Source organism: Zootoca vivipara, chromosome 14 (assembly GCF_963506605.1).
Source record: "Zootoca vivipara chromosome 14, rZooViv1.1, whole genome shotgun sequence".
Taxonomy (NCBI): domain Eukaryota; kingdom Metazoa; phylum Chordata; class Lepidosauria; order Squamata; family Lacertidae; genus Zootoca; species Zootoca vivipara.
In genome coordinates this window covers 34548470-34765096 of record NC_083289.1, presented here as the reverse complement: position 1 = coordinate 34765096, position 216627 = coordinate 34548470, and the positions used below count along the sequence as shown (strand labels likewise).

At 45.0% G+C, this 216627-nt stretch overlaps 5 protein-coding genes across 19 annotated transcripts; 3 read left to right on the top strand and 2 right to left on the bottom strand.

Moving 5' to 3' along the window:
- The first annotated feature begins 58645 nt into the window (after nt 1-58645).
- LOC118092967 (syntaxin-binding protein 4-like) lies at nt 58646-90844 on the top strand. Its single transcript, XM_060282778.1, has 20 exons — nt 58646-58769; nt 59247-59316; nt 59513-59587; nt 65242-65327; nt 66122-66248; nt 68750-68891; nt 69971-70077; nt 70568-70721; nt 72446-72518; nt 75124-75221; nt 75463-75559; nt 77291-77418; nt 77910-78002; nt 78307-78372; nt 80468-80656; nt 80934-81050; nt 81547-81596; nt 84222-84361; nt 87220-87277; nt 90373-90844. The coding sequence occupies exons 1-20, from the start codon at nt 58646-58648 to the stop codon at nt 90479-90481; spliced, it is 2103 nt and encodes a 700-aa protein (XP_060138761.1). The 3' UTR covers nt 90482-90844.
- A 3534-nt stretch (nt 90845-94378) lies between these two features.
- Nucleotides 94379-140633, top strand: SEC14L5 (SEC14 like lipid binding 5). Of its 2 annotated transcripts, XM_035130630.2 has the most exons (17): nt 94379-94513; nt 104787-104883; nt 105897-105972; nt 117924-118073; nt 118182-118313; nt 121597-121725; nt 122536-122752; nt 123597-123709; nt 124682-124871; nt 125362-125450; nt 127021-127091; nt 127500-127671; nt 128686-128820; nt 130497-130634; nt 131257-131502; nt 132893-133071; nt 134377-140633. In XM_035130630.2, the coding sequence occupies exons 3-17, from the start codon at nt 105910-105912 to the stop codon at nt 134480-134482; spliced, it is 2130 nt and encodes a 709-aa protein (XP_034986521.1). In that variant the 5' UTR covers nt 94379-94513; nt 104787-104883; nt 105897-105909; the 3' UTR covers nt 134483-140633. The 2 variants fall into 2 exon arrangements, with proteins under 2 accessions (XP_034986521.1, XP_060138741.1); XM_060282758.1 differs by lacking the exon at nt 104787-104883.
- A 109-nt stretch (nt 140634-140742) lies between these two features.
- LOC118092525 (adenine nucleotide translocase lysine N-methyltransferase-like) lies at nt 140743-153345 on the bottom strand. Of its 11 annotated transcripts, XR_009558555.1 has the most exons (8): nt 153248-153345; nt 151747-151910; nt 151370-151524; nt 149753-149857; nt 148097-148237; nt 147495-147545; nt 144533-144741; nt 142032-142170 (listed from the first exon to the last, which is right to left on the bottom strand). XR_009558555.1 is itself a non-coding variant. In XM_035130637.2 (7 exons), the coding sequence occupies exons 3-7, from the start codon at nt 151520-151522 to the stop codon at nt 142030-142032; spliced, it is 591 nt and encodes a 196-aa protein (XP_034986528.1). In that variant the 5' UTR covers nt 151523-151524; nt 151747-151910; nt 153248-153345; the 3' UTR covers nt 140743-142029. The 11 variants fall into 11 exon arrangements, 10 of the variants coding, with proteins under 10 accessions (XP_034986528.1, XP_034986532.1, XP_060138745.1 ...); XM_035130637.2 differs by lacking the exon at nt 144533-144741 and having other exon boundaries at nt 140743-142170; XM_035130641.2 differs by lacking the exon at nt 144533-144741 and having other exon boundaries at nt 140743-142170; nt 147495-147541.
- A 29-nt stretch (nt 153346-153374) lies between these two features.
- On the top strand, nt 153375-198922 carry WDR90 (WD repeat domain 90). Of its 4 annotated transcripts, none has more exons than XM_060282757.1 (43): nt 153375-153539; nt 155688-155779; nt 156702-156878; nt 157701-157839; nt 158789-158959; nt 160184-160307; nt 161540-161607; nt 162279-162388; nt 162576-162806; nt 163408-163470; nt 165220-165288; nt 165404-165514; nt 167331-167476; nt 168413-168470; nt 168584-168702; nt 168935-169096; nt 170222-170352; nt 171004-171120; nt 172022-172257; nt 174133-174272; nt 175214-175344; nt 176097-176227; nt 177286-177447; nt 178758-178886; nt 180635-180768; nt 180897-180934; nt 181818-181949; nt 182860-183042; nt 183686-183786; nt 184113-184215; nt 184919-185040; nt 185408-185567; nt 187151-187341; nt 188273-188441; nt 189022-189133; nt 190177-190348; nt 190444-190566; nt 190718-190898; nt 191699-191829; nt 193471-193614; nt 194351-194470; nt 196297-196381; nt 198375-198922. In XM_060282757.1, the coding sequence occupies exons 1-43, from the start codon at nt 153530-153532 to the stop codon at nt 198560-198562; spliced, it is 5616 nt and encodes a 1871-aa protein (XP_060138740.1). In that variant the 5' UTR covers nt 153375-153529; the 3' UTR covers nt 198563-198922. The 4 variants fall into 4 exon arrangements, 3 of the variants coding, with proteins under 3 accessions (XP_060138740.1, XP_034986517.2, XP_034986520.2); XM_035130626.2 differs by having other exon boundaries at nt 183680-183786; XR_009558554.1 differs by lacking the exons at nt 194351-194470; nt 196297-196381; nt 198375-198922 and having other exon boundaries at nt 183680-183786; nt 190720-190898; nt 193471-193605.
- A 568-nt stretch (nt 198923-199490) lies between these two features.
- NAGPA (N-acetylglucosamine-1-phosphodiester alpha-N-acetylglucosaminidase) lies at nt 199491-216157 on the bottom strand. Its single transcript, XM_035130634.2, has 11 exons — nt 216016-216157; nt 213946-214431; nt 213144-213283; nt 212151-212259; nt 210974-211102; nt 210515-210723; nt 209625-209672; nt 205700-205828; nt 204687-204818; nt 203353-203404; nt 199491-202578 (listed from the first exon to the last, which is right to left on the bottom strand). Exons 1-11 carry the CDS (start codon nt 216138-216140, stop codon nt 202359-202361), a joined length of 1779 nt encoding a protein of 592 aa, XP_034986525.2. The 5' UTR covers nt 216141-216157; the 3' UTR covers nt 199491-202358.
- Between the last annotated feature and the right edge of the window lie 470 nt (nt 216158-216627).

Here is a 216627-nt window from a genome sequence, read left to right as displayed (position 1 = left end):
TGGTGCTGAGCTGGGAACTTTGCCCCAGTCAAAGCTCAAAACTCAAGCCACTGCACACAAGAGCAACTAGAGTGCCTCTGACCACGTGCAGAGCACACATTTCTCCCCGTTTAGTAATGATAGCCATATGTGAACCTGAGCAGGAATAAGGGTGGCCAGGTGATCAGTGAAGGCGGGCTGTAGTATCAGCACCTCACAATTTGGGCTTTGCCTGGGGCAGGCTAGAATGCCCTTGAAGGCTGGGCCAAGCGATGGGAACAGCCCTTGTTTTGAGAGCCTTTTCCTGTCCCTGTAGAGGTCAATCTAGCCCTTTCCTGTTGGGGTGGATACAGGTTGCACCAGGCCTCAGGAGGAAGTTACAGGAGAAGGCCCATTTGGTTGCTAGGCAACATCCCTGTTTAGGCCTAGGTAGTATTTCTGCTCCCTCTCTCTACTCATCAGTGACAGGGCAGGTGTGACTTTGAAAGCACACCTTTGAATAAACTGGTTTGGTGAGCGTGTTCTTTCTCAGCAAGGCGTAACTCCAACCTCGATAGAGCAATAATTAACAGCCCACCCACCAGCTCATCTTTGGTCTTGTGACCAACGTCCCCCAGTTTGGGACCTCAAGAATCAGAGGGCTCGGGTGTCTGAGGTCACACGGTGTAACCGTAGCTGGGGTGGAAAAAGCCCACTTCTGAACCCTTGATTCTGAGCCTGTCCGGGTCCAAATACCTCCTTTTAAAAGGGCACCTGCTGTTCAGGAAACAAATATTTTATTGACTCATTGCGTTTATTTACTGCCTTCCGTCCAAGAAACTCAAAGCAGAATGCATAGTTCTCTTCCCCACCCTCACTTTATCCTCATAACAACCCTGTGAGGTGGGTTAGGCAGAGAGAGTGAGGAAAGCCTGTATCTGGAACTGATACAAGTAGGGCAAATTGCAGTAGCAGTCAGCTGGCCCCGAGAAATTGTGCATTTAACAGCAGCTATTCCTCAACAAAGCTAAGATCATGGCCACTGGTCCCATCACCTCCTGGCAAATAGAAGGAGAAGAAATGGAGGCAGTGAGAGATTTTACTTTCTTGGGTTCCATGATCACTGCAGATGGTGACAGCAGTCATGAAATTAAAAGATGCCTGCTTCTTGGGAGAAAAGCAATGACAAACCTAGACAGCATCTTAAAAAGCAGAGACATCACCTTCCCGACAAAGGTCCGTATAGTTAAAGCTATGGTTTTCCCAGTAGTGATGTATGGAAGTGAGAGCTGGACGATAAAGAAGGCTCATCGCCGAAGAATTGATGCTTTTGAATTATGGTGCTGGAGGAGACTCTTGAGAGTCCCATGATCTGCAAGAAGATCAAACCTATCTATTCTGAAGGAAATCAGCCCTGAGTGCTCACTGGAAGGACAGATCCTGAAGCTGAGGCTCCAATACTTTGGCCACCTCATGAGAAGAGAAGACTCCCTGGAAAAGACCCTGATGCTGGGAAAGATGGAGGGCACTAGGAGAAGGGGACGACAGATGGTTGGACAGTGTTCTCGAAGCTACCAACATGAGTTTGACCAAACTGCGGGAGGCAGTGGAAGACAGGAGTGCCTGGCGTGCTCTGGTCCATGGGGTCATGAAGAGTCGGACACAACTAAACGACTAAACAACAACAACCTAAGCAATACACAGACTTACACATTGTCAAAAAGAAAAAAGAAGAGGAAACACATCACCCAAAGTATATATGTATAACTTTGTGTGTGTGCTAATTGATATGTAAGGATGCAAATTTAGAAAGAATCCAGCCCATCACACCATGAGGAAGACTGCCATTTAGTCTGCTGTCCATATGCTAACTGTGGATGGGTGACTTCAAGCACTCTGTTTAAAGATTCGTTATCTTTAAACGTAGCTTAGACCAGACAGCTTTTCAAACAGAGGACACCTTCAAACATAGGATTGTCTTCTGATATCTGTTCAAATTGTTCTCTTTAAAGCATTGATGTAGCGGTCCAGGGCTGCAGAGGGTCAACTACTGATTACAGTTTCTGCAACGGGGTCCCTGTTTCCAGGGCCTCAGAACTGCCCAATTGGCTTGAAGGGGGGGGGGCTTTTTAGGCACTGAGAAGTCTCCTCACCCTGAAAGGAGGTGAGTCAACCACTGAGAATTGGCTTCAGTTTCAAGAGGAGGTTGTTCAGTTTCACAGAACTGAAGTCAGTCCAAAAGAAGATATTGGAGAACGCCAAATCATTTGCCCATGTATGTGCACAGTAAACTGTAGATGTAGCTGAAGGGCAACACTGAAATCTGCATTGATCATTGCAATGCTTCTGTAATTATTATTATTGTATAATTATAAGCTTACTGTACAATCTTAGAAGGCTGTATAATTTTAGAAGGTTGTTTAATCTTAGAAGGGTGTGTGGCCATAAGGAACCATGGCAATGACTATCATGAAGGAACTCTGCACTTCTGAATTGGCCACTATATGAGTGCTTTAAAGTAGAACACATAGCCACCTCAAGTCCATCAAAAATAAATATCTGAAGGACAACCAGATATGGCAGCATGGGAGATCTATGACTGGCTCGCCTGGTGGTATTTTTTGAAAAAAAATCATTGGGGGTTCCAATGTTGAACCTCAGCACAGAACTGCCCCCCTCCAAGTGAGCTAATGGCACCCTGAAGAGGGCTACATAGATCTGGGAAACAAGAGCAGGAAAGTAGCCTCACCGTTGTTCCTCAGAATTAAGCAAAATGGGGATCACTTGCATGGTGCCAAGAAAGAGGGCGGGGGGGGGGGTGTCTTCCTCTCTCATCATACTAGAACTCGGGAACATTCCATGAAATGGAATGTTGGAAGATTCAGGATAGACAAAAGAAATTAAACTATGGAATTTGCTCCCACAAGACCTACGGATGGGTAGTGATGGCCACCAACTTAGATAGCTTTTACAAGAGCTGTGCACATACAGGTGAAACTCGGAAAATTAGAATATCGTTGAAAAGTGCATTTATTTCAGTAATGCAACTTTATTATTTTTTTACAAATGGTTTGTTTTGGAAATTCCACAGTAATAAAACAAATAGTTACAATAATACAAAAATAAATATTGCTATTACATTTCATTAATTAATTACATTCCATTTATAATTGACAAATAATTACAATTACAACAAATAAAGGCTTGACATATCTTGCTTTGCATGTCATGCATCTATCTCATAAATTGGTTTCACCTTTTAAGTTGTGTTACTGAAATAAATGCACTTTTCGATGATATTCTAATTTTCCGAGTTTCACCTGTACTACTAACTTAAAATGTAGCTAGGTTGTTCTATTTCTCAATTCAGATCGAAGGTGGTTTGGCAGGGGTGCATCAAAACCCAGTATTACATAAGAAATAACAGGATAGATAAAGGATGGATATGAACTATGGCTAATGCCATGTGCAGTGTGCATACCACTTCCCAAACCAGTGTTGGGAGCACAATGGATGCAGAGGAAAAAGGAGCATGTGGACAAATTCATGAAGGGTAAGTCTGTAATGTCTGCACCTGTACCCACCCTAAGATTGCTCACCTGGATATCATTCATCATCACCATTTTAGACCCTCAACCTAGTCTTACAGAGGACCCCCGTTAAGCAGCCATAGGTATTACTTCCATTGTGAAGTACCCATTCAATATTTCTCTTCTCCCCATTATAATTCCATCCGCTAACTCCCAGCATTCTGCTTCTAAACTCCAGCATTTGGTATGTTATAGTTTAGTGAAAAGGCAAGTAGGAGGTGGCATGATAGAAGTTTAAAAAACTGTGAGTTGCATGGAGAAAGTGGAAAGTTTTTTTCTCTCTCTCACACAAGACTGGAACTTACGGACATCCATCGAAGGTGAATGTTGGAAGGTTCAGGACAGATAAAGTACTTCTTCGTGCAGTGCACAGATAAACTTTGGAACTTACTCCCACAGGAGGAAGCATGCCTCTGAATACCAGTTGCTAGGAATCACAAGTGTGTAGAGCACTGTTGCGCTCAGGTCTCATCTAGCTGCCCTCTTTGAGGCCAGGATGCTGGACTAGATAGGCCTCTGGCCTGATCTAGCAGGGCTATTCTTGTGTTCTCTTGAGGCTGACGGAATATTCATGCCCTGTGAGCTGCCTGCCAAAGGATATAATGTTGAGAAAACCTACAACCCCCTCTCTCTTTTTAAAATATTCATGCCCAAGCTCAGCCTGTTGATTTTAACTTCTCTCTGGAGCTTTTAGGAGAGACCTGTGAATTCTCTCCAGCCTATGTTGAGTGCTGGCTGCTGATCCTGCACTCTAATTATGTCATCTTGTTTATCGCTCCTACCGGTATCAATTCATCATTTTAAAAACCACCTTGGCCCAACGCCCAAAGCTGGTCTTTCATCCAGCTCTGTGGTGAAATTCAGTGTGCAATTTCACGACAACAGGGTTGATCAAAATAAGAGCTGATGTGCAAATACGCTCCTTCCCAGCCACGCCACTCCATAGCTGTCAACTTTCCCCTTTTTTAAAGGGAATTTCCCTTATTCCGAATAGGATTCCTTGCGAGAAAAGGGAAAAAGTTGACAGCTATGCATGACTCCTATTTATATTTTAAAGAAAGGGCCTGTACCACGGCTACCCTTCCATGCACCCTGCTATTTATGTGCATTTGCGATAATGAATATAGTCAACAAACAACAAACAATAGCTCCCAGCATTATTTGGGAGAGGTTGTGAGTGGTTGAAGCTTCAATGTGACCAATGGAAATATTTTATAATGAAAATACAGGGTACATATACATTTTGGATAACATCATGTGTGAACTGTGGTTTTTAAAAAGGCAGCATGGGAAATGCAGTGTGTGCTTTGTAACTGGGAATGTGAATATGGTCTAGGACTCCATAGTTGTCGGAGAGTCTTGTTTGAAGCCAACAAGTGGCATCAGTTATACAGTGTGTGGGGAGACACACAAACAAACAAAAGGCCTGTTGGGAAGCAGGGGAGGAGATGGGAACAAGATGGAACAAGCCTAAAGAGAATTCTAACAAAGCAGGAAGGCAATAGGCAGTGCCAAGATTTCCAAGGCCCTCCAGTTAATCTTCCGAGTTGTCCTGACTTGCCAGATTTCACACCTGCATTTCACTGCACTGATTTCTCCGTCATATTCAAGAGATCAAGTAAATAATGAAAGTGGCTTATTCTCATTTGCAATCTTGGTGCATCAAGCCCCATTTTGTCTATTACTGAGTACAGATGGAGGGAGAAATTCAATTCAGTTCACGTTTAAAGGCAAATCTATCAAATTCACACTTTTTGAAGCAATATGACAAGTGAAACACAGCCACCCTTCGAAATTGGCAAGTATATGAATTTTGCACTGTAGTTCTCCAAACAAACAGCTATTTGCAAAAAAAAAAAATGCATATATTAGGAGGAAAGTGCGCAAAAATATACAAAAATGCATTGTATTAGGAGAAGCTGTATGGAAAAATGCTTACATTAGTTAAATGCACACAGAAATTTGTTTATTAAGAGGAAGTCATGTTAAAATGCTGATGAATTTTCACAAGGATTCGGAATGAAATGGGAACTGCTGCAGAAATGGGGAGAACTGAATTTAAGATTGGGGGGTGTAGAAACTGAGAGAAAACAACATTTAAAACATTAGGAGAATTTTCTTGCCAAAAAATGTGTGTGAATTTGAGTTTTTTGTTTGTTTTTTGTTTACAATTAAACAGTGTCTAAGAGGTTTTGCCAAACAAACAAACAAATAAATTTGTTGTGGTTACATTAAAATCAAAAAGCAAAAACCCCACCACCCTCTTGATGTGTTCAGTGGCTTTTCCAAACCTGAATAGTGAGTTGGTGGCTTAACAACATAAAGCCTTTTCTGGCTTGACCAGTGTGAAGTTGGCAGCCACACTGACAGTCTCCTCCTGTAGCATCTCTGTGAGCAGATTCTTTGCAGGTGACTCCAGCAGTGCGGCACTTGTTGATCTAAAAGTGGTTTTCTGCCATAACTTGTGGGAGTAGCAGGAGGCTGGGAGGGGCCAGGCGGAGAGAAAGCATCTTATGCAATTAATTTTCTTGGCACCCTCTGCCTCTTTCTTTCTCTCTTTCTCTCTCTCTCTCTCTTTTGAAAGGCATCTCACACCCTTCTCCTGCCCAGCCCCTAATTCTGTTCTCTCTACTATCTGTAAATATTGTCTGAAATAGCTGCTTCCCAGGAGGGGAGGTGGGGGTGGGGAGGAGGAGGCTTTTTGTGTTGAAAGCGTTCTCAAGAGAGGCACTGTTCTGAGAGGCTGCATCTTGGGGGCATAGCTCAGTGGTAGAGCACCTGCTTTGCATGCAGAAGGTCCCGGGTTCAAGCCCTGCAGGTAGGGGCTTTAGGAGCCGCCACTAGGTAGCATAGAAAATATTGAGCTATTGACTCAGTATAAGGCAGCTTGCTATGTTGCACTGCACCATGGCTTTGTAGTCTTTAATGCTTCCTGGTCCAGGAAAATGGGAAGGCACGCCCAGCAGCAATGCCTATGCAGCTTCCTATGATCTTATGTTCCCTTCTCCTTTGCACCTACTCAATAGCAGCTTCTGCTTGCCACTGCTTCCCCTGAAGCACATGGATAATGCCCTCTGGCAAAAGCAGAGGTGCAGAACCACTCTCCCCACCACCGCCTGGCTGTAAATTCAAACTGTAAATCCAGAAACACAACATGGTTTGCTCATACATAGTATCATCTCTCTCTCTCTCTCTCTCTCTCTCTCTCTCTCTCTCTCTCCCTCCCCCACCCCTTTTCTCAGGCCTCTCCCTCTCTGTTCTAATCTTGAGAGGTGAACGGAAAATTCTTTCAATGCATTGACATTTGCAGCCAAAAAGAATTCAGGCCTCTCCAAAGACTGGCTTCGCCAACTGGGTGCTGCCCAGATGTTTTGCATTACAGCTCCCAGCCTGCATGACCAGACCCAGAGCCACTTAGCTTCAGCAAGGTGGTAGACCATACCCTGGAATTATTTCGTGGACTTTTAGAACATGAGGACGTAAGATGAGCCCACTGGATCAGGCCAATGGCAGCATCCTTTTCTCACAGTGATTGACCAGATACCCCAATGGGAAGCCTGGAATCTGGACATGAGCACAACAGCACTCCATCCACCTGCAATTCCCCAAAAAACCTGAAATAATTTGTGGGCTGGAGTCTGATTTATAAAATGGACAACATATCTATCTTAGACAGACAGACAGACAGACAGACAGACAGACAGACAGACAGACAGACAGACAGACAGACAGACAGTGTATCCCGTATTGGCCTGAATATAAACTTCACTTTCCCCCCAAATTCTGACTGTGAAAAGTAAGTGTGGCTTATATTCATGACCTTACGGTATGCAGCCAGGAGCGTGGGGCAAACAGCGCCAGGAGCGCAGCAAAGTGGCACCCGCCCCACGCATAGTCCCCAGTCCTCTCCCCCCAACGCAGGGAAGGGAGAGAGCGATGAAGGGGGAAGGCCACTGGCAACAGAGCGCGGCTCCCCCCCCCCCCCAGCACGCAGCCAGGAGCAGCAAGGAATGGAGCGGCTTATATTCGGGTGCAGCTTCTATTCGGGCCAATACGGTATCAAGACATGGAAGGAAAATTTATTAGACAGAAATCTTTATATACTGTAAAGATTTTAAAAGTTGCTGTTATTATTATTATTATTATTATTATTATTATTATTATTATTACCCACCCTTCACCCCAAGGTCCTGGGGCACGTTGCAGCAATATAAAAAGATATATGTTTCTCTTTTTCATCATTGTTTATCATCATTGTTTTCATCAATGTTTCATCACTGTTTAATGCAGATTATTGTTTTGTTACTTCACATTGTTGAAAGCCTCCCTGAGTGGTGCACAGGCAGTTAAAAGGGTGGTATGAAATATTTTGTGTGCAAATCAAAGAAAATATTAATTAATTGAAGCCAGTTAGCCATAAAGTGCACCTGTGAAAATTCAGTTAAAGCAGGGGTAGGGTACCCTGTTTAGCATGGAGGCAGGGGTGCTAACTTGAGGTAAGCCCTGCATAATCAATCACATGGTGTGGCACCCACCCACCATTTGAATAGCAATGCCCATCAACTTGGGGGGTGGGGGGGTGAGTGAGTGGGTCTTGCCTTCTCCAAAAAAATTATTGCAAGGGTGGGGGCAAAGGGACCTCAGCCCCTAGGAGCTGGCTGCATGCATGAGAGCCACATTCCATTCTGAACAACCTTCTGGGGCTCACATGCCAGTGGCAGTGGTGGGGGAACAATAGGCTCGTTTCTTTCTGCACATGGTCATGCACCCCTCTTCACCCTCAATCCAATGAAACAAGAGTCGTGAGCCAAGGACACGTTTCGGCCAGGTCAGAAAATTCAAGCCGGTGCAAAGGAGGGTCGGTTGGGATGTACAGTGGTACCTCTACTTACGAATTTAATGCGTTCCGAACGCACATTCGTAAGTCGAAAAAAATTGTAAGTCGAATCCCATAGGAATGCATTGGGAGAAAAGCAACCCTATCTAAAAATTGGGTAGAAGCAACCCTATCTAAAAATTCGTAAGTAGAAAAAATCCTATCTAAACCGCATCCAAGATGGCGGACGGAGCTCCATTCGTAAGTAGAAACATTCGTAAGTAGAGTTATTCGTAAGTAGAGGTACCATTGTAGCTGGGAAGTTTTGAAGCCAGAGGACCAGACAGGGTTTCAGACAGAGGGTATTCCTCATGGTGAACATGCTTCTGAAAACGATAACACATTTAACATTAGGGAAGCTTTTAATGTTTCATTGAAGATATTTTAATGTTCTGTTGGAAGCCACCCAGAGTGGCTGGGGAAACCCAGCCAGATGGGCAGAGTATAAATAATAAATTATTATTATTATTATTATTATTATTATTATTATTATTATTATTATTATTATTATTATGAGAGGGCCAGAGGATCCCCACCCCTGAATTAAAGCTAAACTGTTTGCTCAAATCAGCACAAAGACCATTCACAATTCTAGTAATTGGTGATAAAACACAATTATCTTAACTTCGCTATGTTAATCATCACCTCTAGTGTTTTATGTTCTTCTTCTTTTTCTACGCATGTGAGAAAACTAGGTAATCCAAATTTAAATGATGGGTGTATTTCATGCTCCCTCAAATGCTTAAAAGACACAAACATGTCAAGCTTCCACATCCCAGTGTGGGAGGTCTGTTCTAAGACTCTTGACACCCAGCAGCCTTCCGCATCCCTCTGGGCTATTTGGATCCATGAATTGACACGGAACTTCTCATGCATCAAACGGATTGCGTATAGCCCTGGAGACAATATTACACAGCCTCCCTCTCCTCCTCCCTCTCTTGAACAACTAGATGCCCAGGGACTGCACTGTAGGGTTATGGCAAGGAGAGAGAGCAAAACGGATGTAATTTTTTTTTTAAAAAAAAACACCCTCCAGTTTGGGTGTCCCAGCGATAAGTGGCAGCAATTACACTAATTAAGTCCTATAGGTTCATGGGATGCTTGAAGGGAAGGATCCTGTTGCCTTGAAAATAGGGTGGCCAACTGATGGGGGTGGGAATCAGGCTGGCTCGCTCCTGTGCAGTTTTAATCAGCAGTTTTATCTGCAGAGATCGACAAGTGGAGCTTTCAGGGCAGGGAGATGAATGCGACCACCTGCTAACATCTGCAGGTGAAGCTGCTGCTAAAGGTGGAGGAGCACGGGCTAGTAAAACTGTTGGCAACCCCACTCAGATATAAAAGTCATAGATTGCTTTCATTGAACTGGCTCCCAAGTAAGTATTATTTCCTGCCTCTGGCCTTCTCTCCTCCAGCCCTACCACCCTCAGCCACCCATGTCCCCATGTCCCTTAAAGGGCTCCATCCTTTGTTAGTCTGTATGCCTGGAATGTCCTTCCAGAATGCCCACCTGATGGGGCCACCTCTCTTTCTTCTTTCAAAACGCCCCCTCCCAAGGCTCAAAATACATCTTGCCTCATGGAGGTTCTAGTCCTCATTGCCAACAAAGCTGAAGACTACACTTGCCCATACAGTACTGTATTTATCCCTGATTTATCCCAGCTTCTCCCTGTTGGAAGTACAACACCAGGGATCATTCAGTTAATAACCAATGGGTTAATTCTGTTTACAGTTAGCCAACCAAGAAGTGGTTCCCAACAGCCAGCCAGATTGGCCCCACTGAGGTAATTCATGTTCTGAGTGGCTGGTTAGTTCTGAGGGAGTTTTCCTCTGTATGTTAGCTGCATCTCTTCCTGCTATGGACTAGCCCTGAACCTTGTAAGAGAGACAACTCCTCTCTGTTTATTTCTCCTCTTATTATGTGCTGCTTTTGTTCAGCTTACCTAGTAAAGTATTGCCAGTTTCTTTTCTCTCAGGACTCCCTCAGCATGATTTAAGTGCCTCTGCCAACACTTCCTTCCTTCTCTTTGTTGTTCCCCTTGCTATGGAAATGTAGGGTCATCAGGGCAGAGACCTGTCCTGTTTTGTTTCGGCATAAGTGACTTTATAAAGTACGTCAAAGGTGCTATGTTAAATAAGTTCGTTATAAATGACCCAAATATCCTGAGGATCATGGCTCCCCTCTGAGCAACTATGACATCAGCTGGGGTGTGAAATTTGAGGAAGCCCTCCTTAGCTGCAAACTGCCCAGTGTGAGAGGAGCCAGAGTCAGGCTCTTTGCCAACATCACTGAGTAGATGGGCACAACTCGTTGGGCAGGAAGGCGCATCATTGGATGAGCTGGAATTAGTTCGTTGGATGTTGGAAATGTAAAAAAGCTGAAGGAGATCACTATCATATGTGGTGGCGGTGCGATATAGTCAAGGGATTTTGGGAACAAATTTATAATGAATAAAAAAAAGTATTACAGTACACGTTCCCCAAGAGGCCGGAGGCTTTTTTATTACGTATGGTGGGCCAAGAGATAAACAAAAAGGATCAAAGATTTTTAAAATATATATATGCTACCACAGCAGCTAGAATAATGTTAGCGCAGAAATGGAAAACAACAGAAGTTCCAACGGTCGAGGAATGGAGTATAAAATTAATAGAATATATGGAGTTAGCAAAATTGACCACAAGGATAAGAGATCAAAAAGATCAAAGGTTTTGGATGGGTTGGAGTAAATTTATTGAATATATAAAAAAGTATTGTAAAGATTTGAAAATACTGACAGGTTTTACATAATGCCGGCAATCATTAATATAAAAAATCTCTGACCATAATAATTATAGGGAGAGTAAAAAGGCAAAAAGGACAGAGGTAAACGTAGGAAAGCAAAATAAAGATGATATGGGGGGAAAAACCAATGTAAAGAAGGAAGGAATTCACAGGCTCGGTAGAGCATCAGTCTAGGTTGACAAATTGTAAAAATATAAACTGTATATATGTATTTTTGTATTTGTTTTTTCTTTATGTATGTCTGTTGTTTTTCTTTCTTTTTCTTTCATCTATTGTTTTTGTTTGTTTCTATATTATTGCAAAATAAAAATATTTTTTTTTTTTAAAAAAAAGGAATTAGTTCGTACGTCGCTTGGATATGCAGTTTGCAGGAGGGCGAACCCCTTGCCTTTTTCAAGGAACGTTTGGGAGCAAGACTTTGTGCACTTATCCCAGGTGTAAGGACATTTTTCAACCCAAGGGCCACATTCCCTTTGGAACAACCTTCCAGGGGCCATGTGCCAGGGATGGGCCGGGCCAGAGAGGAAAGTGGGTGGAGGAACAAATGCAGAAGCTCCCTTTGTACCACAGCTGCCACCAGACTACTTCCGGAAGACATGTGTTCATGGAAAACATGGTGCCTGGCCTCTTGGCATCACAGGCGAACAGGCATTGCTTGTCACGCAACGTAAGCCCTGACGTGCGACAGGAAGCCATAAATAAGCTGTGTGTCACTTACAGGTATTTTCTCCCATCAAGTCAAACTGCTATATATCAGCCGGCTGTTGACAATTTGGGTGTTTCCCCCCTACTTTTTAATACCTTTCCGCCTACATGGAGGAGCCTGCTGAACAACCTGCCCTGTCCTGGGATCTAATTGCACCTTGAATGGTTTTGCCACTAGGAGGAGGAGGAGGGCCACCACTTAACAAATCACCAAAAAAGGGAACCAAAGGAGACGAGTATTTGCATCACATTTGCATATGCCGACTTACGCGTCCTGAATCTGCATGTTTAGGGTTGTTGCCGGTGCTACTCCTATCCAGAGTAAACCTGCTGAAGTTAAAGGGCAAGACTTACTTCGACACATTAATTCTGATGAGTCTACTCTGAGCAGGACTTAGAGAGAACCCTGAGTGTCAAAAGAGGAGGGCCCCCACCCAGCCTTTTTGCCAGACAAGGGCTCTGTGCTTTATCAGACACATATTCATCTGGTTCTACATTCCCCCAGCCTTGCCAACTGGATCGCTGCCCATCACATTTCTGTTAAAGAGACAAGGGCCCTACTAGCAATGATTAGGGGGAAATGGTTTGTTTGCAGGATGGCCCTATGTTAAGTTAGCACCTTATTAATCCAATGCTGAGCTTCTTCCCAAAATAGAAAACTCCTTGGCGGTCAAAAGTACAAGAGGAATCTGTCCTGCCCCACCAAGCCCTGCCCCCCCCTAAAAAAACCCACTTTTGGTTAGCCCAGGGTGTTCCTTCTTCACGTGACACACAGGTATGTGTGGCATTCTCATTTCACCCATCCCTCAAGAGCTACGTGAATCACCTTTCTGGCACTTGGGCTATGTGGGCAGAACCGGTGCCGCATTGTCCGAAGCAAAAGAAATTTAAAGACCTGGTGCAAAGCTCTGATTTTAAATGCCTGCACAAATGGGCTGGCGAGACTCCGGCACATGTTGGCTCCCCTTCTTGTCTTTGTTTGCTTGTTTCATTTTTGTCCCCACCCTTTATTTAAGGAACTCCCACGGGCAGACTGGATGGGGCCTTTGGCCTAATCCGGGAGTCAGGTTCATGCGTACCCTCCAACATTTCTCCAATGAAAATAGGGACGTCTTATTATTATTATTATTATTATTATTATTATTATTATTATTATCTTATAGCTTGCCATCTGACTGGGTTGCTCCAGTCACTCTGGGCGGCTTCCAACATATATAAAAACATAATAAAACATTAAACATTAAAAAAAATGTCCCTATACAGGGCTGCCTTCAGATGTCTTCTAAAGGTTGAATAGTTTCTCATCTCTTTGGTTCAGGGGGCACATAACACCAACATTTCTCCTTAGGGATATCCTAAGGAAAAGTGTGACATTCCAGGATTGGATCAGAAATTGGGACGGCTTCTATAAATCTGGGACTGTCCTTAGAAAATAGGGACACTTGGAGGGTCTGCTCAGGGTTCCTTCCAATGCCTGAGTTCTATGATTCTACGCATTGTTAAACCCAGAGAGGCCTGGAGCAGAGCTGGCTCTGCCATTAGGCAGACTGAGGCTGCTGCCTCAGGCGGCAGAAGCCCCTAAGGCGGCACAGAAGCAGCGCCAGTGTTAGCGCCAATATTGACTGAAATTGCATCCAAAATGGCACGAGATCTTGCAGAGCGTGCAAGATCTCATGCGCTATCAGCAAGATCTGCTCAAATCAGGGGCGACCTTGCCCAAAACTGGGAACGATGGCAGCGCTGCTTTTCCACCAGCAACTGAGGAGGTGGGTGGAGGAGCAGCGCCAGCAGCAGTAGCAGGTAATGGTGGCAGCAATGGAAGCAGCAGAGCAGGACAAGATGTCACTTCCCATTGCACCTCTAGCAGCATATTGCAATATGTTGCCCCTAGCCTGGAGGTCTGCATTTGGCCTCTGGACGTGAGGCTTCTCGCCCCCTGCTCTAACCACTTCCCTGCAATGGGACTGAGCTTTAGACTGATCCTTTCTCCAATGGCATTACTATGCTATGGCAGAGGGAATTGCCGCTGTCTTTCCCTGGGCTTCTGCTCGGTGTACAGGTGCAAGCCCTCCTGACAGGGCAGGTCTGTGTTCGCACACCTGAAACCGCCACCGACCACAGAGCACAGGTTCCCTTTGAGCGTTGACTTGGCAGAGCCTCTCCCTTGACGAACCAGCTCTGGGGTTTCAGGAACAGGTTGGGCCTGCCCTGCGGAGTTGTCTTCACCCCTCCCTCATTCCATCTCTAAAGAAAGTAGAGGGTTACACCCTCCCTTGTGCTGCATATCTCTCTCTCTCTCTCTCTCTCTCTCTCTCTCTCTCTCTCTCTCTCTCTCTCTCTCTCTCTCTCTCTCTCTCTCTCGTCAATGGATTGGAATCTGCAGCCCATCCCTGAGAGCAGAGCTTGAATCTGTGGGTGACAGCAGAAAGCCCCCAAGAGTCTCTTGAAGCCCCCCACCCTTGAAGCTTGTAGAGGCAGCACCCACCTCTGCTGCCCTGTCAGATGCAGTCAGATGTCCTGGTTGTGAGAAGCAGGAGGAAGACTCATGAAGCTGAGTGTGCTCCTTCCAAATACACCGAGTATGGTGGATCAGGCCCAGGAGCAGGTCAGGAGGTCAACTCTGGCTCTCCAAGCCTCTCCTCAGCCCACACCCTTCCCTGGTCTTAATTCACACCCTCCTTGAGAGCTTTAGTCTGGCTGGAATGTGTCCCTTGAACTGGGATGGTGCTTCTTCTCTGCCTGGATGGAGGATGGAGAGGTGGGTTGGGAGACCCCTCTGACTTTTCCCTGGCTAGAATGTAGCCTGCCACACCTACGTAAGGTCCCATATCTGCACTATGCATTTAACGCAGTGCCACACCCTTTAAACCAGGGGTCCTCAAACTTCTTCAGCAGGGGGCCGGTCCATTGTCCATAGCTGCCAAGTCTCCTGTTTCCCCCGGGAAACCCCCGTGTTAAAAGCCGTTTCCCGCTGTCATCCCGAATGGCGAAATATCCCGTAATTTCCCCAGATTTCTTCCGGTGCTGCTCTGCCCATGTTTGGGCACCGGAAATCGGGCAGCGCCGGCAACGAAGTTGCTTCTACGCATGTCTGGACATGCGTAGAAGCGACTTCCGGTGGCGGGGCTGCTGATCCCATATTTTTCTAACCGGGACTTGGCAACTATGCCACTGTCCCTCGGTCCTTGTGGGGGGCCGAACTATATTTTGAAATATAGCTCCCTTGGGAAACTACAGTTCCCAGACATTTTGAGGCCCCTGGATGGTTGCTCATGGTGGCTCGCCATACCTGATCTGGCGTAGAATGCTATGTGTGGGTCTCTGATTAATGAATTGCTACCGGTTTGAATGAACGGCTTCTTCTGCAAAGCGGTGTGGGATCCCTGGAGATGGGATCTTTCCCTGAATCTGACCCTGTGGGTGAGGGGGCTTGAAGTTTCCCATCCACAGACTGAAACAGACAGAGCAGACCCTAGAGGACAGGAAATGAATGTAAGCCCAAGCACCCCTCTCCTTTGAGATCCAGCAACCCTATCAGAAAACAGAGTGATCAGGTGCAAAAGGCAACAGATACTTGAGTCATACCACTTCCTGGAAAACACAGGAGTGGGGAGTGTTCCTGTGTTCAGATCCTGCTTGCCAGTTTCCCACAAGCACCTAGTTGGCCACTGTGAGAAAAGGATCCTGGACTAGATGGGCCATTGGCCTGATGATTCTTATGTTTATAGTGGATTGCTTTTGATATATTTTATTTTTATTGCATCTCATTCTCTTTGCCTCTCAATATTTGCCCATCAAATGTCAAATATTATCATAGCTGGAAATTGCCTTACACTATGAGGTCTGACAAAGAAAGTGCATTTTTGTTTTTTTTAAAAAAATCAATAATAAAAAAGTAAATATAGCCCCTTCACCCCTGCTTAGGGCTGGCCCAACGTGTCCTTGATGTAGTATCACTCTTGGGGTGTTGTGGGTAATTAAAATGGCAGCTAGATTCAGCCAAGCAGTGTCGATTGCAACAATGGCTGCCTAACAGAAACCTTACAGGGCCTCCCTGACAACGGAGGGGATTTTCCAGAGTTCACAGCTTGCTAAATCAGTTCTGTTCTCACACCGGCCACCCAGATGTTTGCAGGAAACCCTCAAGCAGGCCCTGAGCACAAAAGCACTCCCCCCCCAGTGGTTTATAGCAACTGGTTTTTAGAAGCATTACTACCTCCAGATGTGACGGCAGAGCATAGCCATTGTGGCTAGCAGCCACTGACAGCCTCCTCCTCCATGAATTTGTCCAATCTTCTTTTAAAGCCTTCCGAGTTGGTGGCTATCACGGCCTCCTGCAGGGGCGAGTTCCATAGTTTAGCTATGTTCTGCGTGGGCCTCTCTCAAACCTGCAGCTTCCCCTGCCCATCAGTTTTGGGGTTTACCTTTCCTTTCTTTTTACGGGACCAAATGCCCACTTCACCTTCTTGCCTGTGGATTTGCTGCCTTACACTACTGTATTTCTCAAATGAAATGCTTGGCTGAGGAACAACAAAGGCTAAAGGAGGCGAGAGGGAGGCGAGCCTTTAGCTGTGACAGGAGCTGCTGTAACGCCCAATATCTCAGCAGATTTGTTGGGGGAGGGCTGGCTGAGCTCCTCGAACCCAGAGTCACCTGGGGGCCAGGCTGGATCCTGAACAGTTTCGACAAAGCCTCCCCCAAATTCTGAGCCTCTCCACCGCTGAAGGTGGAGCCGGCTTTTGCCAATCGCCTCCTTGGGCGCCTACTTGCCCCGTGGCTCTCTTGCAAACAGGAGGAGGAATTGGTTTTGCAAAGAAAATAAATAACACGTGTGGTATCGTACTTGTGACACCAATGGCCCATCCCAGAGAGGAACAATAGAAGGAATAGCTGGGCCCCGAGAATGGACAGAGAAGAGGACACGGATGTTTAAAAATAGAGTGGGTTGGGCTCCCCAAGTTGTCTGGCAAGGGGGGTGAGGCTGCCTCAGCTTTGATTGCTACACAGGTGTGATCGCCTTTGTGAGGCTTCCAACATGACAGAGATCAGAGAGCGCCTCCTAGTGGCAGTATGTTTGCATGCATCAACAAATTTCCAGGAAAGCACTTTCCAGGTGTGAGGAAGGAGTGTAACTCAGTGGCAGAGCACTGGTTTTGCATGCAGAAGCCCCCAGCATCTCCAGGTAGGGCTGGGAGAGATCCATGGCCTGCAACCCTGGAGAGCTTCTGCCAGTCCGTTTAGACAATACTGAGCTAGATGGACCAATGGTCGGATTGATTAAAAGGCAGCTTTGTATGTTTCCCCACAATGGAGAACCTGGGCCCTAAGCGTTGAGCAAGTGTGATAGATTTAGGGTTGCCAGACTCAATAGAGGACAGGACTTCTGTGCCTTTAATTGTTTAATTTCCAAGCAAAGGGTCTGCTGGTTTCTCTTTAAGGTTTCCAGACTCAAAAGAGAGCAGGGCAATTAAAGGCACAGAAGTCCTGTCCTCTATTGAGTCTGGCAACCCTAGATAGATTCTCCAATATTTTGCACACAAGACCAGGAACTGTCTTTTCTAAAGAAAAAGAAAAAACCACCCAAGGGCTGCCCTTGGTTAACAGGCAGAACTAAAGCTCACAGCACTGATCTCTGTACATGGTCCATGTTGCCAAACCATGCTAAGCCAATGTGCTCCATGTTGCCCACAAGAGGGAACCCCTGGGCTACATTCAGTTGGTGTCTAGGGGCTTTTAAATGAAGGTGGACTTGCCAGCTAAGTAGGACTCAGATGTTCAGTTTAGTTGGAGTGCTGCTGCTGTTGTCATGAGTGAGAGGTTGGGTTTCCAGGTTTGGGTGAAAAGAGCACTCTAAAATGCTGGTGAATTTTCGTGGTTTTTTTTGTTTTTTAAAGAGCATATTGTTGCACAAATGTGAAGAACTGAATTGAATTTGAAGATTGGAAAAATGAGAAGATGAGAAAAAATGATATTGACAGATTTGTCCGTCCCTAATCTTGGCTTAACCAGCTGAGACCTCAGCAAACATTTTGCCCAAGCACACAGTACCTTTGCTGCAAACTACAATTAAATTAGGAAGTCTCTAATGAACCACTGTTCCCTATTTTGTCTGAATCTACAGTCAGACTATGGTTTAAGATCCTTGCTTGCTCTGAGCCTGGTAACCTGGTACATAAAGTGGCATGTGCTGATTTTAAAAATGAGGGAGTGAGGTGGACAGCCCTCTTGATGCTAATAATAACAATAGCTGCTATTTGTTGTTGTTGTTGTTGTTGTTGTTGTTGTTATTTTATTTGCATGTCTCTGCCTGTCACTCCATGCCTCGGTGATGCCACGGGACCTGTGATGTGGGGAGAGAGTTGTTATCTTTAAGTCCTGCTTGCGGATTTCCTATTGGGACATCTGGGTGGTCACTGAGAATAGGATAACGGACTAGACCAGGCATCCCCAAACTGTGGCCCTCCAGATGTTTTGGCCTACAACTCCCATGATCCCTAGCTAACAGGACCAGTGGTCAGAGATGATGGGAATTGTAGTCCAAAACATCTGGAAGGCCAAAGTTTGGGGATGCCTGGACTAGAGGAACTGATCTAGCAGAACTCTTTTTAGGTTCACAGGCTCTTATGCTGCAGGTGAATGCAGAAGATGATGTACACTTGTCATCTAACCAACCAAGTCTAATATAGGAAGCCGTATTACGCCGAGTCAGACCCTTGGCTCATTCTGATTAGCATTATCAACAGCACTTACTGGCAGCTCTTCTGCAGGGTTTCACAGAGGGGGCATTCCCAGCCCTACCTGGAGATGTGGAGGATTCAACCTGGAACCTTCTGCATGCAAAGCAGATGTTCCATCCCTGAGCCCTTCCCCTACACAGCTCTCTCTTTGGTTCATTGAGCAGGTAAAGTTGGATGGGGAACCTTTTTCCAGCTGGAGGGCTACATTCCATTCTGGGCAACCTTTGGGGGGGCCATGTGCCAGTGGTAGGTGGTGTGAGAAGAAAAAGTGAGCGGAGCAACAAATGTGAATTTTACCTCCAGTTTCTACACACGCTTGCACACCCCTCTCCCTCCTCCATCCAGGCAAGCAAGAGGCACCTTCAGGGTTCAAGTACACATGCCAGCTGTCAGGAGTGAGCCAGCAGTAAATCATACCGTTCAAATTGGAGGTAACTCCCTATTAGCAACGACACGATCTGCACTGACTTAGTGGAGTGTCAGGCCTAATGAATATAGCCGTGCATTCCTGGTAGGTCTTGCCCCATGGATCAGTTGCTGAGATTGCAAGTCCCCACCTTGCCACAGTTGTCTAAGTCCACTCCTCTCCAGGGCTTTTCCCAAGCAATCTGAGACTGCCCCAGCATGGAGCCATCTTCTGCTACACTCTTTTCATGCCTCTTCTTGTTCTGGGAGGGAGAGGGGAGCTTGTCGCTTGCAGGAGGGGGAGACACCCATGACTCGTCACCAGCCTGACTCATCTCTGCCTGTTGGCCTATTTCCTTCCATTCTCCTGATTCAGCTTCTGTCCATAGCTGCCAGTCTCCTGTTTTTTTGCGGGAAACCCCCATATTTTGAACCGTTTCCCACTGGCAGCCCGGATTGGAAAAAATCCTGTAAAACCCCCGGATTTCCTACCTGCCAGGGAGGCTCCATTTTGGGTCCTGGCGCTGCCCAGACATGGGTAGCACGGCACCGGAAGTCACTTCTATGCATGTCCAGACATGCGTAGAAGCGACTTCTGATGCCGCTCCGCCCATGCCTGGGCACCTAAAATCGGGCAGAGCGGCACCGGAAGTTGCTTCTACGCATGTCTGGACATGCATAGAAGCGACTTCCGGTGCTACGCCGCTGCTGATCCCGCATTTTTCAGCGGTAGACTTGGCAGCTATGCTTCTGTCTCTGATTTTGCGCTTCTCTCTGCTACAGACTCTCCCAGATCGCTAAGTCCTATTACCACTTCAGCTTCTGACACCTCCTCTTCCCATCCTTCTCCCTCTGACCACTCACTGTTGTCCGACCACCACTCCCCAGGCTCTGAGCCTTCTTCCCTTGGGGGTTCCCCAGCTGGTCCCTTGCACCATTCCTCTGCGTCCAAGCAGTCTGTGACATCAGCCAAGCAACAATGCTCAAGTCAGGTGCAGCCTGGAGAGAGGGGGTGTGGTCTAAGGTGGGGTGATTCCCAAGGGCTTGGAGTGTGGCATTCAGCGCCCAAGTTCCCTACCCGCAGTGCAAAGGGGGCTGCTTGCCTGTAAAACAGTCCTCGCTGGTGGGCTCAGCACCGTTTAATCACAGCAGTGCCTATTAAGAGGCCTGGAGCTTCAGCGTGGCTTCGTGCCACTAATGCCTTTGCTTGCCATCAACTCCATCAGGAGCCCCTTGCCAAGGTGTGACACATCCCCACCAGCGATTAACCTCTTAGCTTCACTAACACCCGTGATCCAATAGACCTATGCACCCTGGCAGGTGCCCTGGTTCTTCACACCTCCATGCCCATCCACCTGCAGCTTCCGCTCATCTAACTACGGCAGGGAGAAGTTCCTGCCAAAGCTGAAAGCTCTTTCATTGTGTTAGATCTCAGCCAGCATTTGCGCAAAGGAAGACATTTGAAAGAAGACGCATACCAAAGGATGGACCAGTCTTGTTGGTTTCAATTCTCCCTCTGTTCCTCTTCCTTCCAGTCTTCTGTACATCTTCGCCCCATCCGTTGTTGATTTTTATACATTTTCTTTTTAAAAAACAAACAAGCTATATTGTCAGGCTTGCAGGAGGTGGCAGCCTTAGGCACGTGCAAACACCCCTTATGTTTGGCATTCTGTGTCCTTTGCTGTATGCTACATAATTCTAGGAATCATGATTCAAAAAGCGCCTTCAGCTAAAGACAGTCAGAAGGCCATCTTCTTCTCCAGTTTGCATTAATAAGCTGTAGGGTCACCAACCATTTCCTCCAAGATAAGGTCCTATGCCTTTTATAATTGCTTTACAAGCAGAATTGAGTAGGTAAAGTTCCCCCAGCATACAATTCTAGGGGAATGCTTCATGGGTTGAATTTTTGAATCACTCTGCGCAGACTTAGATCTTAAAATATGGAGGTCTAAGCATGCAGCCAACATTTTACCTAATTGCTCACTAAGAAGTAACACAATTCAGCAAGTTTAAACATATTGGGCTACCTCATCTCCTCATTTTTGGAAAGCAATTTTCCCTGATATATTTTGCCCATTATGTTCACAAATATCTGGGTTCTTATGCACATTTCCCTGATCTCTAAGGTGCTACTGGAAGGAATTTTTTAATGTTTCCCCCGATAGAGACATTTTTTAATTACTTGATTGCAAAAACGTGCACATTTGGCAATATACCATACAAAAATATGTATATTAGCAGGAAGGTTCCCTAAAATGTAGACAAATTTTCATGAGGACCTTTTTTTAAAAAAATAAACATTCCACGCTGATGTAGAAATGTATTGAACTGAACCGTAGTCTATGAAAAATGAGAACCTGGGAGAAACTGAGACAGATCACCCACCTCTCATAGGACAATCATCTTGGCCTGTTGCTTGTCTGTGTGATTCTATTAATCATACTGTGAACTATCCCTTTCTGAGGGTAGGCCGGTCATGCTTCAGATGATATGGAAGCTCTGCTATCTGTGGCTTTGCTAACTCCTGTCCCTCAAAGCAAAGACAGAATATGCAACGAGCAGACATGCATTCCTAAGTGCCCAGGGAGTAGGGATGGGCAAATATATCAGTTTCTGTAGGGGTTGCAACTGGATCGGCGCTGGCACACCACGCCGATCCTCTAAAGCAGAAGAAATAGCGCAGCATACCAGCTGATGTCAGAAAGGAAAACACATGTAACAGGACAGGTTGGGAGGCATGGGTCAACCAGGGCAACAGGTTGTGGTAATACAAGTAGAAACAAGGAAGGGCATGATAGATCTGGACAGAACTGGATAGAATGGGATGAGCCAGATCAGGCGTCCCCAAACTGCGGCCCTCCAGATGTTTTGGCCTACAACTCCCATGATCCCTAGCTAACAGGACCAGTGGTCAGGGATGATGGGAATTGTAGTCCAAAACATCTGGAGGGCCGAAGTTTGGGGATGCCTGAGCCAGATGGATCAAGACAAGTCAGGGAAGACAATGGGATACAAGGAGGGTGTGTGTGCTGAGTGACATGTGCCAAGAGCATGGATAGAGGGCATGGCAAAAATGTACGTAGGTAATGGAGACATTTTGGGGTGGTACCGGGAAATGACGTGCACAAGAACATCACCTTGTATGGAGTCACGCTACCACCATTGGTTAAAAGTTGCGCTAACGGGTTAATCATTAGCTGTCATGTAGAACTGTCAATAAAAGGGAACGCCCGAAAATGCTCGAGGTCGCCTTCCCGTTGGAAACCATCCTGTCTCATTGCGTCGTTCTTCACCAGCCGCAACAAGTTCCCAATCCTTTCCCCTATCTTAAGTTCAGTTCTCCACCTTTCCACATCAGTCTGTGATTTTTTAAAAAATTAAATAAAAGGCCTCGTGGAAATTTGTCAGCATTTTCGTGAATTTATCCTAATATGCACCTTTCGTTTATACACAGTTTTTCATAATTTGTGCAAAACAACTTTCCCTAATAGAATGCACTTCTGTCCATCATTTTTGCAGTATTTTTACGCACAGGTTAGTATATGCATTTTTGCACATGTTGCTTGGCTACAGAACTGCTCTGCAAAATTCTGAGAAATGCAAATTTTGAAGGATACTTATGTTTTGCTTCATGTAGTGTTTCGGAAAGTGTGAATTAGGTTTGCCTTTAAACATGAACTAAGTTGAATCCCCCCCTCCCCGCATCCCTGACTGGGAGCTCTGATTGACCTCAGTGTTGTACTACCAGGCTACTACATGTCTGAGAGCATGTCTGCTTGCAGCTCTTCCCACACTGCAAATACTGTTGGAACACAAATGTGTATCCATTGCAAACACGATTGCCATGAAAAGTGTGAAGGCAGCTCTCTAATCTATCTCTGGGCAGCCTTTGAGGGGGAGGGCTTTAGCTATCCATTAATCTGTTTTCCTTAGCTGTTGAAATTGGATTTTTAAAGTTTCCAAGAGGGACATTTCTATTCTCTTTAATCTTTTCTTTCCCGGCCTGAATTTTGTTGCTGGGGATAGAGTGGGTGAGCAAATTTATATATGTTTATATATTGTGATTTTTAAAATAAATAAATCTACAACGCGTGTGATCTAAAAGAGTTTTCTATATTTTAAACATCCTAGAACAAACATCTCTTTCTCTGCCTCTCTTTTTTCTTTTAACTGGCCTGCGGGATATTTGGACTGTTTACATACTAACTAAAACCATAAAATCTTCTTTTCCTTGATCTGCTCTTGGGCAAGGGATATTTTATCAACTGAGTGGGAGGGAAGGGCTTCCGGCTTGATTGGCAGCATCTGTAAGTCTGGAACGCGGGGAGCAAAGAAAAGGCTTCGTGCCAATCTGCCGTTTATTGCGTCCCCAGTGTGATTCTTAAGGATACCTTGTGGAAGGCTCCTGGTGCGCTTTGCTTGTCTCCCCAACGCATGAAACAGACTCATGATGACCCACTAACAGCAGCATCCACGATGCTCCTGGGAGCTCTCCTTCATGCAGGAGGAAAAAGGAGACACGCGGGTCCCTTTGATCCTAGCTGTCCCTTCCAGGAGGTTTTTGCAGCCACCCTCTTGTTGTTATGTCTGGAGCCAGAGCTAAAACCTTTGGAAGCCCTTGGGAATGATTCTGCCCTTGACGGACCTGCCACTTAGGATTAACAAAGAGTCACAACATCTGTTCCTCGCACGCTGTGCCCGAAAGGCTGCCAGAATGAAATGCTCAGGCCAAGACCGTGGCACCAGCCCACCTTTGTTAGCCGACGCAGGAGGGAGTTGAGGGCTTTGCCCTTTTGCAAATTATATTCCTCAAATCAATTTGCATTTAGAGCCAAGAGAGGCCTCCAGCTCTGGGGATCCCGTCGCATGTCACGTTTTCCCCTTGGAATTAGAGGCATCGGATTCCACCCCTCAAACGCTCCCGTGGTTCTGTAGGTGTTTGGATTGCCGGGGAAAGCGCTTGCCGTCGAGTCGCTGACATATGGCTTTGCAACTGAGCGACCAGATTTGTTGCACGGTCTTATTCCATCGCTGGGGACAATAGGAGGGAGCCAGGCATTCCGGGGCCACGAGAGAATGTCCTATCTTAAGCCGACTGGCAGGGAACTTGAACGCTTTGACGGACTCTCTCTGATTTATTGGTAAGAGGGGCTGCTTGCGGTCTGGGGAGTGGGGAGAAGGCTTAAGTGTCTTCCTGCACAACTGCTTAATTGTCTTACTGCACATCAGTGGAGACGTTTCGGGATTTTCAGGCGGGGTGTGTGTGTGTGTGTGTGTGTGTGTGTGTGGTGTTGTGTACTTTGGAATGTTCGCCCAAGAGATTCGTGAGGCCGGACCAAGTTGCAGATCATAATGTCTTTTCTAAACCGTTACAGAAAGCTTCTTAAAACAGTGTAAGGAGCGTAAATGCCAAGATGCTGGCACACAGCCAAAAGACTGGATCAGAGGATACCATGTTTTGGAAAAGGCAAGGATGTTCCTTCCTGGGCAGTGTTCCTTGGCATATAATACTTGCAGGGAGATATAGTGAAATTCCAAGCCCGTTAATGGACAAATTGGAAACCAGCTATCCTTTGAAAGCCACTCTTCTGCAAATTTTGTGGTGTAATTCTCCAGCTTAAAAATGTGCACAAAAATGCATGCAGGGGGGGGGGGATTATTTATAAAAATGCTCATATTAGTAAAAAAAATGACCCAGATTAAAAGCATTATATTATGGGGAAATTATTGCAAAAAATTGTGTATGAGGCAACATTGCATGCATGTATAGGTTAGAAGAAAGATTTAAATGCTGACAAGTGCTGATGCAGAAATATGGTGAACAAGACTGGGAAAATGAGAAGGTCTGTGTGTGTGGGGGGACACACACCAATATTCACCCATCTTAACATCTTCCAGTGTTGCATTAGTACCTCAGTCAAGAGATCCTTACACCATTCAAAGTGTGTGGCACATGACGGCCTTGCACACGATGGTCCCAGATATGACTTCTGGTGGGTTGCCAGGTGGAAGAGAAGCGGCTTAGGGAACTTAGTACGTTTAAAGTGGTGCCTGGGTTACAAAAACAAAACAAACAAACAAACAAACAAACAAAAACTCGAGGAACATTCCTCTCTAGGGAGTCACATTTAAAGATCTGTGGGGGGAATCAATAATGTCTGGATTACAGTGCAGACAACTACCGGTATTTTAGATTGAACATTGGTTTGGAACAATGTTTTGACCCTTGCTGGTATCGCTAGGGAGACAAAGTCCTTAAGTTCCCCTTGGCAAGGCAGTTGTGGTACTTGCAGCCTACAGGTCAAGCCTAAATCTGCGTGGAGCGTGTCCACCACCCACATGCCAACATCTTTAGGCAAGGCGTGGCTGTGTACATATTGCACGGGCAACTAACTTGTATCCTTCCATGCATATGTACCCGTGTGTATCCTCTTTTGTGCACACAGAGTTTCGGCAAGCGAGTCACGGGTGGGAGGGGGAAACGTTCTGTGTGATTTTTTCCCCTTGGGGGGGGGTCTCCTCTGTTATATTGCAAAATACGGTACTTTTGTAGGAGAAGGAAAGTCCTGATGTGCACACAGAACCTGCTTTTGCATGTACTCATGATTGAAGGCTATCCCGGCTGACGGCTATTTTGTCTGTAGATTTGGGTATGTCCCTGGGTGGATGGGGTCTCCTCGGGAATATTATTCATGCCTACTGAATGCCTTTAGTGATGTGCATGCAGTTGTAAAAACCCTGGGTCAGTCTACTTGACATGATCGGTATGTGTGCCTTGAGTCTGTGTTTGCATAGATGCATATGCTGTGGTTGGTGCAAGCTGAACTGAGAATGTGTACAAACATTGGCTGTTGCGCACGTTCCTGCAAATATATTGAACTGTACACAAACACATAATATTAACAAGAGATTTTTGCAGTCTCCAAATGTAACTGGAGACAGCAGAAATAGGCATCAGTCAGGTAGTATGGACATTGCTAGGTCCCGATGTACATATTCTGAGCCTGACCAAAAATTATTAATGGATTTTGTCTAAAGCAAGGGTGAAGAACTTAAGGGTTGGGATCCAAATGTCACCCCCTAGCCCTCTTGATCTGGCCCTCAAGACTCTCCCTGGGGCATGCCCCCTACCAGACCCCACACATATCTGAAGGCAACCTCCCTCAGGAGTCCTCCCCCCCCCTTGATCGGCGTGCATGAATGGAGACGTGTGTGTGGCATGTAAAACCCTGCACCCTTCCTTCATGGGTTAAAATATTTGCCTAGTACACCAGGTAGAGGCTGATATGCATAGGGTTGTCATACGTCTGGAATTTCCCAGACATAGACTGAATACGGCAGTCAGAAGTAGTGTCCGCACGGAAATCCTAACTTATGGCAACCCATGTTAAAAGTCTAGATTTAAAACTTTTTTTTTGTTTGGAGATTTTGCAAAAGCAGCTTTGTGTTTTTTTTAACTCATCTTTATTCATTTTATAGATAGAATACAAAATACAAAAAGAAAAAAGAAAAACACCAGGCACACAAAAAAAAAAACCACAAAAAGCAAAAAGCAAACAAGCAACAACAAAAAACAAAACAAAAAACAAATAATAATAATAATCTATGTCTTATATCCTCATCAATTCATTTGGACTCCCCCGATTCTTCCCTCATTGGTTTCTTATTTCAATTCTTTAAAAAACAGTTTTCACAACATATCAATTATTTTATAATCTATTAGAATTTCCTTTCTAATTATCCTCTTTAGATTTTAATAACTAATAACTCAATTTTAATATACATACAATTCTAATTAATAATTCCCCAACTTAAATTTTTGTCAGAAATGAAATTCCCCTTTAAAAAAAAATCATTCTCCCCCCCCTTCCCCTGGACCCAGATTACCCAGAAATTTCAGCAAATTCCAAAATTCATGCCAGTGTCGGACTTTCCCATGCAATCCAGCCTGTAAACACAATATTATGACTTTTATCCCACACCTACCCTTTCCGCAAGCTTCCAATCATATTTTTTGAAACCCACTTGTTTCCCCCCCCCTCTTATTACTTCCCCACACCCTTCTTCCATTCTTTTTTTCCCAGTGATTTCCCTGCCCACCCTCTCTCACTGGGTGTGCAGAAAAGCCCTCTGGTTCACCATTGAGGAGTTCTTTTTTCAAGTCCTGGGTTTGCCCCACATCTCTCACTTGTGGAGCATTTTGAGCAGCTTTGTGTCTGGGTTTTCACCTTGAGTAATATGACACCCCTCGATATGGATTCTGTTTGTTTGCCACTTTTTGGCGGTAGCACAGTGTGGAAGGAGAAGGTTGGTGGTAGCCAATTGTAGTGCGTTGTAAAAGAGAGGTCAGCAAACTTTTTCAGCAGGGGGCCAGTCCACTGTCCCTCTGAGCTTGTGGGGGACTGGACTATTTTTTTGGGGGGGGGAATGAACGAATTCCTATGCCCCACAAATAGCCCAGAGATGCATTTTAAATAAAAGCACATATTCTTCTCATGTAAAAACACCAGGCAGGCCCCACAAATAGCCCAGAGGTGCATTCTACTCCTGTAAAAACACACTGATTCCCGGACCATCCGCAGGCCGGATTTAGAAGATGATTGGGCCGGATCCAGCCCCCAGGCCTTAGTTTGCCTACCCATGGGTTAGAGTGTTGGACTGGGACCTAGGACACCAAGGTTCAAATCTGCCCTCAGCCATGAAGTTCATTAGGTGACCTCAGGCCAGTCACTGTCTTCCAGCTTAGCCTACTTCACAGGGTTGTTTGGAGGATAAAAAGGGGGAACATGTGCTGATGAGCCAGTGTGGTGAGCAGCAAGCTATGAAAAGATCCATAAAATTCAGAATGACACCAGCCTACAGAAGAAATGGGAGAGAAACATCCAAAAGTGCTGCAAAAGAATATTATCTGGTGCATTTGAAGCTTGCTGCTCTTTTCAAGGGTATTATGTATTTGCAGGAAAGGGATTCTTTTTACCTTTTGATTAGATCAGGGGTGGGGAGCCTCAGGCCTGGGGGCCAAGAGCAGCCCTCCATGCCTCTCTACCTAGCCTTCAAAGCTCTTCCTACACCACAGCCCCTTCCCAACCACACCCCTTCTCCCCAAGCCACACCCCTCAAAAATTCTGGTTTACACCCCCACTTGTGTGTTTTTGCCTGGATGGAATGGACTGTGCCCTTGAACTCTGATAATGTCTCTTGATTGTCTGGATGGAGGACAGAGAGACCACACTTCTTGTTTGGTGTAGCTCAGCTGTTGTGTACACAGGTACACCCATTGAACATTACATGTCAATAATTGTATGAGTGTACAGCTCAGCTATCTGTGTCCGTAGGTACACAGACTGTACACTCGTTGAACACAATGTGTGAACGCCCCATGGGAATAGCAATGCAAGTGTACAGCTCAACTATTAGTGTATATAGACACACCGATTGTACACTCATTGAATGTAACATGTGAACACCTCTAGAATGTGCACAGGCTCAATGCATTGGATGGGCAGCATGTTCACAGCCACTGCCCCCAATCTCAACTCCCTTGCTTTGAGTGGCTCTAGAACGCACAGGGCCTTTAGCTTGTCTGTGTACAGGCACTGTATCCAAACTTAATTTGGTACCCTGCAAAATGCAGCATCCCCAACTGCCACTGTAGAGTCGCATTATGTGCTGGAGCTACAAGTGAGACCAGCAGGTGCAATATCTGTTCTCGCTCTGGGAAATGAGCCTACACAGTCTAAATATGGGGAAATAGTTCCAGAACTTACTTTCTATCCCAGCTAGAAATTTGTATCAAAGGGAATATATCATTATACTATCTGATGACTGGGAAGGAGGACTCTCCCAGACAGTCTGTTTATTGAGTGTCCATCCTCATTTGTTTGCACAAGATTTGCATGGTAGTCACACAACGTTGCTCTCCATTGGGTGGTCGTTGCGATTGGTTTGTGCGGAGGTTATGAGTAAGCTGTTCATCATCAACATTATCCCATCCTTTTTCCAGGGCATTTGCCCATCGCTAACCTTAAGGCAAAAAAACTTGAATTTTGCCCAATCTAAATATGCTGGTTTAAAATTGAATCTGGAAAAGTCTGGAGGCAGCTGGAGTCTGAGTTTGGGCAGAGAATGACCAATGGGTTTTAAGCGCCTTTTTAAAAGTGTGTTACTAGCCAGTTAAACTACTGCCAACCACATCATTGGTTAGGGAAATCACAACTATAACAGGGCCAGAAGAGTAGAAAGCAGCTACTAGTTGCATGGTGGGGTGGTGATGCTTGCCTGAGCCTCCTATCACTGGGATCTCTGCAGCTAATCAGGAGAGAGATTGGATGGCAAAGCAGCAACACACCAGCAGAGTTAATCTAGTGCTCCTGCCAGGGTGTCTACACCATGCTGAACTCACTAACACCTTGACCCTCTTCTGCCCAGTTAGCTGCTGTGATACTGCTGATGGGAGGTCAGGTAAGCACCCCCTGCCCCACTGACTACTTTGGGTAGCTGCTAGAGAAGCTTCTGAAAAGGGAGAGCTTTCCTTAGAATTGGTCTCTTAGGCTGCAGAGGTGGGGGTGTGCTATCTTCGCACTCGCAGGGGTGAGGCAGGAGCAATTTAGATGACTTTCATAGTCCAGAGATCATAGCACAGTTGAAGATCTTTTTTGCTTAAACTCCTCCTTGGTCGCTTGCCTTAAACAGTTTTCGCCACAATTTTCCCGTTACAGCTGCACTCCTCCTGTATTTCAGATGACCTGCAGCCAGGGGACATACTTTTTTGCAGTCAGAGACCTGTAGTGGGGGAGAAGTTGGCTTCGGATCATGTTGTAACGCAGACCTGTTTAATTCGCGATCCATGATTCTATTTGTGAACTGAAGCACAACTAATCCTTTGAAGTTTGCTCTTTTCTTAATTTTGCAGTGAAATTCTCTGATCCCCAAATGCTTATATTAGGGGGAAGTGTGTACAGGAATGCATGTATTGGTGAACATGACATGAAAAAAAATGCATCTTCTTGCACAAAAATGCATATAAAACTGTGAATATTAGGAGAAATTCAGATTAAGATGTTGGTGAACTTTCATGAGGACTTTCTTAAAAAATAACTTAATATTAGAAACTGAGAGAAACTGAAACTGACAGATTCAATGGGAAAGTGAAGTAGGCAGATTCTTCAAAAACGAGAAACCAACAATGACAGGTTCCTCCATCCCTATTAGAGACAGTAGCACAGTCACCAGCTTCTTCTTTTAAAACTTTTCCACCATCCATCCTTTTAAACAGTTTAGGCTGCCACTTTCCCAGGGCATCAGTGACCTGTTCCGAAAAAAGGTGTGTAGAATTTACTAAGTCCTCGAGGGAGAAAAACAATCTGCTGGTAAACAGCTTCCTCCAGCTGCTCCTCCAGCTGCTGCCCCGTGGGTACAGCTGAGGCTGGCAATGGTGGTTGCAGCAGTCGGCAATGGCGGCAGCTGGCAATGGCCACCTGAGGCAACCACCCATCCACACATCATGAACACACCAGCCCTGCCAGATGCATTGTGGGACAGATGCCCCAGGTGCTGGCCCCAGCCCTGGCTGATTCCATATTTCCCTCGTCCCTGTTGTGGTCCCCTTCCTGCTCTACTGGACCTCCAGGCTCCTTAGGCACAGTGAGTGGGGCAGATGCCCCACTGTCTCAAGTACTTCCTCCATCACCTCGGCCACCACTTTCTCTTTCTCTTCTAACCTCTTCCAGCTGGTGCAGAGTGCCTGAATCGCTGCTGCTGGCACAATTAGCATCAGGGAAAGGGCTGCAGCTCGGTGGCAGCACACCTGCTTTGCCTGCAGAAGGTCCCTGGTTTGATCCAATTCTGCCAATGCAATTCTGGGCTGCATCAATACGAGTACAGCATCTAGATCAAGGGAAGTAATAGTACCACTGTATTCTGCTCTGGTCAGACCTCACCTGGAGTACTGTGTCCAGTTCTGGGCACCACAGTTCAAGAAGGATACTGACAAGCTGGAACGTGTCCAGAGGAGGGCAACCAAAATGGTCAAAGGCCTGGAAACGATGCCTTATGAGGAACGGCTTAGGGAGCTGGGCATGTTTAGCCTGGAGAAGAGGAGGTTAAGGGGTGATATGATAGTCATGTTCAAATATATAAAAGGATGTCATATAGAAGAGGGTGATAGGTTGTTTTCTGCTGCTCCAGAGAAGCGATGGATTCAAGCTACAAGAAAGAAGATTCCACCTAAACATTAGGAAGAACTGACAGTAAGAGCTGTTCGACAGTGGAATTTGCTGCCAAGGAGTGTGGTGGAGTCTCCTTCTTTGGAGGTCTTTAAGCGGAGGCTTGACAGCCATATGTCAGGAATGCTTTGATGGTGTTTCCTGCTCGGCAGGGGGTTGGACTGGATGGCCCTTGTGGTCTCTTCCAACTCTATGATTCTATGATCCCTGGTACTTCCAGGTACAGCTCTGAAACCCTGGAGAGTCACTGTGTAGACAATACACTGGACTAGATGAGCCAGTGGTCTGACTCAGTATAAGCCCCTTCCTATGTTCTTCTAGGAGTAGAGGTGCAGCTCAGAGCTAGTGCATCTGCCTTGCATGCAGAAGGCACCGGGTTCAGTCCCCAGCATCTCCAGCTAGGGCTGGGAGGGTCACCTGCCCGAAATCCTGGAGAGCCCCTGCCTGATGGCACTGAGCTAAATGGGCCAATGGTCTGGCTTGGTGTAAGGTAGCTTGCTATGTTGCACTGCGTCATGGCTTTGTGGTATTTAAGGCCTTCTGGCAAGGAGAAGGTACACACTTGCACTGCATTGAGACTATGTAGTCTTTAATGCCACTAGGTGGGCAGCAGCAACTCCTGTGCTCAGCATCGGCTGGTTCTGGGAGGTGCTGGGAAGGGGGAAGGAGATCTTAGCGGACTCAGCAGCTTGCCTGCTTCTGGGGAGGAGAGCAGGGGGCAGCCATGGCTGACAGTGAGCCTTGAATAAGAAATGGCAGCCCTCCCGGCAGAAGCTGCTCTGTTTGTTCTCCAATATGGGGATGATTAGTTCTGGTGACGCATCAGCGGCAAGTTGCCCGCCCTGAGCAAAAGCCGGAGCTCTATGGCCAGAGCGGCCCCCTGCGTGTGAAAAGGGCCAGCTGTGCGGCCTGATGTTCAGCTGTCCTTACACTTTTATTAGGATTTTGTCCAGCAAGCCAGCTTTGGAGGGCAGCAAACAGATGGCCGGGGAGATAATGTGTCCCCATCACTTTGATAAATATGGCCCAACTCAGTGACTGATTAAAAGATTAATTTGTTAGAGAGTTTGGGGATGTGAGGGGGAGGGGGAGGAGGAGATGGAGAAACAGAAGGAGAAGGAGAAAGAGAAGAAGGAACAAGATCTTGGCCTGGTACTTTTCCAACCTCCACATGTGGCAGAATTTGATAACGGAAAGGTAGGAGAGAAATCCCCATTATCCCCTCTCTCCCCAGAAGGGAGCATGCTTAGCCAAGTTCTCCTCCTCCTCCTCCTCCTCCTCCTCCTCCTCCTCCTCCTCCTCCTCCTCCTCCTCCTCCTCCTCATTTCAAATAAACAAGGAAATTCAAGGATGCAATATGATGCCATTATATATAGTGCATTTTTACAATAGCGCAAAAAATGTTGTATGGATGAATATTATCATGGATTCCAATGATGATGATGATGATGATGATGATGATGTAAATGCATAGGATTGCAGCCAATGTTAGTTTTACTCAGAGTAGGTTCATTGAAATGAATGAACATGACTTAGGTCTATTAAACTCAATGGGTTTTTTGTGTAGCAATCAGGGATGGGGGAGAAATTCGATCCAGTTCACATTCAAAGGGCAATCTACCTAATTCTCACCTTTTGAAACAATAAGTGAACCAAAACATAGCCATCCTTCAAAAATTCTCATTTTTTCTGAATTTTGCAACAGAGTCTTCCAGCCAAGTTGTGCACCTAGGGTATTAGAATCTAAAAGAATATACAAATGCATTATATTAGGGGAAATTGTTTTGCAGAAAATGTGTACATTAGGAAAAATTGCATACAAAGATGAGTACAGTATATTAAGATAAATTCACAATAAATGCAAATAAATTTCATGAGGGGACACACACACACACACACACACACACACACACACACACACACTGCCATGTGAAAAATGAGAAACAGAGATACACCAAAATTGACATATTCACCCATCCCTAATAGCAAGTGACTAATCCACTCTATTGTTGTGGTGGTGGTGTTATGACTTCCTTAATCTTAGTTGCACAAGGAGTACTTTTCTTACTCTGTGGTGAAAAAGAAATACACTCTGTGCATGCTCAGCATCCTCCGCTCCTATCACATCACTTCTCATTTCCCGCAAGGGCTCTGAAAACAAGGTCCAGGGTCTTAGGCCTAGTTGAAATTAAGCCGTGTTTAAAATGGATCTAAAATGGACAGCGAGTAAGACTGAAGCTTGCCAGGAACCAAAGCCTTTCTCACAGGAAAGTACTTTCCCCCATTCTCAGATGGGAAATGCACTCTGCACATGTTTGCAGATACCTTTGTCCTGCTTAATTATGTCAGGTCTTCCTAATTAAGCCAAGGGGGCATGATTACTACATGTCTTCTAATGCTAATATTTGGAGAGGGGTGGAATGTAGGTGCACTTCTTTAAGTCAAGTCTGTGCTAAAGTGGCTGTTTTTTTGTTTGTTTTTTGCCTTGTGCTTTTGGAAAGACAAATACTGTATATCATATGCTCCAACATTCCAGGGCATTTCAGCGATTTCCGCCTGGACACTGTTTCCGACTGCCATATGTCCGGGAAATTCAGGACGTATGGCAACCCTGTTGTTGTTGTTGTTGTTGTTGTTGTTGTTGTTGTTGTTGTTGTTGTTGTTGTTGTTGTCCCACCCATCTGAGTGGGTTGCCACAGCCACCCTAGGGGGCTTCCAACATATATAAAAACATAATAAAGCTTTAAACATTAAAAAAAACTTCCCTATACAAAGCTGCCTTCAGGTGTCTTCTAAAGGCTGTACAATTGCTTATCTCCTTGGTTCATACTCCATACCCTTCGATGAAATGAGGGACATCCTACCATACCCGCCAACACTTCTCCGATGAAAATAGGGACATCCTAGACAGGACATTCTAGATTCAAATCAGAAACTGGGACTGCTTCTGTAAACCTGGGACTGTCCCTGGAGAATAGGGACACTTGGAGGGGCAGGTGCATCTCTCTCACTTTGCATTACCAGCTTAAAAATTTGTAATTGAACTACCTCAAATTTTGGGGAGAAGGGACAGCTAAGAACACAGTCAGTGAAGTAGTCATTTTTCAAATGTATTTCTTATTGTTACTTATTAAAAATATAAACAGGCTGCTACTTACTCAGGTTTCATGGCGTGTAACGTAACAGTGAAATGCTACTTTCACAATGGCTGTTTTGAAATCACATTTTTGTTCGTATCAGGGAGAAATTGCATGGAAACCTATTATTTCTTTTCAAGAGCGTGTTAAAACTGTCCATTTTTATTTTCGAGCCCTGATCCAAAACACGCTTCCATTCCCAATCTGGATCTCAGAGCCGTGTGCCAATTTTCTTCTGAAAATAACCTCACCTGACAGCTATTTGCCCCCGAAGGTGATGCTTGTTGCAAGCTGAATCTCCAGAAGCAAATAGGGGGGTGGGAGGCAGACATGATCTTGGGTGAGGAAAAAATGTGGGGCTTTAACCCAGATTGAATCGCTCTCCATGCTACCCAGGTGCCAGCCTTGGTGATGCTGCCATTCTGTTTAGAAGTCAAAAATGATGGGTTCAAAAGTAATCAGATATATACTGGGTCTGGCACTTTCTCTAGCAAACAATAATACTCTTTTAATTCAAATCAAGATCAATTAAGAGTTGATTTGTGCACAAATGCATTGAGCTGACAAATGAAGGGCTGACTTCCTGTCTCTTCCCCATGTCCTCTGTGTTCAAATAGGGTTGCCAGACTCAATAGAGGACAGGACTTCTGTGCCTTTAATTGCCCTGCTCTCTTTTGAGTCTGGAAACCTTAAAGAGAAACCAGCAGACCCTTTGCTTAAGTCCTGTCCTCTATTGAGTCTGGCAACCCTATGTTCAAAAGGGTTGCCTCAAACTCAGAGCAGATCACTGGAATTAACAGGGCTGTTAGCCCTGGCTATTAATGCCAATGCCTCTACTTCCAGCAGGACTAGCAATGAATACATGGGGCATATCTTGAGCCCATGATACTCTCCTAAGGCCACCATTCCCAAAGAAGTGCTTTCTAGGGAATAAATCCCAATGAAAACAGAGGGATTTAATTCCAAGCGCACACATATGCCCTTCCTCCTGGGGTATTCTGCTCAAATACAGCGGCAACACGTAGCTAATGAATGTAATAAATGTATTATTATTATTGGTAGCAGAATGTCATCCAAAATTTCCAAAGAATATCCAAATACTGTAATATATATGTCAGTCCATAACCAAAGAGTAGACAACGTAATGAGTTACTCGTGAGGAACACCACAATGCAGGCATGATGCCTTTCGATGTCCAAGAAATATTGTAGTGGGTGCTCCAACGTAACGAATTCAGTAGCAATCAGCAAACAAGCAGAACAGTATATCTGGATTGGATCAACTGTTTTGAAGATTAATCTTTGTCAGCAAGTAATTTTTTAGAATATCCATACAGTTTATAAGTTCTTACATTGGTTTTACCATCACTAGTTAGCTACACTGGTTAATGAGCTCTGATCCACCAGTATTATATTTACCTGTATGGTAAACAACAAAATCACAAAACAATGCATACATTAAAAACATTTTTTAAAGCTACCTAAAGAACCCATGGGAGGGAGGAGGGAAGTCTGAGATTCGGAAGAATCCTGTGTAATTTTTATTATTTGTGATTATGAGTGTGAACGAATTTGTAAAATCAAATATTTTTTTTTTTTAAAAAAACATATTTAAAACATTTAGAGGCATTAAACATGCAGAAACATCAAAGCACAGCCATATGTCCTCATAGCTAATAATTTCAAGGTTGCCAAGAACAGTAACTTTCATCTATGAAAGGCCTGGCTGAAAATGAATGTTCACCAGAGAGGGTATTCCACAAATGGGGAAGCACTACCAAGAAGGCCCTGCTTGGGATCGACTGAGCAGCACTCAGCAACAGCAGGGATGGATGCTCTCCTATGTAAAGAACACCCTGCATTTAGAAAACTAGCACTGCAGGGAGTGAAATAGGGCTAGAACCTTTCTACCTGATGTGGCCAGTGTTGTTGTTGTTGTTTAAACTTTGATGGGAGGTTGTTTTTCCAAGGAGGCACATTCAGAAACAACACCCCTCCGTATGCAGCCTCAAGTGGTGCTGTCCATCCCCACCACATCAGGATGCGACCACCTCATTCTGCCGCAGCAGACCAAGCCAGACCACAAGTTAGGCATAGAGGGCTTTGAAGTGGTACATGGATGCAATAAGTAGTGCCTTCCACCCCCACCCCAAAAGGAATTGCTTCGTGTATCTTTTTTGCTTCGGAGCTTCCATGAAATCAGCTTTGCAAAATTGTCACAAAACGGCATGGCTCGGTCTGCCAGCTTCTAGTGGGATGAGGATAAAGCAAATAATGAGATTTTAAGGGCCTGTCAAAATTGGAAGCTCCTCTCTCATGAGGGAGGGAGGGAGTTTGCAAGAGCTGCTGCTGGGGCAGCACTGGGCATGGCTGAGATTGCTTCTTGACACAGTCCAGCTCCACAGCCAAGCAAACACATGGCCCCCGGGGGCTGGGGTTTTATTTTTTATCCCCAAAACAAGGGCACAAATGTGCTTGCAGAAGACATAGATGGGATCAAGTTTGACCACATTCCAAGGGTGCTCCCTGCCCCCCAGGAAGGTTTGGCTGGTGCCTTCATTATACACACCTAGGAGCCACGTGAAAATGTTCCTCTTCTTTGGCTGCTTGACATTTGATGACCTTTTAAATGTGTTGTGGGAGGAGGGATTATTGGTTTGTTCTTATTTTTATTATGTATTCTGTGGTCTTTCTATTGTAATTTTTATGTTGCGAACTGCCCTGAGATCTACAGGTATAGGGTGGTATACAAATTTAAACAACAACAACAACTTCCATTACCTTATGTGTTAATATCCAGTGGTGATTTTACCATCCCTTTGTTGAAGCAGTGATATTATTATTATTATTATTATTATTATTATTATTATTATTATTAAAAACTATAATTTCATTTCTCTACTGCTTACCACACAGGGCAAACCAATTTAGGGAGCAGAGGGCAGGTGGGCTTAGGAAGTACAAGGCAGGTTAGTTTAAGGAGAGAAGGGCAAGTCAAATTAAGGAATGCAGGGCAGATTGGGAAGTACAGGGTGAGTTACTTTAGAGCAGGCACCCCCAAACTCAGCCCTCCAGGTGTTTGGGGACTACAATTACCATCATCCCTGACCACTGGTCCTCTTAGCTAGGGATGATGGGAGCTGTAGTCCCAAAACGTCCGGAGGGCTGAGTCTGGGGATGCCTGCTTTAGAGAGTGCAGGGCAAGCCAACTTAGCTTAGGGTTAGTTTAGGGAGGGCAGTGTGGGCCACAGAGCACATACATCTCTGCCTTCCAACACCACTGCTGCTTGAGGCATATGCCTTACTCTGTATAAAGGTAGGGATGGCCCTACACACTCCCGGCAAGCTTCCCTCCACCATCCTGCAGTCCAGAGTCATGAGCCCATATGACCTCGAAGGCAAATCCACTTTTGTCATATCCAGACACATGCAAATCCCACCCCCACCTCAATCTCCACAAAGGACATGAATTGTGCCATGGCTTCTCCACTTCCTTCCTTCCCACCCACTATAGTCCCTCAGCCAGTTTCCTAAGCTCTGCTAGCAAGGTCAGCCCTGGGACAGTCTAGACAGTCTAGAGACGGGCGTATTGGACCACCTGCTTCTGTTAATAAGTTTATAACCGGTAAAATCCTACAGACTGGGGAGTATTGGGGGGGGGAGTTGTGGAGGGACTTAGAAATGTCGGAAGACGGATAATCACGTTAACCCTTAATATGCCTGACTTACTGGTGGAGTGCAAGGGAAATGATTTCAGCGAGGACTCCAGCTCTCCCCCTCCCTTAATATTATAGAATCAGATGAGATGTGGAGTTATTATAGACTCATTCTCCTGAATGGAAAGGATTTATGAAGGGCAGGCTTGCATCATGTTCAGTGATTCAATTCTCACGTTATTATTATGTGAGAATAACCATGAATAACCAAGCTAGAGAGTTCCAGAAAAACGTCTACTTCTGCTTCATTGACTATGCAAAAGCCTTTGACTGTGTCGACCACAGCAAACTATGGCAAGTTCTTAAAGAAATGGGAGTGCCTGATCACCTCATCTGTCTCCTGAGAAATCTCTATGTGGGACAAGAAGCTACAGTTAGAACTGGATATGGAACAACTGAGTGGTTCAAAATTGGGAAAGGAGTACGACAAGGTTGTATATTGTCTCCCTGCTTATTTAACTTATATGCAGAATTCATCATGCGAAAGGCTGGACTAGATGAATCCCAAGCCGCAATTAAGATTGCCGGAAGAAATCTCAACAACCTCAGATATGCAGATGACACAACCTTGATGGCAGAAAGCGAGGAGGAATTAAAGAACCTTTTAATGAGGGTGAAAGAGGAGAGCACAAAATATGGTCAACATCAAAAAAACCAAGATCATGGCCACTGGTCCCATCACCTCCTGGCAAATAGAAGGGGAAGAAATGGAGGCAGTGAGAGATTTCACTTTCTTGGGCTCCTTGATCACTGCAGATGGTGACAGCAGTCACGAAATTAAAAGACGCCTGCTTCTTGGGAGAAAAGCAATGACAAACCTAGACAGCATCTTAAAAAGCAGAGACATCACCTTCCCGACAAAGGTCCGTATAGTTAAAGCTATGGTTTTCCCAGTAGTGATGTATGGAAGTGAGAACTGGACCATAAAGAAGGCTGATCGCCGAAGAATTGATGCTTTTGAATTATGGTGCTGGAGGAGACTCTTGAGAGTCCCAGTGACTGCAAGAAGATCAAACCTATCCATTCTTAAGGAAATCAGCCCTAAGTGCTCATTGGAAGGACAGATCGTGAAGCTGAGGCTCCAATACTTTGGCCACCTCATGAGAAGAGAAGAATCCTTGGAAAAGACCCTGATGTTGGGAAAGATTGAGGGCACTAGGAGAAGGGGACGTCAGAGGACAAGATGGTTGGACAGTGTTCTCGAAGCTACGAACATGAGTTTGACCAAACTGCGGGAGGCAGTGCAAGACAGGAGTGCCTGGCGTGCTATGGTCCATGGGGTCACGAAGAGTCGGACACGACTAAACGACTAAACAACAACAACAACAACAACAACCATGATTTGGCAAGTGCCATTTGGCACTTACGGTGGTTCAGAACCCAAACCTTTGCCTGTTGAAAATACTTCAGTTCTTCTGGTGACTTGCCAGTGTCTCTTCAGCTGGGATAAAGCAATGGCTGCTCCTTTCAGATCTGTTCCCCTAAGAAAGAAAGAAAGAAAGAAAGAAAGAAAGAAAGAAAGAAAGAAAGAAAGAAAGAAAGAAAGAAGGAAGGAAGGAAGGAAGGAAGGAAGGAAGGAAGGAAGGAAGGAAGGAAGGAAGGAAGCCATGCTGAGCTCTTACATGAGAGAAGGTGTTCATCTGTTGGGAATTTTTTTGGGTGGAACTATAAATAAGGGCTTTTGTCAATGTCCGTCTTAAAATGTGGTGTCCAGAACTGGACATGCTACTCCAGATGCTATCTGGCTAGTACAAAATAGAGTGGGGCTGTTACATTGGATTGGCATTCAGTTTAGCTGGATCCCTACTCACATCTGGTGATTTGTGCTGAAGTAGATGTCTGAATGTACAGTTCTCTCCCATTTAGATACACAGTTTTATCTCAGAGCTGTTGTAACCTGTTTAACCATTCATCATATTTTGTAGAAGGGAAAAGAAATTCTCCATTTTCCAGCCTGTCCTTTTGTTTTGTTTTCAGTGACGTCAGCCAGTAGCGTAGTCAAATGTAATTAGCCCCATAGCACATTTGATCACACCCCATTTTCTTCAGGTTACCCAATTGTCTGCAGTCACCAGTGTGACTCCTCTAGGAAGCATTAGCCTAATCCAGAATTGCATTCATTTCCTCCTGGTGATGTCACCACATAGCAAACCTGATTGGTTCCATGGTGACATCATCAAATCCATTGAATGGTTTCTTGATGGAACCATTTTCTTTGGAACCATTTTCCTGGTCCTTTCGCTTTGTCCATTGTGGGTTGCCTCTGATATTGCTGAGATAAAGTTCCTACTCTGAAATGCCTGCTGTGCTTTGTGAAAGATTGGAGGGCCACATTCTTAAGAGGGGTGACATTGAAGGACTTCAAAGACATTGGTGGGTGGAGGAGATGCCCTTTTACTGTATGTCCAGGAGAACTGCATATGAAAAATGTGCATGATAGGGAAAAAATTGCAGTAAATTTTGGGTGCTTTTTTGCAATGAAATAACAACAACAACAACAACCATCATCACCATTCTTTATTCGACCGTCAGTCAGAAAAGATACAATTCTCAGTACAAAGTTAAAACATCTAAGACAGGCATCCCCAAACTTCGGCCCTCCAGATGTTTTGGACTACAATTCCCATCTTCCCCGCCCACTGGTCCTGTTAGCTAGGGATCATGGGAGTTGTAGGCCAAAACATCTGGAGGGCCGCAGTTTGGGGATGCCTGATCTAAGACAGGCATCCCCAAAATTTGGCCCTCCAGATGTTTTGGACTACAATTCCCATCATCCCTGAGCACTGGTCCTGTTAGCTAGGGATCATGGGAGTTGTAGGCCAAAACATCTGGAGGGCCGCAGTTTGGGGATGCCTGATCTAAGACATCTAAAAACTAAAATAAAACATGGGCAGCACTAATAAAGGCTATACAGATAAACCTAATAATAATAATAATAATAATAATGGAGAAACTGAAATTAACAAGGGAAAAACAAGACACTGATATTGACAGATTCCTCCACCTCTTCCTTCAGTTGAGCCCTGCATGGGTAACTGATCTTCAGAGGGCACAGCCTATTGCAACAGCTACTTCCTCAAGGGATTCTTTGCTCCTTTTGCCCACAAAGCGGCTTCCTGCTATCTACTGCTATCTGCGCTAAGCACACCTCTGTGGTGCATGGCCTTTCTCCCCCGTTGCTATGGCTACAGCCATTTTGCATCATCCAGCTCTCTAATCACCCTATTCCAGCACACAGTGGGCCCTTGATCAGATTAGGTGGCCGACTCAGCAGAGGGGGAAACAGGATGAGATGACGTAGCTGTTTGGCAGCTGAGGATTTAACTCTCTGTGGGAGACGGAGATGGAGGAATGGCAGCAGTAGGGGGAAATGGAGGCCTTCCATGGATGGTGCCCAGAAGGTTGCCTAGAAGGAAAGGATGGGGGGGGGAGAGACAAAATTTATTCAGTTCACATTTAACAGCTAGTCTGCATCATTTCCCCAGATAGTGTGCAAACCAAAAAAAAAGTTATCTTTTGAAACCGGAACTTCTCTGAATTTTTCAATGCAATTAATTTGCACAAATACATTATGTTAGAGGAAATTGCTTTACAAAAATGTGTCGATTAGGTAAAACTGAATACAAAAATTTCACCATTGGGATAAATTTACACTAAAATGCTGATTAATTTCCATGATGAGTTCCCTTCCTCAATTGACGCAGAAATGTGGAGAACTGAATTCAAGACTGGGGAAGGGGTGTGTGAAACACTAAGAGAAACAGAAACTGACAAATTCCTTGATCCTACCAGAAGGGAACGTGACTTCTAAAGAGTCGTTTTTCGTCAAGACTGCTGCAGCATAGGAAAGAGCTAAACACCTGTTGTCTACCTGCTGCTTCCCTGATTATGACTATGCTATATATATAATATAGATAGATATAGGCTTCTAAGTGGTTTATAAGATCAATTGTAAAATCCATGCATAATTAAAACGCACAATAGACCATTCAATCAAAGCATTAAAACAGTCATAATCTTAAAAATACAAGAAATTATGCCAGTTTTAAAGCATAGCAATTAAAACAGTGAAAAATAATTAGAACAATAAGAACAGAAGGTCACGTTTGGGGGAATGTTTGCCTAAACAGGTGTGCGAGAGCCGGTGGAATGCCAATGCAGATGGGATTTCTCATATTTCAGGAGGGAAGGGATTCCACAACACTGTTGCCACCAGGTAAAAAGCCTGCCTCCACGTTACCACAGGCTTATAGTGATCAGTCTCCCCCTCTCTGGAAAAAACACTGCTACGTCTTATTCTTTTTTTAAGTGCATATAAGAGGCATTGAGCACCACATCTAGGGCTCTGAACCGATTGCTGTTGGAGCTCATTTGCAAACAGACATTTATTTGCTATCTCACAGCTTTTGTTTTATGCAGCCAAAAGTCACTGTCTCGTCCCAAATCCTCTAATGCACCAGTGACCTTGTAGACCTCAATATTCAGAATAATGATCAGAGAAAAATAAATAGGCCACCATCCTGCCCCTTATATAGCTGCATTAGGGCATGGCTCAGGTTTTTTACGTTGTCAGCAGATCGTTTGAAACACAAGACCAAATTAGGCCTGGCTGGGCATTGTGAAAAACAAACAAATCTGAAATGCAGCCAGGAGAGGCTGTCTATTTGATAGGAGCAGCGATAGGTGGTATTTTGGGGTGGTGAGGGGGTGGGTTATGTAATCCTTTTCATGTGGGCCATTTTCCAGTCAAAATTGCCTTTCCCCCAGCCATTTTTCTATCCAGATGTGGGGAAAATGCACAGGAACAATGCAAGATTTTGATCAGAAAAACATGTTGATTAATGGGTCACTCATCATCCACGTCACCTCTAGTTCACTAAACTTTTTTTGTCATTTGTGGGCTAGTTTCTCAGTTGGAACATTATAGGTTTGAGCAGAGGTGACTAACCATTTCAACCTGATGGCTGCATTCACTTTTTGCCAACTCCCTGGAGGCTGAACACCAGTGGGTGGGTGTGCCCAACCCACACTCTCACATGCTCACACACAGGACTCTGGTATTTACATAGCCAGGTATTCAGCTTGTAGTAGCAATAGAGGAAGAAGAGAAGAATGGCTCTTCCCCAAAAACGTCTGCTTATATACATTATTTACACAATGGGCCTTGCGTGATTGGCTACTTCAGGGCTGCACCTGTGGGCCAATCAGGTTGCAGATTGACTTCTGCCAGCAGCCTGATTGGCTGCTCCTGCAGGCCAATCAGGTTGCGGATTGACTTCTGCCAGCAGCCTGATTGGCTGCTCCTGCAGGCTAATCAGGTTGCTGATTCACTTCCACCTGGAGCTGGATTGGGTGGCTCCTGCGGACCAATCAGACTGCTGCATTCTGGATCCTATTGTTCTAGGATTCAGCTCAGTACATAACACCCCTCCCCACTTCCTGCAGATCAGCTGGGGAGGATGGATGGGGGAATGGATTCTTGCATCTCTCTGCTCATCAAAGGGAGAGTGGTCATTTGCATCTCCAGTGTTACATACAAAATCTAAACTGTGGTTAATCTTAGCTATGGTTTGTTGAAAAAAGCCAGCTTCCTAAACCATGACTTGTTAAAGTGTTCTATTGACGCTCAGGTGATACAGAAAAGCACTTCAAAATCACAGCATGGCAAATGTTTGTGTAAGGCACATTGTGTGGAAATGGTGGTGTTGAAGCCTAATCAGTATGCACAACAGTTGGGTTGCTTTTTAATGTTCGGTCTTGGGTTACACCCACTCCATACATTCTGTGAGACTACCTTAACAGGCATGGCTTACTGCACAGACTCCTGAGAGCTCTGGTTTGTTAAGAGTACTGAGAGCTGTTGTTGTTTAGTCATGTCCAACTCTTTGAGACCCCATGGACCAGAGCACGCCAGGCACTCCTGTCTTCCACTGCCTCTGCCTCCCGCAGTTTGGTCAGACTCATGTTGGTAGCTTTGAGAACACTGTCCAACCATCTCATCCTCTGTCGTCCCCTTCTCCTTGTGCCCTCAATCTTTCCCAACATCAGGGTATTTTCCAGGGAGTCTTCTTTTCTCATGAGGTGGCCAAAGTATTGGAGCCTCAGCTTCAGGATCTGTCCTTCCAGTGAGCACTCAGGGCTGATTTCATTCAGAATGGATAGGTTTGATCTACTTGCAGTCCATGGGACTCTCAAGAGTCTCCTCCAGCACCATAATTCAAAAACATCAATTCTTCAGCGAATAACCTTCTTTATGGTCCAGCTCTCACTTCCATACATCACTACTGGGAAAACCATAGCTTTAACTATACGGACCTTTGTCGGCAAGGTGATGAGAGATGAGAGCTGTTAGGAGACTCCTATTCCCCCTCACAGATCTACAGTTCCCAGAGTTCTCTGGGAAGAAGTGGGATTGACTGTTAGACCACTCTTTGAATTATAGTTCTGTGGAGGGGGGATAGGAGTCCATACCATCCAACCTTTGGAGACCCTCAAACCGGGATGTGCGTCTTCCGGGATGCTCTCCCGGGCAAGAGTCTGCGGTGTCATGGCACCCAGAATGGCCGCCATGATCTCACACAAAGAAACAGGTTATCCCTTTTTCCCAGGGCACTTGGCAAGTATGGGAGTCTTCTAATAACTTTCAGAGAAATGGCTGAGATGAAATCCCCCCCCCCCAATACTTTGTTTGCAGGCTGTAGAAAGGGCAAGCTGTTTCAGAGATACTTTGGTGGGGTTGAGTGAAAGACACATGTAGGTATGTATGTGTTTGCATGCATGAAAATCTTAAAGCCGCATAATAAGGGGAGCAATCTCAAGCCACTCATGCTGTCTTCTAAGGATCTCCATCCCCGTTCTTCCCCATATTTCATTCTTCTTCTCAACACAATGTTCCATGGCCATTGGATTTTTATCAGTCCTCATTAACATGGGGGGTTGTGTGTGGTTTTTTTTGCTTCCTCCTTTATTTTCCCTGCTAAAAGTAAAATATATACTGCTGAAAATCTTGGGGCTCACCACCCCCCAGCAACAATGTAATAATCCACACTCTGTTATTAGCACATATTGGGATAGCTCAGTCTGGAGAGCATGAGACTCTTAAGCCCAGGTTTGTGGGTTTGAGCTCCACACTGGGCAAAAGATTCCTGCATTGCAAGGTGTTCAAACAGGTGACTCCTGAGGTCCCTTCCATCTGTACAATTCTATGATATATACTATTAGTATATATATAGGATATGTAATATATATGGTAGTTTTGGGCTATCCCTTCCCTTTAGGGCTCCCTCCATTTGTTTGTGCGTCTCCAAACCTTGGGTTCCACCCCTTGGTCTGCTGATACCTCCCTGCAGTGTGTGTGAAATCTGGGCAAACTTCCAGGGGCCACCTGCCAGGGGTGGGAGGGGCCAGAGATAAAAGTGGGCAGAACAACAAATGCAATTTTTACCTTTGCACAGTAGGCACAGTAGACACACACACACACACACACACACCTCTGTCCTCCATCCAGGCGAGAGATAAGCATCACCAGAATTCAAGGACAAATCCCTGCCAGGCAAAAGAATTCAGAGGTCAAAGGAGGGCCAGTGAGAGTCATGGCTTAGGGAGAGGGTGTGTGTGCCAGATAGGGTCCTGGGGCCAGATAGAGGTGTTTTGAGGGTCATATTTGGCTCCCAAGTCTGAGGTTCCCCATCACAGTTATATAGGGCAGCGAAAGGAACCGGGTGACGTTAAAGAGAAGTTCAGCAACAAGTTATTACAATGAGGGGCTTTCCATGGATCTCAACATACCCCAGGCAACGTCAAGGTTACCTGACTTCATCTGAGCTGTGTCCTTCCCTTGCTGCCTGTTCCAAACCAGGGCACCTGGCAAACAATAAAAACACATCAGAATAATTACTCTGCTGCTCTAATTATGCGTGAGCAACGATGATTTAAGAGCAAGGGGAGGGAACGTCCAGAGGATTTATTTCAGTCTAATTGAATTGTTTTGCCCCCTCTCTTCTGCCGAATCCCTCTGCGATAGGCCGAGGCTGCATCCGTAAAAGCCTTGCGTAAGCTTTAATCTTAAGAGAGCGATGGTTTCCCAGTGATCTGTGTTAATGTTTGGGGTGGACCTGACGTGCCATGGGGATGGTCACATGAGCTGCTCCCCATCTCCGCCACTTTTTGCCGGATCTCGGCCAAAGCAGAACGCTTACGGGCCAGGCAGCGGACTGGACATCTCCGGCACGCAAGATGCCAGCCATTTCGGTCCTCTACAAGGGAGCTGTCATTATTAGCAGGTAACGGCTCAGAAACAGGGCTTGAAGGGGGGAGGTCAGGCAAGCGCTGGCACATCATTGGGTCATGTAGAGAACTTTAGGGACACACATAAGAACGCAGGCTCCCCTCAAAGGGCAAGGGCTGTGGCTCCATTGCAGAGCATCTGCTTTGCATGCAGAAGGTCCCAGGTTCAATCAGTCTGCCTCAGTGTAGGGCTTCCTCCATCAGTTTTGCCGAAAGCCTGGCTCCACCAGGCACTTCCTACCCCTAAACTGTGCCAGCTGGTCATTATAAGAACACCTGTTTAAGAATTGATTCTTTTTCTCCTCCTCTTCCCTCCCTGTCCTTTGCCCCTTGTGCGGTGTGGTTGGTGGGTTATTGTTGTTTTTTAGCTTGTAACCCTACAGGCAGAGGCTGCCTTGTTTTAATTGATTGTATATAAGCCACTGCGGGGGGGAACACCCAGGTGGCGCTGTGGGTTAAACCACTGAGCCTAGGGCTTGCTGATCAGAAGGTCAGCGGTTCGAATCCCTGTGATGGGGTGAGCTCCCGTTGCTCGGTCCCAGCTCCTGCAAACCTAGCAGTTCGAAAGCATGTCAAAATGCAAGTAGATAAATAGGAACCGCTACAGCGGGAAGGTCAACGGCGTTTCCGTGTGCCGCTCTGGTTCGCCAGAAGTGGCTTTGTCATGCTGGCCACATGACCTGGAAGCTATACGCCGGCTCCCTCGGCCAATAATGCGAGATGAGCGCGCAACCCCAGAGTCGGTCACGACTGGACCTAATGGTCAGGGGTCCCTTTACCTTTAAGCCACTGCGGGAGCTTTCCTAACTCAAGAGCAGGGTACAAATGCTCTAAATAAACACAGAACGTCAAATTTATTCTCCATCTCTAGGACTCTGTTTAGCGCTAGGGCTGATGGGAGTTGTAGCCCAAAACATTTGGGGGCCATGAGGGTAGTCTAGGCTGTCCTAGAAGGACCATAGGCCTGAGGCAGTATAACAGTTCTTCTCTTTAGAATCAGGGTGCCCCTGGTGTCTACAAACATTTTCCTTTTCATCCTGGTTTCTGCTTTCAGGACACTAATGGGACCATACGGAATGGATCGGACTGTCCATTGCATTGACTTCTATGACTGCGCCAATGGCCTGGGTGAGTGTGTCTTTTTCTGGTGTCTGTAGTACTGTGGAGGGATGAAAAAAGGGGACTAAGAAGTCTGGAGCTTTGAAGGGTGCTTTCCCGGTTTTACTTTGCTTTCCAGAAGTCCCTAATGCCAAGATTCACTCTATCTGCTGCAGGCAGTCTATTGCTAATTGTCTGTCTGTGGGGAAACATTAGGAAGGCTATCTTAAATTAACATTTTGTTTAAGTTGACGCCTATGATTGTTTGACACCCTTTTTGTACAGCAGGACTGAGACAGTTCAGGCCTGGAGGCTGAATGTGGTCCTCACAACTCTGCCTTAATCACAGCCACTCCCCAAACCACACCCTGTCACTGGCCCTGCTCCCCGCCCTCTTTCAGTGCATTCGCAATGATGCCTCTTGCTTGCCTGGATGGAAAATAGAGACTTGTGGGTGTGCAGAAATCTCTGGGTTGTATGTGGCTGGCATGTAGCTTACTGAAGTTGCACCCATCACCCTGGCCACGTTTGCCTCTGGCCCTGCCCACCAGGAGCATGTGGTACCCAAGGGGATGTGACCCTTCGGCTGGAAACTGTCCCCCATCCCTGTTACACAGCATTGTAAAACATCAGACATCCTTGCTTGTTGCATCATGACTATCCATTACCAGTAGCAGAGGAAGTGGGTGCAGTGGGTGCGATCTGCTCCAGGTGTCATCACTGAGGGGGTGACAAAAATATGAGTTTTTTGGTTTTTGTTTGTTAACGGGCTCACGAAATTTTTTAGTTCGGTCAAGAAATGTAACGAAACACGGCTGGTACTGGGGGCCACACCGCGGGGGCTGGCACTTACCGTGGGGCCAGGCCCGGCTCTAGGGGTAGTCTCGGTGGCGCAGAGCGCCAGGGCGCCGGGCTGGCAGGAGGGCGCTGCGCGGCAAAGCCGTGTGGAAGCCGTGCTGCACGTTGCGTCCGCCCACCAGGGCGGGGGCGCCAGAGCAATCTCCGCGCCACGGCACCAGGGCGCCTGACCGGCTTGAGACAGCCCTGCGTGGGGCCTGCAGCGTGCCTGAGCCACGCGTCCCTATTGGGAGTAATGTGGTGGCTTGGGCGCCTGCAGACTCCGCGCCGCCTAAAACAGCAGCGTGGGGCTTGCGTTTCCCCACCGCCTCTCCCTCAGCCGCCCTACAGCTGAGGGGGAGGTGGTGGAGAGGCTCCATGCAGTGCGCCCCGCCCCCATGGCTGGTTTGCCCCACCCTCATGGCCGGCTCATCCCGCCCCCGACTGCAGGGTGCGTATGCCGCACCAGACACCCGAGTGGCTAGCTACGCCGCTGTCCATTACCCAAACATGGTGGAAGAATCGACAGGGTTTGGGAGCAGACCCATAGTGCAAACATGTATGGAGACTGGCTATATCTGAGAAAGTAACTCATAATGTAATGGGGCTTAAAGGAAAGGGGGGTATTTGTTGGCAGTTTATTTCATAAACTACTGAAAAGTATTTGTGTGTTATCAGCCACATCACTGCAAATGTGGATGTCATGACTATGCCTACTTGTGGATACTTTAGTTGGAGAAGGTGATCTCACTGGGGATGGGTGTTTTCATTCAATGTATTTGAACAATGTAGGATAATTTTGTATAGAAACGACAGGGCAGGGTATCATAAAGACATCAATACTTTTTCAGTCACTGGCAAGCTTGGAAGGAGCGCAGGCTTTGTTTGTGCTATTGCTTATGTTTACGCCTAATTTGTCTAGTTTTACATTTGTGGAAGGGACGCAGGTGGCGCTGTGGGTTGAACCACAGAGCCTAGGGCTTGCCGATCAGAAGATTGATGGTTCGAATCCCTGCGACGGGGTGAGCTCCCGTTGCTCAGTCCCAGCTCCTGCCAACCTAGCAGTTCGAAAGCACGTCAAAGTGCAAGTAGATAAATAGGTACCGCTACAGCGGGAAGGTAAACGGCATTTCCGTGTGCTGCTTTGGTTCACCAGAAGCGGCATTGTCATGCTGGCCACATGACCTGGAAGCTGTACGCCGGCTCATAGCTGCCAAGTCCCGGTTAGAAAAATACGGGTTCAGCAGCACCGGCACCGGAAGTCGCTTCTACGCATGTCCAGACATGTGTAGAAGCAACTTCCGCTGCTGCACGATTTCCAGTGCCCAGACATGGGGAGAGCAGCACCGGAAGAAATCCGGGGGAATTACGGGATATTTTGCCATTTGGGATGACAGCAGGAAATGGCTTTAAAAACGGGGGTTTCCCGGGGAAAACGGGAGACTTGGCAGCTATGCGCCGGCTCCCTCGGCCAATAACGCGAGATGAGCATCGCAACCCCAGAGTCTGTCACGATGGACCTAGTGGTCAGGGGTCCCTTTACCTTTACCTTATATTTGTGGAAGCCAGTAAAAATTACTTTAAAGCGAAACATCATAGAGGTTCCTCCAGTGGAAGGACCAAAGCTCCGTGGCAGAGCATCTGCTTTGCCTGCAGAAGCTCCCCGGTTCAATCCTTTGCATCTCCAGATACGGTCAGGAATGTTCCTTGCCTGAGACCCTGGGGAGAAACTGCCAGTAGACCATACTGAGCTAGATGGACCAATGACCTAACTCAGTGTGAAGCAGCTTCCGATGTTGTGCTGTATTATGGCTTTGTAGTCTTTCATGCCTTCTGGTCCAGGACAAGGGGAAGGCACACCACTTGCGGGTCAGCGGCATCTCCTGTCCTCAGCACTTGGAGATGCTAGGACAGGTGAAGGAGATGTCAGAAGAATTAGCATCTCCAGGTAGGGCTCGAAATGATCCCTGCTTGAAACGCCTGAGAAGCACTGCCAGTCAGTTAAAACAAATACTGAACTAAACAGGCCAGTGGTCTGGCTCAGTATATATTAAGACAGTTCCTTATATTTCTGTGCAGCTACTATGCTTTGAGTAGTGTCAATGATGACATGCCAAAGTCTGGAAGTAGTGCAACCTGACTACCGTACTGGGCATGGTGCTGACATTCACACAACTACTCACTCTTGGCACAGCACTTTTAAAACACACACTGAGTTAAAAACATGGTTGCTGTGTCCACAGACTTTGTAGGATAGACCAGGATATTATATCTACTCTCTGTTGCGCGGGGTGCAGATGGTAATCTGGAATTAACTCCCTGAACCTAAATTCCATGAGTGTCTTAGAGATCTGCACTGATCATTTAATTGAAAATTAGTTACCATAGAGAGGTGCCAGTTAAACAATGTTTTTTTCTGAAAAGCTGAGATCCAATTATCCTAACCTTCATCTTCTTAGATCTAAGATTAACTTCATTTCACCTACAGTATAGCCAAATCCTCACCCCAGGCGAAGGAAAAGATGCTACAGAGACTGGAAAGCAAAACAAAGGGATTAAGCCAAATGTAATTAAATATAGTTGTCTTAGTCACAGATCTGGGTTGCTGTTCCAGAGTGCAAGAGGACAATTCTAGTGCATGAAATAAACAGGCCAAAATATTGTGGCATGTGTGTGTGCAATTGCATGCAAACAATGGAGGCAAAACCTGGAATTGAGTGCAGCATTTTGGAAATCTCAGCTTTATTTTTCTATTTAAGTTTCTAGTCTTTATAAGTGTGCAAGCAACATCTGCTGAAATATTAAGTGGGAAGGGATGGGACCCTTAAGGACCACTTGGCACATGATGATAGTTGTGGAAAATGTCAGGGTTGCACTAGCCTAGTCCTATAGAAAATATACACACTGCAAGCATCATGCGCTTCTCACAGTTTTTCATCTTTTAGGTGTGCACATACATCTGGGAACTCCACTGGGCTTGCCTCAATATAGAAAGAGAAGGTGGTATCCCGCTAACTCGTTCCATCCGTGCAAGGATTTATGCTTGCACCATGGAACTTTCCCTCCTCCTCTTTCCCCAGTGAGTCCCCTAAATCTGTTCTGGGAGTTCACCAACCCTCCAGAGCAGATCTGGGAAGAGGACGGGCAAAGTTCCATTGTACAAGGGTAAACCCCATGTGCTGACTTAGTGTGCACTGCCTTGGATACAACCCTGCCTGTTGCTGCCCTATACCCATTGGTCTGCAAACATCATTCAGGTGCTCTGCAGGCACTCCACTCATCTCCTGGCAGTTCAGTAGGCTGCTGCCATTGCACTGGCTGGGCTGCAGTGTGCACAGGACAGGTGCCCCCCGGGGAATGCTGCTGCTGCCACCAGTAGCCAAATAGATAGCCAGCCTGAGTTTCCCACTGCCCTTCTAGCAACGCATTATGTGGAGAGGCAAGCCTCAAAAAGGTTGGTTGTGGGCGGAGCCGTTAATGTCAAGCTCTCCTTTCATGGGGAACCTCCTTGCTTTCTTGGCCTGAAATCACTGAAGTCTCCCCTTTCCCCACAGCTGGGAGAGTGCCCAGTTTAGAGGAGCGGAAGGTGGAGTTGCCATCACAGGCTTTCCCCACGCAGTGGTGAGGCCAAGCGGCTTGTAGGCTAGCTGCTGCTGCTGCTGCAATGCCTTGAAAGGCAAGGGACATGGCTGGTACCCTCCTAGCCCTGGGACACATTGCGATGGCGATCTCCCAGCCGATGATCAGGATGGAAGAGTACCAGCAGCATCCTGGCAAACTGCAGGACGTGGGTGAGGAGCTGCAGCAGGACGTAGACCAGCTTGCCCTGCCACAGCTGCTCAGTTGGGTGGAAGTTGCTGGGTGTGGCCAGCCAACCGGGGAAGGAGAGCAGGGGGAACCAGCAAATGGCTCTGGCTCCTCACCCTCTTCATATACTCACTTTGGGATCCCTTTCCTTTTCCACATGCTTCCTTCCTTTCCTGTGAAAATGGGTGTTTGTGCAAAGGGGGTGCAGAACAGAGGGGGAGGACGCTTGGATATGGGAGCAAAGGTGAAAACGAGGGTGCCAAGTGGAGCTTCAGAGTGGCAGAGAGAAGTGGCTTCAAAATGTGAAACTTATTGCTTACACTAGGGACCCAGGTGGCGCTGTTGGTTAAACCACAGAGTCTAAGGCTTGCTGATCCGAAGGTCGGCGGTTCGAATCCCTGCAACGGGGTGAGCTCCCGTTGCTCGGTCCCAGCTCCTGCCCACCTAGCAGTTCGAAAGCACATCAAAGTGCAAGTAGATAAATAGGGACCGCTCCGGCGGGAAGGTAAACGGCGTTTCCGTGCGCTGCTCTGGTTCGCCAGAGGCATCTGTGATGCTGGCCACATGACCCGGAAGCTGTCCGCGGACAAACGCCGGCTCCCTCGGCCTATAGAGCGAGATGAGCGCCACAACCCCAGAGTCGGACATGACTGGACCTGATGGTCAGGGGCCCTTTACCTTTACCTTTATTGCTTACACTGGGTGGGAGGGGAAAGTTCTGGGGCACTGATTCCCAAAGTGGGGTGTGCCACCCACTGGGGGGGGCACTGGAATTATCTAGGGGGACATTAAGAGGCAACCAAGTGGCAAGAGGCTCTGGAAGTGTAAACGACTAACCGACTTTGAGCAGCTGGCATCACTGAATCAAGTTCATCAATTTGGTTGACTTAATTAGATTAGATAGTTTTAATTGGAATGTGAATAAATGTGAAATTGATTGTTTGATTTTTTTGCATTATTATATTTCTTAATGGGTTGTGCAAACTGCTATTCTGAATAATGTTTTTTTAAGGAACCAACGGGAAAGTAGTCGAAGAAAGTTTGGGAGCCACCATTCTAGGGGGTGAATATGGGGAAAATAGCAGGGGGGTGGCAAGGGGGGGTGAGCAAGGGGCTCTGTTGTGCGTGTTTGTGTTTCCATCATTTCAGTTCAAAATTGGGCTATTTCAGAGTAAAGGAAGATAGCAGACAAAGCAGACCCTTCCATAATGTGTAAATGGGAAGGGTTGTAGTTCAGTGGTACATTATCTGATTTGCATTCCCCAGTTCAATCCACAACAACTCCAGGTAGGACTAGGAGAGAGCCATACCTGAAATTCTGGAGAGCAGCTGCGAGTTAGAATAGGAGGGTCTTGTTGGCTCACACTCTGGGAATGCCCTCCCATCAGATATCAAACAGATAAAGAACTATATGACTTTACAAAGACATCTGAAGGCAGCTCTGTACAGGGAAGCTTTTAATGGCTGGTGTTTTATTGTGTGTTTTTAATATTTTGTTGGGAGCCACGCAGAGGGGCTGGGGCAGCCCAGTCAGATGGGTGGCATATAAAGAATAAAATTGTTATTGTTATTGGGCACGACAAAGCTAGATGAACCAGGAGTCTGACTCCAGGTGAGTTCAGACTGAAACTTTCTGTACCCCAACAAAAGCAATTCAATAAGCACGTCGCTATATTTGTTAGGCGTGAGCAGATCAGTTGCTTTGATCTTGGCTTCACAGAATACCTCCAATCAAAGCATGTTTGCCAATAGGGTTGATTCCTTGGTTCAGTTGGCTCTCGTGCTGTGTGTGTTGTGTGTGGTTGCAATAGACAGATGCTCAGTGTCTGTGGGCTTCCTCCCGTCTGTTAACACATCTATTTGTGTCTTGGATTGAGAGCAAGGAAGTCTGATCTCGCTGGCTCTCACTGACTGGCTGATTTGTTAATTAAAACCAGCATTCATAATCCCACAGCCTTCAGCCCAGACTCCAAGAAATTAGAATTTAATGAGCCTTTGATCAATTGCATTTTTGCCCTTTTCCTGCCAGGCATTTCTGTGTCAAATGTTTTTAGTTTATCCATTCACCAACAGGGCAGCTTACACATCCAAACAATCAGAACCACAAATTCCACATTAAATATTAAAATACAAAACAAAATAACAAAAAAAAACCAGTAGAGAGTTCATTTCATTTGAAACAGTCCAATTGGCTTTTTATTTAAAAAAATCACCAGAAATTCTAAATGACCAAAAGCCAACTTGGAACTCTGGGAATTGTAGTTCTGTGAGGGAAAGAGGGTTCTCCTAACAGTTCTCAGCATCCTTAATACAGTTCCCATAATACTTTGAGGGACGCCATGGCTGCTTAAAGTGGGATCATGGTGCTTTAAATGTATGGTGTGAATGTGGTCTCAGTTTCTCATTTTTCTCATGTTCTGTTCTCCACATCTCCACATCAGTTTGTGAATCTTTTTTTAAAACTTCCTCATCAAAATTCAGCATTTTAGTGTAAATTTCTCCTAATACACATTGTTGTATGCAATTTTGCCTAATATATACATTTGTGCAAAGAAGCTTTCTTTGACATACTGCATTTCTGCATGTTATTTTCATGACTATGTGCATTTTTATGTACACACGCATTTTGGTACGCAGTACCGGTATTTGAGCACAGTTGTAGTTTGAATTTGAAAATATGCATATATTGTTTTTGAAAGTTTTGAAAGCCCTTTAAAAATGTGAACCAAACCAAATTTCTCCTCGATCCATAATTCCAGTCATGACAGAGGATTCTGGGTAAGGGTTTGGAGTTGGGTTATGATGAGGCAAGCAAAGTTCTATTTCCCAGTAGCACCCTGGAGAGCTCCCCATGGAGCTGAGACTGGAAATTCCACATGCATGTTTCATCCCAATTTTTTGTCTGATTCTGAACTAGAGTTCTGTTTCGGATTTAGCACCAGCCATTGTATATTACCACCAGAGGGCACTGTGGCTGTGCAACAACATACACTTGAGAACTTGTTTGCGGGAAGGGATCCTCTTCCTATTGTTTGTGCTGGACCAATCGCCCTTGGCTCGCTCGCTCTCTCTCTCTCTCTCTCTCTCTCTCTCTCTCTCTCTCTCTCTGTGTGTGTGTGTGTGTGTGTGTGTTTAAAAAGGATGAGATGTGACTATCTGCCATGTTTCCTAATAGTATTGCATGAGAAAGAGGTTAGAGCCGGACAAGAAAACCGGAAGAATTTGCCTTACTCTTACATTATGCATGAATTTACATTTTTCAAAATCCTATTTGGCTCAGGGCTTCTTGACCTTTTGGGACACATTTGGAGCTGTGCTGTAGGCACCACAACATGCCAATTTCACAGAAGGAAAACTGGCAATGCTGAGAATGCCTTTCCCTTCAACAAACACACAAAAACACCTTTGCATACCCCAAAACAAATAAAATGCAGACTAAAGAAGAAACAGGCAACTCTTCCCAAGCAACCCCCTAATACAAAAACAAAAAACACACCTCAGGTTTTTTTTAATTAAAAAACAACAACTTAAAAATTGGGAGTGGCAGGAAGCCTTGAAGGGCACCAAAGAAGATACCTGCCCACTTACCATGTTGGAGACCCAATATCTAGTTGGGTTCTAACACAGGTACGATCAATCTGAATTCAAGTGACTGATGCATTACTGAGCCCCTTGAGGAAGGATATTTAATATTGTGTGAACATGTGCAAAGATTAAGCAATACTGAAACTCTCTATTGACAGATATTAAAAGAGTTAATGGGCATGGCTTACCAAAAGTCCATAAAGACATGAGAAGACCCTGCTGAATCAGGCCAGTGTCCCATTCCTGCTTGGTCTTTCATTCATTCATTCATTGCATCTATATCACATCCTCTTTTCTCAGGAACTCAAAGTGGCCTATAAGGCTCTCTCTCCCCCTCCCCCAATTTCATCCCCACAACAATCCTGTGAGGTTGGTTAGTGGCTGGCTGGCTCCAAGGTCACCCGGTGAGCTTCATGGATGAGTGGGGATTTCAATCTTCATCTCCTAGATCCTAACCACTCTAACCATTACAGAACACTACCTCTTGCAGCTTGCTCTTGGTTTCCATCCAGTATGGTCCAACTCAGGGTAAACCACAGAAATCAATGGACATGACTAGCTTACGCCTATTTATTTAAATGAGACTACTCTGAGTGGAATTTAGGTGGCTGTGGCCCCCTGCTTTTATAATGCTATTTTACCGTTTTTATTATGCTATTTGATACTGTTTTATGTTATTTTTATATACCGCGGAGGGATTAAAACCATTTATGTGGTTTAGCTTTTAAATAAATAAACAGTAATCAAAACTGACCTATTTTCCTTCCTTCTCCCTCCCCAATGAACTTTTCACCCCAGCTGTTTTTGGCTTGGAATCCTCCTCAGCCAAATACAGTGCACAGGAATTCTGTGTCATTTTAATGTCAGAGATGTTGTGGCACTAGCCATTCTGGGCAGGTATCCAGCACATGCCCCAAGCAAGGCATCAGAGACAGAAGAGTTTGAGCAAAGCGAGGACATGTCAAAGGGTACAGTTTGATTTGCAGAACTGTGTTTGCCTTGAAATCTTCCTATCCCTTGGGCTTGAAGAAGTGTGCATGCACACGAAAGCTTATACCCAGAACATACTTAGTAATGCAATGACAAACCTAGACAGCATCTTAAAAAGCAGAGACATCACCTTGCCGACAAAGGTCCGTATAGTTAAAGCTATGGTTTTCCCAGTAGTGATGTATGGAAGTGAGAGCTGGACCATAAAGAAGGCTGATCGCCGAAGAATTGATGCTTTTGAATTATGGTGCTGGAGGAGACTCTTGAGAGTCCCATGGACTGCTAGAAGTTCAAACCTATCAATTCTTAAGGAAATCAGCCCTGAGTGCTCCCTGGAAGGACAGATCGTGAAGCTGAGGCTCCAATACTTTGGCCACCTCATGAGAAGAGAAGAATCCTTGGAAAAGACCCTGATGTTGGGAAAGATTGAGGGCACTAGGAGAAGGGGCACTAGGAGGGCACTAGGAGAAGGGGACGACAGAGGACAAGATGGTTGGACAGTGTTCTCGAAGCTACGAACATGAGTTTGACCAAACTACGGGAGGCAGTGGAAGACAGGAGTGCCTGGCGTGCTATGGTCCATGGGGTCACGAAGAGTCGGACACGACTAAACGACTAAACAACAACAACACTTAGTTGGTCTCTAAGGTGCTGCTGGGCATTTCATTTATTTATTCCAGTTCATTAGGATTAGGAAGACTGCAATCCTATGCATAGTTTTCTGGGAGTATCCGTTGTGTTCATCTTGCAAAACACATTGATCTATAACGCAGCTTCCCCGATGAAGGAGTTCCATATTCTCAAGGCCACTACTGAGGTTGCTCGCTTCACTCTCGTTCTCTATACCTCAAGTGGAATATATGTATTTCAGTGGTAAGGACTGATACATAAGGACCTAAGAAGAAGAAGCTGGATTAGGCCAGTGGCCCCTCAAGCCTAGCATCCTGTTCTGACAGGACCTGAGCACAACAGCCATTCTTACCACTTGCAACTCCAGGCATATGAAATTCAGAAGCATTACTGCATCTAACAGTGAGGGAAGAACATTGTCAATCATCATGGCTAGTAGCCATTGTCATAGCCTTACCCTCCATGAATTTGTCTCATACTCTTTAAAGCCATCCATGTCAGTGGCCCTTGCTCCTTCTTGGGGGAAAGAGCTCCATAGTTCAGCTATGCTCTGTGTGAAGAAGTCCTCCCTCCCCCCCCATCCTGAATCTCCCTTCATTCAGCTTAATTGGATGCCTCTGAATTCTAATATTATCTATCCACTTTCTACCTGAAATCCTGGAGAGCTGCTGCCAGTCAGTGTTGGCAATACTGAGGTAGATAGGCCAACAGCCCAACTTGGTATGAGGCAACTTTCTTTGTTGACATATCAATGTTTAGTTAGCCAGTGGCGTAGCTAGCAGCCTGGCTGCCCAGGGCGGCAAACCCGAAGGCACCCCGCCAGGGGGCGGGGTGTCCGCCGCGTGCATGCATTGCCCGTCACAACGCATGCATCATGACGCACGGCGCACTCGGCACGGCACACGGCGCATGCGCACACAAGAGGCATGCAACGCGGCAAACCCTGCGAGCAAGCCGCGGAGTGAGGCAGTCTCGGTTGCATTGGGGCTTCTCCTCCATGGCAGTGGCTGCATCGTGCGGCGGCGGTAGCCGTCGGAGGTGGTCAGCCCCGTTCAGCCTGATGCCCCCTGTCCAGCCTGCTGCCTGGGGCACCCCCCCTATTACTACGCCACTGTACATAGCCCTTCCAGGCCCCTCACCAGACCAACAATTCCCAGCATTCCCATGTCTTTTAAACTAGTGTGTAGGGTGGGTGTGCCTTCAGAGGATGGGGTAGGAGTTGCTTCTTAGTAAGGAAATGTTATGTTGTTGTATGTTCTGTTCTGTTCTGTTTGTTATGTTATGTTATGTTATGTTGTTATGTTTTCCTGATAGGCATTAAAGTGATTGGAGGCATTAAAGAATTTACTGGAGAGGAATATGGGGTTTACGTTAAGAGAATCCTACCAGGAGGTGTTGCTCATGCTGATGGTAAGTGCCATTTATTGCTTCTGTTTCTGACCTAAAGGCCTTGTGATGCTGACCCTGTGGAGAGATTCCCATTTGTTGAAAACGTTGGCAGCATTAAGATAAATTCAACAGTGTCAATACGTTTTGGTGGATGTAACCATGGAATACTGAATGGTTTAGTTTATGTAAAACATGTTATGCAAAATGAACCGGGGAAAGAGAAGAGGGAAGTAATTGATATTTTAAGGTTATTTAAATGAATACTCTAAATTGCAAATCAGAAAAGTTAATAAATGAGAAAGAGAGAGAGAGAGAGATTCCCATCTGACAGAGAGCCGCTGCCAGTCAGTGCAGACAGTATGGAGCTAGATGGACCAAATGATCTAGCTCAGGATAAGGCAGCTGCTGGTGTTCCTATTGTCCCCATGCAATTGTGGATAGGGAGTATGTTCTTTTTACATATGTGTGACGCTTCTCTTGCCTGTTTTCTTGATTTAGGCCGCCTGCAACCGGGGGACCAGATCTTAGAAGTTAATGGAGACAGTTTGCTTGGCGTTACAAGCGAAAGGTATGGCGTTCTGGATCAGGGCTCTGGATTTGTTTCAGGATGCTGGACTTGATGGGCCTCTGGCCTGATTCACAAGGCTCTTCTTAAGTTCTTAACACCTGGAAACCCAAGTCTGAAGATGCTTCGCAGGCTGAAAAGGCCTCCCGGTGAGTGTCAGTCACCTGCTGCATATCACCGTCTTTCTTCTTTCTTGCAGAGCGGTGGATATCCTCAGGACAGCTTCCGCCACCAGCCACATGCGCCTTCTTATTGCCCGAGATGACGATGCCCGGTAAGGACTCACTTTCCCCCACACCTGGGGCAGGGAGGAATGCATGATGGACAGCAGAGACAGACTAGAGCATGGGTAGGCAAACTAAGGCCCGGGGGCCGGATCCAGCCCAATCACCTTCTAAAACCGGCCCGTGGACTGTCCGGGAATCAGTGTGTTTTTACATGAGTAGAATGTGTGCTTTTATTTAACATGCACCTCTGGGTTATTTGTGGGGCATAGGAATTCGTTCATCCCCCCCCCAATATAATTCACCCCCCCACAAGGTCTGAGGGACAGTGGACTGGCCCCCTGCTGAAAAAGTTGGCTGACCCCTGGACTAGAGTCTGGTGATGCAATTCCTCTGAAACTCCACCAGAGTGCTGGAACCTCTCGCTGATGGTCTATCTATAGAGTCAGCTAGCCATAGAAGGGGGAGAAACAGCACTTTGGGTGAGGGGAGAATAAAAGGAGGGAGAGAGTTAGACATGGCTGGATTTAAAATGAGAGATAGGGTTTGGTTTTGAGAAGGGGCAAAGGTTCAGGTTAAGAGATAGGGTTTGACTGGAGTTAGGAGTTAGGGAGTGAGATAAGGAAAACTGGTTCTGAGTGAAGTTAAACATAAGTACTGAGGAAACTATCCATAGTGAGAGGAAAGAGCCTTGTAGCTTGGATAGGGAAACGGGATCAAGGGTCTGGGAAAGGTATACAGACAAGTGTGTCCTGGGAGGGCTGAGTCTGAACCAGGAGAGGTAGATCTTGTGGGAATTCAAGCTGCCTGGGTCTCTGTATAGCCAGGAGGGGAGAGTTCTTCTAGTTACCGAAGACTCCCAATCCAGTAACAAGGGGTGAGGTGATCCCCTGTTATACCATTTAGAAGACCTCAGGTGTGGGATTGTTAAAAGAGTGGGTGCCCCTAGCTCATGAACCAAAGTATTAAGCTGTGAAGGAAAAACTGTAAGGTCTTGAAAGTATTTAACCGTAATATCTAAGTGACAGAAACTGAGTTGGACTTTTTACCATCTGTTCTAGAAATATGAACATCTATCACCTGAAGTGTAACAACTGATTTTTAGTATCTGGAGTTTAAGAAGAGCTGTGCCTATAGTGTTGTGTTTAAGCCTGAGACGTCTTAGAGTTAGCTGAAGTAAACAAGTTAACTTGTACCTGAAAGAAAGCATTTCCTGACCCACTTTGTTTCATAAACCTCTTGTTTAATCAAACCTTTCTTGTTTGTTCAGTCAACTCCTGACTGAGACTCACGCAAGTCCCCCCACTAGATAATCTGTGGTATATTGTAGATATATTGTGTATATATTGTGTAACTGGTGTATCGTGAGGTGGGCGCACTATATTTAATTGGGGGCAGATAGTGGGAGTGGATCCGCCACATTTTTAATTGATGGTATTAAGTGGTGGGTCCGCTACAGAATGCTAGTGCAATCACCTGTATATTTACTCTGAAGTAAGCTATTCGTGGGGCTTACTCCCACGTAAGGGTGCTCTGGATTGCAGCTTTATTGTGCAGAGTTGGCATTTTGCTGCCGGGACAATGTTCCTCCTTCACACATTCCATATACAGAAGCCAACTGGCCTGGCATTGACTCTGCCTTCAAAACTGGCAATGGACTAGCATCCTCTACTGCACCTGAGGCAATGCTGGCTGGTTCCCATTCGGACTGGGAGGGTGGAAGGCAAGGAACCCAACAGTAAGTGGAGCTGGAGTCAATGACAGGCAGAGCTCATTTCCCCCACCTCCTGCTTCCTCTTCTCTGCTGAGTTCCACACTGAGGTTAGGAGAAGGAAGGCAGTGCCACCTCATGGACAGGTTGCAATAAGAAGGCAGGCAGATGGGGGGCTGGCTAAGGTTGGCAGGGCAGTGTTCCATATTTGCCTGAATGGACCAACCTCCACTGACCTGAGGGTAGCAGGCTAGCTTAGTGCAGGGCAGGGCATATTCTTGTGCCCAGCCCAGTATATTCCACCTGAGGCTGCTACCACACTCTGCCTAATGGTGAAGCCAGCCTTATAAAGTTTGTGCATTTCAGCTCAGAGTTTACTGCTTTTACATAAGCAGATCCTCCAAGTGTCCCTCTTTTCCAGGGACAGTCCCAGATTTACAGAAGCTGTCCCAGTTTCTGATTTGATCCTTGAATGTCCTGCTTTTCCTTAGGACGTCCCTATTTTCATCTGAGAAATGTTGGAGGGTATGGAGTTATCTGACCCCCCAAGCCATCTGAAGGCAGCCTTGTATAGGGATTTTTTTTAAAAAAAATGTTTCATGTTTTTATGGTATGTTGGAAGCTGCCCAGAGTGGCTGGGGCAACCCAGTCAGATGGGTGGGGTGTAAATTGTAAAATTATTATTACAGAATAAGATGTCCCTATTTTCACTGGAGAAATGTTGGAGGGTATGCAAGTGCTCTCAGAGGAGGAGCTGGCTCTCACCCTTATCTGTTGGCTGCACAGCACCTCCCTCTTCAGAAGCCATGTCCCCCTGAATTGGGATCTTGCCTAAGGATAAATAAGAGGAGAGGGCTCTTGCTTGAAAGACCTGCTTGTTGGCTTCTGAGAAGCACTTGGCTGCTGTAGGGAAACAGGAAGGATGCTCTTCTAGACTTGGAACAAAGAGCGGTGGTGGTGGTAGTGGTCATGACCGCTTATTTATTATTCTAAACCACCGTCTCAGGGTGATTTACATATACAATACTGTAAATAAAAGTTAAAAACAGCAAATCTATTTAGAACCCAAGCAAATGGACACTTGTGGTAGAGATCCATTTATCCAGCTGGGAAAGCCAGTCGAAGCAAAAATGTCTTCAGCGGTTTCTAGAGAGTGCAAATCCTGGGCTCCTGTCATATGTCAACATGAAGGGTATTCTGCAGAACAGTGGCAGCCCCACTAAAAGCCCCACTCTGAGTTGCTGTGTAAGGGGCTTCTGAGATCTTTGGAACTATCAGGAGAAACTCTCTTGCAGCCCACAGCAGTCCTCTGGGTGTATAAGGGATAAGGTGGTCTCTCAAATGACCTGGTCCTGAACTGTCTTCTTCTTTGGCGATCACTCATAACCGAGTAAGAATGTCTTCCATAAACACCGTTTTAACAGTGAGTGTGGAGGCCAATTCTGTATCCATGCGGCCTTCCACAGTGGGGACATAGGTTTCCGGACGGGAGTTGATCATGGTAAGGGTTTGCCAAGTGTGCCTTCCTCTTAGCACGTTTCTCCCTTTCGTCCTGAGTTCGAGCATCTTCAAAGCCATGACCTCTTTGGTAATGGCTGTTCTCCAATTGGAGCGCTGGCAGGCCAGTGTTTCCCAGTTGTCGGTGTTTATGCTACATTTTTTTAGATTTGCCTTGAGAGAGTCTTTAAACCTCTTTTGTTGACCACCAGCATTACGCTTTCCATTTTAAAGTTCAGAATAGAGTAGTTGCTTTGGAAGACAATAACTGTATACTAGCTAACACATACCACCCTGGTAGCTCTGACTGCAGTTTCCTATCTTTGATTTTATTTCAGAGCAGCTGGCCTTGGAGGGCGCGTGTCATTTGAGATTAGATTTCCCTACCCAAACAATCCTTTCACTAATAATGGATATTCTTGTCTTCATCAATAGCAAGATCCTGGGAAGGAGAATCAAGACTATAGTGTGTGTATTATCTAAGCCTTAACAGGCAGAATACATTGGCAAAAAAGACTGGTCCTCCTTTCCACCAACTGGGAAACAGCTGGCCAAGTGATCTGACTGGATCTGATTGGCTGTTGATTAATTGTTTGCTTGCTTTTTATGAAGCATCTCAAACCTATATGGCACAATGGTTTGACCATTTTAGCAGTCTCCTTTTCTTCAGAATCTCATTTTCGGATTGAAGGGGACCCCAAAAGCCCATTCAGTCTCACCCCCAAACTCATTACAGTAGGCTTATGAGTCCTCTGATGAAATCTTCTGTACTCTTGCGATAACTGCAATTTCCATGTTCCACGCTGTCCAGTTGTATCTTCCTAAAGTCACATCTTTTAAACTGCAGCAGATGTCTGCTAATATAAAGAGGCTTTCCTGCCCCTCAGTGGCCAGGAATTTACTGTCAATCAAATACAACATACCGAACCCAAGGAAAGGCGGTTAAATTTGAGCAACATTTACAGCCATCCTTTGCTATCAGTTATGCACTAAATCTGCAAAAGATCATCCAGAGGGGGAGTTGGCCTATAATCTTTTTGGGGGGCCAAAGATTTGTAGAGATTTCGCTTACATAATCATCTCACAAAATGTTTAATACACCAATACATATCGCCAAGATTAAGAAGAAGAGGAAGCGAGAGCGAGAGGGTGGTTTTATGCTGGCCTTTTAAGCATTTTTATTTTATTTTGTTTATCCCTTATTATCTTTCAGCCGTGCCCTTGAGCTTGAAGGAGTAATCATCCTTGTCTCCACCTTAGGGTCAGAGGTGCATATCTGATGCAGATCAGGTGACCTGGGTTGGTGAGGTGCCCAGATCGCCCCCTCCCTGCCCCACCTGCTCTGTTCTTTTGAAATCAGCTGTTTTCACATCATGAATGACTTGGCCTGTCAGTGGTCAGCCTGGCCAATCTTTGCTCAGCCTGTACTCTCTATAGGTCTCCATGGCATGATCAAATATCCATATTGCAAATGTGATTTCTCATTGCATCAAGCCTTATTTTCCCTGGTCCTGATATTGTTTAGGAATGGGGAAGAAATCTGATTCAGGTCACATTTGAAGGAACTTAATTTCCACTTTCCTAAACAATGCACAAAACAAAAAAGAGCCTTTCATTGAAATCCATGCTGCTCCGAATTTGGCATCACAGTTCTGCTGACGAGTAATGTATAGGGAAGTGCATATACCAGGGTAGAGTGTCCCCCCACCCTCCAAAACCTGGCAAAGGCAAATCTTTCTGAAAATAACAGAAAAATATGTTGAGTTCTGGCCTTTTTACCTAGTGTTTTTACTTGTTCTATTTGTATTCTTAGATCAGTGTTTTTCAACCACTGTTCCGCGGCACACTAGTGTGCCGCGAGATGTTGCCTGGTGTGCCGTGGGAGAATTACTTTATATATAGTCAATATAGGCACAGAGTTATTTTTTTTAACATTTTCTAATGGTGGTGTGCCTCATGATTTTTTTCATGAAACAAGTGTGCCTTTGCCCCAAAAATGTTGAAAAACACTGTCTTAGATGCTATGGCCTGTTGGCTGTGCGAATAAAGTTTGGTTTGATTTGATACATTGAGTTAGCAGAAGCTTGCTTTGCAAAAATGTGTGTGTGAGGCAAGCTTGTATAGGAAAATGTGCATAGTATGATCAATTTGCACCGAAATGTGAATGAATTTCATGACATGAGGACTTAAAAATAAATAAATTTGCAAACTGGTGTGGAAATGTGGAAAACTGAATTTAGGATGCAAAATACTGACATTATTAATTTAACATTATTGCCTTTAGCCAGATATAAGATTCTATGTGATGAGGGTTTTTTTGTGGGGGGGGGGAGTGCCACAGAAAACCTAATTTTAGAAAGAAAGGAAAATTATGAAAAGTTCACCTTTGTTTCAGATAAGTGGGGTTTTGAAACATCATGAAACACACTCTCTCACACACACTATATTTGGGGGTAGACAGTTGTACTAATTAGCATTCTTCTTGTTGTTGTCCAGGAGAGAATTTGCAGAACTGCTGGAAAAATTCGGATCTCATAGCAACACAGGTTCGGCACGCAGCTCACCGGTTCTCCATGGTGGGGGTCAGTATTTATTATCTTGAGTGAATTGAACTAGCTGTGGAACTAGGAAAGAAAGAGGACAAAAAACAAAACAGTACATCCTTAGGGATGTAAGATATTTTCATTTTCCATCCTGTCCTCTCTTAGTCATTGTTTCTCTTCCACTGCAGATCAGCTTCTGCCCGAAACTATTTTAACCATCTCACTAACCACTGTGAGCTCAGAACCTCTACAAGTTCTGACACTGTGTCTGAATTGCTGCTGGACTGAGCGGTCACCCCCCACCTTTTCCAATGAAGTTTTATTAAAAACCAATAAAAATGTTTTTTAAAAATGAAGTTTTATTAAATTTTGCACACTGTCCAACTTATCACAGCCCTTGTTGCTTGCAGTCAAATGGCTCAACAGCTCTTTATGCTTCAAGCAATTCGGACACAGAGTCAGGAGTTGTAGAGGTGACACCTTAGGAGCTGGCTCAAACTCAGGGCTCTAAACTGATCAGGCTGGAGATCAGGAGAGAGCAGCTCCTGGGGCTGTCAGACAGATGCATCCAGGAGGAACTCCTGGACCACCACAGCCTCTAGGGCTAGAGTCTCCACCCTCATGGGCACCCGAGGAACCAGATGCCTTCCACTGCGTGCCACTGCTTCCGTGGTGCAGGGAGCACACTTGGAGGGAGGCTATGGGGTGGGGGAGGGAAGCAGGAGTGTCCAACTTCAGGCCCTTCCTTCATTCTCAGTGTGGCTTGAAGCTTGTTGATGTCCAGGGAAGTCTCTCATTCACCTCCAAGCTGTGTCCTTGGCTTTGTTCTTCAGGCAGGTATTTGGAGAGTACGTCCTCGGGGTCTTCGTCTCGTTCCCAGAGCCCTTTGTTGCTGAGCCCGGCAAATTCCCACGGACCACTGATTGGGAATCCAGGACACACGCCACACCCACCATCGCAGTATGTACTTCATCATCATCATCATCATCATCATCATCATAAATTTTTATTTATACCCTGCCCTCCCCAGTGAGAGCCGGGCTCAGGGCGGCTGGCATCAATAAAGTTACAATAAAATGTAAAAGAAAGAAAAACAATTGATTAAAATGCAGATTAAAATACAATTTAGATTTAAACATTGTTTTAAAATGCAGCCTCATTTTAAAATGGCCCAAATCAAAACCCAAAGGCCAGGCGGAACAGCTCCGTCTTGCAGGCCCTGCGGAAAGATGTCAAATCCCGCAGGGCCCTGGTCTCCTGTGAGAGAGCGTTCCACCAAGTCGGGGCCGATACTGAAAAGGCCCTGGCCCTAGTTGAGGCCAATCTAGCCACCTTATGGCTCGGGATCTCCAAAATGTTGTTATTTGTGGACCTTAAGGTCCTCCGCGGGGCATACCAGGAGAGGCGGTCCCGCAGGTACAAGGGTCCCAAGCCGCATAGGGCTTTAAAGATCAGAGTTCCTCTGATCCTGTACTCTTGAGAGGTGTCAGTGGTTGGCTGCAATCCCATTGGATCACCTATCTGTGCTCCATCACGTGTGGAGCATCCTGGCGGATGAGAGTGCGCATGTGCACACATCCTCCTCGGGCATGCTGCGCAGCCATTTGTGTGGCAGATGCACCTCCCGTAAGAATGGACGTGCCACATCCCCCTGCCTCATTAAAGCGAATAACCGGCATGTTGGGAGAAAGGGCTTTTGCCTAGCCTTTTCCAGGAGGTGTTAGCTTTCTACATGCATGGAGTTCTGTCTTTGCTTCACATCGCGGAGCTTTGAAACACGTTGCCTTGCTCTGTGGTGTGACAAAGCCCAGCCAAGGTGTAAGACCAGGTGATGTTCTGGCAGGAGACAAGGCAAGGTGGGGTGAAGTTCCAGCAGAACACAAGCTGGATACCGAGGGGAACAGGGTTCAGGCTGGATACCCAGCTCAGGTGGTGGTCTGGGGATCACAGAGCTCTGAAGTTGCTCCAGCAAGGAACCAGCTACAAGTGAGCCCTTTTAAAACAGTAGCACCAGAAGCAGTCTCATTGTTGGTACCACACACTCATTTCCAGTAATCTCCTACTGTGGTGGAGTGGGTAAGCCTCAGGCCTTCCCAGGTCTTCTTCTATCTGGAGGTCTTCTCCTATCTGAAGAAGTGTGCATGGACACGAAAGCTCATACCAATGACAAACTTAGTTGGTCTCTAAGGTGCAACTGGAAGGAATTTTTTTATTTTGTTTTGACTACGCCAAACCAACACGGCTACCTACCTGTTACAGTCCTCCAAGTTGGACAATGGTAGTGTCACCTCCTTGGGCCGAGAAGGGGCACTGACTCTGCGGGTTCATGTGATAGCTTTGCTTCTGGGGTAGCCCCATGCTGCCTTCCCCCTTCAGGTTCACAGTCCTTGCCTCCATTTGTCTCCTGGTCCCTGACAACTGTACTCTTTCCACTAGCCGCCTTAAATGGAAAACAGTCCAGGAAAGGCTATATTACCTCTTATTTTCGTGAAGTTTGGATGGGCCTATCATAGAGCGATAGTGAGTATAGTTTGAGACAGGGGTATGTGGAAGATCCTACCTTGTGGACATAGCAGGAAGGATCTTGATGGAGCTTTTGGGTTTTTCCTGCACCACGAGACTATGAGAGCCAAAAGGTCATTAGGTGAATTTGAAGTCTGAATGTGATTTGCCTCCTGCTGATGGCTATGACCTCCATGGTCAATGGCAGTCTACTGCTGAATACAGTGGTACCTCCGTTTGTGAACTTAATTCATTCCGGAAGCCTGTTCTTACACTGAAAACGTTCTTAAAACAAGGCATGCTTTCCCCAATGAGGCTTCCTGCCCCCAGTGCCCTTCCACCGGTCGGCTTCCGTTTGTCTTCTGGGGCAAAGTTCGCTAGCTGGAACACCTACTTCCAGTTTTGTGGAGTGCATTGCCCGAATCGTTTGTTAACAGGACTGTTCTTAGACCAAGGTACGACTGTGCCAGATGCTGCAGAGAAACACTGCGGATGGGCTATTGCCATCATATTCTGCTTGTGTGCCTCTAAGAGGTACAAATCGGAAGGGTAGTAGAACATCAGTTTTGCATGTAGAAGGACCTGGGTTTAATCCATAGCATTTCCATGTAGGGTTGAGAGAGATTGGGCAATATACTGGGGAGCCACTGCCAGTGTAGACCAGTGTTTCCCAACCTTGTGCCTCCAGATGTTTTGGGACTACAACTCCCATCATCCCTAGCTAGCAAGACCAGTGGTCAGGAATGATGGGAATTGTAGTCCGAAAACAGCTGGAGGCACAAGGTTGGGAAACACTGGTGTAGACAATACTGAGCTTGGGTGGACCAGTGGTATGACTCTTTGTAAGGCCTCTCCCTACGTTTCTCATGGCTGGTTGCTGTTGGATACAAGTTCCTTGCCTGATTCAGCTGGGTTCTTCTTAACATCTTCCACTAACCTGCTACCCTCTTCCCTTGCAGTTGCTCCATCGAATCTGGGATCCAGAGCATCTCTATAGCAAAATCCTCTGGGCTGGGTGTGACCATCGGAGGAGGGGCCAACCGGCCGGATGGGCCCATGGTTTACATCCAAGAAGTGCAACCAGAAGGCGACTGTTACAGGGTGAGCTGAGCATTTGAACAGCTTCAGGCTGGCACTGCTATATTTCAAGGCATGTGCCACCCCACCAGACTCTCCATCGAGCCCCTGGAACTCTTCTGAGTCCACAGCCCCTCAGCAAGGAGTGTGCGAGTGTGTGTGTGTCGAAAATAGCCAGCCACACAAAAGAAAACTCACATCCATTGCTCCACCCACTTTTTCCTCTGACCCCACTCACCATTGAGTGAGTGTCAAGCAGATTGAACAGCAATAGCTAACTCCTATCCTCAGGGACTGGATCAAGTACCCTCCCAGAAGATAGTTCTGGTCCCTCACCAATTTTGGGGATGGTGATAAAAAGGGGGGAAAGATATAATGCTGTGATGAGTAGAGCGGTTTAAACCTCTTCACCCTGGTAGAGATACAAATCTCCACCTTCCAGATCATCAGATTGATCATGTGATGAGCATAGCTGCCAAGTTCCGGCCTGAGAAATAAGGGACTGGACCAGAAGTAGCAGACCGGAAGTAGCGCTGCAACCATTTTGGAACTGGGCGGAGCATGCTCAGAAGCTACTTTTGATGCTGCTCTGCCCTGTTCCAAAATGGCCGCCACACCAGAAGTCGCGCTGCAGCCATTTTGGAACTGGGCAAAGCGGCATCAAAAGTCGCTTCTGAGCATGCTCCGCCCAGTTCCAAAATGGCTACCACGCCAGAATAAACCGGGGGGAAACAAAAAAATCCGTTTTTTCAGCTGGGAACAGCCGGAAAAACGGGGGTTTCCCGGGGAATACGGGAGACTTGGCAGGTATGGTGATGAGTGAAGTGAGCAACCATAGTCTCTCTCCTCAGCTGAGCCATCTCTAAAGTGTGTGTAATGTGTGTGCTGCATGTGCAAATGTGTGGGTCGGTGTGGCCACATCCACCACCGGCATGCAGCCATCAGATGGTTGGTCAAGGGTGAGTGTGACTCTCAGGCCAATAAAGGTTAACTACTCCTAGCGAAGTACAACTGAGGAAATAATGTGGTCCTGATTCACCTCACTCCTCCATGTTCCATGAAGCTTGATCTCACAGAGATATTCTTCTCCGGCACTCTTACAGGATGGCCGTCTCCGGGTGGGCGACCAGCTCATCGCTGTCAATAAAGACTCTCTGGTGGGGGCCACACATGAAGAGGCCAAAAGGATTCTTGCGAAAACAAAATTCAGGTAAAGGAGACTTTCTGAAAGCCCTTTGGATGCTAATGATGTGGTGCTGGAAGAACTGCAGTGGGAGATCTTGAACAGAGTTGAGATAGCCAAAGCTGCCTTAATTCCCACTTGCAGATCAAAATGTCAATCTCAGTACCCCTTTAAAAAAGTGCACTGCATTTAAAAATGTGTCTACAATGAGGTTGGTTCCAGGCAACTGAAGCATGTTCCTCTTGCAAGCTTATGCTTGTCCAACCTTGTTTTTGACCATATTCCAAGGAACAGAAATTCCACAGCCCTTCAGGCTGCAATGTCCACACAGCCACATGGCGCATGGGAAGAGGGGTTTTTTGGGGGGGGGGTTGGTCTATGTTTGGCTACAACTGGCCACCATTTTGAATCAAGATGGCAGACGGAACCTTTCAAAACTGTAGCGATATTCTGGCATCTCAGAATTCCCGGGTATGAGGCTGTTTAGTTCCAAATTGGTTTCTCTTTTGTTTTTAAGACATGAGGGAAACACTGAAGTGGCCTTTATTTCCGGAAGAGGACGGTTCCATCCCGGACTCTCAGCTCACAACAGCACCCATTCCTTGCCGACTAAAGCTGTGGGGAACGGCCTGAGCACCTGCAGGTTGAAAGTCCACGTGAGATCCCCTGAGGTAAGGTGGCGAGACTCAATGAACTCACAAAGATCTCACCCAAATGTTCTTCATTTCCAACAGGATTTGATCTTGGCCATAATCCTCATGGATTACTTGTTTGGGGAAAGAGGTGGCGTATAGCAGCTTGGGCCCACTTGCCCTCTCCTTGTTCAGGGTGAGGGTGCTGTCTAGAGCTTTTCAAATGATGTCTCTTCTGTTTAAAAAATAGCCAGCTTGTTGTTTTTGCAGTGGGATCTTTCTGAGCTGTCTGGAGCACACTCCTGTTGACAGAAGGGTCCTAGACAGGACAGGGGATGTCTGGTAGTATTGATAGCAAGCTTTCCTCTCCCCAACCCCACCCCTTGGATAGCAGGGATTTTACTATGAAAAGCACCAAGTCTATGCCACAAAATATTCCCTCGCTCCCCATAACTTTAGGAGCTGTGATTCCGAGTGAGGAAAAGATAAGAGTTTTGAAACAAAATTCTCCAATTGTCATTTGAGGCTGCAGTTCCCAGGATGCTATGGACAAATGTTGTGACCATCTGGTCTATGGCTGTAGTCAGAAGTGGCTCACCAGGTGAAGCAGACCTGTTTTGCTGGCTCTCTGGAAAGTGGGCTGCTGTTGCTTACCAGGAAGAGCAAGGCAGTGGCGAAGGTGACTTGGTGCCAGCACAGTGATGGAGCCAATCTAGTGCTCCTACCTGTGAGCTTGCAGCATGCGACCTCACCCATCCTCCACCTTTCTCCTAGTAAGCAGCAGTGATACCCCTGATGGCATGCTATCATAGCCCCACCTCATCTGGTGAGCCACTTCTATTGTAGTGTATTCAGGGTCCACATCCAAAGTCAACATGACTTTTTCTTCTGCTTGCCCTTATGATCACAGACACATTTGCTCTTCTGCTTGTTTCTTTTAGGGCATTCCACTAAAATATTGCAAGAGCAAATGCTCACATGATGTTTGAGAGTGGCAAAGGCTGCTTGAAAGATCCTTCTCTGCTCTGCAAACAGACTCAACTCGTTTTTGGTCTTTTGGCAAGCTCTGGTGTATGTGTGTATGTTGGGGGGGGGGATATCCCACATCTTCAGTGTAGTTTACCATTGTGACAGTCCCTATTGGCTAATGTCCATGCCATCACCGATACCCACAGCACACATTTGGTGAGGGGAAAGAGATATATCAAGCAAGCAGACTTGGACAGCCCACCTGATCTGAAGAATGACAGGGTGGGCAAAACCTTAGGCCAAAACCTTGGTCAGTGGGCACATTTGCAGACTGAAGGAACTGTTGTGGGCACCATTCAGAGAGAGAATGCTTCTTTCCACTAGCATTTCAGGGGGGGGGGATCAGGTGGCTCTGTGGACCTCAGGGTTGTTCTCTGTGTGTACTTTTGTGCCCTTGGGCACCGTGTTTGCAATCCCTGCCATAGGTAGATTCACTTGCCTATTCAGTTTGCTGGACTGTATGTCCAACTCAGAGTAGAGCCATGGGAATTAATGAATCTGTTAGTCGTGTTCAGTAATTTTAATGAATCTACTCTGAATTGAATTCAGCATTGAATACAACCCTTTTTCCACACCAACACTTGTGAAGCTGAAGAATCTTTGTGGCTGCTCAAATGGCGCTTCACTTTGTTGTGGCTCCAAGGGAAACTTTTGCATCTCTTTTTTGCCTTTCATGCTCTTAGCTTTTGCCCAGTCAACATGTCTTCTGTTGCATTTTTCCTTTTCTTTTCCAGAGCAGACACGACAGTCCCTTCCCTGTGCCTTCTCCATCTCCAGACATCTGTCCGCCAGAGCTCACCATTTCCGGTAGGGGGACTTCCTCAATGGCATGTTGAACCGGTGGGATAAATCAGCCCATCACTAAAATAAGCCACTGAAGTCCTTCCTGGACTGTACCACCTCAGAACTCAGGGGAGCAGGGGGCAGGATACACATTGTAGATTGTTTTCCTGTACTGTTCTTACATGGAAATCTAGCTTGTAAGAAGAAGACTAGGCACAGGGCCGTCCCTAGGCCTGGGCTAGGTGGCGCAAGGCGCCAGGGCGCCTGGCCATCAGGGACGCGGAAGGGGCGCCGAATGCTGGTGTCTGCCTCCGTGCGCCTCTGCTGTTGAGCAGCTTCAGGCGGCTCTGCCACGCCTCTGTCTCAGCTGTTGAGCGGCTGCAGGCCGCTCTCCAGAGGTGCACGGGGAGCACTGGTCTGGGGCCGCTTGAACAGCTGAGAGGCGCAGCGCGGCGGCCCCAGGCTCATGCTCGCCGTGCGCCTCCAGAGCTTCGCACAGGGAGCACGAGCCTGGGGCTGCCTCCTCTGCACCTCTCAGCTCCCCGCGCGCCCCTCCTGCCCGCCTCACTCATGGGGGGCGCCGGAGGGATCTTGGCACCAGGGCGCCAGATATGGTTAAGACGGCCCTGACTAGGTGACAGGTCAAACTAGATGTGATCAGGAAAACACAGAATTTCTTTCTAAGTTCCTCGTGGATTTTCAGGAGGACCTTTTTATTTTTTAAAAAAATTGCAAACTGCTGTGAAAATGTCGAGAACTGAAGTTTTTTTTTGGGGGGGGGGGACCAAGAAACTGAGATAAACTAAATTTGACTGATACGTCCATCCCTACCACCTGAAGATCACACACAATATTTCCTCCATTCAGAAAAAGCTCTGCACATAACAGGAGATCGGGCAGGTGTAACAGGATGTCATAAGTTGTTGTTGTTGTTTAGTCGTTTAGTCGTGTCCGACTCTTCGTGACCCCATGGACCATAGCACGCCAGGCACTCCTGTCTTGCACTGCCTCCCGCAGTTTGGTCAAACTCATGTTCGTAGCTTCGAGAACACTGTCCAACCATCTTGTCTTCTGACGTCCCCTTCTCATATGTCATAAGTTAATTAAAGGCAATTTGGATTCTCTTCAACATGTGTTCATAGCCACCTATACCACTCTCCTTATGTGGCAGGAAGTATTGCAAAGGAGACTGGATGAGTCAAAAGATTAGTAATGGGATACAGAAGTTCTGGTACCTCCAGCCCACTGACTCAGTTACAAGTTAGGAGTGAGACCAAGTTGCTGCAGTCTACATTTACACATAATTTCAGAATTAAGACCTGATGGGATTATTCCCAAAGAATGATGGGCAAATCTATTTCAGTTTCCCTCAGTGGTTCCTCGGGGTTTCTGGAGATGCCATGAATTGAACCTGGGACATGCGAAACAGCTGTTTTACCACAGAGCTGTGGCCCTTCCCAGGTTCCATCTGAACAGTGTTAAGTGGCTGGATCTGGCTGCCCATTTTGTTTCCCAACCTGCCCCTTTCTTCATGTGAGCGCAGCCCTCAACAGAGAACGACACCGCTGGTTCAAAGAAAGATTGAGTTATATTCAGAGTGATCTCTGCCACAGTCAGGGCAGGACTCCATCTTGGTCTAGCCACAGACAGAAGGGAGCTATCAGAAAGAGAGAGAGAGAGAGAGAGAGAGAGAGAGAGAGAGAGAGAGAGAGAGAGAGAGAGAGGGAGAGGGAGAGGGAGAGGGAGAGGGAGAGGGAGAGGGAGAGGGAGAGGGAGAGGGAGAGGGAGAGGGAGAGGGAGAGGGAGAGGAGATGGGTGCCGGCTGGCCTTTAGGTGCACCTGGGAAATCTGTGTTCTGATCTAATGAGCAAAACCCCCTGGTTAATCCCGATTAGCAAGGAGGCAGAGGGGGAGTTGCTCTGTCCTTGAACCCGCCTGGGCTGAATGGTGGGTGACAAATCCTGCAAACCCTGTCAGTTCCCTCAGGCCACATACAAAGCTCTTCTGTGCTTGGCAGGGACTAGCGGAGTTGAGGATTTAGCTGGATTACGCTTGTGAGGGTGGCTCCTCTGCTGCTTCTTCCAACCTTCCTGTGAAACACCCTCCTCACCTGAGAGGTACAGGGGGTGGCCATCAGGAGCTGCCTTCAGGGTGATCTTCCACCAGGCAGCTCTCCACAATGGGAGACAATCAGCCTCACACAACTGCCCAACAGCAGGGCCAGCTGCTGTTCTTAGCCACCTAGCAGGGCCCACTGCTCCGCTAAACCTCTAGATTGCAAGCAGAAACTCTTCCGTTAACTTCGTAGTTCTGTTGGGTTTAGATTTGGCTTTGTCACCCAGACCAAAGAAGAACTGCAGTAACGATACAACCATTACCAATGCCGCTTCCATCCCAGCCCATTTCTTCCTGGATCCTGTCCTTCACCCTTCTCTCTGCCTGTCTCCCTGCTCCCCTCGCATGTGGAAGCAAGTGAGGCTTAAATTCTGCCCTACAGGAATTCGAGGGGGGGAGAGAGAGAGAGGGAGAAAGCAGAGTCCAACAGACTTTTATTTTTTTGGCGCCCAGTGCAAGGAGCAGGCATCCTTGCATTGATCGTGAAGATGAATGGTGACTTCTTGTCTTACAGCTCCTGTTTCCTCTTCAAACCAGCGAGCGGCTCCAGCCACCAAGCCAAAAGTGGCCCTGGATCCTCACATTCGCCTCAAGGATGGCAAACTTGAACTGGTGAGTCTGACAAGAAAGTCCCACTCAAAACGGAGGCCACATTCACACCACATCCTATGACGCCGCTTTGGGCAGTCATAGTTCCCCCAACAAATTACGGGAGCTGTGGTTTGCTAAGGGTGCTGACTGTTGTTAAGGGATCCCCTCCCAGAGCTACAGTTCCCAGATTTGTTTGATAATCAATCCCTCTCCCCATGGAAATCTGCATTGCAAAACCCGCTGCTTCTTTCCCCGAAATCAGATGCTGCAATATTTAAGTCTTGATGTGAATGAGGAGAAGAAGAGGCAGTTGCGGCAAAGTTTGACAACTGACTCTCAGGGAACAGTAGCCTATGGAGGTGAGTTTCAGCAGCGTGGACTTGATACAGTATTTATTTATTTTTTTCTTCCACTCCCATGAAGAAATTGGGGGGGGGGGCACTGAAAGCACCTAGATGGAATTAGCTGGAGCAGTAGAAAGCATTGCTGGCCCAAACTGTACCCAGAAAAAGTAAACAAGAGAAATACTGTACTATCTGAGAAAAAGCTTTGCTCAGCAGCTAGTGAAAAGTAGAGAGGTGCTGCCCTCTGTAGCTCAGTTTTGCAAATGCAGTGGTACCTCTACTTACAAATAACTCTACTTACGAATGTTTCTACTTACGAATGGAGCTCCGTCCGCCATCTTGGATGCGTTTTAGATAGGATTTTTTCTACTTACGAATTTTTAGATAGGGTTGCTTCTACTTACATTTTTTTTCTCCCAATGCATTCCTATGGGATTTGACTTACAATTTTTTTCGACTTACGAATGTGTGTTAGGAACACATTAAATTCGTAAGTCGAGGTACCACTGTGGCTCTTTCAAGGTTCATGCAATTCTGGAAGTTTCCCTCATTAATATAGCATCTCCTAGATCAGGGAGTCACTCCCTCCCCCAAGGAAGCACATTATATATATAAAAAAGGACAAACTCGCGGCAGGGGGCATGTATGGCTTGAAACCGCTATTTTTGGTTATTTTAAAAGGTCAACAGTTTTGGGGCCTTCTAAAAAAAGCTCAATAACTTTGTGGGTGTAAGGAATTTTACTTTTTGAAATATGGTAACCCTAATTGGGTGGGCATGCTCAGCCAGCCAGGGAATCCTGGGAAGCCCTGAGTGAGCTGCCCTGTAGGGCAAGTGGGAAGAGCAAATACATAGGCAGCCCAGGTAGGCTTTTCTGCACTCCCACTGTTGTCATCACAGCCAACACTGTCCAACAAAACAAGGTGATGGTGTATGAGATGTGAGTGAGCATGTGCAATAACCAGGATCTGAGACCATAGTTTGAGGCTTTGGTCCTGTCCCATGGTTTGGGGACATGGCTCCTATGGTTTGGGACATTGCTCCACTCTCAGATGCCACTGTTTGGGACAGCATCAGGGAAGGTGATGAAGGAAAGGATCTGGCAGCTCATGGTTGGCTTGTATGCCTGCTACAGAACTCATCCCTTAGAGTCTAAACTGCAGCTTTTGAAAACCATGGTTTAGATTTGTTTCTGAAATAACCTACTATGGGCACCAAAGTTAGATAGATACTTTATTGTCATTGTACTTTAAATAGTACAACGAAATTGAATTAAAAACAAAACAAAAACACAATTACAGTCATACACATACACACACATCCCCCTGTTCTGTTACACTGTCTTTGTTTAAAGTTGTGGCTTCCAAAGTTTTTACAGTGTTGGAGGAGAAAGTCGCTTATGTTTTCCTTTTCCTTTTGTGTTGCATATTAGCTCTGCTTCCCTTCTGAGGCAGGTTGCTTTGTATATCTTGAAGGGCTCGGTTTAAGTTTTGCACATTTCACAGTAGCGCGGTAGTCTGCAAGTGTGGGTTAGTGAAAAGCAGTAGTTGGGAGATGGAGGATTGGAGTGGTGTTCAGCTTGTTTCAAAAAAAAGTAGGCGCAGTCCTTGTTTCAGAACTTCATCCCCCATTCAAGAGATCCAGTGGTGTTCTGGGTTAAAATGTATGCATTTACTGCTGCACCAAGAGATTTCATTGGTCTCTCGCCGCTGTGCACCTCTTCTAAGCCTTTCCTTTTCCATCACAGACGTCCTCCAAGCACTGAGGGATCTGCTGCCAGAGGAGCTCGAGGAGGCCAGCCTCAATTCCAACTCAGTGCTCTTCACTCAGCATGAAGTGGCCACCCTACTGGACACATCAGCTTTCCATTCTCTGGTCAGCCTTGGGCTAGTCCAAAGTTTCTTCTTCCTTTTCCCATGCTTGCTCCAGGCTGGGGAACTGGCTGTGCCCATCTTCTGAAGTGTGTTTGCTTACTTAATGATAGCCAGTAGTGCGGTGGCAAATTAAGACATGCATAGTCCTTTTGTCATAATCACACACCCCTCACAGCCATACACCCTTCTAACATTATACAATAACCTTATAATTATGCAGTAATAATAACTGGGGGTGCGTTGCAATGATCCCACCTGAAAATAGGAGCAAACAAAAAATTTATGGCCCAAGTGTCCACAAACCACAGTCCTCTTCATCAGTTGCATGAAGTGTTATTCCGAGTTACACGATCATGTTCACGATTTGGGGGATGAGATCAGAAGGAAATGAAACACCCATAATGAATATGTTAGTCTTTAAGGTGACACAAGACTCTTTGTGACTTTCATTGCAATGAGACTAACACAGCTGCTGGAAATCCTTACTTACAGACTTTCGACTCCGTCAGTTGCAATGACAGTGAAGAGTTGGAGCAGCTACAGCTGGAAATGACAGACCTGCGGCAAGAAGTCCGGAGGTTAAAGGTGAGAGGCTCACCCAGGTGGGTTTGATTCCAAGCATGTTGAGGCCATGCTCACAAAAGCTGAAACAGGCCACGAGCTGCCATATACTAAGAAAGGCCATCTAACTCAGTACTGTCTGGCGGTTTCATTCGGGGGACTATTCTTATTCTTACCTGGAAATGTAGTTGAACCTGAGGATTTCTGCATGCATTTTTTAAATGGATGGTGAAGTTGCAGATCTGTCCAGGGCACTGTTTTTCTTTGGGGTTGGACAGTATTGCCTGGCTGACTGGGCGAGTTTGTGACATTGCAATCTGTCTCCTAGTCTCTCCTGAAGGAGGTAGAAAGCAACAAGAAGTCCATGGAAGATGAGCTTCAGAGACTGAACCAGGTCAGTGAAAAGCTGGGTGATTGATTACACTCTTGATTTTTTCATTGGCATTTTTTTGTGCAGGTTATTAACAAGAATGCAGGAAGCTGCCTTATACTGAATCAGACCATGGGTCCTACTATCTCATTATTGTCTGCATTAACTGACAGCGACTCTCTTGGGTACCAGACTGGGGACTTTCCCAGCTGTTGCTGGAGATGGATGCTATATTACTTAGCTGTGGTCCTTCCTCAGATGGGTAGAATTACAGTCACAGGTCACAACGTAGAAATCCAGATGAAAGATGCAACTAAAACCTAACTATCTAACTAAAACATATATCTTGCAATAAAAATAACTTGAAAATGTTTTATTAATTCTTCCTTAGCATATATGAAAAGCAGATCAGTTATTTCTGCACAGATTTATAAGCACAATGTAACCCTAGGGATGCGGGTGGCACTGTGGTCTAAAGCACAGAGCCTAGGGCTTGCCCATCAGAAGGTTGGCGGTTCGAATCCCCACAAAGGAGTGAGCTCCTGTTGCTCTGTCCCAGCTCCTGCCAACCTAGCAGTTCGAAAGCATGTCAAAGTGCAAGTAGATAAATAGGTACCACTCTGGCGGGAAGGTAAATGGCGTTTCTGTGTGTTGCTCTGGTTTGCCAGAAGCAGCTTAGTCATGCTGGCCACATGTCCCGGAAGCTGTACGCCGGCTCCCTCGGCCAGTAAAGCGAGATGAGCGCCGCAACCCCAGAGTTGTCCATGACTTGACCTAACGGTTAGGGGTCCCTTTACCTTTTTACTCGTCATCCCAGTGGTGAGAGATTCCTGGGATTTCAGGGCTTACCCAGGGTTTGGTTTCCTGGAATGACGGACAGCAGAGACTGTGGTGTCCTTAGGCTATATGGCTTTACTTACACATATATACAACCTGAGCATAAGATTTGGGGGAGGGGGGATGCTCACAGCATTAACACCCCAACAGATCTTGCTTCTCCATTAGTCAAAGCTGTGGATCCATCACAGATCAAGTATATCTTTGTGTCCAGCTTCCAGCCTGCTTTTTGCACAGCTCTCTCACACAGAGAGACACTGTGTATTGTTCTTCTATGTAGCAGCTAGGTGAGTGCGGTGGAGAAAAGGCCTATGCATTAGCCTGGAGGGAACCATCTCTTAGTTGTAGCTCTTGCAACTTAGCTAATCTTTTTGGGATGTTGAGGGGGACACTTATGTGGCCCTCTAAGGTCATTGCCTTACAAAGAAACTTGTCTGACTAGTATTCCTAATAGAATCCTCTCTAGAGATTCAAACCCTCGCTAGGTATGGGACCCCAAGAATTGGAAGGGAATCAGGGCATCATTCAGATTGACAGCCCCCTCCCCACCCAACAACATAATAATTCTGCCACATCAGAATGATAATGCCTGTTTTCCCTTGTTTCTTTTTAGACCAGTAGTGTAAAACTAGAAATTTAGTCTTTGTGGGATCCTTAAAATTTATTCAGAAGTCCTAAGCTGTAGCTTACTTAGTTTGGGTATAAATCTGGCCCTCGTGATTGGGAGCAGGGCCAGATTTAGGTTTGATGAGACCCTAAGCTACTGAAGGTGATGGGGCCCTTTATATGTCCAGCTGTCCTTTGTCAACAACAAATTGTCACTGTTTTTTTGTGTTGAATATAAGCTATATGGTAATTTATGGACCTAATAGTTATCTAATGCCATTTGCACATGTTGCCGTGCAACCAGTCCATGCAGAATGTAGCCACCCTATATATAGAAATGAGAAAACCAGTGATATTTTAGGGAGCAGACTAGCAGGCGGGGCCCATTACTTATATCATAAGTACTTACAACCACTGTTGCTGTATGTAGGTTTTATTTTATTTGTTTTTATCTTATATTTTGGAAATGTACATTCAGGGTTTTTTTCTTTTAATTTTTTTGGGGGGCCCCAAGAGGGTGGGGCCCTAAGCTATAGCTTGTTTAGCTTATATGTAAATCCGGCACAGATTGGAAGTTTTATTGATGGACATTTAAAGGATATGGTTTCAGGAAAAAGAAAGGGACTGATTGTTGCACTTTGGGAGTAACATCCCGCTTCTGTTTCCCCATTCCCAGAAGGCACTGGGCTTCCTCTCAGAGAACCGAACCCTGCATAACAAGCTGCAGGTAGCAGAGGTGTCCCAGCGGCAAGCCCACAGCGCGGAGCAAGATTACGAAGAAGTGATCCATTTGCTGGAGGCTGAGATCACAGAGCTGAAGACTCAGCTGGTGGGGAAGAAGACGAAACAGGCTTCAGAAGCAGAGGTCAGTCTGCAGTGAGAGGAGGTAATAGAAAATGTAATTTTCTGGAGTGTGTGGACAGATGGAGTTGGTCAAGTGATGGGGCAAGGCAATCCTGGCAGTCATGATGTTCTTACTGGGAAAAATGAGGAGAAGGATGGCAGCCAGCCCATCCTGCTGGCTATCAAGTGAAGTCCTTGCCTCAACTCCCATGCTTTCTCCCATGGGAAAGCCTATTTTCCCAAGACACCTCCTTCTGTCCCAATCCTTCTACCCTCTTCTGCTTCTCTCTCTAAAACAGAGTGATGTCCTGGAGCTGAAAAGGCGCTTGTCCCTGGTTGACGGGCAGTTGAAAAAGTCTGAGGTCACGCGGAAACGGCTGGAGATCTACAACAGGAAGCTGCTCTTATTTGTGCAGGTGATGTGGCAGTGCTGCCCATTCTTGGCCAACCCATCCCTATAACAGTGCCCCAGCCCAAAAATCTGTTCAGCAGTCTCAGCTTTTGTAGCTGGAGTCAGTCAGGGCCCAGTCCTCTCAGGCCAAGTGGAAAATGCCTACAAGGCAGGAAGCAGGTCTTCCAGGACTCACCTTAAAATGGTCTCTGGCCCCTTCAGCAGCCTCAGCTTTCATAGCTGGAGCTTTCCTGGTACTGACATCAAGCTGACTGGTCAGTAGTTGCCTGGGTCTTCTCCTTTTTGAAGATGGGGGCTACATTAAATGGCTTTGACTGACTTGTATAGATTGTTTATTTTGCGGTGGATTGACATTGGCCTCTCTTGGGATCAGTAGTCAGGGCACTGAATTGACAATGAGCTCAGCAAAATAGATAAAAAACGCCACCATGATTGGTGTGAGATTTGTTCCTTTAATACTGAAAGCCATTTCCCCCCACTCCATTTCTATTTTCACACAGAATGCCCATAAGCTTTTGAGCACATCTACCACATTACCGGAGGAGAAGAGGTAAGAATGGCTTGTGGGAATTGTTCTTAGCATGTACACAGCAAGTACCCAGAGTATTTCACATAGTAATCCTTGCACCAACCCTGTTAGGTAGACCAGTATTATTCCTATATTGCCATGTCGTCAGTATGCTGATGATACCCAGCTAATTCACATGTGAATGTGAATTACTGTAGCAGAGGCTGTGCAAGCCCTGGACCTGGACCTGGACCCAGTAGTGAGCTGGATGGGGGTCAATAACCTGACTCTAAATCCTGGAAAGGCAGAGATGCCATGAGTGGGTGGTTCAAGAATCTGGATAATTGGTCAATTGTCTGCTTTGGTTGGGATTGTACTCCCTTTGGAAGAGAGGTTTTATAGTCTGGGGATTCTCCTCAATCTATCTTTGACTCTAGAGGCCCTGATGATCTCAGTAGCTAAGAGTGCCTTCTTCAAGCTTTGGCTGGTCAAAATAGCAACAGATCTAGAAAAACTAACCAGTAAGCTGAAACTGACATGGGGACCAACAGAAGAAGACACCTTCACCCCAGCATGGTTCCCCTTCATCACTTATACAGCCCAACAGGACAATGACAAAAACTTACCGTCAGCATGCAAATCAATATGGCTAACTTGATCAAAACACCCTCCCTCCCCCACTCACGCAAGAAATTAAGGATCATCACAGCCAACCATAAATGAACAACCACATTCTAAGACAAATCCTGACCTCTCTCACCAACAAAGAAACACAAACAAACAACAGAGAACCTGCACAAACGACGCTGACGCCGAACCCCTGCACATATCAAGAAAAACAGAAACATCGGCAATCCACCACACCCAACTCCCCATCCCACCTACCTCTTCCCCCCCCTTCCTCATAATGTCTCAACAAGTAAAATTGATGTGTAAAAATGATGCCTGAAGAAAAAAATATGAGACATTGCACTACCTTTGTAACCTAAGAAAATCTTTAATAAAAATAATTATATAAAAATAGCAACAGATGTTTATGGTCTAGGATAGCCTGATTGTTGCCATCGATGCGCAGGCTGGATTACTGCAATACACTCTATGTAGGGATGCTTTTAAAGTTTTGCTTTTATTGCTTTATTGTTTCTGGTTTGCCACCCTGGGCTCCTTTGGGAGAAATAGATAAATAGAATAATACAGGGGTGGGAAACATCAGGCTGAGAGCCAACGGTGGCCATCCAAGCCTCTGTATCTCACCCTTGGGCCCCCTCCCAGACCTACACCTATCACCAGTAAGACCCATTACTGGTACTGCACTGCACCTTCCTCAGTTGCTTGTGCCAGGTGTCTTTGAATTGTGAGCATGCCTCCTGTTTGCCTGGATGGAGGGGTAGGTATGTGTGTGTGTTTGTGCATGCATAAAAACGTCTGGCTTTTGTGTGACTGGGATGTAGCTGACGTTCATTGACCACATTCATTGATCTGGCCCAGGGGTCTGCAACCTGCGGCTCCGGAGCCGCATGTGGCTCTTTTACACCTTTGCTGCAGCTCCGGAGCGGATACGAGGGGAGGAGGCGTCAAAGCCATGCACCGCCTGAGCCATGCGGCGGCGCCCGCCACACCCGCCAGACACTCGCGCGGTGCCCACCGCCACCGGAGCACACAGCTGTGGCGGCGCGCTGTGCGCCTGCGCCCCGCCCGGCGCCCGCCGGAGTCCACAACTCCGCTGTGCGCGTGCACTGTGCAAAAAGGACGCAAGGTGACGTTAGCAGCCCGGGGAGTGTGGTTGGCCCCATCCCTGCATCAGCCCCTCCCCCCGCCGCATTTCTGCAGCCAATAGGCTCACGGGGGGCGGGGGCGGAGTTATTTATTTTTTTAAACGGTCGCGCTTCTTCCCGCCCAGCAGCAGAAAAGGCATGCGGGCTCGGAGCGCGTGTTTGCTGCTGCTGCTCCTGCCTGCGGCCTGCCTGTGGCCTCCTGCCGGCCTGGTCAGGAGATTGAGGTAGATGTATTAATGGGTTGATTCAATATGAGGAAATTTTATAAGTTCACTTGATGGGAGCAACACACATGAAACCAAACAGGTGTCCTAATAAGGGAGTCAGAGTTTTGCCCATTCCCAGTAATCAAGGCAGCCCAAACTCAAAGTTATTTTTATAATGACGAGGATGACATTGGGCCCTCATTATTACTTATTATTTACATCAGGCACTGATTATGATTTATGGTACACTGGGGCCCTGATTCATTTTCTATGGCATTTTGGGGCATTGATTATTGGGCATAGCAAATTTTGCTATGGGGCCCTCTGATTTCTAATTACGTCCCTGTTTTGCGGCTCCCAGTTTATTTTTTTCCTTCGGAAACGGGTCCAAGTGGCTCTTTTTGTCTTAAAGGTTGCAGACCCCTGATCTGGCCACTTTTTGTGCTTCTTGCCCTGCCCATCACCGGCATGTGGCCCCCATGATGTTGCCCATGAAGGCATGCAGCCCTTGACCTGCAAAAGGCCCTTCTACCCCCCTTAGTGTGGTGACCTGCTCAAGGCAATCTAGTGAGTTTGTGGCTCAGATGAGACTGAAACCAGGCCAGGGTGGTGGGGGCACTTCCCTGGCTTGTTTAGCATGTCCATTAAAAAAAAAAGGAAAACAAGATCTTTTTTTCTCTTGTAAGAGCTGACAGTCAAGCAGGCGAGGATAAAACAGGAAGAACCTCAGAAGCTCCTCTTCCACCTCCAGATCTTGCGGGCTTGTTGATAGCAGAGGCAAAAGAGCTCTTGGAGCCCATCTCGTCATCTAATGCCACAAAGGAAGGTGAGTTCCTTGCAGCCTGGAGCTGGTTTACCTCATTGACGAAGAATTGGTACTGGCTTGCAACATGCTGCTGGTACTGGTGGCGAGTGCCCATTGGAACTGGTAATGCAGAAGCTAAGAGGCCAATGGCACGTGCAGCCAACTAACTCCAGGTTGTTCCACATCCTCCTCGGTCCTGAGTTCTACAAGACACCAGCCCATAAACTGGTAGTAAGTGAGAATGTGGGTACGCGGGGGTTGGCTGAAGGCAATTGGAGGCTTGTGGAGTAGTGTCATCTCATCTCTGATGGACCAGTCTCCACTGGCTACTGGGTCAAATTTAAGGTGTTCCTGCCTGTTCTTTGAGATCTTCTGGAGTAGCGTTGCAAATTGTCCCATAGAACATCAATTTGGCAGGTGCAATTAAAGCAGCCCTGTTATTGTGGAATTCATTGGCTTTGTACATTCAGCAGGTGTCCTCTGGGTTCAGGTTCAGACACTAGCTTAAAGCATTTTTATTTACACAAACCTACCCTGCCATGTGACCCGTTTTCAGCTCTGTCAGTCTTTGACTTTTTATGTTTTGATTTTATGAACCCTGCTTTGGTTAGAACTTTTCTTTGATATGGTGGTATAGACATTTATGTATAAATTTAAAAGTCTCTCCCTAGAGCAGGGGTTAGGGTTAGGGTTATGACTCTCTGAGCCTCTCTATATGGCCCTCAGAACTCTCCCCAGGCCACACCCCTCACTGACCCTGCTTCCTATGCCCAATGTTTTTGCGTGGCTGGTGCTGTGTTCCTTGAACTCTGATCATGCCTCCTGCTTCTCTGGATGGAGAACAGAGAAACTAGTCTACTCTAAACAGGTAAAATTTACATTTGCTGCTCCACCCACTTTTGCCTCCGGCCCCACCCACCACTGGCATATGCCACCCCACCAGAAGGGAATGTGGCCCACAGACTGAAAAAGGATGCCCATCCAAACCCAAAAGAGGAATCAGCTGAGATGCTGGATGAATGGGCAGCCCATGTAATAGACATGGGGCTGTTAAACATGAGACACACATCTCTATAGGCAACTTTGCACAGGGGTCTTTTCCAAGGTCACTTAGAATAATAGAATCATAGAGTTGGAAGAGACCACAAGGGCCATCCAGTCCAACCCCCTGCCAAGCAGGAAACACCATCACAGCAGACAACTTCCAGACAACTTGTTTATTAACCATTCGTCCTAATTATTTTTGGGGGCAGGGAGGTTTCAATGACATCAGCTGTTTATTGAACATTCATTCTTAATTGTTTGGGGGGGAAGTTATATGATGTTGCGTCCACCAATTGTTATCTCACACTTTTCTAATGCATTTCCCATACCTCATGAATAAGAGGGGGGAAATTTGGTGGGAGGGAAGAGGGTTTGTTCTAAAAAGTGCCAAACCAACTTGAATTGCACGACTTGAATTTGCTAGTATGCGATTGAATCACCCACTGGAAACTAGCAACAGTCTGGAAGCATCCCAAGATTAAGTTGTAGCTGATTAAGATCAGAAGATCCCTCCCAGCCTTTAATCAAGGGTTCCCTGTCCAAGGTTCTGAAACTATACTCACAGCCGCTGAAAGCCCTGCCCTTTCACCAGCTGCTGCATAGTCTTTTGAAGTGGTTCTCCATACCTAGGACTTGAAAGCTGCTTTAAACCAAAAAAAGAAGGAGCACCCCAACCAAATTGTACAAAACATCACAGGACATGCTATGCCTTGTTCTACAAAAGATGACTCATACGAATTGACTCAATTTGTAGGCAATGCACTCAAAAGTCCACTTTAAGAAAACTTAGTTACATCACTGGGGTTCATGTATTTGGGGTGAGTTGGGATTTAATTGGTAAGCCAATAAATTTGAAGACTTAACACTGTTCTGGAAGTATTCAGCTTCCTATTCAAAAGTCAGTCTCCCTTTGAACCCCCTTTGTGGAAATTCCTTCCCTGTAATGCAGTTCAATGCCACTTGAGGGAGTGTTTGTGTGTGAACACTGAAGTCACACTGGAATATATGTTTGCATGGTTCTTTCCTTCAGTTGAAATTCTCCCACTCAGCTGACGTGGGATAATGAAATAGCTGCTCCATTTGTGTTTGTGCATGTACACACACACACACACACACACACACACAGGAAGCCTGCCTCTCAGATGTATTTACAGGTAGGTAGCCGTGTTGGTCTGAGTCGAAGCAAAATAAAAAAATTCCTTCAGTAGCACCTTAAAGACCAACTAAGTTTATATTTTGGTATGAGAAGTGTGCATGCACACGAAAGCGCATACCAAAATATAAACTTAGTTGGTCTTTAAGGTGCTACTCTCAGATGTATGAGTGTTGATGGCTTTGGCTAGTGGCGCAGCAAAGGTACTCTACACATGCTCAGGAGCATCCATTCTTTGCTGCCACACATATTCCAGGAGTCAGCTCAGTTACTGAGTCCTAGCTCTACCTAAGGTTTGAGAATAGGTGGGTTCAGAACAATACTCACACCCCTGCTTCATGGAGATGAACACAACCATACAATGGAACATATATTCCCAGCTTTGACACCCTGGTGGAGCTTGAAAAGGGGCTTAGAGCCAAGTGGGAGAATGGGCCAGTGAGTTGGTAGGAGAGTGGGGTTGAGTTCTTCTGTGGCTTAGATTAAAATCTGAGCAGGAGAAGAACTTTGGGGAGGGGTGGCTATGTGTGCAGCACCATGTTGCTGGTCACCTGACTAGATCCTAATTTATGATGTTCAGCTGTTGATTTAAGAACTGATAACATTTAATACCACATTAGACCTGTTTTATATTGATGTGGCAGTGCTTTCTGATCTTTTACTCTTTCACTTGGGTTGACAGCTTTTCTGTATGACTGGGATGACTGTACAGCTGGTGACAGCACCCCTGACTACAAAGAGTGAGTATCTTGGCACCTTTTCTTCAACAGGATGTTTGTGGGCCATCTCTGGTTTATGCAGCTTCTTCAGATCACCTATCAGAGTCTCTGCCTCTCTTATTATCCTGCCTCTCCAAAGCATATGTATCTGTTGCATGAATGGTGTCATAAAGAAATGTAGCAGCCAGGACTGACTTTTGAAATTTCACCAGGAAATCTAAAGCCAGATGGACTAGAAACTTACTCCCCCTTCCCCATTTTAAATCCCGTGCTTGCATAGTCTAGTTATGGAAATGAAGAAGAAATACTACCATTTGCATTGGACCATCTGTGTATCTGGAGTTTTACAGCATAATACTGTACTTACAAATTTTGCTGTTCGTTTATATAACTGTTTTCTGCTGTTGAAGGTCTGCTGTTTAGCTGGATTTGTTGATGGTCTTTGTAACTGTATTATTGAAATGTGTTCTTTTTGGTTTCTATGCTAAGGAGCTTAGTGGCTCCTTTGTAGTGAGTGACTAATTTCCAAATAAATAAATAAATTAATAAATAAATAAATAAATAACATTTGGTAATGGTTAGAGGGCAGAAAGGGAAGAGAGGCAAAGGTAACATGAAGTAAATGTGAGCTCAATGCAATTACATATATTTAGATTCTTGCCATTGGAAATGAAGACCAGGGATTAGGTAATGGCATAACAAACCTGAGATTTCACAGCACCAGGTAATGATCCTGCAACCAATGGTGCTATCTTGCTACATGGCAAGAATTCAGGTAGATGATGGGGGTCCCACTCAGCAGAATGAGCAGAGGGGCTCCCAAATGCAACAGTGCCAGCTCACCACTTTTTGAAGTAAGTGAAATAATATGTATTGCTACCAACAGAGACAACTTCCCTGTAAGACCAATGAGTCTAGGGTCTGGTATTACCTACCTGCACCACTGCCTCAACTTGATCATAAGAACATAGGAAGCTGCCTTATGCTGAGTCAGAATATTGGTCCATCTAGCTCAGTTACCCCTATTCTTACCGGCAGCAGCTCTCTAGGGTTTCAGATAGGAATATCTCCCAGCCCTTTCTGGAGATGCCAAAGATTGAACCCAGGACCTTCCACATGCAAAGCAGGTGCTCTATCACCCAGCTAAACACCATCCCCTAATCTTAGTTCTAAGAAGAAAGTCTGTTTCCCCATCCTCCACCCCCTGCTAGTTATCTGAATTATTAAAGGCTCTTCGAAAATGTGGTTGAAAATGCATTCGAGTTTATTAAAGATCAAACAGTCCTCTTCTTCTCATATCCGGATGATCTTCCAGACCACTCACAGCTTCCTAAAACAGCATACCCATGTCATTTGTTCTGTCCCCTGAGACTTAGATCAGCTGCTTGCAGTTTGGACCTCTCAGATGTTTATTGATATGAACAAAATTTTGGTGTGGGTGTGTGTCACAGACTATTAGAAATTGTGCACACTTCACACTTCCCGATCCAAGTTTGGGGTGGGGACTTGGCAAAATGCCCTATGCAGACCCTCCTATTCTTCCCAGGCCCCACTGACATACCTGCCCATAGGGCAAAGGGACAGACAAGTGGAAGATACTGCTCCATCTTCCCTCACGCTTGCCACTGCTTGCTCTTTTGCAGATGGGAGGCGAATAGGCAGTGTCAGCAAGGAGGAGGGCTAGGAACATAGGGAGCTGCCTTACACTAGGTCAAGATGGTCAGAGCCAATAATGCCTCTAAATGCCAGTTGGTGGAAGCCACAGGAGAGGAGAGTGCTCTTGTATTTGGGTCCTGCTTGAGGTTTCCCACTGTGTAAACAGGATGCTGGACTAGATGGGCCACCGGCCTGATCTAGCAGGACTCTTCTTATGTTCTTTTATTTATTGGTCCTTGTAGCTCAGTATTGCCTACACTTTCTGGCAGGGATTTCTCCAAACCCTAGCTGGAGATGCCAGGGATTGAACCTGGAATCTTCTGTAAGCAAAGCAGGTGATCTACCACTGATCTATAGCGCTTTCCCATAAGGGGTTCTGATACATTGGATGGGGACTGGAGAGCTGGGGGCCTTGGCAGGTGCCTGTCCTAGTACGATCTGATTTCAGGAACTACCGGTATCTATGGCAGGAGTTGCAGGACCATGGATAGCTCCAAGTAAGGAGGAGTTGCCACTCCATAGATCAGGGGTCAGCAACGTTTTTCAGCCGTGGGCCAGTCCACCGTCCCTCAGACCATGTGGCAGGCCGGACTATATTTTTTTGGGGGGGGGATGAATTCCTATGTACCACAAATAACCCAGAGATGCATTTTAAATAAAAGCACACATTCTACTCATGTAAAAACACCAGGCAGGCCCCACAAATAACCCGGAGATGCATTTTAAATAAAAGGGCACATTCTACTCATGTAAAAGTAGGCTGATTCCTGGACTGTCCATGGACTGGATTGAGAAGGCGATTGGGCCGCATCCGGCCCACGGGCCTTAGGTTGCCTACCCCTGCCATAGATACGGTAGCTCCAAGTAAGCAACTTCCTCCAACAAAGGTTGAGAGGAGAAAAACCTCTCGCTATCTAGTTTCTTCCCTGAGTGATTGGATGTGCCCGGGTCACCTTTTCTTGCATGAGGTTCAGTGCACTGGGAAATCCTCCTGCCCCCCCAATCCCATGTTAATTAGTTGGTGAAGCTGACATAAACTGTTCCTAGATCACTTGTGGTATGATTTGGTGTGCATGTTTTAAGATCTAATGTTCTCAATCTGTTTTATACTGTTTCAAATTCTGCTTTGTGTGTTGTTTTTAAACAATTTTTATTGACTTGATTAATATTATTGTGCTTTTAATCATGTCATTGCCTTTGAGGCTATCAAGTGGCTATAAAGTGGGGTGTGAAATCCCCATACTAAAATAAATGAAACAAATACTGCATCTGTAGAGTCAGAAAAGATGCACTGAGGGTAAGCATCTCTTCCCATGCGGCCCATCAGGACTTCCTGGCTGTAATCTTAGGAGCTAAGCCAGGATCCCTTCCCACTTCCTTTGTTCTTCCCTTGTGTTCTTTCCACTTCCATCTCCTGCCCCAAACCCCGCCCCGGAGTGACACCTGTTTTACTTTTCCAGCTATCTTCACCAGAAGACAACGTGGCCTCCTCCTCCTCCGAGTGAAAGCACCAATGGTGACCCGCAGTCTCCAAGCACCTCCAAGGGTCCCTCTGAGAAGCCTGCATAAGTCTCCAGCCTCGGTCTGCTCCTCCTATTCCTCATTTTGTATATTCCGAGCCTGGACACTCTGCTTGGGAGGCAGAAAAGGAGAAGCGCAACTGATGAGAAGAACCCCATGAATGTTTCTCTTCTTAAGACGACTGACTCTCCTAACCCAAACGTCCAAGGCTTTAAGTAACAACACTGTCCTCTTGGTGGCTACCTCTGGATTGTTGCACATGAGGCTATTCCCCCTGGATTTAAAGATTTAGAACAAGAAAGAATACCTGGGGGACATATTGCCATAGGATGTCTGAATTTCCCAGGCAGAGGGCTGAAGAACCAGTAGCCTATAGCAACAAGAGCAGCAGCCTGCTGCTGAGGGGCTACCCAGAGGCCCTTTGCATTTCTTATGAAAAACTAAAGTACATTTTTTTCAGGCTGTAGGGTGTTGTAGTCATTTGTATTAGGTCTGCATAGCTGTCTTTGGATGAACCTCTTGTCGGTTGTAAAGACTTATATGAACTGTGCCCCTTGATTAAGGAGAAGACAACCAGATGGCTGCATGGTAGATGTCCCTGAAAGAAGATGTACAAAATGCTGAAAGCAACACGGAGCATCAAATTAAGACTGAGGAAGACTTCCCAGCTGCCCCATCTCAACAGCAATTCATTGTAAAAAGAATAAAAATTGCAGGGGCAGGCTTGGGAGAGGGGGGAGAGAATAAAAATTAGGCAGTGGTTTTTATGTGATTAGCAAATAATATGGTAGAGCTATAATGTGAGAACACAGTTCTGGCAAATAAAATGACGATACAGCTTTTGAGATTGCTGAATTTGCAAATGGGTGTGCTGTTAGTTGGCTGAGAGTCTCAAGAAAAATGCAAGAAAGCCTGGGGCAGGAGTTTCAAATGGCCCAGTTTGTAAGACCTTGATATTATATTTGTATTTTAATAGCTTATTTGTAAGATTCCTTCCCCACCCTTCCCCACACAATCCCTGAGCAGCTAACAAAAATACAGTATATAGTTATGGAAACAGATAAAATCATTGGAATTTTTTTTAATGTGAAAAAAATGGAACAGAATGGGATGAATTTAGCAAAAGATGTGGGTCCCACAAATCAAAATACATTTTAGCTGTTCAAGCCAGGGTAAAGAGGTGCATCTTCAGCTGATGGTGAAAGCTGTACGGTGAAGATGCTACAAAATTAAAAAATTCCTTCTAGTAACACCTTAGAGACCAACTTTTGTTATTGGTATGAGCTTTCGTGTGCATGCACATGAAGATGCTAGATACAGCTTTGTGACAGTTTCTTAAATATAAGTGGTTGTGAATATTCAAAATTGCAGACTTCAAACTCTGGTGGTTTCTGCATTTGAATTTATCAAATCTGTTCTGGTGCACTTTTGCCACCAAAACATACACCAACAGTTCACGGCTGGATCAATGGGGGTGCAATGCTGTTTCATGTGTCCCTGAGCCACACTCCTCATCAGCCCTGCTTCATATCCTCCTCCCCTTAGGTGTTCTTTCTCTTTCATGAGGGAGGAGCATTCACTGATCTAAGCCCCCATACCACATCTGCAAACATAAGTAAGACCAACCTGTTGAGTCAGGTCAATGGCCCATCTAGTCCAGCATCCTGTTATCACAGTGGCCGACTCAACGCCTGTGGGAAGCCTACAAGCTTGACATAAGTTGAAGGGCAATCTGCCCACCTGTGATTCCCAGTGACTGGTATTCAGAGGCATGATTCATCTCACAGTGGAGGTAGAACTAGACTGGGATTCAGGTTGTATATATAAAATAGTCCTAGTTACCTGTGGTGTTTACACACCAGCTTGTCCTTCTCCCTCCTAGGCTGGAGACAGTAAATAGTATTTAAGAAGGACAGAAACATCATTTCCCATTGTGTACACACTCATTTCATTTGATCCATTGTTGCCCCTTGCAGAAGAAGTTCTGCAGGGTTTGTTTGTTTTTCACCGGGGTTTCAAAAACCTACAACATTTATTTGCAGACAAACAATGAGACAAAAGAAATATGGTTGTATACAATGAGAAGCCATGCTACTATGCATTCAGTCAAACTTCCTTCCCAGCACATAAAAACAAGTATTGAGGCACATGAATGGCCTGGTTCACACACAATGCCAAACCATGGTTTATTAAACTGTGGGTGAGTTATTTTGTCTTTGTTTTTGAAAGCCACAATGATTTGTTTGAACATCCAAACCTTGGCCCACAGGTGAATTTTGTTTTGTTTATAGCCAACAAACCACTATCTGAAATCATGGTTTGCTGTTGGTTTATAAACCTTAACTTTTTTATTTATTTCTTGGCATTACGTGTGAACCCAACCCCCTAACCATGGTTCGTTTGGCCACCCTACCCCAGATGCTCACCAACTACAAAAGCATGAGTTAAGAACTGCTTGAAAGCAGAAGAAAAGCCATAGTTTGTTTGATTGTGGGTCCACTTGAGGTTAGTGTTGTGGATGAACCAGGCCAAAGACTGACACATTTATTGCAGCATAAGCTTTGGTGGAAATGGACTGTAGCCCATGAAAGCCTATGTTATAATAAACTTTAGAGAACTTATCTTTAATGTGCCACAAGATATGCTGTTCTTAAGGAGTTGTCTTTGTTGCAACAAAGCTTTACATGGCTACCCCTCTGGAAATTCCTAAACAGTATGGTTCACATTTTTAGAAAGGGCCTCTTCTGAGCAGCAGGACTGCAGATGATTGTCCAGAAAACCCACCATCCCACAACGACTGATAGCTTTTTCATAATTCAGCAAAGACATTTAAACACCAGCTCTAGGATTTCAGACAGGAAGTCTCTCTTAACCCTTACTGTAGATGTCTAGAACTGAACCCAGGGCCTTCTGCCTGAAAAAAAGGAGCTGCTTTACTAGATAGCCAGCTGGGTGTTGTGGTTTGGGTGTCGGAGGAGGACCTGACAGACCAGGGTTCAAATCCCCACTTGGCCATGACAGACCAGCATTCAAATCCCCACTTGACCATTACCCCACTGGGTGACATTGAGCCAATCACACCTTTTCAGCCTCACCTACCTCACAGTATTGTTATGGGGATTAAATGTGCATAGGAGCCTTTGGCCCCTCAATACAATATTTGAGGGGGGTCACCCCACCCCAAGCTGATAGACATTGCCATTCAAATGTTGTGCGTGTGCCGTTTCGTGTAATCGATTGTGTGGGGCATGACTCACCTGCCTCCTCCCCGCCCCCAAATCCTTGAATATTTTATTCAAGTTGGCATATGAGCCATGTATGCCCACGTTGAGGTCCTTGGGAGAAAAATGTGGATCACAAACCAACGCAATAAAATAAATACGGCAAGTACATGCTACTACTGAGCTGTGCCCCGTCCCAAGCAAGCTTGCTCTGGATTGCGAACCTTCCGATCGTTATCTTTATTGCTTATCACCATAGCTGCCAAGTTATCCCTTTTTTTAAGGGAAATTCCATTATGCTGAATAGGCTTCCTCGTGAGAAAAGGGAAAACTTGGCAGCTATGCTTATCACACAAACACAGCGCTAAGGCTGCTCGATCTAATTCTAACCTACCACCTTCCCGGGACAGAGGAGAAGGGGCGGGCTTTCTTGGAAGAGTGGCAGCCGGTGGGCGGAGTCCGCCAAGCCGCCTTCTCTCCTCGTTCTTCTCCCTTCGTTGGTGGGCGTGGCCCGGCCGCGCGCAGTGGGCGTGGCGCTCAGCCGCGGCAGCGAAGGGGAGTCAGTTGTTCAAGAAATCGCAGGGGCGCGGGAGCCCGCAGCGCGTGCGAGCTTGGCCGGCTATTGATTGGCTGAGGCGCGCCGGCCGGCCTTTTCGCCGCCTTACCCCCCTCCCCTTCATCCTCCCCCCCATCCTTTCCCCGCTTTCCCTTCATTTGAGGGGAACCGTCGCGCTGAGGTAAACTGCATCTTCCCACCCCTCTGGGCAGGACCAGGAGGATGGCAGCGGCGCCGGCAGAAGCGCTGGGTCTGGGTCTGCTTGCGGGCTTTCCTTTCGGCTTCTCCTTGGTGTGAATGATAGTGAGTATCCTCTGAGAGGAGGGGTAGGGGTGGGAAGCGGGAGGCCGGGTCTCTTTCCTTTTCCTTCCATGGCTCAGGGTGAGGGTATTGCCACCCCACCCCACCCCACTTTTTAAAAATTAAGCCTTGTGTGCTGGCGACCCCTCCAATTTTGACAGGCCTAGGCTGCTCCCCCCCCCCCAACAAGCTGAGGGCGCTATCCCCCCTATTTTGACAGGGCCACCTCTCCCCCCCCCTTAGCGACACCTCCTTCCCCCTCGCTTTTAGGGTGGAAGAGGGGGGTTTAAATATTCGAAACACGTAAGAAATAATCCCGAATAGAAATACAATTCCAACTACAGAAGATGGGCATTTTCTCTTATCTCAACTCACACCCCATTATCGCTTAACCCCAGCCACCAATGGGGCCCAATACATTTTGTCTGCATACACACACCATAGAGTGAGAGCACATCTAAAGCCCATTTACACACACACACACACAGAGAGAGAGAGAGAGAGAGAGAAGAACTACAGTTTGCTGGGAATTGTAGCTCTGTAATATGGGGTAAAGTACCTCTCTTCCCCCCCCCCCTGGATTCCTTAGAAGCAGGGGTGTGCTTTAAAAGTATGGTGTGTGTGCAACCTCAAAAGGCTTCATGAAGGATGAGGAAGAACCCTTGGGAGCTTCACTCCACTTTAGCAGTTTCTAGTTTGTAAAACTGCAGGTTGCCCCTGTAGCGAATCTTCTATGAGGCTACTAAAAAATGTAATAAATAATCTTCTCCCTTTCCCCATCACAGAAACAGGAAAGTGCAGTGCTTTTTTTTCCCTAAAAAATGTTTAGGGGTGCTCTCATTTTGACCCAAAGAAAATCACCATTTTATAGTTCAAATCAGGAAAAATAAATACAGTAAATGGACAAAAGTAGAGGTATGTGTACCCCTGTGTACCCCCAGAAAAAAGCACAAGGAAGGTGCCTTATACTCCATTAGACCATTGGGCCAAGTAGCTCAAGTACTGTCTATACTGACTGGCAGCAGTTCTCTGGGGATTTCAAGCAGGGAGCATTCCCAGCTCTACCTGCAGATGCTAGGCCAGGGGTCCCCAGACTACGGCCCGCGGCCCAGATGCGGCCCAATTGGCCTCCCAATCCGGCCCGCGACGACCCCCGCCGCCCGCTGCCGTCGCCCGCTCTTGCGGCGCGCTGTGCGATTGCGCCATTCCAGATCTGAAAAAATCGCCGAGAAACGTTTCTGCGCATGCGTATGGGCCTCTCCCGACCCAGAAGAGGTCATTTCCGGTGCACTTCCGGGTCGGGGAGGCCCATACGCATGCGCACAAACAATTTTCGGTGATTTTTTTCGGCCTGGAAGCGTTCCACCGCGCCAGTAAATGGGTGTGCGCATGCGCACTGGCGCACACTCCCCCGCCCTCCGGCCCAAAGGCGGGTAAGTCTGGGGACCCCTGTGCTAGGCTGTTGAACCAGGGGCTTTCTGCATGCAAAGCAAGTGCTTTGCCATTCAGCTATGGGTGCTCCTGATGAACATAGGAATCCGCCTGATGCTGACTCAGACTCATTGGTCCATCTAGCTCTATATTGTCTACATGGACAGGCAGCAGCTCCCCAGGGTTTTAGGCAGGGCTCTATTCCAGCCTTTCCTGGAGATGTTGGGGATTGAACCCCAGGATCTTCTGCATGCAGAGGTGTTCTGCCACTCAGCTGCAATAAGCCCTTCCCCATCTCCCTATGAAAAGAGGCTTTGTGTGTATTTTGATGCACCATTCAAAGCTGGCTACCTGTTAGATTCTTAGTGGAACAAGGACTTTGACAGTTGGTTGGCTTTGAATGATGCCTCTTGCACAAAAACATGTGCTCTCACCCATCCACAAACCCTCACTCTTCTCTTTCTACCTCTCCTACGGGGTGGGTCTCAGTGGTAGAGCACCTGCTTTGTCTGTAGAAGGTTCCAGGTTTAATCCCCAGCATCTCCAGTTAAATTGTTCAGTGGCAGTGTTGTGGTAATGCTATTAATTTTATTAATAGTTAAAAGAATTTGACAGGTGGCCGGTTTTGAATGGTGTCTCATCCTTGATGCTGTTCCTTGCAGTACGCACTAAATATATGTTATATAGGCCATTCTGTTCAATCTCAGTTATTTTTCTCTCTCTGTGGGGGAGAAGAGGTATGCAGTGTATATTATTTTCTGCTTGGTAACTACTGAGTAGTTCCTTGAACTTTAGGAACATCAAATGGAATTGGAAAGAGCTTCCAGACTTGATACTTTCAAATTTGAACTCTTGCATCTCTTTTTATAGAAGTTAAGCACTTAGCCCTTCTTCCTCTTAATACATGCTCTTCCCAAGCAAGTTAACTTCGCAGGGTTGCTAGAAAGATGAACTGAACATTTAATAAACACTCTTTGAATCCCTAGGTTCCCTTCTCAGTCCCCCTAATTCTTAAACTGGTTGTCTTAGTGATGCGAAGGTAGAGTAAAAATGTTCTAATAAATAAACATATCCCAAAAATCAGGTATAAAATTGGAAGCTGTTGATTAGAAAGAAACTTAAAACATGTTTGTTCTTTCTAGTATATATAGTATACTGGTTCAGGACAGTTAGTTTTGTTGGTAGTGAAGCTTTCTGGATTTGATCAAAGGTCCATCTTGCCGTCCATTCTGTTTCCAACAGTGATCACTTGGAAAGTTCTAGAAAGCTTTCAGAGCACAATGGTGGTAGCAATAATCTACACTGTTGGGAGCATGCACAACTCTTTCATGAAGCATGTCTAAGAGTCTAGTATGGTTATGAAGTTTTGCTCAATAGTCAAATACACAGTGCTTAATATGCTATCTATTGATTACATAATAGGGGCATGTATGGGGTGTTGGGGAGGAGCAGTACCTCTGGTGGGGCACAAGTTGTGCTCCTACTGGAGTAGTTTGTCCATCTATACCAGGTGGGGATAGCTGATGGGTCTCAACCCCTTGGTGAGTTAGGGACTTCTACATGCAAAGACAGGGTGGTTGGGTGATACCTTGTATGTCTCCTCTTTCTGGCAACTCCTGCAGCCAAGCTGGTGCCAAATGTACTGCTCTGTTTTCATTTTGACCTCATCAGCAAGGCTGAGTGCGGGGTATTGTTGTTTGGGCAGCTCAAGACCTCCATACACACTGCCCAAGCTTGCACTCCAGGGAGGTCATTTCAATGCTGCTAACACAGCGATTTGACTCCTACCACCACCCGGAGGTGCACTCTATTGTCTCTCGAGACAGACAGATACCAACAACATAATAGGGACATACATTAATGAGCATTTTACTAGATACAGAAGAGATTCATCATTTTATACACAATGGTGTTCAGTTTACAAATACTTAAGCCAAAGTAGTGTAACCTTTTTCTTTGTATGATAGTTTGCTTTAACAGCTTCTAATTTTTCCTGTTAATTGGCATAACATTTTTAAGGTGCAGCAGCTTGCAGCTCCACCTCTAATCTTAGGTATACAGTACAGTACTTATAATAACTGAATAAAAACAATATGAAAGGCACTATTTTGAGTACTAAAAATATATGTAAGCTTTGCTATGTATTTAAGTTAGCAAATAAAGTTTAAGCTTAATGAGCGAGTATTACATAAATATATCCATTTTCATTTCTTCCAGATCATATATATCAGGCATCCCCAAACTGCGGCCCTCCAGATGTTTTGGCCTACAACTCCCATGATCCCTAGCTAAGAGGACCAGTGGTCAGTGATGATGGGAATTGTAGTCCAAAACATCTGGAGGGCCGAAGTTTGGGGGTGCCTAATATATATTTTTCTGTGTAATGCAGAAAGGTCCAAAAAATAGGCATCTTTACCTATGGGCTCACTTACTGTCCTCAGTTCTTTGAAATATAAATGTGCATATATATACGATGGATTCTTTAATGTACCACATCACTGTTGCCTGTATGTATTTAATCAGAATTGTTATCCCTCTGCGGTAGGCTGCTGATGCCTAACTGAAAAGCAGACTCAACACTCTCTCATTCACATGTACCTCTTCCATTGTTGTATGTATTGTAGTGGCAGTAATTTCTCAAAATCTGTACCTTGTTCAAACACTGTTCGTCAAGTACAGCCTAAATCAGCAAACTTTTTCAGCAGAGGTCCGGTCCACTGTCTCTCAGACCTTGTGGGGGGCCGGACTATGTGTGTGTGTGTGTGTGTGTGTGTGTGTGTGTGTGTGTGTATATATATATATATATATATATATATATATATATATATATATATATAATGAATGAATTCCTATGCCCCACAAGTAATCCAGAGATGCATTTTAAATAAAAGCACACATTCTACTCATGTAAAAACACTAGGCAGGCCCCACAAATAACCCAGAGATGCATTTTAAATAAAAGGACACATTCTACTCATGTAAAAACATGCTGATTCCCGGACCGTCCACAGGCTGGATTTAGAAGGCGATTGGGCCAGATCCAGCCCCGGGTCTTACTTTGCCTACCCATACTTTAAATCAATATATGAAGCCTAAATCAACATATGAAGCTGCTTTATACCAAGTCAGTCCATTGGTCCATCTAGCTTTATGTTGCCTTCGGTGTCTGCCAACAGCTTTCTAGAGTATCCAACAGAGGTATGCCCCCACCATTTACTGCTGAGACTACAGAAGCTGCCATACAGTCATAGCCAGTTGAATAATTTACTTTTTCTTCCTGAATCAGTAGGGTATTTTACAGGGTAAGTTAAGCCTGGAAAGTAAATTGAGTTTGTTTCTGACATTATTGCAACATACCAAGGGAAAAATTACTGTGCAGTTAAATGATGAGTCTGGCATATCGGGTTAAAGATACAGCTAATCCAGGTTAAGAATTCAGCTCTCAAATTTGCTTGCTTTAAATAGCTGCTGCTGCTACAGAGTAAACATACACATTGAAGCAGTCTTTCCATCGAGAAGATTAACTCTTCTCTTTCAAGGAAGACAAACCTTTATACTGGAGTAGAAAACCATTTTTCTATTGGGGGAATATTGACCCACAGAATGATGTCAACTGGGGGCCCTATTGTTGTTAGCTATTGGCTGTCCTTCCATGTTTTCAAAGGCATTCCTCCTAGGGCAGGAGGCTGCCCATTATTGGACAGCCTCCTGCCTTAGTAGAGCTTTGAAAGTGGATTGGGCTGGCTGACAACAGTGTGACCTGTGCATCCAGCGAGCTGGATGAAATTAAGCAACTGGGTTGTAGGGTTTCCACCCCTGCATTGTGCAGCATACAGAGAGATAATTTAGAATAGCTTTGCTGATGGTGATAACAACAACAGTAATACATTAATTTAGGGAGTGTTACCTGCTGCATTTGCCTTATGACTATCGTATCTCTGCTTGCTGCTGTTGCTACTCACTTTCTGTCTTTAGGTTTCCAGGCTTGTCTCCTCAGGTCAGTTGGTAGAGAGTGAGTCTGCTTACTGGCCTGAGAAGAGAGGTAGTTGCTATAGCATTGCACCATGGGAGTGCAAAGAAGCAATAGGTTAGCTATTCTTGTGGGTCCCTGCCTGCTGTCTTGGCTTGCCAAAATGCCCTGAAGGAGCTGTGATAGGCTGGATTACTCCTAGCCTGGGTGTGCTCTGTCTTTGCTATCTGAGAGAGGGGTAGACAGGAGATGAAGCATATTTTTGTGTCATTTTGGAAGTGGGGCTGTGGTTGGTATTCTGGATGTACTGTAATATATGTTTGCTTCAGGCAGCACAGCTGGTACTCCAGATTAGTTGACCTATTTTTGCATGTCATACATTTGATTTTATTTCATCTAGCCTTTAAGGTATGCCTGGAGAACCTGGGATCTGGATGCCTCCCTGTCTGGCCCTTGGAACTTTGCCCAGACCAAGTCCCCTTCCTAGGCCACACCCCTTCTGGCCAGGAAACTGCTCCCACTGACCCTGCTCAATGCCCTCTGAGTATGTTTGCCTGGCTGGAAAGTGTTCTGAAACTGTAATTATGTATTTTGCTTGCTTGGATGGGGAACAAAAATATATGTGTGTGTTGGAGTGTGTAGAAAACCCAGAGTTTGTGGTGGTTGAAATACACCCTTTGTACAAGGTTAGAGTCCCATCCATTGCACTGCCCACTTTTGCTTCTGGTCCTGCCTACCACTGGCGTAGGGCCTGGAAAGCTGCCCTTGAGGGAATGCGACCCTCAATCTGAAAAAAGTACGCATGACTCTGCTGGTGCTGTTTTCCAGTCAGAGGAATTCAGTAATTAATGAGAAAAAGTGATGAGAAAACATAAACTTTTTTCAAACATAACAACTGGATTAGTTCGGAAGTGGATACATAGTTCTCTGTCTTGGTTGCATTGATTAAGAACTCCTGCTGGGTAGGATCAGTGTCAGTAGTGTTGAGTAGGCTTAACAACTTTCATGCTGATATAAATGCCAAGGCCTTGTTTCCGTGTGAGCTCCCAGTGGTGAGGCTAAATGGGTATATTCAGTAGTGGGATTTCCACTTGCTGCTGCCATGTAGGCAAGACTTCTTAAATAATAATAAAAGCTTATATAACTATAGGGGCTAGGACTTGAGAAAAGGAGAGTGTGGGTGGGAAAGAATTGCTGTGCTTTTAGATGTGTAAAGATGGAAGACTTAGTCATGAGCCTTAGAGAAGCAGAACTTGCAGTAAAACTTTAAAGATGGTGACAAGTGACTGACAATTGTAAGTGACTTCTTGTCACAAAGTAAATGGCTTATATGGCAATTACCTGTTTCTCCTTTTTAGTGTCCTTAGGTCACCAACCAATCTCTAGGTATTTTTAAAAGCAATCTTTAATGTTTCTGCCTTTGTAGACTCAAAATCACAGGATAACATAATGCCTCTTGTGTATCCAGACATAATTGGTAAGCACAGTCTCTTTCGAACAAGGCTCCAATAAGGAGTTACATACATTCTACTCCTTAATATTTTCCGTATTGACTTATTTACTGAGGAATCTCTTTGCAGAGGATTCTGGGAGTTTGCTGTCAAGCCATGTGAATTATGTCACTTCAGAATCAAGTGGGGGCTCATAAGACTGAATGCTTCTTCAGGCAAAAAAACATTCTCTGCATATAGGAAGCTAGCATATAGGAAGCTGCATATAGGAAGCTAGCTTGGTTAGAACCCTTCTCCCAGTCCCTACCACCCAGCTTTAGTGTGCAGGCATTTTTATGAGTAGGAGTATTCTGTAATGGCGAGCCTTCAATCTGCAGTGTGGAATATATATCGCAGCTGCAGCTATAATTTCTCATCCGGAGTTTCTGTGAACTGTCGTTTTCCTAGCATGGCCTAGGCCATAGAATGTACCTGCACATTGCATGGGAAGATCGGTAGTAAGCAGGAAAGTGCTTCTCAATGACAAGCCCCTCCTAAGCTTACAGGGAACCCCATAATTTCTCAGAATACAGTATAAAAACAAATTCATTAAGGGTGGTTTAGGACTGGCAAAGGAAAATGGTCAATTTAAAGTCGGATGCAGCTGACTGAGAAGATGGCAGGCCAGTAGCTCCATGTCAACTTAAGGAAAAGATGATGACATAGCTTTAAAGTTAGACTTAGGAAGGATGGGCATTTTTGTTCCTTGTTATTGTATTATTAGTTTTTGTTAAATTAATAAAAAAATGTTCTCACACAGCCTTCCACACATTCAGTTGTTCAATGAATTGCTTTTCCAATACAGCCCTGTTAGCTAAGGGCTGCAAACTCAATTTGCTGTTTTAAGAAGCACATTACGGTAGAGAAACAAGACACAGATGGTGATGCAAAATCTCTGGATTTTTGGATGGGTACTTAAACTTTTAGGGGTTTGGACACATGAAATATGCTTTTGCCTATGAAAGGTTCTTGCCTGTGGAAGGCTATTCCACAGAAATCAGTTTGAGGCCTAATCACCATCTGTGGTTAAGCCATTTATATGAAGTGGTTCTCTTCTTCTGTTGTGATTCTAACCAAATAATTGTAAAATTTCTTTTACAATTCTTGCAGCATATTGCAAGGGACTGTGAGATTCTGGGTAGGAAGCTGAATGAACTTGGGGCACAGATTTATCACTCCATCCTATTGAAGGTTATGGCCCAGGAAGAGAGGAAGATACTAGAAGTAAACAACTGGCTGTGCAGATAATGTCATTGGAAAACAGAGTTTGGATGGCCATCTGACAGATTATTTGCCCAGATTTTGTAGAAACCAAAAGAAATGTGATGCAGTATTTAAATGGATAGTGTAGTTTGTGACTTTGAACCACTAACACCAAAAATTAGGTGGTTCAAAATGAATCAGGTGATTCAAAATGGCATCTTGATTCAAAATGGCACCATGCATCCAAACCACAATGAAGACTGCCACCATCAGCTCTGGAGCCCTCATGCTGTGTTTGGTAACAATTTCTTGAGCGACAGCTGAACCTAAGCCAAAAAAGGGGCAAAGTAATTTCAGTCATGTTTCAGTCTACCATATTGAACCAAAATGATGCCCAGCATCCAAACCTTGATGAAGACTGCTGCCCCCAGCTTGTGAACTCTTGTACTAAGTTGGGCAACAATATTTCATTAGGTGGCCAAACTTTTTTCAAAACATGGGCAAAGCCATGCCAAAGTCACCTTTTGGTCCACCAGCTTGATTGATAATGACACCCAAACATCAACATAGACCCCCATCTGAGGATCCCTCATGCCAAGTTTGGCAATGATATCTCAAGGTGTGACTGGCCTATGTTAAAAAACAGGCAATATATTGTCAAACTGATGTTTGGTGCCCCCTGTCCAAACAGCAATGATGTTTTCTGCCCCTCTTTGGAACCTCTCATGCTGAGTTTGGTGATGGTATCTCGAGAGGTGGCCAAACATATGCCGAAAAATAGGTTATGCCAAAGTCATGTTTCAGTTCACCATATTGGTTCAAAATGGTGACAATCATCACAAGACAGGGATGAACACCCCCCCCCCTTTTGGAAACTCTTAGGCTGAGTTCAGCAATGGTATCTCAAGAAGCGTCCAAATGCATAGAGAACAAACAAAGGGACATGCAAACAGCCAAATCATGTTCCAAAATGTATAGCAGATTTTAATTCTAAAAAATTTTCATGTGCCTTGAATCTTGTAGTCCTCATTAGCAGATAGCATCAGTAGTTCCTGGCTTTTGAAGTTCTTTGTTATAGAGGTAGTTAGGGGTGCTGGGGGCTCAATAACATAAAAAGTCATCTCTTTCCTTCTTGTTGTTGCCTGACCAGGTCTGCAGTTGCCACAGGGAAATAGGACCCCCTTCCCTAGAACAGTGTTACCAAGCACAAGGCCTGAACCTCATTCTTATCCAACGAAGGCAGGGGCCTCTTCTTACCTGGGCAGATGGTAAATTGGGGGTTTTGTCTCTAGAAAGCTGAAGGGAAATGTAATCATGCTGTTGTGAACAAAAACAAGGGGATAATTTACTCAGCAAGCTTGCCTCCATTGGTAGGTACTGTGTGTGAGAGAGAGGGGGGGGGAGGGAGGAAGGAAGGAAGTAAGGAAGAAAGAAAGAGAAAGAAAGAAAGAAAGAGAAAGAAAGAAAGAGGAATCTGTGATAATCTGTTTGGTACAATGCAAGCAAAATATTAAAAGATTAGAGTAGTTATCTTATGAAATACACTTGTATGAATTTACTTGTTGCATTATCCCAAAATGCAGTAAAGTGCAAATGCTGGCTTATGCCTGCCTATGCTTTCCCATCATTTTAGCAGCTACTGGTAGCTGCTTGATAGTCCAGGGCAGGTCAAGGCTTCCTTAGAATGCTGAACCTCCTGCAGAATGTAACATGAATTTCTTATACTGTAGGTCAGCAAGCGCAAGGCAGACTACAGGTAGGTAGCCGTGTTGGTCTGACGTAGTCAAAACAAAAAATAAAATAAAACCTTCCAGTAGCACCTTAGAGACCAACTAAGTTTGTCATAGGTATGAGCTATGTATCTGAAGAAGTGTGCATGCACACGAAAGCTCATACCTATGACAAACTTAGTTGGTCTCTAAGGTGCTACTGGAAGGGTTTTTTTTTGTTAAGGCAGACTACAGTTAAATTTATTTTGCAGATAATATTCCTTTACTTTGCTAGCACTTACTCATATGTCCCCTGTACACTCCAAGTATTGGACTTACATCTTTACGTTGTAAGGTACCCTGCACTTTTTGTAGCTTGGGTGTCTGTTATATGATATCAGCAAAGCTTTCTGCAGCTTGACTCTGTCCTGTTAGCACTCATCAACACTGCCTTTATGTGCTCTGTCTTTTAGATATTCCTATCGGTGTACCGGTAGTACCAGTGGACTTGAAGTGTTGAGACAAGTTCTGAAAATTAATGGACTGATTAAAGCAATTTGCAAACTCCAGGTATCGTTAAGGCCATGAATGACCATGTTCTATTTTTCTCTCCTTTATCAGAGAACTTTATTGTACAAGTAGTTCTTAAGAACATTAAATGGCTTTTAGATGGAGAGCTTCCTGAAGGTGGGTGTAGAGAACCTATGTGTTTTTAACTCTTTCATTTCCCACAGTTGACTCAAACTCTCTTTGATTAGCTATTTGTTCCCAGTGTTTATTTCACTGCTTGTATGGTGGCTTGCCTTTTCAGTCCTGGTATGTTTGTGAGAAAAGTTAAACCTAGAGGCCTTCTGGACTTCTCATTCCTGGGCATTTAGTATTAATAGTGGAGGCAGCATATCCTACAGTGTTTGCAGAATGGAACTCAATGAGCTTTTTGTTAGAGTGCATTCATTATTTCTCAGGGTTCTTGTAACTGGCATGCGTGTGCGGGCTAAAAGCTGTTGATGGGGGCAGATGGAGGAATTCCAGTGGTTTGGGTAACTGAACTGCCGAGATGAGTATTGTCAATCCCACAGGGCTTTTTTGTTCATTGCAAGGTAACCAGCTGGTTTTGAGTCACTTGTCAGAATGGTGTAATTTCCCCAACTGTGTATGGAACATTTTGTAAAAGTATGCTAGCTTGCATCTGGATTTTTTCTCCCCCCCCCCCTTTCTATTAAAAAATCAAATGACTTTAGCACAGCTGGGCACAAATTTGAATGTGGTTGGTTTAAACAGCCTTTAAAATCAAAAGCATTAGTCTCAGGGTGGTGATATGATGACATCAAACATAAGATAAAAGGAAAGGGTTATAATATTTGGGGACTGACATACAAACGGCTTCTTTTTCTTGGGCACCCATATTAGAAATCTGGCCCATCTTAGTTGAACCTCTGCTTCTGTTCTGTCTCCTGGCTTTGATCACCAAGGGGAAAATAGCAGTTCTACTGAAGAGTCTAAAGTGCATTTGTTCAGGCTTGCTGAGTGATGTTCAGAGTAGATTTCTTTTTAAAACAGGTTTCTGTTCTCTTTCATTACAGGTGTGAAGTAATAATGGTGCAAAAATATCAGTCTCCTGTTAGGGTCTACAAATACCCATTTGAGCTTGTTATGGCGGTAAGTGGTATTTCTTACTACTTCTTTGGTGTCTTTCATAGCTTTAGGCTTGAGGCTCTAAAAAATATTCAGAAGCCTCTGATTTGTGTGGTATCCAGAGTTATGATGTGCTGATTTGCAGTATATGAAAGGTTTATATCTGTGCTTTTGGTTAAACTTTCTGTAGGATCAACCTGTAATTGGGTTTCTTGTCATAAGGTACCATAATTTCACAACTTCACAAAAAATATTTCTAACTTCTCTGTCATCCAGTGCTGAATTTATTTGTAGTAATTATCAGAAAGGAATGTAAAAAATTAGATTTGGCAAGTTTAGCAGTCATAAGATTAACAGGTACTGTTATGGATTAGTAACTGGTTAGAGAACAGGAAGCAGAAAGTGGGAATAAATGGAATGTTCTCACCATGAATATAGGTAAGAAGTGGTTCTCTCAAGGATTTGTATTGGGGCCACTTCTTTTTAGTGTTTTCATTAATTATTTGGAGTTAGGAGTGAGCAGTGAGGTAGTCAGGTTTACTGATGATGTTGGATGCTTTACAGTGGTAAAAACAAAAAGGGAGTGCTAGGAGCTCCAAAATGATCTCTCCAAACTGGGTGAATGGGTAGTAAAATGGCAAATGTGGTTCAGTGCAAAGTGTAAAATGATGTACATTGGGGCAAAAATTGTAACTTCACATTTACATGAAATGGGGTGTGAACTGATGATGACTGAGCAGGAAATAATTATTGTATAATGGTGAATAGTTTGATGAAAATGTTAATCCAGTGTGTGGTACCTGTGAAAAAGGCACATCACATTTTAGGGTCCATTAGGAAAGGGGCTGGAAATAATTTATTATTTATGGTGCAACTGCCCTTGGAATACAGTTCACAGTTCTGGTTGCTGCCCCTCAAAAGACATTGTAGAGCTGGTAAAAGTGTAAAAAGAGCAACCAAAATGATGAAGAGGGTAGAGCAACTCCCAAATGAGCAATAGTTACAGGTTACAAGTCTTAGTTGTTGTTGTTTTTAAAAAAGGTGAATAAGGGCTGGGAAGGAACATAAGTGTATAACATATATGATGTGGAGAATATGGACAGAGGTTAGTTTTTTCTTCATCTCACATAATACTAGAACCTGGGGTTAGTCAATGAAATTGAATTTTAGAATTTACAAGAACAATAAAATAAAGTACTTCTCCATACAGTGCCTTGTTAAACAATGAAATTTGTTCTGACACGATGTAGTGATGCCCCCAACTAACAGATTTAAAGGGGGATTAGACAGATTCATGGAATATAAAGCTATATATCAATATCAGTCATGAGGGCTGTATTCTATATTCTACCTCCACTGTTAGAGACAATACATCTCTGGATACCAGTTGCAGGGGATTACAAGTAGGAAAGTGCTATTGCTGTCATATCCTTCTTGTGAGCTGTCTATAGCCATCTTCTTGGCTACTGTGAGAACAGAATGCTGGACTAGAAGGATGTTTGCCTGATTCAACAGTACTCCTCTTATGTCTTTATGGTACAACTTGGCTTCCATTTTTTGCCTTATTTAGGGGTCCTTTGAACACTGTGACCTTTGAGATCTTGCTGCCTCCTCCGTATCTGGTTTTAGGTCCAATAGAAATACACTGTGCCAACGTTGGTGGTGATTTTGAATGCCTCTGAGAGCAGCTCTCATTTTTAATTAAAATAACCAAGTGACTTCAGGAAACTTAGCAATTCCTCTCCCCGCCTTCATTTGCACTCAGGTCTGGCATCCTTGGCCTCTCTAAATATTTGCGTTTTGAAAATCCCAGTGTATTGTGCATCTTGCTTCAGATCTTGTTGAAAAACAAAGTTGGGAGGAGAGGCTTAACAACTGTGGCTAAGTCTATTCTGCTAATGTCTGTCTATTCTGATAATGTCATCTATCTTTACCAGATCTATCTGACTTGCACCAGGGGGAAGAGACATATGTTCCTGTATCCCTTGTGAGTTATGGCTTTGGGGCATTTAGTACTTTTGTCTGCAGAATTAGTCCATTTAAAGTTCTCTGCAAGCTGCAGTTCAGAGAGAGAGGCAGGCAAGCATATGAACTATTTTCTATTAACATGTGGAGTTGTGGATGATAAAAGCAGTTGTCATTGCACTGAAAGTTTCCAAGTACATTTGGTATCTCTAATGACAGTTCCCTGACTTCCTTCTGTAGAGTGTTTTGCAGTATTCAACACAATGGCACTGGTAAACAGAACAAGCACCTATGTGCACTTCAGCTCCATTAGACACAGATGGCTCATGTCAGGTGGTTGTCATTAAATTTGCTGTTAATACAGAAGGGTTGCATCTAGACAAAGCTGTTGTAAGTTTGGTAGCATATCTTCTAAAGACCAAATATCGATGCATTTCTTTTTGTTGCATTTTTTATTTCAGGATTTTTCTCTACTTGACAAAATGTCTTAGGCAATCTAATGTACTGTTGTAACCCCTTGGATTTATAGAAGGTGAAACTAACATGCTAAATGAATTATGCTCTGGTAAAAACAAAACTGAATCCTGAATGTTTTTAATCCTCAGCTAGAACTTAAATCACATGTAACAAGAGCTTCTAGAAAAACATGATGCATTCTGTCCATGATGCCTAGGTTGCAAAAAGATTGCTACTTACAAGAAAGTGTAACTGCCAAAATGAAACTTGATTACATTATACAGTTAAGCATAAATATGTTGCTTAAATTATTTAACTTAAGGCAACACCTAGCACTAGCTTTTGTTTTTAGTGCTAGGATTTAATCTGAGAACATTTTTGTAATAGCAATAATGTGATTCTGAGCATAACAATATCAAAGGGCCAATATCAAAGAGCATAAGAATATCAAAGGAACAATATCAAAGGGCTTGGCTTCTAGGCAAGTGGAGCCCTGGATCGCTATGTTGTTTTGGTTTGGAATTCACCAATTCCTTGCCAGCATAAACAGATGGATCGTTAAAGCCTGTTCTTATGAAGAATACAATAAATGCACTTGAGGAATGTGCAGACCGGTAGACAGAAACTTTGAGTGGAGCTTTTGCTTTAGGAAGTGACTAGAAAATATCAACTTGTGAGGATGACTACATAAAAGTTGGGATGCTGCCGAAGAGCAGGGTCACCTTTTGTATCTTTGGGAATATTTTGCCAAAGTGTTGGGTGATCATATTATCTCTACCTTCTAGAAGCTTTTACTTTAAACAATTTTAATGAGGTATTCCCACTCTGTAAATAAAAAAGATCCTTATAAAGAACAAACTCTTTGGGTGCTGGGCCTCTGGGTTCAGTCAACACACTCTTGTAGATTGCTGTTCTGAGGTTCACCTTAGTGTTTCTGTTAGTATTAACAGTCTTCACCGCAGTTTTCACCATCTGTGTGCCAAGTGTTGCAACTTCTCAATCTGATGATTCTAAATCTGCTAATGTGTGAAATGCATCTCTTGGAGAAAGATTTGAAGGAACCGTATGATAATCTTGCGGATATTGTATAGATGCTTTTGCTCAAAGGAGATGAGGCTTTGATTTATAGGAAGCATGTTTCTTTTAATGAATATTTTCCTCCAGAGGACTGGAATTGAGCATTCAGGATAGTACTGTACTTAATTGGGTTCATTATTTATTTTAGTTGTCTTTCCATGTAAAAATGAACTCAAATGTGACTTACACATGTTAAATGAATGTAATAAAATAAAATTAAAACCAGTAGCACTACTTTATAATTAAAATATACAACTCCAAAATCAACCTGTCTCAGCAACAATATCATGTTTTTCATTGTACCGGTACAATGTTCCATATGTGGTGGCTATGTAAAAAAATTAAGCCTTTTTGGGGTGATGTCTATTTAGAACTTAGGTTAGGGACCTCATTCACAAAAAAACCCCAAAGGCCTCCTTACTGGGAATTACAGGACCCTATATTCCTCAGAATGTGAAAGATATCTTTCTATATGCCACCATTGCCATGAGAATTTTAATAGTGAGTAATTGGAAAAGTGACAAAACCCCTTCGAGGTCGGAATGATTACAGAAACTAGTTGAATATGCAGTTAGCCAAATTAACTGAAAGAATGAAGGATAAATAAAAACAAGTATTTATTGTAAAATAGGAACCTCTTAAAACATATCTTAAGAACAACTGTGGAAGTCTGAATTCGGTCGCTGCTTTTGAATAACCTCTGTAGTAGTACTAAGTAAGAAATAAGGATACAGGAGAAATAATATTTTATTGTAAAATGAATAGATTATGCAAAAAGTTAGTAAACTAGAAATAAAGTATGGAGAAGACAGGAAGTCAATGTATTTCAAGAAGGTTTATTGTCAATTATACAAATTTATTTTTTTTGGTTAACGGTGTAGTTTGTTAGAAATGACGTAAATATTTTCTTTTTGTGTATCTTGTTGGTGCGTAAGCATAATAAAGCATATAAAAACAAAACAAAACAATATCATGTTTTTCAACAGTACACACCTTGTAAGTAACAGAGATGTTGTAGTCACTGTTATACTACATGTGGTTTGATAGTCTTTATGAAGACACTGTGCTTAAAGGGGTGGTATACAGACCCACTGTGATTGTTTGCAAATACTTTGTGCTTTCCATGGGGCTGAGTTTAATGAATTTACTGGATTAGTTTCCCCATACTTATCTCAACATCAGGTACTGACATTGTACTGATCCATCCTATGAGAAGATGTCACTGTATCTAGGTCAAACATAATCTAGTTCCTTGAAACAGCCACTTCCTTTCGTAATATATAGACCCGGGAGGCCCTAATATTTTAATTTTTATTTAAGTTTCTCAAATCAGAATCTTAACTCGGATATGCATAATGTGACAGACTTTTACTCCCTCAAGCTTTGCATTCGTTAGAGGATTCTCCCTGCAGCAAAGAGCAGTTTCTACTAAATTTCCTTTGAAATTTAGTCAGCAGTCAGGAGACTTGAACTGATGATTTCAGAGGTTTGTGGAGAGCAGCTAAAGTGGTTTGACAGAGCTCTGTCCCTATCCAAATGTCAAAATGGCAGACTTGTCCCCAGTGGCCTACCGTATCCTTGGATGGCTCTGCACATGAGATGCACTGTAGGCCCTACAGCCACATAGGAAATATATCTGCAATGAAACATGACAGTGTGTGGTTTGTGCATGTACTGTTGCTTAGGGATGTATTTTATAATTGTAGATTCAGACACAATATGGGGCTAGCTTACAGTATTCATTGACCCCTTCGTATGTGGCTTGGCAGCTGTACTGTCGTGGAATGTGTGCGGTGGTGGTGAGGGGAGTTATGTTGGTCAGTTGCCCATGGCAGATACAAAGATAGGCTAACCCATCTCCAGACTCTCATACATTGTGTCTGACTCACCATTGGTTTGTAACTGCTTGCCAGTTTATGATTTTTCTTACAGGACTAACTTTCAAATGCATTTCCCTGAAGAAAATATAACTAGGAAGTAGCCATAAGACTGACCAAAAAGAAGATTAGGAAAAGGGTTTCTGAGCAAGCACTGAGGTCCAGCGCCGAGGGCCTTCTGGCAGTTCCCTAACTGTGAGAAGCAAAGTTACAGGGAACCAGGAAGAGGGCCTTCTAGGTAGTGGTGCCCGCCCTGTGGAATGCCCTCCTACCAGATGTCAAAGAAATAAACAACTACCTGACTTTTAGAAGACATCTGAAGGCAGCCCTGTTTAGGGAAGCTTTTAATATTTGATTAATTATTGTATTTTAACATTTTGCTGGAAGCCGCCCAGAGTGGCTGGGGAAACAGATGGGCCAGATGGGCAGGGTATAAATGAATTATTATTATTATTATTATTATTATTATTATTATTATTATTATTATTGTTATTTATTAGAAATTACTCTTTTTTGCATTGAACTTTTGCAATTTCTCTTTTGCTGCTCTGTGTGCAAAAACATATGTTTCAATGTTTACTTCTAATGCTCACGTTTCTTCTTCTTCATAGAATAGTAAGGAAGACCAGCAGCCACTCTGATCCTATCTTTACTTTAATCTTGGCTGTTAATCATGACTATTTGCTATATAGTTGAAATGAGTAAATAGTCTTGGCAATAACTTTTCCACAAGTAGAATGCATAGGAAGCAACTTCATCCTGCCCATGTGATAGAGATGTTGTGACAGTGCACTCTGTCACTGTGGGTATTGTGGAACAGGGTATTGTGGAACAGGCCTTTGTCCAGTTTCTTGGCTGCTCCTCTCATTATCCTGCAGTCAGGAAAAAATTAAAATACTTCACATTTGTGATTGGTATCAGGACTATTGATCAGACAGCTTCATTTATAGTCAGGTTGATCCTCATATACGGATATGGGAAGTTCCTACTTATGCTGAGAGCAAAATGCTGGTACAGTGGTACCTCTACTTACGAATTTAATGCGTTCCGAACACACATTTGTAAGTCGAAAAAAATTGTAAGTCGAATCCCATAGGAATGCATTGGGAGAAAAAAATTGTAAGTCGAAGCAACCCTATCTAAACCGCATCCAAGATGGTGGACGGAGCTCCATTTGTAAGTAGAAAAATTCGTAAGTAGAGTTATTTGTAAGTAGAGGTACCACTGTATATGGGACTCTGGATAGGCACATGCCCATTCCATCTGCATGCCCTAGCTGGCATAACTTGCAGAACACACAATTCTTTTCTACCATCTGCTAAAATTAAAACCAAGCATTTTGTACTGACTTACGGCTATAGCCGCGGTCTGTTTGCTTAGAAACTTTTCCCTGAATAACTTGAAGGAACAGTCCCCATAGCAGCATTCCTATTGTGTAGCTCTTATGTTGTACAGTATTAATTTGAGCATTATGCTTCAGTTCAGCCTGAATTCTGCATTTAGTCACAACTTTTTCCTCTTTGTTAGGCCTACAGCTTAATTTCCATGTGTTGTGATAATATGGTATTGCACAAATCAGGTTCAGGCTAGGTCACAGCTTCAACAAGGCAGCTATAAGGAACCTGATAACGGCTATACACGTACACTTGTTTTTATGTTGAATTTGTGTACTAACACTGTTGCCTAGTTAAAGATTTGCTGATAGTACTGAGATTCTGGGAGGAAGATGTTTTGTGTCATGGCTAGTTCTGCTACATAGCGAATCAAAAGGTGTCAAGTGTCCAAAGCCCTCACCCATGTATTCCAAAATAAAAAAAATTCCTTCAGTAGCACCTTAAAGACCAACTAAGTTTTTATTTTGGTATGAGCTTTCGTGTGCATGCACACTTCTTCAGATACACTTCAGATACATGTATTCCAGATACTTTACAAAAGTGCACCATTGATACATAATAATAATAATAATAATAATTTATTATTTATACCCCGCCCATCTGGCTGGGGTTCCCCTGCCACTCTGGGCGGCTTCCAACAAACATTAAAATACATCAAATATCACAGATTAAAAACTTCCCTAAACAAGGCTGCCTTTAGGTATTTTCTAAATGTCAGGTAGCTGTTTATCTCTCTGACCTCTGATGGGAGGGTGTTCCACAGGGTGGGTGCCATTGCATCTATGACAATTTTATGCCTTTTGTTTTTGCCACCAGTTCCTACTTTGAGATTGCTTTAACTCTTACAAACATATCTCTAATTCTATAGAAACCATTTGTTTCGGGATCTAGGAGTTGCTTATATTTATCTGCATGCTTTAATGAGGAGTGATCTAACAGAGGCATCCGCAGTGAAAGCCTAGGAGCCAAAACTGAGTTCTAATTCCACCACACCATCAATGTTACTTTTAAGAATGGATTGCCCACCTATTCTTGTTCTGTGAGACAACTACAGGAAGGGCAGAGCATGTACCAATAGTCTTGTGTGGGTGCTTTCTGTTTGTACCCATGAAATATCCACTTTGCCTTTAATGAGGGTGTCAATGATTTAATTTAGAAAGTTGCATAGTATTACTGTATTTGAGATTGGGTATTCCTAGCCCTCCTTTGTTCCTGTGCCTAAAAAAAAATTATTGACTGAGTCTGATTCTTTTTCCTAAAAACGAATAAAATAAAATACATAATTTAATTTAAGTTGCCATTTTTAACCATAACAGGAGAAATGTATATTGGCAAAACCTGAAATAGGAAAGAGAATTTTCATAGAATTGATATTTATATAGTCGTGATATGACCTAGCCAGCTAAGGCTTGAATGCTTTCACTTTAACAGTTCTTTATTTACACTATTACACTAAGTTTGTTTGGATCACATTTTTGAAGAAAGTGACTTTATCAACAGCAGCAGCAGCAGCAGCAGCAGCAGCAACAACAACAACAACAATGTAGAATGCGGAATCTTTGAAGTAGTGTCGTCTTTCAGACATACAAAACTCAGTCCTTGGACCCCATGTAATTAAATAACCTAGCCATGGCCTTTCAAATAGATGCAAATCAGGTAACTATAAGACTCTGACTGAGGACTTGGTTTTGATTACATATTCCAGTTAATGAAATTTCACTGCAGTCCCTGGCAAGTGGAAACTGTCTTGTCAATCACAGAGTGACCCATACATTGCTGTTCTCAGCCAGCTGTCCTCATTAGCTGAACTTGTTCTTTTCCTTGGCTTGCCAACAAGGTTTGCCTAGTTCACTGCCCTTGATACTGCGTCTGTGCTTTGTTCCCTCGTCCTATATGGCATGCAAAAATAGACCATGATAAGATGAAATAAAAGCTTGTGTAGTAGTCCTCTGGTGGTAAAATTGGTGCTGATATGCCTACCCTGGCCTTCCCTCCACTGCTGCCTTCTAGATGTTTAGGATTGCAATTTCTGTTGGCCCCAGTCAGCATTGGTCAAAAGGTCAGAGAAGATTGAACTTGAAGTCCAAAGAATCTGGAGGGCACCAGGTTGCAGAAGACTGGCCTAGACACTTAAATACTGGCTAAAAGAAAGCTAGTGTGGTGCATTGGCTGCAGGTTTGGAATACTGTACTTAGGTTCAAATCCCTGCTTGGCTGCAAATTTCATGACTTTGGGCAAATGGCCACCTTTCACAGGATGGCTGCAAGGCTTAATTGCCATTCTTAAGTTCCTTGACATACCAGTGGCAGGATGCAAGAGCTAATAAAAAGCTAATGTCTTCCTTTGTTCATTTGTGTTTCAGTCTTTACCAAACAAAATAATTGCTTTTTTGTCATTGCAGTCACTTTTCTGATCGAAAAAATACACTTTGGAATTTTTGTTAGGATCCATAGAAGTCTCACATGTAGGATGTTACTTTGTGAAAATTATGTAGATGCACATTGGCTCTGTTAGCCTTTACTGGGTTTGCTCTGCCATGTGATATGTTTGACATCTAATATCGGCCAGAATACAGTTGGTTTTCTTTGCTCCGCTCCACAATTTCAGCAGGACTCCAAATCTTGGCTTAAAATCACATATATTGAGAGAATTACTGGGTTAATGTATGTATTTTAAAAACCTTTTCTAGGAATACGTCTTATTTTATAAAAAGGGTTTGCATCTATTCATAATGCCATTTCCAGCTGAAACAACTTTCATCTATCTTTTGAAGATTTTCATCACTAAATGTATTATTATTATTATTATTATTATTATTATTATTATTTATTATCATCATTTCCCCTAGCAAATCCTGAGTACCGGTAATAAACCTGTATAGACCTTATGTACAGTATTCTCCCTTTATTTGATCCATGCGGAAATTTTGCACCACACAAAGTTGAGAGGTCATGGTAACTTGTGCATCATCAAATGTAATTTAATCCTTAGCAAAGTTGTCATGTTAAAGGTGAACCATGTTAAATATAACATCAGCTGTTCACTGCTTGCCTGAGTTGTGATCAGAGACTGTGCTGCAATGTATCTTGATGGTTAAATGTCTTGGATATAGAAGTCCAAAGGCGTGTTCTAAAATCTAGCATAATTGAGTTTTTCAGTATAAGCCATTCCACACTTGCCAGAGCCCCAGATTGGCCTGAAACATACTATTGTGTATTTCTTAAAATGTTTCATTGTTCTATGCTTTTGGGAGTCTGCCCAAAATAGTAGCTCTGCATAGCATTGTCTCTGGAGACCTTCACTGTAGATGCTTTGTGTCTACCTTTACTACTGTGACATATCTATTGGTCAACTTCTGCCACATAGCAACTGATTTTCCTATTTGCCAGTCTAACAACAACTGCTCAAAAAAATAATAACAGTAGTTGTGTGTTTCCCTTAGTCTGTATTGATTTCCAAGAGCCAGTTGGGGACAGGGCATCTTACATAACACAAGGGCTTTGTGTTTTAGCTAGCTAGAAAATGATGGTGATGATTTATTACATTTGTATACCAACCGTCATCCATAGATCTCAGGGAAGTACACAGCATAAAAACACAAAATACATAAGAAACAATAATAAGAACAAAACAATACCCCCAAAAAGGATGGGATGGGAACTTGGGGGCAACAGGGGAGTCAAACAATGGGGAACAATCCCTTGCTACTTGAAACTAAATGTCGATCTATAAAATGAGGAGGAAAGAAATGCATTTTTTTTACTAAAAATATTCTTATACAAATAAAAAGTAATTAAAGGGTCTTCAAAAGTTATTGTTATGAGTTAGTGGGGATCTCCCAGATTTCCCCCTCTAGATTATTGGGTGTTAGGGTTTAATCAGAGCCTTGATAATCAAGGTTAGCTGACAGGCTGAGCTTGTTTTTCTGCCAGATAGAGGGGCAGGTAGAGATAATGGCCCTGCCATTAACCCAATGCAAAAGCCATCCACAAGACAAAAGACCTTATGGGAGGTTGCCAGGGCAGCATGGGTGTGATGTTACAGGAAAACAAGTTGTCCTCTTACACAGAGGTTTTTGGCAAGGTGTTCTGGAAATTAGGGAGAATTCCATGCGCACTGGCTAGGAGAGGCTGCATTGAGAGACCAGGGGCCATGACTGGCTGCTGCTTTGGACCCAAGCTTGCAGAAGCTATGAAAGGAGCAACAAAGGACACTCTTAGGGTGTAATGTTTTGCACTCTCTCTCCATTGAAGGCTTCAGGTGTAAATATGTATGAATAAACCATATTTCTAAGACACTACAGACTCCTCTGTGCCTTGATTTTCCAATGGAAACACAACCCTGGGTGAGTGCCTGGAACCCCTGAAATCGTAACTACTACTCAGCAGAGATTGGGCATGACATGTAACATTCTTTTATCTTATTACTATTTTTAATAGCTATCCAGGGTTTTTCTGTCCTCACTTTTCATATTGTGTTTGGGCAGTGGGTACAGCTCAATGGTAGGTCACATCATTTGCATGCAGAGGGTCTTGGCTTCAATCTTTGGCATCACCAGGAAAACAAAGAAGGGTCAGGTAGCAAGTGATGGGACACTTCCTCTGTCTGACGCCCTGGAGAGCTGCTGCCAGTCAAAAGTAGATGAAGAATGTGGTACCTGTGGCCATTAAGATATTGTTGGACTCTGATTTCTATCACTGGGGATGCTGAACTCTAGTGTCCCACATCCTAGTCCAGTACTCTGTTCCACCACTCTGTAATCTGAGTATAACACCCATGATATATCACTTCCACTGACCTCTACCATGGTTTCACCTCAGCCCACATCACATCATAATCATTTTATTCAATATTATTTTAATATTTAATAATCACACACAGCTGCACAGGCATTCAGTGAGCAAAGGCACAGCAGATTCCATGTGTGCGTTACTGTGCAGGTTCACAGGCATTCATCCACCTTTTTTTTTTAAAAAAAAAGAACTTGCAAACACCATTCACTTTCATTCATTACAGTGATGTGTGCTACAGAGTTGTGTGATAAAGAGCAAGAGGATTCCAAGAAAAAAAAGAATGGCCTTTACAGCATTAACATATATTCTCTCTCTCTCTCTCTCTCTCTCTCTCTCTCTCTCTCTCTCTCTCTCTCTCTCTCTCTCTCTCGTGTGTGTGTGTGTGTGTGTGTGTGTGTGTGTGTGTGTTTCAGGCCTATGAAAAGCGCTTCCCTACTTGCCCAGAGATCCCTGTTTTCCTGGGCAGTGAGATCCTTAGTGAATCCAAGAGTGATGATGGAGCCATCCACATAATTGAACGCAGCTGTAAATTGAATGTAGATGCACCTCGGTTACTGAAGAAGGTGAGAGCTAAGATTCCTCATAGACATGTATTCTTAAGGCTGCCTGGGCTGTGCTCATAATATATCCCACTGTAGTCCTTACATGCTAATCTTATTTCCCCTTTTCAGATTGCTGGAGTAGAATATGTCTTTTTCATACAAAAAAACACGGTGAACTGGAAGGAGCGAACACTTGTGATCGAAGCTCATAATGAGACTTTTGCCAACCGTGTCATTGTCCTGGAGACATGTAACTATTCAGTAAGCATTCTTTCTATCAGATTTCCCTTCTCTTCAAAGTGCATTGGGTGGGTTTGAATCTTGGTGGCTCTAGTAGTTGTTTCTGTCTTATTGTTACTAGGAATAACATTCTTAGGCTTGTACAGTTGGCTGTAACTGAATGCAGATTTTACTGGTTTGGATTTGGATCTCTGTATGTTTGTTTGAAGGGTTGTAACCTTTGCCAGTACTTATACTGGCGAATAAAATAAGTTGTCTCTGCTTGCTGCTTTTGGAGGTGTCCTAAACTGAAAAAGGGACCCAGGTGGCGCTGTGGTTAAACCACTGAGCCTAGGGCTTGCTGATCAGAAGGTCGGCGGTTCGAATCCCTGCAATGGGGTGAGCTCCCGTTGCTTGGTCCCAGCTCCTGCCAACCTAGCAGTTCGAAAGCACGTCAAAGTGCAAGTAGATAAATAGGAACCGCTACAGCGGGAAGGTAAACGGCGTTTCCGTGTGCTGCTCTGGTTTGCCAGAAGCGGCTTTGTCATGCTGGCCACATGACCTGGAAGCTATACGCCAGCTCCCTCGGCCAATAATGCGAGATGAGCGCGCAACCCCAGAGTCGGTCACGACTGGACCTAATGGTCAGGGGTCCCTTTACCTTTACCTTTAAACTGAAAAAAGGGAAAGTGCTCTGGGGATAGTAGTTGGCTGCTGAATGGTGAGGCATACATTTCAGATGGGATTGTGTTGCTATTTTTTCTTGGTTCTCTTTAGCTAAGATTCAAACATCAGTACTGATGCTGAAAATTCATCTAGTTCCAGAGCTACCCTATTTCACCATGTAATGGTTGCATTTTTTGGTGACGATTTTTCATTTCCAAAAAGGGGTGTGTGACTATTATGCAGGGAAATACGAAAGTGTGATCATTATGCGAGGAAAAAAGTAGGGACAACAACAGGTGGATCCAAGGAACCGGGCCAGCGGCATGGGGAGAGTGAGCGTGAACCAGAGACAAAGTAACTGTTGTTATTGGAAGAGAAAACAGAAAGACACTAGTGTACCTTTCTGTAAAAATGAAGCCTCCCTTGTGCATATGTTCTCTTGTCCAGACTATTGACATGCAGCAGCCTCGCTCATTTATCAGAATCTCTATGGTGAACGAAACTGCTCTATATTTTGCATTGCAAGAGTGGAGTAGCCATTTAAATTTGGACAGGAAGTTCTGGTAAGGAATGCCGTGGGAACAGCAAACAAGTGGCGCCAGCAGCCAGGCCTGCCACCACCCGCCACGTCTCCCCTCAGCGCACATGGCCTGGCCATCCCCTACATTGGTTCCCAATGAAGCAACAATAAAAAAGCAGCAAGCGGATGGGAGGAAACAATCTCTCCCACTCCGCTCCCACTAGGAGCTCATGGTCGAGATGGTGAGGTACAAGGGGAGCAGGGGTGGCAGCCGCTGGGGGAGGAAATGAAGGGGCCTGAAGCCTAGTGGAGCTGCATAAGTTACCCTGAGACTATTATGTGGGGAATGCTCTGGGATCATTTTTGGGGTCCGAAAAAGGGGAGGTGCAACTATTACGTGGTGGCGACCAGTATGCATGAAATACGGTATTGTGTTGAGAGGGCTATTAGGACAGTTATAAGACTGCCTGTGTTTGTGGTTTTCACTTGAGTTGAACATGCATTTGTGTTATGCCAATGCTTAACTGACCAGCATGACACGTGTTACCAAGCTGCATTATCTAACATTAGATAAGCAAAATGCCTGCTGTGATCTTGGTCCCAGGGATTGTAAGGTAGTGGGAGTTGAATTTGGTACAGGGCTGTTCTGGTCTATACTATCGATTGTCTTAATATAGCTGTGCACTTCAAAACTCTCGTAATTAGAGCAGCAGAAACCAGAAGGAACAACTGTACCCTAAGTGAACGTAGTTCCTAGATTCCCTGCCTCATGTTCTTTCTGTCTTATGTCTCCCACTTATTTTTTTGTTAGTGATATTTGCCGCAAGGCCACCACTATGTAGCCAGGTAGCTGTTATAACAATGGTGTGTCATGCGCCATGTAAGCCTATATTCGGTTCAGCAGAGGTTTATGGGTTGGTTCTGCCAGTGACATTTAAGAGCAGCTTGGTCTATCTCTGAAAGCAATTAAATACCCTTTTGTGTTTGATAAACAAAAGCTCAGATTGTGTTACCTTACTTATCTGCTTTGTTGGCATGTATTCAAGACAGCAGCTTCTTGAAAGCTGAGAGACTTTGAACTTCTGCTGCTTTGGGTGACCTTTTGTGACTAAAGCCTACAGGTCTCTTAAATTTCAGTCTATTTCTCTACAGCTAAGAACAAATGTGTTGTGTGCATCTGCTTAAAAATACAGTGGCACTTCTATTCTGCTGTCTCTTTAGCTTTGTCTCAGGTGCTGCCTGAGGATGGAATGAGACATGAAGGAAGCAGACCTTTGTCTTTAAATATAGGTCACTACCAAAATGATGAAAAGCTGGGCAGGTGATTTCAAGTGGAAACATGGTGGGTGGGATGGTGCTGAATCCTTCCAACTGTCGCTTCCCCCTCTACACTATTTTTCTACTAGCTGGCATATTTCAGGTCTTCAAGCTTGAAGAAAAATGGTATGAGGGAACCATCAGAAGAGTTCAGCAAACCCTCCTGCCCACAGCTTTTTACTTGGAGATTGTGTTCTCTCCCCTATTTTACAGCTGTTCAGCACACCATCACATCTAGTTCTTGACCCAACTTGAGTTCTGAAAGAGGATGACTTCATGGAATATCACTATAATTTGCGTACCAATTGTTGTTTCTGATGAGTGGGAGAGGGAAAGAGCGATACTTTTACGGAGCCTGAGCTTTATGAGTTCATTCTCAGCTTGGCTTTAATTCTATATTTTCCTCAGTTAATTTATTTTGCTAAGAATCTTCCATCTCACTGGGTGCATAGCCTGTCTACTGCTACAGTGACTGGAACAGAAACTACAAACTACCTGAAGTGTAAGGAAAACTTTGTGGCTTGAGGCAAAGCTGTTCAAATGCCACACTAACCCTGTTTCCAACAGGTAGGAACACTAGGCAATAGATGTCCATATAAACCAGTTTTCAAGGTTTCACAAGTGATTCATCATTTCAGCTGCCAACTGCACACTTTATTCCTTTTTGACAATTACACCAGAAGAAATGTTTGGTCTTCTTAGAAGGAGAACAGACAAAAAGAAAGTACATTTGAGAGCTGGTTTCATTGCCTTTATCATGAACAGCCTTTCTAGAGTATGCTGTACTTATTCTAACTGTGCCATATCTGTGTCTGGGGTTAGGTTCACCCTGAGAATGAAGACTGGACATGCTTTGAACAATCTGCATCTCTTGACATCAAATCATTCTTTGGCTTTGAAAACACAGTGGAGAAAATTGCAATGAAACAGTACACAGCCAACATCAAGCGGGTGAGCTGTGATTGGTTGAATAAATAAAATAAATGAATTATTTTAGACAAAACTTGCTGTAAGATACTGCCCAAGCATAACTCCAAGCACTTTATTGTCTTGACCTGCTTTGCCTGCAAGCCAGCAGAACTAGGGAATGTTGTGGATGGGCCATCAAAAGGAAGGCAGGTTTAAATCAGCCCACAAGTCAGAAGAGCAGATTGGGTTGGACTCAAGCAGTTGGACCTTGCACAGCTCCAAGGTTACAACGTGTTTTGATAAGTTGTGCTGCCCAAATGAGACCTTATGTCCTTCCCAGGCTCTGCCTTTTCTGGGATGGATCTATCAGGTTTAACACACTAGCTCTTGATGTTCTCCTAAATGGGAATGCAAATATTTTTAATAGGATTAATAATCTTTTTATTCCTGGTTTACTTTGTTTATTCCAGGGTACCTTTTCTCACATTGTAACGTATTAAATACAGAGAATATGAGAAAATCTTTATACATCCAAATGTGTTTGTGTGTTTGCTGCATAGACCTCTCCAAACGACAGAACATTTGGACTTGACAGATTAATTTTGTTAAAGGGAATATAGGCACTGCAAGTGTGTGGGGTGTGGGTGTGTTGGCATGGGCGTTGGCCTGAGCGGGTACGGCTGGGATATGACAGTTCACAGATAAAAGTGGATTTGAACCTAGATTCACACCTAGAACTCCATCCACTAACTAGGCAAACATTGCATACATTTTCTTTTGCATGTAAATATCCTTCATTGACAAATCTGTATAGACTGAGAATATAACTCTAATAAATCATTTAATTTTCAGGGCAAAGAAGTGATAGAGCATTATCTAAAGGAATTGATTTCCCAGGGGATCACTTTTATCCCCCGATGGACTCCTCCAGCAGTCAGAGGGGAAACAGCTAAGAGGCCTTCATCAGGATGTGATTGTGGCACTGTACCAGCAGTAGCACCCCCACACGGAAGTGACAAGGAACACCGAGGCAGCACCTGCTCCTCTGTGGAGGCATCAACCCCCGATGGTATGTGCTTGTAAGCCAGTCAGCAGTTCCTTGCTATCTCACTAGGATGCTTTCAGCATTTTTCAGCTTGAAACCTGAACAAATGCCACAGCGCACCCTCCTTTCTTTTTTCATGCCTGGCCTATAGTTTGCAATCCTATCTTTAGATGCCTTTATGTTCTGGATAATTTGGGAGAGCCTAATTTTGACTATGGCATTCCTGCAGTCTGGTAGCTGCTTATCCTTAGGCATTTCATCAGGTCTACTCTGGACTACTGAGTTCAGGAACAAAGAAATTATATGGAGCCAATCCAGAAAATCCTTCCCCTCCTTCACTCCCTCTTGTTTGTTCCCATTTGCTCCCAGCACAGCTGCAGTCCCAGGACATTCCCCTACTTTTACAAAGTTCCCTTTGCTAGTGGCTGGCTGTGCATGTCTGCAGGTGCATATCTGCTTCACTACTCCAAATGTTTCTACTTGTCTCTTGTTCCAGTACCTTGCACTATTATATCCAGAGAGTGCCCGCATAGCAAAGGGTTTGTGTTTTGTCCTGCTGTAGTTCCCTTTGTGAGCACTGATGGAATATCATCCCCCCCCCTTGTAAAAATAGTGCCTATAGCTGCTTTGTAATAAAGGTACATGCTAAAGGGTGATATTCCACTCCAGTTCATATAGTTATTTTGCATTTATTGTTATTTGGATTTCTTTAAAATTTATTTTATTGTAACTATATTCCCCCATTTTTTGTATAAGGCTGAAGCCTATTTTGTAGTGTTGCTGTTGGAAGTAATAATAATTGACAGAAATATGTTACTGGTCTTATTGACTCGCTTCCTTATGGGACTGTTTTCTTCCCCCTCCTCAGCTGACAAACTAGATGCTGATTACATAGAAAGGTACCTAGGACAATTGACTCCCATGCAGGAAAGCTGCCTGATCAGACTCCGTCAGTGGTTGCAAGAAACACACAAAGGCAAGGTAAGCACCTGTGGCAAAGGCTGTCTGTTTGGGGAAAGAACATATTAAGCCGATTTAGCAATCAGGTGGTCTTAATTACTTTATCATATAACTAGTATCCTTGTGCCAGCTACCTACTGCATATTTTTATATTTAAGGGACCCTGCCTTTCCCCTTATTTTACACATTGCTGAAATTGTTTAAGGTTTTAGTTTTGACCATTTCTATATCACTTAATATATAAAAATATCTCTAAGCAATGAACACTAAAAACAATGACAAATATTACAGAAACACACAATAAAACCATTATGGGCAGACACCAAGGTTGATGGAGCCCAATCAGGCTGCCCACAGCTGTGTCTCATTCAGCTACTCTCCACACACTCAGCACCAGGCTACAGCAGCTTAGGTTGGGTGAGTTTCTCAGGGGGTCTAAATGGTGGCAAATATAAGACCCCTCTACTCACAGTTCTTTCTAGGGTCTCTGCACATCTCTCCTCCAGCCGTTCTTTTGCAAGTTGTCCACCTGTGTTGGTTCTGACTGATTTGGGTGATTAAAATGCAGCGATCGCTAAACAGAATAGAAGAAGCAGATAACTTGGGCCTAAACTTAGTTGTACAGTGGAACCTCGGGTTACGTACCATCCTCCTTACGAACGCTTCGGGTTACGAGCTCCACTAACCTGGAAGTAGGTGTTCCAGGTAGCGAATGCAAGCGGAAATTGCACGCTGGCGGTGCGGCGGCAGCGAAAGGCCCTATTAGCAAAAGTGCGCCTCAGGTGAAGAACGGTTTTGGGTTAAGAACGGACCTCCAGAATGAATTAAGTTCATAAACGGAGGTACCACTGTATTCTAGATTGTTAATGAGGACAGTAGTTGGTTTGTGTTTTCAAAATATGACATATGAGCTGTTCTTATTCTGCAGGAATTCTTTATAACGTCATGCCTTTGACAATAGGATGAGCCTTGCCTTCTCCTTTTTTTGCTCAGATTCCCAAAGATGAACATATCCTCCGTTTTTTGAGGGCTCGTGACTTCAACATTGACAAGGCTCGAGAGATGCTGTGCCAGTCACTGACCTGGCGCAAGCAGTACCAAGTAGACTACATCCTGCAAACATGGAGACCACCTTCTCTTCTGGAAGAATACTATACTGGTGGTTGGCATTACCATGACAAAGGTGGGAAGCTCACTTTAAGCCAGCATACTGTGCACTGGGACCGACTATGTTATGTGGGAAAGTTGGTTGACTTAGGCCACATGTCACTCAATCACCTAAAGACACCTCTGAGTACTTCTGTGCTTAATTTCTGAAAACGTGCAAGCAAGAAACCAAGAAGTGTTATTGTAACACAGGAATGGTCAGATGTAATCAGTAAAGTTTATGCGAGTGAATTAGAATCCATCCCCTGTTCTTCCCTGTTGCATCTCTAAACTGCTTACCTATTGCTGTTCTGTGTTTACCTCCTTGCATGCATTTTCAGAGTACAGGCTGGTAAATGTAGCGAAGCAGCTTGAGGTGTCCTCTGTTTTCCGAAAAGAAATTGGATGGGAACATACTTGGGCAATCATGCCTTAATTTTTTAATATTCCCTACTAAGTACTGTAGGACACAAACAGTGCAAAAACATATTTCATTCAGCTGCTTTGTTTATTTTTTGTCTTTAAAGATGGAAGGCCACTTTACATACTTCGCCTTGGTCAGATGGACACCAAAGGACTTGTGAAAGCACTGGGAGAGGAGTCACTCCTTCGTCATGTAAGGACACACTGCCTTTGTATTACCTATGCATAGTTTTTCTAGAAAAGCTTCAGGCCTTAAAGCCTCACTTGATAAAACACAGTGGTGACCAAGTAATGGGTCCCAGGAAACTTGTTGGTGGGGTGCCCAAGTATTGCTAAGGTTACCAGAATCCAGGGACACTTTTTTTTTTTGAAAAGAGGATTTTTAAAAAGAAAGAAAGAAGTAATATCTTTTCTTCTGTGGTCTCCTCTGTCCCACGGCCTTCCTCTGGACCTCAGCCTGCTCTCTTGGAGCGCTAGCCGCCATGGAGTACGCTTGGGTTGGGCCTGGGCTCAGTCACATGTCCTTGCCCTCCCAGTGCTCTCCTACCTCTCCTCCTCGGCAGCAGGGGCGTGGCAAGGTCAGGGCTCCCCTCTTTTTTCTCCTTCCTCTTTCTCTCTCTTCCTTCTCCTTCTCTCCTCCTCACTGCGTCAGTTCCGGGGGTTTTACTGGCCCCGGAGTGCCGCTGGGCAGTTGGCTGGGTGGCCAGGCGCTCTCACTCCCGGCTCGATTTGGGTTGCGGGAGGGGAGTCAGCAGTTCCCCCAGTTTATGTGGCGGGCGTCCCTGGTTCCCCCTTGGCAGTGGCAGTCTCAGCAGCCCGGAGCCAGCCTGGTAGAGCAGTTGGCTCTGGTTGGCTTCAGGAGCAGCTCACTGCCATGGCACCCACCATTTTGCCTCGTCGGAAGTCCCCATATGATGTGTCTTGTGCTGTTGAACCAATCACGCAACATTCATTCCCTACTAATAAATCTACAGCACTTAAAATATAAAACCAGGGACATTAAATGAAATCCAGGGACATTCCAGGGATGGATTTTGTCCAGGGACAGATTTGTAAATCTGGTAACTGTCCTAGGGAAATGGGGACATCTGGTAACCATATCCTATGTGGGAATTGCAAGTGTGGGGAACAAGGGAGTATGGAGGTGATGCTGGTGAACTTCCAAACAAAAGACCAAATTGTGTAGGCAGGCTGTTGTTTGCAATATGCTTGAAGTGTAGTTTTGGTCTCTGGGGTAAGAACCACACTCTTGTTGTCCATAGGCTAGGGGCACTGCCAAAGTCCCCGTGGTGTCAATACAGTGAGTCCAATAGTGGGTCCAACACTCAAGAAGGCAGTTTCTGCATGTGCTTTAGAGAGAAGTGAGGGGCAGATGGGGCTTATCAACCTGGGAACGTATCCCAGGTTTGGAGAAGGAAAACTGTGCTCTGCTTTCTTTTGGACCACATCAGCGAGCCCAAGAGGAATGTCTTGTTGTCTGGGCACCCCAGGATTTTCATACAGGGCTTGTGTCCTGAGGAGGTCCCTCCAGTTTGACATCACCCCTGGAGGCACACTCCATTGTCTCTCAAGACAGACTGATGCCAACAACAATACACAATGGGGAGATTTTATCACTTATAACCTGAAATATTACAATAGGGCCTTAATTGGTCTTGCTATGTTCTAAGTAAAATTTTGTCATAACCTGCAAAGCCTAAAATTTAGAGAAGGTATGAGGATGTTCCTTAGTAACTGTAGTCATTCCTTTGTTTTCCTTTCAGGTACTGTCAATTAACGAGGAAGGACAAAGGAGGTGTGAGGAAAACACCAATCTATTTGGCCGCCCAATCACGTTCGTATCCACCCAGTTATGCAATGACCCCTCTCTTCTTTTACTTCATGTAAACCTTGGCAATAAGAGAACATATTTAAAAGCATATTGATGCCTTGTCCTCAAGCAGAATTATTTTCACAGCTAGTGCTAACCATGCATTTTAATCTGGAACATGTCACTTCTAAATGTAGAGGTAGAGAATATATATATATATATATATATATAACAGGGAAAGGGGAAAGATTGACCATTGTAGCTTTTTCACACTTTACAAATTTGTGGGAGTGCATTTACAGATGCACTATTCTGTGCAAACTTGTGAAAACACCGTTAAGCCTCATACAGGAAGATTGTCTTTGTTGCTTCTGGTTTTGAATGCCAAATGCATAGCTTGAGAAACAGCTTTATGGATTTAATCTCTTTCAGATCTTGGACCTGTCTTGTTGACCTTGAAGGGCTGAACATGCGCCACCTCTGGCGCCCTGGAGTAAAAGCGCTCCTTAGGATTATTGAAGTGGTTGAAGAAAACTACCCAGAGACCTTGGGAAGACTTCTGATTGTGCGAGCACCCAGAGTGTTCCCTGTTCTATGGACTCTGGTGAGTGATGGTGCTTAACGAGAAGATATTACTAGTCTGTTGGAGCCCACTAAGGAATGAAAATGACAGACCTATGAGTGCTGTTTTGACAGACAAGGATATGTAGTTGCTTGACTTCTTTTCTGGGTTCAGGTTCCTGTTCAGGTAGTAGCAACTTATTTAATGCAGAATTTATATTTTGGTGCCAGAATGAAGATAACTGTAAAACACCTTTACAGTTAGAGTTACTGCAGAAATTATGGGTAATAATGCCATATCTTGTAGTCCTTGGGTTCAAAAATGCAAGGACTGCACCGATTAACTTTGGCACTGTTGATTTGTTTATGTAACTTTCTAGTCTTCCTCTAAAATACCCAGTGCTTTTTTCTGGGGTTTATTCAAGGGGGTATTCAAGTACTGACATCTCCCCCCCCCTAAAAGTAAAGCACTGGTTAAAAATGTGACACTTGCTGTAACAACTTCATGATGAGTACCAGCACCTTTATTTCCTAGAAGAGAAACACTGAATATACCTCCTAGGGCACAAAAAACTGCTAGCACATTTGCAAAACTAATCAGGGACCAGCATGGTTTCAAATTGGATGGGGGACTGTGTGTTGAGATTCCTGCATTGCAGGGGGTTGGACTAGATGACCCTCAGGATCCTTTCTTACTGTACAGTTCTATGAGCACGTCTTCCTCCAGTATCGTTTCCCTTTTATTCAATTACAGGAGAAAGTTTGGTAAAGTGTTACATGGTTTAACCCCAACATTAAAGCCTGCCTCTTCACTCATTTTATGATCTCTAAGTTCAACAGAGAGTGCTCTTTTAACATCTGTGCACTAGGTCTAGATATCAAGCATTTACAGAGAGATCTTCAAGTCCACCCTTCAGCTGGAGACTTGCTAAAGACCAAGAGTGATTTGTTTGGACTGGCTTGTTGGGTTGAGTTTTTAAAATGTTTTTTGGTGGGACTTGACCGTTGTTGTTTTTTAATGTGTCCTGAGAAGAATAGCTTTTACATTCTATTTCAGGTGAGTCCCTTTATCAATGAGAACACTAGGCAGAAGTTCCTCATTTACAGCGGCAACAATTATCAAGGACCTGGAGGGCTTGTGGATTATCTTGACAAAGATGTGATTCCTGATTTCCTTGGAGGAGAATGTGTGGTAAGTTTGGAGAATGTGTGTAGTACAAAATTCTTAGGTGAGACTTAATCTTGCTTATCTTACATTACATCCTTATTAAATGTTTAGTTCTATAAGTGTGCTGTGTGCAACTGAAATACAAGCTCCTGTTGGTGCTGAGCTCTGTATGAACATCATACACCTTTACATTTAGTTTTGAAGAAAAGACTAGAGAAGCTTTAATAACTGTATACAAATATGGCATGGCAGCCTGCACTTATGCTATTATTAGTACTTGCTGTACAGTATTACTTGGGTTGTTACACAGTGCAGGAGGACAGTATGTGGGCCTTTGGATAAAGTCAAAATATTTCTGTTGAAAAGATTACTTATTTTAACAAAAATATTTTCAGTAGCCTGCAGAGACGTTACTGTCTCTGTGTCCTTTGTTTGCCAAAAGAAAAATGCTGTCTATATTCTTGATGTAAGATCCATTCAATTGTCAATGTTGTAATTTGTAATCTCTATGCTGCCTCAGGGGGCACCCTGTTTAGAGCAGAATTAGCGATTCTTCCCCCCCCCCCCCTAACATTTCTAGAATTCAAGATGCTTTGGTGAGTTATTTTTTCCTCTTCAGGCAGTTGGCAAAAAACTGCTTGGTTTGACTTATGAATTGTTTATCATAGTTCAGATAACACTTGTACTGTTTATAGCAATTGGCAAAACTATTGTAAAAATTCAGACTGGATGGTTTATCATAGTACAGATTCAATTAGAAATGAATGAGTGACCTCTTCAACAGAAGTGTTATTAAATGTTGTTCCATTGTTGTTTTGTTAATTGCTTGGAGATTATTTATTGATTTGATTTGATTTGATTTCTTGCCCGCCTTTCTCCCTAAGGTCACAGGGCAGGTTACAGCAATTTAAAATTCAAACTTAAAGACAATTAAAATATATGTGCTAAATTTATATATATATATATATAAATAAGCAGAAAATTCACTGAGCAGCACTTTTATTCACAGTGCATTCTAGCTCATCTAGCTGCATACAGACACACTGTACCAAATCAAAGATCCAAACTCCGTTATTCTTCGGAATCTGCCTTTTTGCTCTTTAACTGTAATTCCCAAGATGAGCCTTGCAAATTAATGTTTGCATCCATTCATGCAAACTGCAAAACTGCATTGCCCCATTTTCTGCTATGTTCCCTCTTGAAGGAGCAGCAGACAGACTGCAGTGTCTGTCTTGAATATGTAGAATATGCTTCCATGATTTTTTTGCTGTCTGGCTTCTAGGCTGGACTAGGCTTCCTACTATTTACAGTAGACCCTCTTACCTTCTTAGTTTGGCAAAGCCTTTTTATCAGCCAGCCTTCTACTTCATTGACAGCAAGCTTGAGGACATGCGAGTCTGAATAATGGACATTCTCTAGAGGATGTAGATGTAGATGAATGAGTGAGATAGAAATAATGAAAGTGCTTTCAGAATTCATCTGGTTGCTATATCTATTCTTGTTTGCATCTAGTTAAAAGGTGCTTTAGTGGGCAGGGTGATGGGATGAGATTGTTTCTGTTCTCTCACTTTACTTGCTAAATAGTAGGAAGGTGAAGCTGTGCTGTATGAAATGGCAGGGAATATTCTGTCAGTTGGCATTGTTTTAAAGTGTTAATCTGCATTTTGAAATTCACTCTCCATCTCTCCCCCATCCCACAGTGTAATGTGCCTGAAGGTGGCCTTGTTCCCAAATCACTCTATCAAACAGATGAAGAACCTGAAATCTCTGATCATATCCGCCTCTGGACAGAAACCATCTATCACTCTGCAAATGTATTCAAAGGTGCTCCTCATGAGGTAGGATGAGGAAGTTATTCTGGTCAATAGAAGGGTTGAAAGTAGTAGACCAAAAAGTAATTGTTCTGTGCTCTTCTAGATCTGGCAGTTGGGTTTAGGTGGGATTTTGGAGATGCTGTAAAGGAAAGGAATATTGCCTGGGGTCTAGAAGCATTTCTTCAAATTCCTGATGTATATGCTCAATATACCTCATTCTTGGAAGAATTAAAACTCTACTCTTCCTACTCATAGTTATTCTGAGTCTCTGTAAGAAGTGCTCAGTCTGGTATTGGTAGGGGTGTGCTGGTGGATGGCTGTGTCTTAAGATCTCCCTGCTTTGGCATAAGCCCTACTACCCAACTAATATACATTATGAACTGGGGCACCCCATGGGGGAACTGTTGTAAACAAATATAGAGCTAGTGTGAGAGGTGTGACATCTTGTGCTTAGGTTCTGGACAGTCAGGAGAAAATTGGAATAATTTTTAAAATATATTTATTGAGTTTGCTAGTTCCTCCCAAAAAGGAGAATCATTTCTGTGTTGCTTAGAGCCAGATGTTTCTGCACTAGTTAATTGATTTTTGGGACAACGCCAGCACTGAATTGAACAGGATGGATGCTGTCATTTGTTATCTAATCTAGATAGTTGTGGAAATCTTGGAAGGTGAATCGGTGATCACCTGGGACTTCGACATTCTGAAAGGAGATGTCGTGTTCAGCCTCTTCCATTCCAAGAGGGCACCTGAGATTTGCCGCAAGGAGCCTACAGTGCCAAATGCTTTGACTCTGGGGGATAATATACAGCTAATTGGCAAGAGCTGGGTCCTGGGAGTGGACTATAGCCGTGTGGAGTCCCCGCTGGTGTGTCGTGAAGGCGAGAGCATCCAGGTCAGTTGCACTTCCATGCCTAAGATCTCATGCTGGGCCTTTGTGGTTTGATTGTCATAAATATTTAGGAACTTCCTCTTTCATTTTTAAAATTACATTAATGTAGGTACCCACCATTAAATATTCCCAGGGAGGTTTACAAACTCAACAGTTTTTGAAATAAGGCTATTTCATTGTCCTGTGAAATTCCAACGTGGGTGAGGAGCTTCTTGATATCAACTGCTGCTGCTGTTGTTGTTGTTTAGTCATGTCCGACTCTTCGTGACCCCATGGACCATAGCACGCCAGGCACTCCTGTCTTCCACTGCCTCCCGCAGTTTGGTCAAACTCATGTTGGTAGCTTCGAGAACACTGTCCAAGCATCTCGTCCTCTGTCGTCCCCTTCTCCTTGTGCCCTCAATCTTTCCCAACATCAGGGTCTTTTCCAGGGAGTCTTCTCTTCTCATGAGGTGGCCAAAGTATTGGAGCCTCAGCTTCACGATTTGTCCTTCAACTGCTATTGAGCATAATTGATCCACCAACTGTCCTGCGAAAAAGCTCCCTGTGGCACTTAGTTCTGGGATGTTACATATTTTATAATATATTAAATATGCAGTGAAGTGCCCCTTCTCACTACATTTTATTTTTGTTGCTCCTGTTTACCTTTTATAGATGGAAAACTGAACCAGAGAGAGTAGTGACTTGCCAAAAGCCCCCTAACACGTTAATGGCTGGACATGAATCCAGGCTTCTCATATTAAAGCCCAGTACACTTTATCCAGTAGAATGCCCTGGCTATAACTGTTGACTAAACACTGGGGGAAAGCCTATTGCACAGAATTAAGTTCTATGTCTCAGAGGAATGGGTTTCAAATTTTCTTCCTTTTAAGATCTTTCCAAATCAGTATCTGCCAAGGAATCCCTGCAAATCTGCAATGGAACCCTGGCATGTTGTAGGGGGTTCTGGAACTTGTTTATCTCACATGCTCAATTTATGAAGGGCCCTGGGCCAAGCTTCATCATTGTCCTGTGTGAACTGAATGTGCATTCCAGTACACACCCAATATTCTTCTTTGACTGCACACTGCAGGAAAAGATTAGTATTGCCCCAGCAAGCTTCTCTACGATTACTAAGCTTGTCATTGAGGAGCCCCTGATAAACTTGCAAGGAACCTCAGATTAGGTGCATTTGGATCACACTTTGCAAATCCCTGTTTCAGCTAAAAAGACCCAGTTAGCTAGAAAGTGTTAGTGACTCTACCTGTTGACTTCCCCTGGCCTGCATGCATCAGTTTTACGTCAATTTTTGACCTTCGTTTCAAGATGCCAAGAGGGCTTTGAAACAAAGCCAAACAAACATAAATCCTTTATGTTTACCTGATTGGTTTTCTCACTATCTATCACTTTTCAGGGTTCTCATGTGACTCGTTGGCCTGGCTTTTATATCCTCCAGTGGAAAATGCATAGCCCAACTCCCTGTGCTGGGACCAGCCTCTCTCGGGTTGATGATGTCTTGGCTACACTCCAGGTCACCAATCACAAGTGCAAGATCATGTATTACTATGAGGTGCTTGCATCCAAGGAATTCAGGTAGGAGGGATGCAGGAGGAGCCATTACATGACTTGTTATATGTGGGGATGATGGGCATCAGTCAGTGCTTGGTATGGTTCTTGAAAGCTATCAGCAGGAGTTCTAGTAACTGCCTTGCTGCTTTCTTTGATCTACTTCTTTGTCCTGTAATCCAACAGAATGTTTTGCTCAATTAATAAGATAATAAGCTTGCAACACACCTGTAGTTCACAACAGCGCCGTCTTAAGTGCCCCTGTCGCCATGGTGCGCCGGATCTCTCCGGCGCCCTATGGCGCCCCTGTCGCCATGGTGCGCCGGATCTCTCCAACGCCCTTCCGCCCCGTTTCCCAACGTGGTGGGCGGGTGGGCGCGGCGCTGCTGCGCAGCGGACCGGCCAGCAGGCGGGCGCAGCTCGCGGCGCCCTCTTGGCGGGCCGGCGCCATGGTGCCCTGCGCCACCGGGGGTCTACGATGAGCCGGCCCTGGTTCACAAGTGCCAATTTGGGAATGTTAATGCATTCCCAAATTTTTAAATCCTGCTTTGGAGCATCACCTTGTGAACTCAGTTCTCCAGGACAACAGAGCTCTGCCATCAGTCTCTTTCCACTGTTGCTATGTGTCTTCCAGGTGATCCAGTTAAGCATATCTCGATAGCTGTAAGCATGGAAAATGGTGATGGTATTAATCTTGCTACTAGTTTCCGCTTTCATATGATTTGTCAGGATTGCCACTTTAAATGTTTTCTTTCAAGGGGGAATTAGATTTTTGGCAGCAAATGAGAGATTACCAATCCTGTTGGGGTTTTCATGGAAGAAGTGGAGGTGAATTGGTTGTTGACCCTTCCCCAACCCACTAACTTTCATCTTTCCTTGGCTGTTTTCTCTGGCCTGGCTCTAGTCCTGGGTTTCTAAGCAGGGAAAAGCAGCAGAGATCCAGACAGAAAGCAGCAGGTAGGGGGAGGGTGAAGCAACTGAAGAATTTTCAGAATTCTAATAACATCATGAATGAGTTGGAGAGACTGTTGATTGATCACAGTGCCATGCAACCCTTAGTAGCCATGGCTAACTCTGCCCTGTGAATAAAGGTTTTTTTTAAAAAAATAATAAAAGCCATCTCATCTGGCAATAGAAAGGTTTCCAGTTGTTGATTTAATTATTTAAGAATTACATTGGAAGCTGGACAGGTTCAGCAGAGGAAGAATAAAAAGAGATAACATTGGGAGGGGTGATACACAAGTTGATTACGTCTTTAATCCATTTAGGTATAATTAAGAGCTCAATGTAACAACAACAACAAAACCCACCACATCTTTCTTTCTATTCCAGGGGGTCCATGACAAGTCTGGAATCCTGCAACAGTGGATTTTCACAGCTCAGTGGAGCAACAACATCTTCCAACCAATCGCAGAGCAGCTCTCTGATTTCTAGATAACATCATCTAGGAACTTGTTGAACACTGATAAATGAACTGCTCAGCTGAGATGCTTTCCTCAGGTCTGTTCCATAGAACGAGCCAAAGAGTCCTGTGGCGGAATGCTAGTGCCTAGGGATGGCCTTCTAGGGGAACACAAGTAACAGCAGTTTGGACACAAAGATGTTTCTAGGGAGCCGCTTGAAATCTTTGCTTTTTCGGGAATAGACTTGCAGCTTCTGAACTTTGAAGATTGATTTTCCTGGACCGTGTATTAACAAATCTGTGCATTAGACTGCATATCACTTTTGCATGAATTTTACGTGATTCCTGTGGTTTAAAGGGCTCTTTCCAGTCAACTTAACTCTACGTAAATGTAGAGCTATCTGGTGTTGCCTTACCTATTAGGACCTGTAGAGCTGTCTCTTATGTGTAGCAAAAACTAGTCTAGTTTCACCGGGGCATCAACCAGTGCCATTTGTGTTTTAACAAGAGGCATAAGGTGCCTCAGTAGCAGGGATTACGTGCAAACTACTAATATGTACATAAATAGATGGGGGTGGGTGGGAGGAAACAAGGTTTCCAGGTTACTTCAAGTAGGAAACATATCTCAGAGGTTAGATACCTAGATTTAGCTAGCTTAACATGCTTTGGCATCCCTGAGAGACCCCAAAAATGTACATAAGTTTCTCCTGCAGTGCACAGAAACGCCTTCTTTCTTAAAGGAGTAAGCACTGGTACCCCCCCACCCCCATTTTTTCTCAGGTCTATGAGCAATAAATGAGTAGATCTCTGCCCCATCCCTCTCTCAGGGTAGGAAGTGAATTCCATTACAAAGGGCTAAGCAAAGCAATATTTAATTTCTACAGGCACAAAACAACTTTACAGTGTTGACGAAGCTCTTATTTTTGAAAGCAGGGCAGGCACAAATTCAAGTTGGGGTGGGCACTTTAAGTGTGTGTGTGTGTGTGTGCGTGTGTGTGTGTGCATGAATATATGAAAATTCCTCTTTATTCAAACAAGATTAAGACTTAAATTAATAACTTATTTGTATCATTTTATAGGTACAACTCAAGTATGTATTATGAAATATGCCCCTCCCTTTTTTGTGTGTTGATTTTTTGAGGCCAGAGGGAGGAATTCTGATCATCTTCAGCTATGTAAGACTGTTTCACTGAAACATGGTTTCATAACTGGATATTTTTGGAGCACAGGACTGCATTATGCAGAATTATTTGCACAGGTCTCCATTTAATCTTTTGAGTTTGATAAGGTTGTGGCCTACATTGTAACTGGAAAACTGCTCTGGCAATATGGCCCTCAATGATTAAGGACCTTGATTTTGTAAAATTTATATGCCCTGGAACGATAACACCTGGGACTGCACAAACTTCACTGTGGGGTGGGCATGGTTTATTGATAATAAGATAGTTGTGAAGTTACATACAAAGGGAAGAAAGGGAGACGTGAATGTTGAGATACTTCTGAGTATGCATGAAACACGAGTTCTCCTTTGCAAGGTTTATTTTTACTTCCTGTAATTAGGGGATAAGTAAGAAGCCAAATCAGCTGAGATTCCAGCTGCCTTTGCTTGCCTGTGTGTTTGTTCAAAGGTGCACTGCAGTGCTGGTGAGAGAAAAGGGAAGCAAGCAGGACCAGTCACTACAGCAAAGTGCGTCAGTGTTGCTGTTTCCCTGTGCAGAGGGACTGCGGGGAATTAGATGCCCAAGCTTGCCTTAGAAGGCTAATTCCAAGCAATCCTTTTGAGGAAATAGCTGTAATGTGTAAGTAACGCTTTCAGTTGCTTTATCTTAGTGCAAGGCTGAATGTTGCATGCAATCCCCTGAGAGGAGATTTAATGAAAAGCAGCTTGGGGCAGGGAACAGGTAGATAGGGGGCAATTTTTAGCTGAAAAACCAGACAGTGGAGAGGAAGAGTTAACTGCATGCATAAACATTAGTGTTTTTCTGGTTCCTGACATAGCCTCCTGAGGCTGCTTTTTCTTAATATTTTGGGTGTAACATCTACTCTAATCCTTAAAGCAAATTCCAACTTTGCTGGAGTAATATCCAGTCTAAGGTGGTTCCAGTTCTCTTTTTAAAGGAAAATTATGGCTGCTTTCTCTCTCTTGGACTGCATTGGGAATGCCATGTCTCAAAAATGTTGCCATTGGTTGTAGAGGAAGAAAGACCAGGGTACTCTAGGTTTCACATGAAAATGAAGAGGGTCTCCAGCTCTGCTTTTAAGTATCCTTACAGTGAAGCAAGTTGTGATCTGCCTCAACTAAGGTCTCAGCAAACCTCTTAATCTGTAGGTTACTGTTAGATTGTGCTTCATTTTAAAGACCTATTTCGTGCCATAAATGATGGCAGCTTTATAAATGTATATATTCTCTAAAGCTTAATTTTTGTTTTCCTTCTCAGATGTTGAGGAGTCTCGAGTCTAGACTCAGGAGGATGTTTCTCCTGCATCCTAGTTGGGTTAGGGCCTGCTTAATCAGCACCTCTGTTCTGCAAGAGTGAATCTAATATGAATGACAAGGACAGGAAGGGTGGTAGAGGGCTATGCAGACATGCTGTTGGTTATGAATGAAGCTTGTGTGCAGAGACTTAATAAGGAGATGAAGATTGGAGATGCCCTGTCATGACCAAAATAATTGAACTGATCCTTCCCATATTGATGGAGAAAACAATGATCTCGACCATTTGGCAGTGGAGGAAAAAGAATCCTCTGCCCCTTCCCATCCTCCTCCAACCCAGTTTTAACTGTGACAACCTGAATTTCCTATTGACAAACAGCCTAGTTCTATCTTGACTGAGTCAACCTCTGAAGAGGGTGGCGGCTTTGGTATTGTATGTGAACCAGCCTGCTCTGTCTTACTGACTTCCTATGACAGCCAGACCTTTGCTTCTGCCTATAATTTTCCTGCCTTGCCTATAGTCTTCCATCTCATTGTAGATCGCAGTACATACTGACCTGTAACAGCTGGAAACAACAAAGGTATGTGTGTGTGTGTGTGTGTGTGTGTGTGTGTGTGTTGTTCATAGTTTGGACACAAAGGATATAGTAGCCTTGCAGAAGTCAGTGTCTGGATGGGAGACTGCCTGAAAACTCCATGCATACTGCCTTGAGTTCCATCATGGAAGAAAGATGGGATATAAATGTAAGTAAAAATGTATGATCCCATGTACAATAAGTATTTTAGGACTATACCTTTAATTATTATTAGCATGGAAAGAACATCCATTATTAGTTGTGTAAGATACACTCCAAATTGCTGGTGCACAAGTGTGGGAAGCTTTACCAGGTGCCCAGTCTTGTTAGTGCCTTGAGCACCACGATGGCTATGTTTTACTTCCACTGTTGCAGGTAGAATACCACTGAATACCAGTTGCTGGCAACCACAGGAGAGGAAAAGTGCTGTTGCGGTCAGATCCTGCTTGCAGACTTCCTGTTAGGGCATCTGGTTGACCACTGGGAGAACAGTATGCTGGACTAGATTTATTTTGTTCTTATAGTGTCTCACATTGATTATGTCTGGGCCTAATATGGGGGCTTAGAGGTTCCTTAAACATATTTTGAGACTGGCTTGGTTCTTCTAGAGACTGTAACTGCGCAATGAAAAGATATTTTGGTATTAAAAGGGCTCTCTGTCCTCCCTTACTTAAATGCTTAAAGCAGTCTGAGTTGGCTAAATAATCATTCAAAGTCTTTTCTAATTGTAGAAAGCAGGACTTGATCTTTAGGAAGGTTGGTTTTCATTCAGCTGCTTTTGTAACTATAATTTAGAATCTACCCCAAGCTACTATCAGTTTATTCCCCTTATAGCAACATGAAAAAGGCAAGATATTCTTGCTGTGTTCAGTGATTCCTGCTCCCACCAGTCAGGTGAACAGCACTTGGATCCTGGGCCAGGGTGCACTCAAGTACAATATTGCTGCTACTATATACAGTATTTAGAATTTAATAATGTTCACAACTGTGCTAGGCATTTTACAGAACACAGGAGGTCAGATATAGATTTGTCTCAAAAGATATCCATCCTTGACATCACCATCATCATTTTATTTGTATGGTGCCTTTCCATAGTTAAAACAGTGCTCAAGGTGACTTACAACATGACAAGATTTACATAATTACCAACATAACAAATTCATAAGCAATGAATAAAACACATCAAAAAGTACACAACCAAATGGAAAACTATTTCCACATAAATCATAAAATCTAAAACTAAGAATACAGCTTTAATATCAATCACAATTAAAAATGACATAGATTAAAAAATAAAAGCAATTTAAAAAACAAAAAACCGGAGCGCCCTCTGCCCAGCAGCAGCAGTCCTTTATGGAGCCTGTCAGGCCTCGCCCCAAGCCAGGTGGAGAGAAGCAGGGCACGAGCCTTTAGGCTCCCAGCAGGTCAGTCCTCGAAGGAGGCTTCATTGCAGAGTATGAAATTTCTGATTCAGAACCTTATCAAGAAAGTTGAAGACCAAGAGCAAAGATGCAGCCACCTCCTTTTTCTGTAGCTCTTCATTTTGGGGGCATTCTGTATTTCCAGTTCCTCAACTGTCTTTTTAAGTACCAATATTTTTCCACGACTTGAAGCTCTCTTTTGCTTGGATATTCCTTCTTGGATTTCATCTCCTGATAATTGCTTTTTGAGTTCCTCTAATTGTGTTGTTAAGGATATTACTTTGGCTTTGTTTTGCAGCTTTAATTTGGGAATCTTGGCTTCAGATGCTTCTTTTTCTTTCTTTAATTGTTGTTCTTTAAGGCATAACTCACTATCCTTTTCCCTGACAAGTTCTTTGAGTCCTGCTACCAGCTGTTCATTTTGTAGCAGCTTTTCTGTCAAATCGGTCACTGACATGCTTGCTGCTTGAAGTGGGCCATGAGCTCCAGATTTAGTAGCTGAAACATCACCGCTGCCCCATTTCAGCATAGTTTTAAAATAGCTGAGGGGAAGGAAGAGAGTTGGGCAGGGAGCAACATGCTCACCACCCCCTCAGCGAGACCAGAGCGGTAGGGGCGTAAGGGGTGCAGGTCAGACCACATAGGCCAGGCATCCCCAAACTTCGGCCCTCCAGATGTTTTGGACTACAATTCCCATCATCCCTGACCACTGGTCCTGTTAGCTAGGGATCATGGGAGTTGTAGGCCAAAACATCTGGAGGGCCACAGTTTGGGGATGCCTGATATAGGCCTTGTTGCCAGCTGTTCCTCCTCTTTGGCCTGCTCCAGGTGGCCCATAAGGCAGCCGGGAGAGTCATCCTGACAGGCTGCTAGCTGGACAGAGTAGTTTTCGCCCGTGTGTGTGCCGTGACACTTCCCTTGTAATAGGTATTATTTCTGCCAACTCATAGAGCATGGTACTGAAGAGGTTCACCAGGTCAATTTACTTATAAGCAGTGTGTCAGTCTTCCAGAGACTGTTTAGCTAGACTAAGCCATTGCGTTTGCAAGTGATCTGAAGAAATCTCCTTGCTGGGTCTGGGTGAGTTTGCCTTGCAACCATACTCTTCTGTTATTGGGATTAATAGGTTAAGGAGCTATTCTAACCACATGACAGAAGCATATTTCTGAGCTTTTGGGGGACGGTTAAGATGCTATCATGAACAGGTGTAATAAATAACAAGATGAAAGATGGAAAAAGTCTTTTTTAATAATTCCAGTGGCACCTTTAAGATCAACTAAATATAAGCTTTCAAGGTATGAACTTTCGTGTGTAATACACACTTCATCAGATACTCTGAAGTAGAAGTATGTATATATATATGGGTAAAATGAAATAACGATAACCTCCAGATTCAGAGGTGGTGTGCTATTATTGCCTTCAAGCTTTGCAGGTCTGTGAGGCATTTGGTTGGCCACTATAGGAAGCAGGAAGAGATGGACCTTTGGTCTCACCCAGGAGGGCTCTGATGTTTTTCCTATTAACCTTAGAACAGGGCTATGTACTCTATCAAAAACCTGAACTCTGCTGGAGGAAACTTACATTATCCATACTGGGTAAATTTACAGAAACTTAAATTAACTTTTTTTCACCCTTCAGTGTTGGCAAAAGGCTGGAAACTAATGGGAGGAGATATGAAAGGGGGAAAAGGATTGTGTAGATCAGTGTTTCTCAACCAGTGTGCCTCCAGATGTTTTGGGACTACAACTCCCATCATCCCTAGCTAGCAAGACCAGTGGTCAGGAATGGTGGGAGTTGTAGTCCCAAAACATTTGGAGGCACACTGGTTGAGAAACACTGGTGTAGATAACCTTTTTTGGCCAGAAGTTCTGATCAGATTCCCCTTCCATACCTTACCTTTTAGAAGATGCTGCACCTGCATTTTCACTCTTTAGTCTGCGGATATGAGGACTAGGACCTTTAGTTTTTTGTAAAATGCCAGCTAAGATTGAGACTCTAGATGCCATGGTGAGCAGCACATTCAAGTTCACATGGAACAAAGCCTTCATTTTAAGATCACCAGCCACTGTTGAATTTGGTTTTTAATGTTTGGCTTCTTCCATTGTTTGTACTTTGTCAAGGTGATGGGATGGAGGTTCCTTTTCACATTTTTGCAACTCTAAAGCATAGAAATGGCACAAAGATTGCATCATTTGACTCCTGATTTCCTGCAGATTTGGCAGTTTGGGTTTGTACAGGTGTGTGAGGGACCAGACCATCCTAATGCCCTGATTAGTAGCTAGTTCTTGAGCCATTTTAAGGAAAAGATGGCTGGTCCCACCCCCAGTCCCAAACGGTTTTGCCAGTAAAGGAACACTTCATAGACATCATCTCAATTCCCATGTACTGTACATATATACCCTTTGCTTCCTCCAGGGGCCTGATGGTAATTCTTCCCGAGGGAGGGGGCTTAGTCTCTGGGCCACCAGGTGCTGATCCCTATTTTAATATGTGAAGATACTCAGGGCTCATCCACACTTCGGCTTGTCCCATGGCTAAAAAGCACAGGTCCAAGCAGTTTCGCCCTGCTTCTTTCCCAGGGAAAACCAGCTCTTTAGTGCTAAATCGGAGCAAACGTCAACCTGGAGAAAACCCAGATTGAGTGCTAAAGAGCCGTTTTCCCCGGTGGAAAGTATTAGGACAAGAGGAAGTGTAGATATGCCCTCAGTACGTTGAACTGAAGTGCCATATACCTAGCTGCTGTCTTTGATGTTGTTTAACTAGAGTCCTCCTCTTTCCACTTTATAATAATAATAATTTATTATTTATTGTGCTAGTTATTTAAACGACTATACTGTGACCTTTTCAATGCAAAAATAATAATAATGTAGATAGTAAACCATTTTGCACAGCCTATGGCAAAGGCTATATTAAGGGCATTTTACAGAGATTTTGCAAATAGTACCTTATTAGATTTACAGGAGCTGCTAACCCCCCCCCCCCTCCTGCAAAGGATGGCTATCAGTATCAACAGGGGCTGAACTGATTCCAGTGTGATGACTTATCATTTTTTGTGGAGCTTAAAAAGCCTGAGTTGCTGAAATGGACATTCTGAATGCACAGACGGCAAAGCTAATGTAGTTGTCACTGTTATTTTATAGTGAAGATTCATTCCTATCTGCGAAAAAAAGAGATTTTCAGATCACTGTATGCATGTTGGTGATCAGCAAATGTGATACGAAAGCTGTGTTGTGGCAGGGTCTCTGTCAGAAGCTGGGCATTACTAATACATTTCTGTCCTCCGTTTTGCTGTAACTGAAAAGAAGAAAAATAAAATAAACTGGAGACGAGTTGGTTTTGGCTTAAAGCATTGGGGAAAGTGTGACCTCTCCATATGCAGTTTTGTGGTCAAGAGATCAGGACTACCTCATTGGTTTGTGAATTCATTCCTTTCTCCCACACATACCCCTGCCCCACCCCAGTTTCAAAGTCAGCTGCAAAATAATGGTGCCAATTGCCTATTATACCCAGGAAGCCATACAGCATAAATACCAGGGACTGTGTGCCCACCAGTACCTCCTATGGTATCTGGAAAAGATATTGGTAAATATTACTGCCCTGTTCTATGTTCTTGTCTCTTTATTCTGCTCTTTTAAATGTGGCAGACCTTTTGTGTTATGCCACAAACCTGGTGCCTATGGAACTTTCTCAAAATTCTGAATATCCTTACTGGTAGCCCCTGATACATACAGAGCTATGTATTGCAGTCTGAGTTACTCTACAGTAAGGATTCTAAAATGCAAGCTTAAAAGCTGTCAGTACAGCTGTGCAAAGACCTGCAACCAATTAATACACAGGTTTGTCCTACCAATTCTACTTGCTGGTGTTGAACTCTAGGGAGAGAGAAACCCTTTCCAATCTACTGCAAATAACTACCAGGAGACTCCAATCTATCTTCTGCCCATCTGTCCTGCAGTGTTGCAGTCTGCACTGAGATCAACACTACTTATGGTTAGCTTTAACATAGCTGAGTTCGATATTGGGGATTTGAGGCTTGTTTGTAAAATCTGTTTAAAGGTAGCCATGGTTAATATTTCCCTCTGCAAGATGGCATGCGAAATCATGAAAACTGAAAAGCGGGGAACACATAAGCTTGCAGCCTGATGTTCATCTTTTAATCATGGTTCAAGAAATCAGAAAACATTACATACATCTCTTTGCACTGCACCAACAAAATAAATCTAGCATCTCTTGACAGCAGCCTCAGCCTTCTAGACTGTTCCTCAGCTGTTTAGTTGGGCTTATATTTAGTTTTTAACTTTAACTCATGGACCTTGGTTTTTGTAAGACCCCCTATGCACTGACTGACCCCACAACACACAATTTGGGTCAGAGATTCTTTTCTCCCAAAATACAGGTTTATGGACACACCCTGACTTCTCAGCCTCCCTCCTCCTGGCAGAAACCTGGCATGACAACTTATTTCAAACTTCATGGAAAAGATTATCTTTAAATATGAAGACTTAACTGACACCAAATCAATAATCTTGGGGAATCTTGTATCCAAGGTACTGTAGTAATAATAATAACTCATTCCATCAATGCAAAGACTTCTGCTTGTGCACCCCCACACTCTGTGTGCTCCCTAAATCTATTATGTGGGTTCCCCCAACCTTCTGGAACAAATTTGGGGAGGATATGGGGCACACAGGCGGAGCAGAGGAAGAATGTTCCATTGCACAGACAGAAATTGCACTGACTGGACACATTAGTTGGATACTGCCCTAAATCATGCCTATTTCTTTTTTCCATAGCCACATTAATATTTCTTTGTTCCTTATGATGCCTGCATACTTCCCAGGATAGTTTCTTCATCTTTACTTGTGTTTGTAAAGGTGTAAAGTGTAGAAACTTGGGTGGGTTCACATTTCAGTGGGAATCAGCCTAACTCGTACTTCCCTGAATGATTAAGCAAACTAAAAACCAGCTTATCTTTGAAATTTGTAATGAAGTTCTCATACCAAAAGATCATGCATGTTAGAGGAAATTGTGTAAAAAATATGTTTATGCCAGTGAAAGTAGCATTTAAATATGCATTATATAAGCAGGAAGTTGTTTGAAAAATAGGCATATTAAAATGTGCAGTGAAACTGGATGGCTTCCAACAAATTAAGACACAGTAAGACATCAATCATTAAAAACCTCCCTATACAGGTCTTCAGATGTCTTCTAAAAGTCAGATAGTTGTTTATTTCCTTGACATCCTAATGGGAGGGCATTCCACAGGGCAGGTGCCATTACCGAGAAGGTCCTGGTTTTAAGGGGAACAAATTGCAAACCAATGTGGTAAACTGAACTTAAGACGGGAGGAAAAGGATAAACTGAAATAAAAAATGTGGGTAAATTTGTCCACTGGTATCTGCAAGTACCCACCAGCCCCTTAAGGTGATAAAGCCATTATTTCGGGTGTGGGTTGGGGGAGAGACAGGGGGGGGGGAAGTATTACTGCTAGAGTCATGATGCATTTGGCATAAGTGTGTTATTTGTAGAAATTTCTTTCATTGGCCCTCTCATCTGAACTGTGTAACCATTATAACCTATCATCATCATTAAAATTTGTATACCGCCCTTCATCTGAAGAAGAAATATAAAACAAGCATACAAAATACAGCAGTACCTTGGTTTACGAACTTAATCTGTTCCGGAAGTCTGTTCTTAAACCGGAACTGTTCTTAAACTGGGCCTCCTGCCGCCAGTGCTCTTCCACCATTCGGATTCCATTCTTAGACTGAGGTAAAGTTGTCAAACCGGAATACTACTTCTGGTTTTGCGGAGTTCGTAAACCTTATCGTTCATAAACAGGACTGTTCTTAAAGCAAGGTACCACTGAATATAATAAAGCAAACACAAACCAATGACTCCCCCCCCCCACTAGTTAAGACAACTACTAGCAAAAGGAAAGGCACTGTTGTCGATTTCATGCATCTTTTCCATTTTCCCTGCACAGCTGAGTTTTATGGAGCACGTTTAGCCTTTGGCTGGGCATCTGCCTGCCTGCTTGCCGTACTGCTGTGATGTTGTAGGCCCATGCTCTTTCTAAGTTGTCTCCAGCAATGCTGGTAGGAATCCAGTTGAGGAAAGGGAAGCGGGCAGCCACCACGCAGGCCCCATCTGGGAGTTCTGAAAGCAGTTTTCTCTCCAGAGCGGGACCTGCCGAGAGAGGCCTGCTTTACAATGACGTTGACGGCAGCAAGATCTGACAGAGAATGAATCTCAGAAGGGACAAAGAAAGCCTTGGGGAGACCACCCAAAGTGCTGCTCTATCGGCAGAGGTTGGTCTATTAGGGCGAAGTCCCACCAACCTCCGTCTGCCCTCAGTCAGCCCCCATCTGCATGCCTCCTTAACTTATCAATCTAGGAATTGAACTGCTTGTCACCTTTCTGCCCCTTAGTCTCAGGGTTGCCTTTGTAGAATGCAGCAGCAAAGAGGATGGGGACGAAGCTAGAATTAGGACAGGTCCGCACCATACATTCAATGCACATTCAATGCACATGTAAGAACATTCAACACACATCCTCCCAAGTATCCTGGGAACTATTGTTTAAGGGTGGCTGGGAAATGCAGCTCTCTGCAGGTGAAACCATCTATAGTTCCCAGGATTCCTTGTGGGGGGAGTCACATGCTTTAAATGTGACTGAAAATGCTTTAAAAGTATGGTGTGGAGCTGCCCTGAATTAGCTCTGCCTGTCCTTGGCTCTGGCGCCACTTTCTACTGGCCTTTCTGCCTTCTGCCCTACCATTTCCAAAGGGTACCAGCCACTCCTGGGCTTCAGACTGAAGCATCATCATTTGTTGCATGAACTAAGAAAAAAACCTACAGGAAAATTGTTCTATTTCTATGAATTCTGGCCCTAACTGCTCCCCTGATTCCCAAATTCATGTGGCGTACGCGATGAGTTTATGTGAATGTTCCTCTACCATTTCCTAACATAGAAGCTCCGTTGAAGCAAGGCAGTCAGCATCTATTAGGGACATGAGAGGAGACACGGGGCCATAATGTTTTGTTTTTAATATAAAATGAGTGAATAGATCAGCCTCTTCTTGAGCTGAAACAACACCATCTGATAACTGCCTAACTGGAGGTTGAACCACCCGAGTGTATGGTGTTTTTACACGGTGTCTGAAGAAAATTGATGATGTCTTTTCCTGTGCAGCAGTGGGAGCAGTGAAAAAGGCCTATTTTCAGTCTGCAGACCCTATGATAGTCTGCAGAGGCAGGGTTACATATAAAACACTCCCCCCCCCCAATGACGCATACAGGGGCAGATGGCCCTTCAGAAAGAATTCTGTTTGGTAATTCCAGACTGAAATCAATTAAAGGAAACTCTTCAAGGTGACTCCTGAAAGCTGCAAAGAGAAGACTGGGCCAATTTCTCTCTTAACTGACCAGCATCTAGCATAAGGTGACTTGGGAATAGTGAATTTCAAACTGCAGCCTCTGCAGAAATGAGGCAACATTATTTGCTTTTGGCTGACTTTGCAGTCGGGGGGTGGGGTGGGGGGAAGCTGGCAAGCTCAGCATCTGGCTGTGGTGACTGCACAGCAGCAGTGTAAATAGAGCACACAGTTGTGATGCCTCAGCAAGACTGCTGGGCGCTTCTAGGGCAATCGTCATTCTTTAGCAACGAATGGACTCAGTTGTTGCCACCTAGTCCCACAAAGGAAAGCCAGCAGACAGTGTTAAAATGAAAGACACTGCCAAAACAACTAAATCAGTATGTGCTGAAGATTGTTAAATCCCCTTTGGCTTTCAGTACAGGAGTATGATTTAAAAAACAAAACAAAACACCTTACCAAACAGGTGCAGAAAACTAATTCTACTTATCCTGTTGAGTTGTATAGGGACAAAGGAGGAGGAAGCTGACTCCCCGGGCTGGTTGTAAGTAAAGTAGGCAGTTGCAGGCAGACTGAGGCTGGTAGGCTGTGCCCCTTTTGCTCAAATGGAGCTGCCACCACTGTTAGTATAAGGTTTTAATTTCTATGTCTCGACTGATTTCTAGGTCAGAGGCTGGACAGTACCAAGCAGATGGGGAGAATTCCTTCTGCTGGGAAAAATGAGAGCAAGTGTTTTGCAGATGTTATCCACTTGTTGGCTGTGACAATGAATTTGTCTAAATGCTTCTAGTCTGCCTTTCAGATGCAGCCCTCTCAGGGCAGCTTACAGAAGATAATGAATAAACGCAGGAAAGCAAACATCTAATTATAGAAAGGATAAACAGCAGGCGTTCAAAACCCAACACCCTTTTTAATAGGATGCAGAATGCAATTTGTTTTCAAACAGACCTTTACAACTTAACAAAGATGGGGTAGTATGCAGTTCCTTTGGCGAGAGTGCCAAGGATATGGGGCCACAACTAATAAGACCCTGTCTCCAGTACTCACCAGCCTAATGGATACTGAGGTGAGCGTAAGAAATAGGGTTTCAGACCGGGGCAGGTTCATAAGACTGAATGCATAATACTACTGCCAGTTAATTGAAGGTATTAGTCCATTAGATATCGTGAAGACTGGTCATTGCACTGACCATCCTTGGTTTTGCTTAGGTAATATAGGACAAGCTTATCTGAAAACTACTCACCAAGCTGGGAGCCAGGAACACAGTGACGTTGTTGCAGTCAGTGAGATCTGCCTTAAAACAACAGCAGCAGACAATTAGTCAAGAGAGACGGTTCGATGGTTGTTTCCTATTCTGGACTGGACTACATCCCACAGTGCACTGGGAGGCAAAGCATAGTCCCATGGTCTCAGATATTGCAGCATATAGTTAAGCTACAGCACTCACTCTCTTAAAAGAACCTGGGGCCAACCAGTGATGCTGAACCTTGGGAGATTCAGGACAAACACAAGGGAACACTGCTTCACAACACATAGCTAAACTATATAGCAGGAGCAACCAGTGTGGGTTGGTGGTTGTTGAACTACAACTCCCATCAACAGATGTTAAGACTATAACTCCCATCAACCCCTGGCTTCTGGACATGATGCTGGTGCTCATGGCAGCTGGGGGCCCAACAATACCTGGAGGTCGCCAAACTTAGGGGAAGCCTTGCTGCTAACTTTTGCTTCTCCTGAGCTTCACTTAAGATGCAGGTGAGATGGCTACCGCAGACAGCTCCTCCTTCCACTTTCGGTTTGCTCCTTACAGGCCTAGCTTCTTGCCTCCGTGTGGATATAGCTTACCTTCCAAAGGTCTTCTCGCCGGAAGAAAACATTTCCATAGCACCCAGCCCTCCAGGCACGAAAGTTGGACAGTTGTAAAAGCCATGGATTGAGCTCATAGCCAACAGACGGCCTGAAGCCTTGTTTGTAAGCCTCCAACACCTGGAAGTGCAGCCAGAATCAAGCACATTGTCTATTGCCTAATGCTGTGTCAGTGTCATGGTGCAGGTCACATCTGCACACATTTAAACCCTCTTTTATTGTTTTAATAGTTATGGAGAATCCGGGGAAATATAGTTTGCTGGGAATTGCAACTGCCAGGGCCATACAACACTGGTCCTGAAAGACCTACAATGGCTCCCAGTACGTTTCTGAGCACATTTCAAAGTGTTGGTGCTGACCATTGTTATAAGAATTTTGAGGTCATATATATATATAATAATTGTTCATAAAACATGTACATGAATGTACAGTACAGGCACATGTCTGAAGCAGCACAGGAAGACAGGCCTGACTGACACCATTTTGACTCTCTCTCTCTGACCAGGTGTTCCTCTGCAAGGAAGAAGGGGGGTGGGGGGAACCTTCTCATTGTCTCAGGAATTAAAGTGATAATCCCTGGCATCCTGATACCTGAGTGCCAGACAAAAGGGTGTGATTAACTTGGCTGGGAAACAGGGAAATGTAAATATATCTCTTTTTTGTTGATTAGGTTTTGGGGGCAGGGGGCAGGGTCCAGGATGCTCAGATTACTGCCACCAGACCTCCCCTTTCATGATGTACCTATGATGAATCTAGGGAGGGCGGTCTTGGGCTACACCCCTTCTGTGATGTATGGGTGATGCTTCTGGGGGGTGGGCTGAAACCAATTTCAAATTTCTTTTTAAGGGCAGGACACCTTTGTTTGGGGTTCCTTCCTTGTTCTCCTGCGTGAGGGGAAGGACCCTGTTGCAACAACGAAAATAAAGGCTTTGCTTCTCAAACTTCTCTAGTTGGCCTCTGTTATATTCTCCAACCGATGGAGAACTCAATAAGGGAATAAGGGCAGATTTTTGCCTATATCACCTTTAAAGCCCTAAACAGCCTCAGCCCAGTATACCTGAAGGAGCGTCTCCACCCCCATCGCTCAGCCTGAACACTGGGATCCAGCACCGAGGGTGCCTGCCCTGTGGAATGCTCTCCCATCAGATGTCCAATAAATAAGACATCTGAAGGCAGCCCTTTGTGGGGAAGCTTTTTAATGTTTTATTATGTTTCGTATATGTTGGAAGCTGCCCAGAGTGGCTGGGGCAAACCAGTCAGATGGGCAGGGTACAAATTAATAATAATAATAATAATAATAAATTAGCAGAATTTAATTCCCGGGATTCTTTGGGAGAAAGGTATGACATTGGGAGAAAGCAGTATAAGAGTGTTTTAAATGTACGGTGCGGATTAGCCTCTGAAACAATGTACAGCCACAAAGGGTAGGATTTACGACGTTAAATTTGCGTATATAGCTCAGTGTTAGAACAGAAAGCATCCCTGTTAAGTAAACAGCCCCCACCCTATCAACAAAAGGTCATTTATTCTTAGTTTATCTTAATCACAACCAAGCAGTGAGTGTGGCAGGCAGATGCTCATCCTTGCCATGCACCAACGGCAATCCCACACTCGGGTGCATTTTGACGTGCTTACAATTCTGCCATCACCCGATCCTAAATCCACCAGCTTCCCAGAGCGCCCCTGCAGCAGCGACATCATATTCCTCACTTGCTTGACACTGGAGGGTACATATGGCACCTGGATTAAAAAGGAAAGAAGCTGGAGAGTTTTGCAAAAGGCATGGATATCAGGAACATGTAAAACTGTCTTATCCCACATGAAAGTGTCGGTTCTTGTAGCTCAGTGACAGACCCTCCAAGTGTCCCTATTTTCCAGGGACATCCCTGATTTAGAGAAGCCGTCTTGGTTTCTGGTTTGAACCCAGAATGTCCCGCTTTTCCTTAGGACAGTGATGGCGAACCTATGACACGCGTGTCAGACGTTACACGCAGAGCCCTCACTACTGGCATGCGCCCCATTGGCCCATTCACGCTGTTGTTGTTGTGTGTTGTCCCCCCCCCCCCAATTTGTTCTCCTGCTCCTCCTCACGCTACAGCTTGTCTCCACTGTTAAAACCTGGATCCTTTTTTGTTGTTGTTGTTGCTGGTAGCTAGAGATTTTTTTAAACCCTTTCTGTGCTGTTTTTTCTGGTGCTTTGGCAGACAATAATTGGGTGTAACAGCGTTCATTTTTTAACCCGTTCTGTGCTGGGGTTTTTGGCGCTTTGGCAGACTATGTCGGTGCTGCGTGTTAGTTCCAGCGAAGGTATTATTCGTCATTTATTTCTGTTCTCTTCCCCCCCAAAAAGTGCAGCAGTTTTGGGGCATTCCCCCCAAAAGTAAAGCAACTTTTGCACCCCCAAAGAAACCTCCAAAACTTTGGTCAGCAGCTCCCCCCAACAAACTCAACAACTCTGGGCACTTTGTGATAAATAAGGGGTTTTTTGTTTGGTTTGGTTAAATAATTAGTTTTTGGTTCATTAAATACAGTTATATATTACAATTATATATTTTTTGTTATTTAAACTATAAATATTGCGAAATTATGGTTTTTTTCTCGAAGTGACACACCACCCAAGTTATGCTCGTTTTTTTGGCAAATTTTGACACACCAAGCTCAAAAGGTTGCCCATCACTGCCTTAGGACATCCCTCTTTTCATCAGAGAAATGTTGGAGGGTATGGAGTTATCCGACCCCTGAGCCATCTGAAGGCAATCCTGTATAAGGAAGTTTTTTTAAAAAAATGTTTAATGTTTTATTATGCTTTTCAGATATGTTGGAAGCTGCCCAGAGTGGCTGGGGCAACTCAGTAAGATGTGTGGGGTATAAATAGTAAAATTATATTATCGTTATGGAATGGGACACCCCTATTTTCATCGCACAAATGTTGGAGGGTATGCTGTGACTGCCAGTGGCTCTCCAGTATTTCAGGCAAGGGACTGTAGATTAGTTAATTTGTATCTCGTCACCAGGCCATAGAGGATGATCAATATGGAGGTATCATGCACAGCCCAGCCAACCTCAGTCTGCCCTTGGCCAGCCCCCACCTAATTATCCTCTTTTTCACAATCATCCAGGAGCCTTTGAATGTGTGCTCTTCTGCCCCCTTGTGGTGAGGCACTTATTGCCCATACCCTCCACAGACCTGCAGCTTCTCCTGCTCCCTTTGCCCTGCTCTAACCATTTTTAAATGGTGGTAACCTCAGATACCTGTAAATAAACTTTGCGTAGCCCAAGGGCAAGAGATCCGGCCCAGGCAAAATAAAGGACCAAGCTGGTGCTTGCTGCTATCTGGAAAGGACCCCAGGCACTCCCCTTTTCATGCAGCTCTGCCGCCAGTTTTTCTACATTGTCATGATCCATGCCTGCAAACACAAAGAAATGTGCAAATCAGTTCCTAGTTAAATGCTGCATCTCTGCCACTGCAGTACTGGCTGCAAAAAAGAAGAAGAAGAGGGGGGGGAGGACAGATCTCTGGTTGTAGGGCAGCTTGGGAAGAATGGGAAAGTCATACTTTAAAAAAACAAACCATTTTTAAAAAATAAAGTGCAAAGAAGTGTCACCTGCATAATAAAAAAGAAACTTACCGAATCTTCTCCCAGTCCTTTAACATTTGCAGCCAAAATGGCCAGACTGCGATTACTTTGTGACCTTGGTGGACTTTACCCTTTGTGCAAAAACACAGCTTGCGTAGCAATCCGAACAGAGCAGAAAACACATCCCTTATTCCATGCATAACAATTCCGTGTGCCTGTGAAGGAAAGAAAGGACTGCTGATCTGTTGGAGCAGCTGCTTTGCATGCAGAAGGTCCCGGGTTTCATCTCTTGCATCTCCCAGTAGGGCTGAGAATGCCCCATCTGAAACTCTCAAGAGCAGCTGTCAGCCAGTGTAGAAAATACTGAGCTAGGTGGGAACAAACTGGTGTTAGGCTAGCATCTTATGTTCCTAAAAGACCTGTCACAGAGCCTCACCTAAAGAAAGTCATATGGATTTGACCAGTGCTTTTTTCCTGCCCACCTAGCAGTTCGAAAGCACATCAAAGTGCAAGTAGATAAATAGGGACCGCTCCGGCGGGAAGGTAAACGACGTTTCCGTGCGCTGCTCTGGTTCGCCAGAAGCAGCTTTGTCATGCTGGCCACATGACCCGGAAGCTGTCTGCGGACAAACGCCGGCTCCCTCGGCCTATAGAGCGAGATGAGCGCCGCAACCCCAGAGTCGGACACGACTGGACCTGATGGTCAGGGGCCCCTTTACCTTACCTTTTTCCTTAAGAAATGTTTAGGGGTACTCTCATTTTCCTACTCATATTGAAATACTGCCCCTCAATGAGGCCAAACTTAGATTCACAAAATGTTTAGGGGTATGCGTCCCCCTAGAAAAAATAGCACTAGATTTGCCTCCCCACAGTGACCTGATAGTTCTCATTTATGGTTTTGACATGGGTGTGTGCAGTGCTTTTTCCCCTCTAGAAAAATAGGCGCCAGTACTCACCCTGAAGTTGCTACATTAACGAAATAAAACACCCCATTATCTAAACTATTTAAAACATTTAGTTAGGGATTGGTCTTGTTTGTTTATATTTTCATCGTAAGCAGGTTGAGTTTGATTTTAGCACAGGAAAGCGTGGTATAAAGTGCCCTAAACAAATACACACACACACACACACAAAAACACACACACAGCTCTTTCCCCCAAGCGAAGTCAACCCAACACAAGCGGCTGGATTCTCTTTGCCATATAACTAAATCCTTTTGCTCCTTTTGCCTGGAGTTGACATAACGAAGGAGTTTTCCATGTTGCATCTGCTATGGCTTTTCTGAAGGATTTAACGCATTGAGTATTTTTGCATCTTCCGCGTAAATAGAACTGATGGGAACAGTTACAGGTAGGTAGCCGTGTTGGTCTGAGTCGAAGCAAAATAAAAAAATTCCTTCAGTAGCACCTTAAAGACCAACTAAGTTTTTATTTTGGTATGAGCTTTCGTGTGCATGCACACTTGGTCTTTAAGGTGCTACTGAAGGATTTTTTTTATTTTGATGGGAACGGGCCCACCATAGATATACGATGGCAGCAGAGAGGCCACGCACCTTATTGAGAGCGCGCGAAGCGCTTTCTTGAATGCCCAGACGGAAATCGGAAGCGAGAGCGTCGCTTGTCACTCTCTCCATGAACTCTGTGATCCAGGGGGATGGGGCAGCCGCTCTAGCCCTAGCGGAATACAGTACAGTACTGTAGTAGGTTTTTCCCCCACCCTCCACAGTCCGCCCGAGGCGACTCTATGGTTGCGGGAGGCTGGGCGGGCTCCTCTTGGGCAGCGGCGGGAAGGGAGAGCGGGCTTGAAGCGGAGCCGCAGAGAGAGCGGGGCAGCCATGGCCAGAGGTGCCTGCCGAGGGGAGCGGGAGGGCAGGGGAGCCAGGGCGGGTATTGGGCTCTGGGGAAATGAGGGGCACTAGGACCCCAGCAGGGCCAGGCGGGGCTGGTTTGGAGGCTCCTCGGAGTCTGAGCATCCACGGGGCGGGAGAGGGAAGAGTCCCCGACAGCCCCACCGATTCCCCTATTCTGAGACAAAAAACAACAACCCGTGGAGCTGCTGCTGCTGCTGCTGCTGTTTCCTGGCAGGGCTTCTGCGCTTTCAAAGCAGCAGCTGCATGAGAGGACAGGCAGAAATTCGCCAGGTGTAGCCTTTTCGGTTCTCTCTGTGATTAGGGGAGACGCATCTCCTCGCCTGCCGGATTTCTGCCTGTGGGCAGCCGCGACTGCATGTAGTTATGTTTTTAGTGCTTATGAGATGATTTTGGCTTTCTGGAGGACTGGATGAGTTGCAGTGTGTGTGTATCCTGGCTTTCCTCCCCAAGGAGCCCAGGGGAGGATAAATATATGAAATAGTCTGTGATGTTTTGGATTTTTTTTAGCTGTGGTATGTTTGGACCGTAATTGGGGTGGGTTTTTTGGTTTTGTTTGTTTTTTGTCTCTTAACATTTTGCAAGTTGTGTTTAAACATTTCTTGTTGCATTGCCCAGAGAGCCATGTTACAGGGCAATTAATGAATAAGTGAATGTAAGTTGCATGTATTGTATTGAGCAGACATATAGCTGCCAAAGGTCCAGCCTTCCATCCTCTGCAAGAGGGAGGAAGTTTGGGATGCACAGGAACTCTGCTTATACTGTACAATATTTTGTATTAAACAGCTGCACAACATGGATAAAATGCAACTGGTGGTGATTTCTACCATCCCTGATTAAACAAAGTCCAGCTATCAGATTTCTGCCTCACATACTGGTGTTAAAATGCACAGGAGCTATGCTAGGGGGAAAATTTTATATATAGTATGATGGGCATAAGTCACAAAAGGCTTATTCTCTCCCCCTCCCCCATTTCTGCCTCCCCACTCTACTTGCTGGGTTGTTTCTGCAGTATTTTTTGAGATATGGGATGCTAAACCACTGAGCTTCCCCGCAACGGGGTGAGCTCCCAATGCTCTGTCCCAGTTCCTGCCAACCTAGCAGTTGAAAGCACACCAGTGCAAGTAGATAAATAGGTACCGCTGTGGCGGGAAGGTAAACGGTGTTTCCGTGAGCTCTGGTTTCCGTCAAGGTGTTCCATTGCACCAGAAGCAGTTTAGTCATGCTGGCCCACATGACCCGGAAGGCTGTCTGTGGACAAACACCAGCTCTCTTGACCTGAAAGCGAGATGAGTATCGCAACTCCATAGTCGCCTTTGACTGGACTTAACCACCCAGGGGTCCTTTACCTTTTACCTTTAATTGTTTGAGATACATTATTGTTTTTCCTAGTTGGGCTGAGCTCCTGTACATTTAACAGTGCATGACAGGCACTGCTATCTATTCTTCATTTATACCTGGGGGGGAAACTCTTATATTTCTGCTTGCCATGCAGCTCAATGCACAGGAACACTCCTAGGAAAAATAGTTTGCATCTATGATTGTTATAGGCATTTTGCAGCTACATGACAGGTAGAAATTCAACAAGTGAAGTTTTTAGCTATGAAGGGGGGGTCTTCACCTGTTAGATATCTGTCTGATATGCAGTAGTTAAATGCTCAGTAGGACTTACAGTGCCTTAACAGAAAAAGTAAAATACAATCTGGGATAGCAGAATATACTAAAAGTGTTCATCCCAAAAAGTCACATAGAACAAAACAAGAATCAATCCCCATTCCCTTAGTAAAAGTAAGGTCATTATTTAAGCATTGATCCTTCTCACATAAACCTTGGCTGAGTTTTTATATATTTTTCTTCATTTTTTGATGTTGGAAAGTAAGATGCCATTTCTATTGATTATCTTTAACAATTTATTTTGTGGGAAAATTGAGAGAATGAGATCATTTTAGCAAAAATACAAGTCCCCCCCCCACACTGGGACTCATAGCTGTCCTTCTGTTTAGGAGGCTAATTCTAATTTTGGAAGATAGCATAGGGATAATTCTGCTTTGTGTAAAGGGAGGGAAGCAGCTTCAATAGCAGGAATTACATTGTTTGTGGGTTAACTGATTTGTTTTCTCTACAGTGTGGCAGCATCCCTATCTAAACATCTTCAAGCACTTTAAAGTCGAGGAATGGAAAAGGTCCACGAAGGAGGGCGATGTGACAACCTTTATGGTAGTGTCAGAAGTTCCTGATCCTTTCTTGGGTAGTTAAACGTAGCCTTGGTATTAGCACTCAGCTAGTCGCCTGTGGTGAGTGGAAATAGTCTGCAGGCGACCAAGTGTGGCACTGCCACCGCTGCTGCATGTGAGCTCTCCCTTCCATGAATAGGGGAGGAGATGGAAAGAGTGACAAATATGATCCCTAAGGGAACTCAAAAGTAGCATGCATAAGGGCACCTTTGCCTCCAGATATCTGGACAACAAAGTAGTAGTCCAAAACCTCTGTAATCATAGAATCATTGAATTGTAGAGTTGGAAGGGTAATCTAGTCCAGTGGTCCTCAACCTTGGGCCTCCAGATGTTTTTGGCCTACAACTCCCATGATCCCTAGCTAGTAGGACCAGTGGTCAGGGATGATGGGAATTGTAGTCTCAAAACATCTGGAGGCCCAAGGTTGAGGACCACTTCTAGTCCCAACTCCCTGCAGTGCAGGAATCCTGCCCACAGCCATCCCTGGGTGGGTTTGAAACACCAACCACCTGGTCAACAGCCAGGCGCACTGACCCACTACACCAGGTTGAAGAAGGCTGGGCCAGCCACAGACCTGTTTGACTTTAGGAAGGTTTCTGCATCATATGCCTTCCCACCAAAGTCCTGTACATTTTCATATGTGTCAGAACTTCCATCTGCTGGAGGTCTCAGACCTGGGGCTTTCTGGGAATTGAACTGGATCCTTGTCCCCCTCCACTTGGGGATGACATCAGGGAGAGTGAAATGGAGCACTGAGTGCTTTGCTGATATTTCCTTAATGCTGTGTTAATTGCCATTATGCTACATACGGGAGTCAGCATCCTTGGATGCTTATACTCCAGCTTTTGTGTGACCTGATTTCTTTTACCTGAGCTGTTCCATCTGTTTTATCCTCCTGTGTTCAGGACAAGACTCTGAAAGGGACAGTGTATCGCATCAGTGGCGCTGTGCCTGCTAGTAACTACCTCCAGCTCCCCAAGACCAGTACACAGTCACTGGGTCTCACTGGTTGCTACCTCTACATCCTCTTCAAGCCAGCACCGACCAAATATTTCGTGGTGCACTTGGACGTTGCCACAGAGGTGGGTGAGAGTTTCTCTCCTGATCTCTTACAAGTACCCTTTGTGGTACCATCGAGTGGGCCTATTTCTCTTTGGAGGCCTTGATCCATTCACCTTTGCAGAACGTGGCTTTGTGAGCGTTTTAGCTTTTGTTTTTATGAAATGCAAAGGTCTAGTCCTTACGGTTGTCAAAGATAGGCCTGAAGAAATCTCAAAGGGCCTCTGGAATAAGATTACTGTGGGACAGGAATGGAGAGTCATTGCCCGACAGAGCTTCCCCACCCCCTGGTTCACTTATAGAGCATTTGCTGTGCACACAGAAAAGCTGGAATGAAATCCTTCGCACTGCTAGTTTCATCTTAACTTCTTTTTTTTTTTTTTTACTCCACTCTTCAGCCAAAAAGCCTCCCAGAGCAGCTTACATATAATCAGGGGCAATAAAAGACATTCCTCATCTACAGACAGTCAGAAAGGCATAACAAAAAAAGAAAAAGGAAATGAGACAGGAAGATGGGGGAGCCATAAAAACTCAGACACTAGTTCTTAAAGTTAGTTTTTCCTATAATACCAAGCTGGAATGAACGTAGTTCAGAGAAGGTACAGCCAAACAGTTGGGAGTTAGAACACCTTGCTGATCACCCAGAGATCACCCAGTAGCTCCTGAACTACCTTCTGCCCATCACTGGTCCACACGTGTCACAGAATGTAGCTTTGCTTAAAATGTAGGTTTTCGTTCATTAGCCATGATTATTGATATTTATTGTTTCTTAAGAGCTGGGTATTTACTGCCTTCCTGTTGAAATAACTAACCCATGTGAATAGGCTGCATTTATTTATTTCCAGGACAGCCAGGTGGTCCGCATTTCCTTTTCCAATCTCTTTAAGGAGTTCAAGTCAACTGCCACATGGCTGCAGTTCCCGTTTATTTGTGGGGCAGCCAGAGGGTCAGTCTATGAAAGCACATCCAAGGCTTCTAAGCAAGGTAAAACACAAAGAAGACCAACCAAATTGCTGTTTTCTCAGCAAGCTTAGGTAGCTCTGAATGCCTTCTGATTTGGTCCTCAAGGTGCTGGTGGCTGAAATTAAAAGTTCCTTGAGAAACTAGGTTTTTGGTCAGACTCTGAGTTGATCTGGGAGGAAGAACAGAACATGGTTATGGATGAAGAAGCAAAGCTTTGCCACCCCCCAAAATAATACTACTTTGGGCATCTATATAATAGCACCTTTGACTGTTCCCAGCGCTTCCTATATGTCATCACAGCAATCCTTCTAAGGGTCCTTTAAAGTAGACCATGATGATTATCCTTATACCTTATATGGGAAGCAGGCATTGAAAGATTATTACCGGTAGTTCCCCAGGAAGTTTGAGACCTAGGTGAGATTTGAACTGGGGACATACCTGGATCCCAGCTCACACTCATAGCCACTTCCTCACATAGCATTTGATTATTATTTTTAAAAAAGTTTTATTTAAGCATATTTACAAACAAACAAACAAAGAATGAAGTACACATACTTAACCCCCAAAACCAAAGAGAGTAAAGGGAAAGGGAAAGGGGGGGGGGAAGGGGATGAAGCACCACACCCATTAGACTCCCCTCCACCAAAACTTGTCATCTTTGAGTCATTTAAGTTCTTATTTACATTGCGTATCATTTATCGTTGTAATTACTCTTATAGTACTATTACGGTATAACATCAAGCCACCTTACAAGCTTAGTCTAAGCATATCAGCATGTTATCTTTAGAGCAGTGTTTGTTCATATATTCTTTGAACCATAACCACTGTGCCCTTAATTTCTTATCAAACACACCAGAAAATTAGAAGTGGGCTAATGCGTGAAGCCCATTCTGCCTGTAAGGTTTGGGATTTAGTGTGTTGGATGTCTATATCAATTCAGGTGTTTCCTTGCTGTGTTTCTGACCTTTAGACCTGGTGGGCCTGGCTCCCAGCAGTGTGCGGTGGACCTGCCTGATGCTCGACCTCCGCTACATCCTCTCTCTGTACTTGAACAGAAGCTATAGCCATCTCAAGAGTGTCAAGCTCTGCTCCAACCTGCTGGTGAAGAACCTGTTCACTAGTGACTTGCTCTTTGATCCAGGTGAGAATTAGAAGGAACTTGTGTAAAGGATCACTGACTTAATAGTTGCATGAACGCGACTGCTAAGTTCTCATGGTTAAAGCCGTTTTATATCTAGGGCGTTTATTTATTTATTTAGATCATTTCATAGAATCATAGTTGGAAGAGACCACAAGGGCCATCCAGTCCAACCCCCTGCCAAGCAGGAAACACCATCAAAGCATTCCTGACAGATGGCTGTCAAGCCTCCGCTTAAAGACCTCCAAAGAAGGAGACTCCACCACACTCATTAGCAGCAAGTTCCACTGCCGAACAGCTCTTACTGTCAGGAAGTTCTTCCTAATGTTTAGGTGGAATCTTCTTTCTTGTAGCTTGAATCCATTGCTCTGTGTCCGCTTCTCTGGAGCAGCAGAAAACAACCTATCCCCCTCTTCTATATGACATCCTTTTATATATTTGAACATGGCTATCATATTAGCCCTTAACCTTCTCTTCTCCAGGCTAAACATACCCAGCTCCCTAAGCCATTCCTCATACGGCATTGTTTCCAGGCCTTTGACCATTTTGGTTGCCCTCCTCTGGACACGTTCCAACTTGTCAGTATCCATGCCACTTTACTTTTTTGGGGGGGGGGGAATACACAGCTCACAACATTTCTTCAAACATCACAAACATAGTGTACCAATATATCAAAAAAAGAACATTATGAAAGAAAATCAAATGGAAAAACTAAAATCCACATTTCAAGCAGCGTCATTAGCAGCAAAATGGAACAGCCTTTTCCAAATCAGAAAATCAAAGATTGTTATGTAACTGGGATTGGGCACAAGTTTGTCCCCCTTGTATTCACCCCAAAATCCAAAATGAAGAATTACCACCTACAGCTATAGACCAGTGAGGACAGAGCGTCCTCAGTGGGCATGGAATACTAACAGAAATGTGGAAGAAAACTGAGAAGGCGGGGAATGCAGTCCAGTTGCTTGGAACCCTGAACACTCCAGATTGCAACATGTTCATGCCGAGCCCCACCTGTTAATTGGAAGTCATGAATTCCAGCCGTTGAGACTTATAGCACAAACAGACTCCAGACTGCCAATCAGTAATGGGATACTGACTACCGTAGTTTGCACACCATAGGATTGGGCTGGTGTAATGCTGTTCTTGCAGAGGTCGATAACGGAGTTCTGCAAGCTGTTTTTCTAACAAATGGTACTTCTGCTTCCTCCGTCCTTTCTGTGCTTTTAGGTGTGACCTCCTCTGAGGCTCATCAATCCAGATTAGTGACACAAGGTATCTCCCCCATGCCACGAGAAATGACATTTCCTGTGCCAAAAGGTGAAAATTGGCATGACCTCTACGATTATGTTAGGTATGGTTTGCTGAATTTTATTTCTGTGATTCCGCGCGGGATGCCAGCTTTTTTCCTTTGCTTCTCTTTATAACTGGTATATTTCTCCTTTAGAGGTTAAAGAAATGGGGTGTGTGTGTGTGTTGTGAGTGAGCAGTGCTATAGTTCATGTATGAATGTATGCTTCTGACTATTGTGTCCATAACTGGCTAGGATTGGGCATATTTTATCAATTTTTAAGAATTCTTACGGTACCTGCTCTTCACCACAAGGTCCCAGGGTAGGTTACAAAAACATAATAAACAGTTATAAAAACCCAACAGCCAACAATTTTGGAGAGTAAAACTGCTCCAACCAGAACAGAACAGTATGGGTTCAGTAAAAGAGGTGAGATCCTGCAAAACAAAATGCTTTTAACGGTTGAAGACCAGTGTAAAGAGGTGGTGTCTTCATATGGTAAAAGCTGTACAGAGAAGATGTTATATGCACCTCTGTTGTTCTCCTTGGACTTATTTATTAGATCTATATCTCACCTTTCCTCTAAGGAGTTCAAGGTGGTTCTCTGCTCCCCATTTTATCCGCACAACAACCCTGTGAGGTAGGTTAGGTTGAGCGAAGGAGAGTAACTGGCCGGAGGTTGCACGGTGAGATACATGGTTGAGCTTGGATTTGAACCCTGGTCTCCCAGCTCCTCCACACCTAGAATACTCAAACATTAGCCAACTCAAAGGAGGTTTCCGCTGAACCAAATAGGCTTTTTACCATCCCTGCTCTCAAGAAGCCTCTGGCGATCTGGCACATAGCTCAATAGGAAAAGAGATTCCCCTGCAGAACTTAGTGTTGGCAATGATACTGCACTGAGCAAGATCCTGATAAACACGTCTATAGTGCTGGGACCAAGGAACACCAATTGGGCTGCATTCCTGTTACTGCATTTGGGGTTTTGAAGTGGATATTTTCCACATATCTGTGTAAGTACAGAAAGCTCCCCCAAGAAAGCTGTTTGGCTGCTACTTAACCATTCATTAAGAGTATCTTGATACGTGGTCACTTTCTTTGGTTTGTCCAGGTTGTTTATTGCAACATGCAGAATTTGCTCCAATGTGGCCACATTCCAATGGCCATAGTCAGTGTAACTTTGTGTTTTTTGTCTGGTAGTCCAGCATCCTCCCTTGAACCAGTGAAACAAAACCATGTCTTCCTTACATTCCACGCTTTTTACCAGTCACCCTTTCTCTGATCTTCTTGCTCAGGTTTCCTTCTGATGGGTCCAAGATGCCATTTGACTCTATTCAAAAAGGCACTTTGAATCCTGCTGCAGGTAGGCAAAAAAGAAAAAAAAGGGAGGTTGAAGAGGAATGGAAGCACTTCATCCCAGGGCAGAATTCATCCGACACAGACCACCTTATGCCAGATGAGAGTGGATATGAGCAAAACATCTACTACAGGAGTAGCCAATGTGCTGCCTTCCAGATACTCTTAACTCCCATCAACTCCAGCAAGCATAGCCAGTGGTCAGGAATGATGGGAGTTGTAGCACAGCAACATCTGGAGAGAACTATACATTGGCTAACCCTGTACTAAAAGATGCTACTAGCCATGTTCTACCTCCACTGTTGGAGGCAGTGTACCAGCTTCTGGGAATCCTAAGTTGGGGAGAGCATTGTTGCACTCAGGCCTGCTTCCAGAAGTTGTCTGCTCTTCCTTCCTGAATTCTATAAGAAATGAGTTAGAATACAGTCCTTTTTGCAGCAATGCATGGCTTGTCCCGGGCCTGGAATAGATTCCCATTTGAGACAGTTTCCCCTAGAGGTCTTCAAGAACCTAATGGTGCAATCCTTTACATATCTATTCAGAAGCAAGTCCCAGGTCAGGTTGTGTAGCCTAGATATGATTACCTGACAGCACAGTCCCATTGAATGCAGTGGGACTTATTTCTAAGCAAACCTGCAGTGGATTGTTGTCACACACGTCTTCCGCTTGTCCTTTCAGTTGCTCATGTAGAAGACAATCCAGTTGGCCAGCTTCCAAAGGAAGTATTTCTAAGCAAGCCTGTTCAGGACAGAGTGTCTCTCATCCAACAAATTACCAGTCCGAAGCGAGTGAGTATGCCTTGATAGCTATTTCTCTTGCCCAGGGCCATGTATATTTTGGAATTGGATTGCATCTGCCTTTCTAGAAAGCAGTGCTCTATGGCAGTTGCATCTGGCAAAGGGTCTTGATTTAGCCCTTAGAAATTGGAGATTTGTGACTGTGATCCTTGCTTTTCAACGCTTATCATTTTCTCAGACTCCTCGCCGGTCTCCCCTCCTTACAAAGAGCATCCCCAAGATTCACCGGGCAACCTCTGCGCCTCTACAGACAGTAGACCCTGTGGACCAGACCTGCTGGAGGGAAAAACCGCAGGCCAGAGGGGATTCCTCTCTCCCAGCGCCTTCAGAGGGCGATGGCAGCATTCATGTTTATGCCCACAAAAATGGGGATGTTGCTGTTCATACTGTCAGTGTTGATTCTGATGAGGTAAGCATACACCATAGGCATGACTGTTCAGTGCACATTCTGGAATAATAAATCCATAGCTTGTTTTCACCTTTGATTGGAAAAGATGGTCAGATGAGGAAGGCCTATCTGCTAGTCCTCAAGAAAGAGACAGCAAAAGAGCCACCATTGCTGCTTCCCAGAGAACCTCTTACCTGTTACCGGTACCTGTTAAGGGGAAGATATATAATACTGTTTCTTCCAAGGACTACAGGGCAGCAAGATGACTCTTGTCTCTGTAGGGAGAAGTGTTCAGTGGTTACTTCCTCTTGCTTGATTGTGAGATTATTATGGGCAGTGAAATTGTATGTTATGGGGAGCCATCTGGGATACAGCCACTAGACTGAACTTTACCTTTATAAGGTTGCGCAAAGAGTGCAAGCAACATAGAAACAAGATAATGCTCTGTGACATGTGTGGGATACCCACCGCCCTCCAGAGGTTAGACTACAACTCCCTTCACCCTGACCACTGGTCATGCTGGCCAGTCCAACTACATCTGGAGGGCTAATAGATAATAACAGACCCCTAATCGGTTCTTGACTCCCATGCCAACATTTTAATTTATTTTGAATCTTTCCAGGATGTGTGTGCACAAGCGATGGGACCAAAGGTGATCTCCACCAAGGACTCAGTTCGTTGCATGGTGAGAGATCCTGCCTTTTAGTACTATTTAAAGTACCACTCTTTAACTTCCCATCTCCCCTTGCTACCTGGAAGAGGTGCCTTGATTTCACAGACATAGCTACATCAGACCTCCTCAGCCACTGATGCCTGCAGACTGTCAGTATTTTGCAGGAGCAAACTGAAACTTTAGATCTGCATATTTATAGTGGATTAAATCGCTCTTCTTACCCTGGTGCAGAGGTTTTCAAACTTTTTCAGTCGATTGTTTTCTTAACCAACTAAATCCATTCTTTCTGCGGCAACCCTGTGGGGCTCAAGAGTCCAGTTATGGCACCCCTTGCCTGCAGAGCTGACAGCCTCTCACACTTGTGGAGTGTTCCCTCAGCCTCCTCTCCCCTCTCCTTGGGAGTCCTCCAGGAAGCTGCTGCTGCCGTCCCTGGTTTCTGGTGAGTTTCCTCCCAGCTAAAGAGAGGTGCCTCCCAGAGGCACCATTCACCTGCGGAACATATAGCCGGGGCTGCTGCAAAACAACCACAGTTGTGTAAGCCTTTGGGAAGCAGAGATGTGAGAGGGCATCAGAGGAGGGAGGGAAGGAAACAGGGACAGAGACCAGTGTTGCCCGCAGAACCCCTGACCATCATTCAAGTCACCCCAGGGTGCCACGGCACACTGGTTGAAAACCACTGCCCTAGTGTAACAGATCCACTTTAAAAAGGAACAAGGCTATTAGTGGTTTGAAAAGCAGTGAGGAAATGAATTGAAAAAAATGATATGAACAAATGATTAATGGTAAGATGTACAAATACTCTGTAAACAAATCAGGATAAATGCTCATTGTCATGTAACACACACACCCCTTAAACAAATCAGGACGTAGGCTCAATAAAGACCGGGCATGGCTTTACCACTTCAAAAGCTTCTCGTACAAGCAAATCAGGATAAACTCTGAAACCACAGGTTGGCTGGAGAAGCCGTAGATCTCTCGAGTCTTGGCCTCTTTCCTATGATCATGGCTGCTGACCCTCCAATTCTGGCCACAAGCCGTGTGTGCATGGAGCAGCTACTGGAAACAGGAAGCTGCCTTATCCCGAGTCAGACCATTGGTCCATCTGTATGAGCATTATTTACACTGACTGGCAGCAGCTCGCCAGGCCTTTTGGCCAGCAATCTTAAGAACGTAAGAAGAGCCTGCTGGATCAGGCCAGTGCCCCATCTAGTCCAGCGTCCTGTTCTCACAGGGGCTAACCAGAGCACTCTGCCCACCGGCAGTTCCCAGCACCTGATATTCAGAGGCATAATGCCTTTGACCTTGGAGGCAGAACATAGCCATTATGGATGGTTGCCATGGATAGCCTTGTCCTCCATGAATTTGTCAATTCCCCTTTTTAAAGCCATCCAAGTTGGCGGCCATCACTGCCTCCTGCTGGAGGGAGTTCCGTAGTTTAACTATGCACTGTGTGAAGTGGCCATTTATTTTATCTGTCCTTAATCTTCCAACAAGATCTTTCCCTACCCAGGGATTGAATCTGGGACCTTTGCTTGAAAAGCAAGCGCTTTGCCACAGAACAAGGGTCCTTATGTCAAGGAGAAGCCTCCCTCATCCCATAATTTGGTTGGGTAACACGCCCTTACAGGAAACTTCTACGCATGTCCTGATTCCTTTCCTGAATGGAAAAAGATGGAGGCTAACTTAAGTGTATTATTGTACGTAGTCCTGGCCTTAGCAGAGTATCTTATATCTGATGACGGATTGATTTTTCTCCTCCAGAAACTCTTGCCAGATCCAATCCTGAAGCTGAAGAGGGTTATTGGGTTTGGAGGCTGCAGCACCAAATGGGTCAGTATGCCTGAATTTATTCATCGTACGTATTTGGCACTTAATGCTTCAAGCAAGAAGTGTAGTCCGTTCCATGCAGAAGTCTCTCATTTGACCTTTTGTCTTTGTCACCCAGGCTCTGTGGGCTGCAAATGGATCTGTGGTGGTCTACCCCTGCCATGCTCTGATTGTAGCAATCGCATTAGACACTGGCAGACAGTGGTTCTTTGCTGGGCACACTGATAAGGTAATATTTGTTTCTCCACATGTCAATAAAAATACAGGAGAGACTTAAAAATACACCAGCCCTTCTTAACCTGGGGGGGATCTTCTGATGTTATGTACTGCAAGTCTGCTCAGCCCCAGCAAGTATGGCCAGTGGGCAGGGATGGGCACCAGGTTGGAGAAGCCTGGCATGCACCAGGAGCATTCATAACGTTAGATGGATGCATTCTGAGACTTGGGTAGAATTAGAAGCAGTATTTCGGTATCTCATAAACTTCACCCAGCCTTCCAGATTGAGGCACAACTCTCAGCAGCCCTGACCATTGGCTCTGCTGGCTAGGGCTGATGGGAGTCAGCATCCAGCGACATCTGGAGAGCCACAGGTTACCCACCCACCTGTTAAAGAATTTCATATCTACAGCCTGACTTCCTCCTTTAATTCGCGAAAGTTTATTTCTTTGATTTTGATCATTGTGCGCATGCAGTTTTTGCAGCTGTTAATAAACAGCAAGGGGGCAAGCATTCTTTTACTGTGTTCTTTGTCCAATATCCTTGTACACCTTTGGCTCCCGCATATTGCTTCCAAAATACCTTTGTCATTGGTTGCTGCATTGGTGCACGTCTCTCTGTGTCTATTGTGTGAAATCTACAGGTATAATACTATGAGTTGGTTCACAGATAATAAACTGTTGTTTATGAAGATGCACTCATTAATAAACTGTAGTTTGTTAAGCCAAGGATGACCATTGGGTTCAGCGCAAGGTTCTGAGCAAGTCAGAATGGGCAACGGAAGCATAACTGAGGCTAGAAGGGGATAGTGGCAGCACTTAAGGGACATTCAGACCCATAGGACCAAGTGCCCCCATTCAATTTTATAGCCCCTGAAAACAGGCGTTAACTCTGGGCAAAAGGGTCATATCTCTTTTTTACTAAAAAGAGGATATCTGTTAGCTTGATGATGAGCGTAATGGCTACTTAATTAGTTAATGAGTTGCTTCTTGCAAACAAAGAAGTCTTGAAGTAAAACATAATATACCAGTTTAAAATATGACACGTTGAAAATGTTCATGTACAATAAACAAATTATAAAAGGAAAAACATCCGTCCTCCATGCAACTGCAATATCACTACAAACATGCTAGCACATGCGCACAAAACCATGGCCGCAAAAAGCACCATGTCCCTTGAAGCCTTGGAGAATTGGAATTGTTGGCACCGGGTGACGTTCCCTGGGGAGAGAGCCCTGAAAGACTAAGCTGGGGACCGGAAAGTCTGCATTTGAAATTTTGCCTTCGTACGGATAGCTCAGCTGGTAGATCACGAGACCCCTTAATCTTAGGGTTGTGGGTTCAAGCCCCACCTTGGGTGAAGGATTCCTGCCTTGCAGGGGGTTGGACTAGATGACCCTTGTGGCTCCTTCTAAATGCAATTCTATAATTCTTCATGTGCATCCTTAGCACCACCACTACCACCATCTGCAACGTGGGGATAATAATTCTGGCCTACCTTACAGGACTCTTGTAAGTGAAGGTGAAGCTCTTCCAGTGTTAGGTGAATGCTAAGTAGGAGGTGGTGGTTGAGGCTACAGCAGCAACAGCGATTCTCTGGAGACCCTCATGCTTCTGTTACCAGTTTAATATAAACCCCATAATAAGGATTTGATTACCTTTCAACTGTTTGATCAGCTCCTGTAAGTTGGGCAAATTGGTGTGGTTTGGAAGAGGAGCAGCGACAGGCAGTTCCTTCCTATGTAAAAGGCACGTGATTCTCCCGAAAGGAATCCAATTCTGCTTTATGCCACAGGGTACCCTTTCCCACAATGTCTCAATTTTCTGCAGGTGGCGGCATTGGCGTTCAACGGCAACAGCACTTTGCTGGCCTCTGCACAGATAGGGCAACTGAGCGTGATACGTCTTTGGGATTTTCCATCGGGGAGGTGCCTCTGCATGTTTAAAACGGGGATGCAATCAATCTCTTGCCTCAGGTAAGTGCAGGAAGGAGCAGGGCAGGCTGGGCACAAGGAGGCATCCAAGGAGGAGCTGGAACTCTTGACTCCCAAAGGCTTTAATTTTAAGATTAGAATAGTACGTAAGGCAAGTCACAGGTTGCAAGAACCAGCAGTTACTTGAGAGGTCAAAGGCATGGTTAGGCACGCTCTAAAATATTGAACCGACGAGTGACAAACCCCTTGCACCTTCCATTTGAGGGACAGGAGGGCACAGCATTCAACAGGCCAAGCAGCCAGAGCCCCGAGGCTAGGCAGGCAAACAGGCACTCCTGTAGTGGGTTGGCTAGGTGAGGTTTGTGCACACTGGCAACTCCATGCTCTAGCTGCCAGCTTGGCATCAAATGTATTCCCAGCTGTTTCCCAGGAAGGCTCCTGTGTAACAGGGGAAGGCAATTGAGACATCTCAGCTGGTAAAGCTGAGGAATGTGTGTCTGGAACAAAGATAACAGAAGGCACCTCAGAGTTTTTCTGAGCCTCCTTTGGAGGGCAGATCTCAACAGGTGTCTCTTGATCAAAATCTGCTATGCCCACCCTGCCAAGAGTGTAGATCTAACTCCCCAAACTTCTTAAGGTCTCTCTCTCTCACACACACACATACACACCCTGTCCATGACACCTTCACAGGACTCATGGCAGCAAGGTAGAAAGCGAAAGACTGCCAGTTTTGATGCTGTCAAAACTGGGTTTTCAGTGAACAGCGGAATCTGGTTTATAGTAAGTACTCAGACTGCTTCTCCATTTATGCTAGTGCTGTCTACTCTGATAGGCATAAGGTTGCCAGGGGGTTCAGGCAGAGGTTTTCCACATCACTTGCTATTACCTGATGCTTTTAACTGGAGATTGAACCTGGGCTTTTCTGCATGCAAAAGACTGTTCTCTGCTGCTGAGCTCTGGCCCCTCATTCTTTTGCAGCTTTTCCTACAGTGGGGGTATCCTGTGTGGCACTGGGAAGGACCGACATGGGAAAACAGTGAGTGAATTAGCATTTCTTTCTTTGCAGTGGGTGTGGTGTGGGCGGGGAGTCCAAAGGACCGGCTAGCCTCACCCAGCTGCCTCTCACTCTCTCTCTCCTCCCTTTTATAGATGGTGGTGGTGTGGAATACTGTTCAGGTGAACCATGGGGGAGAGGTGGTGATGCTTGCCAAAGCGCACACAGATGTGGACATCCAGGCCTTAAAGATTGCCTTTTTTGATGACACCAGGTAAAGAGCTTGTTGTTACCATTTCATTGCATATGTATCCTGTCCTTCCTCCCAAAGGAGCCCAGGGCAGCCAGCAGAGGCGGAAAAAGAAAAGCAGCATCACACAGGAGGAGAGAAAGAGGCACCCCTTTGCTTGTGGGAACCTGAACTGTGACAATGCACGATGCAAGGCTTGTGCCTTAAAAACAAGTCCTGTCTAGTTTCATTCTCCCAGCTTCATTTTTCATAACAGAATGGTGTCGTGTGGCCGGGACAACGTGAGGCTGTGGCGGGTCCGGAGTGGAGTGCTGCGCTCCTGCCCAGTAAATTTGGGCGAGTACCGTTCCATGGAGTTCACAGACTTGGACTTCGAAGCAGGCCATTCCACCCAGCGAGAGCCACAAGACAGGACACTGTAAGAAGCTGCTCCACCTTATTGCTCCTTGACTAATGCTTTTGAAAAAAGCTGATACTGCAAGGCAGACTTCTGGGTTTCTGTAATGTTTTCTGTACCTGACACGGCCCAATTTGCTAACAAGATCATACCTTCATGCTTCCAGGACCCTGAGCTAATTAGAGTTGGGCAAGTCAGGGATGATCTCATTCCCTAGAGCCCTGGGTAGATCCACTTCTTCCCACCAACAAAGCCTATTTCAAATCAAGTATTCCAGAGAACATAGACTAGCTACATGACATCTCTCTCAGAAACATACATGAAATAAGCAGGAGCTCCCTTAACTCTCTTCCTGTTTAGTTAAATTGCCAGCTGTAGATTTAATCAGCTAAAACTTTCATTCCTTGACCTACTGATTTTAAGTTGTTGTTGTTTAGTTGTTTAGTCGTGTCCGACTCTTAATGACCCCATGGACCAGAGCATGTCAGGCACTCCTGTCTTCCACTGCCTCCCGCAGTTTGGTCAGACTCATGTTCGTAGCTTCGAGAATACTGTCCAACCATCTCATCCTCTGTCGTCCCCTTCTCCTTGTGCCCTCCATCTTTCCCAACATCAGGGTCTTTTCCAGGGAGTCTTCTCTTCTCATGAGGTGGCCAAAGTATTGGAGCCTCAGCTTCACGATCTGTCCTTCCAGTGAGCACTCGGGGCTGATTTCCTTCAGAATGGATAGGTTTGATATTCTAGCAGTCCATGGGACTCTAAGAGTCTCCTCCAGCACCATAATTCAAAAGCATCAATTCTTCAGCGATCAGCCTTCTTTATGGTCCAGCTCTCACTTCCATACATCACTACTGGGAAGACCATAGATTTAACTATACGGACCTTTGACGGCAAGGTAATGTCTCTGCTTTTTAAGATGCTGTCTAGGTTTGTCTTTGCTTTTCTCCCAAGAAGCAGGCGTCTTTTAATTTCGTGACTGCTGTCCCCATCTGCAGTGATCATGGAACCCAAGAAAGTAAAATCTCTCACTGCCTCCATTTCTTCCCCTTCTATTTGCCAGGAGGTGATGGGACCAGTGGCCATGATCTTGGTTTTTTGGTCATATAATGATGTTGCTGCTGGGTGACCTTGCTGCTTTCCTCTCAGGTTTGTTTGCAGCCGGAGTGGACACGTTTTGGAAATCAACTATAAGAATGTCGCTGTCAGAAATGCCCGGCGCCTCTTGCCATCAGAAGGGCAGCACTCTCATCGGCGAGAGAAGCAAACTTTTAACTCAGGTGGGCTGCGTCAGTTTCTCCGTAGCTGCCTACAGAACTTTCTTCTTGGAAACTTGCCAGATCGGCCTTTCCCAACCTGGTCCCCTCCAGATGTTTTGGACTAAAACTCCCATCAGTCCCAGCCAGCATAGCCAAATGGTCAAGGATGATGGGATTTATAGTCCAAAGCATCTGGAGGGGACCAGGTTAGAAAAGAAGCCTGGAGACAATCCGTTTGTAACACAGGTGTTGTGCAAGAGCGAGCAGTCTTCTTTCAAGGAAGAATTTCTGTTTCAGTGTTGCTTAAATTTCCAAGCGCTCAAATGGCAACATGTTGGTGGCAGAAATCAGCTTGAATGCCTTTAAGAGTGTCATGGTGGGATATGGAACTGACCCATGCAATATTCTCCTGCCCAGCTCCATAGAAATGAATGGCTGATTGAGGGATAGATCTCATCAGGTTCCTCTACACAAGCTACTTCTGGCTAGCTGTGGAAGGTTGCACTAAAGGCTTCCAGCACGGAAAGGATTTCAGAATTATCCCACAATGGCTGACATGGGTATCTGGGCCAGCTCCAGATCTTCTTGCTCAGATTACAGCTGACTATACAGTGTGAGGCCTTCACTGCCAGCTCTTGTGCTTCAGAGTGTACTGGATCTTTGTTCTTTCAGGTCCTGGGATTGCACTGAACAGCATATGTCTCTCATCAACTTTCTGTGCCACAGCCTCTGAAGATGGCTACCTGCGCCTGTGGCCACTGGACTTCTCTGAAGTCTTCTTGGAGGCAGGTGCGTAGAGCTTCGGGATCATGCTGTCAAAGCTCTGCATAGGTGTATAATTGACAAGATCTGGTTAGTAAACTAAGGATCAGGTTTCTCAGGCTCACGTGGTCCTCTAAGCCTTTTCCATCTGGCCCCAGGAGCTCTTCCCAAGCCACACCCCTCATTGGCCAATCCTTGCAGCCTCTTTGAATTTTTGCCTGGCTAGAATGTGTCTAGAACTCGTGACGATGCCTGTTGCTAGCCTGGATGGAGGAGATAGCAGAACATGTTCGGAAACTGCCTTACTGTGCAGAGGTAAAATTCACATCCATTGCTCTGTCCTCTTTTGTCCCTGGCCCTGTCCACCAGTGATACGTCGCCTCTGGGAGGTTGTCCAGAAGGAAATGTGGCCCTCGGGCTGATAAATGGTCCCCTGTTGCTTTAGAAAACGGAGCTCTGTGGCAGTTCCACCACCAATCCCTGTGGCATGTTCACCCTGGAGGGATGGCTCCAGTAACCTATTCACCATGGACATCTTTCATTGTCTCGTTAACAGGCTACGTGTAAATTTAGAAAAAACTGCCATGAAGTGTGAGATCCGTGCCCATTTGCTTTCCCAATCAAATGAAGAGTTCTTATGGCCTACCTAGAAGCCTGTTTAGTCCAACATCCTGTTTTCCACAGCAGCCAACCAGATGGCCTCTGGATAGCCCATAAGCAGGATAGTCCCTAGCCATCTCCTGCTATTGTTTCGCAGTGACAGGTATTTAGAGGCCTCTGAGCCTCCAGGTATTGTTGTTGTTTTAAAAAAACGCATTCTTCCCAACCTGTGGCTGGTGTCGCTTTGGTTTCACAAGCATAAACATGAGAAATAAGTTACAAGCATGTCGTCTGCAGACTCTTCATTGGGCAGCTTGTCTTCCTGCAGAGCATCCCAGCCCGGTGAGTTCGGTCCGCATCAGCCCAGATAACCTGAAGGTTTTGTGCACAACTGCCTCTGGGAATGTGGGTTGCCTGGATATCCAGTCTAAGGACTATTGCACCGTTATGCGCTCCCATCTGGATTCTGTCTTGGCATTCTCTGTGGAGAGATCCCAGAAGCAGCTGGTGACTGTCTCTCAGGATAACACCATTCGCGTCTGGAACCTTGAGTCTATGCAGCAGGTAATGTCCAGAGTGCCCTTTTTCGTAAAGTCCACCGGGGACTCAGAGGGTCATATCGAACGTTAATCCTACTTGGAGTCAGCTTGTTGAAATCAATGGACGTGACTCTCTTAGGTCTAGTTGACAGCACTAGTGTCACTTCTCACCCCACCATATTTCAGTCCTTCCTTAACAGCTGATATTTCTATTGGATCAAATTGGTGAGTTATTTCCATTTGGTTGTTTTGTTGGGTTCAAGCCTATCTGCTAATGCAGTGTTTCCCAACCTTGTGCCTCCAGCTGTTTTCAGACTACAATTACCATCATTCCTGACCACTGGTCTTGCTAGCTAGGGATGATGGGAGTTGTAGTCCCAAAACATCTGGAGGCACAAGGTTGGGAAACACTGTGCTAATGTGACATTGAACTGAGATTTGAGGTTAAGGCAACATCTGCGCTATAAATGTAAGGCACTGTGATACCGCATTATTATTATTAATATCTTGTATTTTTCCCTGACAAGACTCAAGGCTACTTACAACTAAAATTGAAACTGCTAAAAAAGCAGTCATTCAAAAACAATGAATCATTAGTAGAATTCAAATGTACTGTACATGTGGTACCTAACACCAAGAAAACTAGCACTAATACGCCCAGGAACCTCACCAAAATGCTGCAGAGGGTGCACCTCAACAGGCACATATTTCCATATGTGGTGGGAGTGCCCCAAAATGCAATCACACTGGACAACAACCATACAAGAAATATGTAAAATAACCAAACAAGTAATAGAAATAACCCCAGAATTGGCCTTACTAAACATCTTCCAAGACAACAATGCCCACTTACACCACAAAAACTCATAACTCACTTACTCTCAGCAGCCAGAAACACCATAACAAGACACTAGAGAGACCTGTCAGGAGTAAGCATGGACCAATGGTACCAAATAGTATGGGAAACAGCCTTACTAGAAAAATTAACCAATAAGCTGAAACTGACACGGGGACAAATAGAAGAAGATGGCTTCACCCCAGTTTGGCTCCCTTTTATCACATACATAGCCCAACAAGACAATGACAAAAATCCACCAACAGCAAACAAATAATATGGCTAACTTGATCCAAAACACCCACCCACCCACCCCACTCACACATGAAACAAAAACCACCACAGCCAACCACAAATGCATAATCATACCCTAGGCCAACCCCATCTCTCACCACCAAAGGAACACAAGCGAACAATAGAGAACCTGCACAAGCGACGCTGACAAACCTTCCCCCCCCCCACATATATTAAGTAAAATAGAAACACCGTCACCCGAACCCACCCCCACTCACCTTTCTCCCATCTACCTCTTTTTCCTTTCCTCCCCAATGTCTCAACAAATGAAACTGATCTGTAAAAATGTTACGGGAGACATTGCACGTATTTCTGTAAAAGAGAAAATCCTTAATTTTATACACACACACACACTGTACATGTAGACGATCACATACAATTACTTACAATAAAATCATCACAGCACTAGCCCTTTCCTAAAAAATAGTATATTCCCAAAAGCCTATTGAAACAAGAAAGTATTACAGTCATGGCTTCCCCCAAAGAATCCGGGGGGCTGTAGTCTGTTAAGGCTCCTCTGGGTTGTTAGGAGACCCCTATTCCCATCCCATCTGGGTATTGTGGCTCTGTGAGGGGAGCAGGGGGTCTCCCAACAACTCCCAACAGCCTTCGCAAACTACACTTCTCAGGATTCTTTAGGGGAAGCTGTGGCTGTTTAAAGTGGTATCATAGTGCTTTAAATGTGTAGTGAGAACGAGACCTAAGACATTGGCAGCTTGTTATTGCCAGCCCGTCTTGTGTCTGATTAGCATGATCCTCTGTCCCCTATAGCTCTATGAATTCACTGCTTCTGACGAAACACCGTGTGCCGTCTCTTTCCATCCCTCGCAATATATCTTTGCTTGCGGTTTTGATACTGGCGTCGTGAGGACCATCAGTCTGGCTGCCTCAAAACTCCTTGAGGAACACAAGTAAGTTTTTCAATATACAGTATACTTTCAAAGTTGCATCCTGAGCGTTCTTCCATATGTCAATCCTAAATGATGCAAGTTGCGGGCTATGGGTTGTATCTACTCAAAGAAGAGCCATTGAAATTAACGGACCAGTTACTAATCTCTGTTCATTTCAGTTGGTTTACTCTTGAGTAGCATTGGATGCAACCCAATTGGATGTTCTTTCAAGAGGAACAGAAATGTGGGAGATCAACATTATCTTGTGTAGATATTAGCTTCTTGCAGACTTTGGAGTTCTCTGTTTCAGTCCTGATTTTGTGAGGAGCTGGAAAAGAGGCTAAAAGTGCAGGGTGGGGTGAGGTCTAGGAGAGCAGGCAGGCTTCTCTGTTGACACGGACCTGGTTCTGACCAGGTAAAAGCTCTGTATGGGCTATACCACTTTAGAGTGTAGGGGGAAGAAATCAAATTACAAAGTGTCCCATTACAAAAAAAAATATATCCCTCTATATAGAAAATCTGCCTGTTGGGGAGAAGGCTAGGCTAGAACCCTTCTTGTTTTCCATGTGAAAAGTTGTGGTTTTTAATGGAGGAACATTCCGTAAGAAGAGTCCTTCTGGATCATAAGAATGGTTTATTAAGTCCAGCACTGTTTTCTCACAATGGCCAACTAAATGCATATAGTTCAACAGTGCTCTTCCCCACTTGAGATTCCAAGCAAATGGCATACTGCCGCCATCAATGCAGGTGGAACATACCCACTGTGGCTAATAGCAACTGACAGCCTCGCCCTCCACGTGCTTCTTTAACTCCATCATGTGAGCTCACTGCTGCCATCTGAAGTGTTATGGCCCTGACATGAGCGCCGCCTCATTAAGAATCAATGCATGAACTAGTTTGATTGCCATCTTAATTTTCAGTTGCCCATTCTGCTTTCTTTCGTTCTTTTTGGTACTTTGCAGGCAGCACCGTGGGTCAATCACAGGTCTGACCTTCTCCCCAGATGGCAATTTCATGTACAGTTCCTGCAGCCATGGGACCCTGGCTCTTTATAACTCTGCCATCCAGAAAAGTCACATTATCAGAGTACTAGGTAAGGTGTTTGTTTGTTTGTTTGTTAATATATTTACTTAGAGCATGTGTACTCTGCCCTTCAGCTTCAGTAGGTCCCAGAGCAGCTTGTATACCATCAATTAAAACAGGACAGTTCCTGTCCGCACTCTTTCAACATGGCACAAAAGGAAAAGGGAATGGGGAGGGAAGAGGAAGCAAGCAAACTCAGGTAACAATTCTTCCTTTCCCTTGCATTCCTCTCCCCGCAACGGCTGTTAACTAAGTGGTGCTCCGCCACCAGCAGGAGCTTTCACTTGCATTTCTTTTGCCAAAGTTCATTTTCCATTTTAATTTCCATTTTATTTCCATTTGGGTCTGGTTCTGCCACCATTGGTGTGCTGCAGCCAACAAATTACCCCCAAGGGAATGTGGCCATTGACAAGGAAAAGGGGTCCTCACTCTGGCCCTAATGGTTTGTGAACTCGTGCTGCATTATGATTTTGGTGTGGCTCGATGGTCTAGGGGCTCTTTCCTTCTGCTTTCTTGGTGTGGTGGTTAGAGTGCCAAACTAGGACCCAGGAGACCAGGGTTCAAATCCCCTCTCTGCCATGAGTCACTGGGTGACTTTGGGCCCATCACTGAGTCCTGCCCTAACAGGGTTGTTTTGGGGATAAAATGAGGGGGAAAGCCTTACACGCCACCTTGAGCTCCTTGCAGGGAAAGGGGGGGGGCGTAGGAATGCACTGATTTAATAAAACAAATAACTTCTCATACTATCTACCTTTCATTCAGCTAATGTCACCTCACAAGATGCTGGCCACGGTCCTGATGCGCTTTCTGTCAGCGGCGATGGACACCTCTTGGCCTTTGTGGGACCTTCCAAATACATCGTGACTCTCATGGATGCTTATTCCTTAGATGAGGTAACTTGACACTTGCTCACCACTCGCTGTTCCGCAGGAAAGCAGATCTCAGAAGGTTGCAGAAACATCTAGCCCTTTCAGTTACAGAGTGGGAAAGTTGGTGGTTTTTTGTCTAAACCCAGAGAGCACCTGAAATGCTGAGAGGCCGGCCTGTTCTCAGTCAGGGCAGCCCTTAGCTACATCTGCTGGGCTGCAGAAATAGCAGGGTGATATGCACGTCCCCCACAGTGTGTTTTATAAACATGGGGGCTATTCCTGTCCACCACTGTCACTACATAGTGCTTCCAGTAGCACCTTAGAGACCAACTAAGTTTGTCATTGGCATGCACACGAAAGCTCATACCAATGACAAACTTAGTTGGTCTCTGAGGTGCTACTGGAAGGAATTTTTTTTTATTTTGTTTCGACTACGTCAGACCAACACGGCTACCTACCTGTAACTTGAACTACATAGTGCTGCCATTCTCTCCTGACAAACATTTGTTTGATCCTGATTGGCCAGGATCCCTTCTTGCAGAGGCGGATTTAGGACAGCGTGACTGGTTCCCCCGCAGAGGTCGAAGGGGCCAAGGGAGCGCCTTCCCATCTATTTCCCAAAGCAGAGTAAGCTCTTGCTTCAGGAAGGAGGTGTAGTGGCTCTGACAGGGTCCTAGAGTCCTCCTTCCTCCTTTCCAAAGCCTAGTTAGTGCTTGCTCCACTTTGGGAAGGAGACAGGAAGGCTCTAAGACCCTGCCAGAGAGCTTTCGCACCTTCTTCCCCAAAGCCCAGCACCCCGCTTACTTGACTTCGGGAAGGTGGCATGAGGGTTGTATTACTAAGGTCGGTCCCTGCTCCTTTATTGAAAAATAGTGCATCTCATGCCTTAAGATGTTTTATAGTCCACTCCACTTAATTGTGCTTTATGTATGGACCAGGCCTGAGTGCTCTCTTTCTAAATTTTCCTCGTTTTCTCTTTTAGTGCAGAAATATTTGCTTCAAGAAATGGGACATTTATTATTATTATTATTATTATTATTATTATTATTATTATTATTATTATTATTTGTTCTGCCTGGCAGCTGCTGAGAGTAGATATGAGCATTTTGGATTTGGACAGCACTGTTCTGGACATGGCTGAGAGACTCTGCTTTGCCCCTTTTCCTCTGGGCCACCTCTTGGTGGCGACATGCTCGCAAAAGGTTCTGGTGATTGATGCCAAGTCTGGACGCTTGATCAGAGTGGTAAGGGACTCCCATGGTCACTTCTTTGTGTTCTGAGGTTGGGCTCGCACGCAGTTTCCAGGGTTCCCCCCCCCCCCCCGTGCATTTCCCTCTGCAGTGAAATTCCCAGGGAGGGATTGTGTCATTCTGAAATTACTAAATTACTTCCAAATGCCAATTTATTTGTATCTCGTGAAGTTTCTCAGTTGATCAAACTAGTGCTCCCTATTCCCTTAATGTATTCTGGAGACATTTTTTATTCAAAGAAATGAAAGATACTCTCCTGGCTGAAATTTCTAAGGAGCTGGCACCCGAAAATGAAACATGCTGTAGACATAGTGATGGCAACGAAATGAGCAAAGGCCACTCAGCTTAATTATCCTGATTGGACAGCACTCCTCTGAAGAAGAGGGAAATGAATCTCTTTCTCCTCATTTGGTTCCCAGCAGATTAATGTAGCCCAGAAATAGGCCCCGTGCTCAGTGGGCAGTTGAGCAATCGAAACCAACTCCAGAGCAAGACTCTTCTTCTCAGATCTTGAGAAATGGAATGAGGCCCCATAGATGATGATTCCAATACCAGACTCTTTAATGATGCTAATTTCTTACCATTCCTCTTCAATCTTACCTTTGGGTCTCCAACTGGTCTCAAAGGATCTGTCTACTGCAGCCTCTTGAAAGATTTCATGAATCGAAATCTTCTCAGTGCACAGTTCCTTTCCCTTTTATCAGAATGGGCTAGACGTAGCCAAATAATCTAATGGCTTTGCACAAAGATTTTATTCTTTTGATCAGCAAGCCGTGGAGGACCTTAAAGTCTCAGCAGTGGATGCCTTTGTAGCAGCCCTCCTGAGTGGATCTGTCATCCCGACTGATGGAATGCACTTCTCAACGATGTGTCGGAGCACGGCTCAGTCTTTGACCTAAAACCTACGCAGGAGCCTGTGATCACTCTTCCTTAGGGCAGCCTTCTCTGCTAGACTTGGTTGGATGGCTTGGTAGAGCAACCACATAATGACTCGGTCCAAAAACACACACAGAAGATTTCTGAAATGGTAGCGTCCATTGCCAATGCTACCCGGGACCCCGCCCAGTTTTCCATGGGGACCATAATAGTGGGGGCAGTAGCTAGGACATCAAGGCATTGAAATGTTGACACTGGGTATGGTTCACCTTCGTATAAATCTCTTCGCAGGGTTGCTAACTCCGCTTATTTAATTACTTCCTCTCTCTTTAACAAACATTCTTTTCTATGTGTCTGTCCTCAGTGTATTTGTCTTTTTGGTGGAAACAGATGGGTTCAATATTGGGGGTGGTTTGTCTTGATTGCAGGTCCCGCAAGTGCACAAGCAGTCTTGTTCTTCGCTGGCCTTCAGCTCCGATGCCCGGTTTCTTTTGACAGCTGGCGATAGGGTCCTCAAGGTGTGGGATTATGGAATGAGATTTGATGTCAACTCTCAGGTACTGCACTCAACAGCAGGGCAGTCTTTCCCCCCCTCCAGTTGTCACTGTTCAGGCTAGATCAGTGGTTCCCAACATGCCAGAGGGGTCCGCAAGATGCTATTAGAATAAAGAATATATTAAATATATTCCGTATGATAACAGATTTTTTTGTTTTGGCCGCTTCCTGCATGAGCAGAGTCTAGCGCAAAACTAGAATTAGATAGAGGCAGTAGTTCTGCTGTATGCCGTTAGGTGGCGCTTTACAAACACTGCTGTTTTGCAAAGAGGCAGTGCGCGCATTCTACTAACGCTCACCTTCATTTGTGCGCTACTGCGCAGGTACCCTGTCTTCTCCATTCCCCTCCCTCCTCCCTGGCGCGCGCTGCCTCTTTGCAAAACAGTAGTGTTTGTAAACAAAGCGTTGTTTTTCCGCGGAAGCTACAGTTCGCGTAGTTAAAAAGGGTTAAAAAGTGGTTCGTTAAAACGACAAAGGCCTACAGATGAAGAGGAAGAACTGTAAAAAACGTATAAATATAAAATATAAAAAGACTCTTAATTTGGCTCTCACTTTTTAATTTTAGGATTAGGAATTAATGGGGGTCCTTGTCAAATAGCGGCTCGATGAGGGGTCCTCGAGAAAATTTTGTTGGGAACCCCTGGGCTAGATTGTACAATGAACATCATAGTAGCACATTCAAGTGATGAAATGGAGCCAAAACAGGGCCACAGAGAAACAAACAGGGGGTGCTTGGGGGAATATCTTTCAGCGAACAACAGCAGCAACACCCAAGAGATGCAAAACTCCCTGAAACTGATTAAGGAGAGGTGAAAATGTTCAGCAGGCATTGGATGTTGAACCTCACTTAGAAAAGGGGGGGGAAGGGGAAATTGTGAGGAGAGAATAGAACGGTTGACTGGAATCCCGAATAGAAGCAACCCTATGAGAATATATTGCAATGGTCAGTTGTTGAGAAAACCCCTCACTTCATTCTACATGTTACGTTTGTGAATACAGTGGAGACATTGATTCCTGAATAAGAAATTAATTTGAGGGAATAAATTTATATAGGATGACTTTCTCTAGAGATGATTTGGGGAGTAAATTAGCGCGGGAAATTGGAGGGGAATTAAATTGATTTGCAGAAGACTGCTGAAAAACGTAGTGTAAATCAGTTGAAAAGGAAGTGATTTGGAATGATCTGAGGTGGGGTGCGAATTTAATTAAAGAACATACCAGGTGTGATTTGGATAGAAAAATTAGTTGTCTTGTCTTCTGTGATGATAAAAATTTGCATCTGTCTTTTTAGTGGCTTGCAGTGCCGTCGCTCTGTAGCACCGTCACATGCATGTTTACTTAGGAGTAAGTCCCACCATGTTCAGTGTGATATATGTTTAGGATTTGAGCCCTAGGTATCTAACTTCTCATTTATTCATTTCACTTATTGCTTGGAAATAATTACATCTAATCAAGGTTGCTAACAACAACAACAAAAGGATAGAGCTGCCAAAAAATATCTGCAATAATATATTTACTGAAGCTGCCATTGTAAACACCCCCGGAAATGAAATTTTGAAATCCCAAGTCACCCAGAGGAGCTGCATGTTTGAGTTGAGATTTCAACTATGGTCTCTCTAGATCCTAGTCCAACATTCTAACCGCTAGTCTGCATGTTATAACTATAATAAGTTGGGTCTCCCTGTCTTTACATGCTCTGCAATGTAGTTCCAAGAGGCCAGCCATTCTGCTTTTGCTTTTCTTTCTCCAGGTGTTTATTGGCCATTCTGAGCCAATACAGCAGGTGAGGTTCACCCCTGACCAAAAGCAAGTCATCAGTGTTGGAGATGCCATCTTCCTCTGGGATTTCCTAGGTGTGTTTGCAGAGGAGTCCTTCAAGGATGAGTAAGAGCCCAATGTTTCCTCACTAAAGCAATTGTCTTTGGAAATACGATAGTCTGTAGGTGCCTGCATATTTACACCTGCCTTTTCATTTCCCCGTCTTTTAAACTCTGGACTTGTTACCATTCCAGAATCGATTCCTCCGAGTCCTCAGATTCTAACAGAGTTGGTAAGTCTGCATTTGTTGCTGAGGTATGCTACTTGCAAAATCCCACATCTGTCTGACAGTGAAATAGCTATCATTACTTAGCTGCTCGTGTGAGGCACGGCTTTTGCCCCTGGCTGCTTCCTCTCTCAGCTTTTGGACAGCAAAAAGGTATTGAGTCCTGGAGGAAAAGGGAATAAGGTGTGCCCAGCCAGGCAGCTAGTGACCCGATCGCCAACAGTTGGGGGGAGGGGGAGGGAATAGGAGAAGCCACAATGATCTCTTTTCTAATGAGCTCTGCCATTGCATCTATCACTGTCTGTGTATGTCTTTGACACAGATTTGTAGACAGACATTTTCCTGGTTGTCTTCGGCAAATAGAGAGATTTTCCAGGTGAGCAGAGCAGGGAGGGAGGGCTAAGGCTATTTCCTTTTATGGACCAAATGCCTGATGTATGGGGAAGAGGGACCATTAAAAATGGTTTGGGCTAATAACTGTGAACTTTAAAATTCAGGAAGTTTCCTGTTTTGACTGGGGGGTTGTTGTTGTTGTTTTTATATAAAAAATGGGACATAACCATTTGCAGAATAACCCTAACAGACATTAGAGCTGTTGACAGCTGCAGCCATCAAAAGAGGTGACAAAGGTGTTGCTTCTGTTCATTATATTTGTATCTCATCCTTTCTCAGGTCAGTTCAAGGTTTTGTCTTCCCCAACTGCTTTATATCCTCTCAACCCTGTGAGGGTAGGCTAGGCTGACAGAGAATGACTGGTCCAAGGTCACGCAGTGAACTTCATAACTGTGGAATGTTTTACCTGGATCTCCCTGGTGCCAGTTGAGCACTTTAACCATTAAACCACCCTGCCTCTCATTCTCTCCCCCCCCCTTCTGTTCTTTATCACCAGAAGCCAATATGGAGAGGTCACATGATTTGACGCCCGGGGCCAATGATCTCCCCCGCCAGGTGGTTCCTCGGCCAACCATTGTGTCCCCACCTTGTCTGGAGCTCAGCTCCATCCATCCAATGGGGCATTGCGGTGAGCAGAGAGCACTTCAAATGAAGCAAATATTTGTCAGCCCCTTAAAATCCTTCAGGCGCCCTGAACCCCATCCCCATTGTTGTCTTCCACTTGCTATTTTTGTTCCTTTCCCATGTTCCCATGCTTAATCAAAGTGGGTTGTATCCAGCTAACTTTTACTATTATTAATGAATCGAAGTTAGTCATGCCATTAATTTCAAGTAGTCTACTCCAAGTAGACCTAACATTGGATACAAGCTTCCTGTTGCCACCTATGGCGCCTATAGCTGCCTGCCATCTGTAGCTGCCTAGATAAACATTCCATTTGTTTTGGGTAAGGATTATCAAGGTACTATATTGCATCCCATAAAACAAACAAAGAAAAGCTATCCAAACACAGGACACTGCCTTATGCTGAGTCAGACCATCTAGTTCAGTATTGTAGGCACTGACTGGCAGCGATTCTCCAGGGTTTCAATCGGGGGGGGGGGGCGCTGCGGACATTTCCAGCCCTACGTGGAGGTGCTGGGAATTGAACTTGCGACCTTCTGCATACAAAGCAGATTCTTGACCACTGAGACACGACCCTCCCCCTTACTGCTTGCTGTGAACAGCACTCTAACCAAACTGGATGAAGAAAACATCAATCTAATTCCTTCTCTTCTCAGGCAGAAGGCTGGAAGTAGCCATTTCTTTCTGGCGCTTTCATCCTTAGCACACTTGGTGTAAGTTAAAATCCATGGGACTTGCCCTGCAGAAATGGCCTGGTCTCTGTTCCAGGAGTGGTTCTCAGGGGGCTTTGTGTTTTGAAAGAACCGAAGCTCAAAGTGTTTCAGTTCCATTGCTATACTTGAGCTCCAGAAGCTGATGTACAACAAGGGGCTGTTGCTCTTCTTTCAGTCACTCTCCCCTGTTTCCTCTCTTTCAGATACTTCTGAATCGGAAGAAGAAAAGGAAGCATATCAGAAAGGCAGCCACAGAGAGGCTGTTGATGAGGGTAAAGCCCAATTAGTTCTTGCGTTGAAGGGCACTATCCCTAGTGAAGACTCTCTGGCTGTGAAACCTGAAGTCATTCAACCTTGTCCAAGACCCCATAGCCATGCAGGGAATGGTAGGTCAACATGTGCAGGGGCTTTGCTAAGTTTTTCTTCTTCTCGAGATAACAGGTGCTTGTTTTTTTATCCATATGTATGTTACTACATTGGGACGCGGGTGGCGCTGTGGTCTAAACCACAGAGCCTAGGGCTTGCCAATCGGAAGGTTGGCGGTTCGAATCCCCGCTATGGGGTGAGCTCCTATTGTTCGGTCCAAGCTCCTGCCCACCTAGCAGTTCAAAAGCACGTCAAAGTGCAAGTAGATAAATAGGTACCGCTACAGTGGGAAGGTAAACGGTGTTTCCGTGTGCTGCTCTGGTTCGCCAGAAGCGGCTTTGTCATGCTGGCCACATGACCTGGAAGCTGTTCGCCGGCTCCCTCGGCCAATAATGCGAGATGAGCGTCGCGACCCCAGAGTCATTCCGCGACTGGACCTAACGGTCAGGGGTACCTTTACCTTTTTATGTTACTACATTCAGTTTGATTGTGTGCTTCATCCATTTCCCAAGTTTGCAAAGTATTAAGACCAATTTTCACAGCTCGTAAATAATAATTTATAGGGAAACATGCTAAAATTCTATATAACAATGGCTCTTAAAGAATGCTCTCGTAAACTCTGTGCTAAAAGATGCTTTCCAATTGTTCTCTCTTGAGTGCTAGAAAGTAGAAAGGAAAGCAAAGAATCCAAACCCCAAAACAACACCCGCCCGGACTGCTACAGGCACTTTACCCCTCGTTTCAAAACATCGGCACCCCAGAAGGTAAGAAACGGTCTGGTGTAAACATAAAAATTTTGTTGAATCATACCAATCTAGAGTCAGCATCCTGTTCTCACAGTGGTCAGCAAGTCTGCAAGCAAGACCCCAGTTCAACAGGACTCCCCCCATTTGAAAATCCCAGCAACTGGTGTTCAGAGCGATACTGGTCTGGTCTCAAGACTTGATGTAATGGTTTCTGAGCACAGTAAGAGTCTCAGGGCTCTTGAGAGCCCCTTTTGCACATGGTCAAGTTTTCTCGAGGCAGTGTGAGAGACATGTCTGGAATCTCTTCTAAAGTTATGCTGAAGCTGTGCGTGTTTGTCTTCTAGGTATTCTCCTCTGCTCTAACTAGTAACGAGGGCCTGAAACTAAAAGCAGTCATTGGCTACAATGGGAATGGCCGGGGAAATATGGTTTGGAATCCAGATACAGGTATAGTCTGCGTTTGCGAATTGAGATTCCAAAGTCTGTAAATCTTCTGTACCCAAACCTTCCGCTGGACAACCAAACCAGCTGGCATCTTTGTCAGAAATACATTACAAGGAAATCAATTCTATTGAAATTATGTGGTATGTTCAGGGTTGGAGTGCAAAGCTCTCTGAAATCAGTTGGTCTTAGAGTCTAGTCGCTCATCCCATTAGCCAGGCTCTGTTGTGAAGGCTGCCTCTTGACAGTCAAGGAGAGCGGAAGGGGCTTGCCTTGAAGTCATGTTGACAGAGAAGGAGAGGTCTCTCAGCAGCAGACGTCTTCCTTCTTTTACCTCCCTTGGCTTATCTCCTCCAGCTCAGTTGGTAGAGCATGAGACTCTTAATCTCAGGGTTGTGGGTCCAAGCCCCATGTTGGGCAAAAGATTCCTGCATCACAGGAGGTTAGACTAGACAACCGTCGTGGTCCCTTCCAACTCTATAATTCTATTACTCTCTGGAAGCGTGGGAGATGCATTAACTGGCTGAGTGAGATGATGGAAGGTAAAAGCCTGCCAGGCAGTGGACACTCAGAGGGTGTTTGCTTTTTCACATGGTGGATCCAGACAGGCTCCTACTTCCAACTTGTCTGCATTTGGTGGTTTGTGGCTTTGCCCATCCTTTGCATGCAGAATTCCAAGCACTGAATGCAATCTCTTCTCTCTCCTTAGGTTTCTTTGCCTACAGCTGTGGCTGTCTGCTCATTGTCGAAGACCTGCACTCTGGATTCCAGAAGCATTGGCTTGGTCACCCTGAAGAGATTTCAACGTTAGCTGTTAGCCATGATGCTCAGGTACAAACATTCCTGTTTCCATTGAGAACATCTGGGTGGTCTGGCTAGCACAAACCACCTGCTTTCCTTCTAATAATACAGCACTTCTGAACAGCCAGTGGGCTATGAATGCTCTGCTCCCTTTTCTCCTCACTAATGGGAGGAGGAAGAATGTGCTTGCCAAGCATTTCGCTGAGCCTTAGGCTGTGTTTAGCTTTTGGTCTGCCATTTGGGTATTTGTTCATTCATGCCCCTGACGCATGAACTTTGCTCTGCTGCTGCTTTAGTGATTTGTATTGTTGGCTGCCCAGATTGCACTCCAGGCCAGTAGATGGGCAGGGTAAGAAAAGTGCTAACTAATAAAACAAACGAATGAATATCCCCGCAGGCCCTTGCTTCTGCTTCTGGTCAGGGTCGTGGAGAGTCTCGCTGCCAAATCCGCATCTGGAATGTCCAGGATGGATCCTGCCAAAAGGTTCTGTTCCATCATGAGACCCAAGTCCAAGCCATGGCGTACTCTCGGGATGACTGCCTCCTTGCTACTCTAGGTGGGCATAAGCAGTGAAGAGCACACAGGGCATTGGGAGAGCTTTTCGGGTTTTTTTGTTTTTTTTTCAATTGTAATCTTTATTAAATTTAAATTTAAAATCGATATAAAACAAAACAATCCTCTAAAATACAAACAAAATCAATACATACATAAATAATCATACAATTTCAAACAAAACTTACTCCATCTTCTCAAATATATCATCAACTTGTCTTATATATCTTCCATTCTATCTTCGCATCTTCTTTTGTAAATCGACTTCCCCTTCTCTTCTATCCTGACTATAAAATTATTTATCTTCCTACTGCTTCCATTGACTTTCCTCCTTGGAATACTACAAAATATTGGTTTCAAACCCAAGTTCTTTTAAATATACTCCAAATTTACGGCGTCAGAAACAATTAGAGAAAACTTAATAACAATGTTCTATAAGTGGTATCTGACGCCGGTCAAAATTTATAAAATGTATAAAGTTAAAGACAATCATTGCTGGAGGTGTGAAAGAGAAGTAGGTACGTTCCTACATATCTGGTGGCATTGTCCAAAAATTAAACCTTTCTGGAATGGAGTACTAGAAGAATTAAAGAAAATATTTAAATACAACATAAAGAAGACTCCAGAATCTTTCCTATTAGGAATGGTTGAAGAGGAAGTGGCAAAAAAAGATGAAAAGATATTCTTATACTCGGTAGCGGCGGCGAGAATTTTAATTGCAAAATTATGGAAAAGTAAGGAAGTACCCACCATTAGAGATTGGCAGGAGAAATTAATCGGTTATATTGATTTGGCTAGATTGACGAATTCGATTAGGGGCGGTTCCAATAAAAAAATTATTGACAACTGGGAGAGCTTTTCGTTTTGAAAGACCTAGACTTTTTCTCCCAGAGGAAAAGGGAAATCTCCTATATGAGACTGAAATAAAATAGGCCGGTTAATCATGTTTATAGAAATACTGGACTTGCACTGCCGATGACTTAATCTGCACCCAAGCTGCTGCCACAATTACTGCGGCACCTTAAAGCAAGACCAGAAATGGAAAGGGGCCACAACACAGCTGCAGAGCACCTGCTTTGCATGCAGAAGGTCCCAGGTTCAATCCTTAGACTCTCCAGATATAGAATGGTACGTTTGGAAGGGATCCCAAGGGGCATCTAGTCCAACTCTGGAACCCAGGAATCACAGCTAAAGATTCCCTGACAGATAGCCATCCAACCTCACTTTAAAAAACTCCAGTGAAGGGAGTGTCCACCAACTTCCAAGGTAGCCTATTCCACTGTCCAGCAGCTCTTACCCTGAGAAAGTTATTCCTAATGTTTAGTTAGAATCTCCTTTCTAGTCATTTGAATTCATTGGTTCAGGTCCTACCCCCCCTGGAGCAGCAGAAAACAAACTTGCCCCATCTTTCACGTGACAGTCCTAAAGTTATTGCAAGATGGCAATCATATCACCTGTCAATCTTCTCTTCTCCAGGCTAGGGTGGGGCTGGGAGAGATGGTTTGAACAGCATCTTGGCTTTTATTGTTCAAGTGTTGGTTCATTTTGATGTGTTTTTGCACACTGAAATGTGTACTCTGTCCCCAGGGGACTATGTTGACAGAGTCATTGCCTTATGGAACACCCACACTTATGAGCTGATGTCATCCACTCGCGTCTCTGAGCCGGTCCACGAAATCGCGTTTAGTCCGCTTTCTGCAGGACACCTTGCCTGTGTGGGGACGGGAGCAGTGACCTTCTGGCTAACGGACCAACAGGGAGCTGACATTAGCCTCAAGGTACTTCACCTGTGGCACACTCTGATGTTTCACAGCAGGGGTGGGTGTCAGGGACTGGGCAGAGGAGGGATGGTGGAAACTGCTCCCACCCACCCCAATCCTGACCCTTCCAGGGAAGACGAAGAGGAAGACAGTATAGATTTTACAACAGGGGTTCGAGGGAGGTCACAGCTCTAGGCAGATGAGAGCAAAAGTTGGGAAATCATGGGAGAGCCAGAGCAACACCTGGCTGACACGTTGCCATTAGAAAGCATTCCAGACCCTCCATCTCCCAGAACCCGGCGAGCCTTAAAAGTAGGAGAGCAAAGAGCTCAAAGAGGATGACAAATGAGGAAATGGGAGAGATGGAGGGTGGAGATTCACTGGGGACAACACCATTATCCAAGAGGCTGGGTTCTATAGCCTCTCTCTGTAAAGATTGAAATAAAAAAGGGCTGTAAGAAACTTTTCCTTGTCTTTATACTTTCCTGGGCAACCAGCTGGGAGCTGCTGATGAGCATCCTGACAGTGAGGCACCTCAGGCAAGGACACCAAATGTGGCCTTCCTAATCTGGCCCTCAGGACTCTCCCCTGGCCACACAAACCCTCCAAAGGCCACATCCTTCACTGGCTGGAATGTGTCCTTGAACTCTGATAATGCCTCTTGTTTACCTAGATGGAGGATAGAAAGGGTGGGTATGTGAATGTGTGCAGAAAGTAGTCTACTGCAAGGTTTGGGATAGCTGCTCCACCTACTTTTGCCTTAGGCCCTTCATGACATGTGGTCCCCAGATGTTTACCCACAGGAGAATCTGGCCCTTGGTCAGGAACAGGCGCCCTACCCATGTTTTTGAGACCCAGAAAAGGAGTAGAGACAAAAGGTTAGGAGTTCAGCCTCGAGGCTGACAGCGGGGATCATACACAGCTGACACGACTTTTCTTCTGACTTCAGGTTCACAGAGTCCCTGTCCCTGATGCAATTGGTCCAGTGGAGCTGACCTCATTGTGCTACAGTGCCGGCTGCCTTCTGTACACTGGGACCAGCACAGGACAGATCTGTGCGTGGGACATGCAGACGAACCGTTGTTTCATGACATGGGAAGCTGTTGAGGGGGAGATTGGTGAGTCTCTGGGCAGCTGTCTTCACACGACCAAGCTTTCAAGAGAAGCAGGGGAGGGGCGTGGCTCAGTGGCAGAGCATTTCCTTCGCATGCAGAAGGTCTCGGGTCAATCCCTGGCATCTTCAGATACAGCTGGGAATGTGCCCTATCCGAAACCCTGGCAGTAAGCTACTTGGAGAAATGTTCTGGCTTGGTAATAGCACCTTGGTCCATCCCAGCTTTGATTCTCAGATGCTAGAATTGATTGTGTCTGCATTTAAGACTTTTTTAAATGTTCTCTGTGTCATTTTTCCCCGTAAAGCACCCCTTAACCCTCACTGCTGTAGCTCCCGCAGCCGCCCTGGCAAGCAGCTGCTGATTTTTCAAAGTTGTTTGTGTCCTTGGCTGTGGGAGCTGCAGTAGCGAAGGCTGGGAGAAAAGAGTCCTGTGGTTTGTACCCTCAATGCTCCACTTTGGGTAGTCAAAGATCTCTGGAAGGGATGTCTCTATGGCGCTGACGTTGCCAGAGAGCTCTGCAGCTGTTCAACATTCAAAGGATGAAACCCAGCCATTAACCAGAATAAACGCTTGACTTGTCTAGGGGTGCTGCAGTGTCACAGAGACAGGCTTGTCAGCGGCAGCAACACCAAAAAAATTCAGCTGTGGTCAGTGGCAGCAGTTCAGGAGCTGAGAACAAAAGGTTCCAGTGCCAGGTAATGCATCGTCTGACTCAGGTTTGCTTAGCCCTAGAGAGAGGTGATAATTCAGATTTCCACTTACGAAGCCTGTACATTAGGACCAGTACTGGGTGGGTGGGTGGAGGGGAGAACAGCATCCATATTTTAAAAATCAGTTCCATGATCACAGGCAGGTGGGGAACCTTTTGGCCTCGAGATGTTGCTGAACTACAACTCCCATCATCCTTGTCCACTGGCCATTGTTGTTGGGGCTAATGGTTTTTTTTTAGTTCATCAGCATCTGGAGAGCCAGGAGTTCCCTGATCACAGGCCATCATCAAGAAAAGATAAGCTTGATTAGTGAGCCATTTCTTGATTTTGGAGAGCGGCAGCTCCTTTATATTTTTACCGGCAAGTGCTTTCACACTTTTTCTAGGCGGTTATTTTTTGACAAACTCTTTAAAGAAGAATATTTTGTGTTTGAAATGACTTTTCCCCAGGGAAAAGAATCTTCCTCTGCTTAACTGAGGTGGCTTAATGAGACTTTCCTGATTTGTCTGCAAATGAATGTTAGGGATCATGTTAATAATTTGCATGATGAAGTTCTAGTGGACAGTCACGTTGTGTGGACTGAAGAGCTGAATGCAGGCATGGCTCTTACATGGGCCGCATTGTAAACAGAGCATCTAGGGTGGCCTCGCCTAACCTGGTGCCCTCCAGATGCTCTGGACTGCAATTCCCATAAGCCCCAGCCCCTCTTTCTGGCCCTTGGAACACTCCGCCACTGTCTTTTTACCCAGGGTGTTTGTACCTGCCTGGAATGTGTCCTTGAAATCTGAGAATGCCTCTTCCTTGTACGGATGGGAGAACACAGAGGAGTGTTGGAGTGTGTGTAGTAACTAGCCTGCTGTACAAGGGTAAAATTCACATCATGCCTCTGGCTTTGCCCACCACTGGCATGTGGCCCTTGGGAGGATGCCTAGAAGGGAATGTGGCCCTCAGACTGAAGAAGGCTCCCCACCCCTTCTCTGAAGCCCAGGTAGAGTGTGATTTAGTGTTCTGCTTTTCCCTCCCTGTAGATCTAGCTCAGTCCTTTTGGAACAGGAAATGACCCTGGATGGGACCATTGTAAGTGCCGCCTTCGATGACTGTATGGACATGGGCATTGTTGGCACGACAGCAGGGACGTTGTGGTACGTCAGCTGGGCAGACAACACCAGTATCCGGCTGATTAGCGGGCACAAGAACCAGGTAAGAGGTTTTGTAAGCAGTTCCTTGATGGTATAGAGACCACTCTCCTTGGAAGTTTATCGAAGCTCCTTCAATCCTCTCTGTCGCCACTGCAGGTTAGCGAGGTGGCCTTCAGCCCTGGAGAGTCTCACTGTGCTACCTGTGGGGAGGATGGCAGCGTGAGAGTTTGGTCCCTTGCCAGCATGGAGCTGGTGGTGCAGTTTCAAGTGCTCAACCAGGTAATTGCTGAGATGGAAGTGCAGTTAAATTTCCCCCTAGAATTCACCAGAGACGAGAGACTCTTTTGATGACATAACCTCCTTCGTAGTTGTGGTGTTGTGCCTGAAAGAACTAATGGGTATTCCCAATATGTTCCTTACTCCCCCCTAGAGTTCCCTCTGCCTGGCATGGAGCCCAGTGGCCATCACCGTCAGTGGGGCAGAAAGCCAGCATATTGTGGCAGGGTACAGCGACGGCACCATCCGGGTGTTCAGCGTTTCCCGGACAGAGATGGAACTCAAGATGCACCCTCACCCTGTGGCTGTAACTGCACTTGGATACTCCGCAGACGGTAGGACCTTATTAGATTCGCGATGGGGTGGAAGGTTCGCAGGCTATGAAGGACTTGCTCACAAATTTATTGACAGCTGCACGCATTATTATAGTTAGGAAGTGGAAGGGGCAGGCAGAATATACAATGGAAGAATGGTATAAAGGGGTGTGGGATATAGCTATTAATGATAAATTAACATGTGCCATTCAGGTAAGGTGGGGAATGTGCAGGAGAAGTGATTTTGAGGGGATAGGGAGGGTGTTTGTAGAATCTGTAGTGTTAAAATGGAAAGGGGTCAAACCATCGCAAGAGGTGTTGAAATTCTGGGAGGTTGGATAGTTACAATGGAATGGTCTCGGTGGTGGGGTGCACATTTTTATTCTTATTTATTTATGATTATTACTTTGTCAGAATAATAAAAAGTACTGTATATTCCTGCGTATAAGACTACTTTTTAACCCAGGAAAATCTTCTCAAAAGTCGGGAGGTCGTCTTATACACCGGTTCGTATTTCTTATACGGCGAGTATATCCCAAACTCTGTATTTTAACTGGAAAAGTTGGGGGTCGTCTTATACGCCGGAATATACGGTATTACTCAGGTGTCGCTAAAAATTAATAATAACAATCAACAGCTCATTTAACATACGTAAGCTTTTAAGTAAACACACGGTGGGTCAATTCAAGTACCCATTAAGCAGCTCCCTTCTGACGGCTCCTAGGGCTGGAGGGTGGGGCAAGGCAGATGAAATCATCCAACCCCTGATGGCAACCCCAGAGTCTCTTTCCCCTCTTCTTTGTGCTCCGTTCACTCTCTAGGGGAAATCATCTTGTCTGGAGGCAAGGATGGGATGATGGCTGTCAGTAGTCCACGCACAGGGATGACCATTCGTGTCCTGACTGACCACCGCTCATCTCCTATCAATGTTATCCACTGCACAAGAAAGCAGGTGGGACAGAAATCTGTGTGACGTCCGAACAACCTTTCCTCACTGGCAGATCAATGGACCCTGTGTTGTAAGCCACTTTGACCCAGTTTGCACATAACACAAAGCCAAACCACGACTTAGCGTGAATGAGCAAACGTGCGGTTTCACTGAACGAAGGTTCCAGGCGCCGCACTCCTTTCTCCGTCCTGCTGTTGCTGCCATGGTTTGTCTTCCCATTACATCCAGACTCGGGCTGTTGGCTTGTCTCACTCCAGACAATAATTCAACCACTAAGAAGACTCACGTGTAAGACTCAGCAATTCAGTTCGAATCAGAAAAACAAACATTGCAGTATGAAATGTAAAAACATTTGATGACAAATTCCTAAACCAGTTGGCACAGCACAGCAGGCTAGCAAAGAGGTATTTATTCAGCTGGCACTGAAAATTAAACAATGACCAGAAGGGAGAGCATTCCACAAACAGGGCGCCACTGCTGAGAAGATCCTACTGTGCATCACTGTGCACTTTACCAAGTCCAGAAACAAAGCAACACAGAAGGGCCTCCCTTGCATATCTTGAATCAAGTCAAGTCAATGTTTATTACGGCAAACAGCCAGCATATTAAACCAGAAATTCTGCATAATTCTCTACATGAACAATAAAAGCAACTGATATGGGGTTTTAATAGTCAATATGCAATACTTAAAATACAGATCCAGCAGAATAAAACACCATAAAAGAATAAGAAATTTAACTAAGTACTGTAGCCGCAATATCATCTTCGGAGGGCAGGACAAATTGTTACAATATGTTATTCAATAAAATAGATTTATGTTTTTTAATAGCTAAGGTGCAGAATTTGGCCACAGCGTAGGATACTGAGCTTAAAGAGTCTTCCAGAAGGAATTTGCATAACGTTTTGGGGGGAAATTCCAGATAATATTGCAAGGGTGTGAATTTTGATAATAGGGGTAAAATGAGTCGCGATCGTTCTTCATTATAGAATTCACAGAATAGAAGAATGTGAATAATAGATTCCACCTTGTTAGACACGCATGGACAGAGGCGCTCTTCGATTGGTATACGCAAGAATTTGCCGTGTAAGACAGCTGAAGGCATCGCATCAAATCGGGCTCTGGAAAAGGCCCATCTATAAGATTCATAGATAATATTGGATAGGTACAGGGCAGCTGCCAGATTAGGCCAAGATTTTAGACAGCTGTATCTTGAATCATGGGGCAGTTGGTATCAGGAAAGACATTCCTTCCAAGTATTTGTTCTCCAAGTATTTTAGGCTTTTATGCTTATGATTTGGATGACCTTCAGTAGAGAAAGGCAGTCTAAAAATAGAGTATACCATTTTAACCAATCTCTTACTATTTTCTAATTGTATTATTATTTCATATGTAACCCGTTCTGTGCCCCTAATAATTTCTCTTGTACCCTCCTTACGTTTTTGCACATTATGTATTCAGTACTGTAGTAGGGTGGCTAGTCCTCAAGACACAAACACACTGGATTTAAACTGAGCCCATGTTACTCCTATTTTTTTTACTTATCCGTACAATGGTACAATATGTCATCATGCCCTGCATCAACAGTTTCAGAGGACAGATGTGTAAAACAAGAGCTGTTGTCATTTTGGTATCCTGTCTTCTAGCACAGAGAACTTGGCGTTGAAGGTGATGATCTCTGGTTGGCTGCAAGTGCCGATCGACGTGTCAGTGTCTGGGTCTCTGACTGGATGAAGGACAAATGTGAGCTCATTGACTGGCTAAGCTTCCCAGCTCCTACAGGTCCCGAGGTGAGGATATCTTGCTGTAGCCTCCCGTCCTCTGCTCATGAGCTGAGCAATAAGCTTTTCAGCATGTGGTGTGTTTTGTAGTGTTGCTTGTTAAAATTTCCTGAGGCTGGAAAATTTTACAAGGCAGAAGCAAGAGCAGATTGAGTGTCTTCTTGGCATTTGCCAAATGAATACATAGGATGAGGCTAGCTGTGTAGCTCAGCGAGATCTAGAAAACCGTGGTCACAAAGAATCTGTAGAATTTTGGCTTTAAATAAAGGACTAGTTTCTATTTCCTCATTTTTTGTGGAAAAGAGCTATTCAAATGGCAGGCTTAGTTTGCACTAAATGCTTAGAAGTGTTTCTGGATGCAGCTTTCAGATTTCGAAGAGGGGAAAGTGCTCCACTCCACACGTCAGAAGAAATAGGGTTGCCAGACTCAATAGAGGACAGGACTTTTGTGCCTTTAATTGCCCTGCTCTCTTTTGAGTCTGGAAACCTTAAAGAGAAACCAGCAGACCCTTTGCTTAATTTCCAAGCAAAGGGTCTGCTGGTTTCTCTTTAAGGTTTCCAGACTCAAAAAAGAGCAGGGCATTTAAAGGCACAAAAGTCCTGTCCTCTATTGAGTCTGGCAATCCTAAGAATAAAATAATTGTTCAGATTTCATTAACTTTGTGCTGGCCCTGAACTGGAGGTTGGTTAGCTCCAAATGATGCACACCTACCTTGTCACTCATGCTTTTGCCTTTCCCCTCCAGGTACCCAACCCTCTGCCTCCCAGCCTAGCAGCATTTTGCCCTTGGGACAGGAGCATGATTGCTTATACAGGCTTTGGATTGCAGAAGGAGATCCTCTTCTACAGCCTGCAACAGAAACAGGTGCCTCATATCTTGGCTTGGCTGAGATCTTGTGTGTTCTACCAGCAGGACTGCTGGAACTGCATCTGACCAATGAGCCTAATGTTATTGGCTCAGCCGTGGACTTGCTGGTGTGTCACCTTCTCTTGGCACACTTCCCTTAATCTTTGTTATGGGTCTATTTTAGCTCTGTTAGCTGTTCCACTAGACAAGCGGAAACTTGACATCATATGAAAGTTGTCACTCAGTGGTAGAGCATCTGTTTTGCATGCAGAGGGCTCCAGATTCAGTCCCCAGCATCTCCAGGTAGGGCTGAGAGAGAACCTCAGTCCGGGATCCTGGAGAGCTGCTGCCAGTCAGTGTAGACAGTGCTGAGCTAGAAGGACCAGCGATGTGTCTCAACAAAAAGTAGTTTCATATGTTCCTGGGCTATACAATTTTAGGCTGAGGCAGCAGGCGATGTTTGTTATATATGCAAAACTCTCACATACACAAAAAGTTTCTGGCTATTTGTTGGAGACTCTATGTGTTTGTGGTTTGGTGAACATAGGAAAGCTGTCTTATACTGAGTCAGGTGATTGATCCATTACTATCTACACTGACTGGCAGTGACTTTCCAAGGTTTCAGGCAGGAGTCTCTCCCAGTCCTTCCTGGAGATACCAAGGATTGAATTTCAAACCTTCCACATGTAAAACAGATGTTCTGCCACTGAGCCATGACCTTTCTCCTATGTGGGAGAAGCATGAAGACTTCTGGCCCCCTGCCTTTAGTCTCAAAAATGCCACATGCCCTAGCACCAGAAATGTTACAGGGAGCTTCTCCTTGTTCTGTTTAGCTCATAGAGTTTGAGTGAAAAGCAAAGCAGTGCCAATGAAGTCGAGATGTAGCAGGTCACTGCAGCTCAACAGATTTGGACCCTGTATAACTTCCGGCCTCTCTGGATGGGATGCCCCAACTGCAGCTGAAATGGAGAGGGACAGAGCAACCCATGGATTGCTCCTTTTTCTCAATAGACCACTGAACTTATATCTAGAGTGGTTGACTCTCTCCCCACCCTTTTTCTTTTCTTTTGCATTTTCTCAAATGCCTAAGATTCTTCTGCAGAAATGATGGCTTCTTCCGTTTTGCAGAGTCAGATCACCCAGCCTAATGGGCTCCACCCTTTTGTGCCCTCTGCAAGATGCCGCAACTGCTTGTTGTACATTATGTCCTATTGCACATTAATCTGATTGCATCTTAGAATCATAAAGTTGGAAGAGACCACAAGGGCCATCCAGTCCAACCCCCTGCCAAGCAGGAAACACCATCAAAGCATTCTTGACATATGCCTGTCAAGCCTCTGCTTAAAGACCTCCAAAGAAGGAGACTCCACCACACTCCTTGGTAGCAAATTCCACTGCCGAACAGCTCTTACTGTCAGGAAGTTCTTCCTAATGTTTAGGTGGAATCTCCTTTCTTGTAGTTTGAATCCATTGCTCCGTGTCCGCTTCTCTGGAGCAGCAGAAAACAACCTTTCTCCCTCCTCTATATGACATCCTTTTATATATTTGAACATGGCTATCATATCACCCCTTAGCCTTCTCTTCTCCAGGCTAAACATACCCAGTTCTTAGAGCAGATTGCAACATTTATTGGAAGCCCACACATACAGGGGGTGCATTCTTTGTTAATTTGGACATTTTCCTGTTCAAATATTCCTGCAGGGGGAAGCTTCTCCTCCTATGCCTTCCTGGTGTGTATTGGGATGAAAAATAAGCAGCCTTTTCCACACTGCAAGAATAACACTTCCTCTTCATTTTGCAATAGATTCTAACACTTTGGGACTTTTCCTCTCGCTTGTCTGCAGGTCGTAGAGAAGATTTCCTTGCCGTACTTTGCCACGTCGCTAAGCTTGTCTCCTGCTGCCTGTATTATAGCTGTTGGCTTCAATGGTGGGTATCCAAAAGACCCCAATGGGCAGGTGGGGGTAGTCTCTGAAGACCCCTGGGAAGGCAGCTCTGTATATGGAACGAGCCAAGTAACCTTGCATAGGAAGATAGGAGACTGCCTCACATGGAGTCAGGTCATTTGTCCATCTTGCTCAGTATTGCTACACTGACTGGCAGCAGCTCTTCAGCGTTTCAGATAGAGGTTTCCCCCCTGCCCTGCCTGGAGAAGCTGCCAGGGACTGAGCCTGGGACCTCTATGAATGCAAAGTAATTGCTCTGCCACCAGGCTCTACTTAAACATCTATGACACGTCAGGCTGCCTCAGAAGGTGATGGGGGCTCTCCTGTGATGAAAGTAGTTAAGTTGAAGCTGGATGGCTGTCAAGGGTGGTGCAGTTGCCGCCTGCATTGGAAATGCAGCGCTGAACATAGGAAGCTTCCTTATGCTGAATCAGACCGTTGGTTCATCTAGCTCAGTATTGTCCACACTGACTGGCAGCAGCACTCTTAAGTTTTCAGACTGGGAGTTTCTCCCAGTCCTACCTAGAGATGCCAGGGAATGAACCTGGGACTTCCTGCATGCAAAGCAGATGCTCTAGCACTGAGCATTCCCCTTTTGTGTTTCCAGTGCCCAGCAGAAGTGTTACGACCTATCAGACAGGTGGGGCACTTGTGAGAACATAAGACAAGTCCTACTGGATCAGGCCAGTGACCCATCTAGTCCTGCAACTTGTTTTCACAGTAGCCTACAATGCAGGTGGCACTGTGGGTTAAACCACAGAGCCTAGGGCTTGCTGATCAGAAGGTCGGCGGTTCGAATCCCTGCGACGGGGTGAGCTCCCGTTGCTCGGTCCCAGCTCCTGCCAACCTAGCAGTTCGAAAGCATGTCAAAGTGCAAGTAGATAAATAGGTACCTCTACAGCGGGAAGGTAAACGGTGTTTCCTTGTGCTGCTCTGGTTCGCCAGAAGCGGCTTTGTCATGCTGGCCACATGACCTGGAAGCTATACGCCGGCTCCCTCAGCCAATAACACAAGATGAGCGTCGCAACCCCAGAGTCGGTCACGACTGGACCTGATGGTCAGGGGTCCCTTTACCTTTACCTGCCCATAGGCAGTCCGCAAACAGGACCTGAGTGTAGCAGCACTCTCCCCACTTATGAGTCCTGGATACTCATCATGGCTGGTAGCCACTGATAGCCTTACCCTCCATGAATTTGCCTAATCCTTTTTTAAAGCCATCCAGTTGTGCATAGGGATGGACTTGTAGGAGACTTCATTGGTGCTGAGTGTTATTCTCATGCTTTTGAGCATAGCCTAGGAACTTGAGATCGTTCTCGCCTTCAGGGAGCAGAAAGTAGGGCAGTCGACATTGCCTAAAAGCCCATGGGGAGCCCAACAAAGAGGTCCAAGGAAACTAGCAAAACTTTCCAACTCTGTCACTGCATTGCCTTTGTTTTTTTTCTTTTAAAACCTGTTCTGTTATTGCCCTCAGGTGACAAACAAAGCAATGACCATATGGCTGGTAAAAAAAACTTTCAGAGCAATGTAGCCCCGCATGCATGAGCCATCTGGTCAGAAGATTCCTGGGTGCTCTTTATTAATATCTCTGCCCTCCCCCAAAAGGGCGGGGAGCCCTGGTGATTTATTGTCTTGGGAACTCAAAAATCCTCACGCCAACCCTGGCTGAGATTCTTGGGCAGACATATTTTTACACATGTACACATCCCTCAAAGGCAGAATGGCACTGTCCTTGATTTATAAAAGGATCCCTTCCAGTAGCACCTTAGAGACCAACTAAGTTTGTCATTGGTATGAGCTTTCATGCACACTTCTGCACACGAAAGCTCATACCAATGACAAACTTAGTTGGTCTCTAAGGTGCTACTGGAAGGATTTTTGTTTGTTTGTTTGTTTCGACTACGTCAGACCTACATGGCTACCTACCTGTAACTTATAAAAGGATGTTTACTTAGCCTGTGGCTTTGTCTGCCCTACAGAGCGCATGTTGAGGCTGATCGAGCACCCAAAGAAGGTTGAGAGAGACTACCTGGGCCACGATGATGCTGTGTGCCTCTGCCGGTTTACCCCGTCTGGGAAACGCCTCTTCACAGCTTCATATAATGAGATCCTGGTGTGGGAGGTCCAGAGCAGAGGAACGCAGAAAGCCGTTTCCATCACCAGTTGAGTAGGATGCAAACATGGTCGCTACCTCACGGCCCTGAAAACTCCCCATCCCAATGCTGTGCACCAGCTCCAGCCTCCTGTTTCTGAGTTCAGCAGCCGAAAATGCCCAGGAGCTGCACAGCTGTCCCCACTGGAACAAGCAGGCTGGGGCCAGGCATGACCCTTCCATGATCTCCATTTGACATTCCAGGAAGTGAAAGTGGTCAGTGGTGATGAGCCAGAGCCTGCAGGGATTGGGAGCCAAAACGCATATAAGCCCCTTACCTGTCAATCACCCCCCTCTTCTTCATATTGGGATGGAGGGCGGGAAGGAGCCCCCCTTTCCTACATTTTCTTACGTTCTGTCTTCTTACGTTCTGGCTGTCTTATCTCCTTTTTCACCATGGTAGGACAGCTAGCTTGATCAGAGCTCCTGAAATTTGGGGCAGGCAAGCTGTAGGTTGATGCCTGGATTTTATGGGGATGTCTGTTGCCCTCTTTCCTGTTGGAAGCAGTGGACATCAAGGCAGGTATCTGATAATAGCCACTTCTCAAGCAAGCAGGGCATATATCCTCATCCACATTTTCTGAATGGGAAGGTTCTAGGACTGACTGACCTAAGCTGTTCAGGATCAGGCTCAAACCCACCAGCATTTCCACACTTCCTCGACCCCCTCGAGGTTGAAGGATGGGCAGTGGTCACTCAGAAATAGCCCAGCCCCTCATGAAGAGCAGCGGCGGAGGGTGGTCATTTAGATGCTCTTCCAGAATGTCACTTTTGAAATGCTGAAGAAGAGATGATCTCGTTCTATTTTTTAAACTATATATTAGTTGAGCTTGTTATACCCAACCATAACTTGTTATGTATTACAGTACGATGGCCTCCAGCACAGGGGTAATGTTCCAGGGCTGGTGCATATATTGCAAAAACACATATACTCAAACCACCTTCCCAAAAGAACTTCTCAGAGCCCAGTAAGCAAATCTGAGAGCTTAAACGCTCTTTCTGGGCCAGGAAAACTTTGTGCAAAAGGAGCTTTTAAGCTCTCCCCTTTCGGGTGCAAGCAATTTGTCTGATTTCAACTGGCTGGCTTTCAACTGCGTAAGGTTCAAATCACGCAAGTTAAATGTGCGTAAGATGGAATTTTGCTGTACATATGGATTAGGATGCGTTTCTTGATTCTTAGCATTAAAAATGTGTACACATTGAACATTCCTCCCTGCCCCCCCCCCAAAAAAAGAGACATCAAAAAGGGTTGATTATTCCTCGCTCATCTGTCCCAGTACTAAATTTTGATTTTATGGTTCTCTGTACTAAGTTTTCGGTTGACTGTATGAGAACCAGAAGGGATTACACACACACTCCAGCAGTTTGTTGTATTCTCTCAGCAAATACAGTGGCAAAATGTATAAAATCACATACAAAAATCAGCCATGACCATGATAAGGATAACCACTGAGTGTAAACTTTGTGAGCACAAATTTGCCTTTCTTTTTTCAGAAAGAAAAATATTTTTAAGGAGTATTATCAGGGATGTTCTAGAGTGTTTTTTATTCAGATTTTGCAAATGTTTGTTTTTTACAATACAATTGTTTCTATGCAAATGTTTTTGTTTGATTTTGCAAATGTTTTGTGTTTTTTACAATACAATTTTTTTTGTTTTTTGTTTTACAATTGTGCAATAGTTTGCTTCTGAGGTGCAAAGCTGATAGAAATGGAATTGCTCATAAAACAGGCAGTGAAACAATATTTCCCACTATCTCGAACGTGGCCTTAACACATAACTACATTGCTAGAGTTTTTGTTTGTAATTTATAGTAAGATGGAAGTTTTTAGTAAGATGCGTTTTTAATTTCTGATCTAAAATAAAGTAATATTTTTGTGCATTTGAACCTTTGTAGAGTTCCAGTTTTGTATGTAGACTAAGGTATCTGGGGACCATGTGAAAATGGATGAGACTCCTGTCACTATGCCTCTGGCACCCTCTTGCAGCTATTCAAAGGACAACGTTCATAACCCAAGAGGGAAAAAATGTCACTTTATTGTGTAAAAAGTATATAGCCCTGATTGTATAAAAAGTATATCCCTGCACCAAACATGGACGGTTGCTGCAATTGTTCTTCAAATTTTGAAGCTAACAAAACACATAATTTAAAAAGTGGCACAACATTTCACATTTCACATATGCTGCCAAAGACCCCTGGCATTACAAAGGAAGAGGCAAAGTGCAAAAGAAAGAAAAGGCGGCTCATGTATTCAGGCTGAGACAGTCTTAATTTCTGCTTTAAAATAAATTACCGGAAGGCAATCCCACCCGCAGCTACACCTTACAACATATATATTACTAAAAAACCTTGTCATAAGATCGTACGCTATAGGCCTAACTTAGGCCACCCTACTTAAGGCGTAAGAGTCAAGCACTCCGATAACCAGAGTTGGAAATAAAATTCCTCACAGTGAAGCCCGTTTCCATTATTAATTCTTTTAGCACTTTCTCAACATGTGATGCTGAGGCAGGCTCTGGTACGTCTCCCCCCAGCATGGCACAGACTGGAAGAATGCAAGAACAAGTCATGAGCGCTGTGAACCAGCACACTGCTCAGTTGCATCAAGCCAGTTAAATTGTTACTAGGGTTTAACATTATTTGTGAAGGAGCCCGTTTTCTGGATCCACCTTAAAAAGAAGAGCCAGTCTTCCCAGCGAAGGCTACAACCACCACTTACAAGAAATTAGTAAGGATGCCTCCAGAATAATGTCCTGCCCCTTGACAGCCTTGGATCCGGCCCAAGCCTGGATCCCAAACCAATTGGGAGTGGGGCAGAGGCATACAGGCTTTGGCCGGCCCAAGCCTGGATCCCAAACCAATTGGGAGTGGGGCGGAGGCATACAGGCTTTGGCCGGATCCAGGCTGTCAAGGAGGCATGGGAAAGAGAGGAAGGCAGCAGTCTCTGCAAAACGGCACAGGGGCGTTTGCAAGAAGGCTTTTAAACAGCCCCACTGCACTTTGGCTACATCCACCTGTTCTCAGCAAGGAAACACAGGTAGTTACACAGTTTTTGAAAGCCATTTTGGCTCATGACACATGACAGGTGGGGAACCTCCAGCCCTTTTGCTATTGCTGGGCTACAACTTCCCTCATCTGTGACCATCAGCCATGGAGGCCATACTGTAATGTGGTGGTTGTTTTTATGAGCAGGGGATTCTATTTGGAGTCCTTTACTGTAGCAGCAGAAAGGTCAAGGCCAGCCCCAGCAACTTCTAGACTTCCCCCCCACACACACACCTAAAACACCTGGAAGGGCAGTGGCTCGTTTTGGAAAGGGTGGGTCCAAGGTGGGGAACCTCAGGCTTGGGGGCTAAATCTATCCCTCTCTATTGTCCCTCAAGACCCTCCTCACGACGCAACCCCTTTCCCCAAACCCCACACTTCCCCAGCTTCAAACTCGAGTTTCTTTTGCCAGCTGAAATGTGTCCTTTAACTGATATTCCCTCTTGCTTAGCACGATGGAGGATATAGAGGTGTGTTTGTGGAAACTAGCCTACAGTACACAAAAAGGTAAAACTTGGGTTAACTGCTCTGCCCTCTTTCGCCTTAGGCCCTGCTCACTGCTGGGAGTTTCCAGATGGGAATATGGGCCCTTGGACTGGGAAAAGGTTTGTTGCCCCTAGGCGAGGCCAATGAGAGGAGCAGTAGTCAAGTTCTACGTGGAAGCCACTTGTTCCTTCTGGAAGGTTCTGCTACAGTGTGCCATCACATAAGAGTGATGGATGGGGCCTCCTGCTGGTTCTCACATCAAAGGATCACAGCCGTCTGTGTTAGGTCTCTGCGTCTTCTGTGTAGTCTTCATTCTCTCCTCCTGCAAGTGGAAAACTGTTCGATTTCCCTAACAGTTCATAGTGGGAACTGTTGGGACGCCTGGAGAAGTAATCATTACAGTTCTGTCGGCCTGTGGAGCTGCTGCAGCAAAAGTGCTTTATGTTGAACGCAGCACTAATTAGAAGCAGCACAGATAAGACTCCTATAATCCATCCCTTCCTGTAAAAAACCAAAATAAATACTATTAATAATAATGAAATGAAAATAATAATCAGCATGTTTACAGTACCTTAACACGCCAGCCTGCGAACTGACAATAGAAGTCAAAAGATTCCCATTTCATCCTTGTAACCACTTTGCTAAAATAGACTTGCCCCAGCGGACGAGGATAGAACTAACGGCCTTCGGCTGCAGGAGGGGAGACTGCGCTTGAACATTAGAAGCAGCTTCCTGATGGCAAGGCCAGATGGACGATGGGACCGATTCCCTAGAGAGGTGGGGAGCATCTCCCATGGTGCAGGTTCTTCAAAGCGGAGGCACACTGCCTAGTTAAAACTATGGAATTCGCTCCCACGGGAGGCAACGATGGCCACCAACTTGGATAGCTTTCAAAGAGAATTGGACAAATTCATGGAGGAAAAGGCTAACAAAGGCTACCAGCTGCCATGGCTAGGTTCTGCCTCCAGAGAGGGCTGTTGTGCTCAGCTCCTGTTTGCAGCCTTCCTGTAGGCATCAAGTTGACCACCGTAAGACCAGGATGCTGGTCTAGATGGGCCACTGGCCTGATCCAGCAGGCCTCTTCTTGTGTCCTTATACGGATGTACAGCCAACATTGGGGGTGATCTATACTGCCTGCACTGGGCTAAGGGCTGGACTAAGCAGAGGTGGAGGAGGCCTTGTAGACTAGGACTCTGCGACTAGCTCTTATTACAGGCGGCTAGAAAATATTACAACATACAACCACACTACAAAAACACAAAGCACACAACTTACATTGTAAACCCAAGGAGCACACCTTTCTCATTGGCCTTCAGCAAGCACTGCTCTGCGAGAGAGGGAGAGAGAGAGGCATTTTGATGCTTATTGCCAAGCACAAAGGACAAGGCAAATCTCCAATGCAGCAAAGAGAATGGAACGGATCCACGAAGGCTTAATTGTCACATCAGAACAAGAGTCTAGATTTCTCTTGCTGTCCTGAAAGGCATGGTTCAAGACAAACGCAGATGACAACTGTGTAAGGGGGTGGGGAGGCAACAAAAAAGAGACGACACCCATAGTGCCCTAACTTATTTCAAGGAATTCCTTCTCAAAGAATCCATACATGCCATCAGACTCGGTCCATTTGTAATCTGCTCAACTTCAGCAAGATCAAGAAATAGTAACTTTGGTTCCGATGCAACTGGAGCTTAAGCACCCTTGAAATCGAGGAGATTTCCAATGGGACTCAAGCAGGTCTTAACTTCACCTGGCTCAAAGCCTCAGTTTACAGTGTTTACACTCCTTGGGAAAGAGGCACCCCTGAAACGCACCAGGAATAAAGTCCGCTTCCTGCCCCCCTTTTCTATACAGTGGCATCGTCCCATTTCCCCTTTCTTACAGCTTTTAGATCTGTTTTCTTCCCTTGTGCGTTGCACCACTAGAAAGCTATCCCCAAAATCCACAGGCACTCTGGAATGTAGACCAAGAAGGGGTAGGTGGGATAAATGAAGCCATTGAATCTCTTGGCCTATCCAGCACAGTACCGCTATTCTGACCAGCAGCAGCCCTCTGGGGTGTGAGGGAAAGAAAGAGCTGTTCCAGGTTAACACCACAGGGAAGAGCAACAGCCGCACATGCAGAAGCTTCCAGGTTCAATCTCCAGGTAGTGCTAAGATGTAGGAAAAACACTGAGGCCTAATTTGACCAATAGAATACTTGGCCTCTAGTGAGCGGGGCTTTTATGCTGTACTTTAGAATTGGCCCCTCTCTTCAGGTTGTCTGTTTAAAAGGCTGTCACTTGCCTCAATATGTTTCATTTCTCTCAGTCAGCATGTTTACACTTTTCTACTATTAAAGCTTTGCTTCATATATATATATATGAGTGAGGAGACATTTCCCTGGCAGGAGGGCTGATGAGAGATCCCTGCCCGAAGCCCTGGAGAGCAGCTGCCAGTCAGAGCAGGCAATACTGAGATTGGTGGGCCAATGAGCCAGAGCCAAAATAAGGCCGCCTCCTATCTTTCCAGGACCCTTTTAAACAGGAAGCAAAAAGGCCAAGGGCCAAACCTTTCGAAAGAAAAGCTCAGGCTGTGTCTCCTCCTGAGTCACGAGGCCCCTGAGCCACCTACCTCTGTCTACGTCGCCAGGCAGGGGGCATTCAGCAGAAATGTTGCAACTGCCCGTCTTCCGATCACAAGGACGCTGGTTTGGGCAGGGACAGGCATCCTGGCAGTTTGGCCCGTACCGTCCGCTGGGGCAGGCTGAGAAAACCATCACAGGGAAGACAAGTTGGGGGTTACACAACAGCAAGCAGGCCAAGGAAACACATGGCAGAATCAGGCCTGGCTCTCTGTCTTATAGCAGGGTTTTCAGGCACGGATGAGCAGCTGATTGCCAAGACTTACAAAGCCCTTCCGCCTTTGCCCAGAACAGGCACCCCCAAACTGCGGCCCTCCAGATGTTTTGGCTTACAACTCCCATGATCCCTAGCTAACAGGACCAGTGGTCAGAGGTGATGGGAACTGTAGTCCAAAACATCTGGAGAGCTGAAGTTTGGGGATGCCTGGCCCAGAACAAGCTGTTCTTACAGCGGCTAACCAGATACCTGTGGGGAAACCAGAAAGCAGGACATGTGTGCAAGATCACACTCTTCTCCTGTAGTTTCTGGCACCTGGTATTCAGAAGCATGAATACCCCGACTGTGGAAGCAGAACTGAGCCATTGTGGCCAATAACCATGAATTTGTCCAATCCATTTATGTTGGTGGTCATTACTGCCTCCTGTGGCGGTGAGTTCCACAGTTTAACTGTGCACTATGTGTAGAATCTGTGATGCAAACAAAGAAGACGTGGAAAGGTTGGACATTCTTCATCCACTAGCTGGCTCCACTGAGCCTCTCCTGCCAGCTAACTCGCCCATTTCTTCGCCGCTTACACCGTGTCTTCTGGCTGTCCAATTTCTTTGCAGCAGAAAGCATGCCTTCCCACAGCACGTTAAGGAATTATAATGGCTGGGAGGGGAGCAGGTCACAAGAACCAGGTGCAGACAGTGCTGTTTTAATCAGCAGGCTTTAACTCGGCAAGAAGGGAGTAGAGCAAATACGTTATCACCACAGCCAAGTTGAAATAAACAAATCTCTCACCTTCTTCGCAATGCGTGCCTTGGTAGCCAGCTGAGCAATTGCAAGTTCCATGGACAGGGTCACAGGCACCACCATTGAGGCAGAGGCATTTCTGAAGGCAGCCGTCGCCATAGGAACCAGGAGCACAGGCTATGGCAGAAGAGACGGAGGGAGGGAGGAGACCACATGCAAAACACCATCAGGACTTTGGGTGGGGAGGAATATATTTTTACTGTTTATTTGCTTCACAAAAATTATATGTACAGTGGTGCCTCGCTTAACGAATGCCCTGCTTAACGAAATTTCCGCTTAACGAAAGGATTTTTCAAGCGGCGGTTGCCTCGCTAGACGAATTCGTTTTACGAAAAATTCGTCTAGCGAATCGCGGTTTCCCATAGGAATGCATTGAAATTCAATTAATGCGTTCCTATGGGCAAAAAAAAAATTCAAAAAAAATTCAATGCATTCCTATGGGATTCGCTAGACGAATTTTTCGTTATAAGAAAAGACCCGTGGAACGAATTAAATTCGTCTAGCGAGGCACCACTGTAGCACTTCATCCTACAAAAACAGCAACCTGAAATTCTTTACAAAAAACGAATAAAGCAATAAAATCGTCAGTTAAAAACCAATTAAAAGCCTTCAGAAATAAGCTAGAGACTTGATGAAAACACACAACAGCATTCCACAGGCTTGTCTAAACAAAAAATGCTTTTAGTAGGCGCCAGAACTTACAGCGAAGGTGCCTGCCTGATGTCAATAGTTCTGGTTACAGGTAGGTAGCCGTGTTGGTCTGGATCGAAGTAAAATAAAAAAATTCCTTCAGTAGCACCTTAAAGACCAACTAAGTTTTTATTTTGGTATGAGCTTTCGTGTGCATGCACACTTCTTCAGATACAGTGAAATGGAAGTTTCCAGGCACTTATGTAGAGAAGGGGTGGGGATGGGGAGGGGAGGGGGGATCACTCAGAAGGGTGGTGGAAATGGGTGATTGACTGACTGATAGCTGTTGATGACCGCAAACGACTGCAAATGGTTTTGCATGAAAAAGCAAGGGTTGAGATGGCTGAAGATCGCTTATCATGTATAATGAGATAAGAACCCGCTATCTCTGTTCAAACCAGGTCCCTCCATGGTTTTGAGCTTGGTGATAAGTTGCAATTCAGCAACTTCTCTTTCCAGTCTATTTCTGAAATTCTTTTGTAGTAAGACAGCTACTTTGAGATCTTGTATAGAATGTCCTGGGAGATTGAAGTGTTCTCCTACTGGTTTTTCTGTCTTCTGGTTCCTGATGTCAGATTTATGTCCATTTATCCTTTGGCGTAGGGTTTGGCCTGTTTGTCCAATATAGAGAGCTGAAGAGCTGATGTCAATAGTGCGAGCCAAAGTGAAGGTGCCGCCATGCTAAAACGCTGATTTCTTACAAATGCTGAACAAGTATTATGTGGCACTTTTAACGGGGCCAGCTCAGAGCTGTCAAGTTCGCAGGTAAACTGCTCCCAAGCTGTTTAGGGCTTTATATAAAGGTAAAGGTAAAGGTGCCCCTGACCATCAGGTCCAGTCGTGTCCGACTCTGGGGTTGCGGCGCTCATCTCGCTCTATAGGCCGAGGGAGCCGGCGTTTGTCCGCAGACAGCTTCCGGGTCATGTGGCCAGCATGACAAAGCTGTTTCTGGCGAACCAGAGCAGCACATGGAAACGCTGTTTACCTTCCCGCCGGAGCGGTCCCTATTTATCTACTTGCACTTTGACGTGCTTTCGAACTGCTAGGTGGGCAGGAGCTGGGACCGAGCAACGGGAGCTCACCCCGTTGCAGGGATTCGAACTGCCGACCTTCTGATCAGCAAGCCCTAGACTCTGTGGTTTAACCCACAGAGCCACCTGGGTCCTAGGGCTTTATATACTAACAGTAATAAACTAATTGAACTTGGCCTGGTAGGAAGCCAGTGCAGATCTTTGAGCAGAGGTGCTATATGCTGGTGGGGTGTCACTCCCATAGGCAGCTGTGCGGCAGCATTCTGCATTGCCTGCAGCTTCCAGGTCGAGAGCAAGGGAAGCCCCAATATATCTGCATTATACCAAAGTAGACTATTTGTTCCAATGGCTCAGTATTGTCCGCACTGATGGGCAGCAGCATCCATGCTTTCAGAATGGCCGCCTTGCCCAGCCTTCCCCACAGACGCCAGGATTTTTTATTTATAGAAGTACTTATATACCGACAATTGATACAGTGCAAGGGCTGAACCTGGAACCCTTCTGCATTCCAAGCACATGTTCTACCAGCGAGCTGCTCCCCCTCCCTTGTAAAGCAGGGAGAGCCAACATGGCCGCCTCCAAATGTTGCTAGACTACAGCTCCCATCATGCCTGAGCACAAGCCACACTTGCGGGGGCTGATGGGAGCTGGAGTCCTGCTGGCTTTCTCTGCTACAAAGGGTCATACACACAGTTATTCCAACCTTGCATTTAAGCATAGCTGCCAAGTCTCCCATAAAGGTAAAGGGGCCCCTGACCATCAGGTCCAGTCGTGTCCGACTCTGGGGTTGCGGCGCTCATCTCGCTCTATAGGCCGAGGGAGCCGGCGTTTGTCCGCAGACAGCTTCCGGGTCATGTGGCCAGCATGACAAAGCTGCTTCTGGCGAACCAGAGCAGCGCACGGAAACGCCGTTTACCTTCCCGCTGTAGCGGTTCCTATTTATCTACTTGCACTTTGACGTGCTTTCGAACTGCTAGGTTGGCAGGAGCTGGGACCAAGCAATGGGAGCTCACCCCGTCGCAGGGATTCGAACCGCCGACCTTCTGATCAGCAAGCCCTAGGCTCTGTGGTTTAACCCACAGCGCCACCTGGGTCCCATATTCCCCAGGAAATCCCCGTTTTCCCAGCTTTTCCTAGCTGAAAAAACAGGGTTTTTTTGTTTTCCCCCGGTTTATTCTGGCACGGTGGCCATTTTGGAACTGGGCGGAGCATGCTCCAGAAGCGACTTTTGATGCTGCTCTGCCCAGTTCCAAAATGACTGCAGTACGACTTCTGGTGCGGTGGCCATTTTGGAACTGGGCAAAGCAGCATCAAAAGTCACTTCTGAGCATGCTCCGCCCAGTTCCAAAATGGCGGCAGCGCTACTTCCGGTCTGCTACTTCCGCCCGGTCCCTTATTTCTCCGACAGCAACTTGGCAGGTATGCATTTAAGCACTAGCCTGGTAAGACAAATGGTAAGGACCTTGCATGGACAAATGGTAAGGACCTTGCATGGAGTAAGCTGGATGAGGGGGGAGCTGTGGATCTCTCCATCCCCCACATCTGTCCCAGGACAGAAAATGGAGCCCATGTAGTTTCTGCAGTTTGCATAAGCTCCTCCTCCTTTTGCAATAAATCACAATAATAATAATAATAATAATAATAATAATAATAATAATAATAATAACAACAACTCAGCATTTGGTGGCCACAATGCAGGCCAGCAAAAGTGCCTCCCCCCCAACACATGTAGCAAAGTCGAGATAGAAAAGTCATCACATTGTAAGTTGGGCCTGGAAATATATATTTACCGTAGTTAATTTCTATCCTGACTTCCAACCAAAGAATGCTTGGGGCAAGGAACACAAAGTAAAGCAATAAAAGAAGAACAAGGCAATAAAATCAATAAAACTGGAGAAAAACAACTACCGCCAGTTCAATCAACTACAGCGTATTTGAAAGGACTATAACAATGCAGCTTATTATTTGGCCAAAGGGTGAAAAGTTTGTTTTGTTTTGTTTGAGTTTATACTCTGCCACGATGGCTGGGGTCGATGGAACTTGCGGTCCAAGACCTAGGTTGGGAAACGCTGCCCTGTCTTTTGCAATTGGTTTCCCAAGTTACAAACTGATGCAATAAATAAATATTCACACACACACACACACACACACACACTCCAAAGTAAGGATTGTTAGGAAGGAAATCCAGCTACCTTCACTGCAGTTGGGGCTCTGCCAGCCAGCATCACAAAGACATCCCTCTGCAATAAAGGGGAAAAGAAGAAATGGATGTGATTTTGGAGCAGCAAGATCATGGGCACAGGGAGGTAAGTTGTGGCACAAGCAGGAATAGAGTCGCCAGTGCTGGCAAGGGAGGGAATTCAGGACAGAACATGGAATTTCCAGATAAGCCACGGCCAAGGGGAAACGGAGAACATTTGGGGAATATTATTATTAAATTAGCCACCTTATTTTTCAATGACAACTCAAAGCAACTTAAAATATTTGAAGAGAGTAGCAAACACGTAAATACATCAAAACAACATTAACAAGTCTAAAAGACAGTTCTATTTAAAAACAAGCAGAGCCACCAACACAAAAAGGAAACAGATAGTCAAAAGACAAAGGCCAGTTTAGGGGGTGAAGGGGAGGCTGGGGGACAAACACAGCTCTGCCCTCCAAAATGGGGGATTCAGGAGGAGTAGGTGGGAAACTGCCCCCACTGCTCCTATGCTGGATACCAAGCAGCTGCCTCCCTCTGCCCAATGGTAGAGCCAGCATCCTAACAAATCAGAACAGGTTAGTCCGAAGCTGCCTTTAACCAAAAGAAAAAAGGGGAGGAGTGAAAAAGCATCCCCTGCTATATATCCAAGGGTTTTTAAAAACCCCAGTTTGCCCAGAAGCAGTCTCAGCAGGAGTCCCCCTTGTTATTAGCAATGTGCTTTCTAGAACCCTAACTCTATAGGCTTATCAGGGGTGTCTACTTGCTACTAGTCATGTGCTTTTCAGAGCCCCATCTCTATAGGCAGCCCTGACTTGGAGGACGGGCACCTGTTCTACCTGCCCCACATGCTCACACCTCTCCCAGCCTACGTGGCCTTGCCTTCTGTACAGATTCCATGCAGGGTGCAGTTGGAAGGGCCGCAGTCCAAGACATTGCATGCTGATCCTCTCCAGAGAGCTCCATCACACTGACATTCCCCAAGGACGCAGTGCCCATGCCCACTGCAGTCCGGAGGCTGGCAGGCAGGTTCGTGGACACACAGGATAGTCGAAACCTGCCTAGGGCAGCGCCACATGGGGTAAGGTTCGCTGGGGAGAAAGAAACATGGATTGCACCAAAAGAAAAACAACTACAGCCAAGCCAAGCTCTAGTACGCATCCTGGCCCTTCTTTAATGCTGTAGTAACTTCTTTTGACACTGATGCAGACCCACGGAAAACTGTCCCACCCCCAAACATAGCCGGACCACTTTGGGGCCAGAAGTGTGACAGTAGGGGGCTCTTTCTTGTCCACGAGTACAGGGTCGAGCTCCCCTTTAGCAAACAGCGACAGCACCTACCAGTGATCTGAAGGGTAACTAGCCAGCGTTCCATTTAAGACCAGGGTTGCAGACCCTCCGCCGTCCAAGTTGATGGCATTGACAACGCCTTGCTGCTTCAGGAAATCAGCCATATCCCAAAGGCTGAGGCTGTGCAAACGGTAAAGGGGATAGCTGTGAGAAGATGCCTTGCATAGGTGGAAGAAGAGTAAGGGCCAGCCCTATCCTTAGGCGGAGGAAGGAGGCAAGTGCTGGAGAGCAGGGAGCGACAGTGAAGTGTTAGGGCTGGGTGAGCCATGTGGCATGCTCTGTCCCCGCCGACACTAGCCTGTGGTCCTTGTGTGAAGTGGAATGTTCTGGCACATTAACAGTGTCAAGGCAAGATTAAATTGTTAGTCCGCTAGGCTTTTGTACATAACTTCACCATCTGCCTCAGGCAGTGAGAAGTCTTATGACAGCCCTGAAAAAAGAGCCAGCGATTACTGTAGCACAGACAAGATAACAGCTTGGGGGTTGGGTTGGTGGGGACGACCATATATTTTCATGTGAGAGAGAATTCACATACTCCAGTAACCAGCCTTCCAAACCTGGCTCTGCTTTCTTTAAGAGAGTCAATTCAGGTCATTAAAAAAAACAAGGCTCTTTCATATAGGCCTGGTCCACATGTTAACTAAACCGTGGTTTAATTTAACCACCTGAACACGCCCCAGTGCCTTAGCCTGTAAGCAGTGGTTTACTGCAGTTAACATAAACTAAGGTTTGCAAACCAACCTCTTAGCATTATGGGTGGATCAGACTACATTAAAGAATCATACTTGTCTGGTGCTAGGCAGGCCTGGTTGATACATGACACTAAGTCCTCCGGGATTGTTGAAGCCTTAGTTTGCTAAGCAAACCATAACCATGTATCCCTAAACCATGGCTTATTAAACCACGGCTTAGTGTTATGTCCAAATCTCATCACTCTTTGCTGAGTCATAGGATGGAAATCCCTCAGACACCTACCGGTACATGTTAAATGCTAGCACCTACAGATTCTTTATTTAACTTTTCTCCTGAATTGTTAACTTAAATAAAAAAGGAAAACTGACCCACAACACTTCAAGGAGACAAAGAGGCCCTCCAAGCAGAGCTCAATCTGAGGCAGGGACCACCTGCCCGACTAGGAGGAACGACTTCAAAAACTAATCAGACTTACCCCCTTGTATGGGTCTGCCCATCAAAGTGTGCCAACACCAGCTGTCCTTGCCTGTCGTGCCCCACGGCTGTCCTGGCAGACACGGTATTGATGAACTTGTCAAACGTACCTACCACAAAGAGGTGGGGAGAAAGAGAGACCGAGTACAAATAGCTGAGAAACATAATCACTCTGCTACAAGGATGTTTTTTGTTTTTTAAAAAATCACAGGGCAAAACCTCTCCTTACAGCAGAATGGTGTAAGCATGTTTTGTTTTCTTAAAAACTATCTGCTTTAAGCTGGGTACCATCACAGCTCTGGTCTTTTGTTTCGCCATATATAAACATATGTATTTAATTTTCATGAGCATACAGAGAAGAAACATAAATGTAATGAATCGTTTGAAGAGAGAATACAAGAATTCAGTTTTGCTGAAGCATGGGCATGGTGATTATAATGAAAGAACATTTAAAAAAACCAGGTAGCTGGTTCTGGGAAGGAAATAAAAATTAATATGATTAGCTGCAGTCCATTAACCACATGTCACTGGTGTGTTTGAGGAGGTTTTCTTTGTTGCATACAAATTCAATTAAACAGTACCCACATTTGTCTTTTTGATTACCTTTTCCTAATGCTTTCATCCTATATCTTAATTTTTTCCACTGGGGCAATGGACAGCCTTGGCCTCAAGCCTGCTGAGCCTGGTGTGCTCAGAGCTTGCAAGGTCATGCCAGGACCATCACGGAACGCATTCTTCCCCCACCCAAGCCTTACTCACCAGAGGAACCAAGTGAATCCCTTAGCTCTTTACCCACCCAACAGCACAGAAAGCGTGGTAGGTGGGGGGGGGGGGTTGCACAGAAAAGCAGTGGACCGAAGGAAAAGACACAGGACACATCAGTTCCTCTCCAGTCTTGGGTGGGTACATGCCCCCTGTTATCGCTCCTCCTCCCCTTCTGACCCTCCAGTGCATCAGGCAGACAAAAGGAACAGGGCCCCCTCCCCACATTTACCTGTTTCCTGCGTCTCGTCACATTCCACCGCCCGACTCTGATTCACGTAGACCTCCCCATCTCGCAAGAGCCACCCCACCCCACTCACAAGCTGCACAAAGGGGTTGTCTTTAGCTAACACGTCTTCCTCGGAGAGGTAGCTGGAAAAGACAACAGAAGAGCCATGTTATAAGGAAGGAGCAACATTTGGAAATATTTACAGGACAATTTCTCTCTGGGAATGGGAATAGGGGCCCACTCTCAGCACCTTTAATAAGCCACACTTCCCAGGATCCTCTGGTGAAAGCCATGACTGTTCAAAGTGGTATAATACTGCTTTAATTGCCAGTGGATCTCGGGAAGTGGTAGAGCTCCCCTATGAGGCAGAAACTGAATGGCTCTCCATCAGGGATGCTGTAGTTCACTCTGCACTGCAAACCCAGCCCTGAAGAGTGGGTTGAGCTAAGTATGACCACCAATGTCCCTTCCAAGTTCACAGTTCACCATGACCTGAGGGATGGCTCAGGTGGAAGAGCATGAGACTTGTAATCTCAGGGTCGTAGGTTCAAGACCCACGTTGGGTGAAAGATTCCTGCCTTGCAGGGGATTGAACTACATGACCCTCACAGTCCCTTCCAAACTCCAAGTCTGTGATAATGGTATCTCCCCTGCTTTCTAGGATTTCAGAAATCCTGAAATTCTAGAAAGTCACTGCCAGTCAGTGTTGACCATGCTAAGCTAGATGGACCAATGGCCTGACAGGTATTATGTGATTTCCAGCTCCCCACACCTGGTTTAAAGGGAAGAGTTGCTGATACCTTACCCAAAGACTAGGGTGCCATCCTTCCGGATGCCAAAATGAGCATTCTGAATCCCTCCGGAGGACTGGATGAGATGCCCGTCACTCACAACATCCCCAAGGCACTCTCCGGTTTTCGTGTTGAAGTACCCCCCATTCTGGGCCACAAGGCACTTGCCGTGCCTGGCAGTCTCTTCCACCGTTGCTCGGCTGCGCTTACGGCAGCCCCCTGGCCCACCAGGCTCCAGCACAGAGAATGTCCTCAGGGGGTCCCTCACTGTAGTGAGATGGCCGTAGACATGTCGACTATTCTGACCCTTTGGAGGGATGTCAGAGATGAAGGTGCTTGTGACAGTCAGTGGAGAGACAGTGCTGTTGTTGCTAGGCCAGGACTCGTGTGTTGTGTTGCCATGTTGGAGAGCTTGACAGTCCCGAACATAGCGATGGTGATGCCGCGGACCGTGTCGAGGTGGAGGATATGGCAGTAACAAGTCATCGTTCAATGAATTCCTGAAATTTTGCAAGTTTCAAATGTGAATCATACAGGTTCAGACTCACTAGCTTGCCCTGTCAAATCGTTTGCACTACCTTGCTTCCTTACAACATGTGTCGGATACAAGGTTGACCCTAAAATGTTATTTGGAGCAAATTTCTAATAAATCTGTATAAAGCCGGGCCAAGAAATGCAAACCCATATAATTAAATAGGGACTGATAGCTGGTGTCCTCAAAGTTACCACCCCTTTAACTGAAAAGCATTGTGTTACAAATAAAGTTGCAGAGTGGGACCTCCTGCTAGCTAGATATCATCTCCAAACTATGCAAACCTCATAATGTTATTATTCTGTGAAATTTAAATTCTAGATTGCTTTTTTGAATTATCATAGGATGCACTGAGGAAGGCATTTAGAACTTGGAGTATATTTGGGTGGAAGAAAGAAATGCCATCTGTTATAAAACTGGTATGAATTAGGAAACACCACCTCTCCACCTACGTGGAGTGAAGATCTTTCTTGTTTCACCACAAGCAGCTCTAATGAGCCATGAAAAGCTGTTCCATTAATGCTCAGGTAATAAACACATTAAGTTTGCTCTTTTCCCATGCCTGTCATTTTACATGGTGGAGCTAAATAGGCCAGGGGAGGGGGCTAACCAAAGAAGAAACTCTGACTCAAGGGACTGCAAACAATGGCCACTAAGCAGGTCAGAAGTCAAAAGGGTGACAGGCAAGATCAGGCTTGTGCTTGAATGAGGAAGCACACTACGAAGGCTGAACATCTGTAAGTAGGCAGTTCTGCACTAAACTAGATCCTAAGGAAACCCACATTGTGTAAGTGGATGGATGAACACTCAGTGGATTCAAGAAAACTACTGCCCCCACTCACATGCCTTTAAATGCAGCCTGGGAGCCAGAAATTAAGGTGCCCTGAGTTTTCTCCACCACTGGAAAAACTTCACTGAATCTCTGTGTTAAAGCAACCGGAACAGAGGAAATGTAAAGCAACCGTCCTACTAGGTCTCACTCCCCCATTTCTGCCTGACAAAACTACCACCAAGTTCTAGAACAGAACTAATTCAGTTACAAAGAAGAATGTTTGAGGAAACTGGAGAGCTTCTTGCACACAGCTGAGAGGAAAGCCAGATCCACAAATGTGATAAGATGGGGAAGTACTGACGTGGCAGGATAAAACTTTACTGCTGGGGGTGGGGTGGGAATGAAAGCATTTTTTAAGGCTCTCCCAAATTAAAAAAAAGTTCTTTGCAATGATTTGTACGCATATGTATATAGACTCTCTCTACCCTAAAACAAAAAAAACAAAAAAAAACACTCTAGGAATTCGGTGCTATTCCAAAATCCTCTCCTTGTTCTACTACTTTTAAACTTGCAAGCAGTGTTACTTGTTCAACGGGACATCAGCCCAGGTATTGTCAATTTGATCTCTTCGGCCCTCGTATCACCTGACTTTGCTTCACGTACAAACACAGCTAAAGATTGGCTAAATGCGGCGGGGGTGGGAAGAGCCGGAAACTCTCGCCCCCGCGCCCATAGGATGCTTAGAGGTGGAAAGGCTTCTCCTCTGGTTGGAGCACTTACCAAGCTACGGCGTGACCCTGAACTCCCAGAAAGCAGCGGAGCAGCACCATAGAAAAAACCACCAAAGCAGTCGGTCGCTGCCCCTCGCCTACTCTATGCACTAGGCGCTCTATGGAGGCCGCCATATTGAGCCTGCCGCGCGGTCACATGACAAGCCATCACGTGAGAGTATTTCAAAAGCAGCAAAGCCAGGAGCGGAAAAAGGAAGCGTGGTTTCCCTGCTCCTTCTGGTGGCCAACTAGCGGAGTCACAGAATCTGCTCTCCTGGGATTAGGAGGAGCAAGCTTCTTATTGTTTTCGTTGTTGTTGTTTATTCTTGTGTCCTTAAGGCGGCCACTTACACTGGAAAAGGATGCGTATTTGCATAAAATTTGCACATGCTAATTTGTAGCTATAGATGCAAATTTAGAAATAACTACTGTAATTTAAACAGACATACCAAATCTCATCGTAATGGGGAAGGCTGACCCGAGGGGCCTGTGTGCCTCCTCTGTCTAGGTGCTATCTCCTGGTGAGCAACTGCAACCATAGCTGCCAAGTTATCCCTTTTTTACAGGGATTTTCCCTTATGCTGAATAGGCTTCCTCGCGAGAAAAGCGAAAACTTGGCAGC

Bases quoted from the DNA above. Each gene is read 5' to 3' on its own strand.
- SEC14L5 (XM_060282758.1), top strand. From the start codon at position 105,910: ATGGTGCAAAAATATCAGTCTCCTGTTAGGGTCTACAAATACCCATTT. The intron at 124,872-125,361 runs GTGGGAAGCTCA...TTGTCTTTAAAG, and splicing joins TTGGCATTACCATGACAAAG to ATGGAAGGCCACTTTACATA. The intron at 133,072-134,376 runs GTAGGAGGGATG...TTTCTATTCCAG, and splicing joins CTTGCATCCAAGGAATTCAG to GGGGTCCATGACAAGTCTGG.
- LOC118092525 (XM_035130636.2), bottom strand. From the start codon at position 151,522: ATGGATCATGACAATGTAGAAAAACTGGCGGCAGAGCTGCATGAAAAG. The intron at 148,238-149,752 runs GTAAGCACGTCA...CTGCACTTCCAG, and splicing joins GATCGGGTGATGGCAGAATT to GTGTTGGAGGCTTACAAACA. The intron at 145,066-147,494 runs GTGAGTAGTTTT...CTCTCTCGGCAG, and splicing joins TGTTCCTGGCTCCCAGCTTG to GTCCCGCTCTGGAGAGAAAA.
- NAGPA (XM_035130634.2), bottom strand. From the start codon at position 216,140: ATGGCGGCCTCCATAGAGCGCCTAGTGCATAGAGTAGGCGAGGGGCAG. The intron at 213,284-213,945 runs GTAAGGTATCAG...TGTCTTTTCCAG, and splicing joins GATGGCACCCTAGTCTTTGG to CTACCTCTCCGAGGAAGACG. The intron at 202,579-203,352 runs GTAAGTTGTGTG...GGTTTTTTACAG, and splicing joins GTGCTCCTTGGGTTTACAAT to GAAGGGATGGATTATAGGAG.
- LOC118092967 (XM_060282778.1), top strand. From the start codon at position 58,646: ATGTTATGTTGTTATGTTTTCCTGATAGGCATTAAAGTGATTGGAGGC. The intron at 75,560-77,290 runs GTGAGTTTCAGC...TTTCCATCACAG, and splicing joins GGGAACAGTAGCCTATGGAG to ACGTCCTCCAAGCACTGAGG. The intron at 84,362-87,219 runs GTGAGTTCCTTG...TTGGGTTGACAG, and splicing joins ATCTAATGCCACAAAGGAAG to CTTTTCTGTATGACTGGGAT.
- WDR90 (XM_035130626.2), top strand. The intron at 174,273-175,213 runs GTAAGTTTTTCA...GGTACTTTGCAG, and splicing joins AAACTCCTTGAGGAACACAA to GCAGCACCGTGGGTCAATCA. The intron at 184,216-184,918 runs GTATAGTCTGCG...CTCTCTCCTTAG, and splicing joins GGTTTGGAATCCAGATACAG to GTTTCTTTGCCTACAGCTGT.